This window comes from Dromiciops gliroides, chromosome 3 (assembly GCF_019393635.1).
Source record: "Dromiciops gliroides isolate mDroGli1 chromosome 3, mDroGli1.pri, whole genome shotgun sequence".
NCBI classification, from domain to species: Eukaryota; Metazoa; Chordata; class Mammalia; order Microbiotheria; family Microbiotheriidae; genus Dromiciops; species Dromiciops gliroides.
This window is the reverse complement of record NC_057863.1, coordinates 367974226-368262583: the sequence shown is the minus strand read 5'-3', so window position 1 is coordinate 368262583 and position 288358 is coordinate 367974226. Positions and strand designations below refer to the sequence as shown.

At 35.5% G+C, this 288358-nt stretch overlaps 1 protein-coding gene, 1 long non-coding RNA gene and 2 pseudogenes across 5 annotated transcripts; 2 read left to right on the top strand and 2 right to left on the bottom strand.

The window, feature by feature from the left end:
* LOC122747630 overlaps nucleotides 1-5485 on the bottom strand; it is a 5734-nt pseudogene extending 249 nt beyond the window's left edge.
* A 6081-nt stretch (nucleotides 5486-11566) lies between these two features.
* LOC122747629 lies at nucleotides 11567-12659 on the top strand (annotated as a pseudogene).
* A 128433-nt stretch (nucleotides 12660-141092) lies between these two features.
* On the top strand, nucleotides 141093-269451 carry KYNU (kynureninase). Of its 3 annotated transcripts, XM_043992947.1 has the most exons (14): nucleotides 141093-141230; nucleotides 162521-162706; nucleotides 173244-173364; nucleotides 183760-183842; nucleotides 187172-187233; nucleotides 188871-188942; nucleotides 191565-191639; nucleotides 193787-193933; nucleotides 207115-207213; nucleotides 220566-220639; nucleotides 244344-244396; nucleotides 254042-254127; nucleotides 260462-260692; nucleotides 267079-269451. In XM_043992947.1, the coding sequence occupies exons 2-14, from the start codon at nucleotides 162538-162540 to the stop codon at nucleotides 267199-267201; spliced, it is 1395 nt and encodes a 464-aa protein (XP_043848882.1). In that variant the 5' UTR covers nucleotides 141093-141230; nucleotides 162521-162537; the 3' UTR covers nucleotides 267202-269451. The 3 variants fall into 3 exon arrangements, with proteins under 3 accessions (XP_043848882.1, XP_043848883.1, XP_043848884.1); XM_043992948.1 differs by lacking the exon at nucleotides 188871-188942; XM_043992949.1 differs by lacking the exons at nucleotides 244344-244396; nucleotides 267079-269451 and having other exon boundaries at nucleotides 260462-260599.
* A 4794-nt stretch (nucleotides 269452-274245) lies between these two features.
* Nucleotides 274246-277934, bottom strand: LOC122746884. Of its 2 annotated transcripts, none has more exons than XR_006355586.1 (3): nucleotides 277863-277934; nucleotides 276330-276498; nucleotides 274246-274394 (listed from the first exon to the last, which is right to left on the bottom strand). It is a non-coding gene; the product is annotated as an uncharacterized LOC122746884 (long non-coding RNA). The 2 variants fall into 2 exon arrangements; XR_006355587.1 differs by having other exon boundaries at nucleotides 277859-277918.
* Nucleotides 277935-288358: the final 10424 nt, after the last annotated feature.

The following is a 288358-nucleotide window of genomic DNA, read 5'->3' as shown; positions in this document are numbered from 1 at the left end:
TTTGGTCAAGATTTGCTTTTTACATATGACTGTGTGATCCCAATCTGGTGCAAGGGACAAGCACAGAGTGGTCTCCATATAGGAAGTGATGTGAAGGAACTGAATTTAGAGCAAGTAGTTGCAAAAATCACTAGTACATACACCTGACAGCTGTTATCTCCAAATGCTAATGTAGAAAAGACACTGATAGGAAGACTGTGATTACTCAAGCTTATATGAATAAAGAGGTCTCCCAAAACATATGCAGGGGCTGCAAGCCCAATAAAAATAACTCAAAATAAATAAAAGACATTTTGACAGAAGTGAGAGACATCATATCTGAAAGATGTCCAGGTAGTGATCCAGATCAGTTAGAAGGAAAACTGGGCAATGCAGGAAGCTGTAGGTAAAGGACACAATTAGAGGTAATAGACATAAGTGGCATTTTGCAAACCTCATACCCCAAGGGCAAAGGCCTGGAAATGGGCTATCAATGATTGACTCACCAAATGCAAGAAATCAGTGAATACTATCTACAGACATGCAAAAAAACATTACAGAAAACTGTAATAGGTGTTCTTTCTTCTCAAGGCTATCATCAGGATGTTTAGAAATGTTTTCACAAGTATAATTAAGAGTATCAGTCAGCTAGCTTCTAGAGGTGGGTGCCTACGATGTGACTAGAGCTGAAAAGTGTGATAATTTGGAGACTTGTGCAGTTTTTTCTTCAGTTAAGTGTCAGAATGCCTGGTAGAATACATTACATTGTATGTTCTATCTCCAGAGAGTGTGTAAGTGTGGGAGGGTGAGAGAGGGAAACTAGAGACATCTGGCAAGGGTTCTCAGAGGGAGAAGAAGAGGGACTGCAGCAGTCACTGTAGAGGGAGTCAGCTGTATGGGAAACCTGGGAGCTCTACGTGGTCCTAGGGAGCCACATCCATCCAACTACAGAGCCCACTGCCCTCCTGTCTCCACCTTCAACCCACTCAAAAGCATCCCTTAAAGAAAGTACAGCCTAAAAGACCTCTCTTCTGCCTTGCCAGGTCCCTCTGATTCCAAACCCAGTATTATATCCTCTTGGCCATATGACCCCTACATGTGTATGTTAAAAAAATAACCTCAATTTACTTTTGTGTACGTATATGCATTAATGAAAATTTTAGTTACTTTTTTTTGTGAGGTAATTGGGATTAAGTGACTTGCCCAGGGTCACAGAGCTAGTAAGTATCAAGTGTCTGAAACTGGATTTGAACTCAGGTCCTCCTGAATGCAAGGCCAGTGCTTTATCCACTGCACCACCTAGCTGCCCCATTTTAGTTACTTTCTTTGGATTTCAATCACTTATGGCTAGTTTATTTGTAGAAGTTAGAAATACCTTTAAAAGAGAAAAATTCTCTTATTATTAGATTAAAAACAAAACAAACAAAAAAGAATTTAATATGCTTGTCTGCTTTGCCCAAAGTATATGTGACCCTAAAAACTTTAACAAATGGGGGTAGAACCAAGATGGTGAAGGAAAGGCAGTGACTTGCCTGAACTCACCCCAAGACCTCTTCAAATACCTTCAAATAATGGCATAGGACAAATCCTGGAGCAGTAGAACCCACAAAAGGACAGGGTGAAATCATTTTCCAGCCAAAGACAGCTTAGAAGATTGGCAGGAAAGGTTTGTTGTCCCACAGTGAGAGTGGAGCACAGGGTGTGTCAACACAGATCTAGCCACAGCACAGACCCAGCCCCAGCCCCAGTGAACCAAGCCTCTGTAGCCTTTGAATCAGCAGTGGTAGCAACTGCTTCTAGAACTCAGCCCACAGATGGTAAGTGCTTGAACAGTTGGCCAAAAGGAGATTATAGGGGTCTTTTTGCTGGCACTGGGGCAGAACTTTATATTTTGCCCATACTGAGATCCAGGTCAGAGTCTTAGGTGGCTGTCCCAGACAGGGGAGGAGCACAAGGACAAAAGAGCTTGCAGCCACATTGGAGCAGGCTTTATAGCTCCAGTGTAGAAAAGCAGGCTTGTGGTTGCTTGAAGACAGAGCACAGACTAGGAGAGTAGTTAACATACCTCTCCTTGAATCATAACACCTTGGAAGAACTAAGGATTTATAAATTTCTAGAAATATCTCAGATAATAGCTGCGCAAACCCCCTGAAGCTTGGGACAGTACACCCTCCATAATGGAAGCAGTGTCCACTTTAACAAAATGTTCAAGTTCAAGAAATAGGCTGGGAAAATGAGCAAACAGAAAAAAAAATACTGGCCTAGAAAGTTTCTATGGTGACAAGGAAGATCAAAATACACCCTCAGAAGAAAATAACAAAGCTGAAGCTCCTACATCCAAAGCTTCCAAGAAAAACATGAATTGGTTTCAGGCCATAGAAGCACTAAAAAAGGACTTTGAAAATAAAGTAAGAGAGATAGAGGAAAAAATGGAAAGAGAAATGAGAGTAATGCAATAAAATCATGAAAAATAAAAGTCAACAGCTTGAAAAGCTGAATTGACCAAATGGAAATGGAGGTACAAATGTTCTCTGAAGAAAATGACTCCTTAAAAATTAGGATTGAGCAAATGGAAGCTAATGACTTTTTGAGAAATCAAGAAACTATAAAGCAAATGGGCATAGGAGTTTCAATATGATCTTTTTTTTTTTTTAACCTAAACCTGTTTATCCCTCCTTAAACACTGGTAGTCCACCAGCTCCCCAGGGCTTACCACATTGTACTCAGTACAGTCTTCTGATCAGAATAGTGCATCTCAGAACTTCTAACCTCAAGCAATCCACTAGTCTTCCCTATAGTAGGGATTAGAGCAATTACATCTAGCTTCCTAAGTTTTTCCTGACACAGCATTGTGACAATCTAAAACCAGAAAAAGAAGAAAAAGGGCAAATATTCCAAACAAAAGTAGACAGGAAACACACTCTTAGAATCGGGGCAAGATCTACTAAACATCTCTCCATTCCTTCATCTCTGGCAAGAATAAGTTTAGATGTGACTTCCATATAGCCACAATGATCTTCTAGCTGCTATTAGATTCTAGAAGCATTGCCAATTCAAAACAAAGAGATGCCAGCAACTAACTGGAACTATAAAAACATATGATTAAGAGATGTGACATATATCATAAGTATCCAAGAATACACCGTGGGTTATTTCTCAAGATTATATCTTGAGATGAAAACCTGTGTGGCATAGTGCAAAGAAAGCTAACCATAGATTTGAGAACACCTAGGGTCAAAAACTTCACTCTGCCATATACTGGCTGGATGACACTGGGCAAAACTCTTAGCCCCTCAACTCTATGCTGAAGAGAAGGTGCTGATCTATATTGGTATATGCTGATTTGTACCTGTATTCCTCATTGTGATTTCACAATGCCAGTGAAAACACAGGTCTGGTCCAAAAAAATAAATTTTTTGTTAAGCTGTTTTTCACTCATGTCAGACTCTTCATGACCCCTTATGGGGGGTTTTCTTGGCCAAAATACTAGAATGGTTTGCCATTCCTTTTCCAGTTCATTTTATAAATGAGGAAACTGAAGCAAATAGGGTTAAGTGACTTGCCCAGGGTGACACAGGTAGTTGAATTTGAACTCAGAGTTTTCCTGACTCCAGACCTGGCACTCTATCCACTGCACCACCTAGAAGCCCTTGAAATAAAGAAACAAAGAAACATATCTTGTCAAATAGCTCTCCAAAGACCAGGGTTTCCCAGTGTTTTTAGTATTTAAGAACTGGTGATATAGGCATATAAACATAACATAGTAGAAAGCTGACTTCATATTCCACTAGTAGACTGAAAAAACACAGAAACCAAAGGTGAATACAAGAGGAATAGGACAGATTTATTCTCTGCTGAAATATTTGTTAGTTATATCATCCAGTGTTGGCTTTAAATAGGAACAACTTAGAACAATGATTGTCCATGACTATTAATGTCTTTTTTTTTTCATTGTTCATTCTCCATGTGGGAGCTCTTATCCTGTCTAAGCCATAGACTGCCCTTTTAATTCCAGTCAGCTGCCTCACTAATGTGTTCCACTGATGATAAGGCACCTTATCATGAAAGGATATGGATAGATGAGTGTAAATATTTACCCTTGTTTGGGGGGAAAAAAAAAACATTCAAAGTGGATGCCCTACCTATAGTGGGTCAGTGGGGTCACCATCATACACAGAACAAAGGACAACTCTTTATTACTACTAGTGATGTTATACTGAAGAAGAAAGGGTAGAAAATTAAGTCTATGGAAGAAAATGCTTACTTCTAAAAAAATACAGAAAAAGGAGTATTTGGAAGATTAGTATTACAAAGGGAAACTACCTAATACTTTTCTCATGGCTAGAAAAAGTCCAGAGGCAAAAGCAGTAAAACTAAAATGCTTATACTATCATGTCAGAATATGTACATTAGAATAATCAGCAGAAAAATGATTTCTCAAAGAAAAATCCTTTTTAAAAAATTAAACACGAATCAATATTTCAACTCTGCTAAAAATAAAGCGATTGAATTTTGGGAGTCCCTTTTAATTCATTAGTTAAATATTAATGTGAAAATTAAGATGCTATAAAATGTCCTCTATATAATTGATGTTAATATGACTCAACATTTGTTCATGTGTTTGTTTGTTTCTTTTTAACATTTCTAACCTAATGAATAATTGGGGAAAGGAGGAGACTGTGCCACCAGAGTGCTAACTTTAGCAGGTTCTCCAATGCTAAGAAAAGCTTCAGATATGGTGTTGTCAAGAGACTATGTCTGTTTTTACTAAGACAAGCTTAGTTAAGCACAGAATCACTAATCATTGATAAGCTAACAACTTGGTGATGAAGATTTTAGCCATAACAACTCATGAAATTAAAAATAAAAATACAAACTGGCTTTTAGTACTGGGTCCCTTCTGCTGTACTGACAGTAGTCATAGTATGAAAGGAGCAAAAAAATAGCCACAGAGAAATAAAAAAGTAGAAAATGACCTGTAATGAGTATTCTCTGGGCCTTTTTCCTAGAGCCAGGCAGGCTCATCTGCTCTCAGGGTTCACTTGGGTTTGGATGTCTTTTCTCTACTCCCATTGGATTAAAACCTCACAGGATATGTTCTTTCCCCATTTTGGGACCTGTGACTTGTATCTTAGCTCCATATAACAATTTAACATCATGTGGCTTTTATAGAGGGATATTTACTTCAAAAATATGGCAAGAATAATGTATAAACAATTTCCTCCCAACACCTTTGTGGATTACTCTTTCCTATGCCACTTTAGTCTCTGAGGGAAAAAACTCATAACTTACCTCAGTTCCTACATAGCCTTGGTCCCACCAAGTTCTTGTCTAAAGGTGTGATCACTGCCAGATAAGTCTTCATTTCAACTTTCCCTGGCATGAGTCCAGAAGTTTGCTTCCAAATATCATTCCTGGCTCCTCGAGGCATCAGTGTTGGCCTGGCTACAACAACAGCCAACCTGAAACCAAGGCTGTAGATCTCTAGAACACTATATGTACTCATGATGACCTTTCAAATTCACTGGTTAATTCTTTGACCCAGAAATTCTTTAGGATTAATTCATATATTTTCCAGTTGATTTTTTTTTTTTTAGGCAATGGGGGTTAAGTGACTTGCCCAGGGTCACACAGCTAGTAGGTGTCAAGTGTCTGAGAACAGATTTGAACTCAGGTCCTCCTGACTCAGGTCCTCCTGAATCCAGGGCTTGTGCTTTATCCACTGCATCACCTAGCTTCCCACTTTAATCCTTTTTAAAATAGGACTTTAGTATAAATAAAATTAAAAGATATTTGTGATATTTCTGCCTTCCTGTATTTATTTGTAAGATTTTTATATCCAAAAACAGGATACATTTACTGTAAAGTTGCCATGCACAACCAAAAATATGCATACATTTTATTATTTCTATTGAATAATTGCCAGAAGCTTATCATATGTAATTATTCTAATATTCTATTCAAGTCCTTAACTTCTTTCTGACCTAATTTTTTTTTAATGTATGAGGTATTTTATTTTTTCCATTACATGTAAAGATAGTTCTCAACTTTTGTTTATACATGCTTTACAATTTCAGATTTTTCTCCCTCCCTCCCCTCCCTCCCCCCCTCCCCTAGACAGCAGGTAATCTGATATAGGTTATATCTATATATATCTCTATACATATACATATAGATATATATATATACACACATATATATATATATATACACATAATAACATTAATCCTATTTCTGCATTAATCCTGTTACAAGAGAAAGAATCAGAGCAGTGATGCAAAACCTCAAAATAGAAAAAAAAAAAACAACAGCACCCAAAACAAAAGAAATAATATGGTTCAATCAGCATCTATACTCCACAATTCTTTCTTTCTTTTTTTTCTTGGATTTGGAGATCCTCTTCTATCATGAGTTCCCTGGAACTCTTCTGTACCATTGCATTGGTGAGAAGAATATAGTCCGTCACAGTAGGTCAACACTCAATGTTGATGATACTGTGTACAATGTTCTTCTGGTTCTGCTCATCTCACTCATCATCAGCTCACGCAAGACCCTCCAGGTTTCTCTGAACTCTTCCTGCTCATCATTTCTTACAGCACAATAGTATTCCATTGTATTCATATACCACAACTTTCTGACCTAATTTTGATTAGATTTATCTAGGGTTGACAGTATAAATTGAGGTCACCCCACTGTTATAGCTTTATTGTCTATTTCTCCTTGTAATTCAATTAGTATTTTATTATTTAGAAGCAATGCCATTGGGTATGTATATGTTAAGTATTAAAATCAATTAATTCATTATCTATATTACCTTTCAGCAAAATATAGTTCCCTTCTTTTAATTAAGTCTATCTTTGCTGTTGCCTTGTATGAAAAAATTTATTTTGCTCAAACCTTATTTTAACTATATTATGAGTATGTTTCAAGTACAGCTCATATAATCAGCAAATTATTGGATTTTGCTTCTACTTTACTTTGCTAACCTCTTCAGTTTTATGGGCATATTTATCCCATTTCCATTCACAGTTACAAAGTTGATTTTATTATTTCTGTTCACTCTTTTTTAATATGCTTTCCCCCTCTATACTTGATCTATGCTTATTTCAAGTTATTAACCTTTCTTTAATTTCCTTTTAATCTTCTGTTCACTATTCCATCTTCAAGCTTAAGGCTTGTTTTGCTTATGACTAATCCAATCCTGAATCTAACCTCCATTTTTATATTCTCCTTTTTTGTTCCTCTGTTCTCATCTATATTCCAGATACAGGCAGGGCCAGGAAACTAGATGGTTCAGGATAGGGCTGCGCTTGAAATTGTGTCATTTGAAAATATATTGGGGCTGCCTGTCTCTATCCTAGTTTTTAGGGAACTTAGCTGGGGTTTCTAATATATTGCTACTTATAAATTAGAGGCTATAGAACTAGTCTTTGGTATTAAGCATTTATTAAATCATATTAAATTTTAGTAAAAAGAGAACACATGGCTCCGAAAGTTCAGAAGCCCTACATTACCTAGGACAGAAAGTAAGAGAGCAAGGGAGAGAGAGAGAGAGAGGGTGCTTCCTCCACATCCCAGGCCAAAAGAGCGTGTCAGAGAACATAAGCTCCTTGCAGTCCAGAAGAGAGGCAGCCCTTACACGCTGCTCATAGCTAATTGCCTACTTTCATTCAAGTCTATTGGTTTACTGGACTTGAAAGTGGTCAATATTAAAATGAGAAGTATGTACTGAGGTCAGAGCCATTTACAACCTGATTATGTGTTTTTAAAAAGTTCCCATATCTTTTCTCTCATTTCCCCATAATGTAACATTTTTACCTCCTTTTATTTTTGCACTTGATCTCCAAACCATAACAAAAGCTATTGTAATATTGCCATCTGTAAGGGGCTAAAATTCTAACTAGATTGTCTAAAATTCTAATGAGTGGTCACCATAAATTAGAAGCTTTAGCAAGAGTTTAGATTTTTAAGTATTTATTAAAGAGCAATCAGAGGTAGGTGAGGAGAGAGAGGTAAACGATCTATTTCTAAGAGACCCCATCATCCGACCTCTCCAAACTAGGTCAGGAACTCAAAAGACCCAATGCTTTCTTCCTCCTCCCAGAAGCCTCCTCTCCAACAGGAAACAGGGCCATACACACACACACACACACACACACACACAACTCCAAGCTAATTTGCTGGTAGCTTTGATTGACAGAACTAAAAGGCGGCTCTACAGATGTAAGCCAGCCACCTTCCAGACACTGAAGCTACATGGCTTGTCCTCACATGGCTTCTCTTCATGGTGGAGTTTCCCTACAGTATCTCTCCAGCAGGGGGCATCATTCCAATTCTCACACTATTAATAGTTCTTCTATCTCAATTAATTATCTCTATGAGCCCTTGTGAGATAAGGATTCTGAAAGAACCTTTTAAGCACCACCACCACCACCACCACCCATTAGAATTTTCTTATTTATGTCCTGACTCCCATATTTGTACATAAAAATTCATTTTAAAATCTAGTTATTTTAATCAAGAATATTTGATCATCTATTTCCTTTAAAATCCATTTTTTTTCTTTTTCAGCAAAATTCAATTTTGCTAGCTAAATCATTCATGGTTGTAAACAGTTAACAAAAATGAAAACAGACCTAATAATTCATAAATATTAATTACTAATGCTCAGTTCAATACAATATAATAAAAACGACAATACAACCAAAATAAATGTGCTTATTTAATGACATGCCAATGAAAATATTAAAGGATTACTCTATAAAACTAGAAAAAAAAATAAGGTAATTCATATTGTAAGATATAATGGGCTTTTTGTCAATGCCCAAAGGCCCCAACCAGAGGAGATTAATCTAGACTGATTTAATTAAGTGAGACTGACTGAGAGGGATTGATTTTGCTGATTAGCCTACTTAAAGTTAATTAATTTAAAACCACACCTGCCTGACTTCCAAGAGGAAGTATTCTCAGAGGCTGTGGACTACAACATCAACATGAGACCCTCAACCAATCCAGCTTGAAAGACCTCCCCTTCCTGGGAAGGGTGACAGAAAGTAGAAAGGGAGGCTGGCTCCCTGGCTCTGGCCTCTTTCATTCCAGAACCTTAGGTTGGTGGCTGAGGGAAGGAGAAGAAGGAGTCCATTCTGAACCCTAGGGTAGAAAGGTTTTCTTTCTCAATTTTCTAAACTCCATGTGTCGCTCTTTACTAACCCCTAATATACTTTAATAAATGCTTAATGCCTAAACTGTTGCTGAAGCTTCTAACTTATATGTAAATCCTAGCTATTTCCTCACAGTACTGGGGGCAGAAAAAGGCAACCACACACATTAGATTTTAAACATCACAATATGGAGCAAAAGAGGTCAGAAATATCAAGAAACAATGAAAAGAAATGGAAACAAAGGAGGAGCTAGCAAGGCCAGATCTCAAACTATACAACAAACCAGTAATTATCAAAACACTTTGGTATTGCTTAAAAAATAAAGAAATCAATCAAGGGAACAGATTAAGTAAAAGCATAGAGAAGCAAATGAACGTAGTACTAAAGTTTTTGATAAACACAAAGACACTAGATCCTGGAATAGGTACCCACCATTTGCAAAAACTGCTGGGAAAGCTGCACAGCAGTATGAAAGAAATTAAATTTAGGCTAATACCTCCCAATTTATTACAAAATAATCTCCAAATTGGTATATGACCTAGATTTAAAAGATCACATAATTTTTTTAAAATTAGAGAAGTATGAAAAAAATCAGCTATATTGATAAGAGGAAACTTCATGACCAAGCAAAGAATAGAGAGAAATACTAAAAATAAAATGGATAATTTTGATTACATGAGAGCTAAAAGGTTTTACACCACCAAATCCAACAGTGCAAAAATTAAATGGGAAACAAGTAACAGCGGAATCATTAAAACAAATTTCTTTAATTACCATATCATATCTAAGATGTATGAAGAACTGATTTAAACTGGTGATAAGGAGTCATTCCAAAACCGGCAGTCTAGTGACAATATGAATAGGTACCTCTCAAGGTAATAAACCTAGCTATTTATAGCCAGATTAAACAAAAAAGTTTCAAATGACTTCTAATTAGAGAAATGTAAATTAATACAACTCAAATTCTACACCATATTCATCACATTGGTAAATATGACCCCCTCAAAAAAGGAAAATGATAAATGTTAGAGAGGCTATGGGAAAACATGTACATTGATGCATTCTTATTGGACCTACAAATAGCTCCAACAATCAGGAAAGTAATTTGGATTTATACAAAAAAAGTTACTAACTAGTGCCAGTCTTTTGTCATAAGTATATTTGGGGGCGGGGGTGGGGGGTGGGGTGTAAGCCTATATCCAGAAGAGAGCAAAGAAATACAAAAAATCTAAATCATACAAAAATATTTAAAGTAACTCTTTTTGTTAGTGGGAAAAAGCTGGAAACCAAGGGGAGTCTAGAAATTGAGAAATAATTGAAAAAATTGTGGTATATGAGTGTGATGCAATATTTTTGTGCTGTAAGAAATTTAAAAATAGATTGATTTTCAAAAAGACATGGAAAGACTTAGAAACTGATATAGCATGAAGGAAGCAGAGTGAGCAGGACAATTTATACTATAACATCAATATAAAAAAGTCAAAAATTTTGAGGCCTTTTATGAACTGGTAAAGAATGAAATAAGTAAAACCAGAAGAATAATTTATATATCAATTGTTATGCAACAGCAAAGTAAAAACTAACAAAAACAAATACAAATTTGAAAGATATAGTAACTATAAACAGTGTAAAGATCATTGATGATTTCAGAGGAAAAATGATGAAATATGTTATACATGATAGAGAGGTAACTGATTTAGAGTACAGAATGATACATGTATGTTGTTTTGTTTGTTTTAAATAGTGAATGAGCAAGTTTGTGTAACAATGCATATTTGTTAAAAGGTTTTTTTTCCTTCCCGATAATGTTGAAAGGAGTGAGAAAAAAATAGATCCCATGGTACTGTGTTGACAATTTTTTTAAAGTATCATTTGTTTAACAAAATGCCACTTTACAGCCTATACTCCAACAAATGCCAAATGCCATTTTGGCAAATGTCAAAATAATGCACAATTCCTTGAAAAATCTAACAGAGGTAATTATATTTAATGACCTTGGATCATAAATATCAATTAAGGCATAAAATTGAAAGATACACGCTCAATGGAGGTACTTACCATAAGCATGGATTATATCCAGAATAGAGACAATGTTAAATAGGAATTCCTTATAAATGGTGAGGTCCTCCATATGCTTCTCTGTGGATGACTTGCTAAGTGCATCCTTCTCCAGAAATAGCAGAGCTTCCTGATTAAGATCTATGAATATTCAAAAGAATTTGACTTAACCTTCTAAGCAAAACCAAGTGGATGAAGAATGCCTATTATTCAAACTGTGAGAAAATAATTATTAATAATGGGTTTTGGGGGACTCCCCACTCAGAAACTCTGGCTGGTTTCTCAGAGCCAGCCCAGAGACAATAGAAATGCAAATCAAACTCACAGTAGAGGATCTGTCTTTCATTAGACCTTGAGCTCAGCCCACTATGGCTCATTTTGATATGGACCACCCTCAGGTCCTGTAAACCAAAAGAATTGAATACTGCTAGCCAATTAGCTTTGAGCACTGCATAAGAGCCTCCTCTCCTCTGGTCCTCAGGAGCCTTACTCTCTCTGGGCCTGGAAAGGCACCTTGAATCTTCCCTCTCCTTTCTCTCGATCTAGGTAATATGGGACCTCTGAACTCTGGAGCCCTGCTCGCTCTCGCTCTGGAGCTCTCTCTCGAGCTCTCTCTCAAGCTCTCCCTCTCCGCCCCCCCCCCAGGTGCTGTGGATTTTCGGCTTATGTTAAATGTGGTCAACACTTTATTAACATTTAATATGATTTAATAAATGCAACAGCCATTGATTTATAAGTAGTAATATATTAGAAACCCCAGCTATGTAACCCAAGAACTTGGAACAGAAACAGACTTTCCCCCAATATTTTCAAATGACACAAAACTATGATATGAGGAGCAATGGACTACAAGATGATTAATTGAAATATATTGCTGGGACAAACCCAGAACATAAACAATGAGCTAAGTAGTCCCAAAATTAAACTGGATTAGGAAAACAGGCTGGATTACTTTTAATATATTCTGAAAAATGTAGTTGGAGCCTATCTGTCCAAGGATGGGGGGCAGCTGCTGTGTATGATGCAGTGGCTGTGTCCTGCCCACAGGACTCATACATTGGAGAAAATGCTTTGTCTCAATTACTTTTAGGCCTTTGTGATAATCCAATTTTTGAAATGGAAATTTTACCAGTTGGAAAAGTGGAATCTAATCATAACCATTGTCTTCTGAACCAGTTCATAGCTCATGCAGTCCTTGACCTAGTAGTTGAGAATATGTGGTTGTCCAACAATATGTATCTCCAGTGAGTGGTTTGTTTCTGCTTTAGTTATTTCAGGCAACATATGAGATTTATTGTGCTTCATGATGACAAGAAGATGCAATAAAGAACTTCTTTAGTGATATCTTTGATTTATATATAAAATTTGCAATGAATTCATTTTATGAACCAAATTCATTCATTCAAATCAAGCATATTAGACAAAAAAGCTCAATTTCTTGGGAAGAAACACCTAAGCTGAATACAGAAAACTTCTTAAATATGTGATGTCATAGTATGCATTATAAGTAACTAAGAGCCAATCAAGTCTACAATGTCTTGCCTCTCTAGACCTCTATAAATTCACTTCCATATGAATTAGAAAGATAATAGGGAACCTTTTTGTTATCATTATTGCAGATGATCCAACCAAAATAACTTACACTTTTGAAAAGTACTATATATATAAAGAATGAGAGATGAAGTATCCTGACAATTATCTTTGTTTTAAAATTGATTATCAGACTCTACTTTGTCTAGTTGTAAAGAAATGTTATTTGAGGTTTTTATGCCTTGGCATGCACTGGCCTGGGGCTCTGCAGGCTGGTGCTCCACCTACTGGTTGTAGCCATTGCCAGGGGTCAGTGCTCGCTGAGGCATAAAAACCTCAAATAACAATTCTTTACATAGTCTAATAAAGTTTATTAGCAGAACTATAAAGTAGGCAAATGTCATACTGTTGATTTGGTTGACAGATCTTAAACTGAAATATAAAAGTTGACTCACAATAGGAAATAAAATTTGTAGCATACATATGAATGTTTTATTTATAAAGATTGTTACTGGAAAACCATTTAGACAATGTTCAAAGTGCTGAAGAAAAGATTGTTTGCTTTTTGCTAGGTATTTATCTGATAGTATCAAGTATTAAAAGTAGTCTGGCAATAGCATAAAAAAGACAGAAAACTTGGAGTAGGTATATAAACCTGACTAAACCTATAAATTAAATGAAGTGGTTGCTGAGACCAAAATTTCAGTATGTAAAGAGTACACCATTGCATAATCTTTATAATTGTTATTTATTTGGAATCTTAAGGATATGTTGCAATGTTTTCTTTCCTCAACAAGAATATCAAGAATTATAACTGCATTTCCTCTTGATAAATTAGTTTCATACTTTTTTGAAGGTACTTGAGTTATGTACATATTTCAGCTTTCAAGAAAAACCCAAATTAAGGTTTGGCAATCTAAGAAATAGCAAGCATGTGGACTATAACTAGAAAAGTTGCCTCTTTTTTTTTTTTCATTGCAGTAAGTACAGAGTTTTATTCTATAAATTATGTATTATGTTTATAAACAAATGACATGATCACAACCAAATAGTTTCTGGACAAAATGCAAATGTCTTGAAAAGTATTATTGAATTCAGTATTATAAAAAGGAACTTACAAGGTTTTTTTTTTTTAAGAAAGGAAATTCTGCAATGCTTTTATTCTTCATTCTTTATTATTCTGCAAAGCTTATCACTAGGAAACTCATCTTCATGGAGACTGTTTCAGCTTTGTACTCACACCTTATTAGTATACTTATTTTCTTTTGTCCCCCTGATTGGAGAGTGGGAGGATAAAGCAAATAATTCTTCCCATACCCTCCCATTATATAGGGTTCAAAATCCTAGCCACCTCTTCAATTTAACACCAGTTGCTCTACTTGGTTTTGACTTGACCAACACCATCATGCCCCCTTTTCAGTTTCCTTTTGTATATTATCTTCTCCCGTTAGATTGTAAACTCCCTGAGAGTAGGGATCATCTTTCTTTTTCTTATCTATATCCCCAGTGCTTAGAAAAGTGCCTGGAATATGCCCATTGAAATCTGTAGGTTAGTTTATTAAAGAATTATTAAAGAATATTTATTTAAACTAATCCTATTTAACTATATGAAACTATAAAATTATTTGCAGAAACTGTTAAAAAAGTGTTTGCCATTAACAACAATCTCTCATAAAGTAGATCAAGTAAAGCTCTATACTACTTTAAATAGTACAGGCTACCTTAAGTTCAGTACATTATCTAGAATATTACCTTTTTAAGTAAAAAAAAATATCAGTGTGCCAGAATCAGCTACATTTTACAAAAAGGAAGTTGTTATAGAAGCAATTTGTTGTACAAAAAAATATTTCTCATAGAATAATGAACCATGTTTTTCTCCCATGCATAAGCATCTACCTGGTAGTGAGTCACTAAAAGTAAGACATATGTATTCATTCATTTCCTACAGAAACACCAAGTTTACTTAATGATGAATGTTTTACCTCAGGTATATGTCCTATATTCAACCACTATAGGGTTCCCTCAAGGCCTAACAGTATAAATGACTCTTTCTTACTAGCACAAAATGACAGACACTCTAAGATACATTAAACTTACTTCACATTTCCTTTTTTTCCAAGCTTCTTCATTAATATGTTTCAAATTGTAACTATTACAAACCATAGAAGGCAATCATTTTTTTTTTCTTGAACTCTGGCTATTTGTGAAATCAATTAATGATTTCTCTTGTAGAGAAAACAGTTTCTAATATGTTTTCATTTTTTTTTTTTGGGTGAGGCAATTGGGGTTAAGTGACTTGCCCAGGGTCACACAGCTAGCAAAGTGTCTGAGACCAAATTTGAACTCAGATCCTCCTGAATACAGGGCTGGTTTTCTATCCACTGCACCACCTAGCTACCCCTAATATGTTTTCATTTAACAAATATGATCAATATGGTTATGTTTGTTTACAAAAATTTCTGGCAATGCTTTTTACTTGGATTTAAAGATAAGAGCATATAAATGAAGAAGAGAATGATTAGAATGATTATCCTAGGAACAGTTTCTCCATCTCTAGATAAGTATTTTGATTTACATTTGATTTGGAAGGTTAACACAACAAAAGTTAATTAACAATCACCTTCCTGTAGTTAAACTTTCTTCTTATCATACAGTTACAAATCCTACTTAACTGTGTAGTCACTAAGCCTCTGTTTGCCTCAATTTCCTCAATTATAAAATAAGAATAATAACAGCACCTTCCTCACAGGATTATTGTGAGGATCAAATAAGATAATATTTATTTATAAGATGTTTAGCACAATGCCTGGCACATAGTAGGTGCTATATACAGGCTTATCCCCTTTTATCTAGGTCTGATGTGATGAAATAATGGGATTTAGCAGATACTCAAAGACCCAATTGGAGATTAATCTATACTGATTGAATCAAGTGAGAGTGATTGACTGCTGATTAAGCCTACTTCAAGTTAATTGGATTGTAATCACACCTGGCTATCCCTTAAGAAGGTATTGTTCTCAGAAACTAGACTGTGAACTCAACTTGAGAACACCCTCAAAGCCAATGGATTTGGATGGCACCAACCAATCAGCTTGAAGCATTGTGTAAGGACCGCCTCTGTTCCAGATCTATAAAAAGCTTCCACAAACAGCTTGCTAGAGAGTTCCTGATTAAAGCAGGCTCCTGGAGGAGGATTTGAGGAAGAACCCAACCAGGCTGGAACTCTAGGCTAGACTGGAGCTGAAGCTTCTGATTTAAGGCGGCCACAATTTAGATTTTAAACATCACACTGATAAATGCATCAACTTTTAAAATTTAATCAACTCAAATTCCATCACTTTCATTACAACTCCACTGAAACACTTAGTAACTTCTATACTGTGTAAATACTAAATTTCTATAACTCTCCACTACCATACTATACTATGAGAGTTCATTAATCTTTCAATTATATAAAATGTAGAAAATCAAGAAGAGCCTTAGACCTAGGTAAAACAGGCAAGAGCCTAGGAAATGTGATTTAAGATATGTCACTAGGCTTTCTCTGGCCAAAGAGATCTCAACTTCCAGTCTCCCATAATTCTATCCTCCCTCCATACCTGAAATGTAATCCTTATGTTTAGTCACTGCCTTAAACATGGAGGTAGTGTCACTAAAAGTCCATTTTAAAAGGGTATGCATTGAACCCAATTTAATTCAATGAAAAATAGTGCCTGACCTCTGGAAGTTTACATTATACAAGGGTGGGGTGAGGCTCTTAATTTCAGTGTATTTTTTGATGCCTCGCTTATAATTACCCTGAATATCCAATTTGTTGTCAAATCCTGTCATATATAAAACATATCTTCTCTCAAATATGTCTCTCTCCTCTGATCCAGTGTCCACCTTCATTCAGGAATTCATCGAGCAATTTAGACCTGTCTCTCTGGGCCTCATTTCCCTTATCTGTAAAATGAGAATGTGACAAATCATTTCTATAAACTTTTTCTAGCTCAATCATTTTATGATTCTATGTTTCTTGCAAGATCATTGATTCAGAAGTAAGAAGACCTAGGTTCAATTGCTGTCTAATACTTACTACCTATGTGACCTTGAGAAGTCACTGGAAATCCATAGGCCTCAGGTCCCTCATCTGTAAAATGAGTGTATGAGACTGGATTGTCTCTGGGTCCATCCTATCTCTAGATCAGTGTTCACCTAGTTATATCAACCAAGGATAACCTTTCAATAAAAATCAACAAATTGTCCATTATCAGCAGCAATTGAAAGCTGTTGTAAAAACATTCTTCAACCCTTTAAATTATTGCATGGTCTTCTTAAGTATGACAGATGTACTCCCCCTTTTAGAAGAGATGCTTTCATGAAGAAATTTCTTGCAAAAATGAATTTTTCTATCTATTTTCCAGTTTCCCCACTGACATTTTTTATATGATGAGAGCTGTGTTCCCACCTTGAGGAAAGCACAATTTATTCTAAACTATATTAAAATATAAATACAAATGTAGCAAAGCCTTTATAATTATCCATTTAAAGGAATATTATACTTTTCTAATTAAACTACTACTAACATTAATCCTCAAAGTAATAAAATATGACTACATAGAAAATGTAGTTATTTTTATGCTTATGTTTACATTAAAATCCAATGGGTGAGGGCAGCTAGGTGGCATAGTGGATAGAGCACCAGCCCTGGATTCAGGAGGACCTGAGTTCAAATCCAGCCTCAGACACTTTACACACTTATTAGCTATGTGACCCTGGGCAAGTCACTTAACCCCAATTGCCTTACCAAAAAAAAAAAAAATCCAATGGGTAAAGAATGAAATGAGCAGAACCAAGAGAACATTGTATATAGCAAAATTATTCAAAGAATAACTGAGAAACTAAGTTGTTCAGAGTGTTATAAATTCTCAAATCAACTACAAAGGACATATGAAGAAAGAAGCTATCCACCTCCAGAGAAAGAATTGATAAAAAGAAATGTGCATGGTATGGTTTTCCACTCATATATACACATACACACACCTGCACAAACACACAGATTTGTGTGGCCTTCTCTAGTGTGGTGTGGGGTGGGATTGAGGGAGGGCTATAGGTGAGAACTTAAAATATAACAAAAATAAATTAAAGTAAAATTTAAAAAATGCAATGGTAAAGGGGGCAGCTAGATGGCACAGTGGATAAAGCACTGGCTCTGGATTCAAGAGTTCCTGAGTTCAAATATGGCCTCAGACACCTACTAGCTGTGTGACCCTGGGCAAGTCATTTAACCATCATTGCCCTGAAAAAAAAATACAATGGGAAATTAGCTGGTGAGAACTTAAGGAATAAAAAAATATTGGTATCAAAAGTCATTTGGGTGCTGTCAATTCTCTGCATTGTGCAAAGTGTCCATGTCTTTTGGTTCTCAAAACCTCTTTTCTACCATTTTGTGAAACCTACTAGCTTTTAAAAATAAATAGATTAATTTTCGACAAAGAGAGAAGATAAAGAAATAGAGGGGCAATGAGTCAAATTGTTGATGTCAACATATGAACAAAAGAGTTTTGCTAATGTAGCATAGCCCTTGTTCACTGAAATAGTCAATGAGCACATTGCCTGAAACACAGTGGATAAGGAGACCTAAATAGCCATTTATAGTAATTCTTCTGGTTCTATATATGTCAAATTAGCAGAGTAAATACTGGAAAAACAAATATCTCTGTGTTCAATGCCTATATAAATAGTTGCAGTTGTTTAAAGTAGTCTAATGTTTCTCAGCTTTGCTCCAGGTAGCTGGAAGTGCAGATAGAGTGCTGGAAGACATGGGCTCAGATCCTATCTGAAACTTGCTAGCTATGTAATCATGTGTGACTTTCATATCATCAATCTAGAGTTAGAAGAGAATTCTAGCCCTCTTATTTTAGAGATGAGGAAAGTCAAGCCCAGAGTGGTTCAATAACTTGCACACTATCTTACCCTTTTTCTTCATCTACAAAAATAATAGCACCTACTTCATAATGAAATTAGATATAAAATGCTTCACGACCATAACTTTTGATATAAATGTGAGACATTATGGGTATGGTTGAATGTGATTACTTATTGGTTTGCCTACTGTAAACTTAGCAATAAGTAACAAAATATAGGTGGGATAGGAATTGGGGAAGTGATGCAGGTTTTCTACCTCTGTTGTCAGCCAACTGATATGCATGTGAAAATAGTAATTTGGTGGCTCACTACCAAAAAAGAGTTTATCTATACATATGCATAGACAAAACTGTATTTATATATATATATATATACAATATTTACTTTATAAACCTTAAATAAGTATTAATTCTTAGCTTTTATGATCTTCCAGCCATTAATTAATTAACAGCTCTATTAAAACTGCTGGCAGCAAGTGGAGGACTTTGTTACAGGGTGTACTAGTAAAAACAAATTGTGGATGGAAAAATAAGATATCATAATGACAGATTGCATTTATGATAGTATTTTAAAGTCTCAATTTTATACACATTTCTCCATTTTATCCTCATAATATTACTGTGAGGAAGATAGTATAATTATTGTTGTTGTTTTTATTATTGCCATTTTCAGATGAGAAATCTAAAGTTTGGAGAGGCTAATTGACTTGGTCTGTTACGTAATTAGTAAATAGCAAGTGGGGAATGAAAACTAAACCCATTCTCCTAATCCTAAACATTTTACTCTATTCCCTGTACCCTGTATGGCCTCTCTGGTACTCATTCCTCCCCTACTATACACTTGTCTGCTAATCTTTGGGCATGCACCCAACAAACAGCCTCAATTCATGGGTGGTAATTTTAAGGTCTCTTAGAAAATAAGGATGTTTTGAGATGACAATTATACTTTAAAGTGACATTTTGCCTTTAGTCTCTAAGATCAGAGAACAAGAAACAAAACCTACTGTCTCTTAATTTCCATAAAGAGAAAAAACACTTCTTAAGAGTTGCAAGTATTAGCAACATGTTCTTAAGCCAGTTGGCTGTAGCAAAATGATCAAAGGTTCCAAAAACAAAGATAGATGTGGCTCAGAGAGCTAAGTAACAACCTGCCATCCAGCAGGCCTAAGTATTATTTCACACAGACAAGCACACTGTCACATCATATGTCTGACATCGCAAATGGCTGCAGTCAAAGTGAAAGTAGCCTTCGACTTGTTTGCTGCCTTTCCTCTTTTAGCAGTTACTCACACCAGTGGGGGCAATAAGGAAAGAATCAGAGGCACATATGGCACCCATGAATTAAATTGTTACACAACACTAAGTTCTGTCTTAAGGAAATTTTTTTAATCATTAAATTTACAAGATACAGTCTGAACCATATTGCTTATGAAAAATATTTTGATTTCTTTTTCTTTAGAGAGGGTATTACTAAGGCTACCTAAATACGCAGGAAATACAATTCCTCCTCCCCTTCTCTGCCTCCTTCTATGTGTTGTCTCTGACCTTGGATTCTAAGCTTCATGAGGACAAACACTACATTTCTTTTTATTAGTTCTTTTTATTTTGTTAATTTATTTTATTTTTATTATTTTATTAATTTCTTAATTAGCAGGCAGTATCTGGCACATAGTAGGTATTTAAGAAGTGTTTATTGGATTGGAATACCAATATTCATTGTTCATATTTCAGGGAAATTTGCCTATGTTGGGTTTTTGTTTGTTGGGTTTAGTTTTTGATGTGTGTGTGTGTGTGTGTGTGTGTGTTTCACTATCAGATGCCAAGACAACTTACATACCACCTTTCCAAATTTATTACCCATTAATATCTTTTGTGCAGATTGTACCAATCTGGCCTTTGTGCTATTTCTCACCTGACATCCCAACTCCCATCTCTCCCCAAATCCATTTATACTGCCATGTATGGAATGTACTTTCTCACTCACCTTCACCTGAGAATTCCTAAATTCTTTTGAATTTTAACTCATTACTTTTTTTTAAATTAATAAAGTATTTTATTTTTTTTCTGTTACATGTAATCGTGTTACTTTTAACAGGAAACCTTTCCAGATCCTGATCTCCCAAGCCACTAGGTCCTTCCCCTCAAATTGTCTTGTATTTATTTTGTCTGTGCCTTGTACCCATGGATATGTGTAAATGTTTCCCCAGAAAGAACATAAGCTCTGGGAGCAGGGAATATCTTGCTTTTGTCTTTCCATCCTAGATACCTAGTATAGTGTCTAGCATGTAATAGATCTTTAATAGATGCTTATTATACCAATTAAAGATGATCAAGGCATCAGTTTCTTCCTTAAAAAAAAAAAGTATGACATGGAGTCATGAAAACCTGGGTTCAAATTCTACCTCAGTGATTTGCAAGCTCTGTGACTATAGGCAAGTCTCAACTTCTGGAGTTTTCTATAAAATAGAAAAAAAAAATAACTGTATTGCCTTATAGAGCTGAAATGAAGCTCATATAAAGTAACGTATGTAATGCACTCTACACACTAAGAAGCATGATGAAGATGCCAATTATCATTTCTCTTCCAATTTAGCTATTTGTTTAATTTATTAGAGAATATTTTTACTTAAGTAGAATCAGTAATTAAAGAAAATCCAAAAAGATGCTCAGTCAGAATCAGTGATCCAGCCATAATTAGTAAACATTACACAGTTGGATTTTTTTTGAGGAGATCAAAAAATAGCACAATTCCTTTAAATATTAAAAGAGGTATCTGTTGGTACTGCATTGTCTCTCCTGATATAAAATTAGAAAACTTTTGCCCTGTTTAATGAATAAAAGCATCCAGGTGCAATAGATTCATTTAATAACCCTTAATAAAATGTTTTGCTTGTTATTTTCACTAGAAAGACAAATCTTCAGTAAAATGGCTAACAAAGTTACCATTAAAATGGTAATGCTAATAATTACACAATAGGTTCACACCTCATGGAATGGTATAATTTATTTATTGTGCATTTTCTCTGTGGTTAAAAGGAAATGCTTTTGTTCCTCTGAGGAGCATGATGATCACTTCTCAAACCCTTTTTTAATAACCAGCTTGTATGAATGAGCCCACATCATCTTTTATTTAAGGACTTTCTGAAACAACAAGCACAACAACTATGAAAAAAAATCTGTTTTCTGTTCATTATGCAGATTTCCTTCTTGGGAAATGAACAATGTTCTCAGTGAACCCCTCAGCTACAACCATGCACAAAAGGGCACCAGTGGGGAGCCCTAGCATATTCTGCCACTGGTTATTTGAATCAGTGGCCAAAATCCCTGTATAACCTGTTCACTGAGGTAAGAAGACCAATTTAATTAAAAATACTGTTTGGTTTAGCTTAAGGCTACTTGGATGGGTAACAGAGTATGTTTGTCTTTGTCAGGTGCCAAGGACATAGCAGCAGGACCATTTAGATTGGTAAACAACATGAAAATGGTGACTAGTGCCCTTCTGAAATAGCTATAAAGTATTTGTTTTCATCAGGAAGTAAGAGTCAAATATGTAAATAAGAGCAACGTGAAAATGAAAAGTGATAGGCCTGAGTGGTCACATCTAAAAGAAAATGTGATAAAATCCTAGAATTATAAAAGTTGGGATAAACTTTAAAGGTAAATCCAATTCTACCTTCTCTATTTCATTCATTTCCAGTCATTCAGCTTCTCTGCATAGATACTTCAAATAACAAGGAACTCACTACCAATATTAGTTCTTCCTTATACCGAGTGAATTCCACTTTCCTATAACTTTCACACATTACTGTAATTCTGCTAGTAGAAATCTATCCAGAATAAATCAGACATCCTTTCCACATGAAACACTTTCAAATATTTGAAAATGGTTATCATGCCCTTCTGCATCTTTTTCTCTTTTAGAATAACTATCTCTAGCTCCTTCAACTATTCCTCAGAGTGCATGGTTCCCAAATCATTCAACATCCCAGCAGTCCTATTTGGAACCTACAATAATTTGTCAAATTCTTCTGAAGATAGGACCCTCAGAACTGAACAAAATACTCAAGGCATGATTCAATCAGTGCAGAAGCACAATGGTACTTTAATGTCTCTTTGTCTGGGTACTGTATTTCTATTAATGCAGTCTGAGATTGCATTAACTGTCTTAGCAGCCATATGACACCACTGAATTATATGGCAATTACAATAAAAGAAAAACCCTAGATTTTTTAAAAAATATGAAATGCTGTCAAACCAAATTCTCACCATAATATATATATATGTATATAGATATAGATATAGATATGCAGTTGAGGTTTTTTTTTTTTAATCTGAAAATGCTTTTTACATTTATCACTATTAGATTTCTTTAGGTTAGTTTGGGCCCATCATCTTAAGTGTAGTGGGGGAAAAGCTGCTCTGTAATGAAAAGAACACTGAGTAGATAGACATAAAGAAACCTGGATTTGAATTCTGACTCCCATATAACTGCCATCAAGTACAACCACTTCAGTTTACAGATGAAGAATCTGAGGCATAAAAGGGTGAGTTCTCACTCCAGTAGCTGAAATCTTTGCATTTATTGAACAATCTTATTAGATTCATTTGTTTCTGAATGTTGTATAATTATGTGTTCCACTAATCAACCTCTATACTTTAAAGTTCAATTTCTGGAACTGTAAAATGAAAATAATAATAGCAACTATTCTACAAGACTGTTTTGAAAATAACACAAAAAGCCATGAAGATGTGTGGGCTAGATGTGAACAGCCTGCAACACTTTACAACCTAGGAATTAACAAAAGAGAATTGGTGAAAAGGATGTCATCAAAGAATATATGATTGAAAAAGATTATGGTCTCGTCATGTAGTGAGAGTGAGTGATAGGGGGCAGCTAGGTGGCACAGTGGATAGAACACTGGCCCTGGATTCAGGAGGACCTGAGCTCAAATCCAGCCTCAGACACTTGACACTTACTAGCTGTGTGACACTGGGCAAGTCACTTAACCCTCATTGCGCCGTAAAAAAAAGAGACTGAGTAATGACAAATGAATATGTGCTCCAGTGATATCCTTTTTTTTTTTTTTTTTTTTTTTGCAGGGGTGTGATCTGCAACACTGGAAGGAACACCTGCCTTGATGAGATCACAGATCCAGTTGAGATATCAGGGTATATGAATATGCAAACAATTTAAGCACAAGAAAATTCAGAATTTATTTCTTAAATGGCAATGTTCTAGAACAAAGTACATTTCTTTACTTTTCCTTTTTTCTTTTTTTCTTTTCTTTTTTTTTTTTGGAAGCAACGGGGTTAAGTGATTTGCCCAGGGTCACACAGCTAGTAAGTGTCAAGTGTCTGAAGCCGGATTTGAACTGAGATCCTCCTGAATCCAGGACCAGTGCTTTATCCACTGCACCACCTAGCTCTCCTCCTTAGTCCATTTCTTTTTTTTTTGCAGGGCAATGGGGGTTAAGTGACTTGCCCAGGGTCACACAGCTAGTAAGTGTCAAGTGTCTGAGGCCGGATTTGAACTCAGGTACTCCTGAATCCAAGGCCAATGCTTTATCCACTGTGCCCCTAGCTGCCCCCTTAGTCCATTTCTAAAAGAATCATTGTAAAACTCTTATAAAATTCAAAGTGAATTCTTAAGCTTAATCTTTGTGCTGATGTTGCAAAAATGTAAGGCAAATTTGTATTTGGAATCTATACCACTCATATTGAATATGATTAAAATCGAGATCAGGGTACATTTTATAAATGTACAGAAAGCCAAGTCAGGCATCTTAATCTTATAATTCAAATGAATTCTAAATTAAATGATTGTCAGAAATAATCATAATTGAATTGATTAGAATGACTCTAGGTATCCTAGAGTATCCTTTATTTAATAAAGCATTTCTCTTTGGTCCAGACTTTTAAATATGCATAAATACATACATGCATACATGTGTGTACATATATATCTATGTATTTGTATGTATATATGTGTACATGTATATATATATATATAAACACTATTCAAATTATTGTAACTCTACAATTTTCAGAGATATGGAGGAAACAGATTTTTCTACTGTATTTGTCACCATATTTATTTATTTTAAACCCTGAAATTGACAGTTCCTTCCTAAGAAGGCATATTTTCTACACTGCAACTGCTATGCTACTGTGACATTTACTGCCACTTAATTGGTTCAGGGGCATAATACTAGATTCATTCATCCCTTTTAAACACTTTCCCTGCCATTCAGGCAGCTGCCATCAGGTGAACAGTAAGCCGTGCAATAAATTATGTAGGCACTGGCCTAGTGGCTATCTTTTCTAGCTGGGTATCAAAGCTCAAAATTCTTGCAAGTATGCCTTTTCTACTATAAAAGAGAATTATTTATTAAAAATAAAGTCAGAATTATTAATTACTTAATAATTAACAAAACAATTGAATTTTAAATTATAAAGAATAATATTAAAAGAAATGCAAAGTTCTCAAGATAAGATTTCCAAACTATAAATGATTATAGGAAGCTCCAAATCACTAAGGGTAAGATAAATGCAAATTAACGTAACTCGGAGGATTTGCCTCACTCCATGTAATTTAGGAAGATCACAAAATATAGGAACATTCAGTGCTAAAGGGGTATGGGAAGACAGGCACATTAATGTACTCTCAGTGGAACTGTTCAATAGTCCAAACCTTCTGGTTTTCAATGAAGAATTATTCAAGAAATATGACTAATGCATAGCTGTCCTTTGATCCAGCAGTCTAACTACTGGACACAAACCCCAAATAGTTATAAACAGAAAGAAACGAAAAAAAGCTCCAGCATACAAATGAATATCTATTCATATCAGCACTCTTTGTCATAGCAAATAACTGGAAACAAAATGGATACCTATTGATGGGGGAATAGCAAAAAACAAAGCAAATTTTAAAAAATCTATGGTATGTGAAAATAACAGACTATTATTATGCAGTAAGAATGGCAAATATGAAGAATTCAGAAAAGATTCTAAGATTTAAGTGAATTCATGGGAAATCAATCAAAGAAAACCAAAAGAACAATGCATATAAAGAACAAAACAATATATGTAAAATGAAATTGAACCCTGAGCAATGGAGATAGCAAAAATTCTAAAGATAAGGCTCAGTCTTGCAGGTGCATGCCAATAATCCCTGCTATCAGGTAGGCTGTCCACTACTGGGTATTTTAAGGTCAAGAATAATATTAGTATTATTTTTTTTTGGGGGGGGTCAGGGCAATGAGGGTTAAGGGACTTGTTCAAGGTCACACAGCTAGTAAGTGTCAAGTGTATAAGGCTAGATTTGAACTCAGGTCCTCCTGAATCCAGGGCCAGTGCTTTATCCACTGTGCCACCTAGCTGCCCCTTAATATTAATGTTATTACTATGACTCAGCTATATTAAGGCTAAAAATGATCAGGTGTCCACACTAAGTCTGACATCACTATGGTAAGTCTCTGAGAGCAGGAGGCAACCCTAGAGGGAGGGAGAATCTGACCCATATGGGAAACAGAGGAGGTCAAAGCTTTTCTGCTAGTCATAGGTTTGGACCTAAAAGTATTTGCTCTACTTCTAGCCTTTGTAAGATAGAAACAATCTAAAAAAAAAAGATAATGAAATACATTTCCTTATGGCTGAGAGGTGAAGGGCTACAAGAGGCTACGAGCTGGCACAGTGGATAGAATGGCATAGAGTCAGAAAACCTTAGTTCAAATTTAACCTCACACATTTACTAGTTGTATGTGACCCTTTGCAAATAACAACCACTGTTTGCCCAGTTTGCTCAACTGTAAAAGTGGATGATAATAGTATCTTCCCCTTGAGGTTATTCTGAGGACCAAATGAAATAATATTTATAAATTACTTAGCACAGTTCCTGGTGCATAAGAGGTGCTAAATAAAATCTTATCTTTTCTGAATAGGCCAGAAACTTTTATACACTCAGTACAGTCAATGTATCAGATATTCTTGGACACTGAAGAAGATTGGAACTTGGTAGGATGAAGGGTGATAAATGACTAGATGTAAAGATAAATTAAAAAGCAGAAATGCAAGTATCTAACAAATCCATATGGTCGGAATTTGGCGGGGCAAATAGTAAATAAATGGGATGACTTTCAGTCAGACCTTGGGCAATCCCCACATGAACAAGTGCTCTAGCACCTTCTTAATATATTCCTGGCTTTACTTCCTATGCCTAAGACCTAAAGAAGGAAACTACTAAGACAATGTTTACTATTCTCTAAAGCTGACCAAGCTAACTAAAGGACAATTTCAAAATATCTCCTATAGTGAAAATCATTTCTTATTCAACAAAACTCCTCTCAGGTTCATAATCTCATCCCCATACATTCTAACATGTTACCCCTTGATCCATCCCTTTAACTGGTTGGAACTATTTTAAGCATGTCATTTGCACAATGAAAATGAGAGGTGAAAAGGAGGCACTTGATCACTTTTCGTACATGTGAGTTCTGTCATCAGACAAGTACTATAAAGGTTAAAGTCATATTAATACAAATTACATTTCTGTTTGTTGTATGAATAAAAGGTTGAGCAATCTATCTGGTATGATATTTTTTAGTCAATACTTTCCAGTGGAGTAGAAACCTGAATATGCATTGGGGAACAGCAACAGAGAGAGGAAGGCTGCTGTTTTTTTTTCATGGAAAAATTGCTTCACCCTAGCTTATTCAATTCAAAAACCATTTTGTTTCCCACTCTTCTTTCCTTCCTTCCTTCATTTCCCCACTGCCCCCCAAATTGAACTAATAAATAAAGCCTTCATGACAAAATGCGTAGTCCAAAAAACAGATTCCCATTTTTACGATGTCCAAATATATATGTCTCATTCTTCATTTTAAGTCAATCATGTTTCTGGTAGAGAGTGGGTATTATCTTCATTGCCTGGGACTCAGGGTTCATTGTTGCACTTATCAGACTTCTAAAGCCTTTCCAATTTGTCTTGCTTTATAATGTTGTTTATTGTGTTTTTTAATTTTTTTTTTTTTGCAGGGCAATGAGGGTTAAGTGACTTGCCCAGGGTCACACAGCTAGTAAATGTCAAGTGTCTGAGGCCGGATTTGAACTCAGGTCCTCCTGATTCCAGGGCCCATGCTTTATCCACTGAGCCACCTATCTGCCCCCTGTTTATTGTTTTTATATAAATTCTTCTACTAGTTCTGCTCACCTTACTTTGCATCAGTCTATACAGGTTTTCTCATCATTTTTGGTGATACAATGATATTCCAATATATTCATATAGCATCATTTGTTTGGCCATTCTCAGTATGTAGCATTCCAATTTTTGACTACTACCTAGAGAACTGATAGAAATATTTTTGTTCATATTGTTCATTTCCCCTCTTTGTTTCTTAGGAGTATAGACGTAATATTATCTCTGGATCACCATAGTTTGGTAAGACTGTTTGACATTGTTCTAAAGTGCTTTTCAGATTATCTAGACTACTTCACACCTCCACCAGTAATTCATTTAGTATTAGCTCTTCAACATATGTCAGTTTTCTTCAAGATGCATTTATTAAGTGCCTAATATATGATAAATACCATTCTATGTACTTGGTATACAAAAACAAAAGTGAGAACAGTTTCTGACCTAAAAGGTTACATTCTCCTAGAGGGAGAAACATGTACAAATGAGTAATCGAAAATATCTAACTTCAATTTCCAGAAAAAATTCTAGCCCCTACTATTAAAGTGAAAGTTTGTGAACATTTTGAAAGAGAAGTAGTAATCTCTAGGAACCCAGGATATAGAATAGGTCATGGCAGACAAACCCAATTTGTCTTTTCTTATTATTATATTTTTGACAGTATTAGTAGACTGTTAACTCTAATAAAATCCTTCACAAATTATTCTCTGTGACATAGAGGTGACCCTGTGTTTTTGAAGACTTTGATACAGAAAATAAGCTTTGAGTTATCCTAGAAAATTTCCTAATATAGTTCAAAAAATAAACCATTTGTCTATTGTATGAGGATCAACATAGGTAAGGTTTGAGATGCTCATTCACTAGCCTAGCGTTTTTTTTTTTTTCAGCCACAACAACTTATGCAAGCTCAAACATTAGTGGGGTCAGTATTTGAATCAGCAGAAAAATATGCCACATTGAAAACTCATGTCTCTCTAAAGTGTTGAAGTGCTGAAGTAGAGAATTGACTGGTAGATGAGGGGGATACTGCAGACAGAGAATTTGTACATTTTACCAAAGCATTTGACAAAAGTTTCTAATGCCATGTGTACAGACAAGAAAAGTTTGGGAATGCTATACTTAGTCCTAGATGGGAGACTCAAGCCTCTGTGCTAGGGAGGAAATTTTAAGCAATAGCCACAATTTTTGGATATTTTTCATATGTGTTGAATAATATATATATATATATATACTTTATCAATAAAAATGCAAAGATCGATGAAAAGTTTGAAATGAAACTCATATGATAAATTGACAATGAATGTAGTAAAGAGATTAATATAGAATACGCAAATGAGTCAGGGTATATCAAATCTCAATTTGGGCAAAATCTGCCACCATTAATAACAGCTAGTGTATGTTCATGACAGATGAATTATGACATCTTTATGATTGCTACATTTGAATAGGAAATAGATAATTCTAAGTTAAATAATCTTTGTATGGAAGTTAAAAGCACTACATATGTAGTACTTCTAACCATTATTCATTTTAGTAAGTACAACATAATAAGCTCCAGAAAACCTACAGTTTATTTATTTATTTATTTTTAGTGAGGCAATTGGGGTTAAGTGACTTGCCCTGGGTCAAACAACTAGTAAGTGTTAAGTGTCTGAGGCTGGTTTGAACTCAGGTACTCCTGACTCCAGGGCTGGTGCTCTATCCACTGTGCCACCTAGATGTCCCAGCTTATTTTTTTAAAATGAAATACTCAAGAATAGTTATAAGGAAGTATTTGAAAATTTCACTTATGATGTCTAAAAACAGTTGTCTTTAATTTTTATTTCCTCTGATTTTAAACTACAATAATGCACTTTTATGATGGATGGATGAATACATAAGTGATATAAAGAGACAATTCACTAGGACAGCTAAAACTAGTACAAGAGAAAGAAAAGAAACTTTTTAAGCAGAAGAATTACAGAAGCACAAGGTAAAAATTCTGTCCCTCCTTCCACTCTGCTAACCAAGTGATGAAGATAGTAACTATTGGTAGAAAGAGTAGCCATGGGGCAGCTAGGTGGTGCAGTGGATAAAGCACTGTATTCAGGAGGCCCTGAGTTCAAATTGAGCCTCAAACACTTGACACTTACTAGCTGTATGACTCTGGGCAAGTTGCTTAACCCTCATCGCCCACAAAAAAAAAAAAAGTAGCTAAAAATAGTCAGCCAGGCTTTGCTTTTGCTTTGGGGGGTCTGACTTTTTTCTTTTTTCTTTTTTTTTTACTGTCTGGTATGTTCAAATTGGGAGGGAAGAAATAAGGCCTCAGGCCTCTATATCTCCACTGAGGCTGCTAAGATGTGACCTGTGAATATGTGACCTTCATGTTTCTTTTGCTAATGTCTATATTTCGTACTTTGGAGTCATCTTCAACCTTTTGAGGTATGTATAGTCAGGGGAATAAGTCAGCAGAAGTCCAGGAGCTGATATATATGCTGGAATTTTCCAAAGGCCAGATAATGAGGAATAAAGTTCTGAGTGACTTGCTTGATCCAGCCTAGCAGTAGTAGAGATGCAGACTAATCTATATGTGTGTATTAAAATGGAGGTAATTTCAGAAGGAAGGCATTATTGATATGGGGAACTAGGAAAATCCTTTTGTAGAAGATGGGATTTGAGTTACTCTTGAAGGCAGCCAGGGAAGCCTGGAGATTGATGTGAGGAGGAACGGCATAATAGACATAAGGAGCCAGGAAGTGAAAAGGCAGAGTTGAGATGGAGTTTCTTGTGTGAGGAACAACAAGGAGGCCAATATCACTAGATCATATAGTATATGGAGGGGAATAAAGTGTAAGACGATGGAAAATTTAGAGCAGGGACAGTTTGTGAAGGGATTAAAGGCCAAACAGAGAATTTTGTATGTAATACTGCGGATAATGGGTAGTCAATGGAATTTGTTGAATAGGGAGCAACATGTTTAGATGTGAGCTTTAGTTAGATGACTAACAGTTCAAAGGAGGATAAAGTGGTGAGTCTTGTAGCCAGGAGATTACTATAATAGTTCAGGCATGAAAGATCTGCACTATGCATCAGGGTAGAGGGAAGGGGATGTATATATATATATATATATATATATTATATTATATTATATATATATTATATATATACACACACACACATACACATATACATACACACACATACACACATATATACATATGTGTGTATATATGTATATTGTATGTATGCATGTGTGTATATATATGAAGGATTTTGCAGAAATATGATGACTTCTTAACAAATTGGATATATGAGATCAGTTAAAGAAGAGCTAAGGATTTATTAACTGCTTACTATATTGGAAGCACTGTGCAAAATGCTGGGGGTATGAAGTTTTTGCCTGCAAGAATCTCAGATTTTAATAACTTGGCAAATAATTATATGCATGCAAGGTATTTACAGTGGAAACAGAAAGTAATCTCAGAAGGAAGCCACTAGCATTGAGGAGAATGGAGAGGAAGATCAAGAAAAGGCCTCCTAAAAAAGGTAGAGTTTAAACTGAGTCTTGAAGGAAGCCAGTAGGCCATGCTGAAGAGTTTACAAAAAACTACTTATGTCTTCATCCCATATAAGCTGTGGGGATTTCATTTTGAAAAATAAAACTATACTCAATGAAAAATAAATAAAGAAGAGCTAAGGAATACACCAAGATGTTAAACATGAATGACTGGAAGAATGGTGAACTTCCTGATAACAAAGAGAAGTTGAGAATAGGGGAATATGGTTTCAGGGGAAAGATAATGAGCTTTCTATGGCTAAAGGTCATCTCTTGTTCTTGAAATACACTCCTTCCTCCTGATATCTACTTCTAAGAATTGTTATGGTAGCAATACCATAACATAACATAAACCCTCCTGTTTGGAGGGTTTGGAGGAAAGGATAAAGGGTTCTGTTTTGGATATGGTGAATTTGAGACATCTAAGGCACATTGACTTTGAAGTGTCCAATAGACAATTTTGTCATTTGTGTCTGGAGCTCAGGAGATCCCAGGGCTTGATAAATAGATCTGAGAATCATTTGCACAAAAATAGTCATTGAATTCATGAGAACCCATGAGACCACTAAGGGAGAGAGAAGAGAAGAGTGACAAAGATAAAGGCTTAGAGGATACTCAAGGTCAAGATCCATCAAAGAAGACCAAGAACATGCAGGTGAAGAATCAGTAGAGACCAGTGTTATAAAAACCTAGAGGAGGGGCAGCTAGGTGGCGCAGTGGATAGAGCACCGGCCCTGGAATCAGGAGTACTTGAGTTCAAATCCGGGTTCAGACACTTAACACTTACTAGCTGTGTGACCCTGGGCAAGTCACTTAACCCCAATTGCCTCACTAAAAAACAAAACAAAACAAAACAAAAAATACCTTAGAGGAGTATTCAGGAGAAGAAAATCGCTGACTTTGTCAAAGAATGCAGAGAGGTCAAGAATGATGAGAAAAACAAAAATGCCATTAAATATGGCTCTTAAGACATCATTTTGCCTCTGGAGAAAGCAGGTTGGGGTCAGAAGCCAGACTACAGAGGATTTATAAGAATATGAGGAGAAGTCAATACAGTGATTTTAGGCAGTTTGTTCAAGGAATTTTAATCATGAAAGGAAAGTAAGATAAAGGACAGTAGCTAGCAAGATGGTACAATAAAAAAAATATATATTTTTAAAGTTGAAGGAGACAGTTATATTCAGCACTCTAAGCGACTTTCTAAGATCAGCTTGTATTGTGAAAGTTTTCTTTATAGAAAAGTCTTATGCCAATGACTCTATATTTTATATATAGTATATGTATTTATATGTATACATGTTCTTTCTCCTGATAAAATTTAAGGTCCTTGAAGGTAAAGACTGTTTCATTTTTGGCTTTGCATTTCTAGGGACTAAACATAATTCTTGTTATTACATCCTATTTAAAAGCTTGTTTTTTTAACAAGCTTTTAAAAACTTTATTCCCCTCAATATACTCTATGATCCAGTGATATTTATTAATTGATTATCATGTTACAAATTATAATGTTAAAATTGTAAGTTGTTTTATCAAAACAAGAAATTTATGAACAGGTAAAGTATTTCATAAATCCATGTATTGTTTTAATCAATAGATTAATGTGTATATTGTTTCAATTGCAAGCTTAAGATGCAATATTAAAAGTTTTGAGAGTAGGCAAAATTAATAGAAAGAAATTTAATTGAGATAAATGCAAATTTTACATGGATTCAGAAAGCCAATTTTACAAGTTCAAGATAGGATGTATTTTGACAATCCTTTCCATAAAAAGAAAGCGATGTTGTCCTTTAAAGTAAGCTCCTTGTCAGTAGGGATTGTTCCACTTATTGTACTTGTATCCCTAACAAAAAAAAAATGCAATGACTGGTACTTAATAAATACTCAAGTATCTATTGATTGATTAATTGATTGACTTTAGTGCATTCCAAATTCAATATGACAACAGTATAAAACAGTTGTCAAAAAAGTTAATGCAATGGAGCTACCTTAAAAAGAGACATAGTGTCTAGGAAACTATGGTAATTCTAATGGTCAAAACTCACTTCGATTATTGGGCTTAATTCTGGAACTTGATTTTGGGAAGGGAATACTTGCTAAATACAAACTGGAGTGTGACCAGAAGATACCAACTAGGATAACAAAAGACATCAATGTAGTTGAAATAATTAAGCATATTTATCCTGAAGGAAAGATGAGAAAGGGAGAAGAAGGAATGAAGAAGTGATAGGACAGCCAACTTCAAATATTTGAAGATCTGGCAGATGGAAAAGAGATTATTCTTGTTTTGTCTAATCCACAAAACGCAGCCATGAAATGAGTTGAACATGTAAAGAACCAAATTTAGACTTGATATAAGAAAAAAAATCCTAATAATTACACTTCTCTCAAAGCAGAATGGACAACCCTGGAAGGTAGAGGGTACTTTTGTCACTGGAGGTCTTTAGGTAAAGACTAAATATCTAATTCTCAGGGATGGTATAGAGGCGCTTCTTGGGCTGGCATGAGTTAGACCAGAAGAACTTTGAGATTTCGGTTAATTCTGTGAAGGTCTTTTTTGTAGTTCAGCCTTTAGTTTCTTTCCCTTACCTAAGAGAAGGCATCAGTTGACTCTGGTTGGTTTGGAATGGTTTTTGAACTTCCTTTCATAAGCAAAATGGAAAAGTCCTTCTGGGCTCTCCCTTCTACCCCAACTAAAAAAACCAAAACACTTAGAGTGAAATACTGTGTTTCAATTTCCCTTGACACATTGAGTTAACCTTGGTAAACACATGCAGATGCTTCTCTCCTACCCTCTTCATAACTCTCCAGTTTCCACATACTAGATTTTCTTTACTGAACCTGTCCCTCCAGCAGTATTTTTCTCCTTGTACAGATGACATTTGAGCTTCCTAAAGGAAACTTCTTTCTGTGAGACTATTTGTTTTGTTTTGTTTTTTGTTTTTGGTGAGGCAATTGGGGTTAAATGACTTGCCCAGGGTCACACAGCTAGCAAGTGTTAAGTGTCTGAGTCCATATTTGAACTCAGGTCCTCCTGACTCCAGGGCCAGTGCTCTATCCACTGTGCCACCTAGCTGCCCCTGTGAGACTATTTAAAGATACATTTGAGCAAGGTAGATCAGTCTTTAAACTAGTTTGGGTTCTTAGCCTTTTTAATATCATAGACCCTTTTGGCAGTCTACTGAAGTCTACATATCCTTTCTTAAAATAATATTTTTATACATAGTATTATGAAGGAAACAATTATATTGGATGCAGTTATCAAAATGTTTTTCAAAAGACAAAATCACAGACTCTAGGTTGAGGACCTCTAGTTTGAAAAAATTTAAGAGTTGACTCCCCTCATATATAGTGACTCATATATGTTTGCTGACCTTTAACACTGAAAGTGATGGGGCTTTTGTAAGCAGAGTTGGCTGTTACATCATGCTCTGCCTTACTGCCATATTCCTTTATTTTTTTTTTGGTTATACCATTTTAAAAGATGGTGAACTTTTTAAAAGTATGATGGGTGTGTTAAAATAAATGCAAACAAATTCTTTCCTGTAGCCATAATGGACAGGTTAAAAAAGCTACTCTATCCAGGCCAATTGTTTTCCTTCTATCAGAGCATTCACAAACTTCATAGAGAAATGATCATTATAAATCTCTCCTAAACATTGGTTGTCTTTTCATCATAGTCCTTCAGATGGTTTTAAATACACAGGCCAAGCCTTTGGCACAATTTCTACTGCTGCCAACTAATCAACCTACTAGGAAGAAATTATTTACAACCTTTCTCAAACATATTTCCTTTAGCAATAACAAATGTTCAATTGCAAATGATCTGACAGCTGTCAGTACATATGTATTTCATCATGAGTCAGAATGGAAACCCCTAAACATTCTTTTCAAAACAGTCTAAGCAATGTCTTTTATACCTAAATGGGTTAAAAGATTCCACCCCAGAAAAACCTCTTAATTAAGGGGAATGGGTTCAGAATAAATCTATCAGTCAATCAGTAGTCCCAGAATGTAATTGCAAAGTAATCTGCATTTTCTTTGATATAGAGTACTTCCAGATGAAGAAATTCCTTTCACCCATATAGAACTGCCCTTTCTTTGCAATTTATACTTTTATGGAGTTGTCTAGAGCAATGAGTAGTTCGGTGACTTACCTAGGGTCATACAGCTAGTAAAATCTCTGTCATGAGATTTAGGCTTTGTCTCTAAGACCAGCTCTCTTTCCACTATACCAAAATGACTTTCCTCTAATTCCCATGCATAATTTAGATTTCTAATAAATTATATAAACTATAGCCCAAATATGTCATTTCACTACAACTTTATATATATATATATATATATATATATATATATATATATATATATATATATATATATATATATATATATATATGTGTGTGTGTGTGTGTGTGTGTGTGTGTGTGTGTGTGTGTGTATGTGTGTGATATGTGTATGTGTATATCTTTATGGCTATCTATATAAATTCACATGGGATATTAAACAAGTTTTAAGATTTTATCTCAGTAAATATATTGACATGGTAAATTGTGCTTTTCAAAAAGGATATTAAAATGACTGCTGGGGAGATTGAGAATGTGAGCATGCAAGTGTGTTCAAACATTCTAGATCAGACAGTGACAGCACAGAATTGTCATTTTTTTATGGTTTATTCAAAGAGCTATTGGTTTTTAATGCCTCTTGCACACCATAATAATTCAGATTTTGTTTCAGACTATATGACTTGCTTATTGATATTTCAAGGACCTCCAGGGAAATACAAAATATATTGGATATAGAATTTGCAAGTGACTTAAAACACATTTGTATGATTATTGACCTAATTGCAGACTCATGAGAAATGTCATAAAAATATCCTATCAGAATCACATGTAAGATATTTCCCCTCTAAAATGCATACATGATAAAAGAAGAATTGAGTTGACAGAAGAAAGGACAGAATTTGATACCAGTACAAAAGAAATATTGGCATTTGAATCTCTGAAACATCTTTGTGAGTGAGCTTGTCTTCTTGGTGTCACAATTTGTGTTTACTCAAAATGGATTTTGCATGAGTTTATGAAAGTGATTTTGGAGCAAGGCATATCAGTCTATGACTTATCTATGAATAACATAATCTTCATATTCACTCAGGCTTGAAACCTTGGACTTCTCCTTCCCCCTTGCTTCCCACTTTCAGGCAGTCAAAAATCCCATTCTTTTATTATAATATTCTAGTTGCAGTCCCTAATATCACATTTCTAGTGCTGCTATCTTAGTTTGGTTTCCTATTTTCTTATCATGGGAGGCTGCTGGGGATAGTATGTAGCATGGACACTGAACTTGAAGTTCAAAATACCTGGGTTTGGGGGCAGCTAGGTAGTGCAGTGGATAGAGCACCAGCCCTGGAGTCAGGAGTACCTGAGTTCAAATCTGGCCTCAGACACTTAACACTTACTAGCTGTGTGACCCTGGGCAAGTCACTTAACCCCAATTGCCTCACTAAAAAAAAAAAAAAAAGGCAAAAAAAAAAAATACCTGGGTTTGAAGACTGCCTCAGATACCTCATAGCTGTGTGATCATCATCCACTCAACCTCTTTCCACTACGGTTTCCTTATATGTAAAATGGAGAAATTAATATATCTACTTCACTGGGTTAGTACAAAGATCAAATGAGACAATACATGTGTTTTATCAATACTAGCTATTCTCTTGATCATTTAAAAAAATTATCCTAACTATTCCCTTTGCCTTCATTCTCTTCTGGTTCTAATCCATATTGCACAGAGCTGCCTGATTAACCTTCCTTTTTTTTTTTTTGGAGGGTCAATGAGGGTTAAGTGACTTGCCCAGGGTTACACAGCTAGCAAGTGTCAAGTGTCTGAGGTCGCATTTGAACTCAGGTCCTCCTGAATCCAGAGCCAGTGCTTTAACCACTGTACCCCCTAGCTGCCCTGCCTGATTAACCTTCATAAAATATCCCTTTCATTACATCTTATCATAACTCAAAATCGTTCAGTGACTCATACATAAGTATAGAAGAATTGGGGAGACTACCCATAGCCTTTTTAGCCTGACCTTTCTAACTTTTTCTTCAGCTGTTACTATAAATCTTCCATTCCAGAATTATACTTTAGATAAAGATATAGATATAGATATAGATATAGATATAGATATAGATATAGATATAGATATAGATATAGATATAGATATAGATATAGATATAGATATAGATATAGATATAGATATAGATATAGATATAGATATTTATAATCCAGTTGTATTCTGCTTTGGTAACTATATCTCAAGTACACATTTATTTTTAGGAATCACACTTTAAGAATCATTAACAAGATATAACACTTCCCAATTATCTTGAACAAAATGATGAGTAGATTTGAGATGATGCCATAAGAGAATTGGTTGAAGAAACTAGAGATGGATTTTCAGCCTGAAGAATAGAAGACAACATAGGTATTATAGTTGTTTTCAAACATATAAAGACATTTCTGTCTTGAAGAGAAATGAAATCTATTTTTCTTGGCGCTAGGAGAAAAAAATACATCAGTCAATATTATACAGAGACAGACTTTGACTCAATATATGGAAATTATTTTCCAGTTATTAGGGTGACCCCTACATTGAATGGTGATTTTGAAAGGTAGTGAATGCCTAGTCAATGACGGACTTTGGGGAGGAGCTGGATGATCACTTGTCATGAATAACATACAAAGTGTTTTAAATTTGAATAAAGGTTAATTTATTCATCAGTTTTCTAACACTGATTATACCATGGAAGAGCAAAGTATATGATCTCTATAATAGCCTACTCTGGTCTTCTTAGTCTGAGAGGTGACTCGTGGAAACTTGTGACTAGATACCAAGCTGTGTGTGTGTAGGGGGGAATGATTTAGAGAAAGGAAAGAAACAGGGGTGAGAGACACAAACTATGGAAAGGAGTCAGGATATTTATTTTAGTTTATAGATTTTAAGAAGTTAAGAACATATATTCTAAAATATTTTTAGACCAGTGAAAACTTTCTATGAACCACGAACTGGGAAGTGTTAGGCTAGATGACTTCTGAAGTCTTCCAGAATCGTGGGATTATATTGGGATTTCAGACAAATTGGTCTACTTGTCATCTCCAACATACATATACCTTGATTTCCATGCATTTTATTGTGTGATTCTTACATTCCTAGAATGCTCACAAAATCTCAGAATCTCAGACAGGCAATAAAATACAATAAAAAGAGCACTCAACCTGGAATATGAGCATGTGAGTTTAATCCCTAACTGAAACGTGACCAGTTTTCTGATTATAGGCAAAACAACTGAATTTTCTGGGCTTCAGTGTCCTTGTATACAAAATTAGGATGTTAGATGAGATGATCTTTTAAGTATCCTTCAATTCCAAATCTATGTTCCTATAACTTCAGAATTCATCTCATTCAACCCATATCTGGTCTACAATCATCTTTAGAAGATCCCAAAGAAGTATTCATCCAGCTTCTGCTCAAAGAACTTCAATGAGTAACCTTCTATAATCAGGACAAAGGTACTTTGGGATAACTCTATTTGTCAGGATTTTTTAAAAGTAGAAATTCTATATATTTCAGTACATCCTTAAAAACCCAACTCAAATCCCATCGCCTTCCCGAAGTTTTCCTTGATAAAGCAAACCTATAGGGCCGTTTCTTGCTTGTGAACTCCTATAGAACAGATATTGTTGAATTATAGTCCCAGATCTGCCATTATAACTACCTGTGTACACTTACACAACTACATACACAAATATGCATTGTTTATTATATACAAATATATGTGAGTGTGTGTGTGTGTGTCTATATATGTATATGTAGGGACAGCTAGGTAGCACAGTAGATAAAGTGCTAGGCCTCGAGTCAGGAATATTCATCATCCTGAGTTCAAATCTGGTCTGAGACATTAGCTGTGTGATGCCAGCCAAGTCATTTAGCCGCTTTCCTCAGCTTCCTCATCTATAAAATGAACTGGAAAAGAAGGAGGCAAAACATTACAGTATCTTTGCCAAGAAAAACCCCAACAGGGCCATGAAGAGTCAGACAGGAATGAAAATACCTGAACAACTATAATGCCTATGTGTGTGTGTATGTATGCATAATCACAATGACAATGCCTATATACATATTCTTGTGTATTCCTACACAGGGATGTCTGTACTGTATGCATAAAAGTATATTATGTGCATGGGTATATATGTGCGTGGATATACATTTTTACATGGATATCATCTATAGACAGATAATAATAGAAATGATGGGAGCAGAACAAAGTATCGAAGTAGAGACAGGGAGAGATGATTTTTTTTTCTTCAAAGATTGGGAGGATCTGAATATTTTTGTAGGCAGTGGATAAGGGATGGAGAAATGTAGAGACAGCATGAGAGAGAGAGAGAATAAGAGTGGGGAAGAGGGAGGGAGTAATAGGAATGAGGAGAGCAGGGAGGAAGTAAGAGGGATAGTGTTACAGACAGTGCGTGATTAATGATTAATGGAATTAGTTTCTAGGAAGAGATAGGCCGGGAGAGGAGAATGGAATCAAGGGCACAATTCAAGGAGTTAAATTTGGTAAGGAGTTGGTATACCACCCTTTGATTTAGGGGCAAAGAGGAAAAGATTTTCATTACACAAAACAATCTCAATAAACATTTGTTAATCCATATCTCTGCAGGGAGGAGAGTGCTAAAGGCTGGGGTACAAATTACAAAGTCCCACAGCTGACAATCTAGTAATTCATTTGCAGAGTATTGGAAATCAGAGAATCACTTAGTTACAGGAGACATAAGAGATAACCTACTACTTGTGTTACCTTGGGCCACAGTTTTCCTAGTCAGTAATATGAGGAGTTTCAACTTTCCACCATACCACACTGCTTCAATGAGGGAATACAGCATTTAGTAAGGAAAGAGGCAAAAGTATTAGATACAAGAAGATTTGGGGTGAGATGTATATTGCGCCACAGGTTTTGAATACAGAATAAAGAGAAGCTCCAAAAACATTTTGAGCAATGACAACATATTGATCTGCATGTATAGCCTCCCAAGGGGACTACTTTACAGAAGATGGCATTTGTTTTGTTATATTAGTATAATGTAGAAAATGGCACATGGTATTATAACTATATCTCATATACATTTATGTAGTCATATGAAAAATTATATTGAATTGTAATAATTTCTAAATAATTCCCAGTGAATGACCTGTGCAGTTTTAAGGAGTCATGAAAATGATTAAATTCATCTACATTCCTCAGTCTTGCTGAGCCTCTTACTCTCTGTAGCCTCCAGCAGCTCAGTCAGTCATTGTAACAGCTTTAGAGTTGGAAATTCTATATTTCTCAGTGCCTGTGCCCTCAGGATAGTATTCCAGGCTCAACCACTACATACTACACTGATCTGTCCCCTTTGAGTTTATGAAGAAGAAATAAAAAAAGGTACTTTTCTCTTAGATTCACTGAGGACAGGGAGAAGAGAGGAAGAAGGAATGTCCAACCACTAAAGTACAAAAAAAACCAATATGGGTAAATAAAAGAATAAAAGAAAGTTGGGTAAGGAAATAGGAGATAAAATAATAGAAGGGAAAGACTGAGTTCTTCCTCCCACCCTACTTCTCATCTATCATAGCAAATTACAAGCCAACCAAACTGCATTTTTCATTATATTGAAATGAATGGGCACAAATATGATGATCTGCTTTAAATAATAAAAGGGTCCTGGTACAGATAAGCCAGGTGACCACTTTTCAGCAATGTTACAATGGAGATTTTTGCTTCAGGGTGAGGGAGCATCACTTAAATTCAATTCACACACAAGTTAAGACATTGCCCCTTGATGTTATTGGTCCTCTTCAAAAATGAAGGATCAACAACAAGAAGCATGGAACAATGGATAGAAAGCTGGCATTAGAGCTACACAGACTTAGGACCAAGCCCTACCTCTCACATGTGATCCTGAGCAACTTGCTTAACCTTTGCAGTGCATTGCATTAGACTATAAACCATAGGGAAATTTATATCCTACGTTGGTAGAGGGTATTTCCTTATTCAGGAGTTTTCTCTACCAGTGAAATCATGGTTTCCTTTCCTACCTCGACTTTTGGTGCCAGTAGACTAGTTGATCTCTATGGTCCCTTCTATGATTCTAATGGAATTCAGAGGTTGATTTCCAGTATTCTTAAATATGAGTCCCATGCCCTCAATTAGATTCATATCTTTAAATAGATTACAACTATCCCCAAAATAGAAATACCTTTTCCTTATTATTTTTAAAAGTAAGATTTTATTAAGTCCTCATTTTGGGGGGGGGAGAGTTGGGGGGTGAAGGTTAAGTGACTTGCCCAGGGTCACACAGCTAGTAACTGTCAAGTGTCTGAGGTTGGATTTGAACTCAGGTCCTCCTGAATCCAGGGCCAGTGCTTTATCCACTGCACCACCTAGCTGCCCTAGCCCTCAATTTTCAATCACCATAGTTCCCTTCAGCATCCCTTCCTTCCTGAGAGCCATCTATATACCAAATAGAATTTTTTAAAGACCAAAAATAAAAAGAGGGAAAATCAACATAACTGATAACTGTATTGAAAAACATCTGGGGGCAGTTAGGTGGTGCAGTGGATAGAGCACTGGCCCTGGAGTCAGGAGGACCTGAGTTCAAATCTGGCTGCATACACTTAATACTTACTAGCTGTGTGACCTTAGGCAAGTTACTTAACCCCAATTGCCTCACACAAAAAAAGAAAAAACATCTGAAAATATGTGCAATGTCCAATACTTGTGTAATTCCCAACTCTGCAAAGGGGTAAGGTAGGAGTGTCTTTTCATATCTCTCCTTTGAAGTCATAGTTGTTCTTTTTTTATTTTGCAACATACATTTTGTGTGTGTGTGTGTGTGTGTGTGTTTGTGTGTTTCTTTCCTAGTCCTTGTATGGCCTAGTCAACACACTGTTATCCCTAAACTCATTGTAGCATCAGGACTATATTGGGATTTTGTGGTTCTATTTAAGGCTATGAATAGTTTTGATGCTAATTTATTTGAATTGAATGCAAATGTAATTAGAAGCCACAAATATAATTTTATTTGTAAGTGATTCATACCTTGATATTTATGTTTGCCTCCTTCTTAATGATAAAAGAAGTATTAAAGGATATGAAAAGACAGTTTTCAAATGAATAAATTAAAGTTATCTATAGTAATATGAAAAAGTGTTCTAAATCACTATTGATTAAAGAAATGTAAAGTAGAACAACTCTGAGGTACCACCTCACACCTATCAAATTGGCTAATATTCCAGAAAAGGATGATAAATGTTAGAGAAGGTATAGGGAAACTGGAATGCTAATGCATTGTTGGTGGAATTGTGAACTGATCCAACGAACTATTCAGGATAATAATTTGAAACTATGCACAGAGGGCTGTAAAACTATGTATACCATTTGAAACAACAACACCAGTACTAGGTCTGTATCCTAAAGAGATCATAAAAAGGGGGAAAGGACCCACATGTACCAAAATATTGATAGCAGCTCTTTTTGTGGTAGCAAAAAATTGGAAACTGAGGGAAAGCCCATCGATTGGGGGATGGCTGAACAAGTTGTGGTTTATGAATGCATCGGGATACTACTGTGCTATAAAAAATGATGAGCACGCAGATTTCAGAAAAACCTAGAAAGACTTACTTGATATGATGCTGAATGAAGTGAGAAGATCCAAGAGAACATTGTGCACATTATCAGCACCATTATGCTGTGCTCAATTATGATAGACTTAGCTCTTCTTAGCAATAAAATGATCCAAGACAATTCCAAAAGTCTCATGATGGAAAATGTTTCCCACACCTAGTAAAAGAACAATGGAGTTTGAACACAGATCAAAGCATACCATTTTCACTTTTGTTTTTGTTCTCTCTTCTTTTTTTTCCATTTGTTTTGATTCTTCTTTAACAATATGACTAATGTGGAAATATGTTTAATATGATTGCACTGTATAACCTAAAAAAAGTATTAACAGGAATATGACATTTATTTATTTATTTGTTTGTTTATATTGTTATTTTACATTATCTATATATTACATATATTTACAATTAGTTTCCCAATACCAAACAAAATTATTTTTGTGCACTTAAAGCAGTTTCTTACAAAATTAATAAAGTCAAATTGCCATTTTCTCCCTTCTCTTTTTCTCCTATTTTCTCTTCCAGTTATCTTTTCTCCTTTTACATAACTATTTCACATACTTATATGTGAATCAGTTGTTCTTCTGTCTCAGAAGGCCTTCAGGTTGTGATATAATATGACATTCAAAATAAAGGATTATATGGGGCAGCTAGGTGGCGCAGTGGATAGAGCACCATCCCTGGAGTCAGGAGGACCTGAGTTCAAATCCGACCTCAGACACTTAACACTTACTAGCTGTGTGACCCTGGGCAAGTCACTTAACCCCAATTGCCCCTCAAAAAAAACAAAAACAAAAACAAAAACAAAATAAAGGAGTATTAGAATTAGAAAAGAATTCCTTGTCAGTGGTAGAGAGCACAAAGGGAAAAAAAAGTTGAGAGCAGAATTGTAAAAGGATGTTAGGAAGAAAATAGAACTAGAAATATAGGAGTAATGATGATACATTTTATAGGATAAAATTTATGGTATGTCCTCATGACATCATTCACTCCCTTTAAGAGTCACAGAGGAAGTTAAAGAAATACAGGCCCTGAGGCTTGGGGTCCCCACCCTGTTTTGATCACATTAATACAGTAAATTAAAAGAGAAAAAGAAAATACATCATTGACTGACTGTTACTTTTTCCTAAATTTTGCCCTATTCTCTGATTTTATATACTTTCCAAGGCACTTTAGGGACATTGTTGATTATATATAACCTTGAGAATTATCAGAGTTTTGTTAATATCGTTAAAAGTACAGAGCTGGGGGCAACTAGGTGGCACAGTGGATAAAGCACTGGCTCTGGATTCAAGAGTACCTGAGTTCAAATATGGCCTCAGACACCTGACACTTACTAGCTGTGTGATCCTAGGTAGGTCACTTAACCCCCATTGCCCCCCCAAAAATTAAATAAATGAATAAACGAATGAATGAATGGATGAATAAATAAATGAATGAATGAATGAAGAAAGAAAGAAAGAAAGAAAGAAAGAAAGAAAGAAAGAAAGAAAGAAAGAAAGAAAGAAAGAAAGAAGGAAAGAAGGAAAGAAGGAAAGAAGGAAAGAAGGAAAGAAGGAAAGAAGGAAAGAAGGAAAGAAGGAAAGAAGGAAAGAAAGAAAGAAAGAAAGAAAGAAAGAAAGAAAGAAAGAAAGAAAGAAAGAAAGAAAGAAAGAAAGAAAGAAAGAAAGAAAGAAAGAAAGAAAGAAAGAAAGAAAGAAAGAAAGAAAAGTACAGAGTTTAGGGACATGTAGATGGCACAGTGGAAAGAGCACCAGCCCTGGAGTCAGGAGTACCTGAGTTGAAATCTGGCCTCAGACACTTGATACTTACTAGCTGTGTGACCCTGGGCAAGTCACTTAACACCAATTGCCTCATCCCCGCCCCCCAGAAAAAGTACAGAGTTTAATCACTGTCTGCCTGAAAACTGGTGAACAATTCACATTTTGATATTTAATTAATTTTCATAAAGTGCTTTGAGATTCCTAAAGAGGGGAGGAGAAGAGAGGATTGACATATGTACTTTCTTTAATCAAATCATGTATGCAGTGCTATACTATAAGTATCTGTGATTAGATTTTCTGCCATTATCCCAGAACTGATGCTCATTGGTTTTTATATACCAAGAATTTGTATTTAGATGGTCTTTTTCTTCCAAGAGGCTTAGAGTCTCTCAGAAATGTTCCATCAATCCTTATAAAATTTTGTGAAGTGGGAAGGTGGCAAGTATCATTACCCAAGTCTTACATATGACAAAGGCAACTGAAAAATCTGTGTTCACCCATTTACCTAAGGGGATGAAGTTACTTACATAAAAACAAATGCCTAGAATTTGTGATGGGACACCAGTGTTTTTATGTTAATTGAACTTACAAGTTCAATTAATATTGTGAATTTTTGCCTTTAGGGCTCTTCTGAACTTTATCCAAACAAAAACCTCTTTATCTGTGAAGCACACAGTTAATTCAATAATACCTGACTAGTTAGCTCTAGTGTTTTTCAATAACATTGTTAATATGCAAAAGCAAACTCCATTGTGACATCATTTGTCAGAATGTCCATTTTTAACATTTATAACATTACTTTCCTGGAGCTAACTGTCCCCTGTAACATCATCTCTTCTCACTGAATTTTCAGAGACCCAGTCAAGGATACTAGGTAAAGTATATCTATACAGACCAATTTTAAATTCGATACAATTATGTCTATATATGAATATGTGATACTATTTGTTTATGTCTCCTCAAAATATTTTTAAACAGATGCACCTTGAAAACTCAATACATGTTTTTGCATAAAAAATGACTACTATTCTAACTTTAGTAGGATGTAAGTTTTGAATAATTTTAATGCTATCTTTGTAATACCTTTCATATATGTCACTTTCTTTCCTCTGACACTACCACCACCCTGGTATAAGATCCACATCACCTCAAACCTGTACTATTGCAATAGCCTGCTGGTTGGTTTGCCTACCACAAATTTCTCCGTACTCAAAGCCATCCTCCATTAAATTGTCAAAGTGGTCTTCCTAAAGCACAGGTATGACCATGTTACCCCCTTACTCACAAAACCTCTTATGACTCCCTATTATCTGAAGATCAAAAAATAAAATTTTATGTTTGGCTTTGAAAGTCCTTTATAACCTCTCACCCCCAAACTTTCCACTCTTGTTACAACTTAGACCCCACCAGGTACTGTAAGATACAATGACATTGGTCCTTTTGGTTCCTGGAACAGAATACACCATCTTCCAATTCCATATATTTTCACCGGCTATTCTTTATGCTGAGGAGGCCCTCTCTATTTATTTCATTTTTGTTTTTGTTTGTTTGTTTTTGGTGGGTCAATGAGGGTTAAGTGACTTGCCCAGGGTCACACAGCCAGTAAGTGTCAAGTGTCTGGGACTGGCCACCTAGCTGCCCCTAGAGGCCCTCTCTCTTAATCTCCACCTCCTGATTTCCCTAATTTCCTTCAGGTCCCATCTAAAATGCTCTCTTCTATAGAAAGTCTCTCTTCTTCCCCTTTAATAATAATACCTTCTCTCTGTTGACTATTTCCCATTTAAGCTGGATATAGGGTTTTTTTTTTTAGTTTTCATATTGTCTCTCCCATTAGATTATGAGCTCCTTCAGGGCAGAGACTGCCATTCACCTTTATTTTATTTTATTTTATTTTTGTATCACCAGCATTTAGCACAGTGACTGGTACATTATAAGTGCTTACTAAAGGTTTACTGACTGACTGATTGACTATGTATTTAGAGCTGAAAGGGATCTTATTGTTGTGCAATAGGTAGAGTATGTATTTGAAGTCTGAGGAACTAAGTTTTCAGAAAGGTGAAGAGATGTTAAGCCTATCCAAATTCCCAGTTAATAAATAACATAGTGAGGATTTGATTGCAAGTTCTCTGACTCTTAAGTCCAGTGCTTTTTTCAACACACATTTGCAAACAGCCCTTTATGGTTACAGGTATACGGTATGGCAAAGAAACCCCTAATTTGATGGATGATAAAATTAAATTAAAGCTAAAATTTAAAAGTAATTTAAGAGTTATAGTGTATTGCAGAGAAACCTCAGCTTTGATGAACTGTAAGTATAATTAAAGCTAAAATTAAATGGTAAAGTATGTATATTGTTCATACCTGCACAATTTGTTTAGAGTATGACACTTATATTAAATGACTAAACTAATTCCCTAATTGACTGAATTGAGCATTAAATCTGTGAGACTATCTTCAGGGTCCTGATGAACCTCTGCTTTTTCTAGATTGTCTCCCCAGGAAATCCCAGCAAAAGTGCTCCTCCCTTCATGTGAATTTACCATCTTCCAATTATATCCCTCATGTATGACCAAATTCTATTTTGCATATTTATTTGTGTGCATACTACATTCTGCTCTATCACTAGATTATAAGTTATTTGAAGACAAGATACATGTCTGATTCAACCTTGTATCTCTTTAAGTGACTCACAAAGACCCTTTCAGATAGTAGAGGCTCAATGTGTTTATTATATGAATGAATGAATTTCATCTTGCATTCTACTTCCTACTTTTGTCCAGAAAAATAAAGAACTAACCATGACTGAGAAGTAACCTAATGATAAAAATGCAATGTGACTATAATTCCTAAAAATATGATAAGAGATCTTATTGTTAGTGAATAGGTTATACTAAGAGTAAATAAGCATTTATTAAGTGCCTATACTATGTGCAAGGCTTTGTGTTAAGCAGTGGGGATACAAAGAAAGGCAAAAGACAGTCCCTGCCTTCAAGGGACTCATAAACAAATGAAGGAGATGCTACATAAAAAGAAGCTGAAAAGTGAGTGGGGTCTCTTTTGTGGGGGTGGGGGGAGGTTACCCAATATGGGAGGAGCATGTTGAAGTCCTAAAGTAAGGGTGGGGAGAGTTTCAGAATTCATTTCATCTTTGTGGAATGGTTAGTTGTTTTTTTTTAATTATGAAATACAGAAAACTAGCCAGGTAGGAAATGATAATTCCTTGGGTGCTCTCCTTAAATGGTGAAGGATCAAGGGAGGAGTTCTCCATTATTCATCCTCCACCCTCTCCAATCAGGAGGGAAGGAGCTTAGGGGCAGAAGATGCTGAAGAGTCATGAGTTTCAGAACTAATTTCATTTTGCAGAATAATGAATTTCTGGTGATGAAGAAGACAAGGAAAGCAGCCAGGTGGGAAATGGTCAGTGGTAATGGATATATTTCATTTGTTGGTTTAAACCATGCCAACAGCCTGTAAAATGAGGGAGCAAGACTACATAATCTCTAGGGTCACTTCTATATCTCCTTCAGTATTATATCATTCTATAATTGCAGATGTAGTGATTTATAGCTAACAGGTGTCTGTTTCCCCTTGGTTATACCTGTGTTAATCAGGTGTGGGGATTTCAGGGAACACAGGCACAGGGTTAGAACACATTGATTTAACTAAATTGGTTTTGATAGTATGCAAATCAATGTATTCACTCTTACAAGGGCACAAAACATATATGCTCTTCACTTCACTGTCATCTAGCCCCTACTTTGATGCATTGCGGGGAAGGTATCTATATTTCAGGAAACTAGCCAGCTCTGTCCAAGCAACTGTAAGGGCCTAAAATTTTAGCTATACCATCTAAAATCTAATGAGTAGTCGCCAATAAATTATAAGCTTTAGCAAGAGTATTTAAATGTTTAAGTATTTATTAAAGAGCTTTAGGATCAGAGAGAAAGGTAAAAATCTAACTATTTCTAAGATACCCCATCATCAGACCTGTCATGGCGAGGTCAAGAACAAAAAAGACTCAACACTTCCTCCTTCCTCCCAGAAGCCTCCTGTGAAACTGGGAACATCCCCCATCCACATGCACACACAGCTCCAAGCTAATTGGCTGGTAGCTTTGATAGACTGTACCCACGAGCAAACATCACTTGCTGACACCAAAGAAGAGCCACATGGCTTGCCCTCAGATGCCTTCTCCTCATGGCAGAGCTTTCCTATAGTAACTCTCCAACAGGCGGAGTCACTCCAATCATTACACAACCTACAGGTTCTATATTTCCCACTGTGGTATTTCATACCAAGTTAGAGAAAGGGATCTGGAGTCTATTTTTAAAACATTTAAAACATCCATCAGAGTAAGCAAATAAGAGGAAGCACAAGAGTTAGCCACACTTTGGGGCTTCCCTCATGGACTTGTATTAGTTTCTTTAGCTGTCCTCCTCTGCATATGGCACTTCCCCCATCATGGAGAGGCTTAAGCTAACCAGCACCCTAACATATCTCAGCAAGTCAATTAGTCACTCTGAGTCCCTAGTCCCTCATTTGTAAAATGAGCTTAATAAGATCACCTTCCTCAATACATTGTTGTGCAGCTCAAATGAGACAGATTATGGAAAAGTTCTTGGCAAACCTTAAAATTCTATAAGAATAGGGGCAGCTAGGTGGCGCAGTGGATAGAGCACCAGCCCTGGAGTCAGGAATACCTGAGTTCAAACCTGGCCTCATACACTTAACACTTACTAGCTGTGTGACCCTGGGCAAGTCACTTAACCCCAATTGCCTCACTAAAAAAAATAAAAATTTTAAAAATTTTAAAAAAAATTCTATAAGAATATACAACATCAAAATCATCCTTATCATCATCAGCAGCAGCTTTATGGATACACAGGCAATTGTGGAGTAGTCTACCTTCCATAGACTATTAAAAGAAATCAAATGGCTTTTTAATTTTAATTGTTTCTAAAGCTCTTTAAAGAAAACATAAGTAATAATAAACTTAACTGAAGATCTATTGTGGAAGACTATTCCTGGAAGATTATGTCATTTTAACCTCTGAAGTGTTTCCTAAAAGAAATATATATATATATATATATATATATATATATATATATATATATATATATATATATATATATATATATATATATATATATATTACAAAGGAATTCATTTGGGTATATACATCTCCTTTCAATTTTACTTCTTAATTCAATTGTTCTGGACTTGAAGGTGTCACCTTAAATGGTCTCGGATCATGACATAGAAAGGTTAAGTGCAACTTCCAGTAAGTTATTTTCATGCAATTAATAAGATGAGGAGAACAGTTATGTAAGGGGTTGCTTTTCTTTCCCCCAATGATTCTAAGTTGTTTTTTTTTTTTTATTTCAGGTTAAACATTTACTATGGAACTGATTCCACAGATAGTATTCCATCTGAGTAAAAATTGATTTTGTTTCCTTTGCTTAAACAAACAAACAAAAAGAAATGGGGACGGGGAATGTCATTACTAGGATAATCTAGCATTTGGATTGAAAATTAATCACTAAGTAAAGTATTGCTTCTAGGACAATAATTTTAATATACAGTAAATCTTTTTAAAAGCATTGAGTGCTGGAGTCAGGAACCTGAGTCCAATTCTGGCTTCAAATACATAATAACTTCTGTGACAGAATGACAGAAGACAACTCATTTAATCCTTGTTTGCCTCAGTTTCCTCATCTGTAAAATATGAATAGTAACAGCACCTACCTCCCAGGGTTGTTGTGAGGATCAAGGGACATAATAACTGTATAGAACTTAGTACAATACCTGGAATATAGTAAGAACTAGTGTTAGCTATTATCTTCACCATTAGAATATGAACTTCCTGAGGGCAGGGAGTTTTCACCTACCTTGCTTTGCATTCCTAGCACTTAGATCATGGTCAGGCAAATAGTAAAAACTGAAATAAATATTTGTTAACTGATTTACAGTACAGAGTCCCAGTTAAAGAAAATCTCTGTGTAGTTAATGAGGTCCTCCAGATGGTCCTAGTTTCAGATGACATCACATGGGTTGCATCAACCTCCTAACATTGTAGAGTCTCCTAGATAAGATCCATAACCACTCAAATATGGTCTATCACTCCCCAAAGAAAAACCAAGTGGATGAAAATGTATTGTTCAAATTATGATACTAAATAGCAGTTAGACTGTTTATGTGGGGAGCTAGTCTATCAATGAGTATACATGCTTATGTGAGCATATTTGTACAGCAAATGGATAACAAATTGGACTTAGGAGAGATAGGAGAACAGACTGTATTTATTGACAAAGGCAAATTACAAAGCTACCTTAGTGACCCAAAATCCCATCCCCCAAAATGTCTGTGTGTTTTTTTATACCATTTTCTTGCCAGTGTTGTATAGATGTGAGTTATGAGATAATACACTCTCTGAAGAATTGACTGACTTACTGCACCCCACCACCCAAGGTCTCATACACCAATTCTTGCAGGCTGTGATAATTTCCTCAGATAGGTGGCTAATACTTTCAAGGTACTGAGGGCAAACTTGAAGTGAGAGGAATACACTCCTACTACTTGCCACTGTAGAATCTGAGCCTCTACTAGTGTACTTCTAATTTATACAAAGCAATAATTCTTAAACCTAAAACATATTTACAAAATAAGAATATACCATTTGCTCGATACAAGGGTAAATAAGGAATAACTGCAACATCACAGTCCATCCATAAACTTGGTCACACTCTCCCATTAGTCCAAAGAGTATCTGTGGGACTAAATTATTACTCACTTATCTAAAGTCTAGCTGGGAAGTACATGAGTAGGAAAACCCATGTGCCTGGGGAAATTCACCATTCTGGACAGTAGGACTGTGTGTCCTTACTCTCTTTGGTATGCAGTAAATGTCACCAGCTGGACAAAACCATTTCCCTGCTATCTGGTCCCCTTCTGTTCTCAGCAGCTCTTCTGCTGGACACCAGCATTTATTCTGCTGAGTAGTGTCAAATTACTCTATTAAAGTAGCAGGATTACATTCTTTCAGTAAAAAAGCAGCCCAAAGCCTGGGGTCTGAAGTCCTCTAGGTCTGTCCCTAGATGAGGACTGATACAGTATTCATTCATTTTAGTGACAGGCCGTTTCCATAAGCTGAAAGAACTGCATTTCTTTTCTCAGTTCTGCTCTTTGGTTTCTCAGGCTTGAAGTAGCAATAAATTCAATATGTTCAGCTTATTTATTTGGCAGAAAGATTCTGCTTTCTTCCAATCAGCTCCCAGTACATCCTCAGAACTTTTCTATCCTTATTCAGATCTCAGCCTCTAGGTGGTGGTATAGTGGATAGAGCTCTGAGCCTGGAAATGTGAAGACATGGGTTCAAATTCAGTCTCAGACATTTATGAGCTAGGTAAACTTACACAAGTGACTTAACCTCGGCATGCCTTAGTTTCCCCATCTGTCCCACTGTCATTGTGAGGATAAAATGAGACATTTGTAAATCATTTTGTAAACCTTAAAGTGCTACAAATAAGTTTTATATGTAAATTATTACATAAATGGTAGAGATTATTATTATCATAGAACAAGAAGCCTTCACACTCAAGGAGATTTTGCTTCCTCCAATGAGCTAATAGGAGTTGTAGAGCCAACCAGGCTTCAGTCACCAATTAGATCTTTTGATCCCTACTTCTCCCAGTCTGAAGCTTTCATCATTGGATACTCTCTTTAGGCAGCTTCTCATTCTGATTCTTCCTCTGCTCAATGTTTATTTGACATTTTTTCCCTCAATGACTAAATTAAAAGAAAAAACCACAGATGGTTTAGTTATTGAATGTATAGATAAGGCAAAACTGGGATGGACTTGTTCTATTTTGTCCAAGAAAGGAATAGTTGGAAGTTGCAAAAAAAATTTTTTTAATTGAAAAGAGACAACTTATGTAATGATTTATAAAAAGGAAAAATAAATAATTAATAGAATCTTCCCAACAATTTGAGTTCTTCAAAAGTGTAAAAAGTTGGGGACAGACAGCACAGTGTATAAAGCATCAGCCCTGGATTCAGGAGGACCTGAGTTCAAATCTGGCATCAGACACTTGACACACTGTCTGTGACCTTGGGCAAGTCACTTAACCCTCATTGCCCAGCAAAAAATAGATAGAGATAGATAGATAGATAGATAGATAGATAGATAGATAGATAGATAGATAGATAGATAGATAGATAGATAGATAGAAAGATAGATAAAATTTAAAAGGCATGAATAAAAGTGTAAAGAGTTAGTTTCAGGGATGATGGATTCACTCACCTTATGGACTTTAAGAGGAGCCTGAATGACTCATTGCCTGGCACATTATAGTGGAGATTCCTTTCATATATGGGTTGGACTTGATCACTGTTGGAGTCCTTTCCATACCTCAAATTCTACAGTTGCTTATTTGCTATGTACTTTAAAAAACATAACACTCATCAACAAGATCAAAAATTAAATAGACAAACAAGAAAGAGGATTACATAAGAAACATAACTTTTGTTATATGAAACTAATTTCAGGATTTACAGTTGCACAAAAGCACTTTGGTATTTAAAATATAGTGATTTCATCCTAAAAGAGATAATTTATTTATAATTTATAAAAGAAATAATTTCCTATCTAAAAAAAAAAAAGATTGATCTTATATCCAAGATCTAAATAGGAACTCGAATAGAATCCTGCCAGAGCAGATTCCAATATTTAGTTGCCACAGGGAGACATAGACTTTTCTGGCAATACATGTGAGACCCAGAGGTGCTATGTTTAAAACTACATCAGCATTTCCATTAAAATCCAAGATTTTCAGGGGTTTATGACTAAGCCATAAAATTTGTATTTGATAGAAAGGCAGAATTGACAGTCTCTGTGGAGATTGTTCTCTTCCCTTTTCATATAAAATTAGCGTGGCCGTTTGTTTTCTTTATGTGATTCGAACACTTCAGCAGAAGAAGTAACTTAGGTACCTGTAATAGTTTTAAAATATATCAGCACTCTAGAGAGCTAAGAAAACTCTTAGCTAGTCTTAGTTTTCTTAAGATTTTCCAACCTGCATTTTCTTGTCATTGAAAGCTAAGAATTCAAAATTTGAGTAAATAACCTAAGTAACCTGAGGATTTAAAAATGACAACAGAACTGACAGTATCTTGTTTTCTTAGTGACCAAATAAGTTTAGAAGTTTTATTTGATTTATTTCAAAATAAATGATGTCTGTCTTTATGACTGATGGAATAGAGATGCCCTGCAATCATGAAACTTGAGTTCTTTGGGCTTTAGCAGGATTTTTCTCCTTCATTCAATTTTATTCAGTTCAAAAATATTGAAGTCCTACCATGTGCTCATCATTGTGCCTGGTTCTCACATATAAAAGATATATGACATGTTACGCCACCCCCTTACTATCTCAATGCACTTATGGCATTCATGTATAAAAATAATAAAAAGTGTTTCCCTTTCTCTTATCCTCCAGAATTTCTTAAGAGCCTAGCCCAAACACTAGGTGTTCTAGAACAGTGATCAACCAATTTTATAATGCCCATTAGTGAAATTAAATTCAATTCAGTTCAATTAAGTATACATTGGAAATATATATATATATATATATGTTTATAAGTTTTTAGATATACTATTGTACTAATAATTATATGCATTATAAAGCTTATACACTATAGAAATTTTACACAGGATCAGATAAGGATAAAATAATATTTTATTTCATTTGGGGAGATAAATAGCATAGTACTGGTGTCAAATATACAGCCCACAAAGTTCAGTCTGAACTTGATTAAAATAAAATTGGAAAATATCTAATAAAAATAAATAAAATACCCTGGAACATAGATAATGTTAATATGTGGTTTTCTAAATCAATATGCATGCACAGGGATCCTTATGTATGACTTAATAGCCCCCATTTCTATTTGATTTCTACACTGCTGACATAGTGAAATTGAGTGCTAGACTTGGGAACTGGATAATCAGAGTTCAAATCCTGAAATACTTGCTAGCTGTGAGATCCAGGACAAGTCATTAAACTTTGCTAGCTTCAGTTTTCCAGCTGAAAAATAGGAATAAAAATAGCATTTGCTTCACAGGGTTGTTGTGAAGATAAAATAGGATATCTTGAATGATTTGCAAATTTTAAAGTACCATATAAATACTAGTTGCTGTTATCATTTCATCCAGGGGTCAAGAGGGAGCTACTTGTGGTAATTGAGTTGGGGGAAGGGGTGGTGGAACGGTCAGATATGTGCTATAAAAAAGTAGCTTTGGAAGCTGTGGAAGAGGAATAGGAGCCTTGAGAGAGGTGCCTTCATCCATATTCCCTCTCAAAGCCAGAAGCCAGAAGTGCCCAAAAAGACAACACTTGGAGAGAACTTGAAGAAGACTTGAAAAGACTGATGGTTTCTCCCACTCTTGCCCGTTGTATCCTGCACCTTACACAGGCATAAGGAATTGATCTCTACCAAAGTGGAGAAAGTACCATACCAATGGGCCTTGAGACTGGGGATACTTATGTATCTGTATTATCTCATTAAGTAGGACTGGAGGCTTCTTGAGGGAATAGTGGGGGCATTATATCTCTGTATCCCCAGCTCCTAGTTTTCCCCAGTGCCATGTAGACTAATGATGCAATGTATTCTGTTGCTGATAGAGATCAAGATCACATATTTAGGGATATAAGGTTTATGAGAAGTCATCTAGTCTAAGCCCTTTACTTTACAGTTTTGGAAACTAAGGCTGAAAATTGTGAAATGACTTGCACAAAGTCAGGCTTAGGTAGCCAAGCCAGGATTTGAGTTCAGAACCTCTGACTTCATATTTAGATCTCTTTTGAGTTGCACCATAAGGTATCAACTTTAAAAAGTTGACCATGACATATATGATATCATTTGATACTCACAATTGCTCCAGTGAAGTCATGGCTTAATAATTTGGATGGAGAAGGGCCAATTAGAAATGTACAAATGAAGGTTCTGTTTACATTTGTATGGTAAAGTCTTATAACTCATTCATTTATTCATCCAACAAATATTTATAAGGTAGTTAAGCTAAAGGCACTGTGTGCTCTTCTTTGTTGAAGGTCATTAGTATTAAGGCATTGCATTATTTTTATATGGGGTGTTGAAAAGGGACTAACACCTCTAGTGTGAGGGCTTGCCAAGTCCTTTTCAGGGATGCTCATCCATTTTGCTGTTTCCATCTGGCACTCAACTCTTATCTCTGGCTCTAAGAATCTGTAGCATGAGTATCAGTCACACCCTAGTAAAACATCTTAGCAGATGGGCTAAACCAAGTTGAAGGTAACCATCAGACCACAAACTTTTTGGTAAGTTGGGGGGGGGGGGTCTACCCTAAGTATGTGAAGACTACCCCTTCCTGGTAGAATAGGCAGATGAGAACAATCTGTTTCAATGGCCATGAACACAGCTGAAGGAGGAGACTTGGAACACTTGGAGCTTGGTCAGGCATCAAAAACACAAAGGTCATCCACAGCATCCCAGGCCATCACTAGTTCTCTTGACTTTCGTCCTGCTACTGGACTTGGATGACTCAAGAAGAAAGAATGACTGCAACTCCGCCTCACTTAAATCCAATTCAAGCATGAGTCAAGATATCACCTTGTGATATCACTGGTCCTCTCCAAAAAGGAAGGACTAACAACAACAACAACATCAATCTTCCTAATCTGTGTTCCTCTAATCTAATCAAGAGGGAAGGAGAGGGAGAGAAAGAGAGAAGGAAGACAGGAAGGCAAGCAGGAAAGAAACATTTGTTAAGAGCCTATTATGTGGGGGCAGCTAGGTGGCACAGTGGATAGAGCACCAGGCCTGGAGTCAGGAGGACCTGAGTTCATATCTGGCTTCAGACACTTAACTCTTACTAGCTGTGTGACCCTGGGCAAGTCACTTAACCCCAATTGCCTCACTTAAAAAAAAAAATTAAAGAGCCTACTATGTGCCAAGCACCATGCTAAGCATTTTAAAAATTTTATCTCATTTGATTCAACAAACCTGAGAGGTAGGTGCTATTCTTATTCCCATTTTACAGTTGAGAAAACTGAGACAGAAGTTAAGTGATTTGTCCGAGGTCACACAGCTTGTGTCTGAGGCTGGATCTGATCTCCAACCTTCCTGAATGTAAACTCAGGGACCTTATCCACCTAACTGTCCCTAATCAAAAAACAGTTGTTTCAGTATGAACCTCTGTTATTGCTACTATTTTTACCATCTCTGTCACAGATCACTGTACTCAACACAGTAAATACAGAGTCAGTATTTATTGATTGAATGAATGAATGAAATGAATTGCTACTTTTGACTGCTAATTTGGGTTATGATCATTCTCCTGTTCGAGGTTCTTGATTCTTTACGTGGCTGATTTTCTTGAAATTATGGTCCCACTCCACTCCATTTTGCCTTTATGGCCATCTCTGAACTTTTTTGCTTGCCTATATGTTTCATTGCCCCATGGAAGATCTTTTCTTATTTAACCAAATCCCCTGATTTTGTCCTTTCTGACCCTCATTGTTCTCTGGCTGCCCCTCAAATACCAGAGTAGCTATGAGTAAAGGAAATATGTTTTAATTTCTCAAGTCTTGCATTCCACAAAAGGGAACCAGGAAAATACTTTCTTATTCTTATTTAACCTAACAATTGCTTCTTTTCCATGATGGAAGTTAGAAGAAAACAAAAATGACCCTTAGTTTTTTGTTGTATTGGTTCTGTTTCATTCTTATAGAAAATTCCCTCTATCAAATGTAGATGAGTTCCCACTCTGAAACTTAGAGTTTTAGGGAGTTGCCTAGAGGGAGCTTTGAGAGGTTAAATCATTTACCCAGGGTCACACATCCAGTATGTGAAATAAGTGACTCATGAACAGAGTCTTCCTTACTGTGAAAACAGTTCTAAACCACTACACCATACTACCTATCAAACTTAACAAGTCTCAAATGGGATATTATAATTAATAGAACTCTTTAAAGAGGGCAATTAAATCTATATGTACAGTCACCTATTCCCAACTTGTTAGGTTAGGAACCATGTTCTTTGTTGTCTCTTTAGGTGGCTCAGTTCTAAGACATTGAATAAGAGCTTTAACCTCCTTCGGCTCTCCCAAAAGGTACAAATAACACTAGGATTTCTGCTGTCCTATATAAAGGCAAAACAGTCCAGCATTTGGAATATTTTTACACATTATGCCTTGCAACAACACTAAATAACCAAAAGGGATCTCCAGTTCTCTGTGGGAAGTGCAGCCTAGTAAAGATGATGAATACCAAATACTTGTATTTGATTCACACAGAATATTGTATGTTTTAGTAAAAGCAGCAGAGTAATCAGCAAAGCATTTCCTGACCAGATGACTTCCAAATGAAAAAAGGGTCAGATGCTTCATGTTGTGGGGAAGAGGTGGGTGGAGCATCTCAGTAGCTGGATGGTGCCCAAGAGGAGGTAGATTTCTCGGTAGTTTGCTACCATCTATTCTCAGATATCTGGACCAAATGCATCAAGATGCTTCTAAACACTTCATGGAGAGATATACAAAGACAAAGTTTCATTCCTCTAGGATTACAAACTAAGCACATTCTTTTTGACTCCAGGGAGCAGATTTTTGATGAGCCAGTACAGAATGGCAGGAATGCAAGTGCTTAGGGCAACATATAAAATGGAGAGTTAGTGCTTCATTGGTGAAGGCATACATATGCTGCTTAATGTATCTTATTTTTATGGGGACTTCAATGAGATGCTTTCTGAGAGAGAAGGAAGAACTTGCCTTTTCACTATCATGAAAGATCCATTAGGGCCACAAATTAAGGAATCTGATTTGTGATCCAAATTCATCTTACCATTAATTCTATAAATCCTTCCACTACCTCCCAATCATTTCTTCACTATTGTCTAAGTTGTGGAAGACGCTGCTGACTGAAACTTGGGGGCATTTATCGAGATTGCTGAACTGTGCTCAGTCATTTTCCAGCTGTGTCTGACTCTTTGTGACCCCATTTGGAGTTTTCTTGGCAAAAATACTAGAGTGATTTGCCATTATCTTCTCTAGCTCATTTTACAAATAAGGAAACTGAGGCAAAGAGGGTTAAGTGACTTTCCCAGGGTCATGCAGCTACTAAGTGTCTGAAGCCAGATTTGAACTCAGGAAGATGAGTCTTCCTGACTCCAAGCTCAGAACTCTATCCACTGCACCATCCAGCTGCCCACTGATCATGAACCTCTCTGAGGTTCATTTTCCTCATCTGTAAAATGGAAGTGATAGAACCTATTATTACTAAATCACAGGATTGTTGCAAAACTCACATGAGATATTGTGTGTAAACATTTGGCAAATCTTAACACATAATACAAATGTCATACTGTTATTTGTTAGCTTGCTCTTCTTGGAAGTAATAAGGAATAGGTAGAAGTGGGGTTGTCTTAACTCTGCTAGTACTATCCCTACACACTCATTCTTTCTTTCTATCTCTGTCTCTATATCTCTTTATCTCTGTCTCCCCCTGCTTCTTATAAAACCTTCTTTCTTCCACTCAATTAAGGTATCATTACCCACGATGTCCTAATTTCCTCTTCTGCCCCTTTTTTCCCTCGTTTTTCAACACCCACTGCTTCCAGCCTATAGCATACAACTGAACTTTTTTTTCTTTTTACTGAAGCTTGGCCATGTCAAATATGTTTATCGCTATAAGGAACCCCTGAAGAATTTAAGAGGGACATTTATTGTGTGCTTTCATAAGGACTAAGAAAAAGAAAGATATCAGGGAAATTCCTGAGGGAAATTGACTCTCAAAGGGATCAAAAACAGAAAGGCAGAAAACAAATGGTCAGGCATTGTGAAGATAATGGCAAAAATTCGAAATATAAGAGAAAGAACAAGTCAAACTCTAGGTCTTCTCTACTTAACCTGGGTTTCTGGATTATTTTATTTTTTAATAAATTACTTGTTTAAGTTCCCACAGAACTAACAAGAAGGAGAGCCATCTTTGTAATTACATTCATAATCTTTACAGCAAATTCTGGAGAAGAGTTTTAATGAAATAATCCCTTTTTCTAGCTTTTGAACTCATGATGAATTCCTCCACACAGAACTATGTTGCAAAAAGCAAAATAAATTGTCTGTTATAAGGCTATGGCACTTTGAGGAAGTTTCACCCTGTCCTAAACTGTCTGAACTGAACCAAATAACTCAACCTCTCAGTTAACTATTTCCTCATAAGTAAATTGGAGACAATAAGGGATTTCCCTATTTATCTATTTATCTTTTTTGGAGTAAGTTTGACTAATGCAGAATTATCTTACCATTTTATATTTTAATGTTTCAAAGGGTTTTTTTTAAGTCAAACAAAATATTATCTAAGAGATTAGCTTCAAATTTCACTTATCTGTTTTGAAAACTTGGGATGCTGAAAAGAAGACATATTTGAAAATAGGAAGTGATCTGTTGAAGGGAAATGATGAAGAGTAGAGAGACAGAAATTCTAAAAATGAAGAACAAAGGAAGGTATAATTATAGAGCTAGTTGAGGGAATCTAGAAACCCAAAAGGAAACTGATTATTTTGAGTAAAAAGACATTCATTTTTTAAGAGACTAATGAAAGGCAGAACTAAGGCAAAAAGAGGCTATAAGATTTGTTCTACATAATTTGATGACAAAATTGAATATGGTGCAATTTGTTCATTCAAACCATGTCCCTCTACTTCCTGTGAAAAAGTATATTGTTAGAAAACTTATTATCGCACTATCTAAATCTAACTTTATGTGATTAGAAATTATATCTAGAATGTTATTCTGTCCTTGGAAACTCTAGGAATGCTGAGATGGCTACAAGGAATTTGGGGTGCCCCAAGTTCCTAGATCCACTGAAAAGCCCAAAAGTTTCTCCACAACAAGGTCTCTTGGGGGGTTCACAAAAGCCTGTGTTTTGGGTTCCTTTTGTATTTTGGTTTCAGCCAAATTTAACTAAATGTTCACATTTACTCATATCCATCTCAATCAATCTTGTTTTCAAGTTGCCCTCTTGACAAAAATTGCTTAATTGTGTATGTGTGGTTCACGTACAAGACCCTTGTCTAGATCCTATATAAGGTAAACCTTCCAGAGCCTAGAAGAGAAGGAGCCACATCTTCTTTCCAGCCTGCTCTTCTCTATCAAACAACCTAATATTCTAAAAACTATTTCAGGTTCTGGAGTTTGTTCTCACAATGAACATTCCCAATGGCTTTAAGGCAGCTTGAAAAATTCAAAACAATTGCAAAATGAGAAAAGTGAAGATTAAAATCAGAACAGAAATCATATCAGAGGATAGGAAATGGTTATTACCTAGAGTATGGAGTAGTTTTAAAAGCCAAACTCTGCCAGTTAGTTATTGACTTTGCTACATACCTTGTATAAATAACTTATCTGAAATTCAATTTCTTCATATGTAAAATCAAGATAAGTTTTTCATTACATACCTCATTGCATTGTTATGAAGATCAGTTAAAGTTGTGCATCTGAAACAACATATGATTGCATGTGAACTATTACTGTTGGGCATTACATTTGACCCTCAATTTCCTGGAAGCTAAAGCAAGAAGAGAAAAGCATTGGGTTAAGTAGTATTTATTGTCTGTCAAAAGAAAGCATATAAATTCATCTGAAGAGACAAATCTTTTCTTGGAAATAAATTCAAACAGGAATTTGTTATATAAGTTGTTATATAAGGGGCATGCAACACATAATATATAATGTCTTAAATTCTGCTTTTACAATAGATACAGAGATGCTATTTGAATGGATGATTTGTGTCTTGTCATGAGGTCATGATGGTAAATTGTAACTCCACAAAGGCATTCCTGGGGGAGGGTCTGAAACAGATGATCTCATATTTTACTGTCTGATGATCAAACTTAACAAAGGGCTGAACTTGAAGAATGTTGAATGAATTAATGAAAAGGCCCATTAGCATGGATTTATCAACTATCTAGTGCTTTAAGCTAGCCTTTACTCACTTCTAGGTCATAATTCAATCCAATCAACTAGCATTTGTTAAATATCCACAGCACTGTGCATTGTTCTCCGAATCAAAGACAGAATTAAATCAGCCCTACTCTCAAAAATAAATAAATAAATAAAAGAATGATTTTGTAAGGCATTGTTCTAGAAATTCAGGATGCACAGACAAAAACAAAATAGTATTTACTTTCTTGAAGCCTGAATTCATTTGAAAGAAAGCAACATGTATACAAATAAGTATACTATTAGATAGACTGAGGAGGGAGGGAACTGAAACAACAGGAGGAAACAGAGAAGACTCCATACATTAGGTGTCGCCTAAAGAAATTACATAGAATAACAGAATCTCAACTATGGAAGCAATCCTCAGGGACAGTGACTCTAATCTGTTCCTGGGTAGTAATCCCCTCTATAACATAATGGCTAGTATTTATATAGTTCTTTACTTATGCGTGTGGAAAGAAAACCTATATTATGGGGTTGCCTTATTTCTGTCCCAAGTTTGGGGAAAATTAGCTGTGGTTCCTAATGTAGATGTTACTTATAAACTAGAAACTTTAGCACCAGTTTGGGGGAAATAAGCATTTATAAAAGTATATTAAATATTAGTAAAGAAAGCACACATGTCTCTGAAAGTTAAGAAAAGGCCAATCTAGCCTAGAGGAGAGAATAGAGCTCAGTCTGGCCTTCTAGTCTAGAGGAAAAATAGACCTCAGTCTGCCTTGCTTCTTCCTCCAAGTCCTCTGCCACCAAGGGTACCTGAGAGAGTCTGCCTGAGAATAATTGTGTGTGAAATCTTTTTTCTGGGTCTGGAGGAGAGGTGGTCCTTACACCCTACTTCAAGCTAATTGGCCAGCATCAACCAAATCCATTGGTTCACTGGACTTGAGGGTGGTCCTGTGTTGAGGTCAGAGTTCACACCCTCTGAGAACACAACCTCTTGAGGGCCAGGCAGGTGTGGTTTTAATTAAATTAACTTTAAATGAGTTAATCAGTGAAGTCAGTCAATCCAATCAATCATTTTTTGTTTGTTTGTTTGGGCTTTTGGTTTGTTTTTTGGGTGAGACAATGAGGGTCAAGTGACTTGCCCAGGGTCACACAGCTAGTGTCAAGTGTCTGAGGCCGGATTTGAACTCAGGTCCTCCTGAATCCAGGGTCAGTGTTCTATCCACTGTGCCACCCAGCTGACCCAATCCAATCAATCTTAATCCAATCAATCCCCTCTGGGGGGCCTTTGGGCATTCCCAAAACCCTATTTTCTCACATTACCCCCTCTGCTTCATTAAGAAACAGGGTTCCCCTATATTAAGCAATAATATTTTACAAAGGGCTCTCAACCACAGGACTCATGATGATTAACAATATAAAGGGGAATGAAAAGAGAAAAGAGAATTTGAGCAGACACATTGACAAAAAACTAAACGGGGCAGTCTCCTTTAGAAGGTGGATATTATAAATAAAAAACTCACTTGATCTAATAGCCATAAGGTAGATGTTTTTATTTCCATTTTACAGATAGGAAAAGAGACAGAGAGGTTAAGTGATTTGCCCAAGGGTACAGAGGCAGTATATAAGGTGCAATTAAAAACCAGGTCTTCCTGACTCCAAGTTCTGTGCTCTATTGACTTGCACCCCCTATCTGGTCATTTAGCATTTGCTTGAAGGCTTCTAGTGGAGTCTATCAGAGACAGTTCATTACAATTTTTGCTTTCCAGATTCCTCAGAAAATTATCAGCTTTCCAGATTATAACAGGGAACAAATTAATTCTCTTAACTTCTACACTATTTAAATTAGACGTTAGAGCACACCTTGTATAAACAATAGAAATTCTACTGTGTTTTTATTATATGACACTCTGAGACTAGAGAAACTATACTTGCTCAATGATTTCTGGAGAAGACAGAAGGATCAAGTCTTTCCAAGTGTAACAGGGAAGACAAACTGTGAAAATTATTGTAATGATAGTGTAGAAAAGAAGCTTTTTATAGCAATTTGTTAAAAGAAAAGAGGAAAAGGAGATAGAAAAACTTTATCCCTTTAGGCACAGATACTCTTTTTGGCAGGGAGAGGCAATAAGGGTTAAGTGACTTGCCCAGGGTCACACGGCTAGTAAGTGTCAAGTGTCTGAGTCTGGATTTGAACTCTGGTCCTCCTGAATCCAGGGCTGGTGTTTTATTCACTGTGCAACCTAGATCCACCCTCCTGGACACTCTTTAAAGAAAAGTAGTGTTTGTTTAAATGACTGAGAACATCTCATAATAGTGAGAGGTCAGCCAGACTTCCCTTGAAGATCCTATGAAACTAGAAAGTCTCTTGCATTTGACTTTAGAGAGACATTGAATAATTGCCATCCAAGGACCAGACTAGTTAAGACAAAAGAGACTCATCATCAAGGAGGACAGCATGAGCACATATAAACAAGCTAGAAACCTGCCATGATCAACTTGCAGCACTCCATACTTAAATCCAGGTATCCTTGGGGAAAGTTCTGTGTTGAATAAAAACTTATGTGGTCACCATATTTCTGTCCCAAGTTTGGGGAAAATTAGCTGGGGTTTCTAATATATTGCTATTTATAAATTAGAAGCTTTAACAACAGTTTGGGGGCATTAAGCATTTATTAAACATACCAAATATTAGTAAAGGGAGAACACGTGGCTCAAAAACTTAAATGGCCTATCTACCTGGGATAGAAGAGAGAGAGAGAGAGAGAGAGAGAGAGAGAGAGAGAGAGAGAGAGAGAGAGAGAGAGAGCGAGCAAGGAGCCACCACCTCCTCAGCATCTCAGGCCCAGAAGAAAGTCCCTGTACCTGTGTGAACAGAAGCTTCCTGAAGGTCTGGAAGAGAGGCAACCATTACACACTGCTTCAAGCTAACTGGCTAGCATCATTCACATCTATTGATTTAATGGACTTGAGGGTGGTCCCTGAGTGGAATGTGCTGAGGTCAGAGTTCAAAGAACATACCCTCTGAGAGCCAGGCTTTCAGGTAGGTGTTGTTTTAATTAAGTTAACTTTATTAGATCCCTTGATATTCTTGACCTTTTGTTTTTCCAGACAAATTTTGTTTTTGTTTTTGTTTTTTTGTGTTTTTAGTGAGGCAATTGGGGTTGAAACTTGTCCAGGGTCACACAGCTAATAAGTGTTAAGTGTCTGAGGCCAGATTTGAACTCAGGTACTCCTGACTCCAGGGCCATGCTCTACCCACTGCACCACCTTTTATTTTTTTCTAGCTCTATAAAATAATATTTAGGTAGTCGGATTGGTATGGCATTGAATAGGTAAATTAATTTGGGTCAAATTGTCATTTTTATTATATTAGCTCGGCCTGTCCATGAGCAATTGATATTTTTCCATTTATTTAGATCTGATTTCATTTGTGTGAAAAGTGTTTTGTAATTATGTTCATACAGTTCCTGGGTTTGTCTTGGAAAGTAGGCTCCCAAGTATTTTATATTGTTTACTGTTACTTTAAATGGAATTTATCTTTCTGTCTCTTGCTACTGGACTTTGTTGGTCATGTATAGAAATGCTGATGATTTATGTGGATTTACTTTATATCCTGCTACTTTGCTAAAGTTGTTCATTGTTTCAAGTAATTTTTGAGTTGATTCTCTAGGATTCTCTAAGTAAACCATCATATCATCTGAAAAGAGTAATAGTTTTGTTTCCCCCTTGCCTATTCTAATTCCTTTAATTCTTTTTTCTTCTCTGATTGCTAAAGCTAACATTTCTAGGACAATATTAAATAATAGAGGTGATAATGGACATCCCTGTTTCACCCCTGATCTTATTAGGAAGGCCTCTAACTTATCTCTTATCTAAGTTATCTGATGGTTTTAGGTAGATACTGCTTATTGTTTTAAGGAAAGCTCCACCTATTCCTAAGCTCTCTAGTGTTTTTATTAGGAATGGGTGCTGTATTTTGTCAAAAGCTTTCTCTGCATCTATTGAGATAATCATATGATTTTGGTTAGTTTTCTTTTTGATGTAGTTGATTATGTTAATAGTTTTCCTAATGTTGAACCAGACCTGCATTCCTGGTATAAATCCTACCTAGTCATAGTGTATTATTCTGGTGATCACTTGCTGTAATCTCCTTGCTGATATCTTATTTAAGATTTTAGCATCAATATTCATTAGGGAAATTGATCTATAATTTTCTTTCTCTGTTTTGCCTCTGCTTGGTTTTGGTATCACCACCATATTTGTATCATATAACAAATTTGGTAGAACTCCTTCTTCACGTATTTTTCCAAATAATTTGTATAATATAGGAATTAATTGTTCTTTAAATGTTTGGTATCATTCACTTGCAAACCAATCTGGTCCTGGTGATTTTTTCTTAGGAAGTTCATTAATGACTTGTTCAATTTCTTTTTTCTAATATGGACTTATTTAAGGATTTTATTTCCTCTTCAGTTAACCTGGGCAGTTTGTATTCTTGTAAATATTTATCCATTTCATTTATATTGTCAATTTATTGGCATACAGTTGGACAAAATAGTTCCTAATTATTGCTTTAATTCCTACTTCATTGATGGTAAAAATCACCCCTTTCATTTCTGATACTGGTAATTTGGATTTCTTCTTTCTTTTTAATTAAGTTAACTTTAAGTGAGTTGATCAGCAAAGGTAAGCCAATCAATCTTTTTTTTTTTTTTTGGTGGGGCAATGAGGGTTAAGTTACTTGCCCAGGGTCACACAGCTAGTAAGTGTCAAATGTGTGAGGGTGGATTTGAACTCAGGTCTTCCTGAATCCAGGTCCGGGGCTTTATCCACTGAGCCACCTAGCTTCCCCAATCCAATCAATCTTAATATAATCCCCTCAGATGGGAAGGGGCTTCTGGGCATCTCAAAATCCATTATTTTCTCACAGTTCATGATTCTCAGAAAGCACGACACTCCACCTTCTCTGGCTGAAGACTTGAGGATTGTAGTAAGAAGTACTGTGATGCCCCAGAAGAGTTGAGAAGCTTCAGTAGTCCTTGAAAACAAGCAGAGGGACTAGAGTCCTGCCAGCACTCTGAGGACATGCAAGCCAGGACAGGTGAAGATGAGCAATAAAGCCAAGGTAAGGACTAATTAGAGCCTGAACATCTTATCCAAGTGTCTGGGAGTAGAGCCTGGTCTTGGAACAAAGTTTCAAACTGGGAACCTCTGAAGCTGGAAATATGAATAAACAGAAAAATACATCAAACATTATAAGGAAACATTATAGATCATGGGATACTCAAGAGGTACTATTTTTCATCCTCCATTTTCAAATAGGACCAATGTCATCACAAAGTAATGTCTTGATTTGAAATGAATTGGATTTAAATGAGGCAAGGCTGCACAAAGTAATCAGCCTCACTTTATCTTCCTGAAGCATCAAAGTTCATTGGAAAGAGAGAAATCAAAACAACTAGTGATGGCCCAGGATGCAGTAGATGACCTTGGTGTCTTGGATGTCTGACCAAGCTCTAAGAACTCCACAATACCTGCTTTAGCTGCTTCCATGACATTAGAAAAAAAATGTTTTCATCCACACATTCTGCTAGGGAAAGTCTTCACATGCTTGGTGTAAACATTTTCCTAACTCACTAACAGGTTTTGTAGCCTATCAGTTACCCTCAACCTTGTTTATTTGTTTGCTGAGGTTGCTTTACCAGGCTGCAGCTGCTGAACATGCTACAGGTTCTTGGAGCAACAGGTGACTGTTGAGTGCCAAGTGGACCCCAAAGGTGGATGAGCAGCCCTAAAAATGTTTCACACCTGAGGTTCTAGTCCTCCCTGAACACCCCATCCACTTCTAGAAGTATACTTAAAGGAAGAAAGTATCTTCACAACAATTATAAGGCCTCGGGGGAAAATAATCACTTGGCCACAAGAATAATGATAAAGCCTGAATTAAAAGAAGCAGGAGATAAAAATGAAATTATGAATAAAACAAAACACCTGGAGGAAAGAAGTAGAAAAAAGAATAATAGAAGGTAGAAAACTTTACCAAATGAATACCCTGAAAATTGTAATGGAGAAAATAACTAAATGACAGCCACAGAAAACAAGAAATCTTCTAACAAAATTAAAAGATTGTAAAAAGAAGAAAATAAAAGGTATTTACTATTAAAAACAACTGACCTGGAAAACAGGGTAGGGAGAGAGAATTTTTAAACTGTAGGATTCTGATAACCATAACCAAACAAAAAACCCCAGATACTACATTTCCATAAATCATAAACGAAAACTCCTCAGATCTATTAGAACCATAGGGTAAAATAAAAACAGAAAGAATATACCAGTTACTTACTGGAAAAAACCTGGAAATGAAAACTCCCAGGAATGCTACTGCCAAAATTCAGAGCTCCTAGGTTAAAGAAACAATACGGCAAGCATTCAGAAAGAAAGTATTATCACTGTAAAAGAAATTAAATTTTAAAAAAGAAACAAGTGGTCTGAAAAAGAAATTAAATCTTGTAGTACTATATTTCAAAAGGAAAACAAAAAGATAAAGATTTTTAATTATTAATACTATATGGGAAAATGGAACTTTAATGAAACAAAATACTTTAAAACATTACTAATTAAAATATAAAAGTTTTAGAGACAGTATAAAATACAAACACAAGAATGAAGAGAAACCTAGAAGGGTAAACACCTTTGTACAATTGGAAAGAGGTAAGTAAAGATGAAGTTTTTACATTCTAATAGGGGAAAAAAAGACCTGTATCCCTTCCAAACCTAAATGACTGCAAGTGCCATAGAAGAAATTAAATAAGACAAAGAAAGGGCATGGCCATGTTATTTATGGCCTTACAGAGAGAATTTAAGAGAAGAGAAAAGGAATATTCTAGGGAAGAAAAAAAAAGAGGAATGATATTTACTATTTCTTTTCATTAAAATGCTCAAAAAGAATATAGTTATTGCTTTGCATATCACAACTTTCCCCATGACAGTTTAAATATATTGCAGATCTGCATAAGAAATCAAATTATAATTTTGGGATGATTTTACAGAAGTCACAGATGACATGCAAAGGTCAGCAGACAACACAGAAAAAGTTTAGAAATTCAGAAATGCATAAAATATATTATAAGTTCATCTTCTCTCTGTCAGGATTGAAATGGTGTGCTTCATCTTCATTCTTTTAGACCAATGGTTTATCATGGCTTTGATCAGATTCCTAAAGTCTTTCAAAGTTGTTTTTCTTCATCAGGTTAATATTGTTGGATAAACTCTTCCTCTAGTTCTTCTCACTTCATCCTGCATTAGTCCATAAAGGTCTTTACATTTTCCCATAAAACTGTGCATTTTGTCATTTCTTATGTCTCAATAATATTCCATTAATTCAAATTGTTTAGCCATTCCCCAGTAGGAGAATACTTTCTTAGTTTCCAGTTTGGGGCTACCATGAAAAGAACTGCTATAAATATGTTTGTATATAGTGATTTGCTTCTTTCTTTATTTTGGTATGGGTCTACTGAGGCAACAGGCATATTGTCTCATTATCATCATTTTCTTTAATTAAATTTTCTATTGTTTTAAAATTTTTTCTTTGACCCACTAATTCTATAAAATTTTTAGTCTTTACTTTTAAATTTTCTTGTTGAATATAATTTTTATTGTACTCTGATCAGCAAAAGATGAATTTAGTGTTTATGTTTTTCTATATTTTTGTTAAGGTATTCATGTTCTGATACCTGGTCAATTATTGTAAAGATTCCATGCATAAAAGAGAATTTTGTAACTTTAGTTCTATTCCCATTCAGTAATCAACATAGATCTTTCATATCTATTTTTCTAAAGTTCTATTGAGTACCTTAACTTTTTTCTGTTTTTTCTCTTCATTAGAATGTATATGTCTGAGAGTTGTATATTATGGTCACCACTATTATATTTTACTATTCCTCCCTGTAATTTGAATACATTTTCCTTTAAGCTTTTATGTATTATTATGTACATACACACATATATGTACATGTACATAAAATACTGGTAATTGATGTATCTTAAATCATAATGTAATTTCCCTGTTTAATTCTTTTTATGATGTCTATATTTGCCATAGCCTTTTCTGAATTGATTGTTACCCTCTGCTTTCTTGAGTTCAATAGATTTTGTTCCAGTTTCTCATTTTAACACTATATGAATATTTGTGTCTCAAGCATTTTTCTTGTAAACAACATATTGTCAGAATCTTCTAATTTATTCTTCTGTACTTTTTTAGTTTGGGGGATAACAATTCTAATCACATTTGTAGTTAAGATTGTTAATTGTGAAAAAAAAAAGATTGTTAATTGCGTATTCCTTGTTATCCTGCAGTAATACTTCTTTTTCCTCTTTATTGCCATGCCCCTTCTTATATATTAGATGGTGGTAGAATCAATCAAAAACATTCATTAATCATTTAATATGCCAGACACACTATGCTAAATGCTTGAGATAGAAAGAGGCAAAGATAGTCCCTGCTGTCAAAGAGTTTATGATCTAATGGGAAAGACGACATGTAAATAAATATATACAAAGCAGCCTGCATACAGAATAAATAGGAAATAATCAAAAGAGAGAAGGCACTAGAATTAAGAGGGGTTAGGGAAGGCTTCCTGGAGAAAATAGGATTTTAGTTGGGACTTAAAGGAAGGGAGGGAGGACAGTATTGGGAATGGAGGAGAGAGAGTATCCCAGGTATGGAGGACAGAGAAAATTCTTGGAACTGAGAGATGGAGTGTCTTGCTCTCGGAATAGCAGGAAGCCCATGTCACTGAATTTAAGAGTATCTGCTGGGGTATACATTCCAGGGATATAAACATTGATAATGAGGTCGATGCATGCATTGACAGAGCTAGCTCAGCACTTGGGAGACTCCAAAGGACACTGTGGGAAAGAAGAGGCATTTGACTACCAAACTGAAGGGCTACAGAGACATTGTGCTGACCTCATTGTTGTATGCTTGTGAAACCTGAATAGTATACCAGCATCATACCAGGAAACTGAATCTCTCCCATTTGAATTGTCTTAGGAAGGTTCTGCAACTTTTTTTTTTTTTTTGGACAGGACAATGAGGGTCAAGTGACTTGCCCAGGGTCACACAGCTAGTGTCAAGTGTCTGAGGCCGGATTTGAACTCAGGTTCTTCTGAATCCAGGGCCGGTGCTTTATTCACTGTGCCACCTAGCTGCCCCTAGGCACATTCTGAAGATCACCTGGCAACATAAGATACCAGACACTGAGGTCCTCTCTTGAGATAAACTACCAAGCATTCAAACTCTACTGCAAAGAGCACAATTCCAATGGGCTGACCACATTGTGCATATGCCAAATATATACTTACATAAAAGACTATTTTATGAAGAACTCACAGAAGACATGTGTTCACATGGTGGTCAGGAAAAACAAATGATTTAAGGACAGTCTCAAGGTCTCTTTTAAGAACTTTGGAATTGATTGCATGACATGGGAAACACTGGCACAGTTCCACCCAGCATGGCATGACCTAATCAAAGAAGGTGCTGTGCTCTATGAACAAAGAAGGATTGAAGTACCTCAAAAAAAAAATGCAAGATGCACAAATTTAGAGAATCCAACCCAAATGTTCACATGGATTATTTGTGCCCGACCTGTGGTAGAGCAGTCCAAGCTCATATTCTTCTGATCAGCCATAGTCAGACACACTGTAATTTGACTCTAACATAATGATCTCATTTTGGTCCTTTTCCAGAACAAAGGACAACAACCAACCAGTCTGCTGGAGAGTAAGATATAACAAGACTGGAAAGGAAGGAGAGGGCTAGATGATTAAGGACTTTAGGACTTTGAAAGCTAAACAGAAGGTAATAGGAAGCCAATGGAGTTTATTGCCGGAGGTGGCAGTGGGGGGCAGGGGAGGGGGTGGGGGCGGCGGAACGGGAATAAGGTGAAGGCCTGATTAGACCTGCATTTTAGGAAAAAACATTTCAAGTGCCTGAATGTGAATTGGAGTGGGTAGAGATTTGAGTTAGATAGACCCACCAGGAGGCTACTGTAATAATCTTGGCATGAGGTAATAAGGGCTTGAACTAGAGTGGTGGCACTGTCAGAGCAGAAAAGGGGAAATAATCAAAAGATGTTGCAAAGATGATTAACAAGCTTTGGCAACAGCTTTGATATGGGCTGGGGATGGGGAGAGGGAGAGGAAGTGAAGTTAGTGAGGAATCTAGGTTGATTCTTAGATTATGAGCCTGAGAGACTGGGAGGATGGTGTTGCCCTCTACAGTAATAGGGAAGGTTAGAGAAAGGGAGGGTTTAGGGGGAAAGATAATGAGAAGAGAAGTAACTTGCCTGACAGGTGATCTTATAAATGATAGTCTATTTTCTCTCTCTTGTAACTCTTTTCCTCACTCCACACTTGATCCAAGGATTTTACCCTTTCTTCTTTTTCAATCCACTTATCACATTACTCTCTCCAACATTTGAGTTTGTTTTTCTTAGACTAGCAGTGTCCTCCATTTTAGACCTCTCTACTACCTCTTCTGTTCCAATCCCCTGCAATTTCCCTTTTTAGCTTTTTCTATATGGAAATATGTATGTGTGAGATCAGGGCATAATTGTATTCTATCTTTTAACTAGTTCAGATGAAAGTGACATTTAAGGGATGCCAAACACCCTTTCCATTCCCTTCCTCATTATCACATAGTTTTCATCTTGTTCACCTCTCTGAAACAATAATGATTTTCATACCCCCCTTCCTTTCTTTCCCAGTGCAGTTCCCTGTTCCTCATACTTTTGTCTTCTCCTAAGACCAGACCATTAAAACAGAACAAAAATACCCATGAAACCTGTCATTTTAACTGTTCTCTATTACCCTTATACATATTAGGATTCTAAGTTCTTATTACCTTATTGACATGTAAACAGGTGTCACCTGTTCTCTTTAAATTAAAAATGTGTATTTTTCTGTTTCTCTCAGTGCCTTCATTTTCATTTCAAAGGTTTACTTATTTCTTTTTTATCACAAATGCTTGGAAGGTTAGTATTACATTAAAGATCCATTTTTCCACTATAGTTTTTTCTAGATAGGCTATTCTTGGTTATAAACCTTTATCTCTTATTTTTTGGAATATGGTATCCCAAGTTTCATTCTCCTTTAAAGTGTCAGCTAATTGTGGCTTATTGGTACTTGAATGTCTTCTTTTTGGTTGCTTGAATTTTTTTATTTGATCTGGATGCTCTGTATTTCAGCTGTGATAGTCTAGATATTTTCCTTTGGGGTTTCTTTCCCCTTCTTTCCTCAGTGAGTTCAGTAACTATCTAATAGCCTTTCTCTCCTCCCCAACTATTTCTCTCAAAGAAGAGAACTGAAGCATACAGATTGAAATTACCTCAAACACTCTAACCTCCAAATTCCTTAGATTATTTATTTTTCCATGACCACTTTTCCACACCACACACATATTCTTGATTTTACTTTCATCCACAAATTTACCACTTCCATATTCATGAACTCTGAAATTCTGTTATCTGATCACAATCTATTGGCTTTCTACCTCTCCTTTTGATTTCCATTACCAAACCCTGTTCTTCCATCTCTAATACATTCTCTCCTCAGGCTATCATCCCAACACTAGCTATACCTTTCTCCTTTTCCCATACTGACCTACTGGTGAACAAGTTTAACTCTACATTGTCTTCTCAAAAGAAATTTTTAGTCCCTTGACCCCTTTTCACATTGCAGATTGTATTCTGCAAAGGCTCATCCTTGGATCACATCCACCATTCATTACACATTCAACAACATGTACTACTGAATGAAAGTGGAGAAAATCATGCTACTCTCCTGACTGGGTCCACTACACATCTATGTAACATAGTCTCAACTGGGACCTCATTGCTGCTAGGCAATCCTGTTGTACCTCCCTAATTAACTCACTATGCCATTCACCACAGAAACTCTTTTTCAACCCTTCTCAAATCTCCCGTGGCTCCTTTTCCCCTTCACTGTAAATTGAGATTGTTGTTATTCAGTCTTTTTTTTTTTTCAGTTGTCTGATTATGCATGACCCCATTTGGAGTTTTCTTTGCAAAGATACTAGAGTTCTTTGTCATTTCATTCTCCTGCTCATTTTACAGATGAGGAATAGCAGCAAACAGTATTAAGTGACATGTCCAGGTTCACACAGCAAAGAAGTATTTGAGACTGGATTTCAATTCACAAAGAAGAGTCTTCTTTACTCCAGGTATGACACTGTATCCACTTAGCCACTTAGCTGTGCCCTAACACTGTGCCTAGTATTGTATATTAAACTCCGCAACACACACACACACACACACCCCAAACACAGAGAAATTTCCTGCCCTCAAAAAGCCTTCATAGAGCTAATAGAAAAAAAAACAAATATGTTAAAAATTTAGAAATATTTTTTAAAAGGAAATAATTAACTGAAGGAATTAGAATTTAGAAAGATTGGGAAAGGCTTCCTGCAGATGAGATTTTGTTGTTTGTCTTCTTCTGGTGATGTCTTGAGTTGTGTATGAATTGGATTAAAGTGAGGTGGACCAGCCCTACTCTCTCTTGTGAAGTCATCACAGTCTAGTGAAAAGTCAAAAACCAAGATCAACTGGTCATAGACCAGGGATACAGTAAATGACCTCAGTGACTTTGATACCTGACCATGCTCTAAGAGCTCCACAGCAGCTGCCTTCATGGCCATTGGAACAAATTGTTCTCATCTGCTCATTCTACTGGGAAAGTCTTCACGTGCTTCACTGACAGTTCTGAGGACTGTAGGTTACCCTCAACCTGTTAGAACTGTCTACTGAGATGGTTTTACCAGGGTTTTGCTGCTGTGCATGCTACAGCTTCTTAAAGCCACAGGTGAGAGTTGGGTGAATCAGCTGGACACCAAAGGTGGATGAGTAACTGTGATGATTAAAAATATGAGAGATAGTTTCTGGGTAATTTGGTGATTGTATTAATAAGCTAGAAAGTTATCAATAAAAGGATAGTCATTTGTCCATCTCAGACCAAAGACTCCTAATGGCAGTGGAGTCACAGTTCATATATCTTTCCAATTGTAGGAGGTCCATCACATAGCAATCAAATCTAATTGGTTGATCACCATCAAATCTACTCTGTTGACATGAAGCTGGCTGTGTTAAAATGAAGTCCAATGATATGTGACTTAGATGACATCAGAGAAGGAATGTGGATCCCTCATCCAAAAATAGTGTCCACCTATCCTGTGGTTTAATCTCATCAGTAATGTCCTTCAAGCTATCTACACAAAAGGATCTGTCTCCACCCAAGATTCCTTTGTAAGCTTGGGACAGGTTTGACCCACATGAATCTTACTTTCAAGGAGAACTTTCCTTTAGGGTGGGGGCCAGGGGGGTGGGGAAGGGGAGAATAAGTACTAAAAAAAGGAGATCCCTGGATTCTCCAAGATATTGGTTATTTATTTATTTCTCACACAATCTTGAAAAGGGCTCAGCAAGCCCTCACACCACAGGTGCCTAGTGCTCCTAAACACCTCATAAACCCCAAGATGGAATTTTAATTTTAATTTAGAAGCCAGGAACACTGGAAGACACAGACAAGGAAGGAGAACATTCCAAGCACAAAATATTCTGACTTGCTCAGGAGAAAAGAGAGAAAATGCCCTAACCTAAGGGGAAAGTCTTGTTTCAGGAACAGAGAAGAGGCTAGTATCCCAGGATAAAAGAATACATCATGGTACATCTTTAAGGGAAATAGCATTAAATAAGACTGGAAAGGTTCAGGAGGGTGCCAGGTTCCAAAGGGCTTTGAAAGCCTGAATGAAGATTTTTTTTGATCCTATAAGAGATAGTGAATCCCTGGAGTTTGTTGAGTTATAAGGATGACATGGATGGACCTATGGTATAGGAAAAATCATTTTGGCAGCTGAAAGGAGGAGAGATTTGAGTGGGGAGAGATTTGAGGTGGGCAGACTAACATTTTTTTTTTAATTCAGAAAGGAATGCCCTTCAATCCTTTGGGAAAATAGTCAAAGAAAGAATGAAACAGTTCTAGTTGAAAATTAAATTGTCACTCTTCCTAGTGACTAATCTGGCATATTCAGTAGATAGGTAATGCAGTGGAGAGAGTGCTGGGACTGGAGTTAGGAAGACTCCTCTTCCTGAATTCATATCTGGCCTCAGGACTGTGTGACTTTGAGCAAGTCATTTAACTCTGTTTGTTTCCATCTCTTCATCTGTAAAATGATGTAGAGAAGAAAATGTCAAACCACTTCAGTATCTTTGCCAAGAAAACCCCAAATGGAATCACAAAAAGTGAGATATGACTGAAAACAAAGTAAGGATTTTGGAAGATTAATGTTACATCACATTTTCTTAAAAAAATATTTGAGGGCATAGAAGATTATGTACTTTCCCATGTTTTTCTATGTAAGAAATGTTTGGATGTAGAATAATGTTAAATTAATTAAACATGTTTCTGATAGACATGTGCCTAAAATGCAGGTTATGGTAATTATATATATATATATATATATATATATATATATATATATATATATATATATATATATATATATATATATATTTTTTTTCTTTAATGGTTCAAGTTATGCCATTTGGATTTTATTCAGTAAAAGTCAGCACTACCCATCCTGGTTCTTTGAAAGAGCCACTCCTTTTGTAAAATGTCCATGGATTAATTGATTGGAATACTAGTGTGCTATGAGGAGCGAAAAGAAGACTTCAAAGAGATATGGAAAGATTGTACAAACTGGTACAGAGTGAAAGAAAAGAACTAGATGAACAATTTATATCAATATTATAAAAATGAACAATTTTGAAGAAATTTATGAACTGATGGAGAACAAAATTAGTAAATCCTAGAGTAGATCCAAATTATACCAAAATAATACTTTAATTGTTCAGGGTTGTGACAGGTAAAACTGAATGTGTGTGGTTACCCTATCTGTCCCCTTGTGGGGAAAGCTAACTAGGACAACAGTTTAACAGTTTGGGTAATAAATATTTATTAAAATATATTAGAGGATAACAAAGAGAGAACAAGAATAGGAAAACCCTAACTACCTCAACCACTCCTAGTTCAATTTCCAACCACCCACTCCCAAAACCAACTGACAAAACCAACTGCCTTACAAGCTGCTTCAAGTTGATTGGTTGAGGGTGGTCACATGCTCACACAGCAAGGGACCTATTCTCACACACACTGTCTCATGTTCGCACAGCAAGGGGCCTCTATAATATTAATAATATTCTCACACTCCCCCTCCATGCTTCATTAAGAAACAGTTTCCTTAAATAAAAAAATAACATTACATATACTCATAACTAACAATGTAAAGGGAATAAAAAGAGAGAAAAGAAATTGAGGGACATCCAGGTGGCACAGTGGATAAAGCACTAGCCTTGGATTCAGGAGGACCTGAGTTCAAATCCAGCCTCAGACACTTGACACTTAACTAGCCGTGTGACCCTGTACAAGTCACTTAACCCTCATTGCCTTGCAAAAAAACCAAAACCAAAAACAAGAAAAGAAAAGAAATTGAGCAACACATTGACAAAAACTAAAAGGGGTATTCCCCTTTAGTAGGTGGACATTACAAATAGTGTATACAATGTGAAAAGGAAAACAGGAAAATGTACATTCAAGTGTTTAGAAATCTTTTCTCAGATGATTCTTGGGCTGTCCTCTGGGTATAGCTCTGGATTCTGGCTCTGTATCCTGGGCATGGTCTCAGGTGTGCTTGTAAAAAAAAAAAGTCTCTCAGGTGTTTCAGATACGGATGATCAGCTAGAAAGACTCAGCTTGAGTTTCCTACAAAATTGATCTTAACTCAACTTTAAATAGCTTTGCCAATGACCAAATCAAACAATGAGAGTTCTCAAAAACATGTTTAAGGAAATTCAGAATCTTTTAGAGATATAATAAAAACAAAAATTGAATTCTTTTTTATTAAAGTTAATATTACTACAAACCCTCCTGTGGGGAATAAATTAAGAAGAAAATTGTGATATTAATAAAGAAAAGAATTTTTTAATCTTTGTTTCATCACTTTTTGCATCATCTGCCTAATTATCCTCATGCCATTATGAGAAATTAAAGAATCTAAATATAACTGGTAACAGGTGTCAAGGCCAAATTCAACATTGTATCCATCATGACATCTGAGATAATTATGGGGTTACCATAAAAGGACAGAGAAAGAAAAGAAATGAGCATTGCCCAACTTTGTATGTTGAGGGGAAACTGAGTCAGGCTTAATCAGATGTATAGGACTGAGATGTTCATGGCATCAAGCATATAGGAGGGGAAATCAAAGTCAGATGTAGAATGAGATAGCATAGCTGGCCATCTGGTATGATATGGGGGAAAATTAAACCAAGAGAATCCAACCTCAACTCTTGCCAATAGCCATTCTCTCAGTCTTTCCCAAGGCAGTGAAGTACCTAAACTTCATGGGTGTCTCCTCTTCTGTGATAGTTCAATGCCTACTCTTGTATGTATTCCTCTCATGGATGGCTGGCATCTTGGCTGCTCTGACCTGATAACTCAGAATAAAGGCAATTAATGTCTCAAATAGTAAGTTCCCATAATCCAAGTCTCATATGAATTTATACAACTGAAAATAATTATGACAGCAAAAAATGTGAATTTGCTTTGACTCAGAATATAATATACAATATGCAATAATTCCAAATAATAACTTTTCTTTAAGCTTAACAAATATAATACTTCTAGAATTAATTTACACTTGCCATGGCAACCAATTTAACAAGGAAATACTTTATAGAATTTGATCAAATAATCAGTTGGAAAAACAAACAATTTAGAATATGGGAGAGCAATACTTCCAGAATTAATATTGTATTATGAAGTTAAAACCATCTTGCACTGGTTCAAAAATAGAGAAATAGATGAATAGAACAAAATACACATGGAAGAATAAGAGACAATGAAATTCAATAGTCTACTTGTGCTAGTATCAGTTTTATGTGGGAGCAATGGATCCACAAGTCCTTCTCTCTGATTTTAATGGCAATCAGAGTTGTTACCAAAACCTGGAAAGGACCGTCCCAAGCTGGCTGAGTCCCACTAGTCTGCTAAAAATTTTTAATATATACATGGTCTCCTGGTCTCAAATCATATAACAAATTATTTTGATTATCTATGTATGTATGTATGTATGTATGTATGTATGTGTATCTGTGCATATATGTGTATGCATGTGTATGTATGCATGTGCATACATGCACATACACACATATAATGGGGGGGGTGTTGTTTTTTTGTTTGTTTTTGCAGGGCAATTAGAGTTAAGTGACTTGCCCAGGGTCACACAGCCAGTAAGTGTCAAGTGTCTGAGGCCAGATTAGAACTCAGGTATTCCTGACTCCAGGGCCAGTGCTTTATCCACTGCGTACCTAGCTGCCCCCATATATATTTTTAATAAGGATTTTATTTTTATTTTTTCTTTTTCTCCAGTGGGGTGGAGGATGAGAAAAAAATAGATTTATGTTTCTTTCAAAAAAAGAAAATGTATTTTTTAAAGAATGATTTCCATGACTACCTGAATAGAGGTGAGAGACTTGGAAAAAACTTATAAAAATTTAAGGAGTTTTGGGGAAAAGTTTGTGTATGGGGGTGGGGGATTGGGAAGAGAGTTGCCCAACCTGCTAACTACTCATGAGACTCATAGAATATGACAATTTGAGAGGAATGCCAAGTCTCTCAGAATCAGGAACAGGTAGTAATGAAAATCTCCATTCATATCTGTGTTTTTTAGCCACCTAATCTATTGCATATGGTAAATATTTCTTACTCCTTCTTAGAGTTAATATGTAAATTTTCTGGAACAATTGGCCTACTTTGAGCAGGACAACTGCTCCCAGCTATGCTCAGAAATCCACAACTCCATGGATCTCTGTCCAATTATCCCAACCACTGAAGGTGGTAAGATTGATATTTTGCTGTGTATTGATGTTTTGTTTAGTCTATGTAACTATGTTCTATGTTGAGAAATATAAATGACTAAGGAGTGACAAAACTTAAAATCTGTACAGTCTTCACAGTACAGCAGTGTGTGATAACACTGATTGCCTCCTTCTCAACCTCCCTGAATCTGACTGATTGTTTAAGGGATCCTTTTGGCCATTTTGGAGTACTTGATCAAAATTGGTCAATGGACTCTCAACCTGATAGTGGTTGATGTGTAGATCAATGAATAATCAGGAATGAGTAATAAGGCCTCTGTGCTCAGAAAAATAACAAGTTTCCCTCTTATTGAGGAAGTGCTAGTCAGAAACCTTTTGGCCACTGAGCTCGGAGGACAGATAGATTACTCCACTGTGGAGTTGTCATGGCTGATAATGGAAAAAATTGGAGGAACCTCATACTGAGATACAGTGTATAAAAATGTCTCTGCCTCTGGAAAATCTGATATTTATAGAGAAACAAATGGTGAAAATTCTAAAATAAAATAAGTTGTCTAAAAGTTTGGGAGGGTTTTTTTGGGGGAGTGGAAGGGAGAAAGATTAATCCTTTAAATATTTGGTTGGGGAATAAATTGTTGTAGGCAAAGGGCTTTTTTTTTCTATTGTGTGTCTATGTTGATAACTATTAAATAAAAAAGATTCTTAGTCCATAACAGAAATAAATCCAGTATAAATGTTTTGTTTTGTTTTTCCTTTTTAATGATTACAAAAAATGAAGGACACAGAATTTCTAAAGTGATTTTACAGTTAACTTGTTGCTTGGGAACCCAACCCTGCAGATATTATTACCCACTTGGTTTTCTCTTCTCTCTAACTTGGGAAGAAAAGAGCTTGTTTAAATCATTCTGAGAAAAGGAATTGCCTTAAAAAGGGGTGGGAGTGGAGTAAAATACTTTTGATGGAAAAAGGGGGAAATTGCATTTTAAAAGTCTGGTTTACTTGACCAGTAAATTTCTAAATGACTTGAGAGAGTTTAATTGTCTTGTATAGAAACAATGGCACCTAGGTGGAATTAGAATAATCTATAAATCTGCATGTTCTTAAGGAATAAAAGTGAAAATGTTTCACATAGAAGAAGGGAAGAAACTGCTGTAAATCTGGAAGTTTCCATTCTTATTACTTAAAATCAAAGTTTTATTATGAACTTGAGAAGCATAAGAACATTATGCTAATTTTCAGAAAAGGCAGAATTAATGAAGGAAAAGGAAATTTTATCAGAAAACACAACTTGGAACATGATTTGGAAGTAGAAAATTTTAAGGTTGAGAAATGAATAGTATTAGAAGATAAAATGCTAAAACAATGTAAAGAAATGTTAATTCTGTGATTTTTAAGGTTCCTTCTGAATTGGTAACATAAGGAATCCTTTAAAAAAGAAATTAAAGATAATTTACACTAATAGTGTAGATTTTTATTTCAATTAAAAGATGAGAAATATATAATGGCTTTCTTGAAAACAGAAAATTCTAAAAGCTTATCTCTGCATATTTAAGTATTAACTCATCTAGAGCCCAGATAGTAGCTTCTCCAATGGTAAGAAATAGAATGAGTTGTCTTATCATTCAAACAAGGACCAATACAAAGTCTTCTTTTTTAGCCATTTATCAGATTCATGGATTAATTTGGGAAAAAATAAAGACAAAGAGAAAAAAGAAAAATCAGGTTTGAGAAAGTAGTGATTTAAGTTTAAGGAAGATTTTTTACATCTTATTGTGATAAGTGGAGAATAGCAAAATAATGAGATTGCTATGCCTTTAGAACTATGAACTCTACTTGAATGGAGTTTGTTTCTTCCTTGAAGATTTGAAATTAGTTTGGAGATTTCTAATGATTGCCAAGATTAACATCATAAATACTGGTGTTCTTATGGGTCTGAAAAATTAGCCAACATCATGTAACACACTTTAAAATCAAGCAATTTAAAAATCTGTACTGGTCAGATAAATTACTTATTAGAGAAAATTCTTCACAGTATAATTGGTTTGTGTCCTGGATAACTTTTGTTAACCAGCAACTGCTATTGCCACATCATTGTAGCTGTGACATCAAAAGACAAAAATACTTTATGCTGGTTTCTGAGTGCCAAAGTTGTAATATGAATGGAATGGTTTTTCATGTAGATGATATGGAGATATATTCAAATAGACTAACATTATTAGATTGGCAATAAATTATGTTTTAAGAACATGGCAAGTTAGTGTTAAAAGTTTCTTGCAAGAAGTTCCTTTCAGTCCTTGAAGAGAGTCATCAAAGAATGAATGAAATAGTTCTAATCGAAGATTAAGTGATTTTTGTTTTGACTGCCATAGGTAAATAGGTGGTGCAGGGATTCTTAAAGAATTACAACTCTTGAATACAATCTAATTAGAATTAAAATGGTCTTTTATTTGGGTACTTAGAGAAAGTGACCAAGAGGGAAGACTTCTCTTTTGGGGAGGAGATGGTATCGAGATATCTTTTCTCCTTCCCCCAATGGAGGGGGGAGGCATCAAAGCTTTTATAGAGGGTGGATGGGGTGGCCAACCACCTGACAATGGAAAGTTCTCTTTGGGGGTGGGGAAAATTTGAATGAGGGGTGGTGTTTCTGAGTTCTAGAATTATCTCTGGAATACAAAGGAAGGAAAAGGAACTCTTTATTTTTAAAGAACTCATAGTCTAATGGTGAAGCAATAAAGCAAAGAACTATGGACAAAGAAGATAAGTATAGGATAAACTGGAAGTAATCAACAGAGGGAAGACACTAGAATTAGCATGTAATTGGGAAATGCTTCTCTAAATTGTCAGATGTTTGCTGGAACCTGGAGGAAGCCAGAGAAGCCAGTAACTAGAGAAGAAGAGAGAGAATGTTTTAGGAATAGGCGACAGTCAGTGAAAATGCCCAGAGTCAGGAGATGGAGTGTTTTGGTCTAGAAATAGTAAGAAATAGAACATATACACAAAGTTACAATTCATAATGAAGCATCAGTAAGTTAAACAATAAATATTTACTAAGCATCTATTATTTACCAAGCACTGTGTTAAAGTACCACACCTATCATATTATTAGAAGGTTACTTTATAGAGATACGCACAAAATATAAGAAATTGGAACTAGAGGTGAAAAAAAAACATTAAAAAATCTCAAGGAAAATAATGGGGGGGAAAAGTTGGAAGAAAGTCCTAGTGATACCGGATTTCAAATTATACTAGCAATAACATAAGCAGTAATCACTAAAACCATTTAGGACTAGTTTTTAAAAAAAAAGTTGACCAGTAGAACAGGTCAGGTATACAACCTACAGAAGAGAGTATGTTGTTGTTTATTTGTTTCAGTTGTGTCCAACTCTTCGTGACCTCATTTGGGCTTTTCTTGGTAAAGATACTGGAGTGGTTTGCAATTTCCTTCTTCAACTCATTTTATAGATGAGGAAATTGAGGCGAATAAGGTTAAGTGATTTGCCCAAGGTCACACAGCCAGTAAGTGTCTGAGGTTAGATTTGAACTCAGGAAGGCAAGTCTTCCTGCCTTCAGTCCCAGCATCCTATCCACTTTACCATCTAACTACCCAACGATAGTATAGTATTTTCCAAAGTTCCCATCAACTAGAGTACACTAGTCAACAATAACTGGGGAAATTGTAAAAGAGCATTAAAGAGAAATTAGGCTTAAACTAACATCTTATACTATGTATCATTTTACCCTCTAAATGAATACACACCCAAAATAAAAAGGTCATATATAAACAAATTGCTGTTGTTTTTGTCCTTTATAATTGAAGACAAAATGGCATTACAATGTCAAGGTCAACGTACAGTTTGTTGATCTGTTGCTGATCAGACTAATACAAGCACTATCACAGGTCAGGTACAATTAGTCCATATGAACATTTAGGAAGGAGATATCTATAAATTTTCACATCTCACATTTCTTTTGAGCTATTGCAATTCTGCTTTGCTCATAGAACACAGTGCCAGTGTCTCCCATGATTCATAATCGATTGTCTTTGTTTTGCTTCTTCAGACCTTTCTATTGCTTGCCTCATATGAGTTCTCCATAAAATAGTATTTGAGGTAAATGTATGTTTAGCATTCAAACAATGTGGCTAGCCCATCAGGGTTACACTCTCTGTGGTAGAGTTTAAATGCTGGGTAATTCAGCTTGAGAAAGGACCCCAATGCCTGTTACCTTATTTTGCCAGGGCATCTTCAGAATCTTCCTAAGACAATTCACAAGGAAGCAATTTAGTTTTCTGAACAAATTAGCATTTATGAATTTAATGAAATATTATTGTGCCCAAAGGAATAATAAAAAAAATAGATTCAGAGCAACTTGAGAAGACTTGTATAAACTAATGCACAGTGAAATGATTAGAACAGGGGAAATGATACATTAATAAGAACTATAGCAATAAAACAACAACAAAAACACCTTTGAATGATTTATAGACTTTGACAGGTGAATTGACAACTCCAAAGTAGTGATGATAAAGCATTGTAGGATTCCACCTAACAGAAAGGGCTTGGACCAAAGATACAGAATGAAATATACATTTTCAGATATGGACAATGCGGGGTTTATTTTGTTTGACTATACTTTTTTTATAAAGGATTTTTTTATTGTTTTATGTAGAGGACTGAGGGAATAAAAGAGGCTAGAGATACTAATGACCAAATAAATCATGTCATTGAAGCCCTATTTTTCAAAGCACAGAAGACTAGAGAAGTTCAGATAGAAACACAAAAATGCAAAACAGCTCTGAAACTAACATGTTAAATTAGTAAACTAGCATGTGTTAGTAACTGGCATTAAGTGCTCTGAGATACTAAGAAAGACATAAAACAGTTCCTGCTCTCGAGGAGCTTACAATCTAATGGGGACATGAAGACAGCCAGGGAAGCCAGGACATAGAAAAGGAAAGAGAGAATTCCAGTCATGGGATGAAACCAATTAAATGCATGAAGCTGAGAGATGAAATTACTTGATAAAGGAATAGCAAGAAGTTAAACATCATTGTACTGAGAGTATTTTGAGCCATGTAATACTAATAAGAAGAATGATAGCTAGCATTTATATAGTAGCTACTATGTGCCAGACTATGTGTTAAATGCCTTGAAATTATTATCTCGTTTGATCTTCACAACAACCTGGAAAGTAGGTACTACTATCCCCATTTTACAGATGAGGAAACTGAGGCAAATAAAGGTTAAGTGATAACCACAGGTGACACAACTATTACATGTCTAAGGCCATATCCAAAGTCAGGTCTTCCTGCACTTAATCCACTTTGTCACTGAGCTGGCTGTAAGGAGTAAGGTATAGGAAGACTGCACAGGTAGGAAGGGGCCAAATTAGAGAAGGCTTTAAAAAACAGGGTATTTTTCATTTGATCTAGAGGCAATATGGATCCATTCTCTTGATTGAATCATATGATCAGACTTGGACTTTAGGAAGATCAGCTTGACACCTAAATGGAGAATGGAGTAGAGTGGTGAAAGACAAGTTAGGGAGACCAAGATTTATAGTTTCACATACTATCCTGTCTTTCTGTTATACATATATGGACATCTTTATGCTTGTCAGTATTAGTAAATTCTGGCTAACAATATTAAATTTTAAAATAAAATAAAATGAGATGGTTTCATTAAAGAAGCTTGAGGGGCAAATGGGGGTTTATGCAAAAATAAAGTAAAAATATCAAAAAATATGCAATTATCAAGTATTTTTAAATATATTTTCCCAGTTATGTTAAAACTATCTTTAACATTTTCTTTAATGTTTTGAGTTCCAAATACTATCCTTTCCTCCCTCCCTTAGCATCCCCACTCCTGGAGATGGTAAGCAACCAGATAAAGATTATAAATATGTAATCATGTAAAACATTTTCCTATTAATCATTTTGTACAAGACTTGAACAAAAGAAAAAATAAGGGGAAGAAAGTGAAAAATAGCATGCTTCAGTCTGTATTCAAACAATATCAATTCCTTCTCTGGAGGTTGATCGTATGCTTCATCATGAGTCCTTTGGGATTATCTTGGATCATTATATTTCTGAATAGCTAAGTCATTAATAGTTCTTCACAATATTGCTGTTACTGTATACAATGTTCTCCTGGTTCTGTTCACTTCATTTTGCATCGGTTCATGTAAGTTTTCCCAGATTTTTCTGAAATCATTTTATTTGTCATTTCTTATAGCAAAATAATATTCCATCACAATCATATACCACAGCTTAACTATTGCCTAATTGATGAGCATCCCTCCAATTTCTATTTCTTTGCCACCTCAAAAAGAGCTGCTATAAATATTTTTGTACTAATTGGTCCTTTTCTCTTTTTTTGGACATCTTTGGTACATAGACTTAGTGGTATTACTGGATCGAAAGTTAGTATAAGTTTTATAGAAAAGTTTTTCAAACCATGAATAAATGCAGAGTTTTAGAGCCCTTTGGGCATAGTTCCAAATTGCTCACAGAATAGCTGGATCAGCTCACAGCTCCATTAACAATGCATTAACGTCCCAGTTTTCCCACATCCTCTCCAACATCCATCATTTTCCTTTTTTGTCATATTAGGCAATCTGATAGGTATGAAGTGCTAACTCACAGTTATTTTAATTTGTATTTCTCTGATCAATAATATTAATATTAAGAAAAAACACAGAAACACTAGCAAGCATTGAACCATATCTCCATCATAATTTTAAAGGAATTAATTTATATGGTCCAGAAATCAAAACCAGGACTAGGAATATTTTCACATGAAGCAAAAATAGTTAAACAAGACAGTATGAGTATAGTTGTTTTGGAGGTGGGGGGCAGAGGAGTGACTCATCCAAATTCTACATAGCTAATAACTGATCCTATAGCACTTTAAACCCAAATGTTCTGGTTCCCAAACCAATGTTGTTCCCACTACAGAACACTGTTTTACCTAATTTTAAAGATGTAGAAACTGAAACTTAGATAAGGGAAGCTACTTGCTCAAATTCTTATCTTCATATATTTGAAGAATAGTGACATAAAAAAGGGATTAGACATGTTTTATTGGCTCTTTAGGCTAAAAGGAGCAATGGATGGAAGTTACAGAATCAGGACTATCCCCAAATAAGTGGAATAGTTTGTTATTCACCTATACACAAAGTGTTGTGAGGTTTAGTACATAATGTTTCATGCTTCTTCCTCCACTATCACTTTTATGTGATTTCTTTTGGAAAGGAGCTAAAATTCTATCTAGTCTCTCTAAAATATCTAATGAGTAGTCGCCGATAAATTAATAAGCTTTAGCAAGAGTTAGACTTTTAAGCATTTATTAAGGAGAATAAGAATTTGGTGAAGAGAGAGAAAAAGGCCTAGATTCATCTATCTATCAAAGGGAGAGCCCATTTTAGCTCCAGTCTCCACGAGAGTCCTCACGAAAGAGAGTGAGCCACACCTCCTTCATCCCACAAGCCTCCCATGAGACTGGCAACATCCCATCCACTCGCACACACATCTCCAAGCTAATTGGAGGTTGGTAGCCTTGATTGACAGTACCCACGAGCAAACGTCACTTTCTGACACCAAGGAACTGACCTTCCAAACCTCATGGCTTGCCCTCAGATGCCTTCTCCTCATGGCAGAGCTTTCCTACAGTAACACCCCAGTAGATGGTGTCATTCCAATCGTTAGAGTTTCTTTCATCTTTTTCTCCTTGTGTATTACTGAAATAAATCTCTTAATTATTTCTTGGCTATTTTGTTGTTGTTTTGGTTAACTACAAAGTTATCTCTTTTTAGTTGTTGTTGCTTTTTCCCCTGATGTAATTTATTTTGTTATCTGTGACTTCCTTGGTTGGGGATTTGTTTAGGTTTTGCATTTCTACTGGCAATGGCACTAAACTGCTCAAATGTGCTTTCCTGACTAAGAGTGGTTCAAAAGCTAAAAACAAAACAACCACCCTTGTTGATATTCATTAAAGGTTAGGTACAGATTTTTAGGATTTATCAGTGATCAGTATGGCGAGTAAATCTATATGTGGTCGCCTTATTTCTGTCTCAAGTTCAGGGAACGTAGCTGGGTTTTATTATATGTGTGTGTGTGTGTGTGTGCATGCATGTATATGTATATATGTATGCATGTGTGTATGTGTATGCATGTGTGTATGTGTATGCATGTGTGTATATGTGCACATATATGTTACATAGAAACTAGAGGCTACCACACCAGTTTGGGGGCATTAAGCATTTATTAAAGCACATTAAATATTAGTAAAGAGAGCACACTTTACTCTGAAGGATAGGAAAGCCTAGCTAGGAAAGAGAAGAGAGAGAAAACCAGGCCACGCAGCTCCCCTTCTCTGTTCCCAGGCCAAGAGAGAGATCAGTGAGCATATGCTCCCTGAGGGAAGCAAGAGAGGTGGCCCTTACAGACTGCTTAAAGCTAATTGGCTAGCATCATTCAAATCTATTGGTTTACTGGATTTGAGGGTGGTCCGGCTGATATCAGAGCCAGAGAACAGATTCTGTGGCAGGAACAAGGCTTTCAGGTGGGAGTAGTTTTGAGTGAGGTAACTTCCTGACTCTGGGCTGGCCTTAAGAAAGGTCAGACCAGGCTCTCTTAGTGGGGGCCTCTGGGAGTCCCCAAACCCCTATTATTAATAATTTTCTCACATCAGCTTCAGTTTGATTTTGAGCCCTTTTGATCTTTGGAACATTGCATTTCCTCCTGTAATTTCTAGTAGGTGCAAAAAGTTTTACATAATTCAGATTTCCTTTCCTTGATATTTGAAAGTCTTTCTCCTGGTCACTCATAAATTTGTTTTTTGTCATTGGAATTGTTACATCTAAGAAATATGTGCCTTGGAGTTGGCAGCACTAGATTTTGAATGCTTCCCAAAAATCCTTGTGAGAAATGATTATTAATAACCCTTATCTTGGAAAAATTCAGAGGCTCTCTCATTCTAAATTCCTCATTTTGAAAAGTCCCTTTTCTTGGAGGACATTTCTCAATGAAATTACATTAATTCTCCTCATTTTAGTCAGACCCTCCTAAAACTTCCAAGGAATTTAATCTAAGGTGAGGGAAGCTCAGTGTATTCTACTCAAATTTGGGTGGGGACAGATTCTTTGGTCTAGATAGTAAAAGTCTGGGGGTGGTCTGAGTAAAGATAATCTCAGTCCATGAGTTGCTTAGCTTCCCCCCGCCCCCCCCAAAAAAAGCTATATATTTTTTTAATTGATAGCCTCTCTGTAGAGATTAATCAATTACATTTGATTGATATTTGATGAACCACCTACTGTTTTGAAGCTGTGTATACCATAAACTCTTTTTAAAACATAATTCTGAGAATACCATAGGGTTCACCAAACTGCAAAAGGAATTAATGATGCACAAAAAATATAGAAACTCGGGCCTGAGGCTACCCAGAAGCTTATTCAATAGCAAACAACTTGAATGATCCTTAGCCACCTGGGTCAATAAAATCCTTAGGACAGCCTCCTTGACCAAGAGAAATAACTAATTTTGCTTCCATGGAAGGGAATGCAAAAACCTGGTAGATACTGATCCTATCACCATTATACTGGGAAGTACTGGGTTCGCCCTCTATGAAATGTGTTCACCCTAAGTCTGGATGCCTACATGTTTTCTTTTCTTTCTTTGTTTCTTTTTTATTTTCTTTGGGGGGGAAGGACATGAGGGTTAAGTGACTTGCCCAGGGTCACACAACTAGTGTCAAGTGTCTGAGGATGGATTTGAACTCAGGTCTTCCTAAATCTAGGGCTGGTGCTTTATACACTGCACCACCTAATTGCCCCTTGAGGTCTTTTCAAACTGAGATTCTATAGTAACCTCACACTTCTAAGGTAATATTAGATAGGTAGGGACTTCAGTGGAGAAACAGAATGAGAACATTTATAGGTGAGTAAGAGAAATGAGCTGAGCCTAGCACCGAAAAGTAAAAGTTGGGAAGATTAGACTGGCATCAGATATAATGATCCCAAGAAGGCAGTAGAAGAGGGAAAATGATCTGACTTTAGCCCTTGAAGGGGTACAGAGGAGAAAACAGACTTGTGAGCAGAGTACATGGTTGTTATAATGTAGTGCTATGGTGGTCTGGGTATAAAGACAGGGACATGAACTAGTGGGAGGAGAGTGTGGTGGGCCTAGAGATGACTCATTACTTAAAAAAGCACCCTTACCTCTTATATCCCCTATGGATTATCTGCTTGTGTTCAAAGAGGTGCCCCAGGTTTCTCCAAATTTTGGGACAATGCATTGTGAATCCATTTTGGATAGCTGCAATTCAAGGAAAAAATTATAATCTTATCATTTAAAAAAAGGATAAAGTGTAAGTTAAAAGCTTGAAACTAGTTTCTTTTTTCCTTAGTTGTTTCTCCCGATTTCCATCATTTCTTGACACAGTTATAGCTTGAAATTTTAATGTCATATACTCTATGACATGGAAGAACTTGGTGATCACTTAAAAAGAAATGTGCGACAGCACTATTGAGGGTAATTTTTATATCCTACCAATTGAAATTTAAATTACTCTGTTGTCTTTTGAATTGCTGTGGTTAAGCATTTCTATTATAAATTCTTAAAATGAGGGTTTATTACTAAGCCACAGATTTGCTTTCAGTTTAAACCTCGAACATAATATCTTAGCTAAGGACTAAAATTTCTAATTCATTGTCCAAATAATTTAGCTTGAGTAATTTAAAACCATAATGATTTAGATTGTTTACATATAAGCCCACAGTTACTAATATGATACACTTTTTTGCTTATAGCTTGTTTTGACTTTCATAAGTGAAACAATATTACAAAAATGATTTAGTGAATTAATAATGTACCACATATTGACATTTAGAGTCACTGGGCATTTGGAATATTTTTTCCAACAAAAAATGTATAAGGATTTTTCACTTCCACTGAGTTTATATGCCTTCTAGCCACATTTACACAATTGATCAAATGATTTTAGGCTGTCAAACTATATGGTGTTCCTCTTTGGTTTTCTCCTGTGCTTTGTACTAAAAACATTGAATAGAGTATTAAGGAACACAGAATGAAATATTACCTCATTCATTTCATCTTTTTTTTGTTGTTGTTATGTGTGTATATGTGTGTGTTTTAGTATCTGTTTCTTCAAGTCAGGGTTCATTGCTTCCAAGGTATTGATTTCAACATAGAAAGCAATTACCAGCCCAAAGGTGAATGTCCATATTTTGCAATAGTTTTTTCTTGTCATTTCTGTCTCTTGCCAAATGAATGTGTGAGTTGTGTCATGTCATTTACATTGTGGAAGATCATATAATGATTATTTTGGAATCTGAAAATTATCTTTTTCACAGTGCTAACTTTGAAACTGATCTAAGGAATGAACTGTCAACACAAGTATAAACACTGAAATTTAACTTGATGACAACCAGTGAGAATTCTCTTCAATATTTACTCCTTGTAAACCTAAACTAACTTTAAGCATCTGAATATTATCAAAAGTATTGAGATGGCTATTATCTGAAGATCACTAAGGTGAGTCTATTGTTGCATTAGAGAAATGAAGAGCATCACCCCAATCATACTTTAAAAAAGGAATAGTCTCAAGTCCTGAAAAATAAAAAATAGAAAAATAAGTAACATGACTTATGTTGCCCTAAATACCTTTATGCCTTTAAAAACTGTGGATTACTATTAAATAATTTAAAGACAGGCATGGATTAGATGAAATGTATTTTAACAGGACAGTCCAAAAATAGGAACTGGTCTAGGAAAAAAGAGAAATAAATGAGGACAAGTAGTACACTAACATATAATCCACATGTTTGTCAGAACTCTCAAAAAATGATTTAAAAAATATGGTTTAATTCAAGTCAACAAATACTTATTAAGCCTTGACTCTGTAAAGCACTATACTAGCCACTGGGGAATACAAACAGAAAAACTAGATAGAGCACTTGTTCTCAAGGTAATTAAAAACTAATAGAAGGGGGGGCAGCTAGGTGGCGCAGTGGATAAAGCACTGGCCTTGGATTCAGGAGGACCTGAGTTCAAATTCAGCCTCAGACACTTGACACTTAACTAGTTGTGTGACCCTGGGCAAGTCACTTAACCCTCATTGCCCTGCAAAAACAAAAACAAAAACAAAAAAAACTAATAGAAGAAATATAATGGGTACATATATGAGCTACCATAACCCATTTGACATGGTAGATACCCAGATCACATTGTATACGATCTAAAATGTAGTTTCAGAAAGCTGCACAAAGTGTTAGAGATGTCAAATGATCTATGCATGATCAGGCAGGTAGCATAAACAAGATTCAAATACATAGATCCCAGAGAGCAAAACCAACATCTAATCTACGACACCATGCTACCTCCAATATAATGTCCAATTTCCTGAAAAAAATTAAGATATGCATCATGAACTCTCTTACCTCCTCCACCTCAAAACCTTTTTATGTTTTCACTCATTTCTTTCTTTCCTCTAATCTTTGATGATAAAGTGATTCTCTTCCTTGTGTAACGATTGGAATGATGCCACCTGCTGGAGACTTATGTAGCAAAGCACCGCCATGAGGTGAAGGCCTCTGAGGGCAAGGCATGTGGTCAAGATCCTTAGCGTCAGGAAGTGACGTTTGTTCATGGGTACTGTCTATCAAGGCTACCAGCCAATCAACTTGATGAGCCTCCCATTTCTGGGAGGAGGACACAAAGTAGGAAGCGGACGCTGGCGGAGGGGTTCTCTCTTTTGGTTCCTGACCACGCCATGATGGGTCGCATGATAGCGTCTCTTAGAAATAGTTATATTTTTACCTTTCTCTCTGTTCCTAATGCTCTTTATTAAATACTTAAACATTTAAATACTCTTGCTAAAGCTTATAATTTATTGGTGACCACTCATTAGATATTTTAGACAATATAGCTAGAATTTTAGCCCCTTATACTTGTCAATGATATCCTCTGATCTTTAATGCACCCCTAATGACAACCCTTCCCACAGACATCCAGTTTTCTCCATCAAGCTTCGCTCTTCAATTTCTCTCTCCCTCCCAACTCTTTCCCAGCATATACCCTATTTCCTACTGACTCCTTTCAATAAACATAGTAAGATCTCTCTACATACACAACACACATACACAACTCTCACACACTTTTTTAAAGTTTTCCTTGAATCCAGAGTGTCCCTTGTCTTTCTTTCTTTTGATTGCTTGGACTTTGGGAAAAAATATTCTATGACCCACACCTCAGCTTCTTGTTATCTTCTTTCTCCAAGGACTCCAATTACTTTGAAGTTACTTAATTTAGAGGCATTTTCTCAATGTTCACCATGCTAAATTTATCCTACTATGGACTTGACATTTGATACTGTTGCAGAATTTAATATGATTAGGCACTGCATCTTCTCCAAACTTCCATATCACTGCTCTCTTCTTATTCTATTCCTACTTTTCTGATTGCTTCTTTTATTTTTTATTTTTTTTGCAGTGCAATGAGGGTTAAGTGACTTGCCCAGGATCACACAGCTAGTAAGTGTTGAATGTCTGAGGTCAGATTTGAACTAAGGTCCTCCTGAACCCAGGGCCAGCACTTTATCCACTGTGCCACCTAGCTGCTCCTCTGATTGCTTCTTCTTGGCATCTTCTTTGGTTCAACAACTTTCTCATATCTACTAAATGTATGTCTATGTTCTTGGTCTTATTTTATGTCAGGCTCAGTAGATGAAGGTTAAAGCTTAAAGTCAGAAAGATCCGAATTCTAATCTTGCCTCGGACAAAGCCTTTGTGATCTTGGGCGAGTCACTTATGCTCTCTGTGCCTCAGTTTCCTCATAGGTAAAATAGAAATAATAATAGCAAATAGCTCATAGGATTATTGTGAATGATTAAATGATTAACTTATATAAAGCACTTTGTAAATCTTAAAGCACTATGTAAATAATAAGTATCATTTTATTCTGTTGCAACATAGTTTCTCTATGTGATTTCATCTACTCATAGGTTCAAATACTCTATGAGGGAAAATAGCAAAACTTTAAAACAAAAAAACTATAGAACCATTTAAAATTTATCACAATTAAAAATGAATAAGGGAAATTTCCAATAGAAATTAATGAGTGAACTTCAAAAAAATAATAATAATCTCTTGGCCAGATGAATTTACAAGTGAATCAAATACCTTGATATAGACAAAAATAGAGGACATATAATCTGCATAAATATTTAAAATGAATTTATATAAACAAGAAATTAAATATATTCAAGTAAATATATAAACATATGAATACACAAATAATTGAAAAGATATTCAACAACATAAGTGATGGTACTACCTAAAATAATTAGCAGATTTAGTATAACACCAATTACATTTCTTAGGGAATATTTTATATAAGGGGTAATTCAAATGAAAGGGAAAAAAAAGACTAAAAATTTGGGATGGTTCTTGAGAAAGGGGAAGAGGAAAGAGACAATAAAATGGAAATAGACTGTTTCACATACATCCCATATATCACAAATATTAAGTAAACCCTATTTTTTTAGCTACCTTATAATTATTTTTAAAGAGGGATGAGAGATAAAAGAAAAGAGGGAAAAGTAGTAGAGGCCAGAATTGAGAGAAATATACAGTAAATAATTAGAACCATAAATGTCAATGGGATGAATTCATCCAAAAAACAGCATAGAATAACACAATGGATGAGAAAGGAGTAGTCAAAGAAGTAAATCATAAAAATAATAGAAAAGTTCATGAAAGTAAATGACAAAAAGATAAGATTCTAAAATTTATGTGATACAGCTAAAATAATTTTTAGAAGGAAATTTAACAAAAGAGGGGGGAAATTCAATGAATTTTTTATTGCTGAAAACTATTAAAGCAACAAATCAAAATGCAAAATTTAATACTAAAGTAAAAAAATACTGAAAATCACAGAAGATATTAACACAACTGAAAAAAAATAATTGAATTGACTTTTAAAAATTGGGTAAAGACAGCCTAATAAAATAGATAGATTAACTAATTTGATTTTGAAAAAAAAAGGAAGATCAAATTATCCATATCAAAAATGAAAAGGAACACTATGGAACAACTGAAGAGGAAAGGAAGAAGTTATCAGAAATGATTTTGTCCAATCATATTCTAATCAATCTAATAACTTAGAAAAAAAACATAAAATGCTCAGATTTCCTGAATAAATTTTTTAAATAAGCAATATCACAAAAATTAATTGAGCAAGCCATAAGGTCTGTCTCATAAAAATGATGCCATACCAAATAAATTCACAAGTAACTTCTATCAAGTATTAAGAGACCAATTACTTCCAATATTACATAAAACATCCACAAACATGGACAAAGTAAGCACCCTTTCTAACTCTTCCTATGATACAAATATGCCTTTGATATCTAAAACAGGGTGAGACAAAAGAAAGACAACTATAGACTAATAGTCCTAATGGATAATAATGTAAAATTTTAAATAAAATATCAAGGAAGCTATAAAACACATTAAAAAGATTATACACTTTGAGTAGGTTGGATTTATAAGAAAAAGTATAAACAGAACAAATTGTATTAATAGCAAAAATAATAAAAACAATGTGATTAGATGAAAATAACGTATTTATTCAGTGCTATATCTATCAAACTGTCAAAAATTATACTGTAGAGCTAGAAAAAATAACAAAATTCATCTTGAGGAACAAAAGGTAGAAAACAATTTCAAGGGAAATAATGAAAAAAGAGAGACAGAATGGTGCCTTTAGACTATACTGAAAAGCAATAATCTTCAAAACAATTTCATACTGCTTAAAAAATAGAAGCATAAATCTGTGTGGCAAATTAGGTACACAAGAAACAGAAGCAAAAGAACATTAGCAAAGAACTCCATAAACCTAAAGATCCTAGGGACAAAAAATTATTGGCAAAACTGGATAACAGGCTGAGAGAAATTAGGTAGAGATCATCATGTTGCATTGTATACTGATAAGCTCCAAATGGATATTTAATTTAGGCATAAAAGGTGCATCATAAGCCAGTCAGGGGAGCATGGAAGAAATTATCTTTCATTCCATGGATAGGATAAGAGTTTGTGACTAAAAAAAAGGGGGGGAGAAGAAAACAAGATAAAGTAGACAATTTTGATAATGTAAAATTAAAAGATTTTTTGTTCAAACAATGCCAATTTAGTTCAAATTAGAAGTAACTGGGGTGGGGGGGAGCAGCTAGGTGGTGCAGTAGCTAAGGCACTGGCCCTAGATTCTGGAGGACTTGAGTTCAAATTCAGCCTCAGACACTTGACACTTACTAGCTGCATGACCCTGGGCAAGTCAATTAACCCTCATTGCCCTACCCTCCCCCCCAAAAAAAAGAGTAAATGGGGGGTCAGGATGAAGAAATCTTTGAACCCAGATTCTCTAATAAAGGTCTGATTTCTGGGATATAAGAAAAAAGATCCATTCATAAATGGCCAAAGGATATAACCAGGTAGTCTTCAAATAAAGAAATATAAGCTATCAACAAAAATTTTTAAAACCTCCAAATTATTGACTAAGAACAAATACAAATTAAAGCAACTGAGTTTCCACATCACACCTAAGAGATTGGAAAAGATGGTATAAGTGGAAAATGATAAATGTTTGTGGAGCTGTGGGGGGAAAGACACATTGATACATTGTTAGTAAAGCCACAAATTAGAATAGCCATTTTAGAAAATAATATGAAATTATGCCCCCAAAATCCTTTCATGTCCTTTGAACCTGTAATAGTTTTACTAAAGATTGACAAGACTAAAGAAGAAAAAAATTACAAATATTATAACACTCCTCTTTTAATTAAAAAAAAAACAAAAAACCTCAGGGGCAGCTAGGTGGCACAGTGGATAAAGCACCAGCCCTGGATTCAGGAGGACCCGAGTTCAAAGCCAGCCTCAGACACTTGACACTTACTAGCTGTGTGACCCTGGGCGAGTTACTTAATCCTCATTGCCCTGCCCCCCCCCAAAAAAACAACAAAACAAAAGCGACAACAACAACAACAAAAAAACTCTCTGGAAACTCATTGTATATGAATGTTGTGATGTTCAAAATCTAAATTTGGGTTCTAATCAGCTTCCCCTAGTTTTGTGGGGAAGCTGGCTAAAATCACTGATAAATTCAGCAAGATTTTAGGCTTTTAGGTATTTATTAAAGTGTATTAGAAATTAGTTGAGAGAGAGAGAGATTGAGAACAGATTCCTTATAGCTTGGAAAATCCTAGTTTAGATCTATTCGGTGTAGCCAGAGAGAAAAACAAACTTCCTTTACTAGCAGCCCCCGTGAAGTCCCCTACCACGCCAAAGTCCAGACCCAAAAGGGCGGACCCTCCATCTGCTGCCACCAAGCCAGTTCCTCAATGAAAAAAGGAAGATCCAGGAAGCCAGCCTCAACTTCCTACTTCCTGTCTCCCTCCCCAAAAGGGGAGGTCCTTCAAGCTGATTGGTTGAAAGTAGTCTCCTGTTGATGGCATAGTCCATAGCCTCTGAAAACAACATCCCATTCAGGGTCAGCCACATGTGGTCTCGATTTAATCATTCTTAAGTAGGTTCTCAGTCAGTTTCTCAGTCTCACCCAATTCAATCAATTCCAAATCAACTTTCAGGTGGGGTCCCTGGGAGTCTGCCAAATCTCATTATTTTATCACATTGTAATAAATGTTAATTTTCCATAAGAAATTTAAAAATTGATATTTCCAGGGAAAACTTGAAAACCTTTATGAACTAATGCAAAATGAAATGAATAGAATTAGGAGGAAAAATAACAATAACATTATTTAGCTTTTAAAAACATGAAAACTCTAATCAATGTAATGACAAATTATAATTCCAGAAGATCAAAGATGATATGCCTAACTGCTTCATGATAGGAAGGTTATGGCCTCTAAATTCAGAGTAAGAACTAATTATTTTTGTTCCTAGCTTGTGTGGGAATTCTCTTTGTCTGACTATCATTTATCTAATCTATCTATCTATCTACCTATCTATCTATCTATATTTGTTATGAGTATCTTCTTCAATTCTCCCCCCCCCCTCAATTAAGGGTGAGAAAGATAAGAGAAAAAAAAACCTAAATGTTTTTCAATTTTAAAAATCACTTTTTCTTTAAGAGAGAGAAAGTCACCTTGGGGTACTCAGAATTTAAGTGACTCATCCATGCTCATAAAATCAATATGTGTCAGGCTGGGAGATGAACCTAGGTTTTCCTGAGTCTAAGGACAACTGTCTAATCACTATGACATTCTGTCATACATAACTTCAGGAAGACCTGAGTTCGTGTCTAATCTGTGACACACAGGCTGTGTGACATTGTGACACACACCCTCCTAACCTGTTTGTGACCCCAGCAACTCTCTAAGGCTAAAAGTTGTAAAAGTTGCATCTGATCGAGAAAAGCTCTGATGAAATCACAAGTCTGGTAAAATACACACTCACATGCATGTACACATACATACACAGACATGCAAACATGCTTTTCAAAGATAATGGAGAAGATTTTATTGATACTTACAAAAACCATTGAAAATTGAGACTGTTGTTTTTTCTTAACATTCATCTCTTCCTAAAAAATAATACCTCTGGGGCAGCTAGGTGGCACAGTGGATAGAGCACCAACCCTGGAGTCAGGAGGGCCTGTGTGTAAATCCAGCCTTAGACACTTAACAATTACTAGCTGTGTGACCCTGGGTAAGTCACTTAATCCCAATTGTGAAGAATGAGGAGGAGGAGGAGGAGGAAGAAAGAAGAAGAGAAAAATGCCCTGAACTCAAAGTTTCTGCAATATTTTTATGTTTGTAGAATTAAGTTATGGCTACATGGCATAATAACAATGCTGTCAAGTCTAACAGTATTGGGAAGGACCTTAGTCTCATTTTATGTTACCTCAATATTACGTGTATTCCACTGTTAGGTATAGATTAAGTTATCACCTTTTGAAATTCATATTATACTGCTGATTTAATTGATAAGTTCTGCTACAATGGTTTAGTTGTTGTTATTGTTATTATTGTTGTGTATGGTTACTTATTTGGGGGACTAAAGTCATGCAGGTCAATCAGGAAATAAATACATTGCTTTTCCATCATGAAAATTCTTAGAACTGAAAACACTGAGGTAATATTTAAAGAAGAGTGTACAAGAACAATAAAAAAAGTTTTACTAATATCATGCATTTAACTGTCTTAATGGGGAGGGGAGGGAGGAAAGGAGAGACACAATTTGGAACTCAAAACTTTAAATAAAGGAGTATTTACTGAGAAAAATCTGTCTAAATAATTGATCAATCCATTTGACCGAAGCAATAGATAATAATTGTGAAGATAGTCAGAATCATCAGAACAAGTGAGTTTCATTTTAGTCCCGTAGTTATGTATGGACACGCGTCCAGCATTAATAGGGCTTTTTCTGTTTTGAATTTCTGTGTATGCCTAAGAAAAATCATATAGTCCTTCACATTTGGTATTCAATTTACACTATTATTAGGATGTCAATAATCTCAGGAGAGGTGATGAAGATCTGAAACAAGGTAGCAGATGTGTGAACAGAGAGTAAGTTAAAATAAAAGAGATGTTATGGAGATAGAAAAGCAATATTTGGAATATGATTGCATATGTAGGGTGAAGTAAGGTCAGAAGTTAAGGATAAAAGTATGATTATGAAGCTAGAAGACTAGAAAAATGGAGGTGTCAAACAGAAATAGTGACATGTGGAAAGGTGTTAATCCCTCTTGATCTTCACCATAATCTTATGCGTTAGGATCAGTTATTAACATCATTTTACACAGATGAGGCACCTGTAGATTTTGGAGGTTAAATGTAAACTCCTTGAGAGTAGGTAGGGCTTGTTTTATTCTTTGTATTTGAATATCCAATGTATTGCCAGATGTCAGTACAGTGTAAGATTCTTAAATTCTTGTTGATTCATTGATCAATTGAATTTCCCAGGGCCCTGCAGATGGTAAGTAACCAAGGTGGGCTTTGAATCCAGTCTCCAAGTCCAGGATTCTATCTAATCTGCCATACTGCTTCTCAGTATAGCTATTTCCCCCTTAAAAGAAGTCTTCAAGCAAAGGATAGCTGACTACTGCCTGAAAATGTTATATAGAAGGGAGACACTTTTTTCAGGTAAGAGTTGGAACAAATGACTTCTTAGATCCCTTCTAATCAAGAAATTCTGCAGTTCTGTAATTGCTCTGTGATGAGGTCTGGTACTGAGAAATCTTTCAGTTGGTGCTAAATATTTCATCTTTGAGGTCATGCCAAGAAGAGGGTGACATAAGGGCAAATGAAGAGAAGAAAGGAAGGTAACATATTTATATAGCACCTACTATTTTCTAGGCACTATGCTAAGTGCTTTCTAAATATTATCTAATTTTTACTGCTAGTCTCTTCAAAAACCTGTGTTCTAGTTCTCTGCCAATCAGTATGGAGTGATTTACATTTATCTTGTTTTTCCCTCTTTTCCTTCCTAAGTTCTCATAGTAATTGAAGTTACCTTTTGAAAGAAATTGATTTTTTTCATAATTATCAATAAGCTTTTTTTAGCATTTATTGTCTTTAAGGCACTGTGATAACAATTGCAAATGTATAATGATGGATACACAAAGGTATATATTTATGAGCCAACCTTACAATCTAGCTGGAGAGATAGGGCATAAATAACACCATGAACTAGCAAATCATTCTGCCGCCTCTCTGGGCCCCAGTTTCCTTCCTTATACATTGAAGAGACCTGAATTAGCTGATTTCTAAATGTTCTTGCAAATCTAAATCCCTATTTCTTTGGTGCTCTATTCACCCAGACATTTCCAAACAAATTTCCTGAACTTGGGTCATCTCTCTCCTTGCACTAATCTACTCCCACCAGAACCTGTGCTTTGCCCCTTGAGATTAGGTTCTGACAGGTGAGCTCTTGCTTTATCTTGTCAGGAAACAGGCCTCCACATCACTTCCTGGGCATTTATAAACCATATAGCTGGTGAATATTATCTCATTCTGGCTTCCCATAATGTGCTCCTTGTGGGCAAGAAACTGTCCTGTTTGCTTGTATTTGTATCTTCCAGTGTTAAACACAGTGGTTGGCACATAGTAATCAGTTAATAAATTATTTTCCATTCATTCACTTATTAAGTCAAATGAATGTTCCAGGATGAAGTACAAAATGCATTTCAAGAGCTAGAAGTTTCCTTTGATATCATTTAACAGATTAGAAAACTGAGGCCTAGAAAGGTTAAGCAACTTACTCAACATCACCTGAATGACACGTGGCAGTCAGAATTTGATCCCAGATCCAGTGTTTTACCCACTATTTCAGATTGCCTCAATATCCAGAAGAGAAAGTCAGGTTAGCCAACAAATACTTGTTGCACCTGTCTGGGACTATTTTTAGATCCAAAGCCAGGGATGATGGTTAGGCTAATCCAATAGGAAATACCAAAGTCAGCACCTCACATCTTTGAGGATGATTCTGATTTCTGAGCCATCAGAATATTAGAGGGAATTACCCATATGTACAATGGGCTACCCAGCAGTGATCACAGTTTGTCTTTTAGCTAGGGCTGGGTTTCATACTGGGGCCAGGATTTAATCTGAAGTTTGTTCATAGCCTCTGAATTGAACTTGACTACCTTTGATTATAAAGACTACATGAGATTTCTGATAGGATAAAAAGGAAAAAAACTCAATGGCATTGGTTGTACATAAAAGTTATTCTTTCCTTGCTTATTTACATTGTTTTTGTAATCTATCCCATTGTATTGGTGATCAATGTGCTTGTTACGTCTGAGTCCGAACTTAAAGTCAGGAAGCGAAGAGGTTCAAAATCCCACCTTTGGCATTACTTGTTTAATGAAGGACAAGTTGGTTTACTTCTAAGAATCTCAGCTTCCGCCTATAAAAAGTGTATAATAATATCTGTGGTAGCTCTCTCACAGGGTCATTGGGAAGTTCAAATTAGATAATGTATGTAGAGGACTTGGCAAGCTTTAAAATACTACATTAATAAATGTCACTTATTATTGTCTTTCTTTTTGAAGAGTTAATGGAATGGTGCAGTGTGTATAACTAGACTCCAACACAGTATCAATCATTTCAAGAGAAGCAATGTAAAGCAGAAGGGGCAAAAACACTGCCCTCAGACCACATGCTGCTCCCCAAACTCCCAGATTAAAATGTAATTAGGAAGCATTTAGGAAAATAAATAAAAATACAGTAAAACATAGAATATATAATATTTTTAAATGGTCAATATTTTCCCTCCAGAGAATGTTTTATCCAGACTATTGCCCCGCTCTTTCTATTTGAGTTTGAAACCACTAATGTAAAAGATTTCATCAGAGAGATCTATAACTGCCAAAAGATGTGAGCTGGTAATATACTGAGTTAGAAATAACTACTGACTGTTCCAAGTACTCCAAGGACATCCAAGAGAAAGGCTCTGAAGAATGCTGGACACAACCCCTATAGAGGATGTCTAGGAGGACACACACAAAAAAAGATGTTTCAGGAAAGTTGGGTGGTGCAATAAATAGAATCTGGATTTACTATCAGCAATATTTGACACTGAATCCTGCCTCTGCCACTTACTAACTGTGTGAGCCAGGGCAAGCCAGCTTCACTTTATTTCTCTGTAAAATGAAAAAAAAAAAACAGTAGCACCTAACTTTAGAATTGTTATGAGGATCAGATGAAATAAAACATGTAAAGTGCTTAGAAAAACTTGAAACTCTATGTAAATGCTAACTACAATAACTATTATGCAGGATGAAGAGAAGATGCATTGCGATGCCCATAAGTTAACATAAAAATTCTAACTTGGAGAAATCTGTAACACTGCCATGGATAGTTTCAAAGAATTTCCTTCATTATGACAAAAACCTAAACATAAACTTGAAACATTTTTGTACCTGTGTATACCTTGTCCATTGTATATATAAAGATTAATACTTATGAAATTCTAGTCATTTCTTTGCAAATATATAAGTTAATTTCCTCATTTAAATGTTAGGCTAATTTATTTTATTTATTTTTAAACATTTTGTAATTTTTTATATTCATTCATTCATTCATTCATTCATTCATTCATTCATTCTTTTATTTATTTATTTATTGTAGGGCAATGAGGGTTAAGTGACTTGCCCAGGGTCACAAAGCTAGTAAGTATCAAGTGTCTGAGGCCTGATTTGAACTCAGGTCCTCCTGAATCCAGGATTAGTGCTTTATCTACTGTACCACCTAACTGCCCCAGGCTAGTTTATTTTAATTAGCTACTAATCATCTTGATCAGAAAAATTAAAATGCAAGCTGCTTCATTCCAATACTTTTATTTGCTCCAGAAGATGCCTTAAATTATAAGTGAGTTGAATCCTTTCCTGTGTATTGTCCCAATAATGCCAGCTACTTTCAATAAAGTACATTCAACAATATTTTATATCCTGATCTTCCTAAAAGACAAACAACTAAATGAAAATTAAAACTGATAATTTCATAAGTTTAAAATTTAAGCCATAATACTGTTTTAAAATAAATTTGGGTAATGAATAGATAATTTTTATTCTACAATAACAGATGTGACTAAAATAATTGAGCTACTGACATCTTTATGCTTGGATGAATAAAGATCAATACTAACTGTATTATTCACTGTTGAACATTTAGGGAAAAGTATCTCTATCATTCATAAAGTCAAGTTGAGTTTGTTCTCCATTCTAAAAATCTGCTTCTGATAGAAAACAGTTTCATTTGCTATTGGCTAAGTCATTTATCTTAGTGAAACATCAGAAGCAATATTGTACATCAGTAAGGAGATATAGGAAACGTGTCATCATTAATTATACTAAGGCTCTGGGATTTGGTTACTTGAGCCTGACATGGCAGAGTCACTAAGACTGTGATAAAATTCATGTCTAAAATGCAATTAAGTTTAATAGGCAGGCATATCTCCACATAGAATTCCTCCAGCCAAAACAGTTCTGCTGTAACATTAATATATCATAACCAAATAGCACAGAAAAATTATGTGTACCCAGGAAACTGAGACCTGGAGAAATGAAAAGATAAGCCCAAAGTCACACCGGTAGTATCTGAAGAATGGGAAATGAGGAAAACTACAAATTATTTGTATGTCCTTTTGGAAACTAGTGAATGGAATGTACAATCAACATAGTACCAAGAATGGAAAAGTCAAACTGAAACAATAAAGAATGAAGTTCACGTCAACCTATTAGTAACGATCAAACATTTATTTAACAGCTATTATATGATATTTCTCTCTGTGTTAAGAGCTAAGGGGAGATATAAAAGTATTATAATATAGCTCTTGTACATAATAAGTATGCAAGTTAGTTGCATCAAGTGACATATTTGGCAATAATTTTTATGGACTTTGTACACATATTAATGTATTTATATGTTTATACATATAAATTTATACATATATACACATATGTATGTGTGCATATATGGACATATATACACACATACATGTAGTTACAAACCTTAAAGTTTTGTACATCAGTTGCCGAATAATTATGTTTTGATAATATTATTAATAATAATAATGATACCCTGACAGCTCCCATTTATGTAATACTTTATGGATTAGATTTTTAGTTTTAGAGATGGAAAGCACTTCAAGTTCATCTATCCCAAACCCTTGTTTTATAGTTGAAGAAATTGAAGTCTAGAGAGGTTAAATAATTTAACTCAAGATCACACAAAGGGTAAGCAGTAAAACTCAAATATGAAATGATATTCCTTGCTTCAAATCCAGCATACTTTTCACATTAGCACACTGCTCCCCACTCCCTTTCCAAAGTACTTTCCTTACAACCACCTCAGAAATAAATACACACATAACTAGTCTTGTTTTACAGAGGAGGAAATTGAGGATTAGAAAGGTGGTGGTCACAGCCTGGTTGTTGTTAGTTCTTCATTTTTGAAAAGGCCCAGTGACACCAAGAGGGTAATGTCTTAACTTGCATATGAATTGTATTTTAGCAAGGCAAAGTGGTCAGAAGAGATGTATTTTCAAATCCTAGGCCAGTTACTTATGACCTGTGTAAAATGACATTACAATTGATGAGATCTCAGGGCTCTTCCAGATCTCAATATTATGATTTTATAATCTGCCTCATCCTTTGATTAAAACTGCTCTCTCCAAAGTTACCAGCAGTGTCTTAATTGCCAAATGCAATGAATGGCCTTTTCTCAATTGTCATTCTCCTTGACCTCTCTGCAACCTTTGACACTGTTGATCACTTTCTTCTCTTTCACACTCTCTTCTCTTTTGGTTTTCAGGATATCACTCTCACCTGGTTCTCCTTCTACCTATCAAATTGCTCCTTCTCAGTCACTTTTGATGAATCCTTATCCAGTTAAAGCCCTATAATCATAATTATCCCACAGCATTCTGTCCTGGGCCCTTATCTTTTTCCCCTCTATATTATTTCATTTGGTGACCTCAACAGCGACCATGTTATAGTCCCTATGCTAAAGATTCTCAAATCTATATACCCCATCTCCACCTGTCTTTTCAACATCTCAAACTAGAAGTCTGGGAGAAATCTTAAACATGTCCAAAACTGAACTCAAAATCTATCCCCCTAAATCCTCTTCTCTTCCAAATTTCCCTCTTACTTTCAAAAGTGCCACTAAATTCCCATTACCCCAAGTCCCTAATTTGGGTATTATCCTGAACTCCTCACTTTCTCTCTACTCCCACATCCCCCAATATGTTGCCAAGGTCTGTAGAATTCACTTTTCAATATCTCTTGAATTTGCCCCTTTCTCTTCTCTGATACTGTCCTCACTCTAGTGTAGGCACTCAAATCCCTCTGTAACCTAGTCCCCTTATACCTTTCCAGTCTTCTTATACTTTGTTTTCCACCACACACTCTGGCTTTCTTACTATTCCACAAAGAAAACATTCCGTCTTTGCTCCAGGCATTTTCTCTAGCTGTCCCTAGTTCCAGAAACACTTTCCCTCCTTATCTTCACCTTTTGACCTGCCTTGGTTTCCTTTAAATCCCAAGCCTTTTGTAAAGGTCTATTAATTCTAGTACCTTCCCTCTTTTGATTATTTCATATGTGTCCTTATATATAGCTTGTTTACACATATTTGTTAGCTTATTTTCTCCCCCATTAGATCATGAACTCCTTGAGACTGGGGACTCTTTTTGCTACTTTTTGTATTCCAAGCTCTTAGCACAGTGGCTAGCATATAGTAGGTGCTTAATAGATATTTACTGACTGACTGCCTAAGGGCACACAGCTAGTAAGAGTCAGAACCAGGACTAGAACCCTGATTTCAAGTCCAGGGCTCTGACTTTATTATAGAACACTAAAAAAGCCCATGAGGCAAAGAGAAAGAAATATAAATGCACACAGACACTCACACATACACACACACACACATACTGAGAGGAAAATGGTTAGACTAATATTTAAATTAAAATGTCTTTTAATGATATGCCTCCTGGTTTGTTTTGGTACCATATATAACACCATCACCAAATGGGTACTTAGTTAATGCTCTTGACTAGCTCATTTTTTGTTAGTCTACATTAGTCATATCTCACCCTTTGTGATCACAACTGAGGTTTTCTGGACAAAGACACTGGAGTGGTTTGTCATTTCCTTCTCTAGCTCATTTTACAGATGAGAAAACTGAGGCAAATAGGGTTAAGTGACTTACTCAGGCTAACAGAAATAATAAGTGACTGAAGCTTTGAACTCAGGCCCTCTGGACTCCAGGGCTGGCACTCTAACCATTGTACAATCTACCTGCCCAACTAACTCACTGGGTAAGAATAAATTTGTCACCTTAAAGGACTATTAGGTCATCTCAGCATTAGTTTGGTGCTTTTCTGCAGAACGAAGACTATTTCTACTGGAGAGAATCACGTTCTCAATGGGAAGTTGTGGTTGTTGCAAATGTTTACGCTACATTATTATAGCTTAATTTGATAATCAGCACTATAGAAAGAGTTGCATTACAGTAGCAAGATAATAGATTGTAATATAGATTACAGTAAATTGTAGCAAATTTCTTCAGGGTATAAAAGAATTGCAGTTATCCTATGTATATGCTTTTTATGTGTATATGTTTTTAAATGTAAATTGTTTTATTTTAAAAGAAATATTTCCTATTGAATATTGTTGCAAAGGGAGTATCTGTTTTTGTTTTATTTTCCAAAGTTGTAAAACTCATTTTCTATCTCTAATGAGTGTTCCATAAAGACATTTCATACTGCTTACTGCAAATCTGGCTTTGAGAAATACATAGGAAAAAGATTCACAGAATTTTCTGTACATCTATATCTCATTTGCATTTCAATGACTAATATTTTTAGACAGACTTGTTTTAGTTTTTAATCTGCACTTTTTTCATGTCTACTGAATAGTGATAAAAACCCCCCCTTTTCTCTCTCATTTGCAGGTGTGCATGCAGGCACGTGTGTGTGTGTGCGTGCACACACACACACACACACACACACACAAAAGAATGCATACAAATTTTGGATTCAAACAAAATACACTAAATTATGATTAAGGAATGAATTTTGAAGGCAGATTTTCAAGTTCCAATATGAAGTGTGAATACGAACAGTTTGGAGCTGGTGAGCAAGACACTCTCTTCTGTTTGTAAAGAATTAATTGTTATTTGAGGATTTTATGACCTCATCTTTTGGCTAGAATTTAAAAAACCCCGGAATGCACACTGGCCTGGGGCTCAGGCACAGAGCCTCTGCAAATGACTGGTTGTAGCCGTCACCATAGCACTGGCACCTCACATCATCACCACTCACCAATGCCTATATGAGCCTGGAAAAATTACAATGACTGGAAGCCCAGTGAGGGCAGTCATGTTACTGTCAGTCAGGGCTGCCAGCCAATTGGCTTGGGGCTGTGTGTGGTCAGCCTGGGATCTGCTGGGAAGAAGAAGGGAGGAGATTCGCCATTCTAGCTTGAAGCTGGAAGGTGACAGGACTCAGCCATGCTTTCTCAGCTGATTCCTGGGCAGTGGTGTTATTCAGGTTGTATCACTTCCCTTCCCCAATTTTATTTCCTTTCCCTTAATTCTACTGATCTTGCTTGTGTTTTTAAGTTTGTTCTTATTAATAAATCCTGTTCTGTTTTTAAGGGAGGCTGTCAGTCTCCTTCCTTGCCCCAAGATTGCGGAGAGCTGCATAGCTAACACTCCCCAATTAAAAATTGGTCCCTACATGATAAACTAGTCTACATTGCCACAGTTATCAACACTTAGAGATAATATGAATATATGTTAATGTGTGTGTCACAGCATTTCTACCCAAGCTTGAAATGATTTTCTGGTGGGATGGCCCTATGACCTGCCTCTAAGTGGAAAAAAATGTGTCTTCTTGATTGGCTAAGAGACAGCTGAGTCATGAAGTTGTGTGCCTACAGAAGAGTAGAAGGAATTTCTTCAGAGATAGGTGGAGGACTTTGGAGGAGGCAGATAAAGAGGGAGGCACAAAGTGGAAATAGCAACCAAAATCCCTTAGTCACAGATACATGCCCCCTTGACTTCTAGCAGTTACAACACAAGAGACAATTTGTTTATTCTCTCTATATATCTCTGTCTCTCTGTCTCCATCTCTTTGCCTCTCTGTCTCTGTCTCTGTCTCTGTCTCTGTCTCTGTCTCTCTCTTTAGCAGCCTTGTCAAGCCTAAGGAACCCCTTCTCAGAATACTGTTTTTAAATTATTAAAGTAAATGTTAAATTTCACTTAGAGGATAGTAAATAGAAAGATGTATTTCTTTTCCCATCTAATTTCATGGACTCTCTGAAATCAATCCACACTTGCAATGAAACAAAAACAATTCATAACAAATATACAAAGTGAAACAAAAGAAGACATTGGCCATGCCCAAGAATATATGTCTCATTTTAAATTCATCACTTCTCTGACAAGAGATGGGGAATATACTTTATCATAAGTATTCTGGAATTACGGCATTAATCAGAGTCCTGAAGTCTTACTAAGTTGTTTTCCTTGGTAATGCTGCTGTCATTGTATCAGTTGTTCTAATATTTCTGTTTACTTCATTCTTCCTCAGTTCCTAGAGATTTTCCTTGTTTCCTCTGAAACTGTCCATCTCATCATTTCTTAGGGAGTCTGGGTCTGGAGTCTGAAAGACCTCTGTTCAAATATTACTAGTTGTGTGATCCTGCTCCCGTTCTCTCTTTGCCTCTGTTTCTTCACCTGGAAAATGATAGTAATAGTACTTCCCAGAGTCACTGTGGGGATGAAATGAGATAATAATTATAAGGTGCTTAACACAGTTCATGGCAACTAGAAAACACTACATAAATATTAGTTATTATTGTTATCTTTATCATCATCATCATTGATTTAGTTAGCTTGATTTTCTAATAAATTTAAGTTACAGGAACAAATAACCATAGACTTTTGGAAATTTCTTATTGTTTAGAAATAGCTAGCAATTCTCTTTCTTAGGAAATATAAATGGAAAGAAGTGTCTTCAATCCTGTGAACTTTTATAAACCGTTTTTGCATAATCTTTTCACACTTTCACACTCTACCATATATTATACTGTCATTGACAAAAAAAGTCCACTTTTCAAGATACAATTTAGGGTAAATGTCAGGAAGAAACTTTATTGTTATTATAAGCCATGGCAGGAAGAGGCACTGGTTGACTAACCATTTCTTCTGACACTTTCTTCTGTCAGCAAGTGGACTCTGGACACAACAAATTTCTTATTCATATAATAGAATACAATGAAAAAATATCAAAAGCGGTTAAACTAAATCATAAACTGCTTGTAGCTGGCCTTGGAATTTGGAAAGGCCAGCTTGTTTCTTGCAGGGAAAGAAAACAGATGCTTGCTGCAATAATATATCACTGTCCAGTAAAGTGCAGGCCAGTTTTATTTTTCTTTTCAGTCAGACTTGCAGAAGAACTAGAACAAAGGTAGATCAAATACATTGAAGTGTATTAGACTATTCATTTACACTAACATGAAGGCTATTTAAAGATGGAGTCATTTCTATCAAAATAGGGAAGATAGAGAACCTTTTTCTCTTTACTTGCACACAAAAATTAATGGTCACATACTCAAAGATTTTTAGAAGTGTGAAAGACCTCAATGACTATCATGTACAAATCTTAGACAAAAGTAATATCCAAAATAAGATGCCTGACATGTGGTTATACACAGTGTAAGTAGGAAGAATTCACACCTTTTAAGACAGACCATTTCTCTTCAGATCTGGTTTTATTGTTTGTTTTTTCCCCTGACCAGAAGCCTAAATTGTTTGTCTTTCCTTTTTCCTTGGAGTACATGATAAAACAAACTTTCAGGAATATCTCTGAGTTATCAATCAGCTAAGCTGCCATTTCTTTCTTTCTTCTTATTTTATTTAGAGTAATAATATCAAGATTGATATATCTACTTGTGAATCATTCTACAAGTAACTCTGATTTAGAGAACCAATAGTCAAATTAAAGTTTTTAGACTGTATGATTTCCATTTTCTGTCTCTTTTTCTACTAATCTATCATCATCAGTTCAGAAGCAGAGGAAACTGAGTTTTATTTAGTATTTATCTTTATTTTATTGGTTGGCATGGCCAACAAAATTCATCCTCAAGCAGCCATCCTTGTAGTAACTGGCCTTTTTGTAATTATTTGGGCTGATACTTGGAAAGTATGATCATTTTGGTGCAAGGGTCCTACTTAAAACTTTTTCAGCGGGCAGCTAGGTGGCTCAGTGGATAAGGTACCTGCCCTGGATACGGGAGGACCTGAGTTCAAATCCAGAATCAGACACTTGACACTTACTAGCTGTGTGACCCTGGGCAAGTCACTTAACCCTCATTGCCCTGCAAAAAAAACAAACCAAAAAAAAAAAACTTTTCAAATTACAGAACCTGACAGAGCTTTTGATCTGCTGATATGGCTCTTGAAATTTCAGGGTCATCTATATTATAATGTATCATCATGGTAGGCCTTTTACTATTACAAATCTACTGTGACAAGAAGATCAAACGAGTCCAGAATGTGTCCTAGCAGACATTTGACTAACTTAGCAAGCAAAGACAAAAGGCAGCGAAAAGGAACTGATTTAGTGTATATATTCATTTGTAAAATCTTATGACAAAGGACAATGCATACAGTCAACCAGTTTAAAGAAAAGTTGTCAAGAAATACAATTAAGCAAACTCAAACTAAGATAATGTAAGAATGAAAATGGAAAGACAAGTTGTTTGTCCTTTGTTTTTGAAAAAAAACAAATGACATCACAGGTCATAGACTCATGAGTGAACTGGATTTAAGTAAGGCAGAGTTACACAGTCATCAGCCTCACTTTCTCTTCCAGAGTTACTGAAGTTGGGCAAAAGTCAAATTGATTGGCAATGGTCCAGGATGTAGTGGATGGCACTGGCCCCTTTGCTGTCTCACCAAGCTCCAAGTACTTCACAACATCTTCTTCATAGGCATTGGAACAAATTGTTTTCATTCACCCATTCCACTGGGGAAAGTTTTCACATGTTCCAGGTAGACTACCCCTTCATTCACCAACAGGTTTGAGGCCGGTTGGTTACCCTCAACCTGGTTTAGCCCATTTGCCAAGATGGTTTACTGGGGTGTGGCTGCTATGCATACTACAACTTCTTGGAGCCACAGGAGAGGGTTGAGTAAAAGATGGATGTCAAAGGTGTATAATCATCTCTAAAAAGGGCTTGTCAAGCCCTCACACCTTAGGTACTAGTCATGCTGGAATACCCCACGCATGACAGAAAGACAACTAGAAAAAAATGGAAAAGATTTATAAAGATCAAGAACAATAGGACCTTCACATCTGGACTTTAACATCACAGTCATGGATATGCTTATAGGGATGTAGAAATGGTACAAAATAGAATGAAGCCTGGAAAAGTGATCATATTGGCAGATTATAAAGAAGATTCAAATGAGAAAAGGAAGAATTATGAAAGTGCCTTCTAGCAACTGAAAGAAGGACAAACACTAAAGGCAAAGAAAAAATTATCAGACATTATTACTATCAAATATGGAAACCCAGCAACATTAATAATTCTTAAGTGAAATTCCTACTCTCACATATAAAAAAACTTTATGAGTCATATATACATAAATCAAAGGCATCCACGATTAATACGGAACAAATAGGCTTTTTCAAGTGAACAGTTGTCCTTTATTCTCAAGGAGAATCAAATGGCATCACTATGTTGGAGTCAAGGTACAGTGTGTCCAATTATGGCAACAATGAACCACATTTTTATCATTTCATAGTTGACCGAAAGCTGGAAAGGATATAAGATCTCAATGTACTTATGTTGATGGATTATGGAAGAAAAAAGAATTTCCTTATCTTTTGCAATAGAGTTTCTCCTATCTGTGTAACAAATCATTTAAGAAAGAATGAATAAAATGAATTAATGATAAAGGTAACATATTCAAACAATCAAGAGAGTCTTTGCCTTCAAGTAGTTTAAATTCTAATAGAGATAATATTACATCTAAAGGGGAATTCAAAGGAGGGGTGAGGGGTGAGGTCATTGTTAAATGTCAGGGTTTAGAAATCGAAATAATATAGAGGTGTGGGTCCAGGCCAGGTGAAAGTTCACTTAGCAGATCCTAGGCAGAGTTCAGGTTCCAACAGGATTGATTGAAGATGATAAGAATGGCCAAATATTTTCATTCTAATTTTCTCTGAAACTTTCCATTTTGTCATTTCTTATGTCAAAATAAAATTCATATACTTTCATATACCATAATCTCTTTAGCCATTCCCCAAAAGATTTGCACTCCTTTAGTTTCCAGTTTTTTTTCACTACAAAAAAAGCTTATATATATATATATGTATATATATGTATATATATACATATATATATATATACATATATAAATTATGGGACTTTTCCCTCTTTCTTTGATCTCTCTAGGCTATATACCCAGTATCTCTGGGTGAAAGCATATTCAGCATTTAGTGACTTTTGAGGAATAGTTCCAAATCATTTTTCAGAATGGTTGGGCCAGTTCACAGCTCCACCAATATTGTGTTATAATGCTGATTTTCTCACAGCTTTTCCAACTTTGGTTATTTTTTTTTTTTGTGTCATCTTTGCCAGTCTTATAAGTGTGAGATAGAAACTCAAAGTTGCTTCAATTTGCATTTCTCTATTAGTGATTTGGAGGAATTTTTTTCATATATCTGTTGATTGTCTGGATTTCTTCCATCAAAAACTGCATATATGTATCCTTTGACCATTTAAATTGTGGGAAATTGTTTATGTTCTTATAAATTTAAATAATTTGTTGTATACCTTAGATATGAAATTGTTAACAGAGAAATTTGCTGCAAAGATTTTTTTCCTCTAACCACTTGTTTCCTCTCAAAATTTTACTATATTGATTTTCTACACTTTTAAAAAAATATATAATGAAATCAAAATTATTCATTTTAACTTTTTTGGGGTCTCTTTTCTTTGTTTGGTCATTAACTGATTCCCCAGCCATGGATCTAAAAGGTAATTTCTTCCATGAATGAATGAATAAAGCATTTAAGCACTTACTATGTGTAAAATACCGTGCCAAGTGCTTGGGATAAAACTAGAAAAATAACACAGCCCCTAGTCTCAAGGAAATCACATTCTAATGGAATATATGACACTTACAGAAGATTTCAGCAGCAGGTGAGCTGGAAAAGTCTCATAGGTTGCAATGGCAAAGCTGATTTAATGCCTCTTTATAAATGCCTCTTCTTTAATATTTTTCCACTGATAAAATCATATCAGTTTTTGATGGTGAACCATTTGATAGCACCAAGGACTTTGGTGGCAAGAATTTTCTTTACTGGCTTTTAGCAGTTGCGGCTGAAGCCCTTACAGGAGCACTTTCTAGGCTGCATTTCCAAAAGCGTTCTTGCCCAAGGGATGGCCTTTGGTACTAATATGGAAGCACTGCTATTCCAAAAACTCTTCCTTGCCCTTCTAATTTGTTTATGATGTTATCCTTCATTTCTAAGTCATATATGTATTTGGAGTTTATCCTGGTATACAGTGTGAAGTATTGGTCCCAACCCAATTTCTGTCAATCTGCTTCCAAGTTTATCAAGCAGTTTCTTTAGAAATACCATAAATATTTGCAGTATTGTGGTTTATCAGACTCTAGGCTACTAATTTTGATTACCTATGTTGTATACATATTCTGTTCAAGCAACTGACCTCTATTTTTAAATAACCAAATCATTGAACAATGCCAATACTCCCAGGAGAGATATGCAACCACCAAAAGAATTTGACCTGATCACTCACAAAGAAAAATCAAGTGGCTAAAAATATCTCTTCTCATGATTATGACATGCATGTGGATAGAAAACTATAGGACTTGTCCAAAGATTTTGGGGGAAAACTGTATGTATGTATATATGTATGTATGTATGCATACATGCATGTATGTATCTGTCTATTTGCAAGTGGGATTACTGAAACCTGACTTTCACCCTGATTTTGTCAGTAAAACTGACATTTAGGAAGTAGTTGATTTGACTAGTCTCATTCAAGTTCTGGAAAGTAAATAACAGAAAAAAAATTGGATTTCTTTTCTAATGTTGAAGCAATAGTGAGTAGTGTCTTAAGGCAAACATTAGTTTCTTAAGGCAAAATCAGGGTGAAAGTCAGGTTTCAATAACCCCATTTGAAAATGGATAGATACCTGCCTACATACATACATACATATAGCATTTATTAAACACACAGTATGTGCCAGGCACTGTGCTAATGCCTTGGAATATAAATTATAAGTAAATTAAGATAGTACATTCACTCAAAGAGCTGACATTCAAATAGAAGAACACAAGACATAAGGGATGTACAAGGCAGCAAGGTATGGAGCTGAATAGGAAGTGTCATGAAACCCTAGTTCTGGGAAAGATAAGGCAAAAGTTCAAAAGAATTAATGTAGCTGGATAGAAGTTGAGCTCTGATGTGTTTGTCACAATGAGAGCTAGATAAGACCCTATTTCTAGGGGTACTGGGGAGATGGACCAATGAAGTCTGAATTCTCAGAGTATTCATGATATAGAAAACTACTTAATTTTAATCTATGTAGAGACCAAATGAGCCTGTTTTGGGCATATTTAATAGAAGAATCCTGCCTCCCAATTCAGAGCATGTATAGGAAACCCATGATTGTTTCATGTTAGCTTATTATGTGGTTCCAAGGGGTCTTTTTATTAGTTGCTGAACCAGAACTGAAAAAACTTAAGAAGAGATAAAATCTATCTCTCCTCCTGATGGCCTTTAAGTAAGGAAGAAGAAATGCTATAAGATTCTAGATATACTGAGAAGTAAAATAGCAGTGCTATCTGATATCATGTACCCATGAATGCATGATATAGTTAATATCTCTGCTATATGTATTATTTCTTGATATTAGACAAATGAGTGTCAGAGATGGAATAGACCAGATTATAACTATGTGTGTTTCTAAAGAATAGAAGTGACATTACAGATTCAATAACTGGAGTCCAGAGCACAGCCTTCTGGTAAGGTACAGACATTTAGCTAAGTGAAAGCCTGTTAGAAGTCTCCTCTTCACATTTTAAGTTGACCAACAAAAGAGAAAACAAAAATCATAGGAGATCTGTACATATTCTGAGTTGGAGAATAGGGCCTTCACTTTGCATGCCCAGAATCAATTTTACCTAGTGTCCAGATTTGCAGGAGGTAGAGCCTGATGTACATGCTTTAAAGACTGGCTACTTATTAGCCAGTCCCCCTGTATAAACAGTTAGAATAAAATACTAGCTTAAGGATAGCAACATATAGATATCAGTGGATGTAGGTGTACCATCAAGGCACAGAAAATATGAAATAGTGTAATAGACTTCAATGTGAACTGTATTGGAGCAACTGACTTAGGGACTAAGGATGTGTATGTATGTATGTATGTATGTATACATATACATATGTGTATAAGTGTATATATAATGTATGTATATGCACATACACATAGATATGCTATTACATATAAAATACATAAACTACATTATATGTATATAGTATATGATTACATATAAACCAAAGATATATGTATATTCATAATTATATTATATTTCAATTATATTTCCATCTATATTTCAAATAATAGGAGAATTTACATATCAGTAAGCTGTAAGTGGTTCCCATGGTTATCAAACATTTTGTTTCATAGTTGGAAGAATGTCAAATTTTATCATCAATATAAGGTTCAAAAGTGTTAAAATTGTGAATACTTCTATGCTTTTACAATAGGTAATAGGAGCTCTACTCCCAGAATGCAGTGTGGCAGGTATAAAGATAGTAGGGGTGAGATACATCATCACAGATTCTTTGAAAAGTCCTTCTTGGGGGCAGAGCCAAGATGGGGGAGAGAAGCCAGCAGGTTGCCTGAGCTCTCTTTCAGTTCCCTCAAAAAGAACATTAAATCAAGCCTCTAAATGGATTCTGAAACTACAGAACCTACAAAAAGATGGAGATACACAATCTTCCAACTTGAGATAATTTAGAAGACTTCAGGAAAGGTTGGTCTTACTCGGGCAAAAGGGGAGTGCAGTGCACCTCAGCGCAGCACAGCATGGAGAGGGTTGGGGCAAGTCAGCAAGAAGCTCTAGGACAAACCTGAGCAACTGAGGCCCCTTGATCCTGGATCAACAAGCTGGTGGTGCAGCAGGACAGTGGTGAAACCCACCTGTACCAGCCAAGAGGGCAGGTTGCCAGCTGGACGGCTACCCATAGGACAGGTGCGACAAGGCCTACCAATCCCAGTATGCAGCCAGCAAGGCCAGGGTGGTGAGAAATCCACAATTCATAGAGGCCTCAGTGTAGAAAGCCAGTGACACAGCCCCTATACCCCAGCACAAGAAGCTTGAAACAGGGACCCTGGTGCTCACAGAGAAGACCTCAACTTAAAAAAAAAAAAAAAGCTGCAGTATGAGTAAGAAACAAAAAAGAGTTCTCACCATTGAGAGTGTCTGTATCTACAGGGAAGAGCTAAACACAAACTCAGATGAGGACAATGCTCCCAAATTGCCTACATATGAAGCCTCAAAAGGAAAGATGAATTAGTCACAAGAACAAAAAGCCTTCTTGGAAGAGCTCAAAAAGGATTTTAAAAATCAATTGAGAGAAATGGGGAGAGAAACGAAAGCAACACAAGAAAACCAAGCCTTAAAAATTAAAGTTGGAGAGTTGGAAGGTAATGAATCCATGAGTCACCAGAATCAGTCAAGCAGAAACAAAAGAATGAAAAAAACAGAAGAAAATGTAAAATACCTCATTGGAAAGACAACTGACCTGGAAGACAGATCCAGGAGAGACAATTTGAGAATCATTGGACTGCCTGAAAGCCATCATCAGAAAAAGAGTCTGGATACCATATTCCGGGAAATTATCAAGGAGAACAACCCTGATGTTATAGAATCCGAGGATAGAATCATCATTGAAAGAATCCACTGATCACCTCCTGAAAGAGACCCCAAAAGGAAAACTCCAAGGAATATTATAGTCAAATTCCTGAATTGTTAGGTGAAGGAGAAAATACTCCAAGCAGCCAGAAAGAAGCAATTTAAGTATCATGGAGCCACAGTCAGGATTGCTCAGGATCTGGCAGCTTCAACAGTAAAGGATCGCAAGGCTTGGAATACGATATTCTGGAAGGCAAAGGAGCTTGGATTGCAGCCAAGAATCTATTACCCAGCAAAATTGAGCATTCTCTTTCAGGGGAAAAGATGGACATTCGATGATATTAGGGACTTTCAAGGTTTGTTTCCTCACGAAAAGACCAGATCTTAATAGAAAATTTGATCTTAACATACAAGACTCAAGAGAAGTTTAAAAAGGTAAACATGGAGGGAAAAAGAAGTTACTCAATAAGGTTAAACTGTTTACATCCCTACACGGGAAGATAATATTTATAACTCTTGAGAACTGTATCTGTATTTGTACAGAAAGAAGGATTATACACAGAGGGTATAAATATAAACTGTCTTTGATGTGATGCTATCAAGAAAATTAAGGGGTTAAAAAGGGAGTTTATGGGGAAAAGAGGAAAGGGGAGGTGGAATGGGGTGAATTACATCATATGAAGAGGTGAAAAAAACCTATTACAATAGAGGGAAAGAAGGGAGGGGTGAACATTGTTTCAACCCTACTCTCACTAGATTTGATTCAAAGAGGGAATAACATATACATTCATTTAGATAAAGAAACTTATCTTATTCTTTAGGGAAGTAAAATGGTAAGGGGAAAGGGGGGGACTGAGAGAAGGAAGGGCAAAATCAAGGGAGAAAAGGGTAAAGAAAAGGGAGGGGGTAATAAAAAGGGAAGGCAGATTGGGGAGGCAGGGGTAAGAAGTAAGACATTGTTGAGGAGGGATAGGGTGAAAGAAAGGGGGAAATACAAAGGGGGTAAATAGAATGGAGGGGAATGGACAGCTACTAATAATAACTGTGAATGTAAATGGGATGAGCTATGCCATAAAACAGAAGTGAATAGAAGAGTGGATTAAAAACCAGAATCCTACAATATTCTGTTTACAAGAAACACATTTGAAGCAGAGAGATACACAGAGAGTAAAGGTAATAGGCTGGAGCAGAATATATTATTCTTCAGCTAAAGTAAAAAAAAGCAGGGGTAGCAATCCTTATCTTCAGACAAAGCATAGGCAAAAATATATCTAATTAAAAGAGATAAGGAAGGAAACTACATCTTGCTAAAAGTTACTGCAGGTAATGAAGTCATATCAATATTAACATGTATGTGCCAAGTGGTATAGCATCCAAATTCTTAGAGAAGTTAAATGAGTTACAAGAGGAAATAGACAGTAACACTATACTAGTGGGGGATCTGAATCTTCCCCTCTGAGAATTAAATAAGTCTACCCACAAAATAAATAAGAAAGAAGTTAAAGAGGTGAATAGAATGTTAGAAAAGTTAGACATGATAGATGTCTGGAGAAAACAGAATGGGGATAGAAAGGAATATACCTCCTTCTCAGCAGTACATGGCACTTTTTCAAAAATTGACCATGTATTAGGACACAATAACCCTCATAGTCAAAGGTAGAAAGGCAGAAATAATAAATGCATCCTTCTCAGATCATGATGCAATAAAAATTACATGTAATAAAGAGCCATAGAAAAGTAGACTGAAAATTAATTGGAAACTAAATAATTTCATTCTAAAGAATGAGTGGGCCAAACAACAAATCATAGAAACAATCAATAACTATATCCAAGAGAATGACAATAATGAGACAAAATATCAAAAATCTATGGGATACAGCCAAAGCAGTGCCTAGGGGAAATTTTATAGCTCTAACTGCTTACATGAATTAAAAAGAGAAAGAGGAGATCAATGAATTTGACATGCAACTTAAAAAGCTAGAAAAAGAACAAATGAGAAATCCCCAATTAAATATTAAATTAGAAATCCTGAAAATTAAAGGAGAAATTAATAAAAGTGAAAGCAAGAAAAATATAGAATTAATAAATAAAACTAAGAGCTGGTTTTATGAAAAAAAAACAATAAAATAGATAAACCACTGGTTAATTTGATTTAAAAAAGAAAGACGAAAACCCAATTATCAGTATCAAAATTGAAAGGGGTGATTCTACCACCAATGAAGTGGAAATTAAAGCAATAATTAGGAACTATTTTGCACAAATGTATGCCAATAAATTTGACAATCTAAATGAAATGGATAAATATTTACAAACAAACTGCCCAGGTTAACTGAAGAGGAAATAAAATCCTTAAATAAGCCCATATTAGAAAAAGAAATTGAACAAACCATTAATGAACTCCCTACAAAAAAATCCCCAGGGCCAGATGGGTTTATAGGTTAATTCTACCAAACATTTAAAGAACAATTAATTCCAATATTATACAAATTGTTTGGAAAAATAGGTGAAAAAGGAGTTCTACCAAATTCCTTTTATGACACAAATATGGTGGTGATACGAAAACCAAGCAGAGCCAAAACAGAAAAAGAAAATTATAGCCCAATTTCCCTAATGAATATTTATGCTAAAATCTTGAATAAGATATTAGCAAGGAGATTACAGCAAGTGATTACCAGGATAATACGCTATGACCAGGTAGGATTTATACCAGAAATGCAGGGCTGGTTCAACATTAGGAAAACTATTAACATAATCAACCACATCAAAAAGAAAACTTCCCCAAATCATATGATTATCTCAATAGATGAAGAGAAAGCTTTTGACAAAATACAGCACCCATTCCTAATAAAAACACTAGAGAGCTTAGGAATAGGTGGAGCTTTCCTTAAAATAATAAGCAGTATCTACCTAAAACCATCAGATAACTTAGATAAGAGATAAGTTAGAGGCCTTCCTAATAAGATCAGGGGTGAAACAGGGATGTCCATTATCACCCCTATTATTTAATATTGTCCTAGAAATGTTAGCTTTAGCAATCAGAGAAGAAAAAGGAATTAAAGGAATTAGAATAGGCAAGGAGGAAACAAAACTATCACTCTTTGCAGATGATATGATGGTATACTTAAAGAATCCTAGAGAATCAACTCAAAAATTACTTGAGGGGGCAGCTAGATGGCGCAGTGGTTAAAGCACCGGCCCTGGACTCAGGAGTACCTGAGTTCAAATCCAGCCTCAGACACTTGACATTTACTAGCTGTATGACCGTGGGCAAGTCACTTAATCCCCGTTGCCTAAAAAAAAAAAAAAAAAAAGGCAAAAAAAAAAAATTACTTGAAACAATTAATAACTTTAGCAAAGTAGCAGGATACAAAATAAATCCACATAAATCATCAGCATTTCTATACATGACCAACAAAGCCCAGCAGCAAGAGAAAGAAAGAGAAATTCCACTTAAAGTAACAGTAGATAATATAGAATACTCGGGAGTCTACTTGCCAAGACAAACCCAGGAATTGTATGAACATAATTACAAAACACTTTCCACACAAATTAAATCAGATCTAAATAATTGGAAAGATATCAATTGCTCATGGATAGGCTGAGCTATTATAATAAAAATGACAATTCTACCCAAATTAATTTACTTATTCAGTGCTATACCTATCAGACTACCTAAAAATTATTTTATAGAGCTAGAAAAAATAATAACAAAATTCATCTGGAAAAAATAAAAAGTCAAGAATATCGAGGAAAATAATGAGAAAAAAGTACTGAAAGGTAAGCTAGCTGTACCAAATCTGAAGCTCTACTATTAAGCAGCAGTAATCAAAACTATCTGGTACAGGCTAAGAAATAGAGAGGAGGATCAATGGAATAGGCTAGGCACAGGAGACACAGTAGTAAATGACATTAGTAATGTACTGTTTGATAAACCCAAAGACTCTAGCTTCTAGGATAGGAATTCAGCATTTGAAAAAAACTGCTGGGAAAACTGGAAGATAGTATGGCAGAAATTAGGCATAGACCAACATCTTACACATTATACTAAAATAAGGTCAAAATGGGTACATGATTTAGACATAAGGGGTGACACCATAGGTAAATTAAGAGAAGAAGGAATGGTCTACCTTTCAGATCGCTGGAAAGGAGAACAGTTTATGACCAAACAAGAGATAGAAAATATTATGAAATGCAAAATGGATGATTTTTATTACATTAAATTAAAGTTTTTGTACAAACAGAAGCAATGTACCCAAAATTAGAAGGAAGGCAGAAAGCTGGAAAACAATTTTTTATAGTCAGTACTTCTGATAAAGGCCTCATTTCTAAAATTTATAGGGAACTAAATCAAATTTATAAGAATCCAAGTCATTCCCCAATTGAGAAATGGTCAAAGGATATGAACAGGCAGTTTCCCGATGAAGAAATCAGAGCTATCTATTGCCATATGAAAAAGTGCTCTAAATCACTATTGATTAGAGAGATGCAAATTAAAACAACTCTGAGGTACCACCTGACTCCTATCAGATTGGCTAAAATGACAAAAAAGGAAAATAATAAATGTTGGAGAAGCTGTGGAAAAATTGGAACACTAATGCATTGTAGGTGGAGCTATGAACCGATCCAACCATTCTGGAGAGCAGTTTGGAACTATACCTAAAGAGCCATAAAGCTGTGCATACCCTTTGACCCAGCAATACCACTATTAGGTCTTTTTCCCAAAGAGATCTTAAAAAGGAAAAAAGGACCCACATGTACAAAAATATTTATAGCTGCTCTTTTTGTGGTGGCAAGGAATTGGAAATTGAAGGGATGCCCATCAATTGGGGAATGGCTGAACAAGTTATGGTATGTGAATGTAATGGAATACTATTGTGCTGTAAGCAACGATGAGCAGGAGGATTTCAGAGAAACCTGGAAGGACTTGCATGAACTGATGATGCATGAGATGAGCAGAACCGGAAGAACATTATACATAGTATCATCAACATTATGTGTTGATCAACTGTGATAGACTAGATTCTTCTCACCAATCCAATGGTACAAGAAAGTTCCAAAGGACTCATGATGGAAAAAGCTCTCTAAATTCAGAAAAAAATAGGAACTGTGGAATATGGATGCTGAGTGTACCATACTATTTCTTTTGTTTGGGGTACTGTTGTTTTTCTTTTATGAGGTTTTTCCTTTTTGCTCTGATTCTTCACTTATGACATGACTAATGCAGAAATATGTTTAATGTCATTATGTAGATATAGCCTATATCAGATTACCTGCTGTCTAGTGGAGGGGGGAGGAGGGGGAGGGAGGGAGAAAAGTTTGAAATTGGAAATCTTATCTAAACAAATTTTGGAAACTAAAAAAAATAATTAATTAATTAAAAAAAAAAACTATACTAGTGGGGGATCTGAATCTTCCCCTCTCAGAATTAGATAAATCTAGCCACAAAATAAAAAGAAAGAAGTTAAAGAGGTGAATAGAATGTTAGAAAAGTTAGACATGATAGATGTCTGGAGAAAATTGAATGGGGATAGAAAGGAATATAACTTTTTCTCAGTAGTACATGGCACATATTCCAAAATTGACCATTTATTAGGGCACAAAAACCTCATAGTCAAATGTAGAAAAGCAGAAATAGTAAATGCATCCTTTTCTGATCATGATGCAATAAAAATTACATGTAATAAAGAACCATAGAAAAGTAGGCTGAAAATTAACTGGAAACTAAATAACTTCATTCTAAAGAATGAGTGGATCAAACAACAAATCATAAAAACAAACAATAACTTCATCCAAGAGAATGACAATAATGAGACAACATATCAAAATGTATGGGATACAGCCAAAGCAGTGCTTAGGGGAAATTTTATAGCTCTAAATGTTTACATCAATAAAAAAGAGTAAGAGGAGATCTATGAATTGGGCATGCAACTTAAAAAGCTAGAAAAAGAACAAATTACAAATCACCAATTAAATACTAAATTAGAAATCCTGAAAATTAAAGGAGAAATTAATAAAATTGAAAGCAAGAAAACTATAAAATTAATCAATAAAACCAAGAGCTGGTTTTATGGGAAAAAAACAATAAAATAGATAAACCATTGCTTAATTTTATTTAAAAAAGAAGAAAACCAGTATCAAAAATGAAAGGGGTGATTTCATCACCAATGAAGTGGAAATTAAAGCAATAATTAGAAACTATTTTGCCCAAGTGTATGCCAATAAATTTGACAATCTAAATGAAATGGTTAAATAAATGGATAAATATTTATAAAAATACAAACTGCCCAGGTTAACTGAAGAAGAAATAAAATCCTTAAATAAGCCCATATTAGAAAAAGAAATTGAACAAGCTATTAAAGTACTCCAAATGAAACATGCATCTATTATTCTGATTCTTGAGTAATCAGGAATATGGGACTAATTCTTTAGTATGAAGATGAAGAGCTTACACCTGATTACATGATGATATGGAATTTCAAAAACTCTTAGAAAAGGATCCCAGTTGTTTGTGTCTTACATGATATAGACCTTGAAATATGAATTGTCCTGACTTTGATGAGTCAGTGGATGTCAGTCCTATGAGTCTAATTTAAACATCAGTTATTGATACTGCCTCAATTCCTTTTTTCTGCCTATACTTCAAAATCAATTATGACCACAAATATAACCATTAATTACAAAACATATTTAAGAGTTTAATAGTATATTCCAAGTGTGTCATCTTTCCAGACTTCTGTGTGTGTGTGTGTGTGTGTGTGTGTGTGTGTGTGTGCAGCAGGATGCATTCATAAAAAGATTACTAATATATGAGCACCCTATATTTGGCTTTGATTTGCCAACATGTAACTCAGTTTTCTTAAGTAAATAATTGTTAACAGCTCAAATCAAATGTTCCTTATACCCTTTCTTTCCTCATGATCATGATGATCTTTAGAAACTTTCATATGTTTTCTTTTCAAAATCTATATAATCAGTCCTTTGTTGTATTGTTCAGTTATTTCATTTCTGTCTGAATCTTTATGACCCCATTTGGGATTTTCCTGTTTAAGCGAGCCAGAAGGGACAGGATGTGGCAAGAATTATATACCACCACAGAAATGAAACTAAATATTTCCTAACTCACAGGAAACAGGTTACTGATGAAAATAAAGGTTACATATGAAAATCAGTTGTCTGTGTGCCATCATACCATGAACTAATTAGGTAAAAGTCAATAACAAATTAGAAGAAAGGTTGAAGAAGGACTATGGGAAATTACAACAGCTTAAGCCTATTCAAATGAGCTACATTACCTATGATAAAAACTGGGAAACAACAACAAAAAAAACTTGGGCCTCAGTTTCCTTATCTGTAAAATACTAGAATTGTACTAGGTGATATCTAGTATTATAGATCTAAAGATGAATGAAACTTCAGAGGCCATCTATTCCAACTCTTTCATGTTAGAGATGAATTGTCTTTACCTCACACTTACATTAAGAGTCAAAGGCAGTATTGCTCCCTTTACTTTCTAAGTGGCTTGATCAGTTCTTTGGCTTGCTATCTCCCTTTTATTATACACCTAATATAACAGTGAAAAAGTATGTAATATCATACTGTTCAATGATATCTGCTCAGTGATTTTTTTGGGGGGGGAGGAAAGATGGTTACTCAAATGTTTTCATGAATTATTAGAAACAAACATTTCTTATAGAGGTTAAATTAAATCCCATCAAGTTCCTTACTTCTTTGGAATCTGATAAATCTATTGGTGGAAAAAATATCAGTTTAGAAGGCTCTAATCCTTCCTTTAAGAATGTAAATTTAAGATCCTATTAAGACAAATCTTTCTCAGGTAAGGAAGAATAACAAATGAAGAAAGAGAGAAGTTGTGTAAGTTGTATAAGTTTAGGTTCTGTTCCCTCCTCACCACCTTTTCATTTCCTGTACATCTTTCTCCAAGATCTAATCATTCTGCCTTAAGAAAGTCTGATAGCTGCCAAAGGGTGATTTGTATATTCTTTTTTTTTGAAGGGGATACCACAATAAGGCAAGAACAAATCTGAAATCCCAATACCACATCTGCTAGAAATGCTTCAGTGAGGGTGATACTGGTCATTTAAATCTGCAAACCTCTGTGTGTATGTGAGTGTGTGTGAGTGTGTGTGTGTGTGTGAGAGAGAGAGAGAGAGAGAGAGAGAGAGAGAGAGAGAGAGAGAGAGAGAGAGAGAGAGAGAGAGAGAGAGAGAGAGAGAGAGAGAAATGAACTGAAGACATGAAAACTTCAAGTATGTACCAATGCAACATTAAAAACGAAGCTGGAAAGATTTTCACAAGTTTTAAGCAATGGCTTTCATATTGCTTTCTGTCAAATAATACCCTCAATTTTAAGTGACATAACACATTGTTGACCAAGGAAGACAGTCATATAAATATTAACTTCATCCCTAAACATAGATTAGATGAAATTCATTAGCTACTCAAATCTAAAGGAAAAGGAAAAGAACATGAGGTCACTGAAAAGCTTTACTCAATGTAAACTTCAGAAATTACACCTAATAATGAAAAAGAATACAAATCTAAATCTGTTCCAACTAATTTTGAAAAGGAGATGGGCATACTTAAACTGAAATGTAGAAAGCTCTCTCTGATTTTGACATTATGAATTTAATTAGCTGGCTATATCAAAACAATGATTTTCTAAAAAACTATCTGCTATTAATGATCATGGACACATTATCCCACAGTATTTGATAGAAAGTGTAAAAACATTTCAGTAGCCACAGTGAAAACCTTAAGAAAAATCTTGGGACCCTAAAAGAAACTTAAGGACACCATTTTAATATTTGTTGCCATCCTCAATATTCTGTACTCTCAATTCATGGAATAAAAAAAACTCAAAAAAACTTATTTTGCATTGTTTCATAATAATTTTTAACATTTGTTTTTAAAATTGGGAGTTCCCAACTTCCTGTGCCAAGATGGCTGAATAAGGAATCAACCCATTGAAACTCTCTCAGATTTCCCCTCCAAACCAACATAAAACTGCCCCTGAAGCATCCCAGGAGGAGAGAAAAAGCCTACCAGCTGGGCCAACATAAAACTGCCCCTGAAGCATCCCAGGAGGAGAGAAAAAGCCTACCAGCTGGGCACGAAAGGTCTGTCTTACCTGGGTGGGAGGGAAGTGAAGTTTAGGAGCAGCAGCAGCTGCTGCTTCTGGGCTCACAGAAGGGAGCCCTTGAAGCAGGGCTATGAGCCTGGGGCATTCCACCAGTAAGGCTCCACCTACCTGCAAACCAGCAACTCCCTGGGCAGGAGGCCAGTCTGGGCAGCATAGCAAGGACCCTCACCAGGTACCCCAAAGCTAGCACAGACCATGAGGGAGGCTTTGACCCCACAGCTGACCAGTAGTGAAGTCCCACTGAAGTAGGTAAACAGCAAGTTCCCATCCCTGTGACATTCCCAGGAGAGAAACTATTTCCAGGGCAAACCACCTCTAGGGACTGTGATGTTTAAAATCTTAATTGTGGTCACCAAAAATTAAAAGGTTTCAGTACCAGTCTTTGGGCATTAAACATTTATTAGAGCATACAGATATTTACAAAGAGTTCAGAAGGTTATGAAAAAGAAGTCCTACCTAGACTAGAGTTCCAGCCTGGTTGGGTTCTTCCTGAAGTCCTCCTCCACGAACCTGCTTTAATCAGGAACACCCTCTTTCCCAGCTGTTTTAATCAGCCATCCTCCCCAAGCTGTTTGTGGAAGCTTTTTTATACATCTGGAACAGAGGCGGTCCTTACACCCTGCTTCAAGGTGATTGGTTGGCGTCATCCAAATCCATTGTCTTTGAAGGTGTTCTCAAGTTGAGTTCATAGTCTAGTTTCTGAGAATTATACCTTCTTAAGGGATAGCCAGGTGTGATCACAATCCAATTAACTTGAAGTAGGCTTAATCAGCAGTCAATCATTCTCACTTGATTCAATCAGTCTTGATTAATCTCCAGGTGGGTCTTTGAGTATCTGCTAAAATCCCATTATTTCATCACATTCCCCCCTTTGTTTCTTCTAGGAACAGGTGTTCCTTGATGAAACAGTAAAAAATAATTAAGTATTTGGAAGTCTTTTCTCAGTTCTCTTGTCTTCTTGGAGTGGTAAGATGTCATCAGGAGGAAGCTGGATTCTGGTCTGGAAAGCTGGATTCTTCTTCTTTAACTGAATTGCTGGATTTTTACTAAACCTTAGCATAGCATTGTCAATGATCAAATTTAGTACATTCCATTACAGGACTCAGCAGATTGCAACAAAATTACTCTTCTAGGGCCTGCTAGCAGAGTGACTGGTTACCATAGCAATCCAGAAGCAGCTTCCCCCCCCCCCACCCCCTCCACCCCGCCACACACACACTTGGGCAGATTAGAAACAAAATTACTCCTCCAGCGACTGCTAACTGAGAGGCACTGCTAACAGAGTAACCCTAAGGCAGAACATCAAGATTACTCCTCCAGGGCTAGTCACCAGTTTTTGTTAACTATAGCAACACAACAAAAGCAAGATGCTAAGCCCTGAAACCCACCAATAAGACCCAGAACCTCAGCACAAACCTTGGGACAGTTTAGGAAGAGAGGCCAAATCAAATAAAAATATCAAGACACAAAAAATGAAAAATAGTTTTGAGTATTGACAGTTACTATGGTGATAGGGAATATCAAGGTACTAACATAGAGAAGGACAATAGTATCAAAATGGCTACAGGTTAACCTTCAAAGAAAAATGCACCTTGGTCTCAGGCCCAAAAAGAATTCCTGGAAGAGCTTAAAAAGGACTTTAAAAATAAAATTAGAGAAGGAGAAGAAAAATTGGGGAAAGAAATAAAAATAATACAAGAGAACCATGAAAAAGTAATCCAAAAATTTACTGAGGAAAATAACTCCTTAAAAAAAAAAAATTTACCAAATGGAATAGGAAGTACAAAAGGTCACTGAAGAAAATAATTCTTTGAAAATTAAAATTGGGGGCAGCTAGGTGGTGCAGTGGATAGAGAACCGGCCCTGGAGTCAGGAGTACCTGAGTTCAAATTCGGCCTCAGACACTTAACACTTACTAGGTGTGTGACCTTGGGCAAGTCACTTAACGCCAATTGCCTCACCAAAAAAAAAAAAAATTAAAATTGAACAAATGGAAACTAATGACTATGGGGTACCAATATACATTTTTAAAAGTAAAAAAAGTAAAAAAAAATAGAATAAAATGTAAAATGTCTTATTGGAAAAATAACGGACTTATAAATAGATCCAGGAGAGATAATATAAGAATTATTGGACTACTTGAAAGCCATGACCAAAAAAAAAAAAAATCTTGCAAGAAATTGTCAAAGAAAACTGCCTTGAAATATTAGAACCAGAGGGCAAAATAAAAATTGAAAGAATCCACCAATCACCACTTGAAAGAGATCCCAAAATGAAAACTCCTGGGGAAAAGCCAAGATGGCAGAGGAGAGGCTGTGACTCCTGTAAGCTCTCAATAAACCCATCCACTCACTCCCAAATAATGCCACAAAAAAAAATAATAATAATAATACAGAGTAGCCTAACTCACATAACAGAGTGAGACTATTTTCTAGCCAAAGATAGCAACTGGGATCACCTGCTGATTGGGCTGAGAGAGGAGCTCAGCACATGGTCCAGAACCAGCCAGGAACAGATCATGCCTCCAGCTCCTCAGTCTTTGATGCCAGCAGCTTGTTCTAAGGCTCAGCTCATGGACTGGTAAGGGGGTTTGGTGGTTGGCCAGGGTAAAGTGGCTGCAGTCTCTGCTGGAGTTGAGGCAAAGCACCCTGGTTCTGAATCCATGGGTCAAATCAAGTGGTGGTAGCCAAGTGAGAGAGGGGCACAGGCACACCAAGCTTCTTACCATAGAGATTCAAATTTCAATCAAACATCTGCTTCTGGGTTGAGATGAATAGAAAACAGAGGACAATAGATAGCTTTTGGAGGGGCAAAGTAGACCAGAATAAACCCTCAGAAGACGATAATAACAAAGTCAAAGCTCCAACATCCAAAATGAAAACTCCCAGGAACATTATAGCCAAATTTCAAAGCTCACAGATCAAAGAGAAAGTCTTGCAAGCAGCCAAAGAGAAACAATTCAAATACCATGGAGCTAGAGTCGGAATTACACAGGATTTGGCAGCTTCTACATTAAAGAAGTGGAGGGCTAAGAATATAATATACTGGAAGGCAAAAGAGTTAGGTTTATAACCAAGAATTATCTACCCAGCAAAACTGAATATATTCAGGGCACCTAGGTGGCACAGTGGATAAAGCACCGGCCCTGGATTCAGGAGTACCTGAGTTCAAATCCGGCCTCAGACACTTGACACTTACTAGCTGTGTGACCCTGGGCAAGTCACTTAACCCCAATTGCCCCGCAAAAAAAAAAAAAAAAAACCCACTGAATATATTCTTTCAGGGGGGAAATGGAAATTTAACAAAATAGGGAACTTTCAAGCATTTACGATTAAAAGACCAGAGTTGATTTAAAAATTTGACATCCAAATACAAGACTCAAGAGAAACATAAAAAGCTAGAAAAGAAATAAGAAAGAAAAACTGTAAGAAATTTAATAAGGTTAACCTGTTTCTAGTTCTATATGAAAAGATAATATTTGTACATCTTAACTATATTATGAGAGCAATTATTAGAGCAATCAGAAGTATATGTAAAGAGGATGTAGTCATAAGGCAATATTGAAGGGATGATAATATTTGTAAGTCTTAACAACTTTACTATAAAAATTAGGAGTATATGTAGACAGGAGGTGTGGTCATAAGGTGACATTGATGGAACCACAACCCAGAAAACAAAATAAAAGGGTAAAAAAAAATTGCACGGAAGACGGAGGGGAGAAATTGAATAGGGTGAATTGTCTCACACACACAAAGAAGCATAAAAGATCTATCATAATGGAGGGGAAGATAGGGAACATGGGCAAAGATTTAACTTTACTCTCATCGAAGTGGGCTCAAAGAGGGATTAATAAACACAATCAGTTGTATACAGAAATCTATTTTACCCTATAAGGAAGTTTAAAAAGAGATGGTGATGATAGAAGGAGGGAGGCAGACTGAAAAAAGGGAGGGGATATTGGGGAAGGCAGTGATAAGAGTAAAACACTTGTGAGAAGGGAGAGGGTAGGGGGTCAGAATGGAGGAGATAAACAGGTGAAAAATAGCATGGAGAGAAATAAACAGTCATTATAACTATAAATGTGAATGAGATGAACTCACTCATTAAACAGAAGCAGACAGAATAATGGATTAAAAAAAATCCTACAATATGTTGTTTACAAGAAAAACATTTAAAGCAGAGATATAAACACAGGGTACATGTAAGGGGCTGGAACAGAATCTATTATGCTTCAGCTGAAGCAAAGAAAGCAGAGGTAGCAATCATGATTTCAGACAAAACAAAAGCAAAAATAGATCTAGTTAAAAGAGATAAAGAAGGAAACTCTATCTTGCTGAAAGGTATCATAGTCAATGAAGTCATATCAATACTTAACATATATGCACCAAATAGTATAGCATCTAAATTTTTGAAGGAGAAGTTGAATGACTTACAGGAGGAAATAGATAATAAAACTATCCTGGTAGGGGAATCTTAATTTTCCCCTCTCAGAATTATATAAATCTAACCAAAAAGTAAAAAGAAAAGGAAGTTAAGGAAATGAATAAAATTACTGAAAAGTTATATATGATAGATCTCTAGAGAAAGGTGAATGGGAATGGAAAGGAGTATACCTTCTTCTCAGTTGTACGTGGGACTTACATGAAAATTGACCATGTACTAGGGCATAAAAACCTTACAACCAGATGCAGTAAAGCAGAAATAGTAAACACATCCTTTTCAGATAATAATGCAATAAGAATTGCATTCAATAATGAAAAATCAAAAAAGAGATTAAAAACCAATCAGAAATTAAATAATCTGATCCTAAAAAACAAGTGGGTCAAAGAACAAATCATAGAAACAATTGATGATTTCATTAAAGAAAATGACAATAATGAAACAACATATCAAAATTTATGGGATGCAGCCAAAGCAGTTCTGAGGGGAAAAGTTAAATCCCTAACTGCTTACATCAATAAAATAGAGAAAAAGCAGATAAATGATTTGGGCATGCAATTTAAAAAAAAAAAAACTAGAAAATGAACAAATCAAAAATCCCCAACTAAACACCAAAATAGAAATCCTAAAAATTAATAAAATTGAAAGTAAGAAAACCATTGAATTAATAAATAAAATTAGAAGCTGGTTTTATGAAAAAAAAACAATAAAATAGATAAAACTTTGGTTAATTTGATCAAAAAAAGGAAAGAAGAAAAGCAAATTACTAGTTATCAAAAACAAAAGGAGTGAACTCACCACCCCTTTAATTAATATAATTATTAGGATCTATTTTGCTCCACTATATATCAATAAATTTGACAATCTATATGAAATGGACAAATATCTACAAAAATATAAATTACCCAGATTAGCAGAAGAAACAAAATATGTAAATAACTCGATTTTAGAAAAAGAAATTGAACAAGCCCTCAATGAACTTCCTAAGAAAAAATCCCCAGGACCAGATAGATTCACAACTAAATTCTACCAAACATTTAAAAAACAATTATTTCAAATACCGTGCAAATTATTTGTAAAAAATAAGTGGAGTCCTACCAAATTCCTTTTAGGAGACAAATATGGTGCTGATACCCAAACCAGAAAGATCCAAAAAAGAGCAAGAAAATTATAGACCAATATCACTAATGAATATTGATGCAAAAATTGAAATAAAATACTAGCAAATAGATTAAAGAAATTATATCACAAGAATCATACACTATGACTAGGTAAGATTTATACCAGAAATGCAGGGCTAGTTCAATATTAGGAAAACAATCAGCATAATTGACCATATCAATAACAAAAGCAACAGAAACCTTATGATTATCTCAATAGATGCAGAAAAGGCCTTTGACAAAATACAGCACCTATTCCTATTAAAAACACTAGAGAGTATAGGAATAAAATAAGCTTACCTTAAAATAATAAGTACTGTTTATTTAAAGCTATCAGAAAGCATTACCTATAATGGGGATAAGCTAGAAGCCTTCCCAATACAATCAGGGATGAAGCAAGGATGCCCATTATGACTTCTATTATTTAATGTTGTATTAGAAATGTTAGCTATAGCAATAAGAGAAGAAAAAGAAATAAAAGGAATTAGAATAGGTAATGAGGAAACAAAACTATCACTCTTTGCAGATGATATGATGTAATACTTGGAAAAGCCTAGAGAATTATCAAGGAAATCTGTCTTGATATTTTAGAAACAGAGTAAAATAGAAATTGAAAAAAATCCAGCAATCACCTCCTAAAAGAAATCTCAAAAGGAAAACTCCCAGGAATATTATAGCCAAATTCTAGAATAATATTTTCAAGGAGAAAATATTACAAGCAGCCAGAAACAATTCAAGTATCATGGAGCCACATTAAGGATAATTTAAGATGTAGCAGCTTCTATATTCTTTTGTGGAGTTCTGCTGCTCCAGGAATTGTTGGAATTATTTAAAGGTGTTTTTTGGTTTGCTTGTACAAAATGGCAAATATGTTAATGTTTAAAAAAAAAGAAAAGTAAACTGAGAGAGATATTAAAAAAGATTGTGAGTTCCAAATTCTCTCCCTTTCTCCCTCCCACCCCACCATTAAGAAGGCCAGCAATTAGATAAGGTAACAAATCTGTTGTCATGCAAAACACATTTTCATATTAGTCATGTTGTGAAAGAAAACATAGATTCCCCCCAAAAAAAATTCAAGAAAAAGAAAGCAAAAAAAAATGCTTCAATCTGTAATCAAATACCAACAGTTTTAGAGAGAGCTCAGGCAAGTTTGATGGGTATAAAGGAACAATAGTAAGATAGCAACTTATTCTATGTCTATTTCCATCTGAATTCATCAAGAAAAATGAGAATAGAGAAAAATAATTGCAAGTGAGAACCTATTGTTTGTTTCCTAGATGGGCAGATTGACTTGTGGCTCTTTTGGAGAATAATGCTGGGTCTGAAACAAGTCAACCAATCAAATAAATATTCATCATCTAGTTTATGTCCAGAGTATATTAAGGTCCAGGGACCTCCAAATTGATGAGTAGCTGAAATTATCCTTATAATACAATGAGCAACATAGGCTGTCTGTTTACATACCAAGTCCCTTAACTATGTCTTTCCCTTTAATGTTATTAAAAAAGGACTTAGAAGAGATAGTGGTGTATCTGTTCAATAAGCCAGATGTGGTAGCTTTGGCAAGTTCAAGCTCACAGTCTCAATTAATTTTGGACTCTGCTACTTTGTAGACTGCAAATGGTTGCATGTAGAATTCTAGGAACCAACCTGGCACCAGCAATCAAGACTGAGGAAGGAGGACATCTTTTTTTTTTTAATTTCTTTAAGTTAACTGTTAGCCTAATAACTATGAATAATAGCAATGCAAAAAGTAAATACTTCCAAAAACTTAGTTTTTATGTGTTGTATCACATATTGAAAAAGCTGGTTCTCAGACAGTGTTTTAATGCACATCCAAGGCTTATTGAGGCCTCATTGTCAACAGCAGCATTTTATAACACAAAAGACAGTAGTGGATAGTAGAGGTAAGAATTGCCTAAGTTGCACTAGAGTTTAGAAACTGCTCCTATAGTTCTCATTGGTAGAGTTTAATGGCACATTTCATTATACTAGGTTGAGAGCCTCCCAAAGTGTTTGCTCGGTTTCCTTTTTTTTCTTTTATTTAATTAATCTGATTTTTATTGATACATTTTGATTTAACAAAGCAAAAAAATGTAAAAAGCATACTGCTTGAAAACAATTAAGTGAAATAACACTAAAGAATCTCTACAACTACTGGTACATGCAACTGTTAAATGAAGATTTTGCTTTACCATTTACAAGGTTGTTGTTGTTTGTCCTTTGATATGAAAGAGGACCATGCCATCAGGGGTGATGTCATGACTTGCACTGAATTAGATTTAAGTAAGGGAGGGATGTGTAAGGTCATGCATGTTTATGCATGTATCTATAGTGGATATATGTGTATGGATGTATATAAATATATAGATATTAATATTTGTATGAGTGTATATGTGTGTGTATAAAAATAAATAAATTACTTCAGGGTCAGTGCTGCATCCACTGCATCACCTAGCTGCCCCGACAAGGTAGTACCACTGTGCTATCTATTGTGTTTAACAAGATTTTTGTGGCTAATAAATGTCATATTTTTGTTAAGTGTTTATTTTTAATTAACAGAAATCTATTCTATATTTTTCTTAATCAGCTATTCTCTTTAAATACAACCATGCATTTTCCATTGCCATTTTATTTTAGAACAACCAATTGAAGCTGAAAGGGGACTCAGAGATCATCTAGTTCGGCCTCCTCATATAATAAGAACGGAGGACCAGATGAGTTTACTATCCCAAAGTTATATGACCATTTAGAGGCATAGCTGGAATTTTTGAGTCTATAGTGCTTGGTACATATAGCATGTTACAAAAGTCTTAGTACTAGAATTGTGAATGAACTTAACTATTGTCAGCAATACAATGATCCAAGACAATTCCAAAGGACAAATGATGAAGCATACTATCCATTTCCAAAGAACAAACTGATATTTATTGAATACAGACTGAAGCATGCTATTTTTTACTTTTTTTTCTTTTTGAGTTTTCCTGTATAAAATGACTAATATGGTAATTGTTACATAATTGCATATGTATAAATTATATCTGCTTACTGCCTCAGGGACAAGGGAGAGGAAGGAGGGATAAAATTTGGAACTCAAAATTTTAAATAAAAGTGTTTATCAAAAAAGACAATGCTGGGGCAACTAGGTGGTATAGTGTTCTATCGAGCACCGGCCCTGGATTCAAGAGTACCTGAGTTCAAATCCGGCCTCAGACACTTAACACTTACTGGCTGTGTGACCTTGTGCAAGTCACTTAACCCCAATTGCCTCACCAAAAAAAAAAAAAAAACAAAAAAGACCGTGCTGGGGGCAGCTAGGTAGTGCAGTAGATAAAGCACTGGTTCTGGATTCAGGAGGACCTGAGTTCAAATCTGATTGCAGACAGTTGACACTCACTAGCTGTGTGACCCTGGGCAAGTCACTTAACCCCCATTGCCTTGCAAAAAAACAAACAAAAAAGACAGTGCTGTTTCAAACCATTAAAACTTAAAACCTCATTAATTCAGATTGTTCCTAACTTAAAAGTTTAGGTCATTTGTGTTCTTTATGACTGATTGTTATAGAATATAAAGTCACAATATTTTTTTATTTATTAATTTTCAGGGTCTTATTCAAAAGCATGTTTCCCAAACACAATACAACCTACTTTTTATTAAAATTCTCAGTCCAGTTCATTGTCCATCTACCTATAACACCTGTCTGAAATGCCTTTTTATTTATTTACACATGTGCATGTATACACACGAATACACAAATTAAATTGATTGCTCATCCAACTGTATTCCTAGTTTGGACAAAAGGCAAGTTTTTTCTGTTTTTGTTTGTTTGTTTTTCCATCCTTTTTTGGGTGGTTGTTTGTTTTTGGTTTGCTAGTTTGTTTTTCATATATCCAATTTTAAATCTCACATTTGGTATGGACTGTCAAGTTGAACTGTTATGATTAATCATGGCTTTCACAGAGCAATCCCTATAACATTCTGAGGCTTGTACTAATCAACATAGTATTACCTCTAAAGAGGGCTATCTGAAGGATCTCACCATATATCCCTCTTCTATTTAGTCCTTTTATAGAACATCCTCCATGTCGGTGGTAAAGAATTTTGAAGAACTTGTATCTTCCTGGTTATGACATTAAATAATCACCAAAAATCATTATTTCTGTTTGCATGTGCCTAGAGATCTTGTATAACATATGCATGAAAGATTATTGGAGAAGAGTATTTAAGGTTGCATTTTGTTTTCTATAAATAACCAAAGCATAAACAAAGTAGACACTAGTTTTATTCTTTACATCATTCAATCGTGTGACAGCAAAGATGTGGCATGCTATAGAAAAATGAAGCCTTTGCCTCATTCCTCTTTACATTTTTAGCAAAGATACCCTCAATACTTACTTAGACTGTGTGATATAGGAAATAAAAACAATTACACATGTGCTATATTTTAATGTAAATGATTACCTTTGTAATTCCAGGGATAACTTTTGGATTAAATGATCACTAAGGTCCCCTCCAGCTCTAAATCTAAAATCATATTATTCTGTGAGCACTGGCCTGGGAGTCAGAAGGCCCAGTTTTAAATTCTGGTTATTACAAGCAAATTTTGTGACCTTGGTTAAGTCATTTTAGTTCTTAAGGGTTCAGTTTCCTCATCCTTAAAATCATACATTTCTTCTACTCTGTCTCATTGTGGCATGGGGGTGGCATTGTATTCTTGAAAGCTATGGTAGAAGAGCAAAATCTCTAAAAGAATCTGATATGCTGAAAAGGGTTTGAGTATGGCTTTGGTATCAAGATGAATCTGTTTTCCAAGTCCTATCCTAGCTAACTATGGAAATGAAAATCACCAGGCCACCTGGTAACGAATTATTGGGGGGGGGGGGGAGGAGATGGGTAGGTATGGCAACACATGAAATAAAAATCTCTAAGGTTCCTTGAAGCTACATACCTATATACAAATGTGTTATTCATACAGATATATTGTGTACTTAGGGAAACATATGAGGATGTAGTATATGTCTATGTAAATACATTGTTTTTATGCTAAGCTGGATATAGATCTCATACTTCTTAACCAATTGCTTTGTGATCAAATTATCTCCTTTCCCACCATTATAGGTCCCACCAAACACATTTTTATGTATTTTATACATATCTTATATTTACTTCGATTTGAATATGTAATATCAACAAAATGGAATGTAAGCTCTTGAAGGTCAGGAGCAGCTTCATCTTTGTCTTTGTACTCCTAGCACCTAGTATAGTACCTGACATATAGCAGGTGCTTAATAAAACATTTGGCTTTTTTATTTATAAACTAATGAATTTTTATAATGTTTAGTCATTGCATGCACTTCCCATTTTTATTTTAAAGAGTGTCCTGATAATAATGATAATGAATTAGCATCCTCCCTTGTTCTGTCATATAATCCCAAGGATACTAGTTACAGCTATGAGAAAAAATTCTACTCCAATATTAATTGGATTGCAATAAATGCTATCCATTATAAAAATAATTTCTCATGTTTCAAGGAACCACAATTTCACTAGGGTGGGTGCACCCCACCACTGACTTGGTCACAATGGGTATTCCTGTGTAGTTAGTGTTTTTGGTTTGTTTGTTTTTTTGGTTGGTTTGTTTGCTTTTTTGTGAGGCAATTGGGGTTAAGTAACTTGCCCAGGGTCACACATCTAGTAAGTGTCTGAGGCTGGATTTGAACTCAGGTCCTCCTGGCTCCAGGGCCAGTGCTCTATCTGCTGTGCCACCTAGTTCCCCTTTCCTGTGTAGTTTAAAAAAAAACACCTGGTGGTCAACTATTCAAAAAAGAACGTCTCTGCATTTAGCTTGGTGGGTTCAGTCTGCTGTCAGACTAAAACTGACATTGCTCATGTAACCTTCCAAAACCCAAGTTCATCTCCACGAAAAAAAAAAAAAAAGCAAGCATCTGAAGATTTTAAGTGGAGGTTTTATCAGTGAATCAACTCCAGTGTTAAACCAAAATAGTTAAACTTGCACATCTAGATTCATAGGATCAGAGAACAATAGGTGTTAGGTACTGTCTTGTAAAAAAGAATATATCTTCCTCCTAAGTAGGGCAGTAGAAATTATATTCAAGTAATGGAGAAGACACAGGCACATGTGCACTTGACCATGAGGAGGCCCTTTTAAAAGAGCCAGCCTCTCCACATCCCCTAAAGATTTTTATATATCCCTCTTGGAACTATGGCTATTAGTGTCAATCCTGATGTAGAACTTATCATTATTAGGAAGAAATAGGACTGGCTTTTTTGGTTTGGGTGTTTGTTGTTGTTTGTTGTGGTTGTGGTTGTGGTGTTGGTTGTGGTTGTTGTGGTTGTTGTTGTTGTTTATCCGTCTAGAAGCAAGGACATAAAAGGGTGTGGTTAAGGAGACTAAAACCAAGAAAAATGTGACTCTTCACTTTTACTGAAATGTAGGACAGTTTCTAAGACAAAATTACTAATTTCTAAAAGAGAAAAGATAGAAGGCCTTTCTTTTCCTCCAGAGGAACTTACAGGTTATATAGTCCATGAAATCCCCTGATTTTACAGATGAGGGAATTGAGGCTTAGAAAAGTAAGGTATCCCTGCCTAGTCCCACAATATTTTAAATAACACAACACACCTATATGTATTTGTGTCTAATGGTAGCCATTTCTGTTTTGGGTAGAGGAAAGGGAAAAAAAAGAAAAAAAGAAAAGAAAGAAACATGCATGATAATTTTATTATATATTTGAAAGGAATAGCAAGTTGTACATAGTAGATTTGCAGTTTCATATACAATCATCCTTTTTATTATGCAATTTATTCCATAAATTAAAAAGAAAAGAAAAATAGTAAGGTATCTTGCCCATGTATACACAAGTAGTAAGACTCTGAATTGATATTTGAACACTTGAACCCCCAGTTTGCTGATTCCAACTCCAGCACTCACCATACTACACTGTAATAATAATAATAATCACAACAACATTTATACGGAGCTTCAAGGCTTACAAAGTGCTCTATGTATTAACTCATTTAATTTCCCCAGCAATCCCGTGAAGTAGGTACTACTATTATCCCCACTTGACAAATAAGGAAACTTTGGAACAGAGTTTGTAACTTACCTAGTGTCACACAATGTCTGAAGCAGACTGAATTCATTTCTTCCCTATCTCCCTGTTTTATGCTATATGCATCATTTATAGCCAGTTGAAAGCACTGTCTTAGTGGTAATTACTAATTTTTCTTCTTCATAGGCCAGCAATTCAAAGCAGTTTCCTTATTTAAAGATTACTCCTTACCCCCTGAACTTTTAGAAAGCCAATTTTACCCTCCTAACAGGTGACAGACAGAATAAAGAGAGAAAAATCAGATTCTTCTATTTTCCATTTCTTTTTTTCCTGACACAAACAGGCATACAATCTGTCATTTTGGCAAGCTGACATTAAAGCACTCTAACAGCTACCTACAATTCTTCTTTCACTCCAGACCACCCTGCCTTTGTGAATGCCATCACAGAACATCACAGTAGGAAGTTTGATTTCTACTTAGGAAATGGGCAAGTCATTTAATTTCTGTCTACCTCTGTTTCCTCAACTGTAAAACAGGATCATTATAGCACCTACCTCCTAGAGTTGTAAGGATAAAATGAGATAATATTTGTAAAGGGCTTTGCAAACTTTAAAGTGCTAGACAAAAACTACCTAGTAATAATTATAATTTTATTATCATCTATACTTATAGTAATACAGCTATAAACCCAGAGGAACTGAAACCTAAACCATGAAGTTTCCTGCAAAAGAGGTTTGTCTTTGAAATGACAAAACTTAGAGGTATTAAACAGAGAATACAGAACTAGCAACAAGATCCCAATCATCATCCGGGGAAGACATTCTAGGAAGAGAAAATATAAGCCTAGATACTGAGACAGGAAAGAACAAGGAATGTTTTCTAGGCAATGGCAAGCACTGCAATTTAGTTTGAGAACAGCGGACATATAAACCCTTGCAAGTGAGGCTTTCACATGACAAGAAAGGCCCACTTACATTTTAAGGGATTTTTCACTTCTTGGGCTTGTAGTCCACAACTACGACAATTTCAGAACTTTACCACTGGATGCCACTCATTGTGCTGTTACTAACTTCCCCTAAAAGCACGTTTCACAAAATTCAAAGAAGGTCTAGGTTTATTTACTGGTCAAAGAAAACAAATAGAGTTCATAGAAAACTCGGAAGTTGTATTGCCTTGATCACTTTAATCACTTAAATTCAGCTCCCCTCAAGCAGATTCTGACTTTAGTTTGGCTCCTCAATATGCGTCCAGCTAAATTCTCTGAAGTTCTAGCTGAAAGCTATGGTCTCCCTCCATGATTGCCTCTGACCCCAGAATTGTACACAGAGAAGCTGATTAAAAAAATACAGTTAGTAGCTGGAACTAGAAGCCTTGAAAGTTCTAAATCAAGGGTGTTAGGAGGTTCAAATGAGACAATGGTCACATCTTAAAGTGCTACATATAGAAATTTATTATTATTAGCCTTCAGTCACCAGACCACCAATCTAGTGATAACTTCATTGTCTGAGTCGTCTCCTGATCCACTGCAGAGCTCAAACAATGTGGATAGAGCAACACAGGGATGTGCTACTAAATGTCTAACCACCCAGCTGGGGAGAGGAAAGGAATGAATACACATACTTTTAAGTTGAATCTGCATTATTAATACCTTCCTAATTTAAGGCCAGATTCTAAATAATCAGAATAATAAATTAAGCTCTGATTTGTAGTAATTGTTGATTTTTAAGGTATAAATGCTTATACTAGAAATTTAGCCATGAGACTCTCCCAGGGAGTTAGAGCTGGGTCCAGTATACCCATGGTTCTACTGCTCAGGGAAAGTCATCCTGAGGGAGACCTGAATTGGCCTGAACTCAGTGAAATTATGAAACAGAAAGCTGACAGCACAACTAGGGGAAGCATTTGACTTGACTTTTGGCACTGATACAAGGGACAGTGTCATTGTTCATATTTAGAATCAGGCAAGAGAGGAGGAGCTAAGGCAAGAGAAAAATCCCCATAAAGAGTAGAATCATGAGGAACTTGCTGTAGAAGTTCTCCCTGAGCCTCAGTGTTCACTCTGGCAGAAGGTCCAGTGTTTACTCTTGTTACTTGAAGCTGTGGAACACACCAGAAGCCTGATCAGGTGAGAATTACCTCACAACACCTAGCTGTAACACACATACACACAAATATACACATACATATACACACACAAACTGAAAATTCTCACATTCATACAGATACTAGATGAAAATATATACACAATTGCTTTGCAGAACAACCTAAAATTTATATTTCTTAACATGTTCCTGGAATCATGTGTGGTACACATCTTGTAGCCTACTCTGTGTTCTCATAACATAATATTGTCTAAAATGTGGAACCAAATATAAGGGCTTCAAAAGGAATCACCCACATAATGGGAGTAGTTTTACCTGAGACTTCTGCAGCCACTGAAAAAGTTCAGTGAATTTTAAAAAGAACAAACATTGAAAATACCCTGAAGTTAATACTCTTAAAATGTCATTGAATATGTCCATATATAGATGGATACAGCTTGGTAGCTTTTAAGATCAGATAATGAGGTGAACAACCTTTAAAATAAGCTTCATACTTTCAGTTCTATTTGCTTTATGCCTGTTTCAAACTAACTTTATTTTTAGACGAAAATGTGTAAGCATGGGACAAAAACCTTCCTCTTTCATTTTCAGTAACAGTTGCCTAAAAGGGAGTGTCTCTTTTTCTAAGTAGCAAGATAATTTTTTTAAACTGCTATTTGTGTTTACATTTATCTAGTGACATTAGGTTGTAGCAACAGTATCAGTCTTATTTCTGTTAGTATTATCTGAGCATAGTGCTAAAATGTCCAGACAATGTAGCTATGTGAGGCTAAGTGATCATAAGAAGCTAATGCAAGTAATGCTTTACTGAAAATTGTTATCCTCTTAATATTTCTACTAACTAGCACTTTAAACGGTATTCTAAATCTTTTTTAAATGACTTTTCATACACCACTATTATAATGTGCTTTGATTGTTTAGTTTGAACATTTCTAAACTTTGAACTGTCAGACTAGATGTTATTTGCTCCTTTGACATGTTATGCTCAGGAATGTGTAAACATTAACTATTGTGCTATTGTGGTCATTCAACTAATTGGCTAATTTAACCTTAGACCCCTCAGAGCATGAAACAGCAGAAAACGTAACGAATGCTCATGTAGTAGTATTGCATTGACTCTTTAAATAAAACCTTATGGGGAAAGATTTTAACTTATAAATTCACTGCATATTCTATTGAATATCTGCATGACAAAAATATGTATCTGTGTGTTTGTACACCTATAAGTGTCTGTTGATGTGTGCACACACACTTATTTTTTCCTTAACAGTTCAACCCTAGATTGGGAGTTAGGATATCAAGGACCTAGTATGTGCACTTCATGCATTTACCAGCACTGCCATTACTATTTTCACAAAATAATAACCCCCCAAAGACTGCAAAAAACCTTTTGCAGCTCTTAAACCTGAATTTATTGCTCTCTCCTCTCCACCTCTAAACCCAGCACACATACTTATGTATACAGGGAAAGTTATAAAATTTATTTAAGAGCAATGTTAAGATACTTATTTTAGAGTTAAACTTGAAAATCCAGGAAGTTTAATGATGGAATATTCTTCATTTATACTCATATAATTTAATAATTTAATGTCAACTATTAACATTTGATTTTTTTAATATTCAAGATTTTAAAATTTGGCCTGCATTTCTGTTTCAAAAGAAGAAAGATTCAATACATGCCTCAATCAGAATCTCAGAGATTTAGATAGAGAAGGGGTTTTATGACATTATCTCACCCAATCTTTTCCTTATGTAAATTAGGAAACTGAGTCTCAGAGAAATGTAGCTCTCCTTCCAAAGTCCTACAAATAGTATCGATAATTCCAATGTGAAGATCTGACCCCATATTCTGTGGGTTTTTCAATAACTCAATCCATCTACATGAGAAGCAGTCAAACAGCTTATTCTGAAAAATCTGTGGGGCTCAGGAAAGCAATACTTTATTCTACTTTTGGGACTTATCAGCACTTCTTTTTGGTCATTCTTGTGAATATATCAGTAGAGAGAATTCCCATTATGGGAATCCCTTCCACTGATACAGATCAGTAACTGTTCTATAATTTAGAAATCTGATGAAGTTGACTTGAGTGTTGAAAGCTTAAGCAACTTGCTCATGGTCATGTAGGCTATAGATATATTGAGACAGATAAATATATCTATTATATCTATATATGTATATATGTGTATATACACAGACATACACACACACACACACACACACATGACTTAAACTCAGATTTTCCTGATTTCAATTATGGTTGACTTTATCTACTCTATCACTTGCAATCAAGGTCTACTTCTCATCCAACTTCTTCCCATTGCTTTCTATTGTTCTCTGACACATTTAATCCTTCTTCCACATAACAACCCTTTAAATAACTGATATTGTGAATACTCTAAGCCTTTTCTTCTCAAACTTATACTTTCCTAGTTTCTTGAAATAATCCTTGAAGGGCATGGTTTGGAATCCCCTAACCATTCTGCTAGCCATTCTCTGTGTATGTTCCAGTTTGTCAACATCTTTCTAAAACGTGGTTCCTGTAACTGAAAATATTATGCCACTTGTATTATGACCAATCTATGTTACTCACTTCCTATGTCTCTTAATTGAGATTAAGATCATGTTGGCTTTTTTGTTCACCATGTCACTGTGTTGACTCAAATCAAACTTTCAGTCCACTCATACCCCTAGATCTTTCTTCACATGAAGTATTTCCTAGTCATATTGCCCCATTAAATACTTGCTTAACTGGATTTCTGAATTTTCAAGAGATGTTATATTTATATTATTAGATCTTCATCTAATTATATATTATTAGGTGGGGCAATGAGGGTTAAGTGACTTGCCCAGGGTCACACTGCCAGTAAGTGTCAAGTGTCTGAGGTCAGATTTGAACTCAGGTATTCCTGAATCCAGGGCTGGTGCTTTATCCACTGCACCACCAACCTGCCCCATCTAATTAGATCTTTATTAGACTATCTATTAAATTCAACCAATAGATAATCTGTTGAGATATTTTTATATGCTGTTTCTATCATTTAATAAAGTCTCTATTACCTACAGTTCCATGTCATTCCTAAATTTTATAAGTATGCCATCCAAATGGCATGTTGAACAAAAAAATGCCCAAAACAGAATATGATGCCATCCCACTAGGACCACCCTATAGTCTGACACCAATTCATTAATTATCCTTTTGATCTGGTCATTCAAACACAAATACACTTAATTTTACTATTTCCTAGTCCATATCTCTCCATTTTGTCAACAAATACATCAAAGAACATTGTCAATAACTTGCTGACATCCAGGAATGTTCTGTCTACAGAATGTTCTTGAAATACCAGTTTAAAAAGCTTGAAAAACAAGGAAATGGTGCAAATCTGGCATTCTTTATGGGTTCTTTATGAACCTATACTGGTTTCCAAGATCGCTATATTCTTTTCTAAATGCAAAATCCATTTATATATGAAAATTTTAGTAGGTTATAAAAATGGCTTGTGTATATAAAAACCTACATTCTTTAAAGGAAAATACAAACATATATTTTAAAAATAGGCAGTCTTTCCCCCTCTTATGAAACATAAATTAATTTTATATGGGAATTTGGTTGTTCAGGAACAGTATTCCCCTAGAGTTTTATGAAACATTATACATAAATAAAGAAAGGAGGGAAGGATTAAGGAACCAGTGTTTAGAATTGGGAGTAGAAACAGAATTAGAATTTTATAACTGGAAGAGGCTATTAATGTCTTGTGTCAACCTGTTGTTTATATAAATGAGAAAACTAAGATCCACAAAGATCCACAGAATCATAAGATTTAAGACAAACTTAAAGAATAAGACAAGAAAGAGGAAGAGCTGAATTAAATTCCTGAGGAACAAATCCCATGATCCCCTGTGTGTAAGAGATACAATTTTCGAAGTGGGTTTGACTTATGGGGGCAATTTGCACATTAGGAGATTATCTTCATTGGAAAATGGTTGCAAATCACAAGATTCCATTCATACCAGGAGAGGGAACATATGATTCAACAGAGAGACACAGAAACAAAGATTGGATAACCTATCCTTAGCAGTGTTGAATAATTCTTGTAAAGGCAAGGAGTAAGACTAGTCTTCATAATTCAAGATACAATGTGACACTACATAACAGTGTTTCAATTCAGCATTTCTTCCTTCATGAATGGACAGTTCTAAGTGTGAAACAGCAGAAAAAATAAGGTATTAAGAGGTATTACAAATATAGTAACAGAGAAAGGTGCAAAAGGAACAGAAAGGAATGAGTATTTATTAAATATTTAACATGTGCCAGGCACAGTGCTAAGTGCTTTATAAATATTTCCGCATATTTTCTCATTTGAGAAAGGAATTGAGATTTGATTCTCTAGAAATTACATATTCATGAGGGACACAGAGTGAATTAAAAAGGAGCAAGTAATGATATAACCTGTGAGATAACGAATAAAATTTAAAGAAGGGAGAAAAAGGAAAAGGACAAAGTAAAGGAAGATTTTTTGGAAAAGAGTGTCACAAAGAAATTGTCAGGTAGGTAGCCCTGTGGATAGAGTGGTGGGCCCTCAAACAAGAACTAGTTGTGGGACCGTGGGCAAGTCACTTAAATGTTTGCCTCAGTTTCCTCATGTATAAAATGATCTGGAGAAGGGAATTGCAAACCCCTCTGTACCAAGAAAATCCCAAATGCAGTCATAAAGATTTAGACAAGACTATAAAATGCCTGAACAACAACACAAGAAATGTAATATAAACTAAGAGTTTAGGAATAGGAGGTAATAGAGAGGAACAGATCGATAAATAAGAAAAAAAAGAAAAAAAACATAAGTAAATTCAAGGTATTTGTGATAGAGATAGGTGGAAGGGTATAAAAAATAAGTACAAAAGAAATAATTGAATGATTATAATGACCAAGACTGACCTGGAAACAGTTGAAAAAATGAAATTCCATCCCTCCACTACAGAGGTAGGAGACTATGGGTGTCTAATAATTCACGGGTAGCACACCTTCTAGTCACTATCTTCCTTTATCTGGCCCTATTTTTGACATGTGTCTTTGTTCCTGTTGGATACACTTCCTCCTATTGTTCCAATAAGTCTGATCATATGGTTGATGGCTGGAAGAGAAAAAATAAAAGTCCACTCCTTCCCTCCTTCACTGCCCTCCAGTGCTACAATGTGCTTTTGAAGTTTGTTTCCTTTATATACTGTCCCAAAAAACACATGACTAAGACTATCTAAACCATTCACAAGATGTTTCTTGTGTGATGCCATATGCAATAGCATAATACTTTCAAATTAGTTAGATATTCACCATTTGTTGTAAGAATGCTAGAAAATTCCTTAACACCTACACTTTATACTTTCTAATTACATTACTCATCTCCTGGGAATAAATAAAACTGAGGTAAGAGGGAAATTCCTTCCCTTAGGCACATACTACTGTGGGGACCAATTTTTAATTGGGGAGTGCTAAGCGGCTCGCCGCAATATTGGGGCAAGGAAGGAGACCGGCAGCCTCCCTCAAAACAGAACAGGATTTATTTTAAGAAGAACGAACTTAAACACACACACACACACACACACACACACACACACAGGATCAGTAGAATCAAGGGAAAGGAAATAAAATGAGGAAAGGGAAATTATAATACCTGAAAAAATACCACTGCCCAGGAATCAGCTGAAAATATGCAGCAGAATGCCTGTCTCCCAGCTTCCACTTAGAAAGCCCAATTCTCCTCCCTCAAACCTAGAAACTCCCAACACAGCCCCAGCCAATGGGATGGCTGCTCTGACAGTCACAGGACTGCCCTCAATAGGCTTCCAATCATTATAATTTTTCTAGGCCCTTGTAGGCATTGGTGAGTGGTGATGAGGTGAGGTGCCAGAGCCCTGGCAAGGGCAACAACCAGTGGGTGGAGTTCCGTGCAGTTTGCGGAGCCCCAGGCCAGTGTGTACAGAGGCATAAAATCCTCAAATAACAATTAATTCTTTACACTACTTGATGAATCTTTTGGTTGATTTTGCTAATACTTTTTCCTATTGCTTGATTATTTTTTGTTGCAAGAGACTTAATGGAGAGGGTAGAAAAGAGGGCTGTATTAGGAAATGAATGTAACATAGTAAAAAAAAAAGACATCAATAAAAGAGATAGCATTATCCACCTTATATTTTTTTCCTAAAATGATTTGAAAAATAAAGATCAAAAACTATCATTACTTCACATTGTTGCTTTATTTTCTTCACACAAATTGCACCTATCCTACACCTAATCTAGTTCATATGATTCTCTTTTGTGTCCAGTACTGCCTGATTACTCTGACTTGTATAATCCCATAATCCACTCCAAGGGAATTGTCTACACAAGACAGATTCAGATCAAAATCATTCTTCTAAGCAGTCTTTGACACATGTTGCTAATTAATTATGTAATAGGGGTTTGGAGAAAGGTAGGCTATCTGAAATGGCATCACCCATGTAGAAGATGCTAATGGGTTTTTCTCTATTCTTCCTAATTAATCCCTATGCTTAGAAATTTCCTAAATTTCATGATCTTTTCTCCCCAAATTGCTCTCTCCCTCTTCCTATTTTTTTTTTAATTCAAGTGTTTTCCAGCAATTCTTGGTTATCTAATACTTTTTTTTGGTCTTATCACGAGCCAATTCTCGCACGCTTCTTTACAATAATCTCCTAGTTTATAGATGTTGATACACTTGATATCAATAACTGGAGCATCATTAGATAGAAAATATGCATATATCATCATGTTGGAGAAATATATATGTTAAATGGAAATATGAGTACTCAATTAAAGATCATGTATGACAGGTCAGAAATCTGTGTATAGGAACCAGAATAGTTGGCAGGTGACAGATATACTGTTAAAAGGTAAAAGTCAAAGGTGCCTTACACCAATTTCTAACCTATTAAACACCAACCTTGCTAAATATCTCTATTAATGTTTTAGGGAATGTGGTGAAATTAATAGGTAGGCTTTGGGGATTATTTTCCACAACAGATCATATCTTTATTGTTATTCAATTGACTGAAAAGTGAAGGTAATACATACCCTAATGTTTATTACTGGTTGATTATTTTTTTAAAGGAGTTGACTTGGTAGAGTAAAATGTATCTTTAAAGACATTCCTCCAACAAGGTGTCTCTCGTGAATATTTTAAATGGTACAGGATTTCTTTCTTTTTTTTTTTTCTGGGACAATGACAGTTAAGTAACTTGCCCTGGGTCACACAGTTAGTAAGAACATGATTTCTTCATAGATAGAATTACAGAGATAGTTATAATCCTGAGTAGTATTATCTAGTTAGCCAAGAAAAAAAATAAAAATAGAGGATTCAGACACTTGCCAGAGTCAAGGACAATTTCTACTGCCACATAATTTCTTATACCTGTCTACTTCTCTCCAGCTGATTCAGAGGCTCTGGGGGGGTCTCTTTCTCTGGTGAGGCCTTCTTAGGACTGGATGTGTATCAATGTGACTGTTGGGGTTGGGCTCCACTCCTTTCTCAGCACAGCAGCTCCCTCCTTTAGACCTTCCAAGTCATCCTTGGTTGGAAAATGATCTCAGCACATCCTTCTGTGGATTTTGCTGCTCCAGGAATTGTCCTATATCATTATTTGGAGGGTTTTTGGAGTGATGTGTTTTGAGTTCGAGAGCTCACTTGCTATAATAGCTTTCTTAATAGGTCTCCCTTCCTCCAGGCTTTTAACTATCCTCTATGCTAGGAGTTCTTAACCATTTTTGCTGGGGAAGGGGATGTCATAGGTAATTCTGGGGCTTCCTTTGCTTCTAAGAAAAAATACAAGCTCCCCTGTTTGGCATTCAATGCCTTTCAAAGATTGGTTCCAAACTATCTTTTCCTAATATTATTTCATATTATTTCTCTTTATACCCTTAGATTTTTACTAAAACTTCCTATTCAATATCCCCTATATATTAAATCCCATCAACCACCTATACACCTTTGCACAGGCTGTCCTCCTTGTCAAAAATGCCCACTCTGACTTCAAATTTTTATAATTCCTAGTTGCCTTCAAGGTTTGACATAAGTTCCACCTTTGACAAGAGACTTTATGATTTCTTCCAAAAGTTTTTGCACCCCCCCTACCAATATTAGGATTATAGAATCATAGATTTAGAGCCAAAATAGACATCAAAAGAAATCTTCAATTCATTTTACGGATGAAGAGACCAAAGCCCAGAGAGAATAATTAATTTCAGATTTACTCTGTATGCATTTTAGATTTATTTTTCTGTGTTCATGGTATTCTTCCCTCTCCCCAGTAAAATGTAAACTCCTTAAGGTTAGGGACTGTTGTTTTGTCTTTCTATCTCCAGTTACTAATACAGTGCCTAGGACATATTATATTATTAACAAATGCTTCTTGTTTTTGTTTTGTTTTGTTTTGTTTGTAGGGAAATGGGAGTTAAGTGATTTGCCCAGGGTCACACAGCTAGTAAGTGTCAAGTGTCTGAGGCCAGATTTGAACTCAGGTCCTCCTGAATCCAAAGCTGGTTCTTTATCCCTGTACCATCTAGGTGCCCCATTTATTTGTTTTTTGTTTTTTGCTTTTGTTTGCTTTTTTTTTGCTTTTGTGCAGGGCAATGAGGGTTAAGTGACTTGCCCAAGGTCACACAGCTAGTAAGTGTCAAGTGTCTGAGGCCACATTTGAACTCAGGTCCTCCTGAATCCAGGGCCAGTGCTTTATCCACTGCACCACTTAGCTGCCAACAAATGCTTCTTAAATTGAATTGATAACTGTGATAAGAGAATCAAATTTATGAATACTAAAGAACACCTTTAATGGGATTTACAACCTCTCAAAAGAATATAGTAAGACCATAATATGACAAAAAAGGAAAGTAATAAATATTGGAAAAGTTGTGAAAAAATTGGAACACTAATGTATTGTTGGTGGAGCTGTGAACTGATCCAACCGTTCTGGAGAGCAATTTGGAATTATGTCCAAAGGGCTATAAAGATGTGCATACCCTTTGACCCAGTAATACCACTATTAGGTCTTTTTCTCAAAGAGATCATAAAAAAGGGAAAGGGACCCACATGTACAAAGATATTTATGGATGCTCTCTTGTGGTGGCAAGGAATTGGATATTATGGGGATGTCCATTGATTGGGGAAGAGCTGAACAAGTTGTGGTATATGAACGTAATGGAATACTATTGTGCTGTAAGAAACGATGAGCAGATTTCTGAGAAACCTGGAAGGACTTGCATGAACTGATGCTGAGTGAGATGAGCAGAACCAGGAGAATATTGTACACAATATCAATAACATTGTGTGTTGATCAAATGTGATAGACTTGACTATTCTCAGCAATACAATGGTCCAAGATAGTTCCAATGGACTCAGGATGGAAAGTGCTCTCCAAATCCAGGGAAAAAAAGAACTGTTGAATCTAGATACAGATTGAACCATACTATTTCTCCTTTTTTTGTTGTTGTTGTTTTTGAGGTGTAATGATTGGAATGACGCCACCTACTGGAGACTTGCTGTGGGAAAGCTCCACCATGAGGAAAATGCCTCAGAGGCATTGTGGCTTTTCCTTGGTGTCAGGAAATGACGTTTGCTCATGGGTGCTGTCTATCAAGGCTACCAGCCAATCAACTTGAGGAGCCTCCTATGGTCTGGGAGGAGACAGGAAGGAGGAAAGGGAGCCTGCGCAGAGAGCGCTGGCCTTTTTTTTTGGCTTCCTGACTTGATGGTGGTGGCGGCAGAGGACTTCACAGGAAATTTGAGGAAAGACAGGAATGCCAGGCTGTTAGAATTCTGTTCTCAATCTTTTTCTTTCTATTTTCCAATAAACCCTTAAAAACCTAAACTCGTTTTATCAGTGATTTTTAGTCAGTTTCCCCCAAACTGGGGGAACAGAGGTTTTTCCTTTTTGCTCTGCTTCTTCTTATACCGCATGACTAATGCAGAAATATGTTTAACATGATGGGGGATGGGGGAGGGAGAAAAATTTGAAACTAGAAATCTTACAAAAACAAATGTTGAAAACTATCTCTACATGTAACTAGAAAATAATAAAATGGTTTTATGGAAAAAAAAGAATATAGTCAGACCAAACCACATTAGAAATGTCAATAGGCTGAAGAATGCCTCCTGTCCATATTAAACCCATTGAGTAGGTCCATTAATAATAATAGTAATAGTAATGACAATAATAATAGCTAATATTTATATAACACTTTAAAGTTTGCAAGACCCTTTTCAAATATTCTCCTATTTATTCCTCACTGCAATCCTGTGGGGTGGATGCTATTATTATCCCCATTTTACAAATAAGGAAACTGGGCAAGCATCAGATAAATGCCTTGCCCAGGGCCACATAAGCCAGTAAGTCTCTGAGACAGGATTAAAATTCAGGTCTTTCAGTCTTCAAGGCCAGCATTCTCTTCAGTCAAGCACCTATAATAAATATGTGTGCATGTGTGTATACACAGATACACATATATATCAGAATGACACTGTGGATGGATAACCACCCCAGATTCAGAAATAAAGAAGAATTATGCCTGGTTCATATTTGCAAAATTGTGTGCTTTCAACACCAAATTGCTCTCTGTAATAAACAAAAACTAAAACAACAAAAAGAAACTTACCATTTAAATTTCAAGATCTCCAATAAGGAAGAAGCCTTCTCATCCACATCAGCCCATTGGATAACTCTGATTGCTATGAGCTTGACTATGGTAATTAGTGATTTATATGTAGAGGCAAACTACATGGCAGAGTGCACAGAGCACTGGGACTGGAGTCAGGTAGACTTTAGTTCAAATCCAACTTCTTTTTTTGGGGGGTGGGGGGAATGGTGTTTTTGTGGGGCAATGAGGGTTAAGTGACTTGTCCAGGGTCACACAGCTAGTAAGTGTCAAGTGTCTGAGGCCAGATTTGAACTCAGGTCCTCCTGAATTCAGGGTCAGTGCTTTATCCACTGTGCCACCTAACTGCCCCCCAAATCCAACTTCAGACACTTACTAGCAGTGTGAGCTTGGGCAAGTCTCTTAAACCCTATTCACCTCAGTTTCCTAACCTGTAAAATGAGGATAATAATAGCACCTACCTCCCAGACCTGTTGTGAGGATCAAATGAGAATATTTGTAAAGTGGCTGGCACATAGTAAGTGGTATACAAATCTTAGTAATTATTATTATTATTATTACTCTGGTACTTTAGATTTAGAGTTTAGAAATTAAACAGAAGGCCTCGGTGTTTTAGTTTAGAAATTAATTAGAAAACTCCAAAGCTTTAATTTAGAAATTAATGAATTACAAAGCCTCAGAGCTAATGGTAAGATTCCCTATATACCTTTCAAAAGGAGAGCAGAAATTTCCAGGAGGTTGACTGGAATAAGGATAATCAATAAAGAGGATTTCTATAGTACTTACCACGTGTCAGGCACTGTGCTGAGTGCTTCATAAACAGTATCTCATTTGTTCCTCACACCTGCCGGGCCTTCCCACCAGCAAGCTCAAAGAGGCCTCCAATGCGAATGTGAAGTCACTGAGAGGGGAATGCCTAGTCAGAAAATCCTCTTATACAATGCGGAAGGGCACTAGGGAGCCGTCTAAGTGACGCTGGTCTCTGGCTTGCTCCCAATGTCCCTACTATGAAAAACTTTCAGTTTCCTGCTGCTCTGCTTTCCACACTTTCCACCACTCTGGGAACATGATTCCCTCCACTCAACCAGAGGAGACAGAGCATGACATCAGAGCCTTGAGTCCTGAACCGGACCTCTGACCCAGGCTCCTTCTTGTACCTTAGGGTAAGGTGTGGCAGGAGCAACTTACAGGGATCATAGGGCGGCCTCACAAGAGGAAGGATTGCTTCAGACACCATATGACTGTGTGACCCTGGGCACTCCGATATCTTTGCTCCAAGAAAATAGGATCTCGAGGAGTCGGACATGACTGAACAAACTGCTCGCTTCACTCGCATCGATAGGAGGCAACACTGTGTGGGGGCGGGCGGGATCAAGTATCAGAGAGGCTCTAAGCAAACTGGTGCGTCTCTGTGCCTGCGCACTTGCTTAGCATATAACACCCACGTTTGGGAGGGGGGGCAGGAAGGGGACCCAACTTCCCAACCCCTGCTCTCATTCCCGCAGGTCCTTTCCTTCCTTCTTCCGTTCCCCAAAAGTCAGCCCCGCTCTGATGGAAAGTCTGTCTTGGTGCCCTTCTCGTTCTGCCCTTTGCCACTGTTTCCTGACCTAGCGACATTTCGGGGGCCGCCTGTCCTTAAAGCTGTAATCCTTGTGTTTGTGGGGGAAGCCTGAGTCCTCCTCCACATCTTGATAATGTCTACCATGTCTTTTGCTGAGAGTCTGACCTTAAAAAAAGGAAGAGAAAAAAGTAAAAGGAAAGGGAAGCTCTCCAGGTCAGCAGGCATCAAGGCTAGACTTTTTTAATGCTTTAAAGCATGTATGTTACATAGATTCACATATATGCATGCATGTGTGTTTATTAGTGGTATATGTTTGTGTATATATTTTACTTACATAATTACAATTCATATCTATTCTTTCAGCCATACAATGTAGCAGATTTAGAGCTGAGCTATCTCTTTTCTTTCTGTTTTTTGTTTTTTGTTTTTTTGGTGGGGGAATGAGGGTTAAGTGACTTGCCCAGGGTCACACAGCTAGTAAGTGTCAAGTGTCTGAGACCAGATTTGAACTCAGGTACTCCTGAATCCAGGGCCGGTGCTTTATCCACTGTGCCACCTAGCTGCCCCTGAGCTATCTCTTTTACAGATGAGGAAATCAAAACCCAGAGAAGTTAAATGAGTTGCTGAAGATCATGTAATTAGGCTACAAATTGAACCTACCCCATGTCTCCAGATTCAGGACTCTTGCTATCCAGTGTTAGATCTTTTTGTCTTGTAACGATTGGAATAATGCCACCTGCTGGATACTTACTGTAGAAGAGTTCTGCCCATGAAGGGAAGGTCTTTGAGGGCAAGACCAGGAGTCTTTTCTTCAGGAGTCAGGAAGTGACGCGGACTAGTGGGAGGAGGAAGGAAGAGACTGGCGCTCAGTCTCGCGCTCTTTCCTCTGGACTCTGGTGGAGAAGGGAGCTAGAAATGCACTCTCCCTTTAATAGATAGGAATCTAGACCTTTCTCTCTCTCTTTACCAAATTCTTATTCTCCTTAATAAATGCTTAAAAGTCTAACTCTTGCTAAAGCTTATAATTTATTGGCGACCACTCATTAAATATTTTAGACAGACAAGCTAGAATTTTAACCCCTTACAGTCTCTAAAGATAATTAAAACAGCAGCTTTTCCAAACTTCTCTTCCCCATCTTCTATCTCCTAACCCCAACTTCAACTTCTTCTGCCCTTCTGTGGAGGATCTCTCCTCTTCCTGCTTTACTAAAACAAATCCAGATCATGAGATCTTGAGTTCTCATGCTGTACACAATCTAAGTCCGTCAACAGTTTTGCCTTTCCTTTTCTTCTTTGCTCCAGTAAGAGGAAGAATTAGGCCTCCTTGATAAGACTACCCTCTTGTTCCCGGCATGCTCTGAAAGGAGGTATCTTATCAATCATTGCCTATCTCATTTCCAATGTCTCCCATTTACTTAGCGAAAGGCCAACCAAAGGCCAATGGGCTATTCCATTGGAGATTTTAGAAATAGATATTAAAACCATTAAAGTCTGTCCATTCAATCAGTTGCACATTCTCTGTTAAGGCACTCAGATCATATCAGGAAATTATCTGGACTTTCTCTGACGTGGTCAAAGTGTTCACTTCCCTCTTCCAATTCTAAATGTGAGTCAATACTTCAGGCATATTACCAGATTATTCCTAATTCTTTATCTCTAACCCTAACTTCAATCCTTGATACACTGAAAATTATTTATTAACAACCAATTCTGCAACTTACATGAAAAAATAAGAATATTAGAGTGTAGCAAGGAACAAGATTGGCCACAGACTTTTAATTCCCAAAAGTAGAAGGGAAATCTATAGATTTCAAAAAAATTAAACCTCTACAAAACTAGCCTAGGGCTAAGAAGGGTACCCAGGAAATCTCCAGTACCTAAATGATTTGAACCCCAGTTACCCCCACTGCTTACCTCTAGCTTCCTAGAGCCTCATGCTCAGGGCAATGAAACACTGAGTTATTGGGAAAATGAGTCCTCATTCTCACTGGAAGAGTAATAGGGACATATGGCCCTTGTTCTCAGCTTGGAATTCTACATGCAGTCTCCCATAGATGAGTGTTACTCATGGTAGTTAAGTTCTATAGTATAATTTTACTTAGGTAACTGTGAACAATATCCCAATTCAGTCATTCAGTTCTAAATATCAAGGAATAATTTATTGTTATATACATTTCCCAATGCTACAAACAAAATGGTACAAGAATTCTCTATCCAATTTCTCACCTGTAAGGTCTGGTTCCTGAGGGGCAAAGCAGCATATGTTAGGTATTTGTAGGAAAATTGGCCTTATCCAAAATTACAGGCAAGTTTTGGCAACAATGGGTAGTAGTAGAGAGAATAAGGCAATCAGGAGCCTTCAGATAGACTAATATAAATTTAGCAGACAAAAAACCCCCTCAAATAAAGCAATTATGAGTAAATATATAATAATGCTCACAAGGGATGGGAGAATTCCTTTGGTTTTAGGGATGGAACTGTTGAAATATTTTGATTAACTGGCCTAATTTGGGGGGACTAATCTGACTGGGGTTCTTAATCTGGGACTGTTGACTAACTGGCTATCTTACTGCTATTAATTTAATGTGGGCCATTTATAAAGTTCCATCACACTGCTCGACTCTCCAAATTGATAAGCAAAAGATTAAGAAGCCTCTTAACTAAATAATCAAAGCAGAGTTTATTTATGAGATGCTATTTAAAATTAAGAATACAGGGAAATAAAATGTTCAACCTGACTGAGTTCCTGCAGTCTCTTCCCACCTTTTGCACCTGGAATTTTTTAATACAATAAGGGCCATTGCTGCCTTAGGGTATGTTCCACTTTCCCTACTCAGGTTCTTTATTCTAACTCTGAGCCCCTTTCACTTTGAAAATCCCTGCTCTAACTTCCCTCTCCTTACTGAACCACTGAACCCCTGTGTGTCTCTCTCACCGACCTCTCCTTCTGTTCTCCTAGTGCTTCAGTGTCCTTCTGTTCTCTTAATCTTTACTTTCTCCAACCTGTATCCTGTGCTGACCGCTTCTGTGCTCTCTGCTGTCTACTGTTCTGTCTGTCTGCCTGCTCCGTCAGTCTGCCGCCTTTGCTGCCCCTCTAATCTCATCAGCCCCCTTTAATCTTGTCCGACAGCCCCCGAGTCTAATTCCCAGGTCTATATATATTTTCCTTTTCTCCACTCAAATCTCGGGGCTTTTTGTGCTCCCACAGACCCCAAGCTAATCTGCCAGCCAGGGCTGCAGCTGGGGCTGGGGGGACGCTTGAGCATCACGTGCCTCAGCACAGGCTACGCCAGAGCCTGGCCTGGACAAGCCCGATCTCTCAGATAGATCCGCTCAGGGTGGAGGGAGCTGGGGGCTTTTTCCCCCCAGCTGTCTGACAGCCCACCGGGCTTTTTGGCTCAGCTGAAGCAGAGGGGGAGGGGCATCAGCCCCTCCCACACAGAAGAGACCCTGAGGGCCTAAGGCTTTCTAATCTCAGCCCAAAGGTAGGGTCCCCAAATCAAAATAAATTTCCATAGATCCATGAACTCACCAGTTATTCTATTCTTGATTACCTGTCTCCTTCCTCCAGGGAGAGGATGAAATTACATGATCCATTTTTTATGGACTATCTCAGCAACCTCACCACCCCAAACATTATTGTTTCAGTGAAGAAATGTATTCTACATCCCAAACAGCCAACTTACATAGCAGCTTTTCTATATAAACCTTCTGGTAAATTTGAGTAAACCTGTTTTGTTGCTTGAAAAGGGAAATTAAAGATGGCACATGGAGAATAAACTTAAAAGGGACAAGAATTATGTCTATTTAAATTGTTCTACATGATGCTATCATTACCCAAATATGCAGGTATTTAATGTATAATGTGTTTGGGCTATTCAAGATTTTAAGGAAAAAGGGTAAAACAATAAGCCACCAAAATAATATGTAAATTCAGAACATTCAACTTACCTAATGTTACAACTCTACATACCCATTCAATTTATGCTTATGTGTTTGAACAAACATGTAACTGAGTCTCAGATAACATTTTTATGCAGACAGTCCTATATCTATTAATGTGAGTATAAAGTTGTGAATGTGTATATATGTATTTGTATTCACACCAACAGATGGTTAGGTTAGAGATGGCCCTCTCCTAAATTAACTTAAAACAAAGGAATTCAGCAAAAGTATAGCTTTAGTTTAATGTAGAACCTTATGTGAATTCATCTTTTATCTTCAACACCACCATTTTAGTAAGTATTCTTGAGTGATATAGCTATTTTCTATTATTATTCATTCATACTGGCAATTGTGACATAATGACATTAAAGATGGCCTAAAAGATATTGGTTTATTCCCCACCTCTGACCCATAATGGCTGAATGACTGCACAACTTACTTGACTTAAGACTTTAAATTGCAGAGAAGATGGTGAACTACATTAGTAGAAGAATTTCCTTGTTCAAGAGTTTCCTGTGTCAATGAAATCACAAGTTCATCCCCTATCCCTTTCATTCATAGGTTTTACCATATGCTAGAACTTGATCTTTGCTTCATTATATCCCTCCATTGTTCATCATGGAATGAGAATTGTTGTTTTTCAAACATAATGTTTTCATAAAGAGACAAGTGTAATGTAGTAAATAGAATGCTGTCTGAAATCAGAAAGAATTAGCTTTGATTCATATGTCTGAAATGTGCAAACTGTGATCATGGGCATGTCATTCAATTACTTAGTGTCCCAGTTTATTGTCTTAAGATTGTGAGTTATAAAGTGCTGATCTGTATAAGTAGAAATAGTTTTCACACTTAGGGATACCTGCATGGTTGAAATCACAAGTCAGGACAATTTTTTTTCCTTGAGATTACTCCCATCTTTAACCCTTTAATACTCATTTATGTTTAGACCTTCATAGTTTTTCAGTTATTTATTCGTTTATTTGCCTTGAATTATAAAGTTTTTTGGTTGGACGAATCCATTAATTTGTTAATAGACAAGTTTCATAATTAGTAATGCTGTTCTCCACTGCTGCTATGAAAAGTTACTTTACCATTTATTGCTTTGATCATAATTATCAATCACATCTATACACCTATTCTTTCCTTATAATTCATTGTTATGTCATTAGGTACCCAATACTAACATGAACTTGTATCAGAGTTATCATCGTAAGGGTTTTTACTGTTTATCCCAAGTTCATCTTCATTTACTACTTAATGAGTATCATATTCAAGCTACTTTGTATTCATACAAAAATGAATAAGATGTGCTTTTGCTCACTAGGTTGCTGTAGTTTCACAGGAAAGATAAGAAATTTACAAAAAAATCCTAGCACATTTTTTTCCTTTTTTTGTAAATTTTTAAATTCATTTAAAACTGAAATACAAAATGAGAAAAGAAAAAAAAAAACCTGTCTGTGTATACAGCAGGACATGAGAGGATTCAATATAAAACAATCAATTTCCATTTCAAGAAAACGTATATAATAAATATTGCACCTTGTTTTCAAAGCTACCCAGCTTTTCTTTGCTTCCTTGTAGGTTTTTTCTTCTCTGGTGTACACTTTTTACTTTATTGTTCCCCTCTCTCCACCCTTCCTTCCTCCCTGTCCTAAAGAAGGCAACAATTAAATATGTATGTGTGTATGCATGTCTATGTATAACTAGATATGTGCATTTATGTGCATGTGAGTATGTATATATGCATGTCCATATAAATATATACATATTTGGACATATAAATATATACACCCTTATATATGCACATACATACATAAAACAAGCATGTATGTATGTACACTTATACACATATATGTAAGACCGTACTATGCATATTTCCCCATGTCATCTCTTTCTCTGAAGGTGGATAGCATCTTCCTTCATAGGTCCAAGTCTTTCCGTGTTTTTCTAAATTAACCAGCTCATCATCTCCTACACCACAGTAGTATTCCAATATAATCATATCCTATCTGAGAGCTTCCTGCATTCCTTCTATTCTTGGCTATATTGGTTTTATTTATACAAGACATTTTTTTTATTTAAAATAATCCATGGAGGCAGCTAGGTGGTGCAGTGGATAGAGCACCAGCCCTGGAGTCAGAGAGTACCTGAGTTCAAATTCGGCCTCAGACACTTAACACTTACTAGCTGAATGACCCTGGGCAAGTCACTTAACCCCAATGGCCTCACTAAAAAAAAACAACAACAACAACAACAAAAATAATCCAAAATATCCATTTTACCCTTCAACAATGCTCTTGCCTTGAAATATAGTTTAAGTTCTGATACTGCTGAATCTCCTTCTTTTACATTTTTCCCCTCATTTCTTTGAAATTCCTGACCTTTAGTTCTTCCAAATGAACTTTGTTATTATTTTTTTTCCAACTCAGTAAGAGAATATTTTAGTAATTTAACTGTGATGGCATTGAATAGATTAATTAGGTAAAATTGCCTAGCACAAATTAAGTGTATGGTAAATGTATATAGGAGCCTCAAAATTAAGTACTGTGAGATAGATTTCAACATGTGTCCTATAAAATAAAAGTCTAAAGTTTGAGGATGAAGGAATTTCAAGAATTTCCTCAGGCTGAGACTAAAATTTAGGCTTTTATCTTCTCTTTAATCAAATAAATATGAAAAAATTCTTCCCGAAGGAGTGAAGAAAAAATTTATTGTCATTTATGCCCTTTAGAATAGTTTCTTTTTTTCTAGGTATCCAATTGAGAAAAGGTAGATGAATATAAACTCAAAGTAAAATCTAGCTTCGAGGAGAGTAACGTGTACCTAATTCTTCTGGATTTTTTATGCCAGAAATATTGTTGGGAGATTAGAAACAAGTAACCTATATTTGTGGAGGGTGAAGAGTTTTCTCTATTTTCTTTTAAATGGCAATTGAGTTAGGGTCAGAAAAAACTTGGTATTGAAAATTATCTCATATACTTACTAACTTTGTAACTCTGGGCAAGTAATTTAAGCTTCACTTCATTTAATCTCTAAAACTGAGATAATGAAAATATCTCTGTTACAGTTATTGTGAAAATCAAATATGTGATAAATAAATGCTGAAAACTATCTCTACATGTAACTGGAAAATAATAAAATACTTTTATTTTTAAAAAAGAAAATCAAATATATGTAAATTGTTTTGTAAACCTTAAAATGCTACATAAATATCATCATTACCATCATTATTGATCCAGCTCTTTTCTTAAGAGTCAGTGATGAAACTTTGGCTCTTAGCTTGGAAGCAATCCAAGCAATGAGAGGTTTGTATTGTACCTTAAAAAAGATGAGCTAACACATTTCAAAGAATGCATCTATAACTACAAAATAAATGATTTGTTTAGCAAATATTTATCAAATGCCTAATGGGTTCAGTCCTCTGTGCTAGAGGCTTAGGACATATACATCATTTGGAAGATAATAGAATTTAGAATTGTAGAGGCCTTGCTCATATATGGGGAGAGTAATTGGGTGGCTCACCATAATATTGGGCTTCAGAAAATAATGACAGACCTCTAGGTCCAAAGTTTTCTCCCTTCCAAACTGCATTTTTAGTTATTTTTCCAAGGCCAATAAGAAAGAAGATTAACAGCCTCTTTTCCACAAACAAATCAGGTTTTATTAATGGGAATAAAATACACAGCAAAGGTGAAATTAATAAAGTCAAGGACAAGGGAATAGGAAAAGAGGAAAATGGATAAGCTCCCTGGCTATAGCAAAGGCTAACACAACTTTCTTCCAGCTCAGCTAATTCAAAGAGCCAGAATCGTTTTTATTTACTCACCACCTGGGCTCTGTAGTTTCAATAGGAAACAGCTATGCAGCCTCTCAGCAGTCTCCTCCCAGAAGCTCAACAACATAAAAAGACAAGCTCCCCTCAGTGAGCGTTTCCTTTTCTACTTTTACTCTCCCTCCCCCAAAAGGGAGGTCCTTCAGGCTGGATGTGGAGAGTGGTTCCCCTGCTGACATCAGCAGCATACATCACTCAGGGCAGGCCAGGTGTGGCCCATATCCAATCATCCCTAGCCGGTTTCCCAAACAGTATGATCATTCAGGTAGGACCCCTGGGCATCTGCCAAATTCCATTATTTTTTCACAGTTTAATAGGGAAAATTTATGTAAAAGTGATTCTGTGGGGCAGGTAGGTGGCGCAGTGGATAGAGCACCAGCCCTGGAGTCAGGAGTACCTGGAGTTCAAATCTGGCATCAGACATGTAACACCTACTAGCTGTGTGACCCCGGGCAAGTCACTTAACCCCATTTGCCTCACAAAAAAAGTGATTCTGAGATAAAGAATGATAAAAGTACAAGAGAAGTTCAGCCAAAGAGCTACAAGAAATATGGGAAGGGAGAAGTAACATTTACTGGGAAAGTTCAGGGGAGATTTCTTTGAGGAGATGCTACTGAGTTGGGACTTTATGAATAGGAGACTTAAATAGGGAAATGGTATCTACTCTATGCAGAGGAGAGTGCACAAAGGCATAGAGAAGGAAACTGAAACATAAGAGAAGATAGAAAAGTAACTTGTTTGTAACATAAGATTTTGTGAAGTGGAAGGATTATAGATTAAGGCTGGGAAGGCAGAAAAAATTCAAATTATAATATTTTCAATGCATTATTTGTACTTTGAAAACCAATGGGGAGCCTCTGAAGGTTTTTAAGCAAAGGATTAGCATAATAAGAGTGCTATATTAGGAAAATTATTTAGGAATCAATGTGATGTATGGAATGGAGAGGAAGTAAATTAGAGGCAGGAAGACTGACTGGTGGGGGCTATTAAAATAGTCTGGGTAACAAGAGATCAGGTCCTGAACACAGGTCGTGTCAATGGTAACTGAGAGGAAGGGATAGAGATATTGCCAAGATAGAAACAATATAAATTGGTAAGTATTTGGATTTATGGAATGAAGGATCATTGTCATCATCAAAGAATGGTTACTAGACTAGAAAATGATAAAAGAATATTTTGCTTAGTTTATTTCTCTTGTTTAAAAACTAGGATGAATTTATTCTTGGATCAGGATAAAAGTTGTTTTAGTTAGCCCTTTTGTGATTATGCATGCTAATGAAGAGGAGTATTTTATTTTCTGGTCCCTATTTATAGGTGGTATTGACATAAAAATGGATTCTACTTCTCATGAGTTACCAGTGAAGACTCTGGAGCGCATTGCCTCTCAACTTGGATGCAGTCTGACAGATGAGAAACTTGCTTTGTACTTGGATGAACAGGATGAGCTAAAGCACTTCCGAGAATGTTTCCATGTTCCAAAAATGAAGGATCTGCCTTTAAGTGAGAAACATAATTGATGGGAAAGGGATTTTTTTGTCTTTTGCATATGCTTGTCATGCATAAACATGGGAAGGATTTGTGATATCTTCAACATAGAGAGCTCTCGGTATGGGAATACCTTCCACCAATGCAGATTATAGTTCTGTGTGACTCACGAGATGAATCCTAGGGAGTTGCCTGACTTGCACAGGGTCATATTGCTTATGTGTGGGAATAGAATCCAGGTCTTCCTGACTCAAATCCCAGCTCTCTTTCTAGTACACTACACTTCCTTAGGGTTTAATGCAGAACCTTGGAAAATATAGCATTGCATTATAGATCCATTGCAGCCGGATCAAAGAGTAGCAGGTCTCTAATGCTACTTACTAAATCAATCTATCAGTCAGTATCAGCCCCAAAAGCTTTATGTTCACATTCCTCTTTTTAGTAATATTCTAAAGTGTAGTACTTACAAAGTGCTTATGTTGTCACTTATCTTCTTTGAACAATAGAGTGACTGATTGAAAATTATAGGCAGACACATTTCCTTTTAATGGATTTAGACTGTAATATCTTTAAGTACTTATAGCTCAAAGCAATTACTTTCAATACAACATTTAGCATCTTCTATTTGGTTTACTCAGTTGATGGTAGTATTGTATTTTAAATGAATTTTATTTTGGTACCTGTAGCTTCTGTTGAGAGAGGGGATATGTGATTATATGCTTCTTCATGTGATGAGGATGAAGGAAGTACATATATACGGTATAATGAAGAATAAAGAAAAGATGGTATCTCTGAAAAAAATCAATGTTTTCTAAAACACAAGTAGTGACATTGGTTATGAGAACATCTCATTAAAAACAATATATAGGAAACATAAGGAGTTATTTTTCATACTTAACCTTATTCAACTTCAAATCAATGAAAATTACTATATAGATTTCATTGAATTCTCTGCCAAAAGTACTGATTTCAATACATATCATAGTAGGCATTTCCCATTTTCTCAGGATTGATTCAGATGCAAATTTTTAGGCTCTAAGTAAGGAAGGGTTTTTAGATAAAGGGTATTATTTAACCTGATGTGGTGGTAAAGTTGAGTGAAATGGAAAAGCTGGCAGGAACTATTATTGCATAAAGGATATTAGTCAGCTCTTTTAACTGATTTTAACTTTGCTATACTTGGGTAGATAAAATAATCCTTAGAGGTTTGGAATTCTATTTTTCTGTCATTTAGAAGTGGAAATAATTTTTGTTTTGTAAGCAAGTACACTGATTTGATCATTTTAAAGACTCTTCTACTTCTAAAATTCTGAATTCTATGACTAGACTTCGTATTGAACTAATTCACACTGTTTATCATCTAATAATGTAAAGCATTTAGCATGATGCCTTGCACATAGTATGCACTTCATAAATGTTAGTGTTACTCCTCCTCCCCATTCCCCTCTTCTTCCCCCTCCTCCTACATGTTTAGGAACTTCTGTTTAAAATAATTGGATCAAGGGGCAACTAGGTGGCACACTGGATAAAGCACTGACCCTGGATTCAGGAAGATCTGAGTTCAAATTCAGCCTCAGACACTTGACAGTTGCTAGCTGTGTGACCCTGGGCAAGTCACTTAACCCTCATTGCCCCCCCAAAAAAATAAAATAAAATAAAAATAATTGGATGTGTAAAATAGCAAGAGCTAGAAGGAAAGGAACTTTGAAATCATTAAGACAAATCAAAAAATTCTATGTGGCAAAAGTTTTATTGAATTACATCTTTCCTTGACCCCTCTCTCCTTCCAGATTTTTCCCTTAAAACCTTTTTAGGAAAGTGAATACTTTTTGTCTTTCATTAATACTACCGAACAGAGGTGTCAAACTCACTGACTGATGGCCACAGGCAACCTATGAAACTTCCCCTGAGGCCAGAAACAGATTAAAATGTAACTGGGAGGGGCATCTAGGTGGCATAGTCCGTAGAGCACTGGCCCTGGATTCAGAAGGACCTGAGTTCAAATCCGGCCTCAGACACTTAACACTTACTAGCTGTATGACCCTGGGCAAGTCACTTAACCCCAATTGCCTCACCCCCCCAAAAAAAATTTAACTGGGAAATGTTTTTCAAAATAAAAATAAATAATTAACATAAAATATAATACAACATAATTATTTTGTTATTTTCTAAGTCAATATGTGACCCACTGGGATCCTTTCTAAAAGAGTAATACACTAATGCTTGAGAAGACACTAAAGAAAGTAAATTAACTTTGCTTTACTATGTGATTTCATTTGTTCTTATGTTTTTGCCGGTTTTTTTGTAAAATGTCAAAAAGAAGCAATATGGGGCAGGTAGGTGGTACAGTGCATAGAGTACTGGCCCTGTAGTCAGGAGGACTTGAATTCAAATTCAGCCCCAGACACTTACTAGCTGTGTGACTCTGGGTAGGTCACTTAACCCTGGTTGCCTATACACACACACACACACACACACACACACACACACACACACACACACACACACACACCTAGGTTCCTAAATTTCAGCCCCCTGTAGTTATAACAAAAAATTTTAAATTATAAATAATTCACTGATTAAATAAAAAAGACTATTTGGATAATGTATATTTTATATTCATTTTACCTAATGTAATTTTATGATAAAATTATACATAATGTATCACCCTTTTCCTAAACTGACAAAATGCATTTAGAAACAAAAAAACCTAAAAATTATTGCATATATTTTAATTTTCCTTAAAATCTATTGCGTTTTTTTTTTGAAGAGGGAGGTAGAAAGGAAGCACAAGCAACTTAAAGCACTATTTTTATCACCATTACAAAATTTTCAGAAATTTATCATCTGTACTTTCACATTTGTTATATCACAAACTGCTTTATTGATTACTGTCTGAACATAGTGTCTAGGAAAAAAGCTACACAGAAAAGAGTTTCAAGATCATTTCCTCTATCCTTAATTAAGCCACCAAAACCATATTTTTTCCCACAAAAATCTATTTTTAGCTTCTACTATTCATCCAAGTCAGGTAAATGATGAGTTTAAGGAGACAAGCCAGATTTTATCAGTCTGACAGGTGCTAGACATACCCATTTTCTATTTCTCTAACCCTGACCTCTTTTCTGAGAAGGCCTCCACTGAGATATTCCACCTTTACCTCGAATTCAATATAGGCAAGACTAAGCTTATTATCTTTTCCTTTAAATTTGCACCTTCTTTTAACTTAAGCCATTATCTATCCAGTCTCTCATATTTGAAATTTCAATGTTTTATCTTTTCTACTCCCCTGTTCTTTATCTTTGTATTGATTATCCACATATTGAATCCTTTTATTGTCATGTCAATTCTGTCCCTTGCCTTTGTATTCTCTTTCTTTCCATTGTCTCCTGCAACACACACACACTCACACACACACACACACACACACACATATACATAAACCCTAGTATAGATTGTCATTATTAGGTAGGTAACCTGGATTACTATAAAACACCTATACACTTTCTTGAACTTAATCTATTATTTGTATGTCTGATTGTCTTTATGCATAGATATGATCATTTACTTAGTTTTTAAGCAATTATTAAGTACCATTATATGCCAGGCATATGCTAAGTGCTAAGGCTATGGAAGGGGTTAGAAGTTAGATCTGTGCTTTACTTGGTATAGGGATCTCTTGTGAAGAAACCTTTACCAATTCAGGGGCTCCTTATCTATACTTAGAGAGAGCATTGATTGGTTAAATGACCTACATAGTCACATAGCTGGTGTGAGAATTGGAATGGTACCCCCTGCTGGAGAGATATTGAGGGGAGGTTCTGCCATGAGGAGAGATCATGTGATTTGGAAATCATGTGACTTTAGCATCTGGAAGTTGGCCAGTATCTGGAAGCTGCCCTGAGTCCAGAACTTGCATCTATAGAGCAACCTGTTAGTTCTGTCAGTCAGGGCTGACAACCAATTAGCTTGGAGTTGTGTGTGTGTGTGTGTGTGTGTGTGTGTGTGTGTGTGTGTGTGTGTGTGTGTGTGTGTGTGTACGGCCCTGTTTCCTGTTTCACAGGAGGCTTCTGGGAGGAGGAAGGGGAGAGCGAAGTCTTTTTCACCCAGGACCTAGGCTTGGCTGGGGCAGAGATGCTGGCTCCCTTAGATGAAGGAATCTTGGCCTTTTTCTCTCTGATCACTAGATTCTAATGTACCTTAATAAATGTGTAAAAGTCTAAACTCTTGCTAAAGCTTCTAATTTAAGGCAACCACTCATTAGATTTTGGACATTCTAGCTAGAATTTTAGCCCCTTACACTGGTATGTCAGAAATAGCTCTGAAAGTTAGTTCTCTATCCACTATTCCATGCTGCCCTTTGATGCTAGCAATAAACAGGCAAAAAGAAAACTGTTCCTGAATTCTAGGAGCTTACATTATACTAGGAAGAAGAAACACATAAAGACAAGTTGGTCAACTAGCATTTTTAAGTGTTTACTATGTTCCAGGAATTGTGTTAAACAGTAGGGATACAAAAAAAAAATCAAAAGACAGCCCCTTTTCTCAAGGAGTTTACAGTCTAATGGAGGAGATAACATGCAAAAAACTATGTATAAATACAACTTATAAAGAATTAATTGAAAACCATCAACAAAGAGAAAGCACTGGCATTACAAAATATAAGGAAAGGCTTCTTATGGAAGTTGGGACTGTAAAGTTGCTATCTAGCTATACTGTCTAAAATATCTAATGTGTGGTCGCCAATAAATTATAAGCAAGAGTTTAGACTTTTAAGCATTTATTAAGGAGTATATGAATTTGGTGAAGAGATAGAAAGAGGCCTGGATGCCTACAGCTATCTATCTCAGGGAGCCAGCATTTTTGCTCCACTCTCTGTGAGAGTCCTGACAAAAGAGAGTGAACCACACCTTCTTCGTCCCACAAACCTCCTGTCTAACCCGGAAACATCAAGAAGAAGAAGAAGAAGAAGAAGAAGAAGAAGAAGAAGAAGAAGAAGAAGAAGAAGAAGAAGAAGAAGAAGAAGAAGAAGAAGAAGAAGAAGAAGAAGAAGAAGAAGAAGAAGAAGAAGAAGAAGAAGAAGAAGAAGAAGAAGAAGAAGAAGAAGAAGAAGAAGGATTCTCTTCTCCTAAAATAGAGATTATGTGATATAATATGCAAAATGAGATGCACATTTCTGGACATAGCCAATGTGAAAATTGTTTTGGTTTCATTATGGTTATTTGTGGTAATGGTTTGGTTTTTCTTTTTCCTCATTGGTTAGAGGGGAAAGATAGAAGGAAGAGAAAATAAATGCTTTATAATTGGAAAAAATAAATTCATAATGAAAGAAAGGGAATATAAACTCTTTGAGGACAAGGATTCTCTCATTTTTGTCTTTGTATCCACAGTGCTTTAGTTCAGTGCCTAACATGTAGTATAGATGCTGGTTGACTGGTTTTAAAAACAGACATCCTGTCAAACTAACCTCATTTATCATTTGGATTATTAAACTAATAAATGACTGAAATTTATTGGATGTAGTTTAGTATCTCAGCCTTCCATTGTGGAGAAGATAGACAGATATTGAATAGATGAGAATATAATCAGATAGATTGAACAGTACTTGGATGTTTATATTCAAAGAATAGTTTTTAATGGTTTATTTATATTGTGGCAAGAAGTTTCTAGTAAGATACTACAGATCTGTGTTTGGTCCTGTGCTATTTAATATTTTTTTCAGTGACATGGATAAAGGCCACATCATTATGGCATGCTCTTCATATATGTAGATAACTCAGAGCTCGGAGGGATAGCTAACTCACTGGATGACTGTCAGGATACAAAAGGATCTTGATGGGTAAAAGCATTATGTTAAATCTAATAAAGTGAAATTCTGACATTTGAGTATAAAATCAACTTTATAAGAGATTGGGAAAGCTCAGTCAGACAAGAATGATTCTTTTAAAAAAAAGATAAGGGTCAGTGGATTATAAGCTCAATATTAGTAGTGTGATATGTCTGACAAGAAAAGCTAATGCAATATTGGGCTAGATTGAGATTCATAGGTTCTAGGAATAAGGAAGTGTTGGTTCCACTGTACTTCACATGCTTCATACTTTTCATGTCTTATTTAGAGCACTGTATCAGTTCTAGGGGGGCATGATTTACTAAGAATATTGATTAGTGAGAGAAAGACTAGAGAAGGGCAGCCTTAAAGGTAGAGAGCCTTGAATCTATGTTTTATGAGAATTAGTTGAAATGATTGTGTATGTTTAACTTAGAGACTGAAAGATAAAGAGGGAAGACATGGTGGTAACTTTCTTCAAATATTTGAAGGGCTGCCATGTAGAGATGGTATCAAACATTTTTTTTTTCTGTTTAGCCCAAAGGAGAGAATCAGAATCAATGGATAGAAGTTGGGAGGGGAAAGAAAATTTAGGCTTGAGATCAAGCAAAACTTCATAACTAGGGGTCTCTAAATTGGAATGGGCTGCCTTGATTGCTGGTGAATTTCAGCTTTGTGGTTTTTAAATAAGAGGATGGACAACCACTTGTCATGGATGCTACAATGGGGATTCCTCCCCTATAAAGGTTAGACAAGATAGCCAGAGGTCCTTTCCAATTCTCAAAATCTATGATTCTGTAATGTCTTTCTTTTAGAAACAAACCCTATGTTTGGCTATTGAAGAAAGGTAGGTGGTGACCTATTTTCCTACTCTCATAGGATTGATTGATCTCACATATCTTGGGGTCCGCAACTATTCCATTTTAACTTGGTAAATCATTGGGTTAGACTTTGATACCATTGTCTACCATGTGTAAGGTATTATGCAGAGTTCTATGGAAAAATATGATTGGTTGGTTGTTGTCCTTAGTTTTCAAAGAAGATTAGAATGACATCACTATATTGGGGCCAAGGTACAGTCTGTCTCATTATGCCTAATCAAATTAATACAAGCTCGGATTGCTCTACTGCACGTCAGGCACAAATAATACATATGAACATTTGGGGTGGATTGTCTAAATATGCTCATCTCACATTTCTTTTGAGGTACTTCGATTCTACTTTGCTCATAGAGCACAGCACCTTCTTTAATGAGAGCATCTAAAGCTGGGTGGTCCTGTGCCTGTGTCTCTCATGTCATACAATCAATTCTAAAGGTCTTAAGAAAGACCTTGAGAGTGTCCCTGTATCTCTTTTTCTGATCACCATGTAAGTGCTTGCCTTGTGTGAGTTCTCCCTAAGGCAACTGTATGTTTGGTATTTGAACAACCTGGTCAGTTCACTGGAGTTGTGCTCTCCGCAGTAGAGTTTGAATCCTTGGCAGTTTAGTTTGAGAAGGGACCTCAATGTCCTTATCCTGCCAATTGATTTTCAGAATCTTCCTAAAACAATTCAAATATAAGCAATTCAGTTTCCTGCATGACACTGATATACTGTCCAGGTTTCACAACCACACAACAATGAGTTCAGCACAATGGCTCTCTAGACCTTCAGTCTGGTAGTTCTTCTCCCCCACTTTCCTGCTGTGAGAAAATAATGGGATTTGGCAGATGCCCAGGGGCCCCACCTGAAGATTGATTTGGAACTGATTGAATTGGGTGAGACTGCCTGATAGAGTGATTGAGAACCTACCTAGAGTTGATTAAATCAAGAACACACCTGGCTGGCCCTGGGGGGAGGGGGGGGAGGGGTTCTTCTCAGAGTCTGTGGACTACAACATCAACACAAGACCACCCTCAACCAATCAGCTTGAAAAACCTCCCCTTCCAGGGGAGGGAGACAAGAAGTAGGAAGGGAGGTTGGCTCCCTAGCTCTGGCCTTTTTCTTTCAGGAACCTTGGGTTGGTGACTGAAGAGAAGGAGTCCAGTCTGAACGCTAGGGAAAATAGGCTTCTTTTTCTAAACTCCACCTATTCTATCTTTACTAAATTCTAATATACTTTAATAAATGCTTAAGGCCCAAACACTGTTGATGAAGTTTCTAATTTATAAGTAAATTCTATCTAGTTTCCCCACACACACACTGTGGAAGGGGGGCAGTTAAGGACACACACATTATATTTTATTCATCACACTGCAAAGCCTCCCAAACACAGTGCTAGCTCTGGCAATGAATGCATCAACCTCATTATCAATGGGTACATCTCTCCAAAGTATCCTGCCAAGGTATATGACTTATCCACAGTATTCAAAACTTCTCCATTACCTCCAACTGATGGTTCTATGTATGGATGGTGTGATGCTAGCTGATGGAGCACCAGTGTTTTTTTAGTGCTAATTGGTTTTGTTTGTTTGTTTGTTGTTTTGTTTTGTTTGTTTGTTTCTGGGGCAATGAGGGTTAAATGACTTGCCCAGGGTCACACAGCTAGTAAGTGTCAAGTGTCTGAGGCTGGATTTGAACTCAGGTCCTCCTGAATCCAGGCCCAGTGCTCTATCCACTGTGCCACCTAGCTGCCTGTTAGTGCTAATTGTTTAGCCAAAATTAGCACAAGCAGCATCTCAGCTTCAGCGTCTGCACCGAGTGAACAATCATCTGCAAACAAAAAATCATGCACCAACACTCGGTCAACTTTTTGTGGGAAAGGGCTTCTTTTTACAAAGTCTTTGCACTCTGAGGACCTAATCCTAATAGTCGTACACTGTGCAGAGCACTTGGAATACAAATGCCAAAAAAGAATGACATCTCTACCCTTAAATAGTTTGCAATAGAATTGAAGGAAACAATATACAAAAGGAAACTGAAGGTTGACAGAAGGAGGAGGAACTATACCAGGTGATGGGGTAGGATGAAACAGTTCAAAGGATTTCAGATTGTTGGGAAATTAAGAAATGGCTGGCCTAAGCATCCTACATAAATGGAGGTTTGGGAAAGAGCTCTCCACTTCAGACTCAAATGAGAGAGTTCTCTAAGGGCAGAAGGTACTGATTAGCTGTAAGTACCAAGGTTGATGTGATCTTGCATGATAATCAGGTTCTTGGTGGCATGATAGAGAAATCTAAAGGAATGCAGGGAATATAAAAATATCATGCATACTTTATTCTAAATGTTTAATTGATAAAATTGAATGTAATGTACCTTAGGAAAGAGATTTTGTCATTGGTGGGCTTCAAAATACTTGATGACCACTTCGGTTGGTAGTTTACATGGAACTAACGCTTTGAGTAGGTGTACCTGTAGATACCGGTTATCACTTATAACTTGCAGTTCTGTATTTCTACTATCTGATTAAGCACACTTGACTTTTCCTAGATATTTCCATTCATCAAGCATTTAATATATGCCAAATGAGACAGGCACTATGCTAGCCATTGAGGCTGGAAAGATGAAAATGAAACTGCTTGCCCTCAAAAAGTTTACTTCTCTCTCTCTCTTTCTCTCTCTCTTTCTGTCTCTCTCCATTTTTATATATCTATTTATTTATCTATTCATTCATTCATCTATCTTTTTGCTTGATTATTTATTTATCTGTCTATTTATTTTGTCATGGTGAGTAGTGAGGGGAGTAAGAGATAAAGATACAGTGACTTGGACTCAATTTTTACAAATAACTAAATATAGAGATTCCTCTATAGATAAATATGTGGTTATCTATGTAATCTAATAGATACTTTATTACCTTTTTGACATTCTTCTTCTGTCATAATAATAGTGTAGAGAGGTACAACAATTAATAATAATAATAATAAACTGAGAAATTAAACAGAATCCTCCCTTCTTTGTTGTTTTTTGTTGTTGTTGTTGGGTTTTTTGTTTTGTTTTTGTTTTGTTTTTTGTGGGGCAATGAGTGTTAAGTGACTTGCCCAGGGTCACACAGCTAGTAAGTGTCAAGTGTCTGAGGCTGGATTTGAACTCAAGTCCTCCTGAATCCAAGGCCAGTGCTTTATCCACTGCACCACCTAGCTGCCCCCCTTCTTTGAGAAGAGAGATGAAATTGCTACAAATCCTTTACCATTAATAGTAGTTGACATTAATAATTGACATTAATTAGTACTTTTGAGATTTGCAAAGTATTTTAAATTCATTATCTCATATGATTCTCATAAAAATCCTGAGGTAGGTACTGTTATTATCCCCATTAGACAAATAAGAAAACTAAGGCTCAGATCAATAAAATGACTTGCCTAGGGTCACAGCAAGGCAGGACTCAAAACTCAGGACTCATAACTCAGGACTCATTGACTTTATGGCCAGCTATGGTATATGGCAGTCCAAAGTAGCTGATACTAAATTTTAAAAGTCTTAGCATAAAAAGGAGATGATGTATTTGTGAAAGATCTTTTCCAAAATTTCTTCTAATGCTTTCGCCTTCTTTGTGATTAAAATTGTGTTATCTAAAACCTCTTCTCAGAAAATACTATACATAGCAAATGCCCTCAAGGTTTATATGTTGTTTAAAAATATAAAAAATAATTATTTTGTCTAATAAATAAATGGGGGGAGCAGTAATAATGTATTTATTTTTTCTGTTCAAATGATTGTGTTTTTACTATATTGACAAAAATATCAAATGGAAAAAAATTCCTACCCCCTTATTTTTCAAATAAGTAGTTTTCACTTCTCTTTCAGTCGATATATCTTTAGTAAATAAAGATGAAAATTCCATCTACTTGTTGGGAAATTCTCTTGGCCTTCAACCAAGAAAGGTTAAAACATACCTGGAAGAAGAAATTGAAAAGTGGGCCAAAATGTGAGTAATTTTTTAAAAGCTATGATTCAAAGTTTCATAAAAGATCTTGAAGCTAAGAACAGAAATGTTTGTGATTCTACCAAATTATCATATTTTGAGAATCAAAGAATTTTATATCTAGAAGGGACCTTGAAGTATTTAATCCATTACTTTCATTTTAGTGACAATGCAAATCATGAGTTCAGCAGAAGAAAGCAAAAAAAAAATTAATCCAAGTTTTTGAAGTTAAGTAAGAATTTCAACTCAGTTTATATAAATAAATGTCTGTTCTCCTTTGTTTTTAGTCACTGATGATGGTGATACCACTGTATCCCTTAAGAATCCATTCTAGATTTAAACTTAGAATACCATAATACACCAAAATTTAGTTCTTGTTTTTAGTTACAGATTTAAGAAAAGGGCAAACCTGTTTAATTATACCTAAAAAAATTTACATTTAACTTCGTGTCAGACAAATGTCCTGATTACCTTTTCTTGATTCCTTCTGCCATTTCTCCTGCTGTTTGCCCTTTGCCCCCCTTTACTTATATGTGTCCTTTAAGAACAAGTTCAAGTATCAACTCCTTCAGGAAGCCTAATTCAGTTACTCTGTCTCAAACTGATCTATCCCTTTTTCATTCTCAAGCTTATAAGATCATTCTACTAGAGCAAGAAAGAACCTTTGAGTTCCTTGAGCCCAGAGATGTCTAAATATGGCCTATAAAACTCCAAAGTGCAAGCCTATCAGATTAAAATGTAAATAGGAAATATTTAACAAAATAAATAAAAGTACAATACAATGTAGACAATTAGTGATTTTGTAAATCCGTAGGTCAATAGCAGCCAGAGAGATCTATTCCACTTTGAGTTTGACACTACTCATCTAGGCCAAACCTCTCATTCTACAAAGAAATTGAGACCCAGAGAGACTGAAATTTGTTTAAGGTCACACAGTATGTAAGAAAACTGATAGGATCTGAACCTAAGTGCTTGTGACTCCAAGATCACAGCCTTCATCTCATACAGTTTATTTAGCAAAAGAGGAAAAAGGCGGGGGAAGGTATAAGTCAAGTGTGAAACTTCAGAAGCTTTGGCTCTTTTCAGAATTGATCTTTTTGCTGAACCAGATACTCTGAATGTTTCTTGATTCATTCTTCCTTCCCTTTACTCTCTATATTACTCCCTATACCAGTCTGTCTTCCATACTGGACAATCTTTTTCTGTTGATAATCCAGAATTTAAAGCTGACAGCCTAAAGCTTGAGCTGACTATAGTAATAAGAAATTGTAGTAACAGATCTAATTATTCCCAGTTTGGCTATAATACAACTAAGCTGAACCTTTGTGTTTCACACCTCAGTATTTAATGCAGTGAGGGGAGAGGTTTGACTAATTTGTGAAGCCCAAGGTAGTTTTGTCACTTGTAAGACTGTGACGCCTTTTTCACACTATAAAGGTATCACTACGTTGAAAAGCATTCTGAACTAGCTTAGTTTATTATTTAAAGTGTAAGTGTCAGAGTTAATAAAAATGGTTAATACTCTTTTCTGACCCAATTTGTTTGAAGGAGCAGGGAATTAGGTTGAATGAATATGAACTTTAGAAAGTACCCTTGCCTCTTGGTTATTCATTCAGCTCAGCACTGCATTTCCCCCCTGGTCATTTTAAAAAAATTGCAAACCTATCCATTTCCTTATTATTATCCTATTTTATCAAGTAAATGGTTGACTTCTTTTAGGAGGTTAAAGTTAGATCACAGTTCATGCTGTTTATGTGATACAGAGGGAAAGCACCTATCAGTCAAAGGACTTTCTCTTATAGAGGGTCGCCTTCCCCTTTTATGTTTCTCTGTGTGACAATGGGGAATTTCTTCTCCCTCTTCTCTCCTTAACTGGCTTAGGAAAAATTAAAAGTAAAGGAAATCGATGTACTTTAATGCTTTCTAATGCCCCAACTGTCTAAAGAATACTTTCTTATAAGAATAATAGTAGGCAAAAATAATTGCAAACTTTTCATTGTTAAATAATGCCTAAGAAAACAGATATTGAAGCTTTGATTATAGTCATACATGGTCTGTAAAACAGAATAAACTATAGTTAAATGACCTGCTAGACCCGTCAGGTTCACTACTGTCATTGTAGGCGTAGTTAGCATCAGGACCATTCACAGAACAAATCACCTTTTTCTTTCTTTCTTTCTTCTTAATCATGCCATAGCCAGTTGTCATCTCAGTTGACTTGTATCTACATGTGCAAAATGAGATAAGAGACTTGATGCAATTGTAAAAATTTTGCAGACAAAAAAAAATATAGCTGTCATAAAAACACCAAACTGGCTGTGGCCATAGTTTGAAAGGTGGATTTCCTGAGAAACAAAGATAAATGTGGCCTTATTATTGTATTTTCTGAGTTTCAATTTCAAAATTTTATGGCTTACACAATATATTAGTGGCATTTTGATTTTTAAAATTTATGCTGTAAAATAAATATCAAGCCCCAATATTTGGAAATGGGAAAATTTTACATTCTTATGATTCTCTTCGATTTAGTAATTGAGTATTTGAAAGATGGTATTGTCTGACACTAAAAAAAAAATAATTTGCAATGACAATTTGCAGAAATTAGTAAACAATGGAACTTACAGAAATTTTTGGAAGGTAATTTAAAGAGATAGATACAGTTAGAGGAGAAAGGTTGTAGGAGAAAGGGACTTACAGACCACAGCAAAAGATGGTTCTATACTTCATGAGTTGGGGCCTCATTACCTAGATAAATACTATAAAAAGAATTTTCTAAACTTTTCAGCAATTGAATATATGATTCCTAAATCAGTTGTGTCTAGGAATATCAAGCCTATAAATGTATGTATTTATTTATTCAACGGACATTAACCACCTCCTATGAAAAATATATTGGGCAATAATTATTCATGATTACCACTGATTTTATTTAAAGGAGAGGCTAGCAAATTTTTTTAAAAATTATATTGTAAGGACTTTTAAAAGTAGAAAAATATTTATGAAATGTGTGGATATTTTGAATTGAGTAGACATGAAACAAGATGTGTGTTGGTGCATGACCCAATGATAATAACTGTTTCCTCTGTTACTCTCACTGTCACATCCAACCTTAGTGTTTCTAGCATGTAAAAAAGAAACACATGGTTATGAAAAAAAGTATAAGAATCCTTATTAATTATAGAGATATTTTCATCAACAGTTTTATTTGCTAATTAGAAAATGGATTATTAAGTGGAGTTATAAAATATTGTAAGATTTTTCAAAATATGATAGAATTCCATCTTTCTGGGATAGTTTTAGTATGATCTAAGCTGTGAGCAAAGAGACTAAATAGATTTGAAAAATTCTCCAGGTTCTTTGAGGACCCATAATTCTGTTTGCTTTCTAATTTGATTTCATAGCCATACCATTGACTGAGACAAACATTGCCCCTCAGACAGCTCTGAAAACACAGAGCTTAAGTGATTTAATTTCCCTGGTATGTGCTGTTGTAATGAGTTAGCTGTCTTTCATGCCATCTTTTCCTTCAGAGTATTTGTAAAGAGAGGGTTCTTGTGCTGAAACTATTTAAATATTTTTTGAATGATAGTAATACACTTTTTCTCAAGTCTAATGCATATGCTTCTAACTGCAGTTTAATCTACATCAACTTTTTCTAATGATGGACCTTGTCATGTAGTGGTTTATTTGTGTAACTCTAAATTCATTTTACTACTGCAGGCTACCAGGCTGACAAAATGAGGCAGTAGACTCTGTGTGTGATATGGGAGGTATGGGGTGTAGAATGCCAAGAGCATTGAATTCAGAAATGTATCCTTAAAGATTATTACCACCAATGTCTACTAGAGTTAGGAGTAAGGTAGCATAATATTAAGTGATATAAATTCTCTGAGGCAGAGCATAGAATTTTACTACCTAAATGTAATAAGATATATTGTGCTATCAGCAAAGGCTATAGAGTTCTATGTGATTAAAATAAAAAAGATCCAAGTATCTGCCTTTAAGTACCATTTAACGATAATGATTTTTGTCTTTAGCATTTATATTAGAAGTCGAGGAATAGGCAAGCTGCAGGCAATATAATAATAATATGAATAATAATAACTAACCAACCTTCTCTTTCTTTTCAGTTCTGTCTTGTCCTTCAAAAGCTAATTTTATCTTATTTAAATCAGTTTTTATATTAATTTGTATTTTTATGTACTTTGACACATTGATGTATAATTTGGTTGTTAGTTTTAAAATGGTATTACATACCACATATTGATGAAGGGGTATTTTAGCATCCTATTCATTCTATGAAAGTAGTGAAGTTAAAAAAGTAAAAATCAGAAATAGGAGAACTATTTCTATAAAATTCTAAACTCTTTTGCAAACATTGACTTTGAGCATCTTAATGAGGGAAGGAAAATTAAGATTAGATAGATCTATATAAAACGCATTTTTAAATTTTATCATTGTACTTTACTATTTGTATGATTTGGCCCCCTTTCCCTGGGAAAGTTGATTAGGAAATTTTTGGAAACCCCTCCTATCCCCAACCTTAATTGCCAGAAACAAACATTTTAAACTAAGGGGGTGAGGGTAGTGAAAATACTCAGACATTTGATACCTAAGTTAAAAAATACTGTTTTTTCCAATGTCTTATACTACTTGGTGGTGGAGAATGATGTAAGCTAAACTTAGATGACTTAAATTTTCTTCAAAGCCTTTCACTGAACTCAGAGATCTCACTTTACAATTCCAGTTAATGGCTTGCATAGTTTCTGGCACATAATAGGCACTTAATAAGTGCTTGTTGACAAATATTGTTCTATGAGTTAGGATAGAGGATAGTCGCAAATACCTAGAGAGATTTTTTCATTTTAGATTTGGAAAATGTTCAAGGAGAATCTTTCTACTAATTGCAGTTGATTAACCATTATTGACTATCCCAATATAGCTCACTCCTCTGAAAACCAAAGGTGCTAACTCGTTATATTTTAGAAATTTTAGCATTTAGAACTTAGTCCACTATAGTCTATTATATACTACCTAGTATTGTATGTTATCATTTTATGAGTATATGTCATGTTTCCTTCAATAGTCATCGTTTTTTAATGTCAGGGATCATACCTTTATATATTTGTATTTTCTAGCATTTATTACTACATCTAGCATACAGCAGGAAGTAAATAGATGTTGATTGATGGATTGATCAGTTGTTTCCTGGTTCTGACATCAGAACTAAGTTTGAAAGAATATTATAATATAAATTCACCCAATACTATTTAAAAGGGGTGTGGTTTATAAAACATTCTCAAGATGAAGTGTTACTCTCATTGTCTCCCAAAGAAATCAGCACAATTCATAGAATCAAAAATTTAGATGTAGACTCTTAGAGAATTTAGTCACCTTTAATTCTTGAGCTGAGAATTATAGGGCCAGAGAGATTAAGTAATTTCACCAAAATCAGATAAGTGGTAGAGCTGAGATTTGAACCCAGGTCCTTTCATTCCAAATCCAGTATGCTTTCCATTCTATTGTATCATTACACTTCCCAAGAAGACAAATACAAAGGTACGACTACTTTTTAAGTACTTTAGAGGTAGCAGTCCTTGGTTATAATATGTATTCATCACTTATTAACTCTTAACTCCAAGTCAATTAACTTCTCTGACTTAACTAAGTTATCTCATATGTTGAATGGGAGTAATTCCATACCTCCTTAAATAAAAGGACTGGATAATGTGATCTTTTGAGATTTCTTTCATTTTGGAGCTCTGTGATTTTGTGCTTTATATTTTTTGTTAGTAATATATGAAATTGTATACCTTGATCCTGTACTTATCCTGAGGAATATAATAGTATGATAAAATAAAATTCCAGTAATAATAAATAATCAAAAAGTGGGGTAGAATGATTTGAGAATAAATGAAATAGGACTTATTTTATCTTCTACTTTGCATTTGTACAACACTAAAATATATTATAGCTTGTAAGTAAAACATAAACTAAATTTGCTAGATTGTATGCTTTTTGAGGAGAAGGAAATGCTCATCATTGTATTCCTTATAACACCTAGCACAGAATCACTATGAATAATCGATAAATATTTGTTAAATTGAATTGAATTAGCCTGTGTTAAATATTAATAAATGTTGGATCATAGTAACCAAAATAGCATAGGGAGATAGGTACATCTTTATTGTCATGTGAAAAGAAACTAAATTGTTTTAACTAAGATCTTTGTCAGCCTCCTTGGCCAGTACATTTCAACACTAGCTACAGATTTACTCATTCTTCTCAGCTTACTGGTTAAGATAGGAGAATTAGACTATTGCTTGCTCTCCATTGTCACTCCAGGTTTTCTCTCATTTCCATCACTTAGTAACTTCTCTTCCTTTTAGGTTCATGCCAGATCTACCACCAAATCAAAATCCTAATAGTTGTTGTCTACGGACTCTTTGTTCACTCCTGCTCCTAGCTCAATGAGTTGGTTATATGGCTCTCTATTCTGTGAGAAAATAATGGGATTTGGGAGACGCCCAGGGGCCCCACCTAAAGATTGATTTAGAACTGATTGAATTGGGTGAGGCTGACTAAGAACCTACTTAAGGTTAATTAAATCAAGATCACACCTGGCCAACCCTGCCCTGAATGGAGTGCTGTTCTCAGAGGCTGCTAAGACATCAATAGGAGACCACCCTTTACCAATCATCCACATGTTCTCTCTTTACTATGCTTTAATAAATGCTTAATGCCCAAAGTGGGGTGCAGAGCTTCTAATTTAAGGTAACCATACATTTAGTTTTAAACATCACAATTCTATATTAACTCTCCCTCAAACACATGAACCAAACAATTCCCCAACCAACTCACTTCCTATGAGATACTTTTCCACAGCACTTTAGACATACACAAAGATGTTCATATACTTTGTCTTGCCATCACCCACAAATATACAACCTCCATGTTTAAGAATTCCAAAATCCCCTTATCTGACCATAACCTATTGTTTCTTCACCTTTCCCTCTGTGTTCCCAAGCAAAACCCCATTCTTCATCTGTATTGTGATCTCCCATTCCTTCATCCCTCAGTCCTCTCCCAGACCAGCCACTCTCTACTCTTATATCCATTGTGACTCCTTGGTTAACACCTTTATATGTGTTCAAGCGATCCCATTCCATCCCATTTCCTCCAATAGATTATTCCTTATTCCATCCTCACTATATCATTTATTTTCCATCTCTCCCTTTGATTTCCTCTTGGCTACAAACATTACCCATGTCTCCCCATCCTGAAAACAACCCTCACTTAATCCTTCTATCTTCACCATCATCCTATATCTCTCCAACTGTGTAATTTAAAATTCTAAATGTGGGTTCTAATCTGCCCCCCCCCAGTTTTGGGGGGAAACTGGCTAAAATCACTGATAAATGAGTTTAGGCTTTTAAAGGGCTTATTAAAAGATATAAGATAATAAAGAGAGAGAAAGATTGAGAACAGATTTCTTATAGCATGGAAATCCTAGCATTCCTAAACCTCCCACTTGTAGTACTGCCACCAAACCGATGTCTCGAACCAAAAGAGGAAGAAGTCCTCAACCAGTGTCTCCTTCCTACTTTGTGTTCTCCTCCCGGAAATGGGAGGCTCCTCAAGTTGATTGGCTGGTAGCTTTGATAGACAGTACCCATGAGCAAACATCACTTCCTGATGCCAAGGAACTTGACCATATGGTTTGCCCTCAGATGCCTTCTCCTCATAGCAGAGCTTTCCTGTGGAGTCACTCCAATCATTACACTACCCTTTGTAGACAGATTTCTTGAAAAGGCCATTCACAACAGGTGCCTTGCTTTTTCTCCTCTCACTCTCTTCTTAAACTATTACAATCTGACTTTTGACTTTATCATTCCACCAAAACTCACACTCCTTAATCTCTCCTATGTAGCCTTTGACACTGTTGATCACTTTCTTTTCCTTGATACTCTCTTCTTTCTAGATTTTTTAAGCACTTCTCTCTTGTGGTTCTCTCTTTGGGGTATTTTCTCTGGATTTGTCCCAAATCCCAGTAATGCTGCCTCTTCAACCCCACCTACTAACATCCCTGGTTTACTTTAAGTCCCAACTAAAATTCCATCTTTTACACAGAACCCTTCCCAACCCCTCTTAATTCCAGTGCCTTCCCTCTATTTATTATTTCCTATTTATCCTCCATATAGATTGCTTTGTTTATATTTACTTACCTGTTGTTTCTCCCATTAGACTGTAAGCTGCTTGAGGGCAGGGACTGTCTTTTGTATTGTTTTTTATCTCCAACATTTAGCACAGTTCCTGACATAAAACTAGGTGCATAAAAATGTTATTTATTAATTATTTGCAGGGATATATGCAACTAACTGAATAGAGTACTGTACTGAGAGTCAGAATTCCTGGTTACAGTTCTCTCTTTGCCATTTTTAGTAGGTATGTCCCTTGTGTATTAGTCACTATTTCTTTGATCCTCAATTTACATTTCTTTAATAGATGTAGTAATTACACTGGGCAGCTGGTGGTGCAGTGAATAGAGCACTGGCCCTGAAGTCAAGAGGACTTGAGTTCAAATGTAACCTCAGACACTTACTAACTGCGTGACCCTGAACAAGTCACTTAACCTCAATTGCCCTAAATATCCAGGGACATCTCTAGTTGTCCTGATATACATCTTGGCACTGGACCCAGATGGCTCTGGAGGAGAGAGTAAAGTTGGTAAATTTACACAGTCCTCCCTCACTTAAATCCAATTCCTTGCAAGTCATGACAGCACCCCAATGTCATGGTCCTCTTTGAGAACAAAAGACAAACAACAACAAAAAATAATTGCAGCACTTAGATAATGTATGTGTAAATATTTTGTAACCATAAAATGCTGTTTGAGTTATTATTATTACTTTATACATACTTTTTACTTGTTTCAACTAAAATATGAGATTTAACAATAGAAGAGGAGATTCTTAGTCATAGCTCTGCCACTAACTTGCTGTGTGTTCTTGAATAAGTCATTTATCCTCTCTTGGTTTCAGTTTCTAATCAGTAAAATTAAGAGTAAATTATCATAGGATCATAAATTTAGAAGAATAAGGGATTTTATAGGTCTTTGAAACCCCATAATTTTATACTTAAGGAAACTGAGGCTCAGAGAGGTTAAGTGATTTGATCAGGGTCTTGATCCATTTTAGCTGTAAAATTTTATGAGTCATTGTCATTTTTAATGTTTCATATGCCTTTTTATATGATTTTCTAACTTTACTTGTCATTTTTATTGAAAGATTTCTTCTTTTTCCTTTATATTTTTGGATAATAATTAATATACTACACTGTGGAAAAAGAATAAACTCTGCTATCAGAATGCAATTAGATTTCAAACTCCATGAACACCAGGATGTTCCTTTCAGATTGAACTTTTAAGTATTCCATGAATGAAACATTTTACTTTCTCTTTCTGTATAGTCATAAAGATCATCGCCTATCCCTAGAAGTACTTTGTCTCTACATCTCAGATTTCTTATCTTTGTTTGAGCCTCAACTCTTGTATCATCTCCTCTGTGAAGCCTTCCCTAATCTTCTATGTGATAACATTCTTTCCTGGAGCACATTTGACAAGATTTCTCTCTTGATTCATTTTATCCTATCTTGCTTAATATATAACTATTCCTGTATTATATCTTCTGACCCATAGTTCTTTAAGGATGAGGAATTTGCCCATTTAAATCTTTGTGCCTAGAACTGTTTAGTAAACATTTATTTAATTATTTGTTGTATTCCCTCACACTTAGTCCAGTGCCTTGAAAATAGTAAACATTTCAACATATTTATTGAATTAAATAACATTTCTAGAAAATAATTATAAGACAGAAAATGATCAGAAAATCAGTCAGGGAATGGTTTTAATATTGAGTAGTAATACAGTCAACATTTTTCAAGTATTATCCATAAAAGTTATCATGTAGATTATGATATTTTGTAAACCTATTCAATTTGTAGATATTTGACTAAATATTTAAATTTATTTTAGCCTTTTAAACCATGTCCTTTTGGTCTTAAGGCTAGTAGGAATCAAGGGGATTACACAATTGATTTTGTACTAGATGATACTTTTATAAATGAAAAAAATCAGTTGAAGTATAGATAAAATACAAAAGAAATCAGACTATAAATATTAAAAATGGGTAAATTAATGATATTTTCCCAATGGAAAAATAACCAGAAAACATGAAAATAGACAAGTAAAAGAGTTTTGAACTGTTGTTACTTGAGAATATTTTTTCATGATTAAAAAGAAGTTATAAAGACTGGTTAGGGAATCTGTCAATTTCTAATGCTTGAAGTATTTCTCAAAACAAAAAGCTTAGGGGTTTCTTTGTCCCTTTTTTATTTCAGGGGAAGTTATGGTCATGAAATAGGAAAACGTCCTTGGATTACAGGAGATGAGTGCATTGCTCACCTTATGAATAACATTGTAGGTAAGTGTAAGTAACAATAAATCTTTTTTTAAAATGAATATAAATGGGGGCAGCTAGGTGGGGCAGTGGATAGAACATCATCGGCCCTGGAGTCAGGAGTACCTGAGTTCAAATCCAGTCTCAGACACTTAACACTTACTAGCTGTGTGACCCTGGGCAAGTCACTTAACCCCAATTGCCTCACTAAAAAAAAATAAATGGTTTATTCTGTAGCTTAAACATCACTTGTAATGCAAAAGAGTTTGGTGGAGTACTAATAAGAAGTTTCTATTTACTCCTTACTGCATTTTAATTATATTACTCATAACACTGAAGGTTGGCTATAGGTAGAATTATATGACAAATATTTATTAATTCAGAACTTGTTGAGTGGTCAAAACTGAAGAGTAACCATTAATGGTTACATGCTAGCTTATCTGCATTGAAGATTTTTCTTTGTCTGGTGAGGTTCGACATGTTTATCACTATCTTGTATTAATAAATACACTTATTTAGCTGCTTCCCCCTATCTCATGTGAAATATTATTCAGTAAGCACTTTCTCCACAAGCCTTATTAAATGGTATAAAATGTGATCTAAAATAGCATTCAAGTTTAAGCACCCAGGAACAATTTATTTATGTGTGTCAGAATTATTTAGATTAATTCTATTAGACTGCTAATGGGAGATGGAGTATTGAGTGTGAGGAATAGCAAGAAGACCAATGTCATTGGGTCATAAAGTACATGGAAGGGAATTAGATGTAAGAAGACTGGAAAGTGGTCAGTGAACATTTATTAAGTGCTTACTATGTGCCAAGAACTCAGGCTAGCATTGGGATACAAATTAAGCAGAAAGAGATAGTTTCTGCCCTCAAGGAGTTTACATTCTAATGGGGGAAGACAACACATAACAAAGGAAGTAAAAAGGAAGGTGGATAGAGAAAGCATGTGAGAGTAATATGTGGGGAAAGGAGTATCTAGAGGGAGATATTAGCAAGAAAGTTTGAAGATTTCAGAGTGCAGCCTGGAAAACAATGAAGAGAGGGCTAGTCTGGCCCTCCTCTTTAAAATGGAGGCACCGCCAATCAGAGAAACCAGCCAATCACAGGAAGAGGATATAGGACAAAGTTACTCCCAGTATGAAAAGTATAGGAGTAAAGGAAACTTTGGGGTGAAGAAGCTTCTGTAGAATATTAGAGAAATTCCAGAGAGTCAGGAGTGATGCCTGGAAAGGAATGAATGAAAGAGCATTGAAAGGTAGGAAGGGACCAGGTTATGCAGGGCTTTAAAACCCAAGCAGAGGATTTTGATTCTGGAGATAATAGAGAGCCACTGGAGTTTATTGAATAGTAGGATGCAGTGGAAATGCACATGGTCAGACATCCATTTTAGGATTACTGCATAGAGAATGGAATTCAGTGGGGAGATACTTGAGGCAGGGAAACCCAGCAGCAGGCTTTTGTAATAGTCAGGGCATGAGGTGCTGTGGACCATCAGAAGGATGGTGGAGGTATAAGAATAGAAAAGATAACATATAAGAGACAATTTCCAAAGGTAGATAGGACTGGGAAACTGACTGGAAATGGAGAATGAGAGAGTCAGAAGTCAAAGATGAATTCTAATTTGCAAGTCTGAGTAACTGAGAGGATGGTAGAGGTCTCGACAGTAATAAAGAAGTTATGAAGAGAAGAGGAGTTAGGGAAAGTCAAAATGAGTTCAGCTTTGGACATGTTAAGCTTATGTTACCTATGAGATATCCAGTTAGAGATTTTCAATAGACAGCTGAAGATGTGAAAGTAGAGATTAGGAGAGAAGACTGCCTACTGCAACATGTGGAAACTAGCAAAGGCTATAGTTGCCTATATTCCAGATACATCCTGGTACTTTGGAAGGTTCTATAAATGGCTATCTCATTTAAAAATTATATAAATTGATCCATTGATGCTCTTGGTTAATATATCTGTGCAGAATCACAATTAATATTGGAAATGGTGGAATGAGACTATTACATTCTCCTAAGAAGTTTTTACCTCATAAGTACTTAGGATAAATCTTATACTATCCCCAATATATTTCATACTTCACCTGTCTTTTGTATAAACTGAGAAAGTATCAAATCATGTTGTATAATATTATAGCTTCTATGACTGATCTATTTGAAAAATCCAGATAAATATGGGTGTATTCTCACTTTCTTCCCCTGAAATGACTCTACCCAGAATCCATATGCCATGGGAATATTACTCTCTATCTGTAAACTAATAAACTTTCTTGTTACTGTCCTATTTTTTAACACACATACACATATGTGTGTGTGTAATAGATTCATAGAATGTTGGAGCTACAAGGTAGTTCACACATCATTGAACCCAACCTAATCATTTTTTTTCAGATTTCTTCATAGGCATGTACTACAGGAAAAGTATCTGCAATTTTTTTTTAATCAAAAGCACAACATAACTCACACTAAGATACTTAATTCATGCTTTCAATTAAGATGAAACTTTATAGCTTGAAAAAGAATAATGTGCTTTCAAAAAGAAAAAGTAAAGACCTCAAAGCAAAGAAGCTATTGATGATTGTGTTTTTCCTGCTTTGAATTCTTAGGTGTCCTATTTCTTCCTGTCTATGAATCTTCTTTTGACTCCTCTATCTTCCTTTGGTTTCAAAAAATTGATTAATAAGAATTAGAAATGGCAGATCCTAACAGTCTCATGGAAGTATCAATTATATGTTGCCCCTATTGGGTGATATAAATCTATATTAATTATCTTATATCAGTGTGAATGGATAAATGCTGAGCTACTTCGCCTTTTGTCTTTTGTGTACTAGCTATTTTATCTTGTAAACTGTTAGGTACTTCAATATAATAATGAAGAATTATGTTGGACAAAGAAGCCTTCTTTTATTAAAGATGCATTTCAGCAAGACATTACTACAACCAGTATAAAAATGTGATTAGCTGCAATATCTTTTTAGTCATATTTTAGAGGCATACTTAACACAAAAATGTACTGTTTGGGAATTTGGCTAAGAACCTAATGATATGAATAATTCAGTTGTTAGTTTACAGGAATGAGAAAGTACTTTATTATCTTATTTTTATTTGCTGAATCAAAACTGAAAACTAAGTGCATCTGTATCTATTTGTATGTGTGTCTGGATGGTACAGTGAGGAAATGGGGTAAACTTCTATTTCATTGTGGTGACACCTCAAATACGTGCTTGCCTTCAAGGCCATTAAGAGAGAGTGACTGAAATTTATGTGCTCTCTTTTTCCACCTGCCTCTAATAGAGCTTATGAAGGATCACAAGAAAAATCTGCCCTAGTGTTTGTTTACTTTATAGGAGCTCATAAGGATGAAATAGCCCTAATGAATGGCCTGACAGTTAATTTGCATCTCCTACTGGTAAGTTTGCTTTCCCAACAATCTTTAAATACATTTTTGGTTCCTGAATCTGATGTTTTTTATCTTTAATTCATGAACTTGTGGTGGTGTATTTATTTTTAATAAGTTGCTAGATTATTTTCAATCTTACCAGAAAATGCTAGATCATGATATAATGCCTTTTTCATAATCATAAGCTTTTAAGGGCCTTGAGATCAAGACCAATTTTTGTTCAGAGCACAGGGAATAAGAGCTATAGAAGCAGCAAGAGGAAACTGTTTTTAAAAAATACACAAAACCCGGGGCAGCTAGGTGGCTCAGTGGATAAAGCACCAGCCCTGGATACAGGAGGACCTGAATTCAAATGTGACCTCAGACACTTGGCACTTACTAGCTTGTGCCCCTAGGCAAGTCACTTAACCCTCATTGCCCTGTGGGGGGAAAATGGGGAAAAAATATACAAAACCAATTTTTTTTAAATTATGGGAGATATAAATCTCTTTCTACAATAAAAAAAATTCATCTTTCAATACTGCTGCCTGTGAACAGCAAAACAAATCAAGTGGGGTCATGAATGGGTATTTTGGGGGTTGTTTTATTTTTAGATATGAAGGGAAAGAAATTATTTAACAATTAACAAAGGAAATCTAATGAAATAACACCCAAAATATTCATAGAAATTTTTAATTTGGGATCTTGTCAGTAGTTTAACATTTCTGAAAGTTTGTACCATCCATTCTATGTATTTTTGTGTGCACCTATATGCACATTTAACACACTTTTAAAAATTGTAGGTTTTGTTTGTATTTTTTTAAAATAAACTTAACCTGTTACTTGTAAACTTTAGAATCATTTCCTAATGATTTTTTTCTTTGTAACTATATACATATATGAGTACATTTATATGAAAGCCAAATGAATAAGGCAACTGAATATGGCAGTCATTCTATTCCCATAGATCCCCTACCTCTCTACCTAGAAGAAAGACAAGTGTTTCCTTTTCTTCTGGGACCACAGTTGGTCATTGCAATTAATCAGAATTCAATAACATTTTAATATTATTTTGTTTATGTTATTGTTTTAATATGACAAAATGGAGAAATAAAAAGTTACTGTCATTGAGGGAAATAATTGTAATATATGTAAAACCTAGTCCTCCTAGAAATTGTTCCTCCAGAAATGAATACATTGCATAGTAAATCTGATTATTATTCATGAGATGATAAATGACAATGACTTCCTGGCAGGTCTAAGGGAGCTTCAAAGAAACCTAAAAATTAGCTGAAACCATAGAAGCAAAAAATAAAAACAAACAAAACCATGCAAATGAAGTGAAGTTGGCAAACTGAAAATAAAGAAATGTGTTCAAATTTTCTTTCGTATAACATGATGTTCAGCCCTTAACTAGAGAATTGTACCATTCAGTGCAAAGGAAAGGCACTGCCCATTAAATTTCACTAAAAATTACAATATTTTGGCATGAACCATTTCTTCCCATGTTTCTACTTTCTTGGTGACAACAAAGTTCTTATTTTTAATTCTTAAGGTTAATTAATTTATGTTTGTTAAATGTTTAGAGATTATAAGATAAAAGTTATCAAGTGTTTCAATTTACAAGCCTTGTTAATGTCTTGTCCAATAAATTCATTTTGTTTCAGTTATCGTTTTTTAAGCCTACACCAACACGATTTAAAATTCTTCTAGAAGCCAAAGCTTTTCCTTCTGACCATGTAAGGAACTTTTTAAAAATACATATTTATATTCTTTTTCCTCTTTCTTGAGAACATCGATTGCCTGACTTGAATGTTTATTCACTAGTCTTTTTCAAGTAACTTTACAATAAAAAGATCTGTCAAGTGCTTTTGATTTAGGCATTTTTTATAGATTGTAGCTTTATTCCTTTTGTTCAAGTAAAACATGTGTTAAGGGAGGAATGATTGAATAGGGACATTGATTTATTAGTCTTTTTAAAGACATTGAGAAAACCGCTGGCCTAAATCAGCTGAAGTTATAAATGTTTTATTAATTTTGGTTGTTGTTTTATTTTATCAAATCAAATCAATATGAACCTCAGTGTTTTAACCCTTTAGTCTCCCACAATAGATATATGTGTCTTTTTATAGCTAGCTAGAAAACGTTTTGTTCTATATTTTATGGAAAATAGTCAATTAAACAAAAACAACTTTAGGAAGATGTTTCACTGATGTACTCCTGCTATTGCCACTGATTTATTCAACTCTTAGAAGATACTTGAACTTTAGAGATAATATAAAATAGACACCAAGTTGTTGTTTTTTTCAACCCAGATAATAAGTAAATTTTAATTTTATAATCTAGGATGTGTGATTATTGGTTTTTATATCATTCAAGTTGTAACTCTGCCCTGGACTTATAAATAATCAGAGGCAAGTCACTTAACCTTGCAGCCTCAGTTTTAGTCAATCAACAACCATTTGCTCTGTGCCTGCTCTATCACAGTCATCATGGTGTTTTCTTATGAGGTTGTGTGAATATCACATGAGATAATTACTCTCATATATGTATAATTTTTAGTTTTGGAAATCTCATTCTTCACAATAATTCTTTGTGTTCAGAAGTGCAGATAGATTTTCTTTTTATTTTACAAGTGAGAAAACCGAAGCTCTCCAATGTTAAGTTATTTGACCGTGGTTTTAAAACTAGTAAGTATGTGAGGCAGGATTTCAATACCTCTCTTCCTACTCTAGGGCTTATACTTGATCCATTACTTCATATTACCTCTTAGATAAGGCACATCAAACACTTTGTAAACCTTCCAGCTCTTAATGAATTTTCTACTAATGTTATTGTTGTTGCCACCAAAATCATAACTATACTCTTAAGGACAGTGTCTTCAGTCTTCAGTTTATATACTTTGAAAGACTTTTAGCTTCTAGAAGGCTTTGTACCAGCCACTTCCAGCTATCCAGTGAGTCTCTCAGCCTCACTCTGTTTATGTCTCAATCATCTTCTCGATTTCCAACTCTCCTACATCATGATAATCATTATCTTCTTTTAAAGTTTTCCAAAGGAATGAGGAAACTCAAGGGATTATAGCAAGTATATCTTGACACACTAAGTGGTTCTGACAAAGTAGTTGAAATATAATAATGCCTTTGTAGACTCATCTCTCAAGGGTTTTTGTAAGGTTCAAATTATATAATGTAAGTAAAAAGCTTTGCAAACTTTAAAGCACTACACAAATGTCAATATTATTAAGATAATTATATGCAAATCATATGACAAGAAAGGATACAATTATTTATCATCCTTTGGTTATTTCCAATGAATAACTTAACTATTGAATAAATTTTATTGCACATGGTCTTTTTCTTTTAATAATATAGTACGCCTGGTGTAGACTGTTCTTGAATTGATCAATACAATACAATAATAATTTCTATTTTATAGATGAGGAAATTGAGACTGAATCAGAGTTTTCTCTATTATACTATGTTGTCTCTCTGCTTCATATTATTTATTCACTATGGTCAAACTGAAATCTTTCTTATCTTTAACTATAGCAACTGACATCTATGTACTGTTTAAAATATATTAAATAATCTATGTATATCATTCATTTGAGCTTCATAACAAAAGATGATGTACATATTATATTCATTTTGCAGATCAGAAAAATGAGGCTCAGAAATGTTAAATGATTTGTTGAAATCTATTAAGTGCCATAGATGGGCTTTAAGTCTAGTCATTACTGGCTCCAAATATTACATTTTTATCAATTATATCCATCTAGCTTTAGAATTCTGTCATTCAAATGATCCAAGACAATTACAAAGGACTCATGATAGAAAATGCTCTCCATATCTAGAACAAAGAATTGTGGAATCTGAATGCAGATTGAACCATACTGTTTCTACTTTTTTTGTTTTTTTGTTTTTTGAGGTTTTTCCCTTTTGTTATGATTCTTCTTTCACAACATGACTAATGTAGATATGTTTAATGTGATTGTGTGTGTGTGTGTGTGTGTGTGTGTGTGTGTGTGTATATATATATATATATATATATATATATATATATAATCTATATCAGATTGCTTTCTGTCTTGGGGAAGGGGGAAGGAAGGGAGGGAGAGAGAAAAATTTGGAATTCAAAATCTTCTAAAAACAAATGCTGAAAAATATCTTTACGTGCAACTGGAAAATAATAAAATGCTTTTATGATTAAAAAATAATTTGTCATTCAGTAATATCTATATAGCTATAAATTGGGGGAGGGGTACAGATTTGATTGGTAATCTGCACTCAAGGTCATTATTCACTTTCCTTTCTTCATGTTGGCTCCAATTTAATTGGATATCCCTTTTCCCCCCACAGTATGCAATAGAGTCACAACTGCAGCTTCATGGGCTAGATGTGGAGAAAAGTATGCTGATGATAAAACCAAGACAGGTATGTAAGAAAGAAAGGGGTATTTATAATTGTTCTGTTTAGAACTTATTATCCATATTTTATGATTTCACTGATTCTTCATTACTCCTCTTCATTTTAGGTTAATCGGAGTTAGAAAGTCATCCTGTAAAATTATCAATAAGAATTTTCCTTTAAGTAGGGCATTGGAACTAATGACTTTTAAACTTTCTTTTCAAAGTCATTCAATAATATAGCCTAAGTATTGACCTAATCATATCAATAGACTATTTAGCATCCTTAAAATAGGGGCGAATTATATGCAAGACTTAGAATTCTAAATACTGGAATAGAATATCTTAGAATATCTAAATATGATGTTTACTTTTGAAAGGAGGAAGAGGAATAAGCATTTATTAAAGTCTACTATGTGGCAGGCACTATGCTAAGTATTTTATAAATATCTCATTTGATCCTCACAGTAACCCTGCAAGGTAAGTGCTATTATTATCCCCATTGTCCTGTTGAAGAAATTGAAGCAAATAACATGTGAAGTCTTACAACATTCAGTCACTATATAAACATCCTAATTGTTACTCTTTGTCTTTTAACTTTAAAACCAAATATTTTTCAGCCTCCTTAGATTTGCTACCCTTGTCTTTTGACAAAAATAAGTTATATCTAAGGAAGATCAAAATTTTTACCATCTAAACATTGTCTTTTGACTTCACCATGCTCTACTCATATGGCCATGCCTTAAAGGGGGTTTTAAAGTACAAACCCTTTGATTTTTATTTTCAAATCATCTTACTGCTAAGACATATGCTGGGTATTTTTTTTTTAAAGAAATACAAGTGCTGCTGCTATGATTTAATAACATGACTCTAGGTGAATAAAATAAACTAAGTTTAGTATATTTTAATAACTAAATCAATGTGTCATGGTGTTTGGGTCAGTGGTCATTTTCTCTTTATGTTTCTAAGGTACTTTTTAGGGCCTAAAGACTCAAAGAAGGGGCCTATTCTAATCATTCTGCTTAAGATCATAAAAGTAATTCACCAGAGTTCACAAGATTATCGACATTGCTTTTGATGAATCTTCAATGAAATGACATTGATCATTATTTGACTGGGTTTTTTTCTCATATGTGTAATAATTAGAGACAGTGTGGTATAATGGATAGAATTCTGGGCTTAGAGTCAGGAAGACCTGGATCAGAAGTATTTCTGACATGACCCTGAACAAGTTACTTGACTTCTATGGACCTCATGAGTTCTATCAGTGGAGGAAATTATTTTTTCCACATCAGGAATTCTCCAGCAAGACAAAATTCCATCACATATTTGCTAATTTATGTAATAATTCATAGTTGAAATGGAAGTATACAGAGTCTTATATCAAACTTTACAACCACAAGAAGACAAACCATAGAATCCTGATGGTCCTTCCTAAACTAACAAAGATCCTTTATCCTTTCATTAACAATTTGATCCATATCAAGTCAAAAAGAACACCATGTTTTTTTTATTTGTTAAATATATTGTGAATTATAATTAGATAAATATTTTCACAAACAATATTTCTATCAAATTTTTTATTGTATTCCTACAATTCCTACAATTTTATGAAACTTAAAATTTTGTTTTAAAATTTTAGAAAAATTTTAACCAAGTATATTTACATAACTATATAATTATAATTATATCATTAATAAAAACTAATGAACTCACATAATAACCATTAAGAGTAGGCCCAAGTCAGTTTGTGAGGAAAAGAAGCAGCCTCTGAAGCTTTTATAACAGGATCAGTATGGCTAAAATGTCATACTTACATTCAATTCAACTGATTTCACCCCAAATCATTTGCACTAATTAATTTTTTTCAAAGTTTTCACTATCATAATTAGTCTATAGGTAATGACAGGATTCCTTTTCCTAGGGTGGGAGTGGACAGATTGAAAAAAATCTAGGCTGAATAAAACATGAAATGATTACACATGTGAATATTTTGTGTTATTTTGTGAGCTTGGTGGCTAAATTTCTGCAACTCATTTGACTGCCAAAGATTCACTTTTGATCATAATAAAATATAGATAATAATATATAATAATAAAATATAGATTATGAAATAAGAAATGGCAGTTTCATGATTGCTAAGGTTGATATAAAAACATATTCACTTTATTTTAGGGAGAGGACACCTTGAGAATGGAAGATATCCTTGAAGTAATTGAAAAAGAAGGAGACTCTATTGCTGTGATCTTGTTCAGTGGAGTTCAGTTCTACACAGGGCAACTGTTTGATATACCTGCAATCACAAAAGCGGGACAAGCAAAGGTACATAGAGGCCATTCCCATAGGTTTTATTTGTTTGTTTGGACTGAATTCTGAGGAGTGTTCTATCATTTTTAATGAAATACATTTTTTTGTTTATTAGATAAATTGTTTTAAGAGGTGTGCTTCATAGAAGTATAAGAAAAACAGTTCTTCATAAATCTTTCCCCATATCTTAATACTCTGCTTTAAAATTGTATATATTCAAACACATTTTAGCCTTGATCTATAACCTCCCTCCCTCACTAGCAGCTGCTATCACAGCATTTTGCCTATAGTTAGCAAGACAGGTGAGTTCCCTGTAGGGTCGACATCATTTGTATGCTGCTAAAAGGGAATGAGAGACAAACAGAATGCTGAGATTATCACCTACTCGTTATGACTGCCTTTGAGTCAACTCTGCTACTTTTTTGGTAGCATGCTAAATTTGTTATAGAATGTATTTCAGAGTATCTTTTTATTTGAATGCTTGCCTTGGTTACCTAGAAAAAATATAGTCAATTAAATTTTGTTAACATCAGGAGATTGTTAGTTTGATAGATAACTGTCAAAATACAATAAATTATTAAATAAAGATAATATTTTCTTACTTTAGGCATAAAATTTTATGTACCAAAATAAAGGGAGGCCTTTAACCATCTTGTTAATATACATCCTTTATTTGTCCTAAGAAATTCAAGAAGTTATACTGTCTCTAAGTAGGTTAAAAATGTACAATATGCCAGTTGAATTGTTAACCATTTGGAGGCTTAGTATTTCTCTGAGTATGTGCTTGTATAGGGGAAGCATTCATTTGACTGTAAAATAGCTATACTCTCATAGTAGAAATGGTAAAGAGAAGTATTTAAAGAACTGTAACTTATCAGAGGGCACTAGTATTAGTCAGAGGGTTGATTTGAGCTCATCTTCCTCACACAGAGGTAAGTCAGTTATCCACTATACATCATCGAATCTCATGGCTAAAACTAATGATAATACCTAACATTTATATAGCCCTTTAAGTTTTGCAAAATACTTTAGATATTTGCATGTGATCTAATATTCACATGCCTATAATGTAGGTGTTATTATTACTCCAATTTTGAAGATGAGGAAACTGAAAGTGAGAAAGGTTCAGTGACTTGTCCAGGATCACACAAGTTGTAAGGGTCTGAGAAAGGTTATGAAATCCTGTCTTCTTGACTCCATGTCCATTCTTTATACCACATATATTCTCGAAATTTCCTATTTTAAGCAGAGCAATTAAACCTGAAGCAAAGTATTTCAATGACCAATATTCAGCTATTTTAATGGTATGATCAGATGGTATCTGAACATTATTAAGTGATGAGATTAATATCTGTATAAAACCTAGTTAATATATTCAATCCCTGAAACTAACGAATGGAACTAATGAAAATGAATCATACACTTTTATCAACCTCTAGTAAATTTGTGACCAGGAATTAGAAATGGTTTGGTGGATAACTATAATGTATTATGAAATACATAAATGTAATGTGTTCTTAATTTAGACATTAAATGTTAAGCACTAAAATAAAGGAAGGCTTGTAAGCCCTTGGTATATACATATATCTTATTAATCTGTAGAAATCTTTATAGGCACAAGAAGTGGCACACATGAAGACTTTTGTCTTGGTTTTTTTTTTCTTTTTTCTGAGTAAACAGAAGAATTTGCCTATTTAGAATTTAATTTTAAATTCTATCGTTGTCCATTGCCAAAACAGTTCCCCTTAGAGTTTTATAGCTTTAGAGTTGATCTACTAACAAAACCATCCTGCTTAAAGCCTGAGATATCCTTCCTTCTGCCTTCTTACAAATCCTGTTACTATAGCCAAGTCAATTCATTGCATTTATATAAAATAATTTTTCAGTCAGTCTCACTGTTAGTTGTAGAACTAGAATGTGATTCCAATAAGTGAGTCAGTGATTCTTCTGTATGATGCCATCACCTATGGTCAGATATGTGCCAAGAACTTCAAACTAATTTAAAATACTAACATCCTTTTCATAACTAATGAAATAGACCTTTTGTGCTATCTGTAATCTAGATATAGAACTTCATAAGTTAAAGTCATACCCTTTTGGCTTCTTAATAAACTATGTACAGAGAGATATTTTAGTCCATACATGTCACCACCAGAGTGAAAGGTCAAGTTTGAATAGGTCATAGGATATTTGATGTAAAGGGAGAAGGGACCTCAGAAACCACAAAGTCTGAGGTCCAGTAATTTGAAAGGATATGTCCATGTTCATGTAGGTCATAAGCAGAGTGGGTAAGGAGAAGGAGGATTGCAGATAGGGAATGGGATTTTTTTTCTTGTGAAAGATATTGCTATGGATAGCACCTGTCTCTATATGGTAAGATGCATCTTTCCACCTCTTCAAAGGTAGTTGTGTTAAAAATGTTAATGTATTAGCTAGACCAGGCTAGGTCCATATTAAATGATAATAAGTTGAAAGCTGAAAGGGACCTCAGAGGCCAATTGATGCAGGTTGTACAAAAATATGCACATTTTTATGCAATATGCATGTGAAGTTCTTAACAGTCTTATGATCCTAAATGCAGTACATGAAACTGCCAAGTTTCATTTTCTTTAATTAAGTGGTATTTTCCTATTTTGCCTCATAGCAGTAGGATTCAGGATTATATTTTGTGACTGTTATCATTACTTTGTGCCATTATCAAGCACTACTGTTGTTAAGCTTGACTTTTTTTTTTTTTTTTTTTTTTTGCTATCAAATTTGTCAAAGCCCAACCTGGGAATTTACTCTCTAGTTGCAATGTCTTTTGAGCTGTAAGTTTGAATTAAACTATTATTGCAATATTCACTACTGCTCATTTAATTCAATAGATATTTGTTAAGTGACTATTGTGTGTGAAACCAGATGTAGCTTGGTGTAGGAAAAAGTTTGAAGTCCTGCCTCCTATCCATATTATCTGTGTGACCATGGACAGACAAGTCATTCAAATTCTGGGTCCTCAACATCTCTTTGAAACTGCAAGTTACAGAAGAGTTCTCTTTTATCAGTTTCCCCACTCTAATAAAATCATGTATGAATTTTAAAATGTGGGTGGTGCTAAGAATACAAAGAAAATAAAACGAAGAAATTACCTTTCCTAAAAGCAGGAAATACATCATTTTAAAGTACAAACAGTTACATTATAACTTAGAGGAAGAATGCACTAATAACAGGGGAAGATCAGATGGCACCTGAGTTATACTTTGAAGGAAGCCATGTATTCTGTTTACACATTGTTTAACTAATATATTTATATTTTAAGAATTACATTTGACTCTAGTTATATTATTTTATTAAATCATTCCCCTGTAAAGCAAAACAAAAACAAGTTGATTTTACTGAGTAATAAAACTTGACTCATTTACAATCTAATATTCCTGTGTATCTGTGATCTCTTTGTCAGTATTCCCTTTGGTGATACATATTATGATTCATTCATGTTTACCCATCCTGCATAACTCTTATCTATATACCACCATAGATTCACAATAGTATTTCCATTCAGTGTTCCAGAACCCTTCTTTTAGTCCATTCTTTTGAGCTAATGTGAATGTTAGTCATTCATTAGTAAAACTCCTTCTGGTATATACCTCCAACCTGCATAAATTAAGTCCCCCGAGGATGGTTGCTAACTTGTTTTCTAGAGGTAACCCTGCAGTTTGCTGTTCTACATGCTGTAGCTTATAAGCCCATAGCACTGTGCCTCCAATTAATAATCAGCCAATACACTCAGCTCTTTTCAGAGTCATATAATCAAATGGCATGGCAAGAACCATTATTACAAAACCCACATCTCCCCATAAACCAAGGGCTCAGTTTTCTTTTTCTTTTTTTCTTCTTTTTTTTCTTTTTTTGGTGAGGCATTTGGGGTTGAGTGACTTGCTCAGGGTCACACAGCTAGTAACTGTTAAGTGTCTGAGGCCAGACTTGAACTCAGGTCCTCCTGACTCCATGGCCGGTGCTCTATCCACTGTGCCACCTAGCTGCCCCTCAGTTTTCTACAATTACCCATAGCATCCTTGGAAAGATTGGACCCAAACTTAAGACTACAATGGTAGTGAGGTACATGTACAGGATATACAAATGGCAATGATAACTCATAATTCCTGACACTTCTCTTTATAAAGAAAGTCCTTATGTGAAGTGTCCAGTTTCTTCTCTTCTCCACAGCCTGATTCTCAGGCAAGGGGTCATCTTTAAAGTTACTACCTCCATTAGACAATGATCTTTCCAAGAGCATATGACTGTTCTTTTGGATAAATCTGCTATGGTTTAGAACAGAGGTTGACAAATTATGGCCTAAGAGCCAAATCTGGGGGGGCAGCTAGGTGACGCAGTGAATAAAGCACTGGCCCTGGGTTCAGGAGGACCTGAGTTCAAATCTGGCCTCAGACACTTGACACTTACTAGCTGTGTGACCCTGGGCAAGTCACTTAACTCTCATTTCCCCGCAAAAAAAAAAAAAAAAAAGAGCCAAATCTGGCCTGCTGCCTATTTTTATATAGCCTATGAACTATGAATAGTTTTTATTACATTTTATATACAATAAAACTTTATTTAAAAAGCAAAAACTATTAGTAGCTCACTAGTCCATCCAAAAACAAGCTAAGAGTCAGATTTGGTTTGCAAGTGACAATGTGTTGATACTCTGGTCTAGTACTTACTCTCTAAATCTGATGTTGGGGGAAGAAAAAAGAGACGTTCCTTTCTTGTCCCCAAGGTGGGGAGGGGGGAGTCTTCCAAAGGCATCTCTGAAAGCACCTCAGAGTTAGCTATATAAAGTATTTAGAGGTATGAATAATTGATTTTCTTAATCGATTAAATAGTTGTTTTTTTCTTGACTCAATTTGAAAGGTATTTGCACCTGATAAGGGGATCAAGGCATAGTCTCAGTTCTATAGTCATTGTAAGTCATCACTGACATCAAATGGTTACATTCTAGGTCTTCTGTGACTACACTCATTGAGGTGAGATGTGAACACCTCTCTCTCACATATGAACTTCCTGAAGAATAAATATCTTATGAATTGGATAATGCACAAACAAAATGCAGTGTATGAATGTAATAATATATTGTTGTGCCAAAAGAAACAAATATGTGAATACAGACTTAAATGAACTGATACTAAATGAAATAAAAAGAAAAATCATAGACACAATCACTATAGTAATGTATATATAAACAATTATAAGAAGAAACTGAATTCTGTATAATTATATTGATTAAGCAAGACCCGAAAGAGTGAAGAGAAAATACAAATCTATTCCTTCTTTTCATGCATGTGGGATCTATGGGTATGGAACACTGGATATAATATCAGACTTGGTTGATATATTAGTTAATTATGCTGAAATTCCCCTCCTCTACTTTTCTTTATTTTTTATTCTTTGCTTCAAGACACTCCGTTAACAGAAACATTATGATGCAGTTGATAAAATGCTAGATTTGGACTTAGAGATCCTATGTTTGAAAGCTGGGTCTATTACTTATATCTGTGTGATCGTGGATAAATAACTTGAGGGGTAGGCTATGAGGGGATACTAGCAATACTTGATTTGATTGTTTTTTTCATTTTATTCTTACTCTGGAATAGGGTTAGCTAGTTGGCACAGTGGATAGAGCACTGGCCCTGGAGTCAGGAGCACCTGATTTCAAATCTGGCCTCAGATACTTGACCCTTACTAGTTGTGTGACCCTGGGCAATTCACTTAACCCTGATTGCGTCAAACATCCAGTGCCATCTCCAGTCCATTAAACCCAGATGGCTTTGAAGGAGAGGGTGAGACTGGTGGCTTTGCATAGCCCTCTCTCATTTAAATCTAATTCACTGCAAGTTATGGCATCACCTCTTGATGTCATGGTCATCTTGGAGAACAAAGGAAAGATAACAACAACTCTGGAATGAGTAAAAAAAAAAGAAGGAACAACTGCTCCAAGCAAAAGATGAAACAACAAAAATCTGACCTTCAAATTTACTAATGTTAGTTATAAGGATACAGACATATCCATTTCTTATGCATTGCTTTAGTGGGAATTGTTTCAGTTCTTTTTCATTTTTTGCCTGACCTGAATCTTTTGTCTCACACGAACCAAAAATGCTATACATCCCTGAAATTTCCTCATCATAGCATCATCAAAATGCTAGTGAAGCTAAGCAAAGAATTTACCAAACTCTTGTTCCACTATACTAGATTTACCAAATCATGTAAACCATGTTAATTTTCAAACGTAAGCATTCAGGAGAAAACTGGGTAAATTCTCAAAATATTATTTTGTACCTATACACATAAAAAAAGAAATCTTGAAACCTTATATTTTATAGGTATCAAAAAACACAGTTTGTTTTATTTGCTTTGAGGAGAATGCAATCTATGGATAGCTCTGAATTCTGCAGCTTTCCCTACAGCTTCTCTTGCTTTGTTTTCTGTGATAAGCACATGTGAACCCAGTACATTTAAATGTAAAATCTTTTTAAATACAGTGTGATAATCTTGTAGTACAGAAATAGGTCAGTAATTGCTGATTTAGCTTTATTTTTGGCTTAGTAAAACTTATAGACTAAAGCAGATATTTATATTATCTCTAGTTCCATTTCCGAGTTCATCACTTTTTACACTGCAAAACAAAATTCATCCTATTACAACAAGAAGAGAGCTGGAATCGGAGTCCAAGGATAAGGATTCATATCCTGGGTACATTATTTACACTTTAATTCTGTGGATCTCAATTTCCTCTTTATTAAAATGGAGTTGGACTTGATGGCTTCTAAGGTCCTTTCTGCCACTAAATCTATGACCTATGACCCTAAGAACTCATCTGGTCATCAATGTGATTGGAAGTCCACCCATTAATTCCAGGTCAAAACCTTTTTCTGTCAACTCAGTTGTCCTCCTAGTGTTTTCCACAGAATTTTCTTGAACAAGATTTTTCTTTTCCTTATGTAAACATTATACAAACATCCAAGAAAGCTCCATCTGCCTTTCCTATTCTGCAGACTACAATTTTCCTTATCCATGCTCTCTTCATTTAACCTGTGCCCTGAGGTTCAATAAAATCTCCAGGTTTCCTCATATAATTCACCCAGAATATCAAATATGTGGGTTGCATTATATCATGTTACTAAGTATTGGTCTTGATATCTTCCTAACATAAACCATCTATTAGTATATCAAAACAATAATAATATGTTTAAATCCCAAGTTTATGAGGGTTACTCTTAATCTAAAAATCATTTACAGGGACTATATTTGGGAAAGCCATGTTTTTGATAGATTTAGCTGCATTTAAAATTATGCAACCTGTAACCTTGTGTGTTAGTTTTCTTTGGAATATATATATATTTAAATTTTGAACTTAAATACCAAATAAAATGAAAATTCTTTTATACAAAGTAAAACAAAGAGTATTGTACATAAAACTATAAATGCCTTATGCACTGCTTGCTTTTCCTTTTAAGTATATATAAATTAAGTATGTAACTTTCAAAACTGTTCTATTTAACTGTGTTTCCTTCTGTCCTTCCTGTTCTCTTCTGTGCCTTTAATATACATATACCTTTATATCATATTACTTATGTTATATGCTGTCATACATACATATCCATGTGTGTATAACAATATATGTTGTTTTAATGAAAATGTTCATAATTATTAGTTATTTGGAGCATTTTTTTATATTGCTTTTGATAGCATGGATTCCTTCCTTTGAGACCTACCCATTCTTATCCTTTCACCTTAGGCTAAAATTTTCTGCATTTAACTGAGAGGACAGAAAACATAGTATCCACTTAAGGCAAGATTCTACTTCTCTATTGGCCAAATTGAAATGTCTCCAAACAAATACTCAATATTTCACTTACAGACACATAAAAAGGTTACTATCCAAGAAAGATGACCAGTTATTATCCATATTGAGAGAATAGCAAGTTGTAATGGGAATTGAGTGAACTATACTGACTCGATCTTGTGACTCAATTCTAGAGCTAGCTTAGTTCCCTTTCAATTCAATTACGATGGGGCAGCTAGGTGGCACAGTGGATAAAGCATTGGCCTTGGATTCAGGAGGACCTGAGTTCAAATCCAGCCTCAGACACTTGACACTAGCTGTGTGACCCTGGGCAAGTCACTTAACCCTCATTGCCCCACAAAAGAAAACAAAAACAAAATAAAAATCAATTCAATTATGGGTCTAGTCCAATTTCAGTCTTGTGAGAAAACTTTATTCAATTGTGGGAATTACATGAAAGCCTTGTTGCACTGTGTGAACCTAGCCTTGTGTGACTGGGAAGTAAGACCATCATTATCTGCTGCTTAGAGGCATTTAATTAGGGACCTAGGTTATACTGAGTAAAAATCCAGTCAAATACAAAGAGTGATGCAAGGACTTTTCTCACAATTATACATAACAAGCAATCCATATGTCTTATCTGAAAATTGGCCTACTACCAGTCAGTTATTGTTTTCATATCCCTTTGACTAAATAGACATTCCTCTTTTTCTGATTCCAGCAAATTGCACTGTTAGCTCTCTCTTTCTCTCCCATTTTGGAAAGTCCTTAATCTTTTCTACAATTAAAAATCAAAGTACCTAATTTTGTATCCTGGTTAATTATGTCCTTTTACTTAATTGGTTTTATTTGATCAGTTGTTTTTAGGACATAAAAATCTGTCTCCTCCTTTATTTGGGGTTCAGTGCCAAAGCTGAGGAGGTCTGGTCCCAATGTTCATTGCTTAATAAATTAAAGCTTGACCTTTTTTTTCTCAGAAGTTTTATTTTTCACCCATCACAATATCCATTGATAATAAGAGAAAATAAATTAAAGATATTATGAAGCATTTAGGTGAGATAACATGTAGATTTTTCTATACAGTGCTTTCTCACTCTCAGCACAGTCTACTGTGCATAACACCTATTTTTATCCATATTATTATTAGATTATAAGTTTGAAAAACATTGAAACTGTATGTTATTACACCTTCATATGATCCATAGCATTGAGAAGAGAACCTTGCACAAAGTAGATGCTTAATCAATGTTAAATTAGATTAAATTGATACTGAGGGCTGTTAAACTTCAAGCTTTTCTAAGAGGTTACCAAATCTCCTTTGCTTGATATCTTTACAAATTGAATAGTTCTGATGTCTGGATATTTTTTGAATCATAGAGCTGAAGGGGATATTGAAAGGTCAAATGTTTGAATTCTCTGCCTTATTAAAAATCCACCTAAATCGGGGGCAGCTAGGTGGCGCAGTAGATAAAGCACCGGCCCTTGATTCAGGAGTGCCTGAGTTCAAATCTGGCTTCAGACACTTGACACTTACTAGCTGTGTGATTCTGGGCAAGTCACTTCACCCCCATTGCCCCACAAAAAAACAAAAACAAAAAAAATAAACAAAAAAAATCTACCTAAATCACCCCATATCAGTGGTCATCTGTCCTACCATTAAAGACCTACAGCTTCCATTTTTAAATGCCATCATTTTTGAAAATTTCCTATCCTTTTCTCTCTTTTTTTTATAATTATAAGATTACATTGGTAAATAATACTCAGCCTTTGTATATGTGCAGTCCACTACATCTTCTAGATCTTACCCTATCCTATTTATCTTTATACAAGCATTTCTCATATTATATATAAAGGAACCCTGACAAACTTCCCGTATAGTTCTGTTAGTATAGGCACTAAATAACTTCTCTTGGTACATTATAAGCCAGGTCCATAACAATGGCCATCACAATAATAAAGCTAGCATTTAAATAGTGCCTACAATGTGCCAGGCATTTTACTAAGCACTTTCCAATTATTATTTCATTTGATCTTCACAACAACCCTGGAAGGTAAGTGCTATTATTATCCCTATTTTTCAAATGAGGAAACTCAGGCAGACAGAGGTTAAGTGCCATGGCCAGTGTGACACTATCATTTATTTTAATTTTTAAATAATGTTTTTTCATGATTGAAAACAATTAGTAAGAAGTTTTCAGGATATTATACACATAGTAGTGTTTCTTTTCCTGTAATAGAGAAAAATTTTAATGAGTAAAAAATATGAAGAAATAATTTGCTTAAGTAATGATTTGGTGAAGGGACGATAGTTATAACCCAGTATTTAGAACTTCTAATGTAGGCCATAATCATGCACTGATGTGATCATATATGACATTAGTATTAAAGGGAAATAAAACATACTTTTAAAAGTTTTGGAGTTTTGGGTGGCTAGGTGGCACAGTGGATAAAGCACCGGCCCTGGATTCAGGAGTACCTGAGTTCAAATCCAGCCTCAGACACTTGACACTTACTAGCTGTGTGACTCTGGGCAAGTCACTTAACCCCCATTGCCCTGCAAAAAAAAAAAAAAAAGTTTTGGAGTTTTAATGAGAGGCAGCTACAACATACATGTGGAGCTAATTAAAACTGAATATGATGTGCAATGATAAATTCTTTGTAGATAGCACATGTTGAAAGATATTACTTCTGCATATCATATATAAAACAGCAAGAAAACAGTGGTTGTTTGAAAACTACTTTAGATTTTTATTGATTGACAGAGAACTCAATAATATTAGTAGGAATTTATATTTCAATAGGAAAAGCTTAGATGTGCACATTTGTGTTGTAAAACAAGTGTTGATGATGGTGATAAACACTAATGTATGGTCACGATAACTGACTTGAAATTTCTCATGTGTTAGTTATAAAAATCAATTTAGAAATCCTGGCTTTTAAAAATGTTCAGCTTAATCATATTGTACTATGTGTAAAGTGACTCTGGTTTCTTTTATAAACTATGAAAATAATATATAACTGGCACTACATGAAGAAATGACACTATCATTTTTCTCCACTTTAACAAACTAGATACTTCTCAAAAGGGACTTTTCATTTGAAAAATATTTTTAGATGCTGCCATCTAGTGAAATTTTTGTGAAGAGCCTGTTGATTTTTCACTATCTTTTCAAGTTTCCTAGACCGTGCTCTTATAAAATTATAGAATTAAAGAGTTGTAAAACATCTCAGAAGTCACATAGTTGAAACCCACAGCTGAAGCGTGAATACCTGCTACAATGCCCATAAGGAGTGAACATACAACGTCTTGCCTAAATTTCATTAGTCTTGGAGAATATACCACCTTCAGAAGGAGCCTATTCAATTTGTAGCTCTGATTCTTAAGATTTTTTTATTATTATTAAGTCAAATACTGCCTCCCTGTGGCTTCTTTTTTTGTTTAGGGAAAAGCAGGTGAAACTGAGCCTTCACTTTCAGTTCCTTAGAATATAATTTCTTCAAACTAGATGACTTGAATTCTTTTCTTTATCTTGCCTTTCAGTTCACTTTTAATTCTTCCTGTTCCATTCTTCCAAATTTGGGGTTCATTCTCTTTGATAGAGAAAGTAAGAGTTAAACATGTTTCACAGACTCAAAGAAGGTGAAAACTGGAAGGGAACTTACAGATGATTGAGGTCAACCACTTCATTTTACAGATAAGAACTAAGTAAGGCCCAGAGAAAAGTTACTGAATCAAGAACACACAGTGAGTCAGTGGCTGAGCTGGGCCTTGAAGTTAGGTCTCCTGAATTCCAATCTAAGACTTTTCTAACTACAGGATGGTAACCTCTATTTTGACATATTAGTCAAATTTTAATTTGGTTCATGTTAATAGCTACTCATGTAGAAAGAAACGTTGTGTGCATCTTATAACACATTGCATAGCAGTGTTAATGAATGTCAAAGAAAATGTGATGCCACAGAAACTGGGAATTTAAATAATAGAGCACGTGTTTTAATTCCCCAAAGAACCTATACATGACTTCTAATTAAAAATGAAAGTAATCAGTTTTATAACATCAAAAATAATTTTAATGTTTCTACATTTTTACATTGTAGAAAAAGGTTTTTGATTGGTATAAAGTGGTATATTCCAATTTTTAAAAGCATTGTTTTGGGGCATCTAGGTGGCACAGTAGATAAAGCACGGGCCCTGGATTCAGGAGGACCTGAGTTCAAATTTGATCTCAGACACTTGACACTTACTAGTTGTGTGACCCCGGGCAAGTCACTTAACCCTTATAGCCCCACCAAAAAAAAAAATTTTAAAGCATGGTATTCCTTAGAGGTTAAATAGGAATTGAATATTTGTAAATAAATTTTTTGTGTGTCAACCAGTCAGTATATATTAAACATTTACTGTATTCCAGGCATTTTTCTAAGCACTAGTGAAAGAAAGACAGGCACAAAGAATCCTTGTACAAAAGCATCTTACATTCTAATAAGGGGAAAAAGAGAAATAGGGACATATAGGATGTGTTTAGTTTTTCTAATTCAAAATATCATTCCAATAAATTATGTTGTATAAATTTAGATTTTCATATTTCTGACCTACAAAGTAGAAGCATAGCTAGTATGTTTTTTATTCACACATATTTTATATAACAGATTAAAATAATGTTAGTTATGGACTTTCTCTTTGTAAGTACTATACCTCAGTCATCATTTAGATAGGAATGTCATATATTTTACAGTTTACAAAGTGTTTGCATGTAGATTTAGTCATTTGATCCATACGACAACTGTAAAACAGACAAGAGACAAATTGTTCTTCCCGTTTTATAGCTCAGGAAACTGAGGCTAAGAGAGCCTAAGTGACTTAACAAAGGTCCCAATGTTAGTAAGTGTTCTGGTGAGAACTAGAACCTGGATTTCTAGACTAATTTTTAATACATTTTTCCCAGTAAGCCATGTGATTAATCATTTAAAGAGTGCCTTCTGTTCTTTCCACCCAAGCCCTGTGGAAGGTAACAGAGAGATATAAGACAAAGTTCCTTTCCTCAGACACCTTATAGTCTAATTGGTAAAAACAAAACAATACAAATGAAAAAATATAAGTTGGCAAATAATCAGGGAATACATTAGGAAAAAAAAAAGATATTCCTTCCAGGACACTTTTGTTTGATGTTTTGATTATCTCATCCTTAGTGATTTCCCTCTAAGCAGCACAATTTCAAATTACTAAAGTATCCTAATGAAGGATTTTATTTTTTTTAATCTGACTAACTTTATGTCATGGAAAGTTTTCAGAGGATATTAAGGGGTTCTGTTCTCACTCTACTCACTCTCCTCACTCTCATTAAGCAAATTAAGAATGTCTTATATTTTTCCCCAGGGTTGTTTTGTTGGCTTCGATCTGGCCCACGCAGTTGGTAATGTTGAGCTTCACTTACATGACTGGGGAGTAGATTTTGCCTGCTGGTGTTCATACAAGGTAAAAAAAAAAAAAATGCATCGTTTATTTAACTACTTTGTTTTACATATATGCTTTAAATAGTCCTTGCTCTTACCAAGGTAGCTACTTCCACAATGTAACTACTTCCAACCTAACTGTCCATATAGCCACATCATCTCATCCTGTGCAACTCTCATTCTTATATTTAGATTATTGCTCCTTAGAGTATTAATTCAATGCAATGGAAGCATTCTTCAGGTTGGTTTAATGTTCTAAAGATATTTCAATATTTCATGAATAGCAGTTCAGCAGTCTGTCCATCTCTCATCCCTCATTCATGCAGCAGAATGAGCTCCTCTTTTTGTGTCATGAGTGTTCTTAATGATGCCTTTCATGTAGATGGTAATGAACAATATATAACTGGTAATACTTTGAAGCCTATTTGGTGCTCTTAATTTATGACTGAGAAGTTGATCCATTATGAGAGAAAGTAAGCAACATCCATGTTGACATTCTAACCACAAATAGAACTAGAAGACATAAAGAGTTGAAGATAAATGAAAGAATGGCTCACATAAGTTCTCATGGGAAAAATGAATAAATGAGCTGCTTTCATCATGCATCCAAATCCATTAAGAAATGTCATTTATAGGACCTGGAGTCATCTCATCTTGTAGTGTTCACGATGTATAAAACAGGCTGCGAAAAAAATAGTTGCAGCTTAAATAGCATAAACGTTTGCTACAGTGAGGAGGATAGAAAGAAAACCCAGAAACTTCCTTAAGCAGCAAACACTGTTCCATGTAGAGAAAACATAGTAGGCAGGTCAAGGACAACACCAGTGTATTATACAAACTTATTTGTAAAACATTAAAGACAAGAATAACAGAAGATACATGTGCATTTTTATGACTAAAACTAATGTTATTAAAACACTTCAAATCTATTTTGAAGGGGGGGAAATCACCTTACAAAACAAGTCTGCTTGTGCATGCCCATGCTCAATAAAGGTGGATTCATTTTGTCTCTAGAATAAAATACAAACTCCTTAGGCTGGCAGTTTAAGGCTTTTATTTATGTACTTACTCCAGCCTATCTTTCCAGTCTTAAGTATTCCCCTTAACACTGTGTTTAAAAAACAAAACAAAAAACAAAAACAAAAACAAAAAAACAACAACACAGAACCAATTGAAGAAAAAGGCTTGCTTCATGTAGAACTTAGACTAGCATCCTTTGGGCTTTTGCACAAGCTGAGTTCAGTGACTAGAATACCTCTCCTCATCAATATCACTTAGAATGCTTGCTTGATTCCCTTCAAGGGTCAGCATATATGTCACCTCCTATAGGAAACCTAAACTGAACACTTTAGGTGTTAAGGCTCTTTCTTTTTTCCTCAAATCATCTTTATGTCGATCCTCTTAAGGGTAAAAAATGGTTTTTGGCTATAAGTAGAATTTATATAGGCTTTAAGGTTTGCAAAGCATTTTACATATGTTATTGTATATGTTAATTTTACACCTGTTAATTCATTTAATCCTTAAAACCATCTTCTATGAAGTAGTTACTATTACTATACCCATTTTACAGATGAAGAAACTGAGGCTTCTGGAGGGTAAGTGATTTGTGCATGATCATATAGCTGCACCTGAAGGAGAATTTGAATTTGGATTGAATCCAGATCTTCCCGACTCCAAATACTCCAACACTTTATCCACTGCACTTTATAGTTGCCTTTGTATTCCCAGAACCTAGCAAAGTCATTTTACATAGTAGGTTTTTAATAAATACTTGTTAAATTGAATTGGATTGGAGGATTGGAAGATTATAATCAGTATCATGATGAAAAGTAGTTGAAGGGAAAATAAACTTATGAGCTATTTAGATTCAGTCACTTATCTAACAGAGAGGTATTAAGAACATACTACATGATAGGCATTATGCTAAATTCTAGGAATACAAAAAAAAATGCAAAAGACAGTCCCTGTCCTCAAGGAGCTGACAACCTAATGGGGGAGACAACATGAAGACAATTATGTATAGACAACCTATACACAGGATAAATAGGAAATAACAGAAAGACGGCAGTAAAATTAAGAAGGATTGGGATTTGAGCTGCGAATTGAAGGAAGCCAGGGAAGTCAAGAGGCAGAGTTAAAGTTGGAGAATGTTCCAGGCATAGGGGACAGCCAGAGAAAATACCTGGAGTTGGAAGACAGAGCTTCTTTCTTGAGGAGCAGCAGGGAAGCCAGTGTCACTGGATCACAGAGGTGGAGTGTAAGAAGACTAGAAAGAACAAGATGTAGGGAAGCTGGGTCATGAATGGCTTTGAATGCCAGAGGATTTTATATTTGATCTTATAGGTGATAGGAATGATGGAGGAGGATAAAAGGGTTAACAGATAACCTGTCAATGGTACCTACAAGGGTTAACAGAGATTATGCTGTGATAGATGAGTCAAATGAGGATTATTTGAGAATGAGGAAGATATGTGCATGTTTGTAGGCAGTAAGGAAGTGGCAAATGGATGGGGACTTATTTAAGATAAGTGAGAGGTGGCAGAGCCAATATGGCTGAGTAGTAGGAAGCAGTATAGCCAAGCTTACCTTCACAAAACTCCTCCAAATAGATCTAGAAAATGTGTGCAATTTTCCCGGATGAAGAAATCCAGAAAAAGTCACTAGGAGACATTTTTTCCAGCCCAGCATGGCATCAGAAAATGAACACTCCAGCACTCAGGGAGATGCAGTGCATGAGGAGATCCCAGATCCCAACTAGGGTACCAAAATACCTGGGACATGGCAAGAGGGACAGGTGCCTACTTGTAGCTTTGTTGCCCATCACACAGTTATGGGTCACAGATCCAAGATGGACTAAGAAAGAGATCTATTAACAGAGCTGATATCCCCAGGGAGAGTGGCCCTGGGCAATTTATCAACAAGAAAAAAAAAGTTCAGAAGTAAGGAGCAGCTATGTGACTCAGACCCTGGGAGGAGATCAGGATCTCCTCTAGCATCTTGCTCCACCATTAGTTCCAGAATCTTGCTCCCCCTATAGAAGAATAACCAGGGCAAAAAACCCAAACCAAACTTGGAGACTACAAATCTGTCACTGAGCCAAAAGGGCTTTCCAACTGGGTGTTTAGGGCTGATTCCATTAGCATTCTACTGTTGCTTAGACCTTAATCCAGGTCAGCAACTTGCAGAGCTCAGAGGAGGGGGCAACAATCAATCTTTGTCCTATATCAGACCAATTTGGGAGTAATAAAAGCTTATAGGTCCCTAGCCTTTTCCTGATATCCTGGAAACACTCAATACCCCAAGAAAGTATGAACAGGACCAGTTTAGATCTTCCCTCCTTAAGTGTAGCAAAGCACAGCCCTAACAATCAAAATTGAAGTCAGAAAGCAGGTTGGAAGAATAAGAAAAAATAAAAATCCTTATAAGGTGTTAATATGGTAGCAGGGAAGCTCAAGAAACAAATCTGAAAAGAATAACTCCAAAACATTTATAAGCAAAGACTCAGAGAACAAAATACAAGTTGGGCAAAAATTCAACTAGAATTCCTGGAAGAGATGAAGCAGGAGTTTAAAATAGAAGCATTTTAAGAAATTAATGAAATGTGAGTACTTAAAAAATGGAAAAGAAATGAGAGGTATGGAAGAAAGAATTGCAAATGGAATTAACAGCTAGGCACAAGAGGTACAAAACCTTGCCCAAACAACAAACTCCTTGAAAATTAGAATGCATAAAATAGAAGCCAATGTCTCCATGAGACAACAAGAAATATTAAAACAAAGTAAAAAAAAAAGACTGAGAAAAAATAGAAAATGAAAAAAATGTCCTGTAAAAAATGTGACTGATTTGGAAAACAGATCAAGGGGGGAAATTAAGAATAATTGGACCATGTGAATTCCAACAACAACATAAAAACCCTAAACATCCTATTTCAAGAAATCTTTAAAAAGTATTGCCCAAATCTCTTAGAGCCAGAGGGGAAAATGGAAAGAGAATTCACCAGTCACTTTCTGAAAGAAATCTCCAAATATTTACTCCCAGGGACATCATAGCCAAAATCCAAAGTTTCCAGATCAAAGCAAAAATACCTCAAGTAGCCAGAAAGGAAGCACTCAGGTACTAAGGAGTCATGGTCAGGATCACACATGACTTAGGACATTATAAAGGAGAAGAGAATTTGGAATGCAATATTCAGAAGGCAAAGGATACATAGCCTTACAGCCAAGAATAACTTACCTAGAAAAATTGAGTATAATGCTCCAGGAGACAAAATGGATTTTTAATGAAATAGAGATCTTCCAAGCATTCCTAATAAAAAGACCAAAGCTGTATAGAAACTTTGAAGTTTAAACACAAGCATGAGGAGAAACATAAAAAGATAAATATAAGTAAAGAATGATAAAGGAAAAATAAGGATAAAAAGCTTATATTCAAATATGGCGAGATGATACATTATATCTATGCTGAAACCTATCATCATCAGGGATCACAGAGGGGATCTAATTAGATAAGGTCTGGAAGTAGATCTGTTACATCTTGGTGATCTTAAGAATAGAAAAAGGAGGAAGAGGAATACATTGGAGGCAGAATGAGGAAGAGAAAGGAAGGTTAAGGAATATTATCTCACCCTTATTATAAGGGGGCACAAGTATACATCTATTCAATAAGAAGGAAAGAATGGGGAAGAAGATGACATGAGCTTCTCTTTTCTGAACTACTTGGAGAAAAAAGGATACAGAGTTCAGTACAGAAATGTATTTCACTCAAAAGGAAAGGGGAAACTAGAGGAAGAATAGATTAATGGAGGGATGAGTTCCAAGCAAAACAAACTTGAAGGATATACAAAATTATTTTAGTTCTTTTTGAGGAAACAAAGAATGGAATATGAGGGACTGCTCATAAATTGGGTAATGCATGAACAAGTTATAGTAATAAATATGATGGAATACTACTGTGCTACTAGAAATGATTAGAAAAAACATGTAAAGACATATGAATTAATACAGAATGAAGTGAATAGAAACAGAAGAACAATTTATATAATGACAACAATGTGGTAAAGGCAAGTGACTTTGAAAGAATTAGGAACTTGTACTAGTGTAACAGCCAACCACAATTCCAGAGGCCTAATGATAAAACATGCTACCTATGTCCTAATAGAAGTGAGGGACTCAGAGTGCTGAATGGGAAAAATATGTTATTAGATGTAGCCAATGTAGAAATTTGTTTTTGTTGACAATATATGTTTATAATGGGTTTTGTTTTTCTTTTATTCTCAATCTTTCAAAGAGAGGTGGTTGGGATTTGAGAATGAAAAGGCAAATTTTGATTGAAAAAAATAGTTTGGGCAGCTAGGTGGCACAGTGGATAGAGCACCAGCTCTGGAGTCATGAGTACCTGAGTTCAAATTGCCTCACTAAAAAAAAAATAATAATAAATAGTTTTGGGGGGGGGGTGGTTTTTTTTGTTTGTTTCTTTTTGTTGTTTAGTGAGGCAATTGGGGTTAAGTGACTTGCCCAGGGTCACACAGCTAGTAAGTGTTAAGTATCTGAGGCCGGATTTTAACTCAGGTACTCCTGACTCCAGGGCCGATGGTCTATCCACTGCACCATCTAGCTGCCCCTTTGTGGGTTTTTTTTAAGAAGATAAGTGAGAGAATGGGGATGATAAAGGTGGTAAAAATATATTGGAAAACACAGGGATCATTTGTGCATATTGAAGGTTTGGTCTTAGGACAGAAATTCCACCTCATCTTGTGAAACAGGTGTGAAAGAGAAATAATGGCAGAAGGCATCTGGATGATGGGAGGTAATGAGGTGAAAAGAGGGGCTCATTAAATTATTTCATTTTTTTCAATAAAATCTGAGGCAAGGTTCTCAGCTGAGTGGTGGATATAGGAAGGTATGAGAGGGGGACATGGAAAGTTTGAGGAGGAATAAAAAGGTATGGAAAAGCCTGTGTTGAATAAAATAGAGAGTAAATTAGGGAAATATAAAAAGATTGCCTGACAACAGTAATGGCCCATTTGAGGTTATGTACCATAAATATGGAGTGGATGCAGATAAGACAGATAACTGCTACAGAAATAATTTGTAGATGACTCTGACAGAAGGACAACAAAAAGATGTGAAATGGAACAGATTTACTGGTACTTCAATGGTGATCTATCCTTAACAGAGATGATAATGGAACTTAAACTCTACAACTTTATTATACTTTGTGCTATGTCAGGATTGGCATTTGATTTTAAAGCAATATCAATTTGAATTAGATAAACCAAATTAAAAAATGGATCATTTTGCAAAATTTTAAAAGTTTGCTTTTTATTGTCTTCTGTTTTTACGTTCCTTTTTTCAGCCAAAATTATGGCTGAAAAAATACTCTTCCATAGTTTCTATCCACTGTGAAAATAATACCTAGCAAGACAACAGTAATCCAACCCAAAAAGTAAAGAATATTTTTTCTTTCTCAGATTTTTAGTTTATAATATCAGATTAGGGACTCTTTAGTGTTTTAGAAGAATTTTGACAAATTTGCATCTTGATTCGGATGGATAAAAATTGTTTTTCAATGTTTCTTTTTCCAACCAATTGAAATCAAATAATTTGTTGACAAATGAGGAATATCCCATGGGTATATTTGGTAGGAATTCTAAGAATGAAATGAAATTATTTTATTTTATCTAGGTATTTTATCGAATTATGATGCTACTGACATATTTTGAGGGCCAAAGCAAAGAATTAATTATGTTTTGAGATTTACTGTTATTTGATTGATGTCTATGTGTAACCAGCAGATGGTGATATCTGTTAAAATGTGGAGGTTTAGGTAGAAAGTCAAAGCAAAAGAAAGATACACTCATATTTTCCTGACCCACATAGTTGGAATTTTGCGGGCAGATGAGATTCTTTCCAAGTTCTTCCTTTAGTTAGCCCCAGGGTGGTGTCTTTCCATAGTTAATTCCTACACTTTGAGGGAGGCCTTTGAATTGCCCTTCAAATTTGTCCTGTCTGACTCTAAGTAAAGGGTCAGGCCTTATAAAGATCCTTGTGTGTGTGTGTGTGTGTGTGTGTGTGTGTGTGTGTGTGTGTGTGTGTGTGTGTGTAGGGGGGTGGGTTGGGGCGTGGGGAGGGCAGGGCATTGATAGGAGATGATTCAATTATCCATGAGAACTATGATTCTAAAAAGTCTATGTGTTCAGGTCCCCGGAGTCTTCCCCTGAATCAAAATTAATGTGAATATCTGTTTACATTCATATGAAAAGTAAAATGAAGAATTAAGATGAAAGTTAAGTCTACTTGTGCCCCTAGAAAACAGTTACCTCAATTATCTATTGGGAAAATATTTTATAGTATAAATTATATGGTCAATTACCATTATTTTCTCTCAATTTTATGCAACAATAGTTTTTTGTTGTTGTTTGTTTTGTTTTGTTTGCAAGGCAATAAGGATTAAGTGACTTGCCCAGGGTCACACAACTAGTAAGTGTCAAGTATCTGAGGTTGGATTTGAACTCAGGTCCTCCTGAATCCAGGGCCAGTGCTTTATCCACTGAACCACCTAGCTGCCCCATGATAGTTTTTTTGTTTTTGTTTTTGTTTTTTTTGTTGTTGTTTGTTTTTTTTTAGTAAGGCAATTAAGTGACTTGCCCAGGATCACACAGCTAGTAATTGTTAAGTGTCTGAGGCCGGATTTGAACTCAAGTACTCCTGACTCCAGGGCCAGTGCTCTATCCACTGCGCCACCTAGCTGCCCCCCACGATAGTTTTTTAAACTAGAAAGTTTTCAATCATTTGGACCTGATTTTCAGTAGAAATCCCTTGTTCTTTTTTTATTTTAACAAATTTATCTGCCAAGAGGAATAATTTCAATGTCATATGAAGGGTCTATACTTTAATTTATAGAAATTTGTTGACTTGCCTCAACATACAGCATATCCGGAAGAAGGTTTTTTATCTTTCTGTTAGAAATATTTTCCTCAGTATTTCAATTGCATTTAAAATATCTTTTTTATTTTTTAAGTATATCAATATATTTTATCTTAAAAGAACTGTAACTTCCCCAAAATTATCTAAGTACCCTTACAAACATCCTTCCCACAAAAATACATAGCATTTTATTGATTATTAACAGAAAGGGGAGGTATAGCTTTTAAATTTTAAAGATAGCAATAATATTGACTGCTGTATAAAATCTTTAATTTTAAAAGATCCTTTAGCAAAGGATCAAAAAATATATTCAGTAAAGTTTGTCAGAAGCAATATAGTCGTTATATTCTATTTTAGGAGAAGTACTGTTACAATAGCTAGCTTAGTTAGGGTACATACTTACATATGTAATGGAGATGGGGAGATGGCCAATCTCTATGAGCATGTACATAGTGCCATTGATATATGTTCCCACTTGGAAAAGGATGGGGAGGCTGCTTCCTAGAGAGCTTTGATGACATAGAATGAGATTGGAAAGACTTTGAAGCATCATGCATGGACGTTCTATAACTGGTTCCTGTCTGCTAACTATGTGGTAGACAACGGCTTTTTTGATTGGCCTCCGGGTTGGGACCAGAATTTGGTATGGGGAGGCATTCAAAAAGATCTTTATGACCTAGTCCTTCTTCTCCCTTGGTTGGACTTCTCTTAGTGTGATAGCTAACCTCTTCTGGTGAGAAACAGTGCTATAAGGGAAGAGGCCTTGGCCCTTTTCAAGCCTAAGCTGGTAAAATTTTGAAAGCTTGCTCTCAAAAAATGTATATAGTTTACACTTTAAAGTTTATTATGCATAATTAATATTTTCTCCTTTACTTTATTTTTTTGTTTCTTTTTTGGTGAGGCAATTGGGGTTAATTGACTTGCCCAGGGTCATACAGCTAGTAAGTGTTAAGTGTCTGAGGCCAGATTTGAACTCAGGTCCTCCTGACTCCAGGGCTGATGCTCTATCCACTCTCCTTTACTTTCTTAAGTATAGAAATCCACAAAATAATTAATCAAAGCCTGATTTGTAGTGTTATCTTATTTCTGAAGTATAAATGCTCACACTGAGTAATTAACAATCATCTTTCAACTCAGGTAGACGTGATTCCCTGACCCTCTCCCTCTAAAGCCAAGATGTAGCTTCTTGAATATGGACCTCAAACTTTACCTGTGTCTGTGTTTGATCTTTCATTTTAGGTGAAGTTATTGAATACCTCTGACCTTTCAGAACTCATAAGGTCATAGCTTAAATTCCTTTATCCAAAATGATAGAATAATTGCTGAGGCAAAGAACCAAGATTTATATTTACTGGGCCACATCTTGATCATAGGAGAAGACCTAAAGCCTCTTTCCTTACAGAATTGTATCTCACTGGACACTGTTAGGAAAGGAATCACACCAAGAGAAGTGGTTCAGAGGCAGCTAGGTGTCACTGGCCCTGGATTCAGGACGACCTGAGTTCAAATCTGGCCTCAGACACTTGACACTTATTAGCTGCATGACCCTGGGCAAGTCACTTAATCCTCATTGCCCCCCCCCCAAAAAAAAAAGAAGTGGTTCAACCAAGAGATAGGAAAGACTAAATCAAAGAGGGCTTTTATTTAAATGCCTCTCACTTCAGTTCCTGTTCCTGTCACCCAGACTATCAAAAATCCTGCCATCCAACATGTTATTAACTAACTGGAACCAGTTACACAATGTCTCCACATTCTTGAAATTCTGTACAAGACTCATGCATTACATGTCATCATGAGTCTCTTGGAATCAGGCTCCCAGTCACTGCCAAGTGGGAAATTGTATTATTGGCACTCTATGCTTGCTCATGGGGACTAGCCAGTCCGTATGAAAAATAGATTCAGTATTTATTAACTGCTTACTAGATGCCAGACATTGCGTTAAGTGCTGAGGACACAAATTGCAAGACAGTCCATGCCTTCAAGGAACTTACATTCTAATGGGGTAAGACAAAATGTAAAGGAGAGTTAGAAGGGCAAGAGGAAGTCCCAGGAGTGAATCTAGGTTTCCAGAGGAAGAGAGGAAAATAATGGCCATAGTGGTTATGGAGGACTGGGTTGGGGTAAAATAAGGCAGAGGCTCACCTGTCAGACATAGAATCAAAAGTAATTATATAGGGGAGGTGAAAATAATTGTTAGAATATGGGCAGCATGCTATGAAGATGGCCAGGAAATGACCTTAGTCCAGTTCCTGCCTCTGAACCTTAATACCTGTATGACCACTGCTAAAGCACTTTAGCTCCCTGAACTTCAGTTTCTTCATCTGTAAAATGTAAATAATAGTACCTAATTCACAGGATTGTTGTCAGAATTAAAAGAGATTATACATGTAAGGCATTTTGCAGACCTTAAGATCTACAAATATTTGTTATTATTTTAACACTTTAATTGATTCTTTGTTGATGTAACTAAAGTCAGATTTCAATCAGTTGAAAATATTTCAAAGAATGAAAAACATATTGAGCATTTTCTGACATCACATCTTCCCTTCTAATAAAATGTGATATCTAATTCTCTTTGTTTTCATAGTAAATCACTCAGTAAACATTTATTAAGCATATTTCAGACACTGTACTGAACTGATGATACAAAAAAAAAGACAATCCATGTTCTCAAAAAGCTTATAGTCAAATGGGGGAGTCAGCAATCAAATTATGTACAAACAAGATATATACAAGATAAATTGGAAATAATCAACAGAAAGAAGGTACTAGAATTAAGAAAAGGTAGGATTTTAGCTGGGACTTGAAAGAAGCCAGGAAGATTAGGAGGTCAATACGAAGAGAGAGAGCATTCCAGGCATGGAAAGCAGTCAGTAAAAATGGCCAGAGTTGGGAGATAGACTGTCTTGTTCAAGGAACAGCAAGGAGTCCAGTGTCAGAGGATCACCAAGATGAGGTGGAAGGTATAAGTATACTGGAAAAGTTGGTGACTGGAGAGAGGTTATAAATGGCTTTGAATGATGTTTGATCCTAGAAGTGATAAGGAGCCACTGGAGTTTATTGAGTCAGGAGGGGTGTGTGTGATTGGGGGGGGGGGGGAACAGTGGGGTCTGTGACATGGTAAGACTTGAATTTTGAAATAATCACTTTGACAAGTCATGAGTTTTTCAACTTGGTTACATCTCTAGTTGAACAGCAAATAATAGATTTTATCTTGTGTCTTTTGAATATTTACTGTCCAAAATTTATGACTATTTTATACCATGGCATTTTATATAATACACATGTTTATACTTGTATGTTTTCTGTCTCCAAAATCTTTCACTTACCCTTGATTTACTTCAGATTCTTCCCCTTAATGAAAAATATAGTAAACCAAGAAAAAAAATGGGTGGGGAACTGGGCTTTATACATAAATCCTCCATCTAAACTTTCATTTCTTGATAAGATGAAATTTAGCCTAAATGTATTTAATGCACTTGAGTACTGAGAAGATATTTTCCCATTGTAGCAGAAGAAACTTTATTCTTCTTAGACCCAGGTTGAAGCAAATATTGATATTTTTCTATCTGGAAATTAAAAACTCTTTTTCAATTTTCTTTTCTTTTCTTTTTTTTTTTTTTGTTGAGGCAATTGGGGTTAAGTGACTTGCCCAGGGTCACACAGCTAGTACATATCAAGTGTCTGAGGCCGGGTCCAAACTCAGATCCTCCTGAATCCACAGCCAGCATTCTATCCACTATGCCACCTAGCTGCCCCTTCAATTTTCTAAAAAATATTTTCCAGGCCTTTATTTTTTTTCCAATTACATGTAAAGATAGTTTTCAACATTCACTTTTGTAAGATTTTGAGTTCCATATTCTTCTCCCCTCTTCTTTCTCTCCTCCCAAAGTCAGCAAACAATCTGATATAGTTTATACATTATGATTATGTTAAACATATTTCTACATTAGTCATTGTTGGAAGAGAAGAATCAGAACAAAGGGATAAAAACACCAGAAAGAAGAAACAACAACCAAAAAAGCAACAATAAAAGTGAAAATAGTGTGCTTCAATCTGCATTCAGAATCCATAGTTCTTTTCTATATGTGGAGAGCATTTTCCATCATAAGTTGCTTGGCATTGTCTTGGATCATTGCACTGCTGAGAAGAGCCAAGTCTATCACAGTTATCATCGCACAATGCTGTTGACACTGTGTACAATGTTCTCTTGTTTCTGCTAAAAGCTCTCTTTTTAGTAAATTTATTTCTAGTTGTATAGATGGAATCTAAAAATTGAGGCAAAAACAAAGTCTTAAGATGTAAAAATTCAAATGATTCTGAGATATGCTCCTCAGGTGAGATTCACTATAAATACTACACTTGAACCATATTCTATTAATTTTTGATCATGTCTCCCAAATAATCCTACACACAAAGTTATATTACCAGTTGTCCTTTGTTACTCTTGGTGTCTTCTGTAACCTTTCTTTTCTTTTCTTTTTTAAAGCGAGGCAATTGGGGTTAAGTGACTTGCCCAGGGTCACACAGCTAGTAAGTGATAAGTGTCTGAGGCCGGATTTGAACTCAGGTCCTCCTGACACCAGGGCCAGTGCTCTATCCACTGTGCCACCTAACTGCCCCATCTGTAATCTTTCCCTGTTACTATGGTGGTATGGACAATTTTTTTTTGGAATACGGCATTTCCTCTGTCTCATTACCAATGTGTGAACTATAATTTATAAGACTTCAGTATATGGTTGAGTGATATAGATAATTTGCACAAACATTATTTTTGTTATGTTTGACTTAACTACATACGTAGACACTTGACCATAAAAAAGAATTACTTTTGTTCTTTTTTATCCAAGTACTTTAAAACAACATCAAAGAACTTTTAGATCAGGGATAATTTTTGAGGAAGACCTTTCAAGACAATGATTCACTGAGACAACTTCCTAGGTCTAATCTTATAATCAGTTTGGTACTAACTTAATATTAGTTCTGTCCAGACTATTTTCCATTTATTGTCAAGTATATCAGATGAGATAAAAATGGATTGCTAAAGCCTAGCTCAATTACATCAATCAGTTTTTCCTCCATTTCCCAGGCATACTGTTCTGCTACATGTAGAGATTTGATTATTTTAGCAGGAGGACTTGCTCTTTGTAAAGCTAACCATGCTTAATTAATCCCTAATAATCTGTTTTCTTAGTGTTTGCCAGAAGTTAATTTTTGGTATTCTTTCTCAAATTCATTCTTCATTTGTTAATCATTTATCATTTACCACATAATATTCACATTTGAACAACAGGTCTTCTCCCCAAATGATGGCTAAATAAAAAAAAATGCCTAAAATACTTCAATAAGTTCTATTGGTATAAATTTTGGTTCCTGAAATATTTCAAATTTTAATTTCATCATATAGGTTTTAAAGATATATGTATGTATATATAATTTCTCTGTTCAGTATTTAAATTCAGGAGCAGGAGCCCTCGCTGGTGCCTTCATTCATGAAAAGCATGCACATACAATGAAACCAGCGTAAGTATCTTTATTGATATAAAATTTTAAATTACTTTCCTCCAAATTGTTCTGTGGAAGTAGATAAAACATTTACTTGGGAATTTGTGAAATTTAAGTTGAGGATGTTATCCAATAAGAATTTGAGTAAATTATAATTATTTAAAATGTTCCATTAACACTCATAGATGATCTCTCTAGAGTATAGTTGTTTGAATAAGAAATTTAATCTTAAAAGAAAATACTATTTCTATTTTTTAAACGTAACTACACTAAAGCACAAAAGATAGTTTAATGCAAAGAGAATACTTTAAGCATTCTTTTTAAAACTATACTTTAAAAAATTTCAGCTGTCTCATATTCATGTACAAATCAAAGGAAAATTCAGTGCTGTGTCTAATATAGCTTCTTAACTGTGGCATGTTTTTATTAAAATTATACCTACTTTTAAAGCTGGAGATATGTCAAGATCAAGTATAGGAATATTGCCTGCTCTCAAATGCTTTATAATCCATGAAAAACTGGAGTAGCTGAACGACAGATTGACTGTGTAAAAATGTAATACTTTTCTGTTTTATGTCACCATTCTCATTTTTCAGGGACACCAGGAATGTGAATTTAATATCACAAAAATGTACACCTTTTCTTGTTGTCTGGAGAACTTACATATACTTCCTTTTATTTTTATCTGGTACCAAGACGAAATCATATGCTGGAAAGAGGGGAAAAATACAGCACTTATGTTAGAATATATGTGATGACGAGACTGTCTAGACTCTTAATACATAATATAATAATGCTTGATTAGGTCTCTGAAGCTTCTCAGCCATTGGCTAAGCGGTATAATCTTTACAAGAATTACAGTCCTTTTTGATTTGAATCAGTAATATAGTTAAGAGAATGTCAGAGTATCTGCAGTTTGGTGGATAGAAACTCTCCAAATTTAACATAATTTTCTCAAATTCATTTGAACTTTCCTATACTTTTTAGGAGTTGTTAGTTTTGGTAATTGAAAATTTTAATTATTTTGATATTTTGAAAGGTGACAATCTTTGTGATATATACAAAGATGGATATTTTCCCCATCCCCAAACCTCTTTGAGATGATCAAAGGGAAATATATTCCATATCAGAATATATTGTATTTTTGAAATAACAACATAACCTGTTACTCATTCAGTGAAATTTGCTTCTAACTTTTTCTAACAGAATAATTTTGTCATATAGCAAATGTTTTCAAACATAGTTTCTTGTCTTCCCCTTAACTACATATTTTATTCTACATACTATATTTTTTCATCCTATTTACTTCACTGGTTTTTATTGATCTGGGTATTCCCTCCACTGGCAGAGATCTCAATGACTCTGTAACTTACTTGATGGTCTTTGAAAAATGGCATGGCTTACAAATTCTTCATCCTTCAGTCACTTTGGTGTTGAGATTCTTTAAATATTAACTAGGCAGGTCCTCAGGCCTCAGGTGCATAGTCTGTTAATGTGCCTATACTCAGTTTGGTAGGATCTGCCAGTTTGCACTGACCCTGCATAGCTCTCTAGAACCCATGCTTATCTCTATGCCACAATTAAGCACTGAAATAGGTCTTTAATGAAGTCTCATTGTATTCTATAATTCCAAGATATAGGCTTTCATTGTCTAAGGTAATAAAACAATGTTATAAAAACACAATAATGTGGCTATTAGGGATTGCTTACAAAACATAATTTAAAAAAAAAATTTTTTTTTAAGTTGCTGAATGGCCCAGAATTAGACTTAGAGCCTGGAATGGCATACCCTATAGTGTAGGTCTACTGTCCCCCTCCCAAAAATATGCTTTGGTCTGCACCCTAAAACTATCATTTTTCATTTTAAGAGTCTCTAAAGTATTGCTTGTGATAATTTTCATAAGAAGGAAAACATGTGTTTAATAGGGGAAAAATCAAGAGGTTTCAGTTATTACTAATTTTGTGATTATAACACATCTATGTCTCAATTTTCTGAGGTACAAAAAGGGGTTAATAAGACTGAAAAATATGTAGTTAAGGTGCTTTGGGAAAAGATTAGAAGTTCTTTACAGATGTAAAGACTAGAATTATTTTTTTGCCTTAGACTAAACAGCTGGAGAAGCTTTGTATTCAGGCTGGACCCTTCTCTCTAGGCACTAATGGCTATAGCCTCCTGCCTGTTTCTTTGAGAACCTGGCTTGGCAAAGTGCACTTACTACAGTTTCTCTTTGGATTTCTTAATCATTTTTCTGTCCAATACTCTTTTTATTTTTTTAAACCCTTGATAGAGTAGTTGTGGGAAAGTGGGGCTATTCAGCCTCTACTATGTTTTCATCTTGAAGAGAACCTGTGCATAGTAGGCATTTAATTTTAATAGAAACTATAAAATGAGGATGATAATTCTTATACTACTTATCTAACCAGGTTATTGTGAAGAAATATTATCTAAACTTCAAAGAGCTATTTTAATGTGTTATTATCATGATATATTTCCTAAATGTATGCAGTCTCTGGCCTTAGAGGTCTAGAAATGTTTACATTGACATTATATATATACACACACACACATATATATGTATACATATATACATATATGTATGTATATGTATATGTGTGTGTGTGTGTGTATATATATATATATATATATATATATATATATATATACAATTTTTTTTTTGGTGAGGCAGTTGGGGTTAAGTGACTTGCCCAGGGTCACACAGCTATGTTAAGCTTCTGAGGCTGGATTTGAACTCGGGTCCTCCTGACTCCAGGGCTGGTGCTTTATCCACTGCACCACCTGGCTGCCCCAGATATATATATATATATATATATATATATATATCAACAACACATACCACATTAAATTTCTCATCCATCCTGAGAAAGTGTTCTTACCTATCTTAACAGTAGTGCAACTTTGATGATGAAAGCTTAGTGTTTTTTATTTCTACTCCAAACTAATTAGTAGAGATGAGAATAACAAGGAAGAATCTAGCTCTTTACCATACAACATTTAGAGAACAAGATAGAATGTGCTACCTGAGACCTAATAATTTTTTGTACTGTGTTCTAATTCATATGCAAAAAATACTCCTAGATAAAATTTATAGAAATGTCATTATTAGGACACATAAGCACACTTCTAGGGTGAATACTCCTGGCCTAGAATGGTGGCTTTGGTATTTGAGAACAGACAGATAGGTACATGAAGCATCAATATTATCTAGAGAACTATTTCTCCTGATAAAATTTTAGTGCTCTAATTATATAGAGTTGTCGAATTAAGATTCAAGACTTATTACTTAACTGGCTGGTCAATAAGACTCATTATGCTAGACCCCAAGAATACAAAAATGACCAATTTATATGATCCCTGCCCTCAAGAAAATTATAGTCTAGTAGGAGATTGAGGCATTTATATAAATGATAATAATAAATTCATAGAAATAGTAGTAATAAAAGTCAGAAATGATTAAGTACATAGGAAAGGTCAAAAATAGCCTGGAAGATTCAAAGAAAGAACAATCACTTCCAACTGGGGGAATCAAGGGAGTCTTCATTGAGCATATACACTTTAGCTAGATTATGAAGGCTGTAAGGATGTAAATAGGTTTAAATGAGGGAAGAATCATTTGAAAGTGATAAAATGTTCAAAAAATCATAGAGATGAGATCAAGATAGTCAGAGTTTCAGCTGACCCAACTAGTAATGGAAAAATTCACAAAAGCGATGCATACCTCACACCTATCATATGACTAATCTAACAAAAAAGAAAAATGTTGGATGTTGGAGAGTATGTGGAAAAACTGGATACTAATCCAGTAGAGTTGTGAACTGATCCAATCATTCTAGAGGACATTTTGGAACTATGCCCAAAGGGGTATAAAACCATACATGATCCAGCATGATCCTTTGATCCAGCAATACCAGTGCTGGGTTTATAATCCCAAAGACATCCCAAAAAAGAGAAAAAGACCTACTTGTACAAAAATATTTATAGCAGTTCTTTTTGTGGTGACTAAGAACTGAAAATCAAAGGAATGCCATTGACTGGGGAATGGCTAAACAAGCTGTGGTATCTGATTGTAATGGAATATCATTGTGCTATAAGAAATGACAAGCCGGATGATTTCAGAAAAGCTTGGAAAGGCTTATATGGACTGATATATAGTGAAGAGAACCAGGAGAATGTTGTGCATAGTGACAGAAATATAGTTTGATGAAGAACTGTGAATGAATTTATTCTCAGCCACACTATTATCCAAGACACTCCTAAAGGACTAATGATAAAGCATACCATCTACCTCCAAAGAAAGAAATGATGGTGATTGAATACAGACTGAAGCAGGCTATTTTTCACTTCCTTTTTCTTTTTTTTTCTTTTATTTGAGTTTTCTTATACAAAATGAGTAATATAATAACGCTTCACATAATTTCACATGTATAACCTATATTTAATTGCTTATTGCCTCAGGGAGGAAGGAGGGAAAGGAGGGATAGAATTTAGAACTCAACACTTTAAATAAAAATATTTATAAAAATTAAAACTATGAATAGGCTATTACATCTTACCAATGATACCTTTTATGTGAGGTGTCATCAGAGATGTATGGGACTGGTTGTGGACTGAGATGTAATCAGTATGAATGTTGCCCTTGTAGACACAAAATAGCAAAAGGTCTAGAAGAAGATTTCTAACACAATGGGTAGATTATGGAAAATTAATGGTAGAGGATGAACAAGATTTTCACAGGGTTAGATATTTCACATGGGTTAGATATTATCTGCACTAGTTGAGGGAAAATTTACATTGATAAAATCATGGATTCTTTGAAAGCAAAAATTAAAGACAAAGGGGAGATAATGAAGAATGTTAAGCATGAGAGTCACATATTTAAGTCAATCAGTAAGCTAAGCACTTACTATGTGCCAGGCATTTTGCTAAGCTCTGGAGATACAAAAGAGGCAAAATTAAGTCCTTGTCCTTATATTTTATTATTTTTTAAATTTAATTTAATTTTTTTTTTTTGCGGGGCAATAGGGGTTAAGTGACTTGCCCAGAGTCATACAGCTAGTAAGTGTCAAGTGTCTGAGGCCGGATTTGAACTCAGGTCCTTCTGAATCCAGGGCCATGCTCTATTCACTGCGCCACCTAGCTGCCCCTGTCCTTATATTTTAAAAGGGTTATTTTGATAGTGTTAGGAAGGATGGATGGATTGCAGAAGGGAGAGAGAATTAGGAGTCTAACAATAATTCAGGAAGGAGGTAATGAGAAAACTTGCTCAAGAGTGCAGTGGTGGTAATACAAATTGTGGCAAAAAGTCTAAGACTATTTAAAAAAAATAATTTTGGCAGGGAAGGATAGGAGAAATATAGGATGATAGCTTTAAGAAGTGTCAGATTTAGGGGCAGTTAGGTGGCACAGTGGATAGAGCATGGCCCTGGATTCAGAAGGACCTGAGTTCAAATCTGGCCTCAGACACTTGACACTTACTAGCTATGTGACCCTGGGCAAGTCACAAGTCACTTAACCACAATTGCCTCACACACACAAAAAAAGGTATCAGATTTATAGGGAAGGATTTTTAGGATAGAAAAATCCTGATTTTATATGTTAGCAGACAGAAAGAAGACAATGAAGAGGGAGAGGTTAAAAATGAGAAAGAAAATAAATCAATAAGGAGAGGTATGGAACAAAATCTTTATCAATGTCACAAATCTAACCATAGGACTTCTTGGAGAATGACAGCAATATTAAGAGCAGCTTGAAGGTGCTGGACTGCTAAATTTAGAATCAAGAAGCCTGACCCTGAGCAAGCCATTTACATCTTAGAATAACATAATCATTTCTCTCTTAGAATAGTGTAATATATGAAATGCTGAATCCTGAACTAGGAAGACCTGTATTCAAATTCTACCCCAAACACTAGTTTGGGTAAGTCATTTAACTATCTGGGGGTCTTCATTTCTTCATCTGTAAATATGAAGGGGTTGAATGGAATAATCTCTAAGGTCCCTTCTTGCTCTAAATCTCTGAAGTACAAATGATCCTATGATCCTAATAATAACACACATTCACATGGCTCTTAAAAGTTTAAAAAGTTTTTTCCTCTCAAAAACTTTATGAGGTAGGTAATGCAAGTTTAAGATATTTTGTAATAATAGTTAATTGATATAATACTGAATTGGCAGTCTATCTATCCATTCTAGTTTGGAGACCGTTTGAGTTAGGATCAAGCTAATAACTTGACAAATTGGTCATTGACTTGAATGCTGCTCTATTTCCATTTAAAACCCCCCAGATTTCTTGATTAACTTCTAAAACTGTTTTTAAGGCCTTAAAGTTTCCTATAGTGAGAATGACTCATTTGAGTCCTGCAAAATCCCATCATTTGTTCACCCATCTGGTCAACAATCTAGCAGTCCTGGCTACTGCATTCTGCTTGTGTTATGGGATGAAAAATACACTTGAATAACTATGGGAGGAGATTAAGAAGATTTTTATTTAAATCAAAATGTTTAGTAGAAAAACAAGATTTTTATAGAAAGAAAAAACATGAGTTAGGTATGATCTGCATTAGTTCAGGAAACATTTCCATGATAAAATCATGGAATCTTTGAAAGCAGAAATTAAAGGCAAAGGAGAAATAGTGAAGAATATTAGCATGGGAGTCATACATTTTAATCAAACAGTAAGTATTTCTTATAATATAATATTAAATAATATATAATTATATTATTACATAATTGTAATGTGATAAATTATAATATAAATATGTATTAATATTTACACATATGGATAAAACCTAAGAAATGCTAGGCATCTTGTTTTTCTACTATGAATATGGAGAAAAACTAGACTTTACATATCACCTGTTTTCCTGTTTTAATTATATTCATTTGTATACATGTTCTCTTCCCTCCCCCCAGGGAGGGAAGCAGCTTGAGGAGAGTTAGATTTCTTTTCTTTATATCCCTATTGTTTAGTGTATAATAGAAAAAAATAATCTTTCTTGAATTGTCATTGAAAGTAGGATAAAGCCCAGAAAAACAAGTTTTGAATTATTACTATTTTTTTTTATTTCAAGACTCCAATTGTTTACCTCTTTGTGGTAATGCTTTATGTTTTTATAGAACTACCTTACAGCAATGAGGATGATCTGACTAGTTATTATATACTCATAGTTCTTATTCTTTCCTGAAGAAATGTTAACCTTGAAAACAACTTTAGTTACATTATTAAATAAAGGAGCCATTTGTTTAAAGGCCAGGATCTAAATTGAAGAACAATAAGTAATTGGGAAAGAAAACAACTTTATCTTTGGGGCATTGCTTCAGTAAGACACCTTTGAATCTATAGAAATAATGGTGACCTTTTCACTGACAGTGGAATTAAAGCTATTACCAAATTCCCCATCCCTTCCTGCATCATGCTTTGTTAAAACAAAAATAAAGCAAAACAAAACAAAAAACACCTGGGACATTAATTTTCAGTTTAAACTCTGTCCATTTTATTCCTATTTATTTAAATTAAAGGTAAAGAAATAAACTGCCAGTAATAGTGTATTTAAATCAAGATGACCCCAAAAACTGAAAGTAAAATGTATCTTTTAAAACTTCATTGATTCAATAAAGTGTTAATAAAAATCACATCAAGGAGGAAAGTAAACACCAATCCAGACTGAAAAACTTTTCAGGTTGAGTGATTACCTTTTCATTAATTAATCATAATTATGATAGGTTTATTATAGCTTCAAGGTCAACTACTGGGGCAGACTAAATAATATACCTTAGTTCTATTTCTTTCTTCTTTTGTGCCCAGTCTTTTCAGATATCTGAAAAGTCGGTGAGAATAAAGAAAATTTGTCTCTGTCAAGGTATTCAATTTTATACCTTATTTAAATGCAGAACAATTTGCTGTATGCTGGATAATCAAATAGAGTGGAATTTAACTGCTATTGAAGTTACAGATTTTTTTTTTTTGCCAAGAAAAAAGAACTCTCACCTCATTTGAAACAAGGGTGACACCTAGTGGCCTAACAAGTTATTTCAAATGAATAAGTCCCAAATATCTTTTCATTGTTTGCTAAAATGGTTACCTTTGAATGGATATTTGAATGTTGAGATCCACTAGATCTACCTTTTAAACTAAAGCTATTCATAGCCTGGCAATTATTCAGTTGAGTACAGGTTCGATTTTATTATTTGTTTTACTATCCCTGTCTGGTTCCTGCCAGTGTTTTACATAGATCTGAAATACCAATACTCTTAAAAACACTTTTAGAATATTATATCCACAGGCACTTAGTGAAAGAAGGTTAGAGGAATGATTTTTATATTTTTGTAAAATTTCTACCTATTTGACCTTTCTTTGGTTTAGTTACTTTCATTAAAATTTTCAAATTGTTTTTCCTAATCCTTTCCTTTTTTCCTATTGATATAGTTTATAATATAATCCTTTTTATTATTTGAAGCCTATAAAATAATTTATATTTATGTAATCACTACCTATCTTACTGTGTAAGTGCTACCTCTTAACTAGGGTAATTGTGAGAATAGTATTTTATAACTTTGATATTCTCCATAAATGTGAGTTATTGATATTGAGGAGTAAACTTTTCTTTTTGGTACCTAAATCGGATTTTTAAATTTGATCTCACACAAAAAGGAAATTGTCAACTCAAGCTTATATTGTACACATTATTTATTGATTATTGCTAACAACAGGAAAGGAAAATAATGTGTGTATGTAAGTCTAATGTTAGTAATGGATTCATTGAGTTTTATTTCATTCCCCTTCCCAGTTTTTAGGGAAAAGTCTAAAAATACATAATGTTAAATTTAGTGTGATATGTACTGTGATAACTTACTTCCAAATTAACCTTCATTATTGTTTTTATCATTCATCTTATTCAGCCATTCATTTATCAGACAAATATTTGTTGAATATTCTACCTTGTATAGGGTTATGTCACACTGACTATTATTAGTTTTATTAAGAAAATGTTACTGAGCTTTTGATTTAAATCAGAGAGAAAATAAACATTCATTAAGCACCTACTATGTGCCAGGCTTTGTAGTAAGCACTGGGGATACAAAGAAAGGCAAAAGGTAATCCCCGCCCTCAAAGAATTCAGTCTAAAAGGAGACACAAAACATAAAAAGAAGCTGAAAGGTGACAAGGGGAAGAGAGGAAGAGTATCTGGCACAGAAACATGATGAAATCCTGCAGTCCAGTGGAAAAGTATGTGGTGTCCACCCTCACACCTCTCCTTAAAGAGGATTTGAGAGGAGTTCTCTGAGTTCCCTCTCTACCCTTTGAGTCAGATCAATGTCTGCAGGTAATCATATAATTTAGTCCTCATTCTAAGGTTTTATTCAGTTATCTAATTTAAGCACCAACTTCTGTAAAATAAGAAAATAATTTCTAAATTTATGTTGTGTTTGCACAATGTGGATGAAACCATATTTTAGATATATAAATATATAGATATAGATATAGGTATCCATCCTTAAAAAAGCATAGGAGGGGCAGCTAGGTGGTACAGTGGATAAAGCACCTGGATTCAAGAAGACCTGAGTTCAAAGCTGGCTTCAGACACTTGACACTTATTAGCTGTGTGACCCTGGGCAAGTCACGTAACCCTCATTGCCCCGCAAAAAAACAAACCAAAACCAAAACAAAAACAAAAGGCATAGGAAGTGTTAATTATATGTTTAATTCATTCAAAATATTTCCTGAGGTCTAAATATGTAGATAGCAATTTGATAGATATAGTGGCTAATAAAAACTAATTTTACTCTCCCTCTTTAAATTACTTTCTTTTTTAATCATAAAATTATTTTATTATTTTCTAGTTATATGTAGAGAAAGTTTTCAACATTTGTTTTTATAAGATTTCTAGTTTCAAATTTTTCTCCCTCCCTCCCTCCCTCCCCTCCCTCCCCCCTCCCCAAGACAGCAAGCAATCTGATATAGGTTACAGATGTACAATCACATTCAACATATTTCTACATTAGTCATGCTTTGAAAGAAGAATCAGAGCAAAAGGAAAAAAACTCAAAATAGAAAAACAAAAAGTAGAAATAGTATGGTTCAATCTGCATCCAGATCCCATAGTTCTTTTTTTTCTGGATTTGGAGAGCATTTTCTATCCTGAGTCCTTTGGAACTATCTTGGACCATTATATTGCTGAGAAGAGTCAAGTTGATCAACACACAATGTTGTTGATACTGTGTACAATGTTCTCCTGGTTCTGCTCATCTCATTCAACATCAGTTCATGTAAGTCCTTTCAGGTTTCTCTGAACTCTTCCTGCTCATCATTTCTTACAGCGCAATAGTATTCCATTACATTCATATACCACAACTTGTTCAGCCATTCCCCAATTAATGGGCATCCCCTCAATTTCCAATTCCTTGCCACCACAAAAAGAGCAGCTATAAATATTTTTGTACATGTGGGTCCTTTTCCCTTTTTTATGATGTCTTTGGGAAAAAGACCTAATAGTGGTATTGCTGGGTCAAAGGGTATGCACAGCTTTATGGCTCTTTAGGTATAGTTCCAAACTGCTCTCCAGAATGGTTGGATCAGTTCACAGCTCCACCTACAATGCATTAGTGTTCCAATTTTTTCACAGCTTCTCCAACATTTATTATTTTCCTTTTTTTCATATTAGCCAATCTGATAGGAGTCAGGTGGTACCTCAGAGTTGTTTTAATTTGCATTCCTCTAATCAATAGTGATTTAGAGTATTTTTTCATATTGCAATAGATAGCTTTGATTTCTTCATCAGAAAACTGCCTGTTCATATCCTAAATTACTTTCTAATTATATTATAGCACCATAGATCTAGAGCTGAAAGAAACCTCAGAGTCCAGAGTTCAACCCCTCATTTTACAGATCAGAAAAATTAGGCCCCGAAGGGTGGAATGACTTGCTTAAAATCGGCAGTAAACATGTCAGAGGAGAGATTTGAATCCAGGTCCTTTCCAATGCAGGAATCCAGGATATACTTTTTATTTATTTACTTGTGTAGTTCTTTATCACAGCTACCCTCCCTCTCCTACCCTGAGGAGAATGTAGCTCCTTAAGGGCAAAAAATGGTTTCCTTTTTTTTTTTTCCCTTTTTGTCTTTGTATTCATAGGAATGAGCATAGCACCTTACACAGAGTAGATGTATTTTGTTTTTTAAAAATAAATAAATAAATAAATAACAACAACAAAAACCTGAACCTAATTGATTTTTGCCTTCAACTGGCTTAAATTTCACTAAGAAGATAACAACATATGCAAATGAAAAATTCACTGACAAGAAAAGGCAATATATAATAAATGTCAGGTGATTGATGCAAGTGTTGGGCACAGAAATTTCTTCATAAGTGCTCCTTAAAATTCCCATAAAGGTCAGGCCCGAGATCATTGTGGGTCGAAGTGGTATGGGAAGGTTTTCTCTAGGAGGTGAGCCTTGGTGCTTTAGTTTGGATGATGATGGGTGGTATCTGAATAAGGAAAAAAGAGGAGAATAGGGCTTTTGAAGTAGGATGAACTTTTTTCAAAAATTCAATAATTTGCATACTGAGGAAGGATTAGCAGAATGGACCAGTCTATATTAAGGCAAGGAATACTTGAACTATTTTAATCTCCCAGGTAATTCTGAAATCATCTTTTATATTTTCTTCACATTGGTGACATTGAATTACATTTGTAGCAACACATTTCACTGCATTTTGTATTTCAAAGTAATATGTACATTTTGGCTATTGTTCAAAATTGTTGACCCAGTATTTATGCCAAGGGGCTTCCGGCCAAGAAGTCATGTGAGTAAATTAGGGGTCAGGGCCATTAAGCTACATTAAGCATATTTTACCCAAACTGTTATGCGCAGATTTCATTTGACCTTTTCCCAGACCATCTGAATTTCCTTCTCTTTTAGCACCATTTTAAGAATAATACTTTGTGAGAACTGAATGTGATTAAGTGATTTTCTTAGATATGATTTCCCCCCTACCTTAGCTCACTTAAATCAGCTGTCAAGTATGTACAGAGCATTCTACATAAATACTTTGCAAACTGTTATGAACTTTCACTATCTAGCATAAAAAATAAATCGGGGTGAATTTGATGGTAGTGGAAGAACTTTAAGTTACTTGAGGGGAAATTTTTTTGATTATAAGAATATGAGGATCTGAAATATTTTATTATGCTAAGTTAGAGATCCATTTTAAAAATGAATTTGAACTGTCTGGGATGGATTTATGCACCCCAGGATGGAAGCCGAAGGGATGTGATTTATAGACTAAGTAAATTATTAAAATACCTTCTATTGTTTTCCTTATTCATACTGTCCAACAACATCATATATGCTGAATGATTGAATAAAAATTATTTTTACTAAAGTTAGTCAATATAACAACCTTTCCAAGAAACTTTTAAGTTCTTAGAGCCCTCAAAAGAAAAAAAAGCTAGCTTTACCCTCATAAACTGTTAGAATTTCTGAGTGGCCTGGAGTGAGGGATGAGGGTGGAACTTATGGATAATTTTGCCTAGGGTGTTAGCCTCTAAAATTATCTCACAGCTTCTCCATATTCATAGAGTCTTGATTGAAGGACACAGATGGAAAGTACTTTTTAAAGCACATTGATTGTCAGTGAGTTTTATTAAGGGTCTCTTTTGTTCTAACAAGAAGGGGAAGAGTGCTAGCCCACTGTCAGTTTGTATGATTGATATAAAAATGCTGGGCTAGGATGAATTTTAGAATAATCATCAGTCCTATGGATGATTTTTGTTCCAGGAGGTTTTTAAAAAAAATGAATGCACAGTATTCAAGAAAGTCTAATAAAGGTTTGAACTGAGTATCAAAGAAACAAGTGCTTCAATAGGTCCTCTTTTTAATATATATTTTTCTTAACATTTAGCCATATCTTTGAAGTATACAAAAAAAAAAACAGTGCATTTTTTTTAGGAGAAAATTACCACAAATATGTCTACCTAGCAAACTCTGGAAAATAACTGAACCTAAGACTTAATTTGTTACGTAGCAGGGTATATCTTTGCTTTTACATTTCCCAGAGACAGAAATTATCATTTTGGGGTTTGTATACCCAGTCCTTGTCTGATATCCATGAAAATTCCTTATTGTTAATAGAAAAGATAAGTATAAATATGTAATATTGGGAGGATATATCTGCTTTAAGAAGTTAGTCAACTTTCCAAACATGACATCAATTACAAGAAAACTCTTTTCAGTGGAGAATTCCTCACAGATTGTAGGAAAATGAATATAATGCAAGCTTTCATGGATACCTCTTCATTCTGCACTGTTTATTTCTGTGATTAATATGGCCTGTGTACTTAGAGTGAAGTTAACATTGATGAAATATTATTGGCTATCAGCTGTTGACCAACCTCACCTCTTAAAACTCTTTATTCTTTGGTTTTCCAGATTTAGGAATGACATGACAAGTGGGCTTATTACACGTTTCCACTTGGCTCAAGACGACTTGAAGTTTAAGTATAGCTCTCATCTTTTCTACCCAATAGGGACCCATTCTATGTTCCCAAATCACCATCAACATCATCCTTATCTTTCTGGTCCCAGCCTTACAACATTGAAGTTATTTTTTACATTTCCCTTTCTCTTACTTCTGACTCCCCTTTCCCAACACCATATCAATAAAATAAGGAACACCACCCCCCCCATACACACATACACACATCCAGATTAGTAAATGTTTTCTTTAACTTTCTCATCTATCCAGACTTAATTCCTAAACTGGTGCTTTGTGCCATGACTAGGCTCTGACTCCTGTTGTCTTTTTGGGTAAGGTGGTTAGTCCTGCATGTTCAAGTTTTAGGTCACTAGTATTTCTGCACTGGTCTCCACCCTTCAAGATCCCCACCACATTTTTGAGCTTCCCAGTGCTGGTTATTTAGGGCCTTCCAGGATGTCACAGGATAAATTGTTAAGAACCTCAGCTTCACGGTGTCGTGGTTTGAAACCTACTGTGCCTATATTGGTGTATGTTGCTTCTGGTAACCTTCAAGTTCCTCACTGTGAGTTTCTAATCAATGTAAGCCTTTCTAGGGGTGCCTTTTAATACAAAATCATTCAGGCTACATGTCCCTGGCCTGTCTCTGATCTAGCTGAGAGGCAGCCAGTTTATTTATGTGTGCTGATACTGGCTTTGCTGAGTTATTCCATTTTTGCCCATGGGCTTCTGGCTAACTTTGTGAAATGCTGGGTTGAAAGAAATTACTTATTTTAGGTTCTCATTGGATCTCATTATTCAGTCTGGGGTGCTATTTTTAGGTTTTTGCTAGAGTAGGTGTGGGGAATCTGCCAGTCTTTGTTCAAGCAGCTATCTTCACAACTTTCCTTCTCCTATCTCTGTCCTTTTCTACAGACTATTCCTCATAGCTACAGTGTTCTCCCTCCTCATTTCATCCTCTTGTTTCAGAGAATTTAAGGAGGCAGCTAATGTAGAGAGCTTTCTCACTGAGTCTGGCTGAGAGGGAGAGAAGAGATATGGCATGTGTCAGTGCAGATGTTTAGATGAAGTGAGGACATTGTTTTGTTTGTTTGTTTGTTTTTAGGATGACGGAAGACATGACCAAATTTACATACTGTAGGGAATCAGCCAGTAAATAGAGATTAAACATAAGAGAGTAAGTATGATAATGGATATAATCTGCTAAAGTACAGATGGAATTTAGGTTACATGTGGAGGAATTTGACTTGGCAATGAGAAAATTCACCTCTTCATCTGAAACAGAGTTGAGGGAAATAATAGAGGAAGACTGAGATATGTGGAAATGGGAGATGGGGATAGAAAGATAAATGGAGAAGACCCCTTGCTAAAATGAGACCATTTCAGGTACTGATATCAATTTTTATGATGAAGTGTGAAACAAGTCCCTCTGCTGAGAGGGTAGGAGTAGGGGTACCATGGAAAGCTTGAGGAACCATGAAAAGGCTTGGAATTGCCACTGTGATTGGCATAATCAATTAAGGATATGAAAAAGGATTCCCTTGTTTCAGGGAGGACCCAGTTTAGATGATGGAACATAATTTCTAGGGGATTCAGCATAGTTATGTGAGTTTTTCCTAGCTCTGTTTAGAGAGCACATGAACAGGGATGAAGGTGGCAGATGATGATGGAAACCCATGAGTGGAGTTTGACAAATTGTGAATAGCTAGAGGACAAAGGATTAAGGGATTTAAGTATAGAGTATAGATTAAGGGATTTAAGTATGGATAATGTAGAGTTGATTGCATAGCAGGGTTTGAGGTCTGGAAGGGTTTAGAGTTCAGTCAATGCAAGAGCCTGGTATAGAACCGGGCATGGTGGTAGAGGAATTTGAGGCAAAAAAAGAGGATAAAGAATAGATTTGTGGGTTATATGGTATAAATGTCAAGATCAAGGTATGATCATTTTTAAATATAGTTGAGATGGAATAGAAAAATAGGTCATAGAAACTAAGCAAACTGAAGAACTGAGAAACTATTTAGAGGAGTATCAATATGTATTTTAAAGTTCCCTAATATAAAGTCAGGAGTTACAGTCCAGAGAAAAAATTGATCTTAGCTCTGAACCCATTGAAGAAGGAAAAAGAATGTTTCTGGGCATCAGGGAAGTTGACAGATTAAAGACACCATGATTTAGACTGGATAATAAATTTGGATAACATTAACCTCAAAGAAGGAAAGATGAATGAGTAATGGTGGGAGGGAGAGAGAGGTGGAGTTTGAAAGTAATAATGAGGACCAAGGAGTATTCTGATTTCCCCCCACTACAATCTATAAATTGAGAGGTAGGGGTCTTAATTGTGGGCACTTAGAAAATAGATTCTAAGTAGTAGAGGCCCCATCCAGAAATTGTTTCTGCTGAGCCAAGGTTTAGTATTGATATTTTTTTTAAAAAAACACTCAATTTTTTGGAAAGTCTAAAAAATCTAATGCAAAATTATTCATTGTTATTTTAAAATAAAATGTTATTTATGTAATTTGCTTTTTAATTCAGCAATATTTCACACTGTATCCTTCACTTGTTTTCCTCTCAAAGAATAATTATTGGAAAAATCTGACATTATATATTCAAAAGATTGATGGGTGGGGTAGGGCTAGGGTTGGGAGACTGGGATAGGATAATGTGATGTCTAATACTTTCTTTGGGGTCAAACCTGGTTGTTTTAATTCCAAAAGCAAACATTTTCAATTTTTATGAAATGTTTGTTCTTTTCACTTTCACTGTGGTAATTGTATAAATATTGCTTCCCTATCTCTGCTTATTTTACTTTGCATCAGTTGTCTTCCCTAGCTTCTATGTATTTAAATTTATCTTTTTTTTTCAGAAATAATCTATTTCCAATTTGTTTAGTCATTCAGCAATCAAAAGATACAGGTCATTTTAGTCACTTTCTTTAAATAATTCCAAATTGCTTCATTGAAGTCACAGCTTCCTCAACAGTGCATCAATATGCCAATCTTTCTACTACCTCTTCAATATTAACTATTCTCAACTTTTTCATCTTTGTAAATTTCCTACTTTTCAGGTGAAACCTCAAAGTTGCTTTCTTTTTATGCTACCTTTATTATTTGTGATTTTGAGCCTTCTTTCATATGATCATAAATAATTTACAATTCTTTTGAGATTTATTTGTTCATATCCTTTGACCATTTATTTACTGGAGAATGGATATTGGTCTTACAGATTTTTGTTCATATATATATATGTGTGTGTGTGTGTGTGTGTGTGTGTATGTATATATGTATGTATATACACACATACATCCATATACATATGTATGATGCCAAACACTTACCAAAGATTTTCAATAGAAATGTTTTTCCTAATTGAATGCCTTTCTATTTATCCTAGGTGGATTAATTTTGCTTATGTAAAAGATTTTCAACTTCATGTATCAAGATTACCTATTTGATATTTCATAATTGCTACCACCACAAAAAATAGTGCTATATTTTAATATAGAGAGAGCCTCTCTTTTTAGTAATGAGCTCCTTACCTAGCAATATAATCTCTAGGTCAAAAGGACAGACATTTTAGTCAATTTATTTTCATAATTCAAGTTCCAGAATGGTTACACTAATTCATGGCATCACAATAATTCATTAGTTTACTTGTCTTTCGAAAATTATAGAATACTGACTATTCTCATTTTTGGCGATCTACTGCATAGGAGATGAAACATCAAACTTATTTTGATTAGCATTTCTCTTCTTATTAGTGATTTGGAGCACCTTTTTTTTTTTTAGAATTATTTATTTATATTCTATAACCACTTAACTATTAGGGAATTTTTTATAGTATGCTAATCATCAAAAAATCTTAGATATCAGATATTTATTTTTTAATTAATAAACATTTTTACATGTAGTTTTGAGTTCCAATTTTTATACTTCCTTCTCTCCTTCCCCTTTCCCCTCCCTGAGGCAGTAAATATTTAAATATGGGTTATACACATACAATTATATAAAATATTATCATATTAGTCATTTTGTACAAGAAAACTTGAAAAAAGAAAAAAATGAAATATTTGATATAAAGGTGTTTTACTAATTGAGTTCTTCCTTTGTTATTCTAGTTGCATTATTTTTTTTTTTATGCTGTGGTTCATTTTCTCAAAGATAACACAGATATGCTATATGCAAACAATTGGATCAGTGTAGGATTATTGTGTGATTAGATTAGTTTTGTTTTGATGAGTAACTTCACCAACATTTACCTTTGATGATGGGGAAGTGACTCTGAATTCTAGAATGCATTATCCATTATTAGTAAAAGCCAGGAAGGGATGACCAAATTTTAAAGGCTTTGCTAATTGAATGACTCTTATGTCTGTTGTCCAGAGACCAGACTAAGTACAAAGAATATTTTCCCACAATGGTTGGCCACAAGTTAATAAATTTTGTGGCTTTAACAATTTATGAAGACTATATGTTATGATACAGATATATTACCTTAATACTGTTTATGCTCCCTATCCACACCTATGAAATCAGGATGTTTTGAGTTAAAATAATTTTGTGGCGTACAGGAAGTGGGAATTGTTGAAGCTACATTGAAATGGGGAAAATTAAATTAATTCAGATGCAGAAAAGATTTAGAACTCTGTCCTGACAGCTCTATTCTGGAAAGTTTTAGTAATATGATTAAGAGGGGCCTGCAGAGAGGTCAAGGAGAATGAAGATCAAAAAGAGACTATTAGATTTGGCAATTAGGAGATTATCGATAACTCTGGAGAGAGTAGTATCAGTTGAACAATAAAGTTGGAAGCTGGATTGTAGGGGGTTAAGAAGAGAGTCAGAGACCCAATAATAGCATTGCTGCATCAAAGGGCATGTACGGTTTGACTATTCTTTTGGCATAGTTCCAAATTGCTCACCAAAATGGTTGGATCAGTTCAAAACTCCACCAATAATGCATTAGTGTCCCAAATGTCCCACATCCTCTTCAATATTAATTATTTTTCTTTTCTGTCATATTAGTCAATCTGGTATGTCTGTGATGGAACCTCAGAGTTGTTTTAATTTGCATTTCTCTAATCAATAGTTATTTAGAGCATTTCTTCATATGACTATAGATGGTTTTGATTTGTCCATCTAAAAACTACCTGTTAATATCATTTGATTTATCAATTGGATGATGACTCCAATTGTGCTTTTTTCTCTTTGTTTTCTGTCCCTTCTTTTCAAAGAGGGTATTGAGAAAGGAGTGTATTGAACACCAGTGATTTATAATTGACTCAATGCTTCTAGTTCCTTATTTCCTTTATTTACCCCTTTCCAAAATCCCAATCACAGAGCTTACTGTGTCAAAAACTCCTACCCTTCCTTTATTGGCTTTTAGATGCATATTCACAAAATACCCTTTAAAATTAGAACTTATTTTTCTTGTGACAAATTCTGCCAACGTAATAATAAAATAGCTATCATTTATTTAACATTTAAGGTTTGCATTGTGCCCTAAAAATTGATCCTTTGCATTGAGCCTTTATTTTCTTTTTTTTTGTTTTTTTTTTGTTGTTTTTGTGGGGCAATGGGGGTTAAGTGACTTGCCCAGGGTCACACAGCTAGTAAGTGTCAAGTGTCTGGATTTGAACTCAGGTACTCCTGAATCCAGGGCCAGTGCTCTATCCACTGCGCCACCTAGCTGCCCCACATTGAGCCTTTATTTTCGTCCCCCTCAACCTTTCCCCTGCCCTCTCAACAAACCATACTAAAGCTTTCCAACCCTTCTACTGTGCTTTCTAGAATACTTGTTCCATAGGTCAGAAACTAGCTTTAATCTTGACTATTCTATTTTCTCATTCCATTCATTTCCTTAAGGCTGGCTCCCTCCTGATGACATAGCTTTCCTAACTACTCTTCCCAGCACTGGTTATATTTTTACTTATACCTCTGACTTGCTGGTTGTGATGGAAGAGTAAGAATACTATTTGCTCCTCATTGCTACTCTCAATCTCTTCCTCTACCATTATCACTCAGTAGCTTCTCTTCCTTTGAGGTTAATTCAATCCATATTTATCACTCAATCATTTTTGTGGCTATTGTCTACTGAAATACCATACACTCTCTTTCTTTCCTCTACCAAGAAAGCCAGTGCCTTCCTCAGTCTTTCTCTCCTCTCCAACTCCTACCCTTATATTTTGGAAATTCAACATTTATATTGACACTTACTCAAACAGTCTAACCTTCCAATTCAACTTTTTTGTTGCCTATGACCTACTACTCTACCCCACCATAGTTACACATAAAGAAGGTCATGCTCTTGATCTTCCATTTACAAGTGCTCCACATCCAGATTTACAAACTCTTAAATTCCTTTATCTAATCATAATGTTATCTTCTCCTTTCTCTTTTTCTCTCTGCCTTGCAATTTCACCCCTTGTCCTTCATCTTCATTTTGACCTTCAATTCCTACATTCTTCAGTTTTTTCTTAGACCATCACCCCTGTACTGTCTACTCTGCTCTTCCCCATCTTGATTTCTTGGTAAACCAATTGTACTTTGTATTTTACAATTCTACTTACACCTCCTCATTCAAGTCCCTTGCTCCTTTATCCTGCCAAAGAGTTTCACTTTCCAAACCGCAGTCTTAGATTACTCTCACCCACCAGCCACTGAATCGTAGAGGTAGAAGAACCAAGGAAGAAGAAATCATGAAACATACTGACTAGATCCACTACAAATTTATGCTACAGAAACTCAATTGGGCTTTCAGAGATGGGACAGCAGTCCTTTCACACCTCCCTAATAAATTTACTAACTCATTTACCACAGGAATTTTTCCAAAGTTTTTCATCCTTCCTCAAAGCTCCAATGGCTCTTTCCCTCTCCCCAACTCTTTTAGCTGAGAAGCTTGTTTTATATTTCACTGAAAAAAAAAAAAACACCACATTTGTTGAAAGCTATCTCTTTTCTCCTCCTTGTCTCATATCCTTCAGATGCCTTCTGCCACTCTCTCTTGCTTTACCTTTGTCTCCCATGAATAGATGGAGCTTCTCCTTTCCAAGGCAAGCCCCTTTACATATACTAGTGCTGCCAATATATGCCATATTTTCAGCAGCTTGCCCCCTTTATTATCACTACTCAAACATCTTCAATCTCTCCTTTCCCTATAGTTTACAAATGTGTCCATGTTTGCCCCACTCTCCAAAACTCCTCACTTGATCCATTCATACTACCTCATCTTATATTTCTCCTCTCTTCTGTAGCCAAACTATTTGAAAATATTTATAATTCAGTGAAGAAGGCCTCCATTCCTTTTCCCCTCACCCTCATTTATTCTTATATTCAATGACCTTATTCAAGGTACTTAAGCTCTTCATGCCCTAGTCAGATCTCTAAGACTTTAAGTTGTAGCAAAGGTTTCAGCTTGCATTGATAGAAAAAGTTTTCTCGCCTGAGAGTACCCTATGCCAATGGGATTATAGGTAAAGTCTCTACCCCTCCTTTCTGATACTAATCTACTGATAACTATATACATAAATTATGCCTGTCAAATAAAAGGTTAATGAAGTAGACAATTTATTTCAAATTATATTATACAAATTACCCTCATATAATTGGTATGAGCTTCTTTCCCTTACTTCTTAAACTATAGAAAGAAATATAGTTTTAATTGAGTGTATCAGTTGTAAGAATGTCCAGGAATGCTTCTGAAGATTTTTTTAAGACCATTTGGTTTTGAAAATGGTTAATATTTCCCTTTCAAATGAAACTATATTGTTACTCTAATTTAAAAAAAATCTTTTTACAATAAAATTTTAAAAATTTTATAAATGATAAATTAGTGAGGCCAAAATCAATAAAATTTTGCTACAGAGAAGCAAATAAAAGATAGTTTGGAAAATTTATATGATCATTAAGCAATGCAATTTACTACTTCCTTTGTAGTATTTTATATCATTGGTTAAAATTAGAATAATTCATTTAAAGAGAAAAAAATTTGAGTTGAAGTATTTTTTTGGTTTCCAATTACAAAGATATATAAAATATAACTTTAGAGTTTCAAAAATAGGGAATTCTAAAAGCTATTTTGATTTATCTTATGATATTCTGAAAGAAATTTGCTTTTTTGGAGTTATATTAAAAACCAAAACAAAAATATTAATATTGAATGTCTAGCATTATATTTAAATATTTATATTCATGTTATTAAAGAAGAAACAGAATGACATTCAAATATATGAGGGATGTATTTCAAAAAAGATCCAGAGTTGGAAGAGACCTTAGAGAACATCTAGCCTAGACTCCTTAATTTACTTTTTTTTTTTTTGCAGGGCAATGAGGGTTAAGTGATTTGCCCAGGGTCACACAGCTAATAAGTCAAGGGTCAAGGGTCTGAAGTCAGATTTGAACTCAGGTCCTCCTGAATCCAGGGCCAGTGCTTTATCCACTGCGCCACCCAGCTGCCCTACTTAATTTACTTTTGAGGAAACTAGGGCTTCTAGAGAAGTTAAACAATTCTCCCAAAGGGTCACACAGGTAGTGTCGGGAGATATATATATACACACACATACACATATATATACATATACATATACATGTATATATATGCACATATATATATATGTAAAATCTAATACTTAAATATTGAAATCAGGAAAGGGGGGGAAAGGGAAGGAGGGAAAGACAGAAAGAAAAAGAATATAATTACTGAATATTAATTTAAAATCTTTAAATATAATGCTGGCATAAAGACTATAGCAATTTATCCAATAAATCAGTTATATGACAATTTTATATTTATCAGGGATATAAGGATCGATCATTCAATAATAGAAAAATAATTAACATTTAATCATTTTAAAAACAAAAACCATCTGTTCTAGAGTGTTCTTTACAGAGGAATACAAAGAAGGATAAGAGATGTGGCAGATACTAACAGAGAAGCAAAACCTGGCAACTTATTGATTATATATGGCAGAAGTATAGGTCAAAGATTGCCAAAATGGGAGATAGGATGAATGGTTGTGATAAAAATAGTAAAGTCACAAAAAGCAAGATGTTTAGAAGGAAAGGTAGTGAATTTGGTATGAATTTGTTAAGTTTGAGTTGCTGGAGAGTCAGCATGTGGAAATAGTGTTTTATGAGTTGGAAATGGATTTCTCTACATCTTAAAAGACATAGGAGGACTAAAATTAATGCATCATCTTAAGGGTTTAGACAAGGGGAAGGGAGGAAGAATGACATAGTGAAAGGAATATAACAATGGTAAGAGCTACAGAAAGCTCAAAAAGGATGAAAACTGTGAGGGAACTAGGGAACAGAAAAGCCATTAAATTTGGCATATTCTACTAAGCTGGGCAGTCATTTATTCATCCAAGGATCATCCTTAGCTAAATTCTGAATATCTCATTATCAGAAGGTTGTCTACCAAGTAATAGATTTTTTTTCAGCCTCAGTAAGTTACAAAACCATCTACTAATGTCTAAAAGAATATCAATCTATATAAATGAAAAAAGTCTACACTGATGAAATCATGGATCATTTAAAGGAATGATACAGGTAGATCCATATACAAAAAAAATGTATCATATTTGAACATTTGTCTCATCCACCTTTACCCTACAGATTTAAATAGCTTTACCTTAATAGGGGAGTTTTAACATTGAAATGGACGGAAAAAGTATAAGCTGTGAAGACAAGAAAAAGAAAAATTATTATAGTAATGAAAATAAAATAATAAAAATTATTAACAGTAATCATCATTGAAATGAATACTTTTTCCTTGAAAAATTCAGCATAAGAATGCAAAAAAATGCAATAAGTAATATACTTAGAGATAAGATTTTTGCTACTGTTCATTGAGGTTTCTAATTAGGGACCTTGATATCCAAGTTCATTCTTTCCCTAATCACTTTTATTTTATGCTTTAATGTTGAAAGTTATTCTTGGTTTTTTTTTTATTTTACTTTCAGCTGAAAGAAAATCCTTTAAAACAGTTTAATGGTATTTTCTTTTCAAAAGGTAAAAAAAACATGCAATAATAATAATTCCATCAAAATTAATTCTATTTAAAATAGAAAGCAACTCTATAAATATAAATTTTACCTTCTTATTTTTCCTTAAGGTATTTGTTTTATTTTCCAAGTGTTTTAAATATGCTTAATCTTTGGGCAAACATATAATAAGTGACTATTATTTAGGTTTTTTGTCAGATAAAATAATCTAAAATGCTGTTATTTATATTTTAGGTTAGTAGGCTGGTTTGGTCACAAACTTGAGAGTAGATTTAATATGGATAACAGTAAGTATACTTTAAATTATATGTAATATTTATTTTTGCTTAATTTCAAAAATCCATGTAGACTTAAAATATACAAATATAGGCCCTTTGACAATTTAATCCTTTTTTTTTCTTTGCAATTTCTTTTAAAAACAGTAAGGATGCTTATGTAATGTTTTTTAAAGGGAGTTTTATTTTATAAGGTAGAGAGGAAGGTTAAAATTCCATATTTACTAATATGGAATACTCAGTATATTATTACAAATTAATGAGACTTTATCCTCTTTTTCTGCTGCCCTTTATATCCCCCAAAACATATGGTTCCCATTACAGTAAACATGGACATGCTTAAGTGTATTTTGGCCCACAGAGATCCATAAAGATAGACAAGAAATATAGAACATATAAGCTATTCTACTATCCTCATGGAAGACAAAGAGCTAAAACAGACCTTAGAAATCATATATCCCAATATTTTTCATTTTACAGACTAGAAAACTAAGGCCCAATGACTCAAATGACTTCCTTGAGAGTATGTAGTTTGTAGCAAAGCAGGGACTTAGAACCAAGAAGTCCTTCTCTATGTAAGGATGGGGTGGGGGGGGCGGGGCAGAGCAGTAGTTATTTTGGTTTCAATTGTGTCTGACTTTTTGTGGCCCCCTTCTCCAGCTCATTTTCCACATGAGGAATTGAAGCAAACAGGTTTAAGTGACTTGGCCAAGGTCACACAGCTTGTAAGTGACTGAAGCTGGATTTGAACTCAGGAAGATGAATATTCCTATGTAATCTATGCCCAGAACTCTTATGCACTGAATCACCTAGCTTCCCCAAGTATCAGTAGCCTTCCCTACTGTTTTCAAAGTGATTTTTTAGTCTTAAAATATTGTTTACCTTAGCATTCTCAATACCTCTCGATGCCTTACAAATTAATAAATTATGACTATTTAGAATATTGTTGTTATTTAGTCATGTCTATATAAAGTAGCTCATTTTATGTCATAGTTAAATATTTCACCACATTTTTCCTTCTCTTGGTATAATATTTGACTAGATGGAATTAAGCAAACTATTCAATATATTATTATTGCCTTAAAATTTGTGTACCAATGACCATCCATAAAGATTTTCAATCAAAAGCATCAATCAATACACATAATAGTTATGAGGAAAATTGTCTTTAAAAAAAAAAATTAAGAGGGGCACAGTAGATAGAGAACCGGCCCTGGAGTCAGGAGTACCTGAGTTCAAATCTGGCCTCAGACACTTAACACTTACTAGTTGTGTGACCCTGGTCAAGTCACTTAACCCCAATTGCCTCACTTAAAAAATTTTTTAAAAAATGAAGGCAGAACCAAATAACATGTCAGAAACTAAGAATACGTTACTTAATTCTTTTACTTAATGCTTTCTGGCCATCATTTATTAGCAGTCTTTAAGGTATTCATAGTAAGTCTCTGTCTGAAGGTATGTGTAACTGGAGCACAACTACAAGCTATTGGGAAACTGTTAGACCTTTCAACTGATCTCAGTGTAATTAAAAATATGGAATTGGGAGTACATTATGACAATCATCTTGGATTCTAAGGTGATTAAATATAGTGTTGTGGGAAATTCCGACTGAGAAACCCAAATGGCACTCAGGAATAAGGAAGAGCAGTTTATTGATGCGCTGGCCCAAAGAAGATTCCCCTCTGATACTCTGGGCAGCCACCAAGTGTCCAAGCTGCAGTTTTTATATCTCTTAGGCGTGAAAATGCATGCAGGTTTTCATAGGTACATTGTGGTGAGCTACTTGGCAGACAGGAAGGCATATTTCAGTAAACAGAGGCATAGGTCAGGAAGTTGGTACTAAACCACAGACTTCAGGGGAACAAACAGTATGTTCTACTTTCATTTGGGGGGTCTCAGCTCGAACCTCAGTTTCATCCCCTGTATTTTCCCATATCATTATAATAGTGAAAAAACAAACAAATACTGATTTGGAGTCAATAGATATGTGTCCAGATTTCAGCTCTGTCACATAGATATGTTTTAGTATCCCAAGCTCCTAACCTATAGTAGGTGCTTAACAAACACATGTTGAATTGAATCAAATCTCTAAAGTTGATTCCATGTCTGAAATTCTATGATTCTATTTTTTTAATTCAAAAGAGAGTCTGAATTTATTGAATAATCCTTAGTTCTATGATCTAAGAAAAAGTCTTGATTCTCATGGGCCACATAATTCCTATAGTCCTCAAAGATGAAAGAAAATCCTTTTTTTATGGTTCATTTCTATTTTTAAACTATTACTTTGCGATTCTACTCCAAGCAAAGAAAGACTCTTTTAAACAAGTATAGAATGGAGATTTCTGAAAGCATCATACTATTATATAATTTTCAGAAATAATGAACAGGACACTGCAGATGGTCTTCTTCCTATATCTCTAATCTTTGTTTCTTGTCATTTCTTCTTCCCACCTCACATAAAGGCATAGCCAAAGGATTTGCCCTTATCCTTCATCTCTGTCTCCAGGTTATCTCTCTTAGTAATCATATTTATTCTCAGGGTTATACTATCACTTCTAAGCCAATAACTTTCTAATCTATGTGTCCATCCCAATATTTTTTTAATTTAAATCCCCTATTTCTAATTGCCTGCTAGGAATGGTTTCCTGGATGTGCCTCAAATCCAACAAATATGGAACAAAATTCATTATCTTCCTCCTCAAACTAACCTTTTCAGCTGATTCCAGCTAATAAGCTACCCTATTTGTTAATGGTACTAGATTTATCTTATATATGAAGACTCAAAACTTGGAGTCATCTTTGATTATTCTTGCCTTATCTCCCCATATTTAATCAGGTATCTAGTCCTATAAATTCTATTGTTATAATATCTTTCAAATTTATTCCCTTCCTTGCTCAGGTCCTAATTTTGTTACCTCAATTCATAGATACTCATAGAATGTGCAGGAATGTGCTGGTAAATGTTTAATATGTGCATCTAAGTGGGGGTTTGGGGAGAGGTAGATTACATAGAACAAACATGCTTTTAAATTTAATCTGCATTATTAACATTTTCTCCATCACTTTTTTAAGCCTGGACAATCAATAAAATAATAAATCAAGCCCTGATTTGTAGCATTTGCCAATTTCCGTGAAAATTCAAAAATTGGCTCCTTCAAACTGATATGAGCCAACTCCAGCACACCACTGAGTGTGGGACAAGCCATCTAACACCCAATGCATATCTATACCTAGAGGATCGTACAAGATGACTAGTCTCCTTGTCCCTGGTCTCTTCACTTTTCAACCACCCCTACCATGCTATTGGGGCAGCTAGGTGGAGCAGAGGATAGAGCATTGGCCCTGGAGTCAAGAGGACCTGAGTTCAAATCTCACATCAGACACTTACTAGCTGTGTGATGCTATGCAAGTCACTTAACCCCAATTGCCCGAAACATCCAGGTTCATCTCGTTTTCCTAATATATACCTTGCCACTGGACCCAAATGGCTCTGGAGGAAAGAGTGTGGCACGTGACATTAAACAGCCCTCCCTCACTTAAATCTAATTCAGCGCAAGTCATAACATCACCTGGTCCCCTTTGGGAATGAAAGACAAACAACCACCACTAGACTATTTCAAGGTGCTATATTTTCCTAATGCAGAGGTCTAATAATGTTACTTTCTTATTCAACCTTCAGTGGTTCCCATTACTTATAAAATAAAATCTTTATTAAATAGGTAGTTTGGAATTCTTAGCCCTGAATGATCTGCTTCTACTTTACCTTTTATATGATTTTAATGATAATTCACATTTCTATAACACTTTATTTTTCTATTTATTTTTATTTATTGAAAGACTTTTCCCTTCAATAGCTTATGAGATAATAGGTATTGCATTATTGTTATTTTTTACTAATAAGGAAATTAAGAAGAGGTGATATTGACTTCTCCATGGTTCCACAAGTCCTAAGCATCAGTGCTAGAGCCCATGCCCAGAACTCTTTCATTCTAAGATTGTACTTTTCCTACTTTGTCATGCTCCCTCTTTCACATGAATATTTTAGGTTCCTTCAAGAAGCAACTCAGATACTACCTCTTAAAGAAAAATATTCTTTTTTTTTTAATTTGTTAGGATTCAATTTCTAGACCACTGAACTTGGAATTAGGAAGACATCTTCATGAGTTCAAATCCAGTCTCAGTCACTTACTAGCTGCTTGACCCTGGGCAAGTTATTTAGACTTTTTGCCTCAGTTCTTCATCCATAAAATGAGCTAGAGAAGGAAATGATGAACCACTCTAGTGTCTCTGCCAAGAAAACCCCAAATGGAGTCACAGAGAGTTAGACATAATTGGACAACAACAGCCCAAACTCTCCTAAAATTATCTTATATTTACTGCTTACATGTTCCATTCACCCAAAGAATTACTGGTTGTTAAGGCAGGGACTATTTTTGTATTTTTGTCCTTTATCCCTCCAAAGAATTGCACAAAGCAAGTGCTCACACACTTACTCTTTTTTTTTTTTTTTTTTGGTGAGGCAATTGGGGTTAAGTGACTTGCCCAGGCTCACACAGCTACTAAGTATCAAATGTCTGAGGTCAGATTTGAACTCAGGTCCTCCTAAATCCAGGGCTGGTGCTCTATACACTGCACATTTACTCTTTAAATACTCTCCATTCCTCCCAACCTAAGTATTTATGACTCTCAACTTTTTCTGCTCTTTTTTTTTTTAAATTTTGGTTTTGTGGGACAATGAGGATTAAGTGACTTGCCCAGGGTCACACAGGTAATGTCAAGTGTTTGAGTTCGGATTTGAACTCAGGTCCTCCTGAATCCAGGGCTGGTGCTTTATCCACCACTCTACCTAGCTGCCCCCAACCTTCTTTTTTAGTAAGCATGGTCTTTTTTTTTATTTGAATAGAATTTTATTTTCCAAAATGTAAAAACAAAATTTTAACATCAATTTTTTTTTAAAACTTTGTGTTCCAATTTCTCTTCCCACCTCCATTCCCACTCCCCATCCACAAGAACTCAACAATTCAAATTAAGTTATACATGAGCAGTCATGGAAAAATTCCCATATTAGCCAGTTGTGAGAACAAACAGTCACAAAAAAACAAAACTTCAGATTAAGGAATTGTCAAAGAGTAAAAGAAAAACAAAATTTGAAAATGTGTTTCCATCTGTTTTCAGATACTATCAGTTCTTTCTCTGCAGCTGGGCTGCAATCTTCATAAGTCCTTCAGGGTTATTATATGGGATCATTGCCTTGCTGAAAATAACCACATGCTTCCCAGCAGATCATCCCCCAGTATTGCTGTTATTTTGTATACAGTACATTTCACTCTGCTTCAGTTCACGTAGGTCTTTCCAGGTTTTTCTGGTAGTATCCTGTTCATCATAACCTTTATATATTAACTTAAGCTTGACAGAGATTTTTCTTCATAAAAGCCCAGCAAATTAGGTACCATACATTTTGCCAATATAATCAATCATCATAACTATTTCCCTCCATCCCACTCCCTTCCCATGACATTTACTCTATCTTCTTTTTACCTATTCCTCCTCAGAAGTGTTTTACTTCTGACTATCCTCTCTCTCATTCTGTACTCCCTTTTTCACCCTTCCTTCCTTATCCTCTTCCCCTCCTATTTTCCTGCAGGGTTAAATAGATTGCACCTCCCAATTGGGTATGAAAGCTATTCCCTCCATGAGCCCACTCCAATGAGATCAGGGTCCCTGAGCTAGTTCTGTGTTCTAAATTTTTCTTTCTCCCTCCTCCTCAACCCTTCCTATGAAATCAAGCAATTCAATGTCATACTGGTGCAGTAATGCAGAACATCTTCATCCTCCTTGAAAGTGTTTTGCTTTTTACTGCTCTCTCCCCCAATCTGCCCTTTCCTCCTTCTCCCCCCTCCTTTTTTCTCCCTCCCCTTCCTCAGGGCAAAAATATATTACTAGGGGGCGGCTAGGTGGTGCAGTGGATAAAGCACCGGCCCTGGATTCAGGAGTACCTGAGTTCAAATCCGGCCTCAGACACTTGACACTTACTAGCTGTGTGACCCTGGACAAGTCACTTAACCCCCATTGCCCCACAAAAAAAAATATTACTATACCTGCTTGAGTATGTACATTAGTCCTTCTTTGAGCCAATTCTGATGATATTAAGGTTCACTCACTCCCCAACTCCTTCCCCCTCTTCTACTCTCCTCCATAAGCTTTCTTCTTGTTTCCTTCATGTGAACTTCCTCTCCCCAGACCATTTCTCCCCTTCTCCCTCCCCCAGTTTAGTCCTCCTACACCTCAACCCTATTTTAATGACATCATCATGGATTAGTTAGGTGGCACAGTGGACAAAGCACCAGCCCTGGACCCAGGAGGTCCCAAGCCCAAATCCAGCCCCAGACATAAGACACCCCACCCTGTCTGCCCCACAAAGAACAAAACATAAATGCTTTACAGATATCATCCCTTCATATTCAGTTCAGACCTGTGTCTTCTGTGAGTTTTTTACTGAGATAGTTCTTATGATTTCAAAGTATTATCTTCCCATGTAGGAATGTAAATGGTTTGATCTTTTAATATCCCTCATGAAGTCTTTTTCCTGTTTACCTTTTTATGCTTCTCCAGGGTCTTGTATTTGAAAGTCAAATTTTCTATTCAGTTCAGGACTTTTCATCACAAATGCTTGAAAGACCTCTTTCTCATTGAAATCCCATTTTTGCCTTTGAAAGATTATACACAGTTTTGCTGGGTACATGATTTTTGGCTGTAGTCCCAGTTCTTTTGTCCTCTGGAATATCATATTCCATGCCCTTCGGTCCTTTAATGTAGAAGCTGCTAGATCTTGCTTTATCCTTATTGAAGCTCCACAGTATTTGAATTCCTTTTTTTCTAGCTGCCTGCATTATTTTCTCCTTGACCTTGGAGTTCTGGAATTTGGCTATAATATTCCTGGAGCTTTTCCTTTTGGGATCTCTTTCAGGAGGTGATCGGTGAATTCTTTCAATTTCTATTTTAGCTTCTGCTTCTAGAATATCAGGGCAATTTTCCCTCACAATCTCTTGGAGGATGGTGTCTAAGCTTTTGTTTTGGTCATAGTTTTCAGGTAGTCCAATGATTTTCAAATTATCTCTCCTAGATTTATTTTCCAGGTCAGCTGTTTTCCCAAGGAGATAGTTCACATTGCCCTCTATTTTTTCATTCAATTGGATTTGCTTTACTGTGTCTTGGTTTCTCATAAGGTCACTAGCTTCCATTTGTTCAATCCTAATTCTTGGGCAGTTATTTTCATCAGACAGTTTTTTAATCTCCTTTTCCATTTGGCTTTTCAAACTGTTGACTTTTTTCTCATGACTCTCCTGCATCGCTCTCATTTCTCTTTCCATTCTTTCCTCCTTTTCTCTACATCTTCTTTCTATTTCTCCTACTTTCTCTTCAAAGTCCCTTTTGAGAGCCTCCATGGCCTGAGACCAGTTCATATTTTTCTTGGAAGCTTTGGATGTTGGAACTTTGACCCTGTTATTATCTTCTTCTTCTGAGGTTGTATTGTGGTCTAACTTACCCCCAAAGAAGTTTTCAATGGTCTTCTGCTTTCTCTGTCTACTCATCTTGGCTTACTATTTCTTGGCTTTTGACTCCTTCTTAAAGTGTGGTGCTGCTTCCAGGACACACTGTTCAAGCTACAGCATGGCCTGGGGGATGTTTGGGCTTCTTCTCAGCCTGCCTGGCCTCACTTTCTTTTGATTTTAAACTCTCCACTGGGGGGTGGGGTGGGTGGTTGTGGGGCTGCTTCTTGGTTCTTCTCCTGTTCCCAGCTTCAGAGGGTCCCAGGTGTTTTGGTTTGGGGGGGGGGGCAGGTTTTAATCTCACCTGGCCTGTTCTCAGGTCTGGAGATAACCTCAGGCCTACTTACTAAGCCTCCAACCAGCAAAGCTTTCTGTGGTGTGGTTCTCAGCTTCCGATGAGCCTGCCTGCCCCCCTCCCCCACCCAGGCCTTCAGCTGCTCAGGATTTCTTCCTGGTTGCCCACTGGGGTGGGACAGTCGAATCCTTCCCCCAAATCCACTGGTACCCCTGCACTTACCACCCCCAGGCCAGCCATTCAGTCTGACCACACTCTCAGTTCCAGAAGACTCCAGTGCTGCAGCCGATTCAGAGGCACTGTGGCAAATTCCTCTGGCGGGTGTCTGGTGTGTCGGCTTGATTGCAGTGTTAGGTTTTATTCATGGCCCAGTGCGGCCCCCTGAAATCTATCTATAGCTGTAGAAAACTCTCAGACCGAATTTTTGTATGTTTTACTGCCCCAAGGGTTCTTTTATTGCTATTTTTGGAGTGGTTGTATCAGGAGCCCTGTGCGTTTAATGCCTTTCCTCCGCCATCTTGGCTTCACCCCACCATAAGCATAGTCTTTTAACTTAACTTCAAAATTACACTTTTTTCTTCATCAACACCTAATATCTTCCTGTCCTTTCTTTCTTCTTCAAGACTTCTACAAATTTCAACTCCTCAATAAAACCTTATCATCTCATTTCAAGCCTTTGTGAACTTGCTTCTGATGTGATACATGTTATCTGTATCATTTGTTTAGTTCTTAGCTGCCCTGAATATGTTAAAAATCAATAGCTAAACTATTTATAGTCATGAATGTTATGTTTAAGAAACAATGAATAGGGGCAGCTAGGTGGCGCAGTGAAAGCACCGGCCCTACATTCAGGAGTACCTGAGTTCAAATCCGGCCTCAGACACTTGACACTTACTAGCTGTGTGACCCTGGGCAAGTCACTTAACCCCCATTGCCCCGCAAAAAAAAAAAAAGAAAGAAAGAAAGAAAGAAACAATTAATATGTTATGTTTAAAAAACAAGAGATTGATGGACATTCATATGAACTGACATTGCACGAAATAATGTAACTGGAAAGAAGAAAAAAAAAAACAAACCATGACCTGAACCTCATATAATTATAATTACCAAGGTTGACCCCAGAGAAGAGTTAAGAAAATTAACCTCCCTCATTTCTTTGTAGAGGTGGATGACTATGATTATGGGCTATCATATCATACATGGTATCAGGCTTGATTGATGTGTTGGCTATTTTTTCTGAACTGATTTTTTTTCTTCTTTTTCTCTCATTTTTTGCTACCAAGAATTATTTGCTTGGTAGGAGAAGGTGAGACATATTCAGAAGTGAAGGTGATGTAAAAACAAAAGATGTCAATAGATTTTTTTTTAAAGTTGCGATGAATTATTTTTTCTATCTGTACATATATCCATAAATGCATGTACATTTTTAAATCTTATCTTCCTAGTAGAAAATTTCTTGACAAAAGGAATTGGAATTCATATTTATTTTCCCAATAGTACCTAGCACACTTTATATATAATAGAAACCTAAGTAAATTTAAATGAATTTATTAATTTATATGAATGAAATCTGTAATGAATTAGATCAACCAAGCCCTTTAGTTGCACATCAGATTATTTATTTCTGTTGAGATTAAGTGTACGTCTATATAGATACTCTAGAATTTTTGAACAGTGCTCAACAAGCTAATTCATAAAATATTTCACAAACTCTAAAAATAGTGGGGATAAACCCCACTAATTTAATAATTACCTTCACGAATAGTCTTTTCCTTCTCATATATTAAAAGTGTTATAATGTTAATTTTCCAGAGTTGGATTTAATTCCTGGTGTCAATGGATATCGACTATCAAATCCCCCTATTTTGTTGGTTTGTGCTTTAGAAGCTAGCTTAGAGGTAAGTAATTCAATATATTGTGATTTTATCTTATTTTACACACATATTTAAGCTACTCTTTATTTTTGTGCTGTTATAATCAGTTTGGGGAAATCACAAGAATTAGACAATCAGTAGATAGGTTTAATTCATCAAAGCTCAGTGTAGTTGATATGTCACTTGTGAGGACCTTTGGCTTCTCTGTAAAACATTTAGTGTTTGTTCATCAGATGGTGCTTATCGTCTTTGCCAGATAAAGAAGGGTGTTTTTGTTTGTTTTCATTTTTGGTTTTTTAATGTTTATACCTTACCTACTTAGTGCCAATTGGACCAAATGACAAAGGTCTTTGACAAAGGACTTTGGACAAAGACCTTTGAAAACACTTGTTTTTATCTGAATTACTTATTCCTAAACTCACATACACTTCCAGAACACAATTCAAAATTAATCTAAATAGGAACCTTTATTGCTTCTAGTTACCTTCCGATAGAAGATCATACTTGCAAAAAGAACTCTTCCTTGGGGATTCTTCTTCAGACTTCCTTTAACAAGTAACTTCCTCCTAGACTTTTCTTGAACTTTTCATCCAGATACTCCCATTAGGAGTCATTCCTTTACCAAGTAAGGGCTATCTCTTGTCTTTCTAATAAGTCTTGAATGTAGTAGTTGTATAGCTTCCTTTGCCACAACCAGTTCTACCAGTCGAAAACTTTACTTCTCTTAATGATATCAACTTGCATGAGCTTTTAACAGCTCAGTTTTTCAACCATAAAACCAATGAAGAGATATCATGTCAGTTGGCATCATTTTCTTCCCTTCAGCTTATTCTTCCTCTGGTCTCTAATTGTGCTTCTTCAGACAACAGGAGCTATTCTAACTGAGTTTTTATTCAAATAGATTTTCTTTTAAGAGAGCATTTAAAAAATATTCCCCAACCATATGTAGCATCTATGAGGACCCACTCAATCCCACCTCCTACCTCACACATTGAGCAACCCAGAAAAGTACCCCAGATTCAAGGTATTTTTTGTTTCTCTAATCACTCAAAAAATTGTAGCTTATGCATCCTTGCTTTTAAGAATCAAGGAGAGAATAATATTAGTGTAAAATAAATGAATTTTATGTGATAGCATAGTCATAAAATTACCAAAAAAGCACTTCTCTCACAAATTTGAGGATAATGCTCAAACAAATATACTCTTGATCAGGGGGAAGAAAGGATACATGTAGGGAATACATGGCAATGGAAACACACATAAGGAAAAACCAGTGGATTTATGTGGTCAGGGGCTGGGCCTGCTCCCCACTAGTCTAATGTAGTTTACTGCCAGATGACATGGTATTCCATATGTCCATAGCTCTGATGGACTTGTGGCTATGAAGCTTCTTTCTGAGTTTGATTTCTGATTTCAGCTGGTGTCCTCAGGTTAATGTTCTTGTTAGGACAAAGAGTTAGTTCTCCCATCTCTCTTTTAATTTAGAGTCCAGAGGCTTTTAGGAAGCAAGTCCTTCATACTTTCAATGTCAGACTAGAAAACACCCTTAATTCCTTTCACTCTCTATTAACCAAAGAACCTTATGTGAGCTCTGGGAAATTTTTGCTCTCCAGAAGAAGAGTCCTTGCATAGTTATTTTGGAAAGCATAACATCTAGATTGGTAGAACTTGAAGATATTGTCTGTCTTTTAACTTAGTAGGTCTGGGGGCAAAATTATGTTCCAGTATCCAGGACAACTCTCTGATAGGATGAGAAAGTTCTCTTACCAATTCTCGATTGCCAATTTTCACTCGCTTTAAAATCATTTTCAGGGACTACCCTTTTGAGGAAAAAATCAATAATAATGGTAGTCTGGGTCTCAAGATGCAAGTTGTTTTTCAACCCTAGCCTCTTACCTCCAAGATCCTTTGGTCTCCCATGCAAATGAAAGGAAGAGAAAGGTAGTTACAAAAAAGATGAAGGTATGAGCTATGCCCCCATCTTTCTAAAGCCTTTCTTTCAAGTTGATGTCTTTTATATAGTGTATTTGCTATAGCTCTCAGCTTTCTGCCATCAGTAAATCTGATGAACTTATTAATTATGCCTTTATCTGAGTCATTTGATAAAAATGTTAAACCACACAGCACCAAGTAGATTCCCTTAACATATTCCACAGTAGAACTCCTGTCATGTTGACAATGAACCATTAATATTGACTCTTTAATTCTGATTCCTGATTGCATTATTATCCAACCCATATTTCTCCATCTTCTTTACAAGAACAGTATGAAATACCTCATAAAAATTTTTAGTAAAATCTAGGTAAGCTGTATCTTTGCCTGAAAGGTTTCATCAATTTCCTATTATATTTAAGATAAAATGCAACTTCTCTTTTTGGAGTTTAAAGTTCAACCTAGGTAGCCCAGTGGATAAAGCATCGGCCCTGGATTCAGGAGTACCTGAGTTCAAATCCGGCCTTAGAAACTTACTAGCTGTGTGACCCTGGGCAAGTCACTTAATCCTCATTGCCCCCCCCCAAAAAAAGAAGTTCAATCCAGGGGCAGCTAGGTGGTGCAGTGGATAAAGCACCTGCCCTGGATTCCAGAGGACCTGAGTTCAAAGCCAGCCTGGGATGCACTTGACATTTATGAGCTGTGTGACCCTGGGCAAGTCACTTGACCCCCTCATTGACCTGCAAAAAAAAAAAAGTTCAACCTGTCATTTCAGACTGAGTTCATATTACAAAAACAAACACACTTATGTTCTAGTCATACTTACCTCATTGATGTTTCCTACACTCATTTCACTTCCTGACTCTATGACTTTTCAGAGGCTATCTATACATGCCTGGAATGTTCTCCCTTCCACCTCTTCTTTGATCATTTAGCTCTCATCAAAGCTCATCCATGGTGCTTTCTTGATTCTTCCAATTATTAGTGCTCCTCCATGCCTCTTTAGTAGAGGGAAATTTTCTTTTAGGACTTTAGTAGCTGTGGCTGCTAAGGAGGCAGGTACTGCAATACTTGCAGAAGCAGTTGCCAAGCCACATCTTTACAAGAGTTGGTTGCCTGGATAATGGCTTCTTTAAGAAGTTTACCTGAGAGCAAGAGTTGGAGATATTGGACAATGGCTAAGAGGGGATGCTCAAATCAAGTAAGGGTGAAGTCCTTGTGTGAAGGGGAATCAATATCTCATTAGACTTAAGGAGTAGTATGAAGTTTTGGAACAATCACTGTGGAGATAATCAAGTGGAGAACTATCTTGCAGTGGGGACCTGGTTGAGGTTAGATAACATAAATTTGTACTGGTATATCCTCTATTTCCATTCAAAATGTGAATAAGACTGCAGGAGGCAAATAATAAAAAAAAAATCTAGGATTAGATTTTGGCAAAACCTGTTCCATGATAGGACCATGGGGCAAGGGTTTTGAGAGTAGAGTATTAATATAGAGTTGTACTGGTTCACCAAGAGATGAAGGGTGAAGGTCAGGGAAAGATCTGGGGGGTTAAGAGAATGAAGGTTTTGGTAAGGATAAATACAGGGATAGGAATCCTAAGGAATTGGGAAAGTCAAAATGACAAAAGATTATGACTAGATAAAAGAATTTGGGAGTTCATGGATACATAAGGGAAATATTTAAATGTCTAATACTTGGCCCAGTGCCAGGTATATAGTAGGTACTTAATAAACACTTAATGAATTTAATTTTGCCGGGATTAGGAAGACAAGTATAAATAGCCATGGCTACAGATTAACAATGAAGCCTTTTGAAAACAGGTACTAATCTAGCTTCCTTCACATTTAGTTGTAGAGAAATAAGACTAGGAACTGCTTTTAGACTAAAAATACTATTAAAATTCAAACTTAAATGTGTCCCAGTATTCTCTGAACATTAATTTAATGTCCAAAATGATATTTTAATAGTTCTTATATTCAGTGCAGTAAACTAAACACTAAATTTTCATACAAAACTTTTGGAGCTTCTAATTGACATACAATGATTTTTATGCATAATGCCATACCCGTGAAAGAACATCACCATAATGAAGTGACTTAAAAATCCTAGTTCAGTGGAGTCAGCTAAAATATTTAGGATCATTGGAATAGTTAAAGTTAGAAAGAGTTGTAGAGATGATCTAGTCTAACCTCCTTATTTTCCAGATGAGGAAACTCAGACCTGGAAGCATTAAGTGATCTGGCTAATACTCAGGAAAGGACAGATTTGCCAAAGCAAAAAATTGGGATTAATAGCTGGACAATGAAAATAGATAATCTGAATAATTTAGAAGAAAATTAGTAGTCTGAAATTCCATTCAATTAAAAAAAAACCATGCTAAATACCTACCGTGTACAGCACCAAGTATTATATCAATAATAATAATAATAAATTTAATATTTGTAAAGCATTTAAACATATATCATTTGATTCTCATGGCAATCCTGTGCTATTATTATCCTCATTTTAGGTACTATTATTATCTCCATGTAAATGGGAAAACTGAGGCAGACAGAGGTTGAGTGACTTGCCCAGGTTACTCAACTAGTAAGTATCTGAGGCCAAATTTGAATTCAGGTCTTTCTGACTACAAATCTAGTGCTTTATTTACTTTTTCACTACTTCTCAAGGATCTTAAGTCTAATATTGGCAGAAGGAAAGGACCCATGTAGCTGTTAGAATATGAATAACTGCAGCAAAGAAATCAGATTGCTGAGAAATATAAGGTGTCATAAGGAAAGGAGTCTTCTCTATGAGAACAGATCACAGCCCTGTCTAGTTCTCGCATTTTTTGGAACTTTATCTTTCACCATAGCTAAAGATGTTTTTTGTATGTCATTTTATTATATACATCAAGATATCTAATAAACTCAAAACATCAACTACTTTTCTTATCTATTTAGATTGATCAAAATATTCTAGGTTCTGATTCAGTGAAGCCAGAGAAAATGATAGAAATATTAGAATTACTGGCAACAATTTTACAGACTGGTAAATGTTTTATCTTGAATGTATTTTTAGAATCTACATGGAAAGATAACTAAAAGAGTCTCAAAAACAGCCAATGTCTCCATGGTAGAATTGCAGAATGTATTTTTTTTATATGTCCAAGCAATTATATTTTAGAGATTACATGCCAATATAAATTTAAATGAAAATATGTTTGTCACGAATGTTTTAGGTTCTAGTTCAAAAGATATTTTTAAAACTATAAGCAATGTTTAATTTTAAATTATCTAGAAAAAAAAAGTAACTTTATAAGTGAACCTTTCCAAATGTAATCACTGAAGGCTAAACATCACCAAGTGAACCTCTCTTTCCTCCCATGGATAATGTGATGCAGGAGAAGGACACCAAAGGGCACTGCTATGCATCTTGCCCTCCTGACAGTTCATTCAGTTAGTTCTTATACATCCAATATATTTTTAAACTTTGCTTGACCTTAAGAGATAAGCTAACAAAGCATGTCTTCTCTGACCCATAATGTCCCTGCCACTTATCCTTTCATAGGAAAGCTCAGAGAGCAGGAACCGGCGTGTTCATACTCAGGCTATATTTTTTTCAGAACAAGATGTTCCAATTTCCCCACCGATATTCATTCCATAGTGAGGAGCCTATTTTTTTCCTATCTCAAAAGAGATAGACTTCACTGCAATTTTTACTTTTTTATCAAGAGACTGTTAAGTAGAAGGGTAACATATTTATCTATCTAAAACGAAAATGATTTTAAATAATCATATTCATTTTCTTTCTTGCAAATGAACATCACACTGTGCTTCTTGTCATATTCTTTAATTAGAAAACAAAATTTAATTTTAGAGACAATTTTCCAAATCATTGAGAGTCATAGGATTTCAGAGCTGGGTGGGAGCTTAGTGATGATCTAGTCATCTTGTAGCTGAGGACATTGAAAAATCCTAGAGAGTCTAGGCTGCTAGCTAGTAATAGAGCCAGGAAAGAAACAATCCAGATGGTTTAATCCTCTGGTTCTTCCAGATATTTTTTTAGATTATATATTTTTATTTCCTAGTATACTTTAATATATCAGCAAAATATGTTTATAATTAATACCAGTGTAGCACATATTCTAAATGACATAAAATGACATAAAAGACAAATAATTTTAACTCATTATTCTTTTCTTCCTTGCACAATTGGAATAATATTTGAAAAATGTTATGTTGTGATGAAGAAACAGGTCCAGCTCATTATTACAGGATGCTTCAAATGAGTATATTTTATTATGCTTTGCAAATATAGGTTATCTTAAATGTTATTGAAAATATTGAAATTAGAATGTCTTTATCTGAGTATGGCTTGTTATCTTTTTGTCTACATTTCAGTAAGAAATTGTTTATCTAATTGTTTTACGTTTTGGCAGATCTTTAATCAAACAACAATGGAAACATTAAGGAAAAAATCTATTTTGCTTACTGGTTATATGGAGTACCTGATCAAGCATTACTACAGTAAAGATAAAGCAGCTCCAAATAAACCATTTGTCAAAATAATGACTCCCTCACATATAGAGCATCGAGGATGCCAGCTAACACTAACCTTTTCCATTCCAATGAAAAGTGTTTTTCAAGAACTAGAAAAGAGAGGTGTGATCGTAAGTTTTTCTCTTTTTTTTTTCTTTTCCTTTGTAGCTGTTTTTTACACTGGCTATATTTTGGTGATCTATACAATCTGAATTTTGTAGTCTTGTCACAGTTTGTATATTAATCAACAAGCATTTATTATATTTCATATTGATGGGTACTGGGCTAGTTGCTTATATTGCTTTATAATTTCTGAAAATAATCACATATATGTATACACATGTATGTTTCTATGAAACAGATTTGTTTCCTACTAATTCTCTTTGAATAAGAATAGCAGTTTTGATCAAATGAAATGCATATTCTGGCAACTCCTTTCCACTTCTCTTTAATATCTAACACATCTTCTTGCACATAGTAAGCATACTGTTTAGATATTCAAGGTATATTTCTGAAAAAGTATTTTAATATACTTTATCCTATCAACAGTATACATTTTATAATTAATACCAATGTTATAATATTCTAAATGATATAAAAGACAAAAAATTATGTTAACTAATTATTTTCTTCTTCCTTGCACTAACATGGTTTGGCTAACGTGGGAAATTGAAAATTTGTTTATTTTAATTCTGTTAAGCAATATTACTAACACAACATAAATGGGAAGCTAAACAATCAGAGGGGAAACACTTTCTATATCTTGGATACACAAAATAGCAAGGAGGCCTCAAAATAATAGTCAACAAATCAAATTCAACAAACATTTATTGTGTCTATTAAGTTTAAAGCATCTTCCAGTCTAGAACTTGTTGTAGAACTTTACTTTGGAGGCAGATGACTTCTATAGAATCTTTCTTTGGTCTGTTGCCAGTTCTCCCCTTATCTGTGCACCTAGAGGCCACTTCCAGATTCTAAAAAGGTAGAAGCACTATCAAAAATAGAATTGTTTCCAGTCACTTCTCTGACTCAGAAGGAAAAGACAGAGAGAGAGAGAGAGAGAGAGAGAGAGAGAGAGAGAGAGAGAGAGAGAGAGAGAGAGGAATTATAAAAATTTTAATAGGAGATAAAAGATCATTTCTCTGTATATCCCACCAACCTCAAGTTATACTGACCATTTTTATGGCTAAAGGTTCCTTGCACAATAATGATTCTTGAATTCGGGCTCTAGGAATGAAGAGAATCATTGGCTTGCTAAATTCATAAAATCATGGAATTTCAAGTTAGAAAGAATGATAAATTCTAGATCAACAACTCTTCCCCTTAACCCTAAGCCCATTTTAAAGACAAGGGAAAAAAAGGCAATGTTAAGTGTTTTTTCTAAAGTAAGACATAGTAAGTTACAGATCCAGGACCAAAACCAAGTTACATAATTCCAAATATAGTGCTCTCTTCCATATACCACATAGTAAGTATGTGTCAGGAAGAGAATAAAAATAATTATTTATAACATTGAATATAAATTCTATTTTTTTATACTCTACAATAAAAGAAACAAAGGGTAGGAGCTTAGAAGCTCTTACTCTCTAAGATAAATGTACCTATTATCTAGGTGGTAACTTAGCTAGAAATAAATAAATTCAAATACTTGCTTGAGCAATATTTTTAGAAATTATTCAATTTGAAAATAAAGACCAGTAGTCTTTATGAATAGTACTTTATGAATGTTATATACTTTTTGAATAGTACTTTATGAATGTTATATACTTTTTGAATAGTACTTTATGAATGTTATGTTATATTCAGCTCTTAATCTTAAAGTAAAAAGTGCAATGGATTTGAAATCATAAAACTTGGGTTCAAGCTCTCTCTCTAGTACTTGCTTTGTGAACTTACACAATCATATTATATCTCAGTCTTCATTTCTTCATTAATAAAATGGGAATAATAATTTTTTTCCAACTGCATAGGGTTGTTTTGAAAGTAAAATAAGATAGAGGTTAAAGCATTTTGTAAATGATTATGTTATGCATACATACATATACAATATATAATATTCTAGTACAGTTTATTAATATTGATCTTTGGGAACAGTATGAAAATATATGTGTATGTATATCACATATATTTTTTCCTCATATAATAATATCCTGAGAAAAAGATGATCCTAAGGAAATAAAAATTTATTGGTCTCCCTTCTAAGACTACAATCCTCCTCCATTTTTTTCATATATTCTGTCTCTCTCTACATATGTGCAAATATACAGATATGTAAATTTTCTCATATATAATCTCTAATTTTCTCATACATCATGTATATATATTATCTCAAATATCCTCTCTTTGTGTAAATATATGTATGTATCTTGTCTCTACATGTATACACATATAATATTTCAAGTATTATACTACATACTGACCAAAGCAGACTCAAAGGAAAATTTATTATTCTTCAAACATTAAATGGTTTTTGCTTCAGTCATAAAAAGAAAAAGAAAATCATGATATTCTTTTGCCTCATATATTTCTCAAAAAATAACAGAGAAAGCTCATCATTATTAGTAAAAAAAGAATTACTACTGGACAATGGAACTTAATTTCTACCACAATTTGTTCAAAATTTATTCAACTTCTTACAGATTAAACAATACAAATAATAATATTTAAATTAAAATAATAAAATACAATATAAAGAGGAGAATGTTCAATAGTAGCCATTAAAAATAGGACATAACTTCTAAGAATTTTTAATTCATTAGTGAACTTATCAGATCAGTTTTTTTAATGATATTTTTTAAAAACTCCATTTCTCAGGGCAAAAATTGAACATTTTTTTCCATAAATAATTCTTCCCTTTCTAGTAAAGATGAGAATAACAGTTATAGTTATTTTTTAAAATAAAAACTGTAATATACATGGAAAACATTTTTTTTAAAGAAGATAAGGGAAGACATTTCTTTCAAGATGATATCTTAGTCAGGAATAGTGGCTCATTCTTATCATCCCTCCTGGGGGGTGCTGAGAGTTTAGCTTGGAAGTTCTGAGATGCTGTAGGGTTAAAGTGATCAGGTGCCTACACTAAGTCCAACATCAATATGGTGTGTCTTCAGGAGTCACAGGATACCAAATTGTTTAAGGGAAGACAAAACTAGCTGCCCCCCTCCCAAAAAGAGATATCTTTCTCCCATTTCTTTGCTTGATCTTATTTATGACCCATAATTAATAAAGTCTTTTTCAACCATGAGATATGTCAGTGACTTTGGTATGTACAAAGGAATATGGAAAACACACAAATACTTAAAAATTTATGTCTAAACTAAAGTAACATAGTATAGTAAAAACAAAAAGTGCTAGATTTGAAATCAGAAAATCAAGGTTGCAATCCTAAGTACTTACCATCAGTATAAACAAAGACAAAGCACTCAATGCTTAATGTCTCAGAGCTTCAGTTTCTTCATCTGGATGCTACCACAAGGTTGTTATAAGAATAGCATTTTGCAAAGCTTAAAGCACCATATAAATCTGAAGAATTATGATTATTTTGTGCACTATTTCTTAGGGTGGTGAACAGCATACTTAATTGATATGAAAAATTACTTCATGGAATAAAAGAGAAAATTTTAATTATTGGAAATACCATTGGCATTCTTAAATGACAGGCAGCACTAATACAGCTGATGTATTTGGTCAGTTTGAACAGATCAATTCACTGAAAATAGCTATATCTGTTGTCTCAACTGAACTGATTTTTTATTTGACTTGTCATTTTAGTCAAAGTGGTTCAACTTCATTAAGTCTTGTCTAAATACAACCTGAGTACTACTCTTGCATTAAATAAAAATTGTACCCTATTTTATTGTGAAACTTACATATTCTAGGAAGATTAATTAACTCGAGAACTTGAGGAAAGAAAATGAGAACATGATAATTTACATAGAATTTTCAGCATATATGTTTTTTTGCATGAGCCACAGAATTTTATCATCTTAATTCTTTCATAACACATTTCCACAAGAGGGAAGACAAGAACAAAAATAAATAATGAAGACAATGAAAATGTCAATATATGTATTTTTTTTTCTTTTTTTTAGAGGTAAACAAGGTTAAGTATCTTGCCCAGGGTCAAATGGCTACTAAGCATATGAAGTTAGATTTGAACTCAGATCCTCCTGACTCCAGGGCCAGTGCTCTATCCTTACCTAGCTGCCCCAATATATTTATTTTCTGGTTAATAGTTTCATTAAAATCATCTTGACCATCAAAATCAGAAACTTTTGGTGTGGAATCTCCCTCCATGAATTCAAATTAAGAGATTGTAACCTATAATTTTAGAGATTTACCTGGGCCTCTGAGAAGTTAAGGAACTTGATGGTGTTTACTCAGCTAGATTCTCTAGAGCTATCCCTTTATACATTATGCCACATTGCTTCTCAGTAGTCTCATTAATTAGTCAACAAGCATTTATTAAGTGCCAATTATGTGCCAGGCACTGTGTTAAATGCTGGGAATGGAAATATGAAAGTCAGTCTCTTCTCTCAGGGTGCTTACAATCTAATGGGAGAAGATGACAAACAAAAGAAAGCTGAAAATGTAGAGACAGGAATAGAAGGGGAAGTTAGTGGTGGAGAGGGGTGGAGGGGTGGGAAAGGGAGTGTGATGGAGTCTAGCCAAAGTATTGCAGCCAGGCAGGCAATGTTTAACCTGGAAATCCTCTTTAAATGGAGACTTGGGAAGAGTACTTTGCTCTGCCCTACCCTATAGCCCTCCCATCAGAGAGACAGAGGATACTTAGGGTATTGGTAAGATATGAGTATCAAGGCTGACATAATCCCACAGAAAAGTTTCCTGATAATAAATTTAAATTATGATAGTTTAAATAAATATCTTAAATAACTCAAAACAGAGGTAGAATTTGTTTTATATATATTGTGAAATGAGACTAAAATCAGTGAAATCAGAGTTGAGGTGGAATAAAAGGCTATGTATGAATACTCTTATCTCACAACAGCCATATGAGAAGCACAAATATGTGTAAAAAGGTCAGAAAAGATGTCAATGATTTTTATTATCTATATGCAAAATAGATCATTAATATTCTTATTTTTTAGTGGAAGTGGGGATAATAATAACACCTACTTTCCAGAGATGTGAGGGCAAGATGAGGCAATATTTGTTAAGTGCTTTGCAAACCTTAAAATGCTGTATAAATGTTAGTTACTATTACTATGATCACTAGGGGCAGCTAGGTGATTCAGTGCATAGAATGCTGGGCTTGGAGTCAGTAAGACTCATCACCTTGAATTCAAATTCTGCCTCAGACACTATCTGTGTGACCCTGGACAAGTCACTTAACACTGTCTGCCTCAGTTTCCTCATCTGTAAAATGAGCTGGAGAAGGAACTGGCAAACCATTACATTCTTTGCTAAGAAAACTCCAGACAGGGTCATGAAGGGTCACATAGCATTGAAAATGACTAAACAACAAAAACTACAATGACTACTATTATCATTATCATCAAAATATAACTTGCTTCATTAGTATTTTTTTCTGTTTATTCGGATTCATTATTGCTGGGATAGAATGTGAACTCAGATCCACTAAATCACCAAAATTATGCTCTAATACTGGCTACTACTATATTTGTTTAAAGACTGGATTGTTTAATTGAATTTTCAGCCTTCAAGTCAGTCATTTACCTAGAGCCGTTCCTTAGTTATAGCATCCAGGTCTAGGCAGTATTTTAACCATGCAATACTCAACTGGTCCATTATATGCCTGAAGATATTAGGCATTCCTGGCACTGTCAATCAATCTCTCTGTCTCTCTCTATCTGTCTGTCTCTGTCTCTGTCTCTCTCTCTCTCTCACACACACACTATCTAAATAGCTATCTACATACATATGTAATAGCTAGCATTTATATAGCATGTTGAGATCTGTCAAGCATTTTATATTATCTTCATTTGGTCGTTACAACACAACAATCCTATACAGTAGGTACTATTATTATCCCCATTTGACAGATGAGGGAACTTTAGTGCTTCAATATAATAACTAGTGACAAAATTACATGCATATATATGTATACACACAAACAATTTTGCAAAATGATGACCTTTAAGAAACTTCTAAAAAGTAATATAGGTATATATGTGTGTGTATCTATATCTATCTCAGATAGATAGATAGATAGATAGATAGATAGATAGATAGATAGATAGATAGATGGATAGATAGAATCTCAAATGCACAGTACTTTAATCAAGATTTGGAGAACCACTCCTAATAACCACCAATAGTCACCAATAAATGCTATCCTATTCTTAACACAGTGAAAAATACTTAGCTTTTATGGAGTTCTCTAATGAAGAAAAGTACACATTTAATAAAGGTAATTTGTATGTTTTACAGTAAGTTTACCATGGACTTAGTTTTTCTGGGAATATTTCTATTATCTCTTTGATTGACATAGTTGAACAATGTAAGACAGTAATTCCTTTTTTTATTCTTTTTCCAGTGTGACACACGGGAACCAAGTGGTATCCGAGTGGCTCCAGTTCCTCTCTACAATTCTTTCCATGATGTTTACAGATTTATTAATGTTCTTGCCTCTGCAATTTCTGCTGCAAAACTAAAATGAACAAATCTATTTTTAGCTCAACAAGCCTAATTATATTAGCGTCTCTGCTGTCACTTCCTGGCTATTTCTGATTCCAGCAATGTAGTCCTTCAGAGGTAATGGTGTTATATAAAGCCAATCATGTGGAAAAGAAAAAAAATGTATTGGGATTTTTGTAGAAGCTCTTTGTCATTCTTCTTTGGAGAGTTAATGTGCTTGCTCAATTTATTGGGCCAGGGAGAGGTTAACTATTATCATTTTGTTTAAAATAAACTTTTGCATTGTCTATAAGTCACATGATCATTTTACATTCAGTAAAATATTGTGAGTTGATTTCAAATACAAGCTGAGGGATAATTTCAGATTTTTTTAAAAATCACCAACTTCAATGATAACTGTAGAACTTTTATTTCAGAAGTATTATTTTAGTTCCAGTTTACCGGAGGGGTAATGTTCTGAATGTCTTTTAATAGCATTGATATATACCCAAGCACTTTAGCAATAGCCCTCCTAGTTTCAAACTAAGTAAAAGGAAGTATGTTTTCCACTATATGCCCTTATCTCTGTAATACCTTTTCTTTCATTGCTCATACTGTGCAATTCTGCCTTTTAACTTGATCATCTCTTGACCTCAGTGTCCAGAAAGGACATGAACATAATTGCAAGTTCATTTTTCCCTTTCAGTATCTATTCCACTCTATCCTAAAAATGTGTTTTGAGTTGAAAAGCAAGAAAGGAATCAAGGGAGGGAGTAAGAAAGAAGCCTGAAATGTTTCGGGCCAAAATTGTGGAGGCTGGGAAACAAGCATACTCTTGCTCTATGATTCCCGAGCACTGTGCTCCAAATACATTAACTTCTTCAGAGCTTCTCCTGGGTAATTGCCTCTGATTCCTATATCTAGTGTACAGTGCTGGATGCCATAATTATTTTTTTATGGATGTTGAAGAATACTTCATATCCATGGACAGCAGCAAGAAGGTAGGGAAGAGTGGAAGAAACAATGGTCTGGAATGCATCCTCACAGGTCCTATTTAAACAAGCTTACCTGCACTGTTCTTTTGACTCAGAAGGGAAACAATTCTTAGAAGCAATCAGTGAAGAGAAACAGGCTCTGACTAGGTACTTGACTGAACAGTAGCTTTTGAAACCATTTCCACTATAACTTTGGATTAAAATGATATCACTGAGGTCAGAAGAGTCTTTAGAACATGCAAATGTGGCTTTCAAGGTAGTACTCACTGGGCAATTGGCTACCTCACACTACTCTATATAATTTCTTATATATTTTAATATTGGACATTTTTCATTCCTTCATAGGACAGAAATGTTGTTTTCAGTTTTAGTATTGATTGGGGGCGGGGGTGGGGCATTGTTAGGGATGAGACTTAACATTTCTTTTCAGAGAATTCTCAGCATAGAAGCTCATTTTCCTGATACAAAGTAGTCTTTCATCCATACCATTTAGTCTTAGAATTGCCAAACAAGAGATTGTTACTTATTCAGAATTACAGATAGAATTTGTCAAAGGCAGAAATTGAATCCATGATTCTAAATTGAAATCTCTAACTCAAATCCATGATCCTAAATACACTGTACCAGACTGCCTCTCATATCTATACATATATTACATATGTATGTATGTATGTGTGTGTGTGTGTGTGTGCACTAATGTGGTGTATGGGGGGGGATAACATGATGAAATATAAAGTCAACACAAAGGCATAGGAAGAACTCAAAATATGAAGGATCCTAGGATTTAGAGATTCAACTGAGTATAGAACAGTCATCTAATGCAGCTTCTTCATTCTATAGAAGAGAAACTGATGGCCAGAGACATCAAGTGATTTGCTCAATCTTATAAATTCAATATAAGGTTCTATGACTACATTGGGTATAGTTTACAAATGTCTATTGAATGGATGAATGAAAATGTATTATACAGGTCCCCGATTTCTTAAAGTCTAAGTTGGTACTTCAATGACATTTGAAGCATATTTTACTAAACATAGTCTACTTTTAAAAACATAAATCTTTTCCTGTTGATAAGGAGCATGTTTATATACTTTCATTAATATGGTATGTTGTAATAGTGTTATCAATAGGGACTGTTCATGTGTAGTATTATACATGTGTAATGATCCCAGTATACTGTGCTATTTCAAACAGTAGTTCTTCTATTGACCTCTATCATTTCTGTTCTTAATATACCCTCATTCTATCCTATTTTACACATAGATATCTAAGTAAAAGCCAAAAAAGGCTCCATTTTTCAAAAGAGCCCAGTGCATGTTCTTTTTTTTAAAGCTTTTTGCTTCTTAGGGGGCTTTTATACCAAATAGTTTTGGTTTGTAGCTATGGCACTCAATGAATGTATTCTGAATTATTGTAGGTATCAGAAGTTACATCACCTAGACATACATAAATAGGATATTACCATAATTTTAGGACATCATCTATTCAACCACAAAGAGGACCTACATTAGTAGATGTTAGAACCACTGGGTTAAGAGGGCAGTTAGGTGGCACAGTGGATAAAGCACCAACCCTGGATTCAGGAGGACCTGAGTTCAAATCTGGCCTCAGACACTTGACACTTACTAGCTATGTGACTCTGGGCAAGTCACTTAACCCTAATTGCCCTGCAAAACAAAAATAAATAAATAAATAAATAGATAGATAGATAGATAGATAGATAGATAGATAGATAAATAGATAGATATATAGAGATAAATAAATAAATAAAAACAAAAGAATCATTGGGTTAAAATACCAAATTAATGTAACCAGTTTGATGCATGTATTCCCTGTGTAGATACCTTAGCCATGTTCTTCTTTATACACAACTCCTAATTTTGGCTATCCAAATGTAAATGTGTACCACTGGTCACCAAGTAACAGAAAAAAGGAATGGGTTTCAGGAATTAACACAAACTCATCATCATTGATGGAAAAAGGAATGAGAGCACATTTTTGCTTGGCAGCCAAAAAAAATAGCATGATCTTCATATGTGAAGGAAGGTTTATAGTTTATTTTATGTATTATATATATTATATAATTTATATTTGGAAAGAAAAAATGCTAATCATATCATATGTTTACTCAAGTCTTTATTCTAAAAATATACTACTAGAGAGTGCCAGAGGAGAGACTTTTATGTAGCAAGTATAAGCTAAATTGAGAATCAGAAATAAGCTTGTGTCCAGTTCTAAATCAATATCTATTCGTCAACCCATTGTGAGCACTATACTAAATGTTAACAATTAAGAAAGACATATGTACAATGTCCTTATGCTCTCAGCCAAGAGTATAGGATATCAGAGAGACAAGTAAGAAAACAATTTTTTTTCATCAAATAGTGAAGGTGGTCAACCACATTTAACAAAAATATTTACTAACATATATTACCTTATTATCATAGATTGAGGTCTTTTTCAGGCTTAAGAGGTTAGGTGGGAAATATATGCCAGAGAAAGAAGATGATGTGTAATGGAGTTTTAAAATTATTTATAGGAAAATATTAACAATATTTTTGGAGGAAAGTTATTTTCAATTTTGAAAAATAGCATGGAATCAGAAGGAAAGGTTATCACCATCATGAGCTATTGAAATCCTTTGAATTTAGGCATTTCTTAATGTGGCACTCAAGTACATTTCCATTTTAAAATATGCTATGTAATCGCTGGGTCTAGAAAAGAGTAGTTAACTTTTGTTGTTCAATTTTAATGTTATAATCTTCATGTGCATATAAATGTTTTGAAATCCAAATAAAAACTTCTGCTTTATTATAGATGTTAGTTTTCTGGAAATTGCCAGGATTAATGATCCATGTACAAAGATTTGATTTAAACAGAACAAAACCAAAAATACACTGACTGACTTCTTGCTTTGATAATTCAAATATCTTTTTCACCTTGTTTTGACGACTTAAAAGAAAGCACTAAAAAGAGTGTGGTATGACACTACCTAAAGTAGATCAGTTTCTCTACAAATACCTTAGGGTTTGTTTGTTTGTTTGTTTTACAGGGCAGTGAGGGTTAAGTAACTTGCCCAAGGTCACACAGCTAATAAGTGTCAAATGTCTGAGGCCGGATTTGAACTCAGATCCTCCTTAATCCAGGGCCTGTGCTTTATCCACGTGCCACTTAGCTGCCCCCTACAAATACCTTAGTAATGGTTAAAAATATACCAGTTTAAAAAAATAAGGAAAATAACCCCTAAATCATGCCACCCAATCCAAGGATGCACCAAAGATCCTTCATAATCCTTCAGAAAAGATATGGACAAAGCGTAAAGCAGTCCCAGCAAGAGAAGACAAACATGACCAGGAATCCAGATTCATACACTATAGGGGACCATACTCCAGAGGTCAGTGGCACTAAGCAAAGACTGGGTGCTCCAAGGACCCATGGTGGGAGTCCAGCATAGGATCAGCCCCAGAGCAGCATGGGGGAAGATCCTCAGACAAAGCCTAACTCAGGCCACAACCATAGCAAGAGAAGCCCTAAATAGAGCCCAGGGTGAGAGTACCACCAAAGCCAAAAGCAAAAGAGAAGGGCTGTAGGCAGACACAGGGGGCAGTCCTGGAGATCTGTGGGAAAAGGAAGGTCCTGGGCAGAGCCTAGTACAGTGATAACCCTCAATTCCCTTAAAAGAAGGTCCTAATCTTGGTCACCATACTCAGGACCAGAAGAGTCTGCCAACATTGTGCAGAAGAAATTGATTAAAGCAGAGACCTTTCAACCTAGACAGTAAGGCTGTTGAGATGTGCAAACCAAGAAAAACAAAATACTTTGAAGAAATACTGCTCACTTCACTATCCATCAGTTCATATAAATCTCTCCAGGCCTTTCTGAAATCATCCTGCTTGTCATTTCTTATAGCACAATAATATTCCATCACAATCATATACCACAGCTTATTTAGCCATTCCCTAATTGATGTGCATTCCTTTGATTTCCAGTTCTGTCACCACAAAGAGAGCTGCTATCAATATTTTTGTACAAATAAGTCTTTTTCTCTTTTGGGGGATGTCTTTGGGATATAAACCTAGCAGTCACTTGCCAAATTTAATGATCTTTGGGGCAGCTAGGTGGTGCAGTGGATAAAGCATGGGTCCTGGATTCAGGAGGATCTGAGTTCAAATCCAGCCTCAGACACTTAACACTAGCTAGCTTTGTGACCCTGGGCAAGTGCCCCCCCCAAAAAAAAATTAATGATCTTTTCCTAATCATCTTTTTTATCTCTCTGTATGTAACCTTTGACAATTATCAATCATTCTTTTCTACCTCTCTAAGTTTTCATGACTATTCTCTCTAGATTTTTCTCCCACCTGTCTTATTGCTCCTTCTAGTTTCTTTTGCTGAATATTCACCCAGATCGTTCCCACTAAAAAAGCCTCTCCCATATACATCTCTCCAAGTCCCTCATCTATTCCCCTTCTATATTATCATTTTGGTGTTCACATCAACTCTTCTGGGTTCATTTATCATTTCTATCAAGATGATTCAGAGATATATCTAGATCTAAATGTCTTTTGCTATAAATATAGAGTCCAGGAGCAGCTAGGTGACACAGTGGATAAAGCACCATCCTTGGAGTCAGGAGGACATGAGTTCAAAATCTGGCCTCAGACACATGATACTTACTAGCTGTGTGACCCTGAGCAAGTCACTTAACACCAATTGCCTCACCAAAAAAAAAAAAATGGTATAGAGTTCAATCTTCTAAGCTGCAGTGTCTTATCATCAGCTGCCTCTTAGACATTTCCAACTTAATGTTTCATAGACATCAACTGTTTTCAAAACAGGACTCATTATCCCTTTCCCACCAAATCCTCCACTCTTTTTGTTTGTTTTTTGTTTTGTTTTTTTGGTGAGGCAATTGGGGGTAAGTGACTTGCCCAGTGTCACACAGCTGGTAAGTATCAAGTGTCTGAGGCTGGATTTGAACTCAGGTCCTCCTGAATCCAGGGCCAGTGCTTTATCCACTGTGCCACTCTTTTTAATGATGAAGGCACCACCATCCTCCCAATCATCCAAATTCACTTCAGGATAGTACTTGACTCATTACTGACAATAACCTCTCCACCAGCCACATATAATCTGTTGCCAAGTCTTGTTATCTTTACCTTCACATTTCTCATATATACCCCCTAATCTCCACTCACACACATGCCACCCTGCTGCTGACCCTCCTCACGTCATGTTTAGAATATTTCAATAACCTTCTAGTTAGTCTTCTTGCTTCCCTTCCCTGCCAAAGTAATTTTCCTAAAGCTCAGGTCTTACTCTTTCTCTTCCCACATACCCATTCTCGATAAACTCCAAGAGCTCCCTATTGCCTCCAGATGAAATCTCTCTCTGGCTTTTGAAGCACTTCCATCTGGTCCCCTCCTAAATCTCTGCTTTTCTTATGTTTTCACTCCATAAAGTCTGAATATGGTGATAATGGCCGTCATGCTTTGCTATCCCTGACACCACCCCATCTCCCAACGCTGCGCTTCTTCACCAGCTGTGCCCATTTCCAGGAATGCAACTCCCTTCTCACCTCTACCACATAGCCCCCCTGGCTTTCTTTAAGACTCCAATCAAATTCCATCTCAGGAGGAATTCCTCCCCTTCCCACTCCACCCTCCAAAATAGTGCCTTCCTTCTAAGACTACCTTCTACTTATATTGTATATAACTCGTATGATGATAGTTATTTGTATATTATCTTCTCCATTCGAATATGAGCTACTTGAAGGAGGTAAGATAGTTTTGTTTTTCCTTGTATCCCCAGAAGTTTGCACAGAACATAGTAAGTGCTTAATCAATGCTTATTCACTGGTTGACTGGTGTAAGAGGAAAATAAAATGTCAAGGATGAGAAGCAGCTGGTAGTCCAATTTAGCTGGAATGCAGAATCTAGGAAAGAATTTAATATAAAATGAGCCTAGAATGAAAGGCAGAGTCTAATCACATTGCAAAGGGTCTTAAACACCAGCCTTAGAAAATTGTATTTTATTGTTGAGGCAATGGGGAGTCACTAAATATTTTAGAATAGAACAGTAAAATTGTTGTAGGGAGATTGTTGACCATATAAATGAGGAAGAATGGTCAGAGAAGGGAGAGTCTTGAAATAAGGATATCGTTACAATAGTCCAGGTGAATTTAGTTCAAGGACCTGAGCTGCAGTAATCTTCTTGTGAGTGGAGAAAGTTGGATGCCAGGAATCTAGGAGTAGAATTAACAAAACAACAATTAATTGCATGTGGGGGATGAGGATAAGACAAGAGTCAAGAATGTCTCTGAAGCTATGCACCTGGGTTCTAGTGTCTTTGACAGAAATAGAAAACTAGAGGTATAGTGGGAAAGGTAATGACTCTGTTTTGAGCATTTGGAGTTTGATGAGACATCCAGGTCAACATATCTATGATGTGGGGATGCAGTTCAGGAGAGATTAAGGCTGGGTTTTTGTTTTTTTTTGTTTTGACCAGACTATGCTTCATTGGTGTAGGAATTACCTAGTGAGCAACTCCATCTACCTATTCAGATCAGCACCAGTTCTGCAGTTCATGGTCTGCCTGGTACCCTGAGAGGTCAATTTTCTTGCCCAGGGTCACCTAACAGTCACATGTGTAAATATTCGCTCTGTAATGACTATGCTATATATTGGAATTTACTTTCTTCACATAGGGAGCAGGGGAATGGAGTTATACAACAATCAGACAATTAGAAGGATTTGTGAGGCTCAGAGCTGTTTGATGTACCAGTGATCCTTTGCAAGTGAATTCTAGCCAAATTTGGAGAGGCCTATAGCTGCCAGAAAGCAAACAGCTTAAAGGCAACTTAGAACAGCAGCTGCAGACTCAAGACCTTGCTTGGGACTTTATAAACACACTGGCTTATTGTGTCTAATATACCTCCCCCTCCCCATAAACCCTGCTCCCTGCTTGAAAACCTCTACAACTCATACGTCTCTCACCCCTTTCCCCACTCCACTTTGAACAGCTGAGAATTCACTCCCCATCTCTGCTCCCTAGCAGGATCTTCTCTCCCCTATATGCTCTTCTTCTTAGACAATAAACACTTTGTAATCTGTGAATAGACTCGGTTTCATTTAGGGTCCCTCTTTTTGGCCCTACGTTCTTCCTTTAACATATGTTTTAGAGGCTGGACTTAAAGCTAGGTTTTGACTTAAAGTTCAGTTCTCTTTCCACTACAGCACACATCCTGCAATTTGCGTGTATATACACACACACACACACACACACACACACACACACACACAGAGTTTAATGTGGAGAAGAAATCCTGCTTGATCCCTCATCCAGTGCTGACTCTTCCAATATACTGATTAGGAGCCATAAATAAAATTGCAAAGTATTTAATTGACACGGAATAGCAAGGCATATAATTAGAAATAATCATGCAGAAGGAAAATTTCTGGGCACCGTATACAAATGAGAACAATAATGCACCTTCTACTAGTATCAAAATAAACAAATTCCTATAAAACTCATATTTGGAGATAAATGATTTTGAGTTTATTGATAACTACCTCATATCTTGATTTGGAAACCCCTTTTTCCTGATTACCTGTCCATCATCTGGGTCTTGCTGTTGCTGTCAATTTTCTTTTGTAACTCCTTGACCAAGTCCCAGTCAGAGGATTTGATGCTGATACTAAGTCACACCCCATGTACAGCTGTTCTCTGTTGACATCTTAATGCTGTGACTCTGCTCTACACTTCTGAAGCTACTCCTGCCATTTTTCTGCCACTATGGAATTGCCATTAGGTTTCTTAGCTTCCATGCTCTGAAGTTCTGCCCAGGATGCTCTGTCCATCTTTGCTACTATCCCTGAAGCTCTTTCTCACTGCTGCCAGGTTGGGCATGAGCCACTGCTCTCTTAGAATCAGACCACCTGGCTGCATAGTCCCAGGCTAGTCAACACATTTTCAACTTTTTCTTTAATCCACCTCACAGCTCTGCCAATTGGGTACATAAGAAAAAGCCTTTCTCAATAGAAGGTCATTCTTACTCTAGGAGTAATGGAAAGTGAATTCCTTTCACCCCTTTCTCATTTCAGAGGATAATCAGGGAAGCCCCTCCCACCTGGTCAGTATATCTTGCTAAATCTTTCGAAAGTGGAATAAACACACTTACCTCTTTCACTTTCCATCATGCCCTCAAATATCTGGCAATTAACTATGCAAATTGTCTTTGACTTTTGACAAACTTGAAGAATGCTGGAGAAACCCTGCCAAGAAGGGAGAGGTGTGTAGCACTGTGGCCTTCACTGTTATTACAGACATTATGGTGATGCCTGAGGCCCCTAAGGGGAAAAAAAAATTCACTCTTGACAATGGAAGTGTAAACAAAGCTAATTAATAAAAGCATTAATGTTTTCATTAATGTTTTACTCCATAATGAACATCTTGCTTAGCATTTAATATATATACGTGTGTATATACATATATACATACTCCATCTTTATTTATTTACAAGTCTCCTTCTTCCCCCAACCATTGCCACATCCCCCAACCCCAAGACACATCTAACTCAATAAAATTTAAGCTTCTTCTTGTCTGAAACTATTTTCATTTTTGTCTTTGGCATAGTGCCTCCAACATAGGATGCTTAATCAATGCTTGAATTGAATTCAACTTTTTAACCTACTTAGGTGGAATATAATTTAAAATCATATTATACTTCTTAGTTGAGGTTATGCCTCCCATCTCCATATTTAAAAAAAAAACTCAAATGCTTATTTTAGTTGTGATATAAATTCCTATTCTTTTAGGAACATCACAATCAAAACATGGGTGGGAATGCTTTGCTGACTGGGGATAGAGGTTAAGGTAATATCTTCCAAATATCTGGGCTTAAGGTAAAGAAAAGGAAATTCAGGTTATACATTCATAAGTAGCAGTTTCATTAGTTGCAACACAGTATATCATGTTTTTGTTTTTATTTATCTTTTCAGCACATGATGTAAACAAGAACACCTCCAGATATTATTTTGGCAGGCAAAAAAACCTGTTTATCTGACAGATGATATAGAGAATAATGCATGGTTCTTAATTAGTTAGAAAACTGTGACTTAATCAAGAGATTCTGATGACATTCAAACAGTTTGCAGATAGCTAAATGGAAGCTGTACTACTGAATGGCATTCTAAATACATTTTAAACTTACAGACTAGAAAATGGAAGCTTTAATATCTTAAATAAAAAAGAATTTTAGGAGAAAATAGGCACCATATTGCACTGTGGGTTGTAAGAGAATTGCAACTAAATAGCACACAATATAAATAGAAATGTTCTGTTCTGAGCATTGGGTAAATCCTATCCTGATTTGGAAAGTTTTTCCACTAATCTGAAACAGACAGATTATAAGATTTAGAGCTGGAAGGGATCATTTACTTCATCCCTCCAATTTTATAGATAAAGAAATTGCGGCACAGAGAAGTTAAGTAATTTGCCCAAGACCACACAAAGAGTAAGTAGAAGAGCTGGGAAGAGTCTACCTAAGTGTTGAATACTGTATCCTGCTGACTATGCCAATTATTGGGCATAGGCAGGGGCTCAGATAGATATACCTCTCCCTAGCCCCTGAGATAACAACTCAATACCAAAGAAAACAAATGGCAGCTCCAACATTAAAGAGTTAGAATTTTTTTAAAGGAGACTTACTTACAGTGGCAGGGGGGGTCAGTGTCCAGGATGGCTAGCAGACTTTATGTGAATTCCCATCTAGCTCCTGTCAAACCTTCCCTGATATTTATACATGTAGGTTATATAAGCATGCTTGGCAGAAAGCCTTCTTTGTGCAAGCTCGAATCAGAGGTATGGGGGTACATGCACAGGAAACTGATTGGTCAAAAGGTTGTGTGATTACCCCTGCTTAGCTAGGATACACTGAATGTATTGTAAGGGAAGCCCATAGGGCTCTTCTTTATTTGAATATTCCATTCTGCATGTCTTAGATGCCACACTCCACTAATACTTCCCTGGGAAACTATTGATAAGAAAGTCTCTAAGACTTTCAAGGATGGGCTAATGATATGGTAGTGTGCCTAAAAGATGCTCATGTACACATACTTCCCTTTATGTAACAGGGTGAATGGGAGGTCAGATTTTTTTCCTTGTGAGACCTAGCCATATAGCCATGGCTCAGAAAAGTTAAGTGACTTACTTTCATGTATATATTTTTTAATATTTATATTCATGTTTCTATATTTATATATATTTTATATACATACACACATATATACACACATATAGAGAGAAAGGTTATATATATATACATATACACACACACACATATATATGTACACATACATATATACATATGTGGTAAGTGATAGGATTACAGTTTGAACATATGATATCTGACCCAAAATCCAATGTTCTTTCCATTATAGCAGATTTAATATACTGAAGTATATGTTTGACTGAGAAGTTTTGACTGCATCCTCAAGGTTCACATAAGTAGCATATGTATATGTGTACATATATATATATATATATATATATATATATATATATAGAGAGAGAGAGAGAGAGAGAGAGAGAGAGAGAGAGTTGTGTAAAATCTAAATGTGGGTTGTTATCTGCCCCCCCCCATTTTGGGGGGAAGCTGGCTAAAATCACTGACAAATTCAGCAAGAGTTTAGGCTTTTAAGGATTAAAATATATTAGAAGTTAGTGAAGAGAGAGAGATTGAGAACAGATTCTTTATAGCATGGAAAATTCTAGCTTAGATCTGTTTGGTATAGCTAGAGAAAAAAAAAAAAAAACTTCCTTTCCTAGCAGCCCACGTGAAGTTCTGCCAGTAAGCTGATGTCTGAATGAAAAGAGGGACCCTCCTTTTTTTTCCTTCCCATCTGCCGCCACGCGCTGTTCCCCAATGAAAAGAGAGACCACTTCAGGGAGTGAGCATCCACTTCCTAGTTCCTGTCTCCCTCCCCAAAAGGGGAGGTCCTTCAAGCTAATTGGTTGAGAGTGGTCTCCTGCTGATGTCAGTAGTCCACAGCCTCTGAGAACATGTCACTCAGGGCCAGCCAGGTGTAGTCTCTATCCAATCACCCTTAAGTAGGTACTCAGTTTCTCATTCTCTCCCAATTCAAACAATTCTAAATCAGTCTTCAGGTGGGGCCCCTGTATGTCTGCCAAATCCCATTATTTTATCACAATACATACATATATATATATATATATATATATATATATATATATATATATATATATATATATATATATATATATATATATATATATATATATATATATATATGGGGGGGGGTGGCGCGTGCATACAAAACTGAACCTGTGCTTGAATCTATGGCCAAGCCTCTAAACTAGGGACCTCCCTAGGCTAGATTATCAATATTCAGAATGAATGAAGGGGACCAAAGGAGCTCTGAGGTCATTTCTAAATCTGTGATCCAGCATTATAATTCTACATCAGTGCTGTCAAACTCAAATAGAAAGAGGGGCTACTAATCTGTACATAATAATCCCTGTGGGCTACATATTGACTTAGTTTTAAAATGTAATGTGATCTATGTTTTATTGTATTTTTATTTATTTGGTTAAATATTCCCCATTACATTTTAATCTGGTTCGGGCTGCACTCAGGAGTTGTGCAGCAGCTTGTTTGACACCTCTGTTCTACATGGTGTAAGTTATTATATAAAGCAAACAAGCCAACTGCTGACTAGTCATTCCAGTTGTTTCAGATATCAACCACCAAATTCTAGGACTGAATAATCTTTTCAATCAGTTGCTGTATGACTATGTTTCTTAAAAATATAATTTAAATTTTCTTCCCCAACTATCAATCATTTCTTTTTCTTCTTCTTCCCACTTCTCTTCCCTAGGGGAAAAAAAGGAAAAGAAAAAATAAAAAAAATATAAAACTTTTGTATCATATAAGCACAGTTGAGCAAAACAAATTCCCAAATTGGCCACATCTAAAAGTATTTCTCATTTTACATGGTAGTTCATCCTCTCTTTTTTCATGAGGTAAGCAGCATTCTTCATCATCATCAGTTTTCTGGATTCGTGGTTGATCATTGCATTATTCAGAGTTCTTAAGTCTTTCAGGATTGTTTCTTTTTACAATATTTATGTTATAGTATTAGTTACATTGTAATATAACTATCACCTGTGGCTCCAAAAAGCTATAGCATGCACAATACCCCAGTAAAATCATGTTGGAAGATGGGCTAACCCAGACTGAAAGTAACTGAGAGCCCTCAAACCTGTCAATGAGTTAGATATATGTCTACCCCAAGCATTTAAAGACCTCCCTGGTGGAATGGGCAGATGAGAATAATTTGTTCCAGTGGCCATGAAGACTGCTGTCAGATTCATCCAGCCACAAAGAAGCCCTTTAGAATATGTATTCTTCAGAAATGAAACAAGCATTTAGTAGTCTGTTTTAACTATGTAAGGAGTCAGCTTTTATTCAGCCAATCCAATCTGATACAACTCATTTCTCAATGATTATTAATTCTTTGGAATTCTGAATCCTAAATAACAAGATATTGCATTTTACCCACTTTCCATATTTACAAGTTGGGGAAGCATAACATTTAAGGGCTCCCTAGATTACCGTACAACTCATTTTTCTCCAGAAGTGAAGACTAAAGCAATGAATGCTGCATAGGTAATGAAACCAATCTTCTCCTTAAACACAGACGCAGACACCCATGCACCTGACACTTAAATGCTGAAAAGTAGTAGACAATTGTGGATGTCATGAGAGCAAACAACCTTTCTTTTTTCATTTCAGACCCAAGGGCTTTCCTCCAGTGTGAGAGTTCTCTACTTTGAGGATCTTTCTGAATCTCTAATACAAATCATTTATAGGAAGAAAGAAAAATAAATCATGTGTGGGTAGGGAATTGTGTGTATGTGTTTGTATGTGGTATGTATGGGTGTGTACACACACATATAAATATACATACATACATATATATATACATATACACGTACAAATATATTACAGAGACAGAGACAGAGACAGAGACAGAGAAAGTATGCGTGAGGCAGATGACTGAAGAGACAAGGAGAACTCCAAGAAGCAAAGACATCCAATCGTCTGTGCTAGACATATGACAATGTCTGTAGCAATTTCTAGCCAGACAGGAGTTTGGTGCCAGAAGCCTACAGAGTCGCTGAAAAACAAAACTGAGTTACTGGATTCCCAGGACTCTGTTCCTCCGAGTCAAGTTTTATTTAGCTATTTCTAAGTTATTTTTATCTCAAGACTGATTTCTAAATCTCACTTAGAATTGTTACAATTTTCTCAACTCTCTTTTTTTTGAGACTAAAATTCAAAATCAGCAGAAATGGAGACTAAATTAACTATTTACCTTGACCAAGGGTTTTTTCTTGGTGGCAATTATATACTTCTTTTTTGGGGGGGGGGGGTGGTGAGGCAATTGGGGTTAAGTGACTTGCCCAAGGTCACATAGCTAGTAAGTGTCAAGTGTCTGAAGCCAGATTTGAACTCAGGTTCTCCCGAATCCAGGGCCAGTGCTCTATCCACTGTGCCACCTAGCTGCCCCTAATTGTATACTTTTATTTGCCATTTTGATGAGTCAAATGGAAAGATGGTATTTATTTAATATTATGCTTTTTATTAAAAAATAACTTTAATAATTATTTGTTGAATGAATGTCTGCCAGATCATTTAGGAAAATCAATTATTGTCTCCACATTCCAAATTAACCCTTGGAAGTGAACAATATTTGTATATAACTGAAGTAGACATTTCCTAGAAGTGAATTTCTCCAAGGAAACTAGTTATCCAGAGGCAATAGAGTATAAAGGAAAGAATGCTGGGTTTGGAGTCAGTTGACCTGGGTTCAAATCTTGGATGTGTTGTGGGTGGAGCTTGTGACCTGAGTCAGGGGGCTAAGTCACCCAAAGAATTGGCAGGCTCATAGCAAATCTTGTAAAAAAAAAAAAACAAAAAAGAGATGTATTAGGAGAGAGGAATACATGGCCAGAAGAGAGTCATGATGGAGACTCTCTCTCTGAATAGAAGGAGAGTTGACCTTATATACAATTTCAGACAAAGAAGGCTTTGTGCCAAGTGAGGAGATTACAAAACTACTTGGAGGGGGCATCCAGAGGTCATCAAGGGTTCAGTAATGAGCTATCAGTAATACACCCTGCTCACTTACAAGGAATCCATATCTCTAACATATGGAATTTGCATATCATCCTTGTAGACCTTGATATGCTTATTGGTGTTTACATCATAGATGGAACTCTCTAAATATCCCAGGGTCTGCATGACCCCAGGTCCATGTGTCCTGGAAACATCACATTCCTGAGGTGTGAGACAGATTGTATTTTTCATTTCTGGAATCTTTTGTTCAAGTGTCCAAAGTTCAAGGATCCCTTAGAAGTTAGGTTTTTTGGATTTCACCCACTAACAGATGGGTTACTTATTATTTGTATGGCCTCAGATAAATCCCTCAATCTCCTTGTACCTCAGTTCCTCATCTGAAAAGTGAAAGAGTTGCATTAGATGACTTCTAATGCCCCATCCAAATCTATATTGATGCTCCTAAGATCAATAGCTCATTGCTGAGAAGAGACAAGGGATTCCTCTGAATGGTCTCAAGGACTTAATGTTTGGTTGACTCCAAGTCAGTTCCTACTGAGCAAATTGTTAAATTATCAGTGGCAGCATTTACACCTTGGAAATGGGCAAACGCTACAAAACAGGGCTTGATTTATTGTTTTGTTGAATTTTAAGAATTAAGAAAGTAACAAAGAAAATGGTAATCGTTCGGACTTAATTGAGAAAGCCAGTTATTAAACACTGACCAGCACACCACTGACTAAAGCCCAGGAAAAGTCATCTTATTAAAGGAACTTTCCTCCCTATTTCCTATAAATGACCTGTAAAAGTGCAGGATGCCTTAGAATCAAGACTGCTGAGAGATTAAAATTGTTGTGTTTGACCACAGTTAAGTAGAACACTTTAATAGACTTGGGGAAACATAAATATTCTGATGGACCTGTGATCACAGAAATGAGGACACCACCTTTGTTGGTGCAAACCACGAATTCATCAGCTTCCTTAGCTACTACTTCTGTAGCAGGCTAGCTTCCACACACAAGTATAACGAGGAGTCAGGTCCTTATTAGAGTGGACTCACTTGCCTTTTGTCCTCTTACATGTTGTCATTGGCTTGTGCTTCCATCCCATCAGAAACACTGAACACCAAGTTCATCTCAAATTCAGTCATATTATCAAATCTTTGTGACCTCATATTGCAATCAAAAGCAATGAAGTTTGATTCATAAAGGCATGGCAATGCCATCAGTAGCAGAAAGTGCAGTAAATCTCAGTCCCACCCCCCAGGGTGAAACCTCATTTTTCAGTAGCTCCCCTGTGGTTCTCAAGCTGCAGGGGAAGAAATTAGAAAGTTTACTTGCTTTATATGAACCTGCTTTATCTTTCTGTCATTGACATAGGGGAGTGGGGAATAATGGGAAGGATTAAAGCAGGACTAATAAATGAAAATGCTCAAAATCCTAGCTATTAGAAGGAGGTGACTCAGAACAATGGCCATTGTGATCTACTCATCTAGGTGGTCCAGGGGATAGAGTTCTGGACTAGGAGTCAGGAAGACTGAAGTTCAAGTCCTGCTTCAAACACTTACTAGCCATGTGGCACTGTGCAAGTAATTTAAACTTTCCTAGTGTCAGTTTCTTCATAATAATAGCTCCAGCCTCACAGGGTTGTTGTGAGAATCAAATTGTTTGGGGGGACTTGAGACCTGGTTTGGGAGACTAGCTCACCCAAAGAATTCGAAGCTCATCAAGAGTCTTGTAAAATAAAAAGAGATTTATTAGAAGAAAGGAAAGTATGGCCAGGGAACAGATCACTATGGAGAACTGTCCCACTGAAATAAAAGAAGGCCTGGCTTTTTGTATCTTTACAAAACAAAGAAAGGGGAGGGAAGGGCAAGATAACTGTGAGGAGATCTTTGAATAATGGAGTATCAGTAAGATATGCAGCACCCATCCATATCTTGCATATCATCTTTTTTTTGGTTTTTGTTTTGTTTTGTTTTGTTTTGTTTTGTGGGGCAATGAGGGTTAAGTGACTTGCTCAGGGTCACACAGCTAGTGTCAAGTGTCTGAGGCCTGATTTGAACTCAGATCCTCCTGAATCCAGGGCTGGTGCTTTATCCACTGTGCCACCTAGATGCCCCCTTTCATATCATGTTGAAGACTTTGGTATTACTTATCAGCTACTGAGTTCATGTTCCATCATACCTCACAGGGGGTTGGAATCTTTTGGATTTCTTTCAAAAAGAAGGCAATTGGGGTTAAGTGACTTGCCTAGGGTCACACAGCTAGTAAGTGTTAAGTGTCTGAGGCCAGATTTGAACTCAGGTCCTCCTGATTCTAGGGCCGGTGTTCTATCCACTGCGCCATCTTGCTGTTCCATCTTTTGGATTTCTTGGGGTCCCACTGCATTCCCACAACAAAATGAGATAACGGAAAATTTTGTGCAAACCTTAAAATACCATACAAATGCTAGCTATTATTATGATTGTAGTTACTTTGGTAGTGGGTTAGTATTAACCTGAAAATTAATGAAGCAATCAATATAGAAGAAATAAAGTTTTTAAATGGGGCAAAGGAGCTATAACTTGGAGTATTGAAAAGCAGATTGCTAGGAATACCCAAAGATGGGGACTGAGGACAGGGTTTATATGGAGTAACAGAACAGAGGGAGCTATGAGACTATCCTTGGGAAAAGTAAGTTTCTCACAGACAGAAACTACTTAATACAACCAGGCGAAAATTTTGTATTGTTTTTACCATGTTATGTGAGAGTGGGCTTTGCCTTCTTCTCCTTCTCCTCCTCCCCCACCCCTCCTTTTTTTTTTTTTCAAAAAGTTGTTCTGTTTGGTTTTCATTCAAGGTTTCTAGAAATATGGTTTGGAAAAGACAGGTTTTTAAAAGCCCATTGTGTTTTAAATGGAGCTACTTCTACCTTAAAACCCACATCACTCTGTTTTTCACTGAATGGCCAATAATAGTCTGAACCAAAGCCTTTATGGCTCATTGTTTAGATTTTGATGGCTGAGAAAGAATATAAATAGCAACTGTTTTCTGTTTCTATTTTCTGTTGTTGTTTTCTGTGTTCTCTAAGAGTTTTCCTCTTCCAGATTGATCTCTTTGTGATAGTAAATTAAATCATCTTTAGTATCAATTCTTACCCTGGCCTTTGTCACTGAATGCACTGAAACCATGGAAAGACCTTAATTTAGAAAGGACAAGGTCACTCACTGCATCCTGGGTTTTCACCAGTCATCTTGACCTTTGTCTTGCCACTGGACTTTGATGACTCTGGAGGAAAGAATGAGGCTGATGACTTTGCTCAGCTCTGCCCCACTCATATCCAATTTACTGCAAGTCATGACATCACCCTAATATCATGGTCCTCTTTGAGAACTAAGGACAAACAACAACAGCAGCAACAAAAAAATCCTTTTTTCTCCAAGAACCCTTTCCTAATTTACCTTAATTCTAGTGCTATCTGTGACTATTGAAAATTTCTCCTCTATAAATCTTATTTGTACATAGTTGATTGCATGTTGCCTCTTCCATCTGATTTTGAGATCCTTGAGGGAAGGAGCTATTTTTGCCTTTCTTGGTATCCTCAGAGCTTAAGCACAGTATCGGGCACATATTAGGCATTTCCACAAATGTTTGTTGACTGTCCAGCTGCTTCTCCCTTCCCCCCAAATTTAATACAGAAATTTATCTTGGTCAAAATAAGTGGTCAAACAAAACAGAACAATGCTACTACCGATGGAGGAGGCCAAAAGGGTTAACAGATCAACTAAGGCTTGAGCTGTTATCAATAATAGCCAAAAGGGTTAACAGAGAAATTAAGATCTAAATTCTTATCAACAAGTACCTAGAGGGTTTGAATCCCTATCAACAAACACTATCAACAGAAGCTTTAGGAAACAGTAGCCAGGGATTAATAATCCTGGATGACAGGAAATAGAAACTGTACCTAGAAACCATATCTTAAAGTAAAGAGATATCCTAAAGGGAGAGACCCTTATGGTCTGACAAGTTTAAACATGTTTTATGAACATGCTCAGAAGGACCACATGCCTCCTTAAATTCACCTTATGAAGTTTAAACCCCAAAAATACACCCCTAGAGAAAAAGGTACCTGCCTCAGGGTACATTTTAGTCACTGAGGAATTCCAAAATAGGATGTGAACCTCCCACAAGGAAGAGACTAAGATAATGAAGAAATAACCTACATTTTCTACTATAAATATAATCATTTCTATCTTGCTAACTGGTACCTGTGAGGGAAAAATCCATCTTCTCAATAATTCTCAGGAACTCAGCAGCGAGGTGACAAAGGCTTTATTTTCTTCTCATGAGAAGGAGGCACCCTAGTGTGCAGCTAGTGGGTGCCCAGAAAGGGGGCTCGCAGGCCCTGTTTTATACCCTAGTCCCTAAATGCAAACGGACCTTCCTCTTTTTCATCACTGGTTGGGGTTACAATCTAAGCGCAAAAACTAGCTAATCGGAACACAGTATTCCCACCCCTCTTCCTTGTATGGGCATAACCCAGGAGTGGACCTTATACTTCCTTATATGGACAGAACTCTGGAGAGGACCTAATTGAGACCAGGGCTCCTTGAACCATGTGACCTTGCTAACCTGAGGGGGAGGAGGGGATCTGAGACCTTTGTCCTACAAACAGGTCAGGGAAGTATGACTCACTGTTATATCCACATTGAGAGGAGACAACTACCCATTTCTCACCATACCTTTCTCCTTTTTGGTATTCTCCCTGTGGCCATCACAGTCTTTTTTTTTTTTTTTTGTGAGGCAGTTGGGGTTAAGTGATTTGCTCAGGGTCACATAGCTAGTGTCACATATCTGAGGCCGGATTTGAACTCAGGTCCTCCTGAATCCAGGGTCGGTGCTCTATCCACTGGGCCACCTAACTGCCCCTATCATAGTCTCTTAATAAAACTAAGGAACTAAGTCACTGAATCTTGTTCTTTGGGATGCCCCACGATCAGTTTGATCAATTAAGTCCATCCCTACATCACTACTATCTGGTGACTTTTTGGTCCCCACAGTTGGGACACTTTATTTTTTTGAGCCCTGGTTTCCTCTATCTACAAAATGGTCCCATTGGTTCTCATATTCTAGGAGTGAACAAAAAAATGCAAAATGCTTTAAAATAAATTGTGTCATTCATGGCTCTAATTGAGCTGATGTTAAAAAACAGGTGCATAGAGGGCAGCTAGATGGCGCAGTGGATAAAGCACTGGCCCTGGATTCAGGAGGACCTGAGTTCAAATCGGGGCTCAGACACTTAGCACTTATTAGCTGTGTGACCCTGGGCAAGTCACTTAACCCTCATTGCTCTGCAAAAAACAAAACAAAACAAAACAAAAAAACAGGTGAATATCAAAAATTGATTTGAGGGATCACCACTGTTTAAAACTCAGGATAAATCAAAATACCATAAAAGTCTACTCTGTGATCAATGATGAATGGGTGAGAGATTTTCATTCAACGCTTTTGTACTTTCTTCAGTGTAGACACTCCCTGTGCTAAAGAATATCATGATTTCTCTGTAACATAGTAGACAGTTTTTAAGAGTTATATTTGAAGCCCTAAGACCAACTTGGTAAAAGATATTTCTGAATTTAGCTATAACAGCCCTCAAATAATAGGCATATAATCATCTGTTCTCTAGTCTGTAGTGGAAATCTTTCAAGTTTGGTAGGACTTCCAGAGCTTATGCCCTACCATGCCTTTCTGAACCTATGGTCATTTCTATACTCTGTATGATAAGCATTGCTTATTATGGTTAATTGGCTATTAAGGTTGAATTAATTTATACAGTACCCTTCTGTTAAATGTTAACAACAATATGTGGGTGCTGCAGATAGATAATATACATACATATATACACAATATACACATATACATATATGCATACATATATATGTATGTATAAATTCTATCTTGTCTATAATTAAATTGTGCACTTTTAATAGGTTCAGTGGGGGCAGCTAGATAGCACAGTGGATAGAGAGCACCGGCCCTGGATTCAGGAGATACCTGAGTTCAAATCCAGCCTCAGATACTTAACAC

What these genes read in the sequence shown, in the direction of transcription:
- KYNU (XM_043992947.1), top strand. Translation starts at nt 162,538, where the DNA reads ATGGATTCTACTTCTCATGAGTTACCAGTGAAGACTCTGGAGCGCATT. An exon ending in TGATGATAAAACCAAGACAG is followed by an intron (nt 191,640 to 193,786) that starts GTATGTAAGAAA and finishes ACTTTATTTTAG; the next exon opens with GGAGAGGACACCTTGAGAAT. An exon ending in GCACATACAATGAAACCAGC is followed by an intron (nt 220,640 to 244,343) that starts GTAAGTATCTTT and finishes TTTATATTTTAG; the next exon opens with GTTAGTAGGCTGGTTTGGTC.